Source organism: Neofelis nebulosa, chromosome 14, assembly GCF_028018385.1.
Source record: "Neofelis nebulosa isolate mNeoNeb1 chromosome 14, mNeoNeb1.pri, whole genome shotgun sequence".
NCBI classification, from domain to species: domain Eukaryota; kingdom Metazoa; phylum Chordata; class Mammalia; order Carnivora; family Felidae; genus Neofelis; species Neofelis nebulosa.
The window spans coordinates 16,804,018-17,054,856 of NC_080795.1; the positions used below are offsets into that span (position 1 = coordinate 16,804,018).

General features: G+C 40.7%; 3 protein-coding genes, 1 long non-coding RNA gene and 1 pseudogene across 6 annotated transcripts; 4 read left to right on the forward strand and 1 right to left on the reverse strand.

Annotated features, from left to right (window-relative positions):
• Positions 1-17,402: 17,402 nt before the first annotated feature.
• LOC131494985 (uncharacterized) lies at positions 17,403-208,499 on the reverse strand. 2 transcript variants are annotated; one of them, XR_009253700.1, is made up of 5 exons: positions 208,236-208,499; positions 207,967-208,066; positions 160,423-160,562; positions 142,113-142,161; positions 17,403-17,641 (listed from the first exon to the last, which is right to left on the reverse strand). It is a non-coding gene; the product is annotated as an uncharacterized LOC131494985 (long non-coding RNA). The 2 variants fall into 2 exon arrangements; XR_009253699.1 differs by lacking the exon at positions 160,423-160,562.
• Positions 58,553-59,813, forward strand: LOC131494980 (ubiquitin-associated protein 1-like; annotated as a pseudogene).
• On the forward strand, positions 118,371-120,717 carry RRS1 (ribosome biogenesis regulator 1 homolog). The gene has a single exon (XM_058699722.1). The coding sequence runs from the start codon at positions 118,486-118,488 to the stop codon at positions 119,581-119,583; it is 1,098 nt and encodes a 365-aa protein (XP_058555705.1). The 5' UTR covers positions 118,371-118,485; the 3' UTR covers positions 119,584-120,717.
• Positions 121,574-156,406, forward strand: ADHFE1 (alcohol dehydrogenase iron containing 1). Of its 2 annotated transcripts, XM_058699720.1 has the most exons (14): positions 121,574-121,683; positions 128,867-128,904; positions 130,809-130,855; positions 131,661-131,714; positions 131,907-132,061; positions 132,205-132,401; positions 134,011-134,088; positions 135,412-135,517; positions 137,621-137,773; positions 139,711-139,809; positions 141,596-141,674; positions 142,087-142,183; positions 144,778-144,935; positions 153,554-156,406. In XM_058699720.1, the coding sequence occupies exons 1-14, from the start codon at positions 121,625-121,627 to the stop codon at positions 153,635-153,637; spliced, it is 1,404 nt and encodes a 467-aa protein (XP_058555703.1). In that variant the 5' UTR covers positions 121,574-121,624; the 3' UTR covers positions 153,638-156,406. The 2 variants fall into 2 exon arrangements, with proteins under 2 accessions (XP_058555703.1, XP_058555704.1); XM_058699721.1 differs by lacking the exon at positions 130,809-130,855 and having other exon boundaries at positions 121,607-121,683.
• On the forward strand, positions 182,825-205,948 carry VXN (vexin). The gene is made up of 6 exons (XM_058699723.1): positions 182,825-183,364; positions 187,547-187,602; positions 195,578-195,728; positions 199,699-199,760; positions 202,711-202,802; positions 203,514-205,948. The coding sequence occupies exons 1-6, from the start codon at positions 183,298-183,300 to the stop codon at positions 203,695-203,697; spliced, it is 612 nt and encodes a 203-aa protein (XP_058555706.1). The 5' UTR covers positions 182,825-183,297; the 3' UTR covers positions 203,698-205,948.
• Positions 208,500-250,839: the final 42,340 nt, after the last annotated feature.

Sequence of the window (250,839 nt, forward strand, 5' to 3'; positions counted from 1 at the left end):
CAGACAGTTGCCAAAGTTTATGCTTCACTTAGAGGCAGCAACACACAGTCTGATTGAACCATTCCAGAAAGATGGTCTGGTCATTCAAAAACCTGACTGTCAAGGGCTGAATTCAGGCAAGATTGGATTGGGGAAATGACATAGTTGATGGGAGAAAGGAGAAACCTATAGGAGCAGCAAGACTTCCCCCCTCATAGAAAAGAGAGGGGGACCAGAGAAAAGCTTACAGTAGGTATTTGGAAAGTTTAGAGTTCTGTTTTAAAGCCTTATGTCTTATTCAAAACCATTTGATGAATTAGGTTTTTTAAAAAATTTTTTTAATGTTTATTTATTATTGAGAGACAGAGAAAGGCAGAGCAGGAGCATGGGAGGGGCAGAGAGAGGGGAGACACAGAATCTGAAGCAGGCTCCAGGCTCTGAGGTGTCTGCACAGAGTCCAACCTGGGGCTCAAACTCACAAACCACAAGATCATGACCTGAGCTAAAGTCGGACACTTAACCAACTGAGCCACCCAAGTGCCCCTTGATGAATTAGTTTTTATATAAACTGATATCTTCTTAGCTTTAGATTAAAATAATGTGCACAGCAATATTCACTTTAGCATTGTTTGTAATGAAAAACTGGAAGTCTATATATGAGAGAACATAGTTAAAATAAGGTGACTTCACTCAATGGAATACTGACATAATTAAAACAAGGATTCTGAAAAGAATGTTATACTATGGAAAAGGCTTAAGATGAAATGCTAAGTCAAATGACAAAGGGAACCAAAGAATGCATAATATATGTTATGATTTCACATTTTAAAATATAGTCTGGCACACAGTTCACCGCAACACATATGGTGGGTATGTTTAGGTAGTGGGAGTATAGACTTCTTTCCTTTTTTCTATATACCTGTGTTTTCCAAATCTAATGAACATGCACAATTTTTAATGAACATATTTTATAATAGATACTTATTTTAAAATATAAGTAAGTGGCCTCAGAGGACACTAAAAATTACATGGAATCAGAAAAAAGTAGGTAAGAAAATCACTATATGAAACTAAGCCGGTCATCCAATGAAAGATGAGGGAAAGCTGAAGTGACTTAGAAGCTACTAGGGCAAGTGCCCTCTGGAAAAAAAAGAAATCATGAGACTTTATGATGTGGATATGACCCCACATTTTTCCTTTCTCTCCTTTGCTTTATTACAGGGAAACAAAGGATCACACAACACTTATCTTCTGAGAACTAGAAGCAGACCGTTGGAAGCCTGCCTTCACCTGGTCCATTTTTAATTTTTGACTCCTCTCCTACTTACAAGGGTTTTAGCACACTTTCTGCTCTGAAACTCTTGGGAACTACAGTCAGACCCCAGGCACCATACACATCCTTAAAGAGCTGCAATTCCAGAGAAGGTTTCCAATCCCTAAAAAAGACTGCATTCCTGCATACTATCATCTCTCTGGGGACAAATTTCAACTTTATCTTATTCATTACTGCAACCCCAATCCCTAGCATAGTACATGGTACCAAAGGATGCTTCAAGCAATTTGTTGAATGGTTTTTAAATATTTTCTTATAATCAGGATTAGCCCTAGTAGAAACTGAATTTAAATTAGTAAAAATTATATTTTATCATATTTAGGCACTGGGCTTTTTTAATTTGTTATGACTATATGTTTTTTGGACAAATAACTGTACTCTTTTAATTAGTTTTAAAATTGGCCAAATTAACATGTGGTGTCACCTTTAACACAGTTATTTACACACAAGAGAAAGAAGCCAAAGCCAGACACTACCAGCCACCTAGTGCAACTTATATGGATCACAGACAAATTACAAAGGAGGAAATCAACAGCCTCTGGAACATTACCCTGGCAAACCTGAACCCATGGAGTGATGGCGCTTGTTCCATGAGGAGTTGATCCTAACCACTGCCGGAAAGCGTACCTGTGGGACAGCCATTTGGTACCAGAGCTGGGAGGAAAACAGGAGCAGCCATGTTGAAACGTCACAACTGGTGACTGGACCAGGAGAACTGGTTGGCAAGAGTCTCCAATGATGCTGTGTCTGATGCACTTTGCAGGTGCCACCTGTCAAAAATTGAAAGCCCAATTCAATCAAAGTTGGTTTTGTGCTACATTTCCTATAGTTAGTTTACAACATGTCTCTGATTCTTATGCTACACAGACAAGAAAATTCAAAGATTACACTGGCTCCTTCATATCCGGTCAAGTTCTTCAGCTCTCAGTCATATTCTCTATGAAGGGCTCTGTGGATTCTTTAGAATGAATACAAAATAATAAAATAATAACAATAATAGTAATAATAATAATAGTTATAATAATAATAATAATAGTGCTTTAAATAAGTGAAGTTCTGGCAGGTTTCAAGTGCTTTCCCATTCAGTATCAGAACCTCTTATTAATTTTCACAGTCAGAATTAAGAAACAAACTTAGAAAAACCTTTAAGGAAATGGAATTAGAGTTTAGCAAAGAGCCACACAATAATATCTTTCAAATGTAGGAATGGCTTTCACACAGCGAGAAGCTACTTTTCATTTAACAAAGAACAAGGAGAGCCTGGTTTTAGTTGAAACCTGAGGAATTTAGGTTAGATAATATGTTAACTTTTGTTCTCTGGTATTCTTTCCCAGGAACTGTTTTTTAGGTAGGGTAGATACCCATCTTGCTGAGATGCTTTTAAATTTAACCTGAATGCAAAAGATGTAGCAGATGGTCTTTTAAAGACTCTCCATATTCAAGATGCTGGACATTTAAGAGCTTCAAAAGGAAATTGTACTTTGTCATTTGATGGCCAATTCAACTCTAACAAACATTTCTGAAACACTTGACACATTATTTTCCTATAGGCAATGACCTAATAGCTTTCTCATCCATTTAAACCTACTGGTTGATTTCCTCTCCGAGTTACTGACTACTGTCTACTTTTCCTTCAACTGTTCTCACCTGTTTCCTCTGACCTTTTCATCCCATCCAAGTCCCTATGAACTCACACTATGTTCTCTGCAATAAAGAAGGGACTTTCCTCTTAAACCATACAGTCCTCTAAGAAAGGAGTATTATTAACCAAAAGGTCTTGTTCAAATTCCAACAGGGGAAACTGTATTTTGCCACCATATAATTACCCATCATTTATTTAGAAATACTATTTAATATCCCATTCAAAATAAAACCTTTTGCAGAGAAGGCTGCCTCAGAGGGGGCCTGTCTTTTCTAGCACAGAGGAGATGATGTTTCAGAGATGTATGACTAATACTCCTGGGGCAGGAGCCGAGCACATTGGGATCCTTTGGGAATAAAGGTACCTCCAAATGATCAAAATGATTTTTATTTTATGCGTGAAGTAGACAATCCCATTAGACAGATTTTTTTTTTTCCCTCCAGCATTTTGCAGCATCTTCTGAGATTCAGACTCAAGCCAAGAACTGCTTGGTAATATCGTGTGGATGACGCATTACACGGAGATGACTCTGTGACATCATGCCGTCTTGTTCTCAGTAGAGCAACCTGACGTGCCTGCCCTGTACACCCCAGTTCTGTGAGTCACTGCATGATATATTGTCCAGGAAATGCAAAATGATGCTCTTCTTAAAAACTCACGATTAAAAAATTGAGGCTTCCGGCTAGGGAATGTAGAGTGAAAAAAGTTAACTCTCTGGAGGGGCAAGTTCTCATTTCTGTTTTTCTTTTCATTATTGTTTAAGATCCTATAAGGGATTGTAGTTTATAAATAAGTATGACAGGTGGTTATTTTCTTTGGTGTTTTATTGTTACAGAAATGAAGTTTATTTTCCACCAACCAGAACTTCCCACAATGAACAGCTATGCCACTCTTCATCCTAGGAAGCTTTACCATCAAAAATGAATACTGGAGCGCCTGGGTGGCCCAGTCAGTTAAGTGTCCAACCCTTGGTTTCCACTCAGGTCATGATCTCATGGCTTTATGAGTCTGAGCCCTGCATCAGGATTCTCTCTGCCCCTCCCCTACTCGTGCTGTCTCTGTCTCTCTTAAAATAAATAAATAAACTTAAAAAGAAAGACTTAATATCTATATGTGTATTATGGATACTGAAGACAATTGACTAAGCATACTCATGCCTGAAGAATTCTGCAATACAAAGCAATCCTGATACATACAAACTTACAGTGAATTTTAGCAATAAATTAAAAAGGATAATCTACTAAAGAGAAAATTAAAATTTGGCCTTATCCAAATACTTCCAATCTGAATCAAAAAATCATGTGCTGAACCCCAAACAGAGAGAATTCGAGGTTTAAAAATCTTTTCTTCTTCTGTCTCCACCCTGCAAATTTCAGTAAATAAAATAATTGGTGAACCAAAGATTCAGTGAACAAAAAATGCAGGGAAAAACAGAAACAGCAGAGATTAATCAAGCCAAGATGTTAACAAGGACAGAATCTCTTTCTGGCAAGGCTGACCTTTCCAATCCAGTACATTGTACTTGTCACTCCTGAAGCTTAAAGCATCAGGACAGCCAGACAAATAGCAAGAGCCCAGACCCCCAGGGTTCAAAAGCAATCAGGCAGAGAGCACACATTAACTACCTTTCCTTGCCTCAAAACCACCATTCATCTCCTGTTAGAAATGCACTGTTACTGAGAGGGCAGCATCATTTGGGGCTATGGATGCTACCAGTTTGATTTGGACCAATGTCTAGTTAAATCCCAAGGAAGGATTCAAGAGCCCATGAAGGTGTGGGTTCCATGGAGGAGGGATCACTCCAGGTAGTCACTTCACAGTTAAAGAAACCCCTGGAACTGCTATTGGATTTGGAGGTCAGGCAACCAGGCAGAACCCGAAGGACCCAAAGGACCCAGACACTCTAATACATCCCCTAGGAATTTTAGTTCTCTCTGTGCCACAGCCCATTTATCTAAGCATGTCTTTTGAAGGAGTCTTTTTTTGGCAGATTTCATGATTTTTCATATAGACAATTATGTCATCTACATAGAGATATATCATTTCTTCATTTCCAATATGTATGCCTTTTATTTCCTTTTCTTGCTTTTTGCACTAGCTAGAATTTACAACACTATGCTAAATAAGAGTGGTGAGAGCTCATATCCTTGCCTTTTTCCCACATTTCGGGGGAAAGCATACAGTCTTTCACTATTAACTTTGATGTTGGCTTTAGGATTTTGTAGATTCATTTTATAAAGCTGAGGAATTCCCCACTAGTACTGTTTTTTCTGAGAGGGCTTTTGTTAATTTAAAAAAATGTTGATTTGGGGGGCATCTGGGTGGCTCAGTCTGTTAAGTGTCTGAGTCTTGATTTGGGTTCAGGTCGTGGTCCCAGGATTGTGGGATCAAGCCCCACATCAGGCTCCATGCTGATCCTGCTTGGGATTCTCTCTCTCCCTCTGCCCCTCTCCCCTGCTTGCACACTCTGAAATTAAAAAAAAAATTTTTTTTATGTTGAGTTTTTTTTTTATTTGCATCTACTGATATGATCATGTGATTTTTCTTCATTAGCTTGTTAATATGGTGGATTACATTATATGATTTTCAAATATTAAACCAGTCTTGAATAACTAGAATAAGCCCCATTTGGTTGTGGTGCATAACTGTTTTTATGGAATGCCAAATTCTCCTTCCAACATTCTATTAAGACTTTTATGTCTATATTCATAGTGCAAATAGGTCCATAGTTTTCTTTTTCTTTTTTGCACAATCTTTGTCTGATTTTAGTAGCAGGTATATTGGCTTCACAAAATAAATTGGAAGTGTTCCCTTCTATTTTTGAAAAGATTTGTAGAATTGGCATTAATTCTTTAAACACTTGTTAGTATTCTCTAGTGAAAACTTCTGGATCTGGAGATTTATTTTAGGAGGTTATTAATTATGAATTAAAATTCCTGAATAGTTATAGGGACTTTCATATTGGGCCTTGTCTATTTCATATTGGGTGAGTTGTGGTAGTTTGTATTTTTCAAGGAATTGGTCTATTTCACCTAAATTGTCAAATGTATGTATGTAGACTTGTTATTAGTCCTTTATTATCCTTTTAATTTTTGCAGGACCTTTAGTAATATTTCTTGTTTCAGGGCACCTGGGTGGCTCAGTCAGTTAAGCATACCAACTCTTGATTTTGTCTCAGGTCATGATCTCACAATTCGTGAGATTGAGCCCCACATCTGGCTCTGCGCTGACAGCATGGAGCCTGCTTGGGATTCTCTCTTTCCCTCTCTCTGCCTCTCCCCTGCTCACTCTCTCCCTCTGTCTATATCTCTCGAAATAAATAAATACAATAAGTAAAATGTAAAAACTTAAAAAAATATTTTTTGTTTCATTCCTGCTCTTGGTAATTTGCATCTTCTGTTTTTTCTTTATTAATCTTGCTGGACATTTGTCAATTTTAACTTTTTGTTCCATTAGTTTTCTCTTCTTTTGTTTTTAATCTCATTGATTTCTCTATTCTTATCTTTGTTATCCACTCCCTATGCTTGCTTTGGACTTATTTTGCTTTTTTTCTGGGTTCATGAGGTTGAGAACTTATATTGTTGATTTGAGACTTTTCCTCTTTTTTTTTTCCTTAGAATCACTGTTAGTATTTTATTTTAATTTTGTTTGTTTTTCATTTTATTTAAATCCAAGTTAGTTAACATATACTGTAATAATGGTTTCAGGAGCAGAATTTAGTGATTCATCCCTTACATATAGCACCCAGTGCTCATCCCAACAAGTGCCTTCCTTAATGCCTATCATCCATTTAGCCAACATCCCCCCATCCAACACCCCTCCAGCAACCCTTAGTTTGTTCTCTGTATTCAAGAATCTCTTAAGGTTTGCCTCCCTCTCTGTTTGTATCTTATTTTTCCTTCCCTTCCCCTATGTTCATCTCTTTTGTTTCTTAAATTCCACATGAGTGAAATCATTTGGTATCTTTCTCTGACTTATTTCCCTTAGCATAATACACTCTAGTTCCATCCATGTTGTTGCAAATGGCAAGATTTCATTCTTTTTTATCACCAAGTAATATTCCTTCGTGTGTGTGTGTATATATACATATATATGTATACATATATATATGAAGATGTGGTATACATACATATATATGTATACTTATATACATATAAATACACACACACACACACACACACACACACACACATCTTCTTCTTTATCCTTTCATCAGTCAATGGACATTTGGGCTCTTTCCATAATTTGGCTATTGTTGACAGTGCTGCTATAAACATTGGGGTGCATGTGCCCCTTCAAATTAGTATTTTTGTGTCCTCTGGATAAATACCCAGTAGTACAATTGCTGGGTGATGAAGTAGCTCTATTTTTAATTTTTTGAGATGCTTTTCCTCTTTTCTAATGAAAGAAAGCATTAAGTGCTATAAATTTCCCTTTAAGTACTATTTTAGCTATGCCCCACAAATTTTTATTATGTTCCACCTTCATTTTCATCAATTCAATTTCTTTTTACTTTAATATAATCTTTGACCCATGGATTACTTAGAATTGCACTGCTTAATTTCCAAATGCTTGAAAATTTTGCTGTCATTCCTCTGCTAATGATTTCTAGATAATTCCATTGTGTGTACAGAGCACATACTTATGACTTCTATTCTCTTAAATTTGTTGAGGTTTGTTTTATGGCCTAAAATATGTTCTATTTTGGTATATGTTCCATGGACACTTGGAAAGAATGTATATACTGCAGTGGTTGGGCAAAGCTTTCTATAAATGTCAATTAGATTTTCTTGGATGATGATGTTGAATTCTTCTATATTCTTGCTAATTTTTCTATTTAGTTATTCTATCAACATTGATAGAGGAGTCCTGAAATCTCTAACTATAATTGTGGATTTGACAATTTCTCCTTATAGTTCTATCAATTTTTACATCACATATTTTACAGCTCTATTGTCATATAGTGCATACCCTTTTAGGATTACTATCTTTTCTTGGGAGACTGACCTTTTGTAATTATATAACGTTCCTTTCTGATCCATATTTTCTTTTCTTTCTACTTTATGTGACATGAGTATAGCCACTCCTGATTTATTTTGGTTAATGTCTGCATAATACATCTTTTTAATTTCAATGTTTCTATTTTATTATATTTGAAATGAGTTTATTACAGACATCATATAGTTGGGCTGTTTTTTAATATACTCTGTCAATCTCTGACTTATAGTTGGCATATTTAAGCCATTGACATTTAATGTAATTATTGATATGTTGTGGCTTAAAGCTGCCATTATATCTTTTGTTTCTCTTTGTTCTTCTTTTTCAACTTGTTTTCTTGACTGTCTTAAACATTTTTTAGTGTTATAGAGTTTTTTAGTGGTTGCTCGAGGTATTACATTATATATAGATAATTTATACCTCTACTGATACCATGGGGGCAGGGAGGTGGTCTCCTTACCACTGAGGAGTGATGAAAGTCCTAACTCTCCACTAGGTCTCCTCTGACAGCACTCCAGCAAAGGGGTTTCATTGTTAAAATGTGAAGAAGGTCAGAGTCTTTTCCAGTATGGGTTAAGGTAGGGCCATAGTTTTTCTGTAATGTTTGACTAGAGTAGAGCAATTATTATATCTAAAACTTTTCTTCTTAAATAAATAATAAGAACTTTCTGTCTTCCTAAACTGTCCCTCTCCTAGTCTTCTGGCTACAGACAGCAAGCTTCTACTGGAGATTTCTTTGTCTGCATTTGGTGTGTCTAGGTTACTGGCTTATCAAGCTCCAGTATGAGACTTATGAGACAAAAAGAAGACCCAGGGAATTTACCATTATGCTGTCCTTGAGTACTAAGGTTCCTAACTGTTCTGCCTTCTTCCTTCTACCTTTCATAATCTTATGTGCATTTTCTATATACTGTCCAGGGTTTGTATTATATTTAACCAAAGAAATAGGGGAAAGTATGTCTATTCCATCTTCCCAGAAGTGCTAAGTGCTTCTTCCTTAGCTGTTTAATAAAGAACACTTAAAAGAACTGAAGGACTATTGGCATGGATGTTTTGAAAAGACAAAGCACCAGCTAGCCATTACACTGTCATATAAATATACTCATTATCAGATAAATATATTTATTGTTAGATAAATATATACTAGTTATCATAAAGTTTAAATTGAACCTTTATTTATTCTGATTATTACCAGAAAATTTGGTTTATCTTTAAGACAAAAAGGGGTTTTCTTGTAATGTGAAATGATTCATTTTAATAATTCAAAAGATTGATCAATTGTAATCTTGATAATATAAATATTCTTATATGAAAGTACTTTTGTATCAGCTTGTTAATAAATCCTTTAATTTCTGGCAGGTTATAGATAAAGTTTTCAGACTACCTTCTGATAAAATACAAGCATCTAATAGCAGATAGCAAGAAAACAACCTGTTTTCTAGCTGGATGAAGCCCCAGGCTCTGTCTTCCTCAATGCTCTAACCATACCTCGTATTTTTTTTCCAGTAACATATGAATTCTAGAGGCAAAATTCAGTTAATCTCTCAATCAGCCTCAAGTGACCAGAATCTTCTAAATTATAGGAACACAATTATTGTATTCAAGTCTCAGGTACCAACCCCATATGTGAGGGAGAAGGCTTCTGATACCCCTTTCACGCAAGAGTGGGAGAGTGTCTCCAAAATTTTTTAACCAATCATTTCATGAAAATACCCATTAGCACCCCCCTACACATCACAGAGAATTCAACCATTGAGAAATAAAGGACAGGGGGAAGAACGAAGTATTGGACAAAGCATTTTACAGTTTTTCCAGAAGTGGAGCAGCTGGTAACTACCGTGTGTTATAGAGTCACTTCTTCAAGTCTCTTTGAGTTTCTGAAAGTCATATTAGGGTGGGATAAACACAGCATTCTTTACAAAGGCTGTTTTCAGGCTTTTTAAAAAACTTATATCCTGGTAGAAAATAGGGAAGGATTGTTAAAGCCTACTCATCTGCCTACCACGACCTAGTCCCCTCAAAATGTGGTTCTCAAAATGTGGACCCCATACCAGACTTACTACATCAGAATCTCTAGAATTAAGGTCCAGGACTAGCATATTTAACAAACTTGTAGTAGCTTGGGAGATCTCTGCCTTCGTACTTTGTGAAACATAGTTTGAAAATCACTGTGCTAAGGTTAGATTAATAGCATAACACAGAGAGAAAATCAGATCTCTATGGGGAATACTAGGTGGAAACAGAAGCACAAAAGTCTCCAGGCATAGTAAACAATTAAAGGGCAGCCACCACAGGCGGTCCTGGGATCCAGATCATGAGTGTCAGTCTTTAGGATGCCAAAGACTAAGCCCAGGCCAGGGTGATTTCTATTGTGCCTGCTTCACTGAGTTATAAGGCGAATGGTAATACAGTATAGGAAAAGGTAGGGGAAATTTCCTTTTTTATGAAATAAACTTTCTTAAAAAGAGTAATTTATTGAAACATTTTATATCTTACTTACACATCTTACTATGGAAATATGACATTTAAAGAGAAATCTATTAGTCAACAAATGCTAATTAATGAAAGATGCACTTTCTAAAGTTGATACCAATAGTTTAATTGATCAGCATCATCAGCTAGCATCAATCACTGAGGGTACTTGGGTAGCATTCCAATCAGAGAACAGAAGGAAAGGTTTTGGAGGAAGTGTGCTGCACAAAGTCAAATATATGTGCAGTAAACAAATACCTATGCTGTCAAAAAGCAAAACAAAACAGTGTACCTATAGAGCCCTCATAAGTCAAACCACGGGAAGCAGGCAATGTTAATGTTAACACTGCTTTTACATGAACTGTTTATGCTTTTAACGTTTTCCAGCTTCTCATATTGCTTTTCCTATAGGTAGGGATTTCACAATTTTGTGTGTAAAAGCATAGCAATATTGACTATACTTTCAGTATCCTAAAAAGAAGCCAGAATGTCCAAGAAGGAATAAATTTTAAAATATTTATTTCCAAAGAATATATAGTGGCATAGGGGAAAGTTCTTTATACAATGTTAATTTTTTTTAAAAAGCAGAGATACAGAACTATATTTCAGTATAATGATGAGTTTGATCCAATTTTGCAAACATATGTGTATATATTTTTTTATTTTTATTTATTTTTTATTTTTTTATTTTTTGAAATTTATATCCAAGTTAGTTAGCATATAGTGCAATGGTAATTTCAGGAGTAGAATCCAATGATTCATTCTCTACATATAACACCCTGTGTTCATCCCAACAAGTGCCATCCTCAATGCCCCTTGTCCATCCCCCCAACCCATCCCCGCAACCCAAAACCCCTCCAGCAACCCTCAGTTGCTCCCTCTCTCTCTAAAAAACCAGTCCCTTATGTTTTGCCCCTTCCCTGTTTTTATATTATTTTTGCTTCCCTTCCCTTATGTTCATCTATTCTGTATCTTAAATTCCACATATGAGTGAAGTCATATGATACGTGTCTTTCTCTGACTAACCGAAAAAAAGACTGAAGTGAAATAAATGTATTGGCACATTTATTTCAACTTTGGGTGTTAAGGGTATATTATTTTCTACTTTATATTTTTTTGCTTCAAAATTGTCTATAATAAATATCTATTCATTCTATTAGAAAAAAAGTTTGTCTTTTTCTAAGTGACCAAGCTTCCATTCTCTTGAAATAATTCTACAATCTTGTCTACTTATTCATGTCCTTTTCAGCAATAAAACCATTACCAACCACCACATATCCTTAAAGCACAAAGACATTGACCCCAAATTTGAACACAAATCATTGAAGCTCTAAAATTCTAGATCTCTCCATATTCCATGTATTGGCACATTTATTTCATCCATAAAGAAGATATAGGGGGGCACCTGGGTGGCTCAGTCAGTTAAGCTTCCAACTTCGGCTCAGGTCATGATCTCACAGTTCATGAGTTTTTTTTTTTTTTTTAATTTTTTTTCAACGTTTTTTATTTATTTTTGGGACAGAGAGAGACAGAGCATGAGCGGGGGAGGGTCAGAGAGAGGGAGACACAGAATCAGAAACAGGCTCCGAGCCATCAGCCCAGAGCCCGACGCGGGGCTCGAACTCACAGACCGCAAGATCGTGACCTGGCTGAAGTCGGACGCTTAACCGACTGCGCCACCCAGGCGCCCCTCACAGTTCATGAGTTTGGGCCCCACATGCGGCTCTGTGCTGACAAATCAGAGCCTGGAGCCTACTTCAGATTCTGTGTCTCCCTCTCTCTCTGTTCCGTCCCAGTTCACACTGTGTCTGTCTGTCTGTCTCTCTCTCTCAAAAATCAATAAAAACATTAAAACAAAAAAGAAGATATAGGATAATAAGTAATTTTACCAGATCCTGGTTTGTCTGCCATTTTATCATTCACATTCTGCTGTACTTACATTAGGCTTTATAAAGGATATGTCAAATACTAACAACTGAGACTTCACCTGTTGGAGAGGCATGGCTTGAGGATATAAATCATATATACCTCCTGTTCCTAATATAAGGAGGAAGACTGGCAGCAGACAGCTGCTTCTGTGATGCCACCTTTTGCATTAGTCAAAATATTGCTTAGGAAATACTTGTCAGGATAAGACAAGGTTATATATACCGTTACCCACAGGACTGAAGACAGTCACCAAACATATGTGTACAAGACAAAAAAAATTTGCTACATAAAATCTTCATTCTTGAGTTACTCCAGTGGCATATATAGCAAAGAGAGGGTTTGAGATTCAGGAGGGAAAATAGAAAGGGAATTCAAGCTCCAGAGTTGCTCTATAAGAGAGATTAGTGGGTATGAGTCTCATTGGTACAAGGAGAGGCACATTATGAAACTATAGTTGAACAATCATGGGTCCCAATTATCCCACTTATTACCTTTGTAACCACTGATGAATCACACAACATCTTTGCTCCTCATTTTCCTCATTTGTGAAAGAAGAATTAAAATATTCAAATGGATAAGATGATTAAGAGAATCACAGGAAGAAATATCTGCAAATTATTTGGGTCGTAAGTGTTTGGGTTCCCTACACTTACTAAATGTCCATCAACTGACGAATGGATAAAGAAGTTGTGGTTTATATACACAATGGAATACTACTTGGCAATAAGAAAGAATGAAATATGGTCTTTTGTAGCAACATGGATGGAACTGGAGTGTTATGCTAAATGAAATAAGTCATACAGAGAAAGACAGATACCATATGTTTTCACTCTCATGTGGATCCTGAGAAACTTAACAGAAGACCATGGGGGAGGGGAAGGTAAAAAAAAAAGTTAGAGAGGGAGAGAGCCAAACCATAAGAGACTCTTAAAAACTGAGAATAAACTGAGGGTTGATGGGGGGTGGGAGGTAGGGAAGGGTGGGTGATGGGCACTGAGGAGGGCACCTGTTGGGATGAGCACTGGGTGGTGTATGGAAACCAATGTGACAATAAATTTAATATTAAAAATAAATAAATGAAAAAAATTTGAAAAATAAAAAATATTCAAATGGATAGATGATTAAGAGAATCACATGAAGAAATATATGCAAATTATTTGGGTCATAAGTGTTTGGGTTCCCTAGCAAGTTCCCATTCATCTGTGGTCATCTGTGAGGAAGAAATTTAGGCATTTGGCTGGTGTCAGGGATTGGGTTCCATGAGATAAAGGTCAGAGGTTGCTACCCAAGGCCGCACAGTAGCCTCACAGCAAAAAGAGCAAAAGTCAAGCCTGAATCTTTTAACACTATTTTTTTCCCAACTATGGGTCACAACCTATTAGTGGGATGCACATCAATTTACTGTGCTGTGATTAGCAGTTTTTTAAGTGAAATGGAATGGACTACATTAGAGTTCATCTAATGTGATAAGGGTTAGTTTCATGAAACTCTTGGTTTGGTTTCATATATATGTATATGTTAATGTATGTATGTTGGATTGTGATGTGAAAATATATATTACTGAGGGTCAAGGTCAAACAATTTTGAAAAACACTTCTTTAGAAAAGCCAAATTTCAAAATCTCAGCCCAAAGGTTCACATCACAGTGATTCAGCGTTTGAAGGAATCAGGAAGGGAACTGATTAGGAACAGTATGAGGGCAGAATCTCTAGTGACTGCTGGAACAGGTTTGGGGTATCCATACTCCCTATATCTATGAATAGTATGTAGTGAGCCAGGCTGACTTATCACAGGCATAGAAGACCCTAAATACTAGAAAGATCTGGTTCCCAGTATGCTAGGGGTTAGCAGTTTCCTTCATATTCTCCAGGGAAATCACTGATCCTCTCTACTAGGGTACCTTGGGTTTTGTTCACCTGCTCTGTGGAACTCCTCATCTGGGACTTGTTTTCTTACCTCCTTTCTGCCATACACACCTTTTGGGACTGAGCCTTGTTCTCATTCTTCCCCACCTCACCTCACTCAGAGTTCTGTGGACTCGACAGCACCTTGTTCTATTCCATGACCAGTCCCCACACTGCCCCTCCCCATTACATCCCATCATTGGGCCCAAAATGGAATTGATTTCCCACAACTCAACTCAGAATCAGAACAAATGAAATCTCTCTCCAACATGAAAACCTTTCAATATTTACCACATCTTTAAATTTGATTAGCTTATCTTGTGTGTCTTCACCTAATCACCAGAACAGACCATAGAGATGGAGCATGACCAGAAACCTCCTACCTGGAGCACCAGTCACAGATTACTGCTCCAACAGCAAACAGAAGTCTCTTTGTTTATAGTACCTCCCAGCTTATCTCTGCCCACAAGGATCTCATGCACAATTGTCAAGGGTCCCACTGAGGTTCTGATAGCCAATATCTACCAGTGTCCTATAGAAAATTATCTTGATGCCATTTCAGGCTACCAAAAATGCCAAAAATACTATGAGGAAGTCGTGGAATGGTTTGTTAAAAATCCATTTAGAACACACAGAGAGAAAGAAAAGTGATCAGGGTAATTTAACACATTTAGATAGGGTACAGATAGGGTAGAAGAGCCTCACTGCTTGAATTCTGGGTTAGCAATGTTCATTTGTCTTCTCTCTCTCTCTCTCTCTCTCTCTCTCTCTCTCTCTCTCTCTCTCTCTCTCTCTCTGTTAATAGAAAGGACTGCCCACATCCACATCCCCACCCCAGCCTAGAAGAGAAGAGATGAAGGGGAAAAGCTTCCCTCACAACTATGCTGGAGAGAGGAGGAGAAAGCCAACAATTAAGTAATCTCAACAGTCTGGAATTACTTTTATATTGCATGTTGTGTACATATCCTCCATTAATTTTCACAATCTTGAATTTCCTTATTTCCATCTGGTATTATTTATCTTACTTTATTCTAGATTCCTTCAGAATTCAGACACACTAAGGCGTTGAGAAACAACTTTCCTCAAGCTTAGTGGCCAGCTTTCATTCATTGTGTAAAAATTAACATACCAGAATCCCCGTTCCTCCCAGAATCACACCATTCCCATAATCTCAGTGGCCTTGGGCTTTTCCTTCTGGGCTTCCCTGCTAATGGGCCTGTTGGGCTGCCTAGGACTAGGCTTCTGGGTCTTCTGGCACCTTAGTGCCATTTACAGTGTTCTATCCCCACTCCTGCTGTCTTAAGATATGCCTTTGCTTCTTCCAGGACAGCCACTTGCTACTGCCAGCAATTTACCAGTAACTAGCAGCAATTAGCAGCAGCCTGAGTTAACATACTTTAGAAGCAACTCAGCAAACTCAGATGGAGAAATCTCAGAATTTTGGAGAAGGGCTGACCTTTCCCCATCCTCCAGCTGCAGAGAGAAGCCTTACACCTATTTCCTCAGAATTCTAAAGAGACTGCTAATGTACACTAGATCTTGTAAACTCACAAGGAGCCATTCATTTTTTGGGTCTGCAACATATCTTTCCGGAGCCCCCTCCATGAAACATGGGTTTAGGCCATGCCAGATGGCAAGTGACTAGCTTCATGCTATCCTCAGTGATGAAGGTTCAGAAGTCATTCACCTTGAGCTTCTTCCACCAACAAATGGCACCAAAGGACTTCACAGGAGCAATGTTCAGAGGTGGCTCATGGAAAAAGAATCGTAATACCCTCATTATTCCATCCAAGACACAGATGGGCTGTGCCCACTATCCAGTGCCCAGAAATCAAACTCTGCTAAAAAACAAGACATGGGCATTAGTGTGGAACTGCTCATCATCTCCTGGAGAAAACCAATCAGCAATCTATCTACGTATTATTAAAAACAAACAGTTATTGAGCCTCTCCTATATTCCAGACACAGTGCAGACACTGGTATTCAGACCAAAGAGTTCACAGGTTGGAAGGAGAGAGAATGAGAGATCTAAGTAGACAGTTACTACAGGAAGCACTGGGTTCTGGAGAAGCTTATAGAGGACATCAGGAAAGGCTTCCTGAGAAGCTGATGCTCAAACCGAGCCTTAAAGAACAAACAGGAGTCAGCAGGACAGAGACAGCAGAGGGCACATCATGTGCAGATGGTCTGAGATAATGAGAAAACCTGGGACATTTGGGGAGCTGTACTTTTAGTTCAGCCAGTAGGTCAGGGAATGAGATAGGCATGATGTGGCAAGAGGTGAGACTGCAGAAGAAGAGTCAATGGAGACAAAAGTCTAGAGGTTCTTGGTGAATTCCAAGGTTCTCCCAATCACAATCTCTATTTTCTTAAAAAAAGAGTCATGAAAGAATGGAATTCGAGGCATTGGAGAGAACTGGGATATCAACTAAGGTCACCTATTTTATACACAAGTAAGCTAAAGCCCACAGTGGTCAAATCAGGATAAGAGGCAGCACACTGAGATGATGGGATGATAGCAGTTCACATATGTATAACATCTTACAGTCCAGCAAGCTCTTTTACTTATCACATATCAAAGATGGAGGGAAATGTGCACAAGTTAAAAGACCTAAGTTGTCAGCATGCCTCAATCACTGCCTGGGACAAGTGATCCTCAGTAAGTCCTTTTATGGCTCTGGATCTCATTTTCACATCTACTGGATGAAGAGGCTGGATCAGCAATGCTTTTTCCAGTTCTAACACCCCACGTTTCTAAAAGCTGGTACCACCACATCTTTACTGCCATATTAGAAAAAAATAACTTCTCCTACAAAGGCCTAGAGTTATAATTTTCTGAAGGTTTCAAGATGGATCTAACCCATATTTCTAATAATAATCCATTTCCTTCTTAAATCAACTGGTCACAAATAATCTCACATCACCCTTATTAAAAATATCTCCAATTAAACCAAGAAACAAGTTGCCTCCATAAACTCTGGAAATCCATCTGAAACCAAAAGAGCCATTATTGCACTCCACACTGAAAGTGTTTCCTTGCAAACAAAGTGCCCAAAATTATAGCTTTCTTTCTTTTTTAGTTTAAATTTAGGCACTGAAAACCCACAGGGACATTCTATAATAAAGAAATGAATATATCGCACCTTCTGCCTTTCTCATCATCTATTATTAAAGACATTTGCAGGAGAGCAGGCTCACATTGCTTATGAATCCATCCAGGCCTGCTGCTAATTCTCATTATGAGGTAAGGAGCACAATCTGAGAGGTCCTTCGTCTTTTGGAGAGTGGAACAATGTAGCTGTCAACGCAAAGATTGAAGACACAGGTGGGCTCGACTCTGCTGGAGCAAAAGGATGCAACAGTGACCATGTTTCATGCAACGACCTGAAAATCAAGAGAAGAGAAAAAAACCACAGATGTAATTTGCTAAGTTTCTCAGCAATGGTTTTAAAATTAGAGTTCTGTGCTTCAAGGCACTGTGCTCTAGTGTGGGATCAAACATGGAAAAGTTCAGCCTGTCCTCAAGGAGTTTACAAGGAACAGGAGATGAAAAATGAAAAGTAGAAGGCAGCAAGAGATGGTATCATGAGATCAGAAGGTGAGTTAAGAGAGGAGAGAAATCATATCCTGGCCGATCAGTGAGGCTGCAACCATCTGGGGTGGGGCAGGGCAGGGCTGTGGCAGGAGGTAAGTGCCACATCTGCCCTCCAGGCCGTCTGAGCCACCCTCCCCTCCTCTCACCCTGCACTCGAACTTCACTTCACAATTTCCTCCATGGCATCATCTGGATTTCCTTCTTTCCTTCCTCTCCTTCTTTCACCTGTTCATTCTGTATCTCCTCCGCTAGAATGCAAGTTCCATGAAAGCAGAACTTTGCCTCGTTGTCTTCAGTGCCTAGAATAGTGACTGGCATGTAACAGGTACTCAATAAATGGTGGGAAGGTAAGGCAGGCATCCAAGAAATAAGGGGGGGGGGGAGGAAAGGTAAGATACAATCCACAGAAATGAATCCAGGTCCCTGCTCATCTTTACCTCACATCGTATTCACATTTTAAAGTTTGATGAAAATTACTTCCACTGAGAGATCTGCCCCTACTGCCTTTAGCGCACCCAAGTCTTAACTTGGCCCTAAATTCTTTTACAGTCCTGTGTCTGGCCATTCCCCACCACACATCCCACCAAACTGCACAATTGTTTGTACACGCCATGTCTTCGCCCCTGCTGTTCCCTTCACCTAGAATAGCATCCTTCTTGTACCTTTCTCTGCCAGATAAACTCCTACTCTTTCTTCAAAACACAATGTAGCAAGTTAGCAATATCTAACAAAATGTTAAATATGCACTCCTTTTGATCCATCTACCCACTTCAGTAAATGTATGCTTGAGGTTTTCCTGCACAGGGCAAACGTTAGCTCTTCTAGAAAGTTCTTTCTGTACTCTGAGGCCAGGCCACAGGCTCGCCCATGTTTCAATAGCACAAAGAATACCCCTTTCATATATCATTTATCCCACAAACATGTAACTATTTGTTTACAAGGTGTTCTCCTCATAGCAAACCTGAGCAGCTCATGAAATTTACATTCATATGGGTAGACAGACAAAAATGTAAGAAAGCAAATAAATACATAAATAGTACTTTCAGATAAAAGCTGAAAAAGGTGGATAATGCGATCTCCAAATAAGGAATAAGAATCTCCCTTTTTACTTATTGTGCACTTATTGTGTATTGTTGACACATGTTTAAATCTAAATTCTCTTCTAAATGTCTGTACTATGCACTTTGATATTCTATGGTATGTTGCAGTCACACAGGTCCTGTCTGCTCAAGTGTGCTATCAGATTATAGCAGGCAAAAGCCAAATCCTATACGTCTTTTGCCTACCCCATGTCACCTAGCATAGGTAGAACAGCAGGATTTCAGTTACTACCTGGTTGGTCATAGAAATAAATTAAAGCACAGGTGCTACCGACAAGATCCATGAATAAAGAGATCAAACCCATGAATCCAAAAATGGAAAATGCTCACTGTTAACTTCACTAGAGATCTGTGCCTGGCCACTGACTAGCTCATTAAAAAACAACAAAAAACACTGAGGCCGTGGATCAGTATAACTCTAATATGTAATCTGAATTTACTGTCTATAAAGTGAATTTGTGACATATAAGAATCTTTATTTTGAAGGAGTACAGAAACCTACAGGAAGTGAATCATGCATAGTCTCTGATTTCTATACCCTCTATTTTCTGTTTCATGGCAGCCTCATAAGGGAATAACTGCTACCATTAGAAGAGGAAGGAAAAGGAAGAGAATCACACATAATTAGTAAGAATGAACAGGCATGTCACAGATTGGGAAAAATTATCACAAAACATATATATATGGAGGGGCCCCTGGGTGCCTCAGTTGGTTGAGGGTCTGACTCTTGATATCAGCTCAGGACATATCTCACAGTTTTTGAAATTGAGCCCCATGTCAGGCTCCCACTGACATTCCTGCTGAGAGAATCCCTACTTGGGATTCTCTCTCTCTCTCTCTCTCTCTCTCTCTCTCTCTCTCCCTCCCTCCCTCCCTCTGCCCCTTTCCCCTGTTCATGCTCTCTCTCAAAATTAATAAATAAACTTAAAAGGACATATATATGGAATATTATTGCACATGTACAAGATGGGAAAATTTTTTAAAAATCTGACATTAAGAGGGGCGCCTGGGTGGCGCAGTCAGTTAAGCGTCCGACTTCAGCCAGGTCATGATCTCGCGGTCCGTGAGTTCGAGCCCCGCGTCAGGCTCTGGGCTGATGGCTCGGAGCCTGGAGCCTGTTTCCGATTCTGTGTCTCCCTCTCTCTCTGCCCCTCCCCCGTTCATGCTCTGTCTCTCTCTGTCCCAAAAATAAAATAAAAAATGTTGAAAAAAAATTAAAAAAAAAAAAAATCTGACATTAAGAAATGTTTTCAAGAATGTGGCCCATTGGAAAAAATAAAAGAATGTGGCTCACTGGGAACTCTCATCCATTGCTGGTAGAAGTGCAAATATATCCAGCTACAGTTGATTCTCATTATCGGGAGTAGTTATGTTCTATAAAGTTGCCACAAACACTGAATTAGCAAATGGTGAACCCACTGCTCCTGGGGGAAGGAAAGGAATAGTTTCCTGCAAGTCTCTGGTCACAATGTTTTTGTCAACCAATCAATACATAAACTTGTTTTATGTGTGTTTCTGTTCAAAGACACCTTATTTAATATATATTGTTGATTCACCAACATTGAATTCATGGCTAATAGCACTATAACTAATGCCTAAAGGAAACATCTAAAACACATATTTTCTCTGTAAGGCATATTATAGCTTTCTTGTGCTTAGGAATACTAGACAGTACTTCAGCACTGCATACACTTGGGGGCCATTTTAAATGGTGAAATCAATGAAAAGCACAAAAATATGAAAAACTTGGCACTAACAGACATATAAAGGATACTTGTTTATAGTAAGAAAGAGGGCTGAAACAAGAAGGCAGTGTCACCTTATTTAGCCTCAGCTGGGAGTGTGCACACTGGCAACTCAAAATATTTTACCACTCTGCACCTGTCTGTAATTCACCATGAAAACAGCATGAGTATAGACTTTGGAGTTACAGATGAATTCTATCAAGTACGAGAAATCATAAATGCAGACTCTGCAAATAAGATAAACTGTACTTTGGAAAAGAGCATTTATAATAATTATTATAAATCAATTTAATTATGAGCAAGCACTGTAACCCAGCAATTCCATCCTAGATGTAAACATTATATACACCAGGTGTAAAGGCACCTGGGTGGCTCAGTCAGTTGGGCATCTGAGTTTGATTCAGGTCATGATCTCATAGTTCATGGGTTCGAGCCCCGCATTGGGCTCTGTCTGTGCTGACAGCTCAGAAGCTGGAGCCTGCTTTGGATTCTGTGTCTCCCTCTCTCTCTGTCCCTCCCCTGCTCGCTCTCTCTCTCCTCTTAAAGATAAATAAACATTACATTTTTTTAATAAATTAAAAATAAAAAATAGAAGAAATCCTTGTAAATGTTCAGAAGATATATACAGATTTATTTGTAATACATCATTCATAATAGACACAAACTGCAAGCAACCTAAATACCCATCCTTAGTAGAATGGGTAAATATATTGTAGAACAGTTACATAACTGCAATACCATACAGCAATTTTTTTTAAACTACAATTGCATGCAACAATACAAATGACTGTCACTAGTGTAGAATGAAAGATAACATGCAAATGTAGTGTAGAATGAAAGAATACTCACTGCATGATCCCATTTTATAAAACATAGAGTTTTTAATACTTCATTTTTTGTTGAAGAATACAAACAGGTGTGATCCTATAAAGAAAAGCCAAATGGGGCACCTGGGTGGCTTCAGTCGGTTAAGTGTCCACCTCTTCATTCGGCTCAGCTCATGATCTCATGGTTAGTGAGAAGGAGACCCACACTGAGCTTTTCGCTGAGAGCATGGAGCCTCCTCGGGTTTCCTTCTCTCTCCCTCTCCCCATGTGTGTTCGCTTGCATGTGTGCACTCTCTTTCTCTCTCTCTCAAAATAAATTTAAAAAAAAACATTTTTGGGGGTGCCTGTGTGGTTCAGTCAGTTAAGTGTCTGACTTCAGCTCAGGTCATGATCTCACAGTTCTGAGTTGGAGCCTGGTGTCAGGCTCTGTGCTGACAGCTTGGAGCCTGGAGCCTGTGTCAGATTCTGTGCCTCTCTCTCTGCCCCTACCCCACTTACATGCACGCACGGCGCTGTCTCTCAAAAATAAATAAACATTAAAAAAAATTCTCTCAAAAATAAATAAACATTAAAAAAATTAACATTAAAAAATTTTTTTTAATTTTTTTAATGTTTATTTATTTTTGAGAGAGAGAAAGAAAGTGAGGGGCAGGGAGGGGTAGAGAGAGACACACACACATATTCCGAAGCAGGCTCCAGGCTCTGAGCTGTCAGTACAGAGCCTGACATGGGGCTTGAACTCATGAGCCACAAGATCATGACCTGAGCCAAAGGCAGATGCTTAACCGACTGAGCCACCCAGGCACCCCATAACATTAAAAGAATCTCTTAAACACATTTTTAAAAAGGCAAAACTATTACAATTATTTGAACTATGCACATAGGTTTATATACATTGTTCTGCATATATGGTATACTTTATAATAAAAAGAAAATTGTAATGTTTTTTAGAAGGGTCAGAATGCTCCCCAAGTAAGATTTCTATATGAAATGGGCAAAGGAAGGCAAGCAAGACCTATCTGCAAAGAGGCTTTTTAGCTTTTCCCAATGATTACCACTTTAATAAGAGCATACATCAATTCATTTGCTTTTTCTTAATATTATATTTGAGTTGGAGGGCTTTATTTATCTCACAATTAAATAAGCAAAAGCTGTAATGAATACAATGTATTTATACCCATCCATGCAATGGAAGTACCAAATGAGATTATATTGGTCAATCCAATAACTAATACTGAGTTTTTTGGTTTAAACTAGCAGATGGGAATCATGAAGTTAGAAAAAGCCATATCTGAGCCACAAAAGCTAATGCATAAAATTGTATCTGGTAGAGGTACCTAGAACCTTCTACATAGAAGTGTACTCGTGAGATCTCTAAGCACCTTGGAGAACAAATACAAAAAGTTGAATTGTCTACGCAACATCAAAGCCACAAAGTGTAAAACAAAATAATCGTCACAGTAACCAACTTTTCTATAGAATGTATAACTTCTTTTTTGATCATGACATTCAGCGGATTCACCTTTCATCTATTAATCCAGAGTCCATCACTTGCCCTACACAGATGAGTGACCTTGAATTAATCATGTAACTTCTCAGGTGTCTAGTTTTCTCATCTTCAGTACATAGGGTGTGGGCCAGCAATCTCTAAATTGCTTTCCAGTACTAACACTGAAACTTGGAATGAAATGTTTTTATTTTGGGTTTTTTTAGGGTTTTTTTTAATGTTTATTTTTTAGACAGAGATAGAGCATGAGCAGGGGACTGGCAGAGATACAGGAGACACAGAGTCAGAAGCAGGCTCCAGGCTCTGAGCTGTCAGCACAGAGCCCGACACAGGGCTTGAATCCAGGAACTAAGAGATCATGAACTGAGCTGAAGTGGGATGCGTAATTGACTGAGCCACCCAGGCGCCCCTCGAGTGAAATGTTTTTAAAGGAGAATCCTTCACCTTAATGCTCAACCTGCGTTGACCTGCATTTAAATGATAAATGACCTGACAACCAAAGAAAATAATATAATCAAAAGGCAATCGGGGGCACCTGGGTGTCAGTGGGTTAAGCTTGTGACTCTTGATTTCAGATCAGGTCTTGATCTCAGGGTTGTCAGTTCAAGCCCTGCACTGGGCTCTGCATTAGGCATGAAGCCTACTTTAAAAAAAAAAACAACAACAATCAGAATTGCAAAGGAATTATCATAGTTTTAATCTCCCTTATGTAAATTGACCTAAAATGCAGGTTGTTATCAATAAATCCCTCAGCATGTAAAATAAGAACTCAGACCTTAGGGAACAAAAAGCAGGACATGATTAAATTGAAAGAAAACCACACATTTGATAGTACAATCACTCCACAAAGTTTCTGAAGGGCCCTTATCCAAGCTGTTTCTCATTGCCCCTTGTGACCTTCATAAAGTAATTCATTAGGCTTTGAGAAGTGCAGGTTGACATTTGTAATTATGTGTTTCAGGTTATAATATGTTGCTAAATGTGAAAAAATAAAAGCAATGATCTTTAATTCAAATAGATCCATAAGCATATCCAATTGCCTGTTTTGCCTGCTATAACAGCTACAAGATTACGAGATTTTCACCTTGTACATAAAGCATTAGTAGGTGAGGGGCGCCTGGGTGGCTCAGGTCATGATTCACAGTTTGTGAGACTGAGCCCTGCGTAGGGCTCTGTGCTGGGGGCTCTGTGCTGGCGGCTCAGAGTCTGGAGGCTGCTTCGGGTTTAGTGTCTCCCTGTCTCTCTGCCCCTCCCCGCCCCCTGTGTCTCTCAAAAATGAATAAACATTAAACAAAAAAAAAGCATTAGTAAGTGATTAGGTCAGGAGCCTTGAACAGCCAAAATGGTTAACTCAATCACTTCCCTATTAGCACAGGTCTATGGGTCCTGGCCTTCAATTATGGGTCTGGGTGAAGAGCTTATGCTTTTGAACTGCAATCTCTGTCCTCTGCTGCCAGTGGATCCAGCAAGTACGAAAACTGATTTTTTTAAGGGCTTTTGTGGAGACTGATGTTAAATCTGCTCTGCAGTTTTAATAAACAGTTAAAATTGAAGAGCAAATGATCTTATGAACATTTGGGACTTGTTGAAATCCTCTCTCTCCAAATTTGAAATTCTTCAGCACACTAAGCCCTACTCTGTCCCAGAAGTCAACTATCCTAGAAGAGTCCTGATGGGATTCTTTATTTCATTAAGAGGAAAAAAGATATTCCTAATCTTCCATTGCAAGAATGATGCTCGCTAACATCTGCTGAGTGCTCACAGCGCTAGGCACTGTTAAATGGTTTACATGCATTATTTCTTTTAAAACTTGTAACAAGTCCAAGTAGCTAATACTGTCATGATCCTCACTTTGTGGATAAGGACATGAAGGACTGAGAGATAAGTAATTTGCCCAGGATCACATAGGAAGTACTGGGTCTAGGAATGGAACCCTGGAATCCAGACACAGTGATGCAATGCATTTCTTTTCAAAAACATCTCTATACATTGTTGTCACATTCTTCCTTCCAGTACTGTATCATAGTAAACACCGTTTAGGTTACCTTCACAGCCCCGGTAACCCTCTTCTTCTGAGAACTGCCTACACACACACACACACACACACACACACACAGGCAGACAGAATCTTGCCAACACGCACCTACTATGTTACTTCACCTTTTTTATCAGAGCTGATTGAATCATGAGTGGACACCTGACCTAGGTTGGGCCAGTCAGAATCTCTCTCTCAAGAATTTAAACCGAAAGCGCTAGTGTGGAAGCATTAGGAGCTGTCAAGTTAATGGCCAAATTCTCTAGTGGTCAAGTTGGTGAGGTTCCCAGAGCTGCCTGGCTTAGCCCCTTTCTGTGTCCTTATTCAGTTTTCCTAGAATTCCATGAAGTTTCTTCTCATGAATCCAGGTTGCACAAGAGTGGTAACTAAGACATAGTCATTTTCAAGCATCTACTATGTGACAGGCACATAGATAGAAACTTAGTGGGTAGAAATAATGAAGCAACAGAAAGAGAAATAAACTGATCCCATTTACAATTGCACCAAGAACCATAAAATACCTAGGAATAAACCTAACCAAAGATGTAAAAGATCTGTATGCTGAAAACTATAGAAAGCTTATGAAGGAAATTGAAGAAGGAACATGAAGAAATTGAAGAACACAAAGAAATAGAAAAATATTCCATGCTCATGGATTGGAAGACTAAATATTGTTAAAATGTCAGTACTACCCAAAGCAATCTAAAACATTCAATGCAATCCCAATCAAAATTTCACCAGCATTCTTCTCAAAGCTAGAACAAATTATCTTAAAGGCTGTATGGAACCACAAAAGACCCCAAATAACCAAAGTAATACTGAAGAAGAAAACCAAAGCGGGAGGCATCACAATCCCAGACTTAGCCTCTACTACAAAGCTGTAATAATCAAGATAGTATAGTATTGGCACAAAAATAGACACATAGATCAATGGAATAGAATAGGGAACCTGGGATTGGACCCACAAATGTATGGCCAACTACTCTTTGACAAAGCAGGACAAATGGAAAAAAGACAGTCTCTTTGGCAAATGGTGGAGAACTGGACAGCAACATGCAGAAGAATAAAATTGGACCACTTTCACACACAAAAATAAACTCAAAATAGATGAAAGACCTAAATGTGAGACAGGAAACCATCAAATCCGTAGGAGAGAAAACAACAACAACCTCTTTGACCTCAGCCGCAGCAACTTCTTACTCGACATTTGTCTGAAGGCAGGGGAAATAAAAGCAAAAATGAACTATTGGGACCTCATCAAGATAAAAAGCATTTGCACGGCAAAGGAAACAATCAACAAAACTAAAAGTCAACCGACAGAACAGGAAAAGATATTTGCAAATGACATATCGGATAAAGGGTTAGTATCCAAAATCTATAAAGAACTCACCAAATTCCACACCCAAAAAACAAATAATCCAGTGAAGAAATGGGCAGAAGACATGAATAGACACTCTTCTAAAGAAGACTTCCAGATGGCCAACAGACACATGAAACGATGCTCAACATTACTCATCATCAGGGAAATACAAACCAAAGCCACACTGAGATACCACATCACACCAGTCAGAGTGGCTAAAATGAACAAATCAGGAAACTATAGATGCTGGAGAGGATGTGGAGAAATGGGAACCCTCTTGCACTGTTGGTGGGAAGGCAAACTGGTGCAGCCGCTCTGGAAAACAGTGTGGAAGTTCCTCAAAAAATTAAAAATAGAACTACCCTATGACCCAGCAATAGCACTACTAGGAATTTATCCAAGGGATACAGGAGTGCTGACACATAGAGGCACATGTACCCCAATGTTTATAGCAGTGCTTTTATGGAAAGAGCCTAAATGTCCATCAACTGATGAATGGATAAAGGACATGTGGTTTATATATACAATGGAATACTACTTGGCAATGAGAAAGAATAAAATCATTCCATTTGCAGCAACGTGGATGGAACTGGAGGGTATTATGCTAAGTGAAATAAGTCAGTCAGAGAAAGACAGATACCATATGTTTTCACTCATATGTGGATCCTGAGAAACTTAACAGAAGACCATGGGGGAAGGGAAGGGGGAAAAAAATAGTTACAGAGAGGGAGGGAGCAAACCATAAGAGACTCTTAAATACAGAGAACAAACTGAGGATTAATGGGGGATGGAGGAGAGGGGAAAGTGCGTGATGGGCACTGAGGAGGGCACTTGTTGGGATGAGCACTGGGTGTTGTATATAAGCCAATTTGACAATGAATTATATTAAAAAAAAGAAAAAAGAAACTTAGTGAGCGAGACATTAAAACTAAGCACACAAATAAATATATAGTTACCAGTTGTAAAAGGTGCCACAGCAAAAAAGTGTGGGTGCTCTTAAAGAGGGAATTACTTTTGTCATAAATGAGATAATATATGTAAAGCACTTAGCATAGGGCCTGGTTCCTAACGGGCTCTCAGTGTATGTATATTCTTTGGCCAAATTCTCTCTAAATAATAAATAATAGTTCTGGCACAACATCTTCCTGGTTGAGGCCCATATCCTGCCAAACTGTTCTAATTGAGTACTAATTTACTCCCTGTCTCTGGTTTTGGCTGCCAAATTATTATTCCCAAAATATCCTTTTATTATGCTGCCTATTTGTAACCCATGCCAAAGAATTTGGACTCTTTCCTGTAAGCCAGCTGTGAGGTCTCAGATGGGAGAAATGCAGGTAAGCAGTTTTCTTGGTTACCTGCCTCCCTCCCTTACTCCAAGGGAAAATAAAGGTGCTGCTACCATGGGGGTGAGAGGGCACATGAAGAATGAATGATAGGTAGGCCACTAAAGCACTCATAATTTCTATCAAATTAAATAAGCAGTCCAGCAATCCAATCTGCCCAGATAAATTTTGGCCAATGAGGGACAGAGGAGGAAAGGAGACAGTAGCTCTGAGGTAAACCCTTCATTCTTCAGCACTGGAAAGAGTGCTTTGATCACTCGGAGGAAACGTCTCTGGAGATGGTCAGTTCAATAAAAAAGTTCAACCATCTGTTCCATCTTCCTTGCCAGAGCTCCAGTGGATATCTGGGTGTTGGAGACATTGTCTTTGTGGAGCAGGGGGAGATTCAGTCCCCCAGGTGCTACTCTGCCATCTATTCTCTCCTCCTACTCCTCTCCCTTCTTCCCTTTCATCTCTTATTCCAATGCATGTTGTGACATTTAATGTGGCTACACAAGACAACAATCCAATGCACAGTATTATGCACAAGGACCTAGCTGATTTACAATGGGAATTATAGCTGTAGGAAATAGGGTTTATTCTGGAAAGAATAATGAAAGCATAAAAACTTTATTTTATGAATCATACTACCCTATGTGGAAAGCAAAGTAAACCTTATGGAAAACTCATTATACTCATAAAACCAAATCCAATCTGCCCCTGAAGGAGAGTGAGTTTGATGGAATACATTGCTTTTTCCAGGGAAACACTACGATACCCATTAAATGGCAACTTTGAAATGACCTAGGACTTAGGAAAATTGCTTACAAACTAGCAAGTAAATGTAAACTTCCTTGCCTGCCAGCTTTTTTCTCCCTCCAATTTTAAAATATAAGTTAAAAGAGACCCTTAGAGAAAGTTCAGCAGATAAGGCAGAAGTAAAACAACATTTTCTACCTCCACAGTGCCAGCTGACCCAATCAATTTAATTTGTGCTGGGCACCTCTCAACCCGAGTCCAGGAACTTCTACTTTCCTGCTTATCATCACATGAATTCTGGCCAGGACAAAGGGTACTTGTCCATGGAATTATTGGGTTTGAATCCCAGCTGTTGGGCCTGCCTGCCTCTCTCCTATCATTGATCCTCGCATTTCTCAGGAGGCCAAACGGAAAGGAGCTAATAAAATTCTCAGAGATGTTTTCTGGTTGATGATAATTTCAAAAGCCATTGTGCAAATTTTTCCCCCATCCTTGAAGTCCTGGGGGCATGAAAGAATAAAGTGGAAACTAACTTTTAGAAAGGATGAATGGTATTCAGAGCAGACTTCAGAATAAACTACATTTTTGAATCTGAGAGCAGGAACCATTTATTCAACATTTATTGGGCCAGGAACCTGACTTGGAGCTAAGTATTCAAAGGTCGATACCACAGGACTGACCGGGTGGCTCAGTTGGTTAAGTGTCCGACTTCAGCTCAGGTCATGATCTCATGGTTCATGAGTTTGAGCCTCACGTTGGACTCTATGCTGACAGCTCAGAGCCTGGAGCCTGCTTTGGATTCTGTGTCTCCTTCTCTCTGCCCCTCCCCTGCTTGCGTGCTTGCTCTCTCTCTCTCTCTCTCTCTCTCTCTTTCAAAAATAAACATTTAAAAAATTACAAAGGTCAATAGTACATAGTATTTGTGCTTAGGGAACTCCTGCTCCAGTAGAAAGACAACCATTTTAAGTATTTTCAGGAACAATGCATGTTTATATAAGACTGAAAAATATATTTGCTATTTTGATGCCTAGTAGCCACCACCCTTCTGATATTAGCATCCAATTTTGCCTCCTCCACTGGACTCAGTCTGGATGTAATAATTCAGTCATGGTATTATGTCCAAAACCAAACTAAGTCAACTGGACACCAATCTCACTGAAAATTATGTACAAGGTGCTATGGAACAACAAAAAAGGATTCATAACTCAGCCAGGAAAGATCAGGAAAGGCTTCCTGAAGTAAGTGATGCTAGATTGGAGTCATGATGGCCAATCAAGAGTTAGGGAAACAGGGTCAAAAATAATGCACTAAAGAAAAGATACATGGGGAGAAAAAAGAACAGCACAATGGAGACAAACGTATAATTTATTCCAATAAAATGTTTGAAAATAATACTAATGTTCAGGCCTCACCCTACACCTACTAAATAAAAATCTTTGTAACTGAGACCAGGCACTCGTCTTTTCTGAAAGGCTCCCAGATTAATTGCAGCTAGAGAACCAGCACACCAAACCATAAAAGACAAACACTTGTACCTACACAGTGGACCTTGTATTCTGGTCCCAGACTTCACTTTCCACTTATTTTTCCACCTCTTGGCCCTCTTACATTCTTTTAAACCAACAATACTAAATTTCTTATAGATATTCAAACATGTCATGCCTCCCTGACTATTTACACAGGCTCCTCCTTCCTCCAGCCTCCAAGAGGCTGCCCTTCTCCTGGTTGGGTATCTGGCAAGTTGTCATTCTGTATGGCCAGCTCAAAGCCTAACTTCCCTGGAAAGCCTTTCCTGACTCCACTGCAGATGGAGGAGCTTCTTCCTCTGTCTTTCCCCAACACCTATCCTTACCTCCACTGAAGTGACCATCTTACGGTCTTATAACACTTTTCACATCTCCCTCCACATTAGACTCAGAGCAAGGATCTTGTCTTATTTTTGTATCTCTAGCCTAGTACATATGATTGCTACCCAACAAATATATGTGAAAATACAGCAGAGAGGAAGGAATTCACCTACCTCCTTCTTCTGATGGCTACTGGTATACTAGACACCATTTCTTCCACTCAAGTAAAAAGGCTTAAGGTCTTTAAAACTCCTTTTCAGAGCAGTCATGCAAGAAGAACCTTTGTTTAAATACGGAAATAACCAGCTACTCCTATTTCATTTTGATATCTTTGTAGAAATTCAAAGTTGAGGAGGTAGAACAGACTGTCTTGGGCCAGGTAATCTTTATTGTTGCCAGGTAATGTTTTATATAGCCACCCGTTGGTCTTTGCCAATGTTGAAAAATACACAAGAATGAAGAAATCAACAGTCTGTCTCTTCACCTAGATCATAGGCCCCTTGAGGACAAAAGCCATTGTTTATTCACTTTGAATTTGAATTCACAGGTCATAACAGAGTGTCTGGTTTAGAAGAGAAACTCAAAATGTGTAGAAATAAAACTGTCAATAGCCCCTGAGGTTGGGTTCCCAGCTGGATCGCTCTGGAACAACAGATGAAGTCTGCATCTGTGCATAAATCATCCCCTTGCATCATTTCTCCAGTCAAGACTTTAAGGATCCTGGGTTCTTATCCCAGCTCTGCCACTTACTGGCCACGTGACCATGGCTTCTTCACCTTGCTGACCCTCAGTTTCCTCAGCTAGATAGTTCTCACTCAAAGTCTTTTATGCAATTGCAATCAGATAGTGACTGGGCTGGAAACACCTTGAAGGCATCCTCATTCACAAATCTGGCAATTAATGCTGGCATTTTAGTGGGATGTAATCTGGGCTATCAGCTGGAATACCCTACACAGGGCTTTGCATGTGACCTGGGCTTCCTCACAATGAAGTGGTCGGGTTTCAAGAACAAGTGACCCAAGAGAGCAAAGTAAGTACATGGCATTTTTATGATCTAGTTTCAGATGTCACATAGTATCATTTCTGCTGTACTCTATTGGTCAAGGCAAATCACAAAGGTCCAACCAATTTCAGGGAGAAGGGATACTACCACCCTGTGAGAACAGCATGTGGGATGGAAAATACTGGGTAGTTATCTTTGAAAATTGCCACCTACCTAGGATGACTATGCATATAAAATGAAACAGTGATAGAAAGTACTTACTTAGCCCAGTGCCTGGCACATGGTAAGTGCTCAATAAACAACAGCTATAGGTATTTTTGTATTAGTATTGAAGTGGTCCTTTCACTTTCCACCTGTGCCACAGGAACCACATAGAGTATCACCTGCAGGTGAGCTGTGTAATCACATGACCACAGAAGGTCACATCACCAATAAGTGACAGAGCCAGGTTTTGAGCCCATCTATGTGGCTCCAGAGTCTGCCCTCTTAATCTCTACATCATCAAATCCCTCTTTTGGAATGGTTGTCTCAAAGATGAATCTAAGAACCTGAGGAAGGAAGGGAGCAGCCATCAGTGAAATGAATAGCCCATTAGGTTGGGAACACCCAGTACTAATTCCACACCTATGGACATTAGAGGGGTAAAGAACCTCAGGCAATTCAGATGGACCATTATCCAGGGCTCAGTTCCTAGAGAAGAGGGTCCTCTTGATCCCAGCATTGACTATGAATAGCATTTTGTTTTCCATCAAAACCATCCTGGGTCAGGAGAACCTGTTCATGTCACTCTTTCTGTGCAAATGAAGCTACAGAAAGGCAATTCAGGCAACCAGCACACCAAGGAGGCAGGGGGAATCTGACCTAAGTGTACAAGGCTGAGGAGAGGTAGAGATGAGCTCTCCCCCCTGGGTGGGGGGCAGTGGTGGGGTTTAAGAGCATGAGCCCTGGAAGCAGCCACTGGGCTCCACTCCTTACCAGTTAGGTGACCTCCCTGAACAAGGGAGCAAGGGACAAGTTTCCTTGTTTATAAAATAGGGGAATAACAATAAGAGAACCCTTGATAAAAGATTGGTGTGGGGGTTAAAGAAGCCAGGGTTTAAAGGGACACCTGGGTGGCTACATCGGTTAAGCATCTGACTCTTGATCTCAGCTCAGGTCTTGATCTCAGGGTCATGAGTTCAAGCCCCATGTTCAGCTCCATGCCAGGTGTGAAACCTACTTTAAAAAAGGAAAAAAAAAAAAAAAGAGGGAGAGAGAGAGAGAGAGAAGATGCCAGGACTTGGAAAACAATGGCAGGGTGCCTGGCACTTAAAAAGTGTTCAAACAGCGTTAGTGATGGTGAGGATTCTAAGATTATGGAGTTCCCAGTGTTCCATCCACTATGCGGATGTGAAAGACTGGAGACCCCTCCCCACCCACAGGAGCCTGATAAGACCTGCTGCCCCACAACTTGCATTTCTCCTTCATAACCTACAGTGCAATGTCATTTCTTCTTCAGTTCCTGTCTTTCCTCCATAGTCTGTGGTGCCCAACAGAGCACAGAATTCTTTTCTCACCTTTAAATTCCCAGCACAGTGCTTGGTACCTAATAGGTACTCAATAAGTATTTATTGAGCTAATCAAGAAATAAATAGAATAAAAATTCAAATCCCTACTCAAAAAAAAACAAAATAAAATAAGAACAATTTTATAAAAAAATCTCAGCCCTCTTGTCCAAATGGACAATATATTTTAAGATTTCAGTATGCTCTCCCTCCTCCTTATAGCTGTCATTATCTTCTCTACCTCTTAGGATTTCTTCTTTCCTTCAATAAATATTTATTGAGAACTTATTTTGTCTGGGTTCTGAGAAACAGCAATAAATTTTTAAAAAATAAAAATAAAAACTCTGCTTTCACTGAGCTGTTTCTAGTATGGGAAACAGACACTAAAAGCAAAATAATAGATAAATACAATTTCAGACAGCAAGTGCTATGAAGGAAATAGGGTATTAGGATACAAAATTTCTGGGTTGAGCAAACCTACAGAACCAGCAAGAAGAATCTATCTGGAGCTATACTGGCATTAATGGCAAGGACTTTCCTTCCTCCTTGGGCCTAAGACAACCTTCTCTGAAGGAGACAGGATTCTGACACAAGTGGTCAACCCAGGAAGTGCTTTTTGTCTTTACCAGGAATACTTGCAGCCTGGGGAAGCTTCTTCAACCCACTCAGGCAGCACCAGCAGGGATCTGTTAAAACTACAAGGGCACCAATCAGACCAAAAATAGTACAACAAAGGCTCTGAAAATTAGATTTTCATTGAAATCACAGCCTACAAAAGTAGGCCAGGACTTTCATGCTAAACCTAAAAAGGGTGACTACCTGCTAAAATAAAATACTAAATAAGATTCAAAGTCTCCTAATGTAATAACCAAGATATCCAGGATACAAACCATCATACCAAGAAATAAGAAAATCACAACTTAAGAAAAGACAATCAACTGACACCAACACCTAGATGAATCAGATGTTGGAAATATCCGACAAGGATTTTAAAGCAGCCATCCTTAAATATGCCTCAATAAGCAATTAAAAATGCTCTTTAAACAAATGAAAAAATTTAAAATCTCAGCAAAAAGCTAGAAGTTAAAGGAAAGAACCAAATGGCAATTATAGAACTAATAAATACAATAACCAAACGTTTAAAATCTGACTGGATAGATTCAGTAGCAAAGTGGAGATAACAGGACAGAATCAGTGAACTTGAGACTAGATTAATAGAAATTACCCCATATGAACAGAAAATAGACTAAAAATAAAGCGAAACAAAAACTAGTCTCAAGAATTTGTGGGTCAACAACAAAAGATCCAATATATGGAGTCCTAGGAGACAATAAAGAGAATAGCTAAAAGAGTATTCCAAGGGGCACCTGGGTGGCTCAGTCGGTTAAGTGTCCGACTTCAGATCAGGTCATGATCTCACAGTTTGTGGGTTCAAGCCCCACATCAGGCTCTGTGCTGACAGCTCAGAGCCTGGAGTGTGCTTCTGTTTTTGTGTCTCCTTCTCTCTCTTTGTTCCTCCCCCACTCATGCTCTCTCTCTCAAAAATAATAAACATTAAAAAAAATTTTTAAAAAGACTATTCCAAGAAATAATGGCTAAAAAATCCCAAATTTGGTAATTAAAGTAAATAAATAAAGCCACATAGTCAAAAAGGTGAGTGAATCCTAAATAAAATAAATGTAAACTGAAGCCAAATTTCTGAAAACTGAAAGCCAAAGAAAAACCAAAAGCAGAGGGAAATTATATTACCTATAGAGGACACCAACTTAAATGGCAGAATATCTCTCAGATTTCTCATCTAAAACCATGGAGGCAAGAAGGAAGGAGAACATATTTCAAGAGCTGAGAAAGAAAAAGAACTGTCAACCATGAATTTTATATCTGGAAAAACTATCCTTCAGGAATAAAAGGGAAATAAAGACCTTCTCAGATGAAAGAAAACAACAACAAAAAATTGTTGCTGGAAGACCTACCCTTAAAGAACAGCTAAAGCAGGTTCTTCAAACAGAAAGGAAATGACAGAAGAAGGAAACTTGTGGCATCAGGAAGGAAGAAGAAACAACATAAAGAGCAGAAATATGGGCAAACAGAATAGATTACCCTTCTTACAAGTTTTCTAAGTTATATTTGGTAATTAAGACAAAAATGATAACACTATCTGATACTCAAGACGATGATATTTAAAAGGGGAAAAGGGAAAGGGACCTAAACAGAAGTGAGGGTTCGACACTTCACTGGGAAGTGGTAAATGATGATACCATTAGATGGTGGTAAGTCACATTTGCATACTGACACACTCAGTGCAACTACTTATGAAAATTATATAAAATTATACACAAAAAAATATATAAACTGACATGGTTATCATTTTAACAAATCACTGAGCCTGGTTCTAAAAAACACAATGTTTTATACCTAATACCTGATTGTTAATTTATGAAAAACACACTAATGGCAAAATGTGTGTATGTTTGATTCAAACCAGAAACTGTATTATAGTCTATTAAAAATATATAAATTACTAAATGGCCACTTGATATTTTCCCCCAAGATGTGTTTAAGAGGATTTTCTTTATTTCATGCATAACTTTATGATACCAATTTTTTTAGTAACATGGGTGAAATTAACATACACACAACAGACAAGAAAATATTTTCAGGAAAGTACATAAAATAAAACTCAAAAAAAAAATCTTTGTCCCTTGATTGGAATAAAATTAACCACTGAGGTTAAGAAAATAAATTTATGCCTCAGGGAGCATTACTTTAGAGAGAAGGGTCAGGAAAAGTCTTTCCTTGAAAGCAATGTTTGAGAAGATCCTAAGATAAATGCATTCCAGGTAGGTGAGTAGCCCATGCAAAGATTCTGAGGCAAAAAAGAGCTTGGTTTGGTTCAAGTCTTCTACCAAGTCTAGATTATTTATGTGTGTACCTTTGTTCATAGTTTTTGTTCCTTAAAACACACATATTCTTTTTGTCGTAAGAGTTTTACTAACACTTGCTATAATGAGGCATACCCAATCAATAACAAAATCAACAAAAATGAGAAAGTTACTAAGATACCAGTAAACTCACAGAGATCTCAAAGTAAAAGGGGCCTAGATTTGTCTTGTACCTCTTTTCTGCATCTCTTTGCAAATGACTCCATGAAGGTTCCCATCTTTCTACCTTATCCCTCCCCAAGACACATGCAAACACACACACACACACACACACACAATTCAACCTCCTGACTCACTTCTAAATCTTGGTGCTTTTAATATGGAAAATAAGTGTTAATTTGCCAACTTTTTAAGTAAACTTAGATTACCTATTCTCAACCAGGAGAAATTTTGCTCCCCAATGGAACATTTGGCAATGCCTAGACACACTTCTATTGTCATGAGTGGGAGGTAGCCACTACTAGCATCTAACAGGTACAGGCTAAGGATGCTGCTACATATCCTATAATGGATAAGATAGCCCCCCACAGCAAAGAATTATCTAGTCTGACATCACCTGCCTTAGATTAATGACTATAATGTCCATCCTAAGGAAATTCTAAGGACTCTGTCTCCCACCCCACTGTCTTAATCCTGATTTCCACTTGAACAGTCTCCTTGATCTTTTCCTAGAACATCAAAAACACTATGGGTAGTAATTCCCAAAGGATGTTCCATGTGTTATATGACAAAATTGTTCTGTGGTGAAACACCTTTCATAAATGTTTGGCCCAACAGATATATAGGTTCCTTTTATACAGAACTTACCTAAGTAACAATTTAAATCCAGTATTAGTTTCCTAGGGCTACCATTACAAAGTACCAAACAGAAATGTACTGTCTGTCTCACAGTTCTGGAAACTACATTTTTCAAGGTCAGGTTTTGCCAAGGTTGATTCTTTCTGAGGGCTGAGAGGGAAGGATCTGATTTGGGCTCCTCTACTTGGCTTACATACAGCTGTTTTCTCCCTGTATCTCCTTACATTGTATTCCCTCTATGTATGTCTATCTCTGTGCCCAAATTTCCCCTTTTTTTCCTAAATAACACCAGTCATTGGATGAGGGTCCACTCTAATAACCTAATTTTTAATTAATTTATTAATTCATTAATTCATTTATTATTTATTTTAAACTTATTTTATTTTTTAAAAAATTTTTTAATGTTTATTTTTGAGGGAGAGAGAGAGACAGAGACAGAGACAGAGACAGAGTGTGAGTGGGGGAGGGGCAGAGAGAGAGGGAGACACAGAATCCGAAGCAGGCTCCCGGCTCTGAGCTGTCAGCACAGAGACTGACGTGGGGCTCAAACTCATAGACCGTGAAATCATGACCTGAGCTGAAGTCAGATACTTAACCAACCGAGCCACCCAGATGCCCTTAATAACCTCATTTTAATTTCATTACCTCTGTAAAGATCCTATCTCCAAATAAGATCATATTCTGAAGTAATGGAGGTTAGGACTCCAACATATCTTTTTGAGGTGCATACAATTCAACCTAAAACACAAGGCTAGTTCAAACTCTGTTCTGGCCAATGGTTTTAGTTTTCTGGCCTAAAATCCTCTCACCAAAGCTATTAGACAGTAGGAGGGAGAACAGAAGAGAGGCCACATGTTGAATAACTGGGAGCTAATTATGAACATTTGTGCTTTCCAAGGTAAATGAACTGAGCTATCACAAATATGTCAGCATTTGCCTTCAGACTTAGTGTGACAAGAGTTTAGGCAAAGGGCAGTTGTTCTTCCCACTGTCAGAAATAATCCTGAAGTCTGTCAAGCCCCAGACACAAAGTTCACATCTGTGGAGAGCCCACCTGTGGTGGCCCCTTCAAACCTATTCTATCCCCTACACCTGCTGCCATTAAATGGCATTGCAAATTGTTGCAATTATGTGAATCCTGACCTGAGAGTCATCAGTACTCATCCACCCGCTTCACAGACATTGTACTCCCCTAGAGAACTGGCTGCATTCCATTACAAAGTTTGGGTCTTGGAACCTATTCAATGGCAGGTGTGGATAGCCAATAAATGAGCCACTGATGTTGGCCTGCTTTGGTGTTCAAGCAGGAGCTCAATGACCCAGGGAGAAGTCATTCCATATCAACTGTCACTGATAATCACATGATGCCAAATGTCTGTGTACTTTTACTACTATTTTTTACTTCACTTAAAAATTTACAATGTCCTTACTCTGTGCCAGGGACACAACAACCCTATGAGGTAGATACAACTTCTATTCCCATTTTATAGATGAGTAAATCAGAAGGCACTGAAGGCATAACTCACCCAAGGTCACAAAGCTAGTTAACAGAAGAACCCGCATTTGAACCAGGCAACCTGGCTTCAGAATCCATATTTTAACTATTGGGCTCTGCTATCTCTACATTGATTTTGTGAGCCAAGGTGGGAGGTTTCCAAAGTTAGATGACAGAATTTGTTCAAACATGAATACTGAGACAGCCCCTGAGTATTATTTCACTCTAAACCCTAAATATATGGACATTGCTCAGAGCAACCTTGTAAAACAGGTACTATTTCTATTCCCATTTTACAGTCTGATAAGCTGAAAGACAAAAAAAGGTTTATAAATTTGCCCAAAATCACTTATAATGTATCTCAAAAATAATGCCAAATACTGGAGATATAACCTTGAATGACGTAACCATGGTTCCTGCCTTAACTGAACTTATACCACAGATAGGGACACAAACAAGGAAATAGGCAATTGCAACACACTGTGATAAGAGCCAAGGTAAAGTTGTGTGTGCTATGCAAGCACATAGAGGGAGTAATTAGCTTTCCCTTGGGATGCTGAAAAGACTTCCTGAGGACTGATATTTTGGCTTAACATGAAGATCAAGTTAGACAGGCACAGAGGTAGAGAAAAGGGGAAACTGTTCCAAGAGAGAGTAAACTGCACTTGTAAAATCAGGAAGCAAGACAAAGGGCATAGTTCATTCTAGGAGTTAAAACAAATTTAGTAGGGTTTGGTGTGGAGAATGCAAGGAAATAGAGTGGCAAGAAAAGAAGTGGGAAAATAACATTATGTCCTCATTCTTATGCCCTAAGAAAGAGGACCCACTGAGTTTTAGAAGATAAAGTAGCATGATCAGGTCTACATTCAGAAGACAAGGCCATAGAGCACGGATTGGTGGGAGGAAGACCAGAGTCTCAGAGTTCTCTCTCTCCACTCTGGGAATCACTGCAATAATCCCAGCTTAATATTATGTCAGAATTAAGCTTAGTGATTAATTGCGTATATGGGGTGTGTGGTATAATAAAAAATATATTTAGTCTTTGTGTCCAGTTTCTGGCAGAACTCATAGAACCCTTGGAACCTCCTTAGTGACAGGAGTGTCTTTTTGTTATTCACACCAGATTTATGCTTATGAGTGATTTAGGCTAGGACCTAGATAGTCTGACGATGGGACTGGTCACCAGAAAGACCAAGTGATAAGAGGTTCAAAACTTTCAGCTCCGCCCATCAATGCTGGGAAGGAGGAGCTGTAGATTATTCTTGAACAAGATTTGATGAGCTTCTGGGTTAATGAACATATGGAGGTGCTGGGGGGTGGCGCCCATAGGAACCCTGATTTTTTTAATATTTATGAGAGAGAGAGCACGCACATGCAAGAGAGACAAACAGACAAGGTGGGCGCAGGGGAGGACAGAGAGAATCCCAAGCAGGCTCTGTGCTGTCAGCTCTGCATTGGGCTCCATGCTTCAGGGCACAGCCTGCTTGGGATTCTGTCTCTGCCCCTCCATCCTTTCAAAATAAATTAATTAATTTAATTAATTAATTAATTAATGTCAGATGCTTAACCAACTGAGCCACCCAGGCTCCACTAGGAACCCTAATTTATAGCCAATCAGCCAGAGGTACAGGTAGCAACCTAGACTTGAGGTTGGCATGTATGGAAAGTATGGAAAAATACTTTCCATGGCAAGTATGGAAAATCTTGTGAAACAGAGTCCAAAATCTATCTTCAGATAATAGTGTCAGAATTTAATTTGTAGGACACCCTGTCAGTATCATTGAGAATTAGAGAACTGCATGGTGTGAAACTCTCACACATCTAGTATCAGAAGTATTGAGAACAGAGGAGAAAAATAGTTTACCCTTACAGGGTGAGAGAGAAAGAAGTGTCCAACGTAACTCTAAGCCACTGATTTACACAATTAGATAAATGGTAGTGCCATTTGCTGGGTGGAGAACACCAGAGTAGAAACAAGTTGAGGGACAGCAGTAATAAGTTCCATTTTGGACATGTTTGGTTTTAAGAGAATGTACGTCTTCCTAAACGCAAATGAATAAATAGATCTGAAGCTAGAAAGAAATCTGGACATGACATAGAGTTTTTTCTATTCTATTCTATTCTATTCTATTCTATTCTATTCTATTCTATTCTATTCTGAAAGAGACAGCAAGAGCACAAGCAGAGGGGGGACAGACAGAGAGAGAGGGAGAGAGAGAGAATCCCAGGCAGGCTCCATTCTGTCAGCACAGAGCCCGATGCAGAGCTCAAACTCACAAACTGTGACACCATGACCCATACAGAAACCAAAAATCAGATGCTTAACTAACTGAGCCAACCAGGCACCCCGAGATAGAGCTTTGTAAATTACCAGTAAATAGATGGATGCAGAAGCCAAAAGACTAAATGCATTGACTAGGAACAGTGAATCAAAGAAAACAGTAGAGGGTCTCATGTGACATCATCATTTAAGTGCTAGCCTAGAAGAGAAGCCTGCAGAAAAAACTGAAATGATTCATTAAAGAGGTAAGAAGGAGCTAAGGCACATAGGCATCAGAGAACCCAAAGGAAACTAAAGACAGTCTTTTCACGTGATTTTCTGCTGTAGATAAGTCAGTTAAGACAATGACTAGGAAGTATCCATCTGATTATGTCATACTGGAAAAGTAAAATACTTGTTTCTAAGGGTTGTTGAGGAAGACAAAAGAGAGCCATCTGAAGAGAAATAAACTCAACAAACAATCATTTCTTGTCCTTCACTATTGTAGGCCTGGCTGGTAGCTGGATGGATAAACCACTCAAGATCTTTGGGGGCCACTTGCAGCAAAAGAACAGCATCTTCAACTCTATTTGGGGGCATTCAGATAATAATACCTAATGCTGAGCTAATTTTCTATCTTCGGGTTCTTTTTTTGTCAGAGATTGCTCAAGAAACCACATTACAATCAGAGACAGAGTTTGATATAATTGTGAAGGAGAAAATCTGACTCAGGTATCCTTATCCTACCCGCTGCCAATGATCTAGTGTCCTACAATTTCTCATTCCATCTCCCAAGACACTATTACCCTGAAAACATAGTTCCCATAGCTGTGTGTGCTGCAGCCATGGTTAAAAATGTTCCCTATGTTCTTCCCTCCAAATTAGACATGTCTTTCCTACTTTCCTCTTCTTTAGAGCCCCATAAGCATGAGATAAACTACCCAGAGGCATTGTAATGCAATGGAATAAAGCTACTGATTTTGGAATCAGAAAACCTAGACTGGATTCCCAGTTTTACCGTTTATCAGAACTGTGTGACATTTTGGTAAGTCATTTTGCCATTAATGTCTCTGGCCTCAGAATGCCTACCTCTCAAAGGTATACATATTTGGGAGGGAAAAAGAAAGTATGTAAAAACTCTTTTTTAAATGTAGTATAGAGTCATGTCAATTTTCCCAACTGTATCTCTTGGAGTTCTTGGAACTATAGTTTGTCTAGTATGGAGTCAGATTTACTTTAGTATCTGGTAAACTGATGGACTTTTTCCATGTAAGTTTCTGTGAGAATGTTATTTCTGAAACTCTGTAAAAAGAAACACCTCATCTCTGGGTGGGCTGAGTTCTCCTGTGTTTAATCAAAGAGGTGTGATGAGCCTCAGAGAAGGAATTTCCTGTTACTCCCTCTTTTAGCAGCCCTGTATAGAAACAGCAAACACCTAGCATTTTTTATGGTGCTTTACCATCTCCAAAGCGTTTTTGCACATAGGATTTGAAATTACCCCAGGATAGCTGGTCCAAACTGTGATATCAGAACAGACTGAAGGCAGAAGCAGATATAAAAAACTCAACTGTTTTCTATTAAGTCAAACATAAGGAATTGGCAAAAAAAAAAAAAAAAAAAGTAAAACAAGGTGATTCTTCCCTCAAATTTTTTTTGTCTTGGGGCACCTGGGTGGCTCAGTTGGTTGAGCATCCAACTTCAGCTCAGGTCATGATCTCACAGTTCATGGGTTCAAGCCCCACATTGGGTGCTGTGCTGACAGCTCAGAGCCTGGAGCCTGCTTCGGATTCTATGTGTCCCTCTCTCTCTACCCCTCCCCACTCATGCTGTCTCTAAAAATGAATAAACCTTAAAAAAAAATTTTTTTAATAAAAAAAATGTTTTTGTCTTGGACAACATAGCTAGTTTTCATAAAAATGTGTTAATTATATTAACCTAATGGTTTTTTTTTAATGAATTGATATATAATTGTTTTAATTTCTACTGTGGAAACTATCAATAGATCCAACACACAACAACCAAAACTGGGAGACTCAATCATTTTTAAGAGTGTAATGGGGTCCTGAAACAAAAATGTTTGAAGACTGATAACCCTGGCATTATGCCCAGTGAAATGGAATTTTAAATATTTTTTTATTAAAAAAATTGCCATTTGGAAATTGCTAGTTGTTCTTTGGTTTCTGATGGTAGCCACAAGGAGTTGCCTTGAAGCCTTCACATTCCTGGACAAGTCACCAAAATGCCCTTGAATTACTAATAGACATTGTGCTGACAACATGGTCCAACTCCCTCACCCTCACCATCACCCCATTGAGAGACTAAGCTTAAACACTGCCCAAGATGAGGGGTAGTGAATTTGTGTAAGAAGCCTGAAGGCTTCAGGTGGGAGTCATTAGGAAGGAAATGAGAACCTCACCTCCTTTGCTTCCTGCTTCAAAGTTACCATAATTGTCACCTGTGTTGGGAGGCAGGTAAGCTCAACAATACTCCTCAAGATCGCCCTGAGGTCAGGGCTCAGGTAAAGGGATCTCACCAGGTATTGAAGACAGCTAACCCCAACTAACCCTATTGATACAAGTACAGATGGAAAAGACCATTTCATTAAAGGAAATTATTGAGAACCTGGGCTGCCTGGGCATGGGGCACCCATGGGTAAGGGAAGAATTCCTTCCCCATCCTGTGCTAGTCAGTTCTGGCCAGTGCAGCAATGGCCATGGCAGCAAGCTCTGTATTTGGCAACTTCAATACTGCCACGCATTCTGTGGCAGAGCCCCTGAATAAGCAGAATGGATGCCCAGGACAGGGCAGTGACACCACCAGTGGGTAGGAGTAGCAGCAGGCTAGAACAGTACTCTTATAGTACTGATCACCCTCCTCCCTGCAAGGCAATACTAACTAAGACTGGGGTGCTTGGGTTGCTCAGTCAGTTAAACATCAGACTCTTGATTTCCTCTCAGGTCATGATCTCAGGGTCTTGAGATAGAGCCCCACTGCAGGCTCTGCACTGAGCATGGAGCCTGCTTAAGATTCTCTCTCTCTCTCTCTCTCTCTCTCTCTCTCTGCCCCTTCCCTGCTTGCACGCATATGCACACTCTCTCTGAATAAAATACATGTATATTAACTGAGGCTGACCCCCTGGATTAAATTCCTGGTGTTCATGGACTGACCACAGGAGGGCCCACTCCCAGCCTCACCTCACCCAGGATCTCTGGCTAAAAAGGCCAGTGGGGGTTCAAGGGTAGAAGTTGGGGAACCAGTACAGGGTGACATTTTTTGTATTCTAAACTAACGGCATTATACGCCCCAGTTTCAATTTCATTCCTGTGGTAGGCGTAATAATGACCTCCCAAAGATGTCCATGTCCTAGTCCCTAGCACCTGTGAATGTGGTACCTTGCATGGCAAAGGTCACTTGCAGATGTGATTAAAGTTAAGGACCTTAAACTCAGGAAATTGTCCTGGATTATCCAGGCAGGCCCAATCTAATTGCACAAATCCTCAAAGCAGAGCATCATTCCTGCTATGGTCAGAGACGGATGGTACAACAGTTGCAGAGAGAGGCTATATGAGGAAGGCTCCAGCCAAGGACACTAAAAAAGGTATGGAAACAGATTTTGCCCCTAGGGCCTTCAGAACTGAATGTAGTTCTACCAACACCCTGATTTTAGCCTAGGGCAGGCCCATGTTGGAAATTATAACCTCCAGAACTATAGATAATCAATTTATGTTGTTTAAGCTATTGAGTTTGTGAAAATTTATCACAGCAGCACTAGAAACAATTACTAATAAGTGCCTTGCTCAAAGAGAATTCCTAAATTCTCATAAGACACTAGCTTCAGAATTGTATGGCAAGAGCTGGAAGGGACCAGCTGAGCACAGAGTGAATGAACACTGCTAGAGAAGCTCAGAAGGGAATCCCAAGCAGCAGGAGACCTGGACAGTCCTGTGGTAGGTCACCCCCAGGCCCAGCAGCAAGTGACCTTGATGACTACTTCAAAGACTGGGATTACTGAAATCTGTTGCATACCATCTCAGGATTTAATTTTTTTAATGTTTATTTATTTTTGAGAGAGAGAGACAGCAAAGGAGGGGCAGAGAGAGAGGGAGACAAAGGATCTGAAGCAAGTTCTGTGCTGACAGCAGACAACCCAATGTGGGTGGGGCTCGAACTCACAAACCATGAGATCATGACCTGAGCTGAAGTCGGCTACACTGGATGCTTAGCCAACAAAGCCACCCAGGTGCCCCAAGGACTTAATTTTTAAAGTTACCTGAGGAACTATCTCTAGTCCTTGCATGTCCTCAATTTATGATTCTCCTCCATTAAATGGCACAAGTTCTTTTTGTGACATTGTGTGCATTTTATTTGCAAGTGGAGGCCTTGCTATTGGCTTCCAAGAGTCCCAGAGAAGGTGTTCTCTCATATTTCTGGTCAAGGACTTGCTCAGAAGAGGTCAAGGCAGCACAGCATCACTGTTAAGAGCAATCTTTGGAATCAGATGGCTTTGGCGTGAAAATTCATTTACCACTTACCAGCTGTTTGACCTTGTGTACTTTCTTCATTAACCTCTCTATGTCTCAGTTCCCTTAGCTGTAAACTGGGGAATAATTATAGTACTTCCTCTTGGAGCCCTCTGTAAAGATTTAATAAAATGATGCAAATAAAGTGCCTGACACATAAGTGTTTTTATTATGATGTAGCCTGGGTGGGTCCTTCAAGAGACCCAAAGGATACATTTACTGTATTACAAACCAAACAAATGGTCCTTAAGGAAAGATTCATCCACACGACCACACCTCTCCCATCAGTGCAACTGACAGAAGTCACAACTACCAGCCAAATTAAAGTTGGACCATGTCTGTTCCAAAGAGCAGAAAAGTTACTCTAAACAATTCAAATGATAATATTTAATTAACCCTTTTGGGGACTGGCCACGTGCCAAGTGCTGTTCTAAGCGCGGGCGTGCGCGTGCACACACACGAACACACGCACATGCAGTCATATATATATATATATATATATAGCTAATATAACCCTATTAGCTATAGTACTATAGCTAATCCCATCTTACAATTTTCCCAAAGTTACACAGCTGAGAAATAGTGAGCCCAGTCTGCTCTGAGGACCATGCCTTTAACCACTACATCATAACATAATGTCTTTGAATCAAGCCATAATATGAAATATAAACTGACAAATCCCATGTCAAAAGTACTGATCCTCCTCACAAAGAAATAAGCAAGTATTGATTGGTTACTAATGATCTAAAGGAGCCAATGTTATCAAAGAGTTAAAGGTTTCTTGGTAACTTTTTCAATACCAGGGTTTGGGACAGGCTTAACTGATCTTAACACTTCTGGTTAAACGTTGTGCAATGGTTAAGATTTGAGCAAAATTACTATTATTTTAGGAGAAACAAGAGAAGTACTTTTTGGCTGAGTTATTCTGTTTGGCCCTTGTTAAAGAACAAAAATTCAACTGAGTAAATTTGAAGATCTAATTGGCTCTATTCAATGATTCATGAATCCAACAGCATACTATCTAGCAAATGGAGAGATACACCAAGGAGTTGTATAAAATGGAAGATTTTTATGGGAAGGAGGACGGTATAAGGAAGTTATTAGTAGAAGAAAATAAAGGATTGTTCCAGGCAAGGTCACTTTCCCTTAGGGGGAAAAACAGGGGTCTTATTAGGTAGACGACCTCATCCTCCTTTGAAGGATGGAAAGGCTCATGCAACAGATTACTCATTGCTGCTGACCAGATCTATTTCTACAGACTGAAACTGCAATTAGGTTAGGTATTAAGCCCTGGTTTGGTGACTTGGCCTAGCATAAGTGACTCCATTTTGAGCCTGTGGTTTTCTTTTTGCACACTGTGCAAAGGAGGTGGTTTGGGGCACCATGGAAAGGAAGTATCAATCCAGATGTAGCCTAAGACTTAACAATGTCCACTCAACCCTTTGTCTTTTGAGCTTCTCTCTAGGCATTCTGCTAACACTTTTTCCTTATTGGGTAACTTGCTTTTCAAAGGTTGCCCCAGCTAAATTGTTGGCTGATCTCAACCCTAAACTATAATATTTTACCTTGTACATTCCCTAGGTAGATCTCAAGGGGCTACTGAAACACTTAATTACTTCTCATAGTCCCCTGTGAAGTCCCCTCTGAGACCAGAGAAGAGTCATTTAGGGTATAAATTAAAGAAAAAGCCCTAGTAATGGGGAAATTTGAGCCTCCTCCTGCCTAGGGCTGTAATTGCTGCTCCAGTGAACACTTGTTTGACTCTGCCTGGGATTTCCCTTCTTCTCATGTTTCCTCAAGTCCATCTGCTTTTAGGGTATTTGGGTTGAGGCTATAAAATTAAAGTTCTTCATACTTAGTTTTCTTCCTTCTTCCCCACTCCCCATTCCACCATCTCAACAGAAACAATTCCCAAAAATACTCTAAAAAACCTTAACCAGTGTTCTCACATGGCAAAACATATATTGCCAAGGCTTTCACCCCAGTTGAGGCAAGCATATCAGAGCCACTGATATAATTGAGAAGTGACTGGTCTTTTGCATATAAGCCAACCACCTATTTGTTGCCTGTATCACAGATAATATAATTAGAAGCCCAGGTAAGAAAATGTGAGATTATTTTTTAGATGTACATACTCACAGTTTTAAAGATAAAATAATGTGATAGCTATAATTTATGTTTAAATAAGTCTAATCATTTCGTATTTGTCTTCCCTGCTGGATTATAAACTTTACTAGGAAGGCGAATATGTCTACTTTATTCTCTACTGTATTCCTGGCCCATAAAAGATGCTCAATAAACATTTCTTCACTGATTAAATGAGAAAATTAACATGAAAGAACCACACAAAGTGCAGCACAAAGAGCAGTCTGATCACCCAGAGGCAGTCATCAGTGGGCCCCTCTGTGAGTGTTGTTTTTGGGTGAAGGGTTGTCACCAAGAAAAACACTGCCTGCTTCAAAAATGTTGAATAGGGGCGCCTGGGTGGCGCAGTCGGTTAAGCGTCCGACTTCAGCCAGGTCACGATCTCGCGCTCCGTGAGTTCGAGCCCCGCGTCGGGCTCTGGGCTGATGGCTCGGAGCCTGGAGCCTGCTTCCGATTCTGTGTCTCCCTCTCTCTCTGCCCCTCCCCCGTTCATGCTCTGTCTCTCTCTGTCCCAAAAATAAATAAAAAATGTTGAAAAAAAAAATTAAAAAAAAAAAAATGTTGAATAGTATTAATCTTATAAAACCAACAAAATTTCAATAGATATTTCAAATGCATTTACAAAACAAATTCCATAAAATGTTTTTCTCATTTTCCATGGATTTTAAGTGAAGAAGAAATTCTAGTATACATGTTACAATAAAAGGCAGAGACCCTTTCTCTTCTGTAAAAGCACAGATACATTTTCCAATTCACTTTGCTGCAACCTCCCAAAGGAGACTCAAAGCTTGCCAAACTCAAATATTGTTAGAACTCAAACAATTCCAAAACTCAAAGGAAGGCAAGTTTTTAATCACCTCTGGGATGTTCACTTTCAATAAGATTTTTTAGGGCCAAGAAAGAACAAGCCCAAATATAGCTCTAAAATGTTGAGCTATCTACTTTTATAACTCCGCTGCTGATAGAATTGTTGCTTTGTCAAATCCTGCTGCAGTTTGACCCCTCTCACTGAGAACTTGGTGATTAATAATGCCCTTAATTGCTCTTGCTCCTGCCCTCACAGCTGGTAGGAGAAGTGATGTATATATCACAAAGAAACACTGAACCAAGTTTTAAGGACAGAAAGGAAGTGGGTGTGTAGAGCTGCTGGGCTCTGCCTCCTTCCTGCACTGTGGGAGGCCGGGGAACCTCACCCTCATTAAGGAGAAAGCCTCAGCCCAGGCACACTGAGCAGTCCCACTCCCCATCACAATTGCTGCTCCAGCTCATGACTGACAGGAAAGCCTTCCTAAATCCCCGGGCTTTAATTGGAGCTTTCCCCATCTGCCCCACAGATCTACAGGGTGCGAGTTAATGAACCAATGAACTGCGTTTCCTTCCTCAGGTCCTTTGCTGATAATTAGTTGATGAAAGAGCTCAGGGACTCAAAGTGTCAAAGAGAACCATGGCTTTTCCCCCTTGCAGTGAATCAAGTGCAAGTATTCAACAGGAATTAAGATTACAGGGACAGTGTCCTGACTCAGTGCCTATGATACAATCTAATCAGAAGAGGAAGCATTGGAGAGGGGAGAGAGTGATGACAATGGGCAGTGAATGTGACTTTGATTTAGAAACTTATTTTTATGTCATTTAAGATAACTCAGTAACTCTCCAAAAAGACAGACTGAATCTATATAATTAGGTTCCCCAGACTACTAAAATCCTTTTCTGATAACTTAATTCTTTTGCTTTTAATAAGGACTCTTTAGGAGAACTGGTATGGGTGGGGAGGGCAGAGAGGGACTAGCTAGCCTCAAACAACAGATTGCCTTGAATTTAAAAAGGGCCAGGATCTCAAACCTGAAAGAGTTCTTACCAAGAAAACACCTTAAGATGCACAGGGACTTACTGATTATAAAATGTACTGAAGGGGATCAGAATATGCCACCTCAAAATATGCCACTTTGGCGTAAGGATTATTTTGAGCTGAAGGTAACTGAGAAGCGGTAGACACAGGAGGAGCTCTCTGCACTCCTATTTGACTAAAAGCAGGGCATAAATTTCCCTTTCATAAAAGAAATCCATTTGTAAAGGTATCCCCCTACATATACCAAGAAGAGAAAAACTTAAGATATAATTAATATGTGGCCATCCTTTTCTTATCTATCCATGTATTTAATAGACTGTTACTCCCCTGCTTAAAATACTCCAGTGGCTTCTCTTTCCACTTAGGATAAATCCAGACGCTTTACTTTAGCTGATAAAGCTCTGAACAATCCAGTTGCTACCAAAATCTCCAAACTCACCACCCACCACCTTCCCCTCACTTACTCTTTTTCAACAAAACTGGACTTCTTTCCCTTGCTTAAATACCTCAGGCTACAGTTGTCAAATTTAGCAAATAAAAATACAGGATGCCTAGTTAAATTTGAATTTCAGGTAAAAATGAATTATTTTTTGTATAAGTGTGACCCATACAATATTTGGGACATACTTATACTAAGATAGTATATACTCATTATTTATCTGAAATCAAATTTAACTAGGCATCCTGTATTTTATCTGGCAAGGCTCATCCTTGTCCTAATGCCTTTGTACTCGCTGTTGTTCCCTTTCCTGGAGTCCCTTACTACCAGATCATTGTCATATGACTGACCTTTCTTTGTTTTTCAAATAACAGAGCAAATACCACCTCCTCAGGAATTATTCTCTGGTCTCCTAATCTGCATGGCTCCCAACACACACATCTTTCCCTAACCCAGTCACTCTATCTCATTGACATTTTTTCCTTCTTGACACATAAACTTTAATAAAGTAGGCACCTTGTCCATCTTGTTCACTCTTACATGCCATTAGCTACAGTGTCTGGCATATAGTAGATGTTCAATAAAACACTTGCTGAATGAATGAATGTCCTCTCAATACACTAGCCTAGATAACACCTGTACATTTGAAAAGACTGCAGGTAGTAAGGAGTGAAAGTCCTTCTACTTCAGAAAATGGGGGGGGGGGGGGGGTGGGGAAGCATTAAAAGTAGCCATATAAACTGAACATATGCTACTTAAACTATAGTCCTAACCAAATTATTTTAAGTTATCAACTTTTACCATCAGAAATTAAGAAAAAAAGGAAACAGTAATTCTAGTTTTTAGAAATGACCTAGGAACGCCTGGAGGGCTCAGTCAGTTAGCTTGTGATATCTCTCTCTCTCAAAAATAAATAAACATTAAAATAAAAAAATTTACTTAAAAAATGAAATAAATCATTCAAATTATCCCCCCTTAAAAAATTTTTTTAATGTTTATTATTTTTGAGAGAGAGTGCACAAGCTGGGGAAGAGCAGGGACAGAGGGAGATACAGAATCCGAGCAGACTCCAGGCTCTGAGCTGTTAGCACACAGCCCAGTGCGGGGTTCCAACCCACAAACTAAGAGATCATGACCTCAGCCAAAGTCAGACATTTAACCAACTGAGCCACCCAGGTGCCCCAAATTATCCCCTTTTTCAAAGAAAAGCAAATATAACAAAGCAAGCTTAGAACTTCAAGAAAAATGATCACTAATTAGATATTTAATATTGTTTATTCTAAGTAGCATATTAACTATGATTCAAATTTTTAACATAACAAACTTCTATTTTGTATAGGCTTTATAGAACAACACTCAAATTAATACACCCTTATTTCCATGTTTAATAATAGAATTTATGTAATATTTTAAGTCTTACAAAGTATCTCACAACACATTTATGGATTCCTTAAAAGTATGGCTACCATGTTCTCATACTTCAAGCCCACATTACTTGGTCCCATGCTTTAAAGTTAAGTAGTCTTTCATTCTTCTTCAAAACTGTTATAGCAGAGGCTAAAGTTGAGTTGCTCCCCTGGGCATCTCCCCCTGACAGCTGAGAGTGAGTAATACCTTTTTGGCACAAGGATGATTTCATCCAGGGATGTGGCAATAGTTCCATTTGTTTCCTCATCCTTAATCTTCAGTTCTCTCTCACTGATAATGCTAAACTTCTCCACTACAGTCTGTTAGAAGTGAGCCATGGAGCCGCTGAATTAATTGACTTTGCTCCAAGCATACCGGGCAGTCTAGCAGCGGACAGAAACATGTGACTCCAAAATGGATAATTCAGACCTCAGCCCAAAGTGAAAATGACTGGAAAAGACTACAATCCTGATTTATTCTCAGTCTTTTTTCATCTCCCTATAACACACTTAATACATTTTTATTCTCTTTGTGCCAAGTAGCACATCTACACAGCCGAGAGTACCAATTATTCCAATTTACATGAACTAAGGGACTGGAAGTTTCTTCCTAAAACCTTCAGACAATCATACAGATTACATCTCAGTTCTCAACTTATCCATTCACTACTTTTACATCTTCCTATTTTCACCTGCATAAAGCAAATCAAACTTTGCCCTCTTTTTTTCATCTGGCTATCCCCCTCCATAACATGCTGGAGACATCAGTCCTGCCTCCAGTTGGAGAGGCAAAGAGACTCCTGGCAGTTATCCAGCTGATTCACACTTGCTTCAGGAGACCTGAAGACTCATTCACTCACTCATCCTCTCATTCAATGTATATTTACTAAATGCCTGTGAGGCATTGTGTTAAGTACTGTTAGAAAATAAAGATGATTCAGATCCAGGGCTTATCCTGAAGGCGTTTAGGGTCTACAAGCAGAGATAAAACATGCATATAAATAAACATTATAATGCCAAGAAAGAATGTGAGGCAATCCATAGAGAAAGAAAGACTCTATAGGAGAGGTAAAGACAAAGAGCTGTTGGAAGGCTGACAGAATCTGACAAAGCTTCATAGAGAAGGTGACATGTGCAGATAAGTAGGGTTTAGACCTCAGAGAAGGAGTGAAGGACATTTAAGCTCAACCACGAGCCTGAGCAAATACAGCAGTGGGACAGAGCACCAGAGCATACAGCATCTCCCAACAGTTCAGTACAGTGCAAAGAATCGTAGATTTGGACTCAAAACCATTGGGTCAAGCCCCAGCTTTGCTGGCTTTTAGTCCTGTCCTTTTAACCCTTCTATAAAGTGGAAAAGATAATTCTTTTTCAAACTTGCATGCCGTTGTGGAAACAAAATAGGATGATAAAGCAGTTAAAGTGCATGATTGTAAATAACTTGTATCCCCTTTTCTTAAGACTTTTCTCCCTGTTTGCTCTGCATTTCCGCCTGATTTCTCCCTACAGTTTTCCTCACCTTGCTTTCAATACCCCATCCTCACCCAACAGAAAAATAGTAACAAGAACCTCATTAAATAGTCGTCCCTGCTTCATCCAAGGTTGAATGTAGGTACTACTGTTTCCCCTTTGAAGATGGCTTCAGACTGACACTCTTCCTAAAACTATCCACAGAATTTACCCCTTTGAGACACAGAATTCTTCCAAATTCCAGCATATTGGAGTTGGTATTTTTAGCTCTTCTCCCAGTGCCAGTTTACTGTGTTAGATATGCAGATGAAATGACCTAATCATTGGTCAAAATCAAAGACACCTATACATCCTTAAACTGTTTCCTCTAATCATCATGTCAGCATTTCCTTGAACCCTAGGTTATAAATTATAAGCAATTGTGCTTGCATGATGAAATCATTTCTAATACAAGCTTATAATCATAAAAGAGGTTAAACATATAAACAATCATGCATATTACAACAGTTATATTGTTGATCTTGATAATTTATAATTATCTATCAATAGAGGAGTGTCTTCTCTTGGTCTTGGGTTAAAAAGCTGGGTATGGGAAAAAGGAAATCGCAGAGTCACGGTTTATGCTTTTCATCTTTGTATTCCCAATGTCTGAAACAGTGTCTGGCATATGCTAGGTACTCAATAAATATTTACTGGACAAATGAATAAGTGAAAACTACATCTCTAATCCTGTCTTTAGTCCCAAATTCCATCACAAACTTCATGTTCCTGTTCCATTAGTACCTTAAATTCAACAGGTTACAAACCAAACTCATTATCTATCCCCTCAAAAAATATCTTCTTTTTATGATTTTCTATTTCTATTATTGGTCCCACTATTCTTTGAATCACTCAAGTTCAAATCTGCATTGATTTCCTCATCTCATATTCAGTTATCAGTTATCAATTTGTATCAACAGTTTATTTAGGGTATTCCTCACATCTGTTCCCTCTTTTTTTCATTCATCTCCACTGATGACCACCAAAGACCATGGACCAATTTACCTTCCGAAGACTCTGATTATTTTGTTCCCTGGAATGTAGGGGTAGGTCTCCTGTCAGATAAACTATCTAAACACTTTAACCTGGCATTCTAGATCCCCCATGATCAGATCCAGAATTACCTTTCCGTCCCTAACTTGTGTAGGTCTATTACATATACCTTATGTCCCAATTCAACAGAATTACTACTCATCATTCTCTTCAGACCCTACTCCTTTTCTTAAACCTAGAAAATCTTTACGTCCAAGCTTCATGTCCATCTTGAACATTTCCTCATCTATATGACCTCCGTGACCTCCTTGACTACAGTAAGTATCCCCTCCATGAACTCCAGGCACCTAGTTCAAGCCTCTCTTACCACAGTTGGCTTTCATTTAAAGCGTATTTGTCTTTATCATCCTCATTAGCTCATAAATTCACCTACTTGCTCAATATAAGTATGCAATACCTACTACTATGTTCAAGGAACCAAGACAGACTGAAAAGTCAGCAATAAACAAGATAGTCATAGTCTCTGCCTTCGTGAAGCTTCCTCTGCAGCAAGAGATACAAGAGTGTTCAAGAAACAGGAAAAAGCCAGAGTGGCTAAAGGGGGAAAGTAGATGAGGCAGACAGGGCCAGGGGCCTTGTAGGCCATCATAAGAAAGGGGATATTCTTTTAAATGTGAAGAAGCCATCAATGGGCTTTATGCAGAGGAAAGGGATAGTTGGATTCAGATTTGTCTCCAAAGGTTTTCACTGGCTACTGTGTAGAGAATGTATTACAGGAAGACCAGATAAGGAGGCTGTTCCCATATCTAGTCAAACAATGAGAGTGAAGATAGAGAAAAGTAGATGAATCTGGGGTACATTCTGGAGATAAAGTCCATAGGACCTGTCAAGGGATTACATGTAAGGAGAAAGAAAGAGAGGCATTAAGGATGACTCCTAGCTTTCTGACCTGAGCAACTGGGCATATTGCATTGACTGATATGGAAAATGTTTGAGGCAGAGCAGGTTTAGGAGGATGACTGGTAGATGAGAGAAGTTTGAACATATTTGAATATTGATGGAAATGATCCAGTGGAGAGGAAGTGATAGAAGATACAAGGCAAAAAAAGAATCAATCTTCAGGGGCCCAAGGGTCACAAACTCTAGTGTTGGAGGGCTCAGTTTTATTAAGTAAATGAGAACTGAGACCATGGACGCTGGCTAACCAGGATGGAGGAAGACTAGGTTATACATGTGTGAATGAATGAATGAATCTGTTCAATGACTAAAATTCTCTATCCTAATATTTATATCTTTCAGAAGCAACATTAAAAGAAGAAATGCTAGAATACTTTTTGTCATTGTTCTCTATCCAGCCCCTCAAAAAAGAAATCTTCACTGGAAAAAGGAAGGTTACAAAGCAGTATTCATTGTGTAACCTCCTATATGCACATGTGTGTATACACACATATTTTATACATACTGATAATCAAGGCCTGTCATTAAAACATAATAGTATCTTTATAACTGGATTACAAGTATTTTTTTCATTGTCTTTACTTTATAAAATTTCTACAATGAACATGTACTCTTTTTGTATTAAGAAAAAAAACTAATAAATTTATTAGATACATAGCTTGGGCTCTCAGACATACCCAAAGTTCTGGATGATTCTTCGAAGGGAAGAAGAGACTAGCAGAGTCAGCAGCATAGTTTTATTCAAGGCATTTGGTCTGCCTGTTTGCCTTGTCTCTCCTGCCACAAGGAGCATATACGTCTTTCCCAAGCCAGTCTCTATGGTCCCAACCACCATTCCCACGTGTGGGAGCTGCCACTTGCCTAAGAGAGTTCCTTTACCCATACAGAAAGTCCAGCCAAGGGACCCACCACAATTTCTCAGGCCACTATTTATAATCTTTTTTATTTTGTTCTTTTTTTCAATAAGTACTGAATTCATGTATTTTAAAATTCCAAAGTACAGACAGTATATAATGAAAACTCCTCAAACCCCTGTCCCCACACCCAGCCCCCTCCCCTGGGGGAAACAAATGTTAACAATTTTTATGTAACCACCTAGAGATCAATTATGGATGGAGCAATAATTTTTAAAACTTAACACATAATGAAGAAAAATTTAGTTTAGAAAATACAAATAACCAAGAACAACAAATAAGAAGACAATAGAATCATCCCTCTGACACTACTGACTTTTGGATGTATGTCATACCACATTTCCTTTTTTTTTTTTTTAATATAATTTATTGTCAAATTGGTTCCCATACAACACCCAGTGCTCATCCCAACAGGTGCCCTCCTCAATGCCCATCGCCCACTTTCCCCTCTCCTCCACCCCCTCATCAACCCTCAGTTTATTCTCAGTATCCAAGAGTCTTTTATGGTTTGCCTCCCTCCCTCTCTGTTTGTAACTATTGTTTCCCCTTCCCCTCCCCCATGGTCTTCTGTTAAGTTTCTCAAGATCCACACATGAGTGAGAACATACGATATCTGTCTTTCTCTACCTGACTTATTTCACTTAGCATAATACCCTCCAGTTTCATCCATGTTGCTACAAATGGCCAGATTTCATTCTTTCTCATTGCCAAGTAGTATTCCATTGTATATATGAACCACATCTTCTTTATCCATTCTTCAGTTGATGGACATTTGGGCTCTTTCCATAATTTGGCGATCATTGAAAGTCCTGCTATAAACATTGGGGTGCAAGTGGCCCTATGCATCAGCACTCCTGTATCCCTTGGGTAAATTCCTAGCAGTGCTATTGCTGGGTCATAGGGTAGTTCTATTTTTAATTTTTTGAGGAACTTCCACACTGTTTTCCAGAGTGGCTGCATCAGTTTGCCTTCCCACCAACAGTGCAAGAGGGTTCCCGTTTCTCCACATCCTCGCCAGCATCTATAGTCTCCTGATTTGTTCATTTTAGCCACTCTGACCGGCGTGAGGTGTGTCATGCCAGATTTCTATGTGCTTACATTAATACTTATGTATACCTTAAATATTAGAATAAGATAAATAAAATGATAAAAATTTTAGTATCTATAAAAATAAATTATTTCTGCAAATACTCTTTCAAAATTTAGATCATACTATAACCTTTCTAAATAAATATATTGTGAGCATATTTCCATAGTAATAGATACTTCCACATATTATCCCCCTTTTTCAGAGAGAGCAAACAAGGGAGAGAAGCAGGGGGTGGGTGTGTGTGGGGGAGAGAGAGAGAGAGAGAGAGAGAGAGAGAGAGAGAGAGAGAATCTTAAGCAGGCTCTGCACTCAGTGCAGAGCCCAACATAGGGCTTGATCCCACATCCCTAGAATCACACCTAAGCTGAAATCAAAAGTTAGACACTCAACCGGACTGAGCCATCCAGGTGCCCCCCACATATTATCTTAATGGCCAAATAATATCCCATCATTTGAACACATTATTTATACAACCCCCTCTTGCAGGATATTTAGATTGGTTTAAATTTTTTTAATCTTGTGATGAATATTCATGAGTAGGTAGGTGAATATGTACCTTTGTATGTATCACTGATGATATCTAGAGTATAAATTCCTATGTAAGAACTGCTAGGTTACTTTAAGCCTTCCAGAAACAATACCTCCAACAGCTGCCCTTGAGAACCGGCACTGCAGCTCTGAAAAGCTGCTGATTCCTGATTAGCTGTGAAAGAAAGCCATTGTCATCTTTCTTTGTCACAATCTCCATACCCAGTACAGTGTTAAGAATATAATTAAAAACTCACTAAATATTTTTTGGATGAATGAATTCACTTTAAAATAGCCTAACATAAAGATGTGGAGAAAGGGGAACCCTCTTACAGTGTTGGTGGGAATGCAAACTGGTGCAGCCACTCAGTATGGAGGTTCCTCAAAAAGTTAAAAATAGAACTACCTGATGATCCAGCATTTGCACTACTAGGTATTTACCCAAATAATACAAAATACTGATTTGAAGGATTACACACACCCCAATGTTCATGCAGCATTATCAACAATAGCCAAATTATGGAAAAAGCCCAAATGTCCATTGACTGGGGAATGGATAAAGAAGATGTGGTGTACATACATATAATGGAATATTACTCAGCCATCAAAAAGAATGAAATCTTGCCATTTGCAATGACATAGATGGAGCCAGAGAGCATTATGCCAAGCAAAATAAGTTGATCAGAGAAAGACAGATACCATTTGATTTCACTCATACGTGGAATTCAAGAAACAAAACAAATGAACATGGAGGGGAAAAAAGAGAGGCAAACCAAGAAACAGACTCTTATCTATAGAGAACAAACTGATGGTTACTGGAGGGGAGGTAGGTGGGGGTCATGGGTTAAATAGGTGGTGGGGATTAAAGATTGTTGTGATGAGCACCAGGTGTTGTATGTAAGTGAAGAATCACTAAATTCTACACCTGAATCTAATACTACACTGTATGTTAACTAACTGGAATTTCGATAAAAACTTAAAAAAATAAAATAAAATTGCCTAACACCCACTGCCTGTACAAGCCTCTTCCTGAACCCTTCCTCATCCCTCACACAAGGATGAGGTCAAGCTTTTAAAAAGCTGTAAGCTGAAACACAGCGTAGTAGGAGTGCTTTCTTCACAAAATATTTTAGCTGAAAATGACTAAAACTTATTCATACATAATCCAGTTGCCACTAATTGAAGGCTTACTGTGTGCTCTGCTCTTCTATTTTATTCTATGAGGTAGGTATTTTATTACCCTCAATTTATAGATAGTAGCTACTGATTTTTTTAAAGTTCACATTAATGGAGTGCCTACTATGTTTCAGGCACTATTCCATGCATTACATACTCATTCATTCAACAAAATATTTTAGTATCTGTTATGTGCCAGGCACTTTGTAAGGCAAAATGAGAAGTAAAGAAGAACAGACAAAATCTCTGGCTTTATGGAACTTACACTGGAAAAGGGAGACAGTCGTGAAGATAAACAAGGAAGATAAACAAGAAAACTGTGACGTAAAATCATGAAAGGTACCTCAATGGAAAAATAAAGCAGGAAACTGGGATATGAAGTTCTCATTAAACCTCACAGCAACTATATCCAATAGAGACTTGTACTATATCCTTTTTTCCAAGAAAAAAGAAAAAATTGAGAGGACTTCAACATGGTGGCTGCAGTACTGGCAATGGTGATGGCCTAGCCCAGGGTGGACAGAGTTGGAGGTGGTGGTGGTCATTCTCCCTAGGGACCATCAGGAGCTCAGTGGGGACTGAGCCTGGGAGGCCAGCCAGTGCCAGCACCTTTCAGCTTGTGGGATAGCAGCGGTGTTCAGGTTCTAAATGGCTTCTAAGAAGTTGGGCACAGATTTTCATGAGATTTTCAGTTACCTTGATGATGTCCCATTTAAGACAGGAGACAAATTCAAAACACCAGCTAAAGTTGGTCTACCTATTGGCTCCTCCTTGCCTGATTGTTTACACATTGTTGGAGAAGTACAGTATATGACTTCTCCTCGTAAAAGAAAACTACTGAATGGGCTGAAGATATTAAGAAAATCCAAGAAGCCCAGCAGGAAGCAGAGTACAAGACTGAGGAAACAGTAGCTAAAGTGAATTCTAAGAGTGGCCCAGCGGGTGACAGCAAAACGAGCTTCTCTGAGACATACGGTACAGCCACACTGCCATCTGCTATCTACCCCCTTCCTTGACAGCTTACAACATAGCATCCTCACTCTGCCTTGGGTCAGCAGCAATATCATGAAACAAAAAGTTGTCAGCCCACCTCACATAAAGACAGATTTCAATCCTGCTGACTTTAAGTGTGAAGAAGACCCTTTGGACAATCTGGAGTTTAAAACTACTGAGAAGGAAGAGCTGAGAAACATTCTAGTAGGAACCACTAAACCCGTTATGGCTCAGTTATTGGACAATAACTTGCCCAGAGGAGGCTCTGGGTCGGTGTTACAGGATGAGGAAGTCCTGGCATCCCTGGAGCGGGCAACCCTAGATATCAAGCCTCTTCACACATCCAGTGGCTTTATAACCTTAACACAGTTGGGCAACTATGAGATGTCACTATCTTTCAAAGTATCCCTCCCCCCAATTCCTGTAGTAAGCAATATCAAATCCCTGTTCTTCCCCAAACTTGACTCTGATGATAGCAAACAGAAGACAGCCAAGCTGACAAGCACTTTCCATAACACATCCAATCTCCATAATGGCACCTTCTGGAATTCCCTAACGCCTTGCACCCAAAGTAGTGCCAGTGAGTTCAGTTGGCATTATACTCTTAGGCTTTCAGCTTTCAACACAGACAGTGGCACAGAGGTGCCAACCCTGACTCCCTCAGACCTGATCTCCCGGATGCCTTCCCTCTCTGTCTTGTCTAGGTGCACAGAATGTACAAGGAGGAAGGAGCACACTTACCATTTTCTTTTGAGGGTGGAGGGTATGGAGGGTATGGAGACTGTGCTTGCCTGTCTCTGAGCTGGGGAGAAAGTAGGAAAGATTTGGATATATGAAAGCCTCCAGAACTGCTCTGGCTCCTTCCATATTAAATGTATTTGTATTTTGAGAAGTGTCCTCACCACCTCGGCCCTTCAGAGAGATTTCCTGGTCCTTCTGGGGTCTGTACATCCTGAACAGAAGCTTGGCCCAGCTGTTAAAAGGAGTCAGGGAGAAGGGGTGGGAGGGCCAGACTCAGTGCTGCTTTAGGGCTAGATGTTTCCCGCTCCTGCACCGATGGACTGAGCTCTAACCTAAGTTTAGTGCTAGTGAAAGGTTCTCCCAGGATTTTTTTGTTTTTGTTTTTTTCTCCTTTTAACAAAGTCTCTTAGTGCTACACTGGTCCTGCAATGTCTCTGTGATGCAAAGAATGTCCTTTTGCCCATGGGGTATTGAGTTTGCCTCTCTGCCAGTCAGTTACTATGCTTCCATGCTTCAGTCTTTCTTTTGGCTTGGTTTGGACCACAATCCTCTGCTACTAAGATTTTGGAGCCCTCTGATTTAGGAAACAGTCATCAGTTTAAGAAATCATTGGCCCTTTCCCAGCATATTGAGTGGGGGAGAAACAGGCTGTGATTTCAGTAGTCCAGCACTAACTCCACCTCAGTTCTACTTGGAGAACAGCCTCTCCCTCCAGCTCCCTGCTCTAGGATGATGCAATAAGTAACATCAAGTCATAGAAATTAGTCTCCTTCTTCTTCTTTTTTTTTTTTTTTTGGTATTATGTTGTACATCATTAAATATCTAAATACAAAGGAAAATATCTAAATACAAAGGAAAGAGGTTGAGAGAGGTTAAGTAACTTGCACAAATTTTATGGAGCTAACATTGATAAACAGTGGATAACCACTGTTACCCACTGATATCTCTACCAGCACCCCAATCCTAGATTTGAAATGAGTAAATGGTGCTTTCTCAGGATCTTATGTATAGAGCTCTGAAAAGTAGCCTCAAAGCCCCAACACTTACCAACCTAGCTCAACTGCTCTGGAAATTCTATTGCTACACAATAGATGAAGGACAAAGCTGGTACTTGATTTTCCAGTTACAGACAAAAGAGAGACAACTTATAACTCATCCTAAAAATAACCCTGGGAGACAGATATTATCCCAATAGGGACACACCAAGGCTTTACAGATGAGCAAATATAAGTTAAGTTGCTTGTCCAGTGTCATATAACTAACAATGGTTGAGTCAGGATTCCATCCCACATCACTCTGGTTCCTAAACCCAAGGGAGACAATGGCCCAGAGCAGACTACAGCTTAGGACTTCATGATGCCTTCTCAGAGTCCTGTCTTCTGAGAGCAGATGCATCAGAAGGGCCCAGGGCCAGCTGCCTGACTCCAGCAAAGGTCTTTGAGAGAAATCAATAGGTGTACGTTGAAAAAAGGTACTTATGAAATCATTTCTGAAGAAAAAACCGAAAAGACCCTTCACAAGAAACCAGCCTCAAAGAAGCAAGTGTGAAGAGGTTGGCTGAAGGGAGAGGTGGTCTTAATAAGTCTCAAGTACTTTTCCACTCCCTGAACAATTTACTGGGCTCCCCACCCTCACCCGTGTGATTAATAGAGCCTCAAGAGCTGCTCAGTCTCCAGGCCATTTTGCTCTAGGAAGCTTTAATTTGAAAAATGAGACAAGTAGTTTCAGTGCTGTCATCAATAGGAAATTAGGAGATAAAAAGAAATCTATTTAAATGGCTTTTAAATATTCACAAGGAGAGCCACTGGGTCTTGGCCATGTTCCTCTCCTCTGTGCCCCTTGCTCAGATACCCCACTGCATCAGAATAATGAACACAAACTATGCCACTGTTAGCAGATGCTGAAGACAGTTGCAGTGAATACAGCCAACATTGGCCTGAGCCCTCTAGTCCCTCAGTAACTTAAATCTTTGGGAATGAGATTAGATAAAGAATCTTTGAGCTTTTCTAGAGCAGGATGCAAGACAAGATGACTGGAAAGGTACAGGTACAGGGAAATGACAATCTGACTCAAAAGAAGTCTTTAACATTAGTTCTAAATAACTGTTTTCCTTTCTTTTTGGCACCCAAGAAAATCAACCGAATTTGAGGCTCAAGCACAGTATTCTAGAGGTCCCTATTGTCTGCAATTTGTGGTCTTTTTTTCCTTTCGAGAAGCAGGACAGGTAGTAGTTAAGGGCATGAGTTCCCGTATCAAACTGGTTTCAAATACTGGCTCTACTGCTTACAAGCTATGTGACTTTGGGCATCATATTTAATTTCTCTGAGCCTCAGTTCAGGACTCAAAGGACTCTTTTAAGGATTAAATGAAATAATGTATACAAATTCCTTTGTACACAATGAAAATCAGCTGTAATTACTGAAAGAAAAAAAAGAAACTTTTAAGGGAATATAAATTGGTATAACCTCTTTAGATTCAATTTGCTGAATATATCAAAATTTAAAAGGTAGATTTCTGGGACACCTGGCTGACTTAAATGATAGAACTTGCAACTCCTGATCTTGGGATTGTAAGTTTGAACCCCACGTTGGGCATAGAGCTTACTTTAAAAAAATGTGGATTCCCTTTGAACTAGTGATTGCATTTCTAAGACACTGGAACAAGTATACAGATGTATACACAAAGATGTTTGCAGATACACTATGTAACTGGAAAAACAGCAAAGTAGACATACATCCATAGAGGAATGGTCAAATGAGTTAGAATTCATCTGTACACAGGTACATATTATGCAGTAAGAAGAATAAGATATATATGTTTCAAAAAGGTAACAGATCCACGATATACTATTCTGTGAAAAAAAAAAGGATGCAAGGAAGCATATACTGTATGAACCCACTTATATAAAATATTCAGACACATATTTATATTTGCATTTAAAAGACCATAATGATATAAACCAAACACTAGCAGTCAGTAGCTGTGGGGAGCAAGATGGGCTGGGGCCTGAAGAAAGCAGCCTTTCACTCTTTATATAGTTCTCCATTAGTTGAATTTGACAAGCAAGTGATATTTTATATTTTTTTGAAAGATTAGCAGGCCTCATACTTTTCAGCTTAGCCACTCAGAATAATGAAGCAAATCAGATACAGGCATACTAGCAAATGAGGCATTAAGCATATAATCATTGTGCTTCATTTCAGGCATTTCAACTGAATAAAATTCAATGTAATAAAAAATAGAATTATGAAAATTTTACTTTGAGATACACAATACACATTTGATCTCAAACTGTTCGACTGAATATATACTTTGTTTTTGACTCATCAATGCAAACTTTGTTTTCTTTTCTTTTCTGATCCATGAATTCCCTCACAAGCCGATATACCTGCCTGATAGGTATTTCTACCTGGATGTTCCAATGTGCTTAAAACTAACATGTCTAAAACCAAATCTGTCATCTTCCCCAAATATCCTATTTTTCCAAGGATATTCCCATTCTTCCTACCACCTGGGCTTGAAAGTCTAACTCTTATTAAGTAGTCAGTCCCTTGTCTTATTCCATCAGCAGATTGATGGTCAAGTACCTCTTGTTTTTCATCATGATATCTCTGACACCACTTCCTTCTTTGCCATTCCCCAGGTGAGACCCTAAATGCAGGTCTCCCACCTCAATGTCACCTTGTATCTTTATTACAACATTTATAACACTGTGCACATCTCCGTGCTACACCCCCACCAACTGTAATCCCTAATAGGCCATAAACTCCTCAAAAGAAGGATTTGTTTTCTATTTACCTCAGCACCCAGCATCCTACCTAGGGTACACTGGGTGCTAGATTAATATCTTTTCAGTGAACAAATAGATGGAAAGAAGTAATTGGTCTTTATTTCTAGCAGATTCTCCTTTCCCCATCGCCTTATCCCCCACCCATTTTCTTCAGTAGTTCTCCCTAGTTGATAATTCAATAGCATCATCATCATTGGTAATTTGCCACTTCTCAGATGAGAGCATAATCCTTTCAAATTCAGTCATGAATGGAATTTAAAGGGCTTTATTTGATATATTCAGTGCTTTTCTTTTTTTTCATATTCAGTGCTTTTCAAAGAAAATTTGAAAAATTCAAAACTATAGGACCTAAAAAAACTCCAGTAGGCCTTCAATTTCCATTTAGACTTTAACAAAACAGTAAAAATGAGCATTTATGAATCATTAGAGGGTTAAAGACCAAATCCTTTAATTATCAATCCTAAAATATTATTTTATGAGGGGAATGCACAAGTATTAAGAACAGAATCATGTAATTTACAAATCATTTTTAAATAGCTCTCTATGATGTTCAGCTTATTAGGAATTGTTAATATTCTATTACTCAGAGGTCATTAGCACATTCTGCTAGCAGTATAGATCACATAACATCAAGTGACAAGGAGAGAACATGAAGTATCCCAATTATGATTTCTTTTAATAAGGGCTGCCGTGACCTTCTCCCCAGAATGTGAACTATATCTTACAAAGTCTGAAAAATGCTACAACCTTTCTCCATTAAATGGGACACCATTAGGGGAGGGGAAGATTACTTAAATAGAATAATAGCTAACATTTATTATGTGCCAGTCACAGTTCTAAGGGCTTTTCAATAATTCACTAAATCCTCACAAAAACTTTAAGAGAGAGGTAGTTATTATCCCTATTTAACAGATAAGGAAACTAAGTCCCCACTGAGGTTTTAAGTAACATGTCCAAGATTGTATACCTTTTAAAAAGGGCGATGTGTAGCAGACATGGAGCTGTGCCACCCAGACAGCACCCCCCCTTCCCTTCAAGGAAGGACTTCTCCCAGCTCCTGAGAGTGCTATCAGTGACAGCCTCAAGCTGTCAGCTCCTTCAGGATACTCCTCAGCTGCAGACAGTACCTCACTCAAAACCACACCCTTCCCAGGGCAGCTCAAGCCCAATGGCTGAGTACCACTGAGGTATAAAGGTCTGACCTTTTGGGATCTCTGAGGGACAGGTGTAATGGCTCATACACACTCAAGGACTCCCCAACGGGCCAGCGGGTACTGATGCTATGCTGGAACTATACTCCTCCCTCTACCCAATCCTGCTTCCTCCCTCTCCTGTCCACAAGAGTTGGTAGCAATAAATACTCTGCACACCAAACAGTATCCAGAGACCCCTCCACCCACAACACCAGGATGGGACCAAGTTGTCTAACTCCAAGCTCTTACTCTGGACTCTCTACTGTCTTCCCAGGAAGAACAACAGACAGAAAGAAAGCTGCAAATCACTCTATAGTCTCATCTTAGCTACTTATTTCTGCTTCCACTTACACCAAACATTTGTTAGAACTGTTAAGCATAGAAGCGCCTGGGTTTCCCAGTCAGTTAAGTGTCCAGCTCTTGAATTCAGCTCACAGTTCATGGGATCTCACAGTTCATGGGATCTCACAGTTCATGGGATCAAGCCCTGTTCTCACAGTTCATGGGAAGATCTCACAGTTCATGGGATCGAGCCCTGTGTCAGGCTCCATGCTGAAGCATGGAGCCTGCTTGGGACTCTCTCTCTGCCCCTCCTCAGCTTGCACTCTCTCTCAAAATAAATAAATAAACTTAAAAAAAAAAGAAGAAGAAGAAGAACTGTTGTTAAGCATAAGTAACATTGTGCCATGCTTTTGCCCAAATTTGGAAGGAGAAAAAAAAATTAAAACTTTGGCTAATATCTGTAGATACACTAGTGTAGTGTAGATACACTAACATTAGGCCCCAAAATACGGCTTTCTGTACTTTGAATACCCTGAGATATACCTATTCATTATTCATAATTCCATAACTAACTCACCAATCCATACGCTTTTCTCTCCTGTTCATCTTCCATCACTCACTGCTTAAAGTGTGGGCTGAATGTAGGCATGCTGACAAAGTTGAAGGTTTCCATTCACTCTAAATGGCTGACTGTACACTCAATGTCCTTATTCAAGTAACTCAGAACTTTTAACTTTTCTATGGGAAAATTACAGCACACAAAGGAAAATAACAATGAATCAATATCTCTCTTTCCCTCCCTCCATCTCTCCCTCTCACTTGTCCTTCTCCTTCTCTTGGCTTTCTTGCAATGTATCAGTGGGGCAACTTAGAAACAAAAGCTAGTAAGAACAGTGCAGACCCAGAAGTTCTGAGAGAGTTTTCTCAGTACACAAGCTCCTAGGTGGCACACAAACATGACCTCCCCCAACTTCTAATGGAACTGTCAGTTCAGCACTGATACATGTTTAAAGTGTACCATATTTACATAGAAAAATAATAAATAAATAAATAAATAAGTAAGTAAAGTGTAGCATATTGATGAGAATCTTAAAAAAGAAGTTATTCTTCAATACACATGAATTTTTTTGGATTCCATATTTCTAATATTTATACTAATAATTCAAATAGGAAAATAAATGCTAGTGGTCCTGGTATCTATTCTTGATGGTACACCAGGAGAGCACAAATAAGGCACTTATGATTTCTGTTTCCTCACTGACAAGGAGCCCACATGTGGCTTTGCTGTCAGGGAAGAATAATTCTACATCCAGAGAGGTTCTGTGATGAGAAACAGACCAATACTTCATGCCATGACCTCAAGGGTCAAGAATCAAATATTAGCACTACAGATAATATACCACGATACAGAATATGAATAACATATGGGTTCTGATTTTGTCAGAATATTATCATTGGTTTTTAGGAAATGTGCTGGTAAAGGAAAGGGGAATTAGATATTAGAGTACGGAATCATTTCTACATTAAGATGGTCAGTCATGCCAAAACCATGAGGTTAAAACCAACAAACGAAGTGAAAGCAATAATCTCTTCAAGTAGCAGATGACACAAGGACCATTTCCTGGCTCTTCCAAACTCAGCATGAGTCTTCAGCTTTTTCTTCCTTCCTTTGGCTGTTCCTATGTCTCCTTACCAGGGGAGGGGAATGAAGCCCAGGCTGTGGGAGCAAATGTAAAAAGAACAAGAAGCAAAAAGCATCCCACTCCTGCTCCGTTTTTTCCCTGGGGGATTCTCTAATTTTTCTAATCCTATCTCTCCTTTACTGCCTTTCCCAGGAACTTCCATTCCCTAGCAGGCTAGCGTTTTTTTTTTTTTAGTATTTCATTGAATACCTCAGGAATTCACTACTAAGGACAAACATTTTTGACCAATACTGGATTAATTCTCCCAGTCAGGCATCCAGGATCTCCTCTGGCCTCAGCTAGACTCACCATAGAGACCAAGCACTCAGTGCCAGAGCATGCTCCAGAGCATGCCTTCCAAGAAGTACGACACCACCCTCAGACCTTTCAGCAAAAAAAGAAGTCCCTTCACCTCTACAGACAGCTTGCACAGGAAACACCTTCTTTCCCTCAGCACCCTGTAAGGAGGGCAGGCCAGATCAGCACATCAAGCAGACCAGCCCAGTTTGCTTACAGTCACCTATTAGCCAGGGACAGTTTAAGCCCAAATCCTTACATGCCTTGTGTGTTCTTCTATCACACTTAATTTTAGTTGCACTCTGAAGGTAATTTTATCCATTAGTACCCATATACATTCACAAAACAGAAGTCTAAAACTAATTATGACTGGCTTAACAAAAGGGAATGACTCTGGCTCTGTTATAATGAGTAAAAAAGAAAATGCACTAAAATAAAAAAGATGGCCCACATGTATATTTCTAATTCTATCAGTAGAAAAAGGACTAAAGACGTCCAATGAATTTTACATTCCTGTCAGTAGTTTTTGAGCTTTGGGAAGGCAGGGGTAAATAATAATTACAAAGATATAGTAATAATAACAATAGCTAACATATATTAGGCACAAATTACTCAGTCAGGCACTGTTTTGAACTCTTTATATGACATACTTCATTTAATTCTCACAACAACCCTAGAAGGCAGGCGCTATTATTATCCTTATTTTATAGATGAGAAACTAAAATTTTGAGTAATAAAATAAGTAGTATTCCACAGATACAGGATTCAAAATCAGGCTTTCTGATTCAAGTCTGTGCTCTCCTCTCTGCTACAGTGAGTGCATAACCTTGTGAAAGTCCCTCAACCTCCCAGGGTTTCCTTTTTCCTCTGAAAAGTGAGGGAGTGGTAGACTTCCCATTAAACCTGGAGGACTGGCATTTATCTCTGCTCCTTCCAAAGCCCATAAAGTAATTCTTTAAAAAAATAAATAAATAAAATGACATCCGATCAGAAAAAAAAAAAAAAGAGAATGAGAGAAAACAACAGCAGATGAGAGATTTCAACATATTTTTGGAAGATGGAAATCAGGAGGAAAACAACTGTCTAAAACTGTGTTAAAGAGTGGATGCTGTTCCAACCTTAGAACCCACAGAAAGGGAATATGGCCAGAAATGAGCCATGTGCCTTGCATAGCCCCTGCAAAGTTCAGCACTTAACAGTAAGAGTTGGGGGAAGAGGATGCCTGGGTGGCTCAGTCAGTTAAGTGTCTGACTTCAGCTCAGGTCTGATCTCACTGTGAGTTTGAGTCCTGCACCAGGCTGTATGCTAACAGTCTGGAGCCCACTTCAGATTTTGTGTCTCCCTCTCTCTCTGACCCTTCCCCACTCACACTCTGTGTCTCTCTCTCTCTCTCTCTCAAAAATAAATAAAGATTAGAAAAAAAAATTTTTTAAGGAAGAGTTGGAGGTATGTTTAAAAACAGGTATATACCTTAAAAACCTGTGCTAATTAGCTGATCTCTAGCTTCCTTCACTAACCGCCCTATCAGTGACAATCCTTCCCCCAAAGAAAACAGGAAGATTATTCTCCAGAGAAACAAACTGAGAAGCTCTAATCTTGGGTATACCTGCCACACTGGTATGACAGAAGAAACACCGTGAGAGGGAAGGAAAATAATGAAAGTCCCCTTCCTCCGCCCCACTCCCAGAATATCTTTAGACAGGTATACATACACACCCATGCATGCACAACACATGCACATACACACACAATCAAGAAAGGAAGATAATGTAGTATTCTGTGAGGGAACTGAAGGTCTCCTCCTGAAATACTTTAATATACTGCCATTTGGAACTCATTCTTGAAATGAAACTCACCAGTTGACAAGCCCCCAACAAGCACCCAGAGCGTTTAATCATCGTTTCATTGCTTCCCTTTTAAGTAAAAATGAACAGCCAAAGATTTAAAACACTCAAGGAAAGAAAACTCAAAACAAACAAAAGGGAAAAGAAGACTGGAAAAAAAAAAACCACACAGCAATAGAGGAAAATGAAACAAACCTTTAAAATCTATATCTTCAAAGAATAAGAGAATCCATCATATTTATAAAGTAAAACTGGGCTGTGAAAAGGAAGCATCAGAAAATAAGAAAGCACCGCTAGAAATTAAAAATTATAACCAGATGAAAATTTTAATTGAAGTGTTAAAGGAAGAAAATCACTCAGAAAATTAAAACTGGGGCCAAAAGAGAAGTCATTGGAAATAAAAAGTGAAAAAATAAAACTCAGAGGATCAGTTCAGAAACTCTGCAACCAATAGAAGTTCCCCAAAAAGAAAACAATGAGGAGGAGATTATCAAAGAAAGAATACAAGAAAAATTTCCAGAATTAGGCAGAAGTCTACCAGAGAGTACACAGCACAATGCATTTTTCAAAAAAATCCAATCTACAGCTCATCATCATGAAATTTCAGAATATCATGGGTAAAGTTCCTTACAAAATCATATTCAAAGGAATGGAATCATCAAAACTCATTAAAGTCTCAACAGCAACACTGTATTCTAGAAGATAAAGTACCTTTAGCATTCTGAAAGAAAACCAAATCTAACCTAAACTTATATACCCAGCCAAATTATTATACAAATGTAAGGGCAGAATAAAGACATTTTCAAAGAAGCACTCAAAAAATTACTTCTCATGCACCTCTTCTTGGGAAGCAACTCAAGTAGGGTCTTCTGCAATTTAAGAGAGCTCCAAGAAAAATGAAGATACCATATCCAACACAAGAAAAATGCAAAGGAAGTCCCAGGCTGAGTGTGGTAGATGAGGTCTGGAGAACATCAGTCCTAATCAGAGCAAGAGGCCAAATGACTGTGGGAGAGGGACCTTGAGCAGGGATGAAACTAAAATATTGTTTAATATGCTAGAGATTTTGGAAAAACTACTGCTAAGCCAGATACATGGAGTATTGTAAAAAGGGAGAAGGCAGGAATGGACATAGATATATAGAAAACTAAGCAAATGAAAAACAAATAAACTTAGGTAGTTATCAACTCCAGAGAGAAAAAGATACCATTGTTTAAGAAAGGAAATACAATTGAAGAACACTTCTTAGCTCAACACTTCTTAGCTCCTAATCTTATAATGTAAAACTGATTCTTTAATCAAAATCTATAATATAGGAGCTTAGGGGCACAAAAAAAATGAGGTAATCATGATATAAGAGAGCTAAGTATTCAACAACTGAAGCAAAAGATTAACATCTACACAGGGCAAATCAAGAAACGACATGATAAACATTGTTTAGATAAATGAAAGCAAAGAAAAAAACAGATATAACAAGGTGAAAGATTAAAATGGCTGTTTCTCAGAAGCAGATGGCTGTTTCTCAGAAGCAGACTAGGAGATTGAGAAGGGAAGAAAAAAGGAGTTTTTTGTTTTTCTTTTTAATGTTTATTTTTGAGAGAGAGAAAAAGAGCGGAGGAGGGACAGAGAGAAAAGGTGACAGAGGATCTGAAGCTCTGCGCTGACAGCAAATGAGTCTGATGCATGGGCTCAAACTCACGAACCGTGAGATCATGGCCTGAGCTGAAGTCACTCAACCGACAGCCACCCAGCCACCCCAAAAGAAAGGGTTTTTTTTTAAAAAATACGTTTTTTAGCACCATTTGATGTTTTAATTATGTATGGATTGCTTTAATAAAAAATTCCAACATTAATCAAATAAATATTATGATATCATCAGAATGGATTTATTTTATGCTTTGTGGCTAAACACTGCAAAGATGAATTTCTTGCCCATGATACATGTTCTCTGCAGGTGTTAGGGTGGCTTTGTTCACTGTGGTCCCTCAGGAACCCAGACTGATGAGACAGTCATCCTCTTGAATGCTTCTGATTCTCAATCCAAAGGCAAAGAGAGACCCTTGAAGGTCTAGTACCACATATTAAACGTTCCCATTTTAAAGTGGCACAGATCATTTCTTCTCATAGTTTACTCACCAGAATCACAAAAAGGCCAGAAATGGCAACCCCACCATGTAATCAGAAAGGAGGAAGAAATGAAAATATTTGATGAATTGTACGAATCTCAGTCATAGCTAGTGAAGGATAGGCAAGGTCAAGGGCTCCCAAGGTTGGCTACACATCTTGATCACCTGAGGAGTTTTGGTTTTTAGTACAAATTCCCAGATCCCACCCCATATCTACAAAATAGTAATGTCCACAGTGGAGGCTGGGAATACATAACACCCCTTGCAGGCAGCCTGAAACCAATTCAAAACTGTGTACCTGAGATTCACACCACTAGAATGGCTACAAGGTTCCTTCCAAAGAAAGAATGCTACAACTTGTGTAGGACACAAATTTTGGTGGACCAAAGGTGGACCAAGTTGTTTTATGTATGTGAATTTTATTTTATTAATAAAATGTTTAATGTTTTAGTCCCTATTAAATCCCTCTAAAATATATTTTATGTCTTTACAAATTATATAGAGTAAACCCCTCCTTGTTGATTCTGATTGATCATTTAATCAGCAAAGAATTCCCACCTTCATTCCAGTCCTTTTTTGTCATTATGGTCCTGACTTCAGGAGGCTCAGGACCTAGTATGGCCTAGTATGGCCTAATGAACCATCTCCCTGGAAAGCACAGTCTGTGGCCATGGCCAGTCCCTTGTCTCTCCAATGCATGGCCCTGACTTCCAATCCCCACCCGAGTCTCATACTCTGAGCTCTGCTTGTCATAGAGAGAATTCTGATGAGATATGCCCTTGACAGAGTTTATCAAATATATATAATGACTTCTTCTGGGTGGGGGAAAAAAAGTGCTTGTAAATACTTAAAGCTGAATTAAACTATTTTGATTATACATTACTTAAATATATACAAATACAAAACTAGTTATAAGTATATTATATTCTATCTCCTGTACAACTATAAAAACAAAATAAATTCATGAAATAAAACAGAACAGCTAAGAGACTGGGCACTTAAAATCAGAATGTCTAAGTTCAAACTCTAATTCTACCTGTTATAAATTACATCTTTTGAGTGTTGTTTAAATTCTTCAGGCTTTAGTCTCCTCAACTGTAAAATAGGAACAATAATTCCTATTATGTAGGTTGCTTCCAGATTAAATTAAATAATCCACGTAAAGTATTAATGATTAATGTTATTACAAAATCAATAACTTTTATTATGAAATCAGATAAAATGCAAATTGAATGAATACAATGTGACACATGATATTTTGCTGAAACCAAATAACCAACATGAATATGGTACTGAGCCATGACAGGCTGAGTCTCACATACCTATACTACTACCTGTATGATGACTCAGATTACCCATCATATTCTGACTACTGGGAAAACTGCATTTGCCCAGTCCACCAGGATGGCTATGACCTTTTCCTGAGGTGAAATGCATCATTTGTCCATTGTCTTCCTCTATTCTATGCCCATCAGTTTATAACAAAGTATTACACAAAGGCGGGCTCTGAGATTACTTATCTGTTTTTGGCAAAAAGATGGTCAATGGCATTAGCCAGAAGATGTGTATTCCTATTTGTTAAATTATCATCAAAATAAAAATATAATAAAGAACATACCACCGAAACTTACAGGGGCACCCTGACCTATTGTGGGAAGCCAAGAAAAAAACCAATGGTGCTAGATGTCAGAATTTAAATAAAATTAAAGTTAATATAAATGCAAATTCCTACACTTATGTCCAAAAGATAAACCACACAAGTATAACTAGGAAGACATACCCTGATAGGAGCACATATTTTAAGAACCAAGGAATTGTTTGTCAATAGCATGATGTGTTTGCCAAAGAACTCGTAAGATCTTGACTACAGTATCAGAAGCAAAGTCTCCAAAATAAAGTGAGTTCTGCTCTGCTCCATGCAAGTGAGATCATACCGAAAGTCATGTATTTGGGACCAGATATGGCCCTTTAATAGGTTCATTAGTAAATCAGAACCGATCTATTGTGGTGACTAATAACATGGAATCCTAAATTCAAAAGACAGGGATTAGAATGTCAGCTCCAGCACCTCAGGCATGTTGGTTCACCACTCTGGGCTTCAGTTTCCTTACTGGCTAAGTGCTGATACTAGTAATGTGTATCTCATGAGAGTGTTGTGAAAATTAAATCAGAAAATACCCAGTAATATTTACTGTAATCTAAAGGTAAAATGTTGAACACAATGTTTAGCCAAGGTGAGATTCCCAAAAAATAGCTTAAATACTTTTAAATGCAATGAAGGATATAAGACAGTGAATTTTCCTTGATTTCATTTCATATAAAAATTATTAATAAAACCAGGAAGATTTAGCTGGGAGAAGAGTCATCTTGAAAAGAACATGGGGTTGCTATGTTCAAACATTTGAAGGTTGTCACAAAGATGAAAGACCGAGGACCAATAACTCTAAGTTACAAGAGGATAAATGGTTTTAACTCAACATAGGTAGAATGCTCAATAAGCAGTTCAAAAGTTATGCTGTTGCCACGGAAAGTGGTGAATCTTTTAGTGGTGGGAAGTTCCATAACTACTCTGACACTCTTGTGAATCAGTGAAAATCCTCTAATGCCCCCTCCACTCTGTGGACTCTCTCTCTGAATGTCTCACTGGTTAAGTTTACTTCAAGGCTGCAAAAATCTAAAGACCAAAATCCTGTATCTCCAAATTCCAGGATCATCAGAGCTTTCAACTTTTGCCCTATATTCCCTATGCCAACTGCCCTTCTCTCCTCTCATAAAACGGAAACAGCCAAAGATGTTTCTCATTTGGGGAAAGATTAAGAGGAAGCTATGAGCACAAAACAAAGTTATCACCTCCTTCAATGTCTAGCCCAAAGACAGCCCAATTTTCTTCTAGGGGAATCTCACTTCTTTTTACATAAGGCTTTAAAAAGTTCTGTCCCACTGGCAGCTAAATAACCCAAAGGGAGTCTTCTCATTTTTGCTGTTTGGGACATATTGTATTTTCATTTGTCCAGAGAATGAAGCAAGTTCAGCAGACTGAAGTTTTATGGTATCCATTTTTAGTTTAATAAGAGAAAGAATTTTTTAACCATTATTGCTGTTTAGTAATGGGGTGGGGTGTCTTTGGGGATAGCAATGGCCCTGTCAGTGGAAGTATCAGAACTGAAGTTAGGTGGGTGTGGGCAGTTAAACTAGATTATTTTTAGAGTCCCTGCCAACCACAAGAATCTATACTTCTATCTATACGATAGTATGGTAATTTCAAATGGAGTCAAGGAAAAAACATCACTTGAGTATATAAATAAATGAACCCAGGTTGAAATGATACACATGTGCACTTACTATAAACACTTTAATTTAGAAAGTAAAATGAAAACATCCATTTCAAATAGTTTTGTTGCTATTTTCTTCACCAAGGTATTGTATTTTGAAGATTATTTAAAAATTTTTTAATGTTTATATATTTTTAAGAGAGAGACAGAGCACAAGCAGGGGATGGGCAAAGAGAGAGGGAGACACAGAATCTGAAGCAGGCTCCAGGCTCTGAGCTGTCAACCCAGAGCCCGATGCAGGACTTGAACTCATGAACTGTGAGACCACGACCTGAGCAGAAGTCAGACACTTAATAAATCCCAGACACCCTGGCACCCCTAAAGATTCTTTTTAAGTAATCTCTACACCCAACATGGGGCTTGAATTCATGACCCTGACATCAAGAGTTCCATGCTCTTTTATGAAAATTTTATGAAATCTTTTAAAGATTTCATTTTTTTAAGTAATAGGGCAGGGTATTTTAATGATAAATGCTTACAGTATATTACAAAGAAACACGTTTTCGAAGAATATATACATAAATAACAAACAAAAGACTGGGTCTATAAAAGCTTAAGTGAAATCCCAGAACAGCAATTATATAATGTCCTCTGAAAACGTGTAACAAGGCTTGACTTTGTATGAATCACTGCGTTGTACACCTGAAAGTAATATAACACTGTATGTTAACTATACTGGAAGTTTAAATTTTAAAAAAAGGCGGGGGGGCTGGATTTTGGTTCCTCCTTTCACCTTCAGACCATGAAAGAAATCACCCAGTAACATATGAAATTCAATGCAGTGAGCATAGGTGAACACAAAAATTCATGTAAGAAAGAAGCTACCACCAGATCATCTCATAGCTATTCCTATAGTTAAAACTGCCTATCTGGGGCACCTAGGTGGCTCAGTTGGTTGAGCATCTGACTCTTGACTTTGGCTCAGGTCACAATCTCAGGTGCCACGGAGTCTGTGTTGAGCTCTGTACTGAGTATGGAGCCTGCTTCAGATGATCTCTCTTCCTCTCTCTCTGCCTCTCTCTCTCAAAAAAATAAAAATAAATAATAATAATAATAATAATAATAATAATTAATTCAATTAAAAAGTAAAAACTCTGCCTTTGTGACTCTCATGTAAGAAGCAATGGTGTCCCACTGAACAATTTCATCAGGTGCTTTTGTAAAAATGAATACGGAGGCTTTTGACACATTTCCTTCATATTGCTAAGCAATATACCTCCCCCAGAGAATGTTCATTCTCTGCCTTTACAAAGAGCATGGTTGTATCAATACCTGGCATTTCCTCTTTAATAAACAGGGAACTCGTACATGAGCTGAGAAAACATCATTAAACACACTTCCTTTAGTCATTCAGTAATTTAGTTGCCATGGTAATCTTTAGTAAACTTGAAATGTACTTTGGAGGGGTCATTTCCAAAGCTTATTTTTAAAATTCTAGAACTTTTACAAGTTGTAGAGGATAAAGGAGCTGAAAATGCTTTTCTCTTCAATGCCTTACCGTGGACTCAATCGAATAGAGCACAGCTATTCACAATATGACATGCATTACACCTCTGACAATGATCACTTCATCATTTCCTACCTCAAGATCATTCTTATAGACTGTCCATATCTTCCCAACTGAGTGAAAGTATTAACTCAGTTCTCCGTGGCAGCAAAGGGAATTAAATCATGAAATAAGCACTTCCTATAATAGTCTCCAAAGCTTTTCACAATTGAGCAGTGTCATTTTTGGTCTTCCATCAATAATAGGGTGACAAAGTACACTCTGAAGCAGTTTAACAAAGGAACATCAGATAACTCAGGACTTGAACAGATCCAGGCTGCTACCCAAGGAAACACTGTCGGACAGGAGGCTCTGATGATTCACAGCTCTAACCCGCTCTGTTCATCAACCATGTCAGGGCTCAAAAGGTTTCAGGAAACACTGTCTGGAAGACTTTTTTTCTGGCTAATAGCTACATTTGACAACTGACCTTTAATCTTTACTTCACATTATCATCCTATCATTAGCCAAGGATAATACACGAGCATTTTTCAAATATGATTTGATGGACTGAAGGTGTTCTAAAGACTTTTCATCCAAAGAAAGACACTATTATTAGCTTTACCAGACTCTGACTCTACCCTGAATTTTTAAAAAGAACTTAATTAAGTAAAATTAATGGTTCCACTAGAGTTGAATAAGCAGTCACACACTATTTGTTTCCTTCTTTTCTGTGGGGCTCTGTTGGTCACATTAGAATAGGATAACACTCATGAACTAAAGCAGTGCAGGCTGTGTGGTAGAAAGAGCACTGACCTGGAAAACAAGAGTCTGCTTTGACCTTAAGCAAACCATTTAATATCCCTCATTCTGTTGTCTCATCTATAATATCTGGAGACTGAACTGAATAGGAGAGCACGTGGCTCCTATCAGCATAGCTGGAACACAGTGGAAGAAGTAAAATATGAGGTTTGGCCCTGTAGGAAAGGGCCAGACCATGGCTTGTGGGTCTCCTCAAAGGTTCTGATATTTACCCTCAGAGCAGTAGGATATAATCCACTGAAGATTTAAGCAAGGGGGTGATGTGATCAGAGATGTATTTTGGAAAGCTCACTGTGGAGACTGGATTAGAGATCAAAGCAGAGACATGGAACCCAGTCAATAAACTACTTCAGTAGACTTGGGATGATCTGCTTATGTTCCTGCCACTGTAGCAGAGGCCACTTTACTACTACCCAAGTAAATCTAGCCCTGCCTCAATGCTGAACTACTCTTTTAGACGGAGATCATAATCCTGCCTTCACAAGATTGTTAAAAAGCCAGCACAGCGCTTTATCAAACCGACAGCTGTCGTGTTCTCCATTCTTCCCACCTTGGTCCCAGGATATGGTTATGGGATCTTGGAATACTTACTTGCCACCTGGGACCCTTCTAGAGACTCAAAACCTACCACCAAATCCTACTTCCATAGCTCACCCTTTATTTCCTGCTGCTAGAGCTCTGCCCTCCTGCCAAAGTGAGGTAATGCTCGGCACACTGTTAGAATGTCCATCAGTTTGGTCTTGAAGCCAGAAGTCCTAAGTTCCAGTCCCCATTTTGATACTTCCTGGCTATGTGAGCTTGGGCAGTTTGCTTACTGCTTGCAGCCTTAGAGTTTTCATCCAAAAAGTAGGGTAATAACTATCTCACAGTGTGGTCAGGATGATCAAATGAGATGACCTATTAAAAGCACTTTGGAGGGGCGCCTGGGTGGCGCAGTCGGTTAAGCGTCCGACTTCAGCCAGGTCACGATCTCACGGTCCGTGAGTTCGAGCCCCGCGTCAGGCTCTGGGCTGATGGCTCAGAGCCTGGAGCCTGTTTCCAATTCTGTGTCTCCCTCTCTCTCTGTCCCTCCCCCGTTCATGCTCTGTCTCTCTCTGTCCCAAAAAATAAAATAAAAACGTTGGAAAAAAAAAAAATAAAAAAAAAAAAAAAATAAAAGCACTTTGGAAATCATTCTGCATATCCTAGGCCTCCTTGCATTCTCCATTTCTAGTAATCATATGGCAGGCCCTAGACCTTCCAGCCCATTCCACCGTGGATGAGCCCTGGTATGACAGGCTCATTTTTGCTCTTGGGAGCTACAATAAATAAATCACCCCCTTCTTCAAATATATGAAACCATCGTATCATCATATCAGAAGACTGCCATATCTGAAAACCCTCCTTTGGCCTCACTCCTATTTAGTGTCAGCTCTGAATTACCCCTTTTTTCCAATGTCACTTCCTCTCACTAGTAGCTTCAGTTTCTATCAGATTACTCCCCTCCATTCTCTGCTACAATTTTCCAAGTAATGATACTAGTTCAGACTCTTCTAAGAGAATTGAGGGTAGGAAGGTAGGAGGAGACTAGGAAGTCCCATGAAAGTTCCTAGAATGTGTGTGCATGAGGAGGGTGGCTGCTGCTTAAACAAACCTCATTAGTTTTCCAGCTGCCTCTGTGTGTGTATCTTTCCATCAACAGCAATTATGCAAATGTGATATTTGTTTTAATGAGCATGTCAGGTGTGTTTTGCTGTAACATTATGTATGACTGACTGTGGTATTAAAATAACAACTTGATGACAACTGCACAAGAATATGTGAAACTGTGAAATAGAGGTCTGGTAAACTTCTCTCTTCTAACAGGAGCACAATCTCTGCTGGACAGTAGGAGCCTAGATCTTCTAAAAATCAATTCTCACAATGTGAACAAAATTCATATATTCAGAATCCATACCTAGTCATCCATACCTACCAAACTCCTTTGGAGGCACAAGATTGGCCTGGGGCTCCAGCTGGCCAGTTGACTAATCTTAGGGAGGCAGTCTTCAGACCATAAGTGGCCTTTTTTTGTGAAGCTGTACAGGTTGAGGAAAGGACAGATTTTATTCTGGAAGATGCAAAATGGCAGAGTGGTTTTATAGACAGACCACAACTGAGTATGAGTTCTGGGTTCCTACTCTTTCTTGCTGCATAATCTTAGCAGAGTGACTCTCTGCAGATCTTAATTTTCTTATCTATAAAGTAAGGATATAGGATAATGCCTACTTCATGGGGTACTATAAGAATTTAACGAGGTGAAGTGCTAGCTGCAAAGCACTTAGCATAGTATACAAGCCCTCAATAAGTTGTTTGTGTTAGTAGAGGCTAGGACTGCCAAAGCATTAATTTTCTGTTTACTAGTCTAGACTCTGTTCACTGTCTTAGATGTTGGTGAAAATACTCCACCCTAGATTTGTAATCCCATATGTTCCTCCCACCTCCAGCTGCAATTCACCCTATCCTGACAGCTTCTCTCCACCTGTATTAAAAAAAGTCAAACCTTCTTCTGAAGGATATATGTAAGTGACCAAAATAATGGGAACTACTGAAAAAGAAAGAAAGGGAACTACTGATATCTCTTCTCAAGGACTCTGACAGTTGTCTGGCAGGATCAGGAGAGGAGCTTATTGGCAAGAAGGCTCTCCACTTCAACTCCTGCTTTCATTACACATAGTTGGGCAGGGAGAAAGGTGGCCTACTAGAGGAAGATCCCCCATCCTTCTTGGAACACAAACAGGGACAGTACCAAGAAAACCAATACACCAATACTGAGTAAGTTACAAAGACAACTTAATCAAAATCCATTTTCAGTTCCTTGATTTCACCTTATGGCTTCTAGTTATTGCTCTGGCCCTCCCTATAACAATACTTGTAGATATTTCTTCCAAATCATGTAAGGTTGGTAGTAAAGGACCAAACATCATGGGCTACCATTTGGTCATTTTATCTTTCTACTCCTGACTCTAACAAAGTGTATGAATGGAAATTCTTAAGCAACAATAAGAACAACAACAAAACTGATGGAATACCTGCATTCTTATGACAATGATAGCAAGTCTGAAGGTTTTAGGCATTTCCTGTTGTCATAAAGGCAAAAACAAATTTCATTATCTGAAAAGTCTGAACATCAACATGGACAACAACCCCTTATCCAATATACAGCTACAAATATTTTGTCCCATTTCATAGGCTACCTTTTCATTTTTTTTTATGGTTTCCTTTGTTGTGCAAAAGCTTTTTAGTTTGATGTAGTCCTATTTGTTCATTTTTTTCTTTTGTTACTTGTGCTTTCGGTATTATGGTCAAAAAATCATTGCAAAGACCAATGTTGAGGAGCTTCTTCCCTATGTTTTCTTCTAGGAGTTATGAAACAGGAAATTAAGGAAATATCTGCACTCCCATGTTTATTACAGCATTATTCACAACAGCCAAGACATGGAAACAACCTAAGTGTCCATCAACAGATGCATGGATAAAGAAGATGTGATATGTATACAAAACAGGACATTATTCAATCATGAAAAAGAGGGAGATCCTGACACTTGCAACAATATGGATGGACCTTTAAGGCATTATGCTAAGTGAGATAAGACATACAGAGAAAGACAAATACTCCATGATACCACTTATACCTGTAATCTAAAAAAGCTGAACTCATAAAAACAGAGACCACACAGGTGAGGGCTTGGTGGGGGGAGGGGAAGGGCAGGATTGGGGAGATAATGTTTAAGGATATGAACTTGCAACTAATAACCAAGTCGTGGAGATCTAATGCACAATATAGTGATTCTAACCAACAATATTGTTGACTTTTTATAAACTTAAAGTTGCTAAAAGACTAGATCTTAATTGTTCTCACCGCAAAAAGGAAATGATTATTATGTGACATGATGAAGGTGTTCATTAATGCTACAGTGGTAATAATACTGCAATATATAAATGTACCAATCAACATACTGTAATCTTAAATTTACACAATGTTATATGTCAATTATATCTCAATTTTTTTAAGCAAAAAAAAATATTACAAGCAAGGACAACAAGTCTGATATTTAGGCTTATTCTCTTTCCAACATCATCCCAGTCCTTTTTAACTTTGGGGTGAGCACTGGTAGTACTCTATTATCTTCAAGTACCACTTGGATCCTGCACTGCCCCAGGTGCAGGTGTGGGTGTCAGAGGAGGATGCCCCAAGAGCTTCGAGCAGGGCCCGGAGATGAAAGCAGGGGCCAACATGGCAGAGAAGTTGGGGGATCCATACTTGCCTCGTCTCTCAAAGAAGTGCAGAAGCCAAAGGACTTTGAACACCAGAGCCTGGGAGGAAAAGAGACTGAATCTACTAGGAAGAAAATGGGAAAGCTGGAAAAAAGATGGGTGGGTAACTCCAAACTGGGGGAGATAAAAAAAAAAAAAAAAGGCCGCATGGGCACGGAGGGGAGGGACTCCCTTCTGGGGAGAGACAAAGGAAAGAGAAAGAGCAGCTAGGGAAGTGTAGGACCATATCTGGACAGGAGAGAGACCTCGGACTGAGACTGAGAGGGATCCGATCTCTAACTGCGGGACTTTCTTCCGACTGGGGCCGGCTCCTTTTTCGCGCACTTGGGGAGGAGGGGAGCCAGGGGCCTGGGTGTAGTTGTAGGTCAGGGGCTCAGACCACAGTTGGAAAAAGCAGTTCCCTCCCTGGAGGGCTGCATGATAGTACAAAGCCTGCCTGCATCCTCAGTGGCTGGGCCAAGGGCACAGTCTGCAGTAGGAAAAGGCAGCCGTCTCCCTGGAGTGCTGTGGGAAAAGACAACCACCAACCCCAGGGGCTCATGGCAAGGGTGGCAGCTCTCACTCCTCAGTAGGAGAAGGCAGTCCTCCCTGAAGTGCATGGCACAAAGCCAGCCAGGACCACACATCGGCCACACTGAGAGGCACTTCCCCAGTGCCAGAGCACATGGAGCGGGACTTTGAATCCTAGCCAAGCCTAGGTTCAGGGCAGTTGGCGGAGCGAGAAGGACTGCCCTGTCTGCGCCCCTGGCACAGGGAGGATGATGCAAACGGAGTCCACCGGGTCGGCTCCATGGAGAAGAGACTGGGGGATCACCATTCCCTGCCCCCTCCCCCAAAGAAGGCGAGGCCTCAGGGATCACTCCCAAGGCCCACAGTGGAGGTGGGTCCAGATTACACCACACCATGCCCCTTCACACTGGGTAACTGCATATCCACCAGAGCGGCACAGACCCTGCAGACAGCTACTCCCGACAAACTCTGCAGCATGGCCTGGACTGACTCTAGATCAATTCTGGATGTATAGATATATTCTCCCCCCGCCCCCATTTCTCCTCCTTATCTCTTCCCATCCCTAGGCTGGTTACTCTGGTTATTGGTCTGTCTAAACAGACATATTTAATCCATTGTCTTGATAGTGTTCTACACCTCCTTCTTTACCCTCCTTTCTCTCTCTCTAGAATAATCAAGCCATATAGTTTCTCTGTCTGGGTAACTTTATCTTCCTTCTGTTTTCCCTGCCCCCTTTCTTATTATCCTTTCTCTCTCTCTGGATTAAGCCTTTCAGTCTCTCGGCCTAATCAATGTTTACTTTTTCTTCCCCCCACCCCCACCCCCATTTCTCTGTATGTGCTCTTCCATCAGCACCACCTCCACCCTCCTCTTTACTTGTAGTTAGTGTTTCGGGTTTTTTGTTTTTAGTCTTTAGTTTTTTGTTTTTGTTTACTTATTTGTGTGTTTGCGAGTTTTTATATCCTGTTTGTCTGTTTTCCTTTACAGGGCTACTCCAAGGAACAAATCAAAGCACACCTGTTGGAGGGTCCAAAATATCACTATGAGTAGGGTAATAAAAAAACCAAAGTCACAACAACAGAGAGCAAGTAACAATCTCTGAAAAAACACCTCCTGAAGGGCCAGGCCCTGGATGGTGTATGACCGTCCTTTAATAGAGCAGTGCTCCCAGGTGCAGAGCACACAGCAAGCTTTTAAAATGCATTAGGGACACAGAACTAGCCAAAATGACAAAATGGACGATTTCTCCTCAAAAGAAACTCCAGGAAGTAGCGACAGGTAACGAATTGATCAAAACCGATTTAAGCAATATAATGGAACAATAATTTAGAATAGTAGTCATAAAATTAATTGCTGGGCTTGAAAAAAGCATAGAGGACAGCAGAGAATCTATTGCTACAGAGATTGAAGGACCAAGAAATAGTCATGAGGAGCTATAACTCATGCTATAAATGAGGTGCAAAATAAAATGGAGGCAGCCACAGCACAGATTGAAGAGGCTGCGGGGAGAATAGCTGAATTAGAAGATAAAATTTTGGAAAAAGAGGAAGCTGAGAAAAAGAGAGATAAAAAAACCCAGGAGGATGAGGGGAGAATTAGAGAACTAAGTGATTCAATCAAAGGGAACAATATCCGTAACATAGGAATTCCAGAAGAAGAAGAGAGAAAGAAAGGGGCTGAAGGTGTACTTGAACAAATCATAGCTGAGAACTTCCCTGATCTGGTGAAGGAAATAGGCATTGAAATCCAAGAGCACAGAGAACTCCCTTCAGACATAACTTGAATCGATCTTCTGTATGACATATCATAGTGAAACTGGAAAAAAATACAAGGATAAAGAGAGAATTCTGAAAGCAGCTAGGGATAAACGGGCCTTAACATACAAAGGCAGACACATAAGGATAGTAGCAGACCTATCTACTGAAACTTGGCAGGCCAGAAAGGAATGGCAGGAAATCTTCAATATGATGAGTGGAAAAAATATGCAGCCAAGAATCCTTTACCCAGCAAGTCTGTCATTCAGAATAGAAGGAGAGATAAAGGCTTTCCCAAACAAACAAAAACTGAAGGATTTCATCACCACTAAACCAGCCCTACAAGAGATCCTAAGGGGGACTCTGTGAGTGAAATGTTGCAAGGACCACAAAGAACCAGAGACATCACTACAAGCATGAAACCTACAGACATCACAATGACACTAAACCCATATCTTTCAATAATAACACTGAATGTAAAGGGACTAAATGCTCCAACCAAAATACATAGGGTATCAGAATGGATAAAAACACAAGACCCATCTATTTGCTGTCTACAAGAGACTCATTTTAGACCTGAGGACACCTTCAGATTGAAAGTGAGGGGATGGAGAACTATCTATCATGCTACTGGAAGTCAAAAGAAAGCTGGAGTAGCCATACTTATATCAGACAAACTAGACTTTAAATTAAAGGCTGTAACAAGAGATGAAGAAGGGCATTATATAATAATTACAGGGTCTATCCATCAGGAAGAGCTAACAATTATAAATGTCTATGCACCGAACTCAGGAGCCCCCAAATACATAAAACAATTAATCACAAACATAAGCAACCTTATTGATAAGAATGTGGTAATTGCAGGAGACTTTAATACTCGACTTACAGCAATGGACAGATCATCTAGACAGAGAATCAATAAAGAAACAAGGGCCCTGAATGATACATTGGATCAGATGGACTTGACAGATATATTTAGAACTCTGCATCCCAAAGCAACAGAATATACTTTCTTCTCGAGTACACATGGAACATTCTCCAAGATAGATCACATACTGGGTCACAAAACAGCCCTTCATAAGTATACAAGAATTGAGATCATACCATGCACTCTTTCAGATAACAATGCTATGAAACTTGAAATCAACAGGAAAAGTCTGGAAAAAGTCTGGAAAACCTCCAAAAGCATGGAGGTTAGGGCGCCTGGGTGGCGCAGTCGGTTAAGCGTCCGACTTCAGCCAGGTCACGATCTCGCGGTCCGTGAGTTCGAGCCCCGCGTCAGGCTCTGGGCTGATGGCTCGGAGCCTGGAGCCTGTTTCCGATTCTGTGTCTCCCTCTCTCTCTGCCCCTCCCCCGTTCATGCTCTGTCTCTCTCTGTCCCAAAAATAAATTAAAAAAAAATGTTGAAAAAAAAAAGCATGGAGGTTAAAGAACATCCTACTAAAGAATGAATGGGGCAACCAGGCAATCAGAGAAGAAGTTAAAAGATATATGGAAACAAATGAAAATGAAAATACAACAATCCAAACCCTGTGGGATGCAGCAAAGGCAGTCTTGAGGGGAAAATACATTGCGATCCAGGCCTATCTCAAGAAACAAGAAAAATCCCAAATACAAAATCTAACAGCACACCTAAAGAAACTAGAAACAGAACAGCAAAGACACCCCAAACCCAGCAGAAGAAGAGAAATAATAAATATCAGAGCAGAAATAAACAATATAGAATCTAAAAAAACAGTAGAGCCGATCAATGAAACCAAGAGCTGTTTTTTTGAAAAAATAAACAAAATTGATAAACCTTTAGCCAGGCTTCTCAAAAAGAAAAGGGGTAGGACCCAAATAGATAAAATCACAAACAAAAATGGAATTATTACAACCAACCCCTAAGAAATACAAGCAATTATCAGGGAATACTATGAAAAAATGATATGCCAACAAACTGGACAACCTGGAAGAAATGGACAAATTCCTACTCTCTTCAAGTTCTTCTGGAGAATTTCTACTCAATTCATTCTTATTAAATTGTCAAACTCTTTACATATTTACACAAAATTGTTTACCTTATGAATTAAGGTCCTCTATTTCCTGTACCATCAGCAGATTCTGAGGGTCTCAGAGCTCGATCAGCTAACGTTGGGTGTAAATTTAGTCTATACTCTTCTTAGATTTTATTATAAAATGAATTTGCACATTTCAAATAATGGAGGCTTCTTGGAAATGGAAATATCTGAAATTTTAAAAACAGCTTGGCTTTAAGATCCACAAAAAATCCAAAAACTTAAAAATAATCAAAGGACTCAGCCTTCTCATTCATGAAAAATGTAACAAGAATTCCTACCGAGATAAACTTTAACTCATTATAACATAGGATTAAATATTTTCAAACCAGGTTGCTCAAAAGATCCAAAAGGCCTAAATAATTAATTGACAGCCAGGAATTGGGTATCATTTCCAAACCCCCAAAATGGGGTTGAGCTGGATGAGCAAAGAAATGACATATCAAGTTAGACATGGCTTGGTGAGGCCTTCCCAAGCAGACGGCACAGTAACACCTCATCCTTCATAGCAGAAATAGCAATTCATCGTCATATGCTACTATCTTTTTTATTTAAGAATAGCATTTAACAAGCCTATTTTGGAATCTGATTCATTATCATTTTTAGGAAATGTAAAGACCTTAAACCTCCATACTGTGAGTATAGCTAATTAAAGTTCACATCTTTTGCAGAAAGGTGGAACATCAGTTCTAATTTTATATACTAGTGTGATCAAGGGCATAAAGCATCAATTGAAGGTCAGGACACCCAGGTTCTATTCCTGACCTGGTCACTATTCTTCTGGCTTTCTTAAATGCCTCACTTTTTTCCAACCATAATATATGGGCAGAGGTCATTAGAACTTGGCAGAGTTCATTAGAACAAATTATGTCATCAGTATTTGTTTAAAAATTATTGAGACCATACTGTGTATTAGACACCATCCTATTTGCTAGAAATACAACAGTGAATAAGAAAGGCATGATTCCTACTCTCACAGAGCTTACATTTGTTCCAAATATGTTTACTGCTATCCAGTCACTGATATGATACCCTCAAGAATCACTGAGGACATGTGAAGTCAGTAAGTTAACCAAGTCAACAAATATTTGTTGAATATTTACAATGTACAAGTCATTTTTCTATGCAATGAGAAAAAAAATGTCCCTCGTTAGATTTTTGCTGCAAAAAGATAGAGGTCATATTTGTCATTGCACTCTGTGCCCCCAGAGTCTACCCCGATGCCTGGTACTCAGCAGGTACTCAATATATAACTGCTGAATGACCAAATGAGTACATTTGCAAGTGGAAAAAAATTATGGGCTCCTCTCTCAAGGCACTGGAATCTAATGGGTAACTTAAAGCATCTGTGTATCAACTACAATAAACCACAGTACGTTATAAAAAGACATAAAGGATACAAATGAATTAAAAGCAGGAACTCAAAACAAATCTAGTACAGCAATGTTCATAGCAACAATTTTCACAACAGCATAAAGGTGAAAACAACCCACATGTTCATCAACAGATGAACAGATACACAAAACACGGAATATCAATACAATGGAATTAAAAAGAAGATAATTCTGACACATGCTACAACACAGATGAGCCTTGAAGCATTAGGCCAACTAAGATAAGCCAGACACAAAAGGACAAATACTGTACAATTCCAATTATATGAATACCCAGAATAGGAAAATTGATAGAGACAGGAAATAAAATAGAGTGGTAGTTACCAGGGGCTCAGCAGGTGGGGGTGGGGGGCTTGGGAGGGAGGGAGAGGATAAAGTTCTGGCAATGGATAGCAGTGATGGTTGCACAACAACGTGAATTTACTCAATGCCACTGACCTGTATGCTTAAGAACAGTTAAAATGGCAAACTTTGTTATATATATATTTTACCACAGCAAAAAATGATGATAATTATAAAAAGACACGAAGGAGTTTCAGAGGCAGTGATAACATCTGCCTGGCCTAACCAAGGATGGGTTTCTTAGAGCTGGTATCATTTCAGGTTGCTCTTCCTCTTAATGCCTACATATCAGAGTCATCACTGTTACCAGTAAGAACCAAGCATTCATTTTCTCAAGGTTCATGAGTTTTATGTGACTTCTTATACAAGAAATTGGTAAGAGTAGTTGCTTCTGGGGAGAGACACTGAAAGTCTGGAGGGTTAGGGATATAATGATCTGGGGTAGGAAATGATGTACTTTTCACTGTACATTCATTTTTTTAAAATGAATACTTTTTTTAAAAATACTTTTTTTTAAATACTGATATTTTTTTAAAATACTAATTTTTTAAATTAGTATTTTTTAAAATACTAATTTTTTTAAATTAGTATTTTTTAAAATACTAATTTTTTTAAATTAGCATTTTTTAAAATACTAATTTTTTTTAAAATACTTTTTTTAAAAATACTAATATTAAATTTTAAAACAAAGGACTTGGGATACTCTTTACAAACATTCCCTAAATGTGATCCAAAAGATACACCAATTCTTGGGTTCCTATACTCCTTTATTCAAAGGACATAAAAACAGTCAATGTTGCATGTCAGCGGCATAAAGCATATAACTACAAAAGCACCATTTCAATTTGAAATTCTCACCATCTGTTCAAGGGACATCAGTTTTGTAACTTTTAAATCTCCCTCCTTGCTAATCACCCTCAACACTCAAATACAAAGAACTAGTGATATATCAAGTGATGCATATCAAGTTATGCAAACAGTACAATTCTAACTACCAACCCCTCCTACCAGATATGATTTAATCAAGGTCTTGGTTCCAGCTCTTGTATGCGCTGTATTTTAATCTTGAATTCTCTTCAAATAAATTACAATTTACCCATTTATTACTATGGCAAAGATAGTTGTGGTGACAATGCTCTGGATTAAAAGACTAGTTTCCTTAGACTCCTTTGCAGCTAGGTGTGGCCAGGTGATCAAGTTCTAGCCCATAAGAACTATGTCATTTTCTGGAAGGTTCCTCTGGCCTTTCCTTTCACCTCCTTCCAGGAAATGATTTTGAGGACAGAGGCATGTGCTGAGGATAGTAGAAGAGATGGGACACTCAGTCACTAGTGGAATCCTGAAGCTTCCACCCAGCACCTGGCTCCCTCATGTGGATTTCTTTTATGTGATAAAATAAACCATTGTGTGGTTAAGCCACTATTATTGGAGTTTCTATTATATGCTGTTTACATAGCTTTCTTTCCTTTTCCCCCACAAATGCTTTCTTGTTTGTGTTCACTATTTTTTTTCCTGTAATTCTTATGCTTTCGTATACTGTAATTCACTCTCTGGTTTTTGGAAGTTTTCACTATCCTGCACACCACAGCTCTTGCGGTCCACTCTGTATTTTGCAGAGGGCGCTACTAGGTATTCTCCTCCATCTCTGACTGCTGTGGCTACTTTATCAGCCCCACTGTGCGGGTCTCCACACAAAATGCTGCACATTCTGCCGTTCTGCTATTGTGCAGTTAGTTCCCACTAGGAATGTAAGCTCCAAGAAGGCAGAACTGTCCTGTCTATTCACAGCAGTGCTCCTCGAACTCAGAGCAGCACTTGACTTTCAGTAACTACTCCATAAACATTTCATTGAGTTTACTCAGCAAATATTTATTGAGTACCTTTCTAAGAACTGGGATACCTCAGTGAACAGAATTGCTAAAAATTGCTTCCTTGTGGCTATTACATTCCAGTGTTGGAGAAACAAAAATAAACAATCAATCAATCAAAAAAAAAAAAAAAAAAGCTAATCTAGAATCAATGTCAGTGGCATTGAGTAATCTAGAGGTGCTTTGGAAAACCAGAGCAGGACAAAGGGGATTAGGGGACTCATGGTAGAAAAGATGGGCAGGAGGGAAAAGGGATCACAGTTTTAAATAAATAAAGGAGTAAGAGTTGGTCCTTGGAGAAGGCAACATTAAAGCAAAGACTTGAAGGAGGTGAGGAAGGGAGCCATTCAGATATCCCAGGGGAAGATCATTCCAGGCAACTAGTACAATGAGGGAACAGCTAGTACAAAGGCCGTGTGGCTTCAAGAAATAATGTGGAGAAGAGTGGACCTACAAGAAAGTAAGCAGGAAAGAGAGAGATGTAAGAAAAGATCAGAGAGATCTCAAACTTTGTAGGTCAGTCTCAGTTTTTTTTGGCTGTTACTCTGGGTGACACAGGAAACCACTGCAGGGTTCGTGATGTGGTTTTAATTTTAGAACACTCTGGCTGCTGGGTTGAGAACAGATTATAAAGGAATCAGAATGAAAGCAACAATAGTAAGGAGACTTGCAGTAATTCAGATGAAAGACAGTTAAAAGCTTGAGCCAGGATGTATCAAGAGGTAGGGAGAAAATGATCAGACTCTAGATATATTCTGAAGGTAGAAGCAAAAGGATTTGTCAGTCAACTGGATGTGGAGTATAAAAAAAAGGGGGGGGGGTGCCTGAGTGGCTCAGTCAGTTAAGCATCCAACTCTTGATTTTCGCTCAAGTCATAATCTCATGGTTTGTGAGACTGAGCTCCACGCTGGGCTCTGTGCTGGCTGTGTGCTTGGGATTCTCTCTTCCTCTCTCTCTGCACCTCCCTCACTTGCTCTCTCTCTCTCTCTCAAAATAAATAAAATTTAAAAAAATAATTCTTTGAATAATTCCAAGTATTTTGGCCTCAACAGTTGGAAGACTGATTTTGCCATTAAACAAAATTGGGAAAACTGCAAGTGAACCAGGACTGAAGGGAGGATTTTAGTGTGGCTGAGTGAAGTGGGAGAAGTCTATTAGACATTTGGGTAGAGGTGTTCCAGCAGACAGCTAGATATACACACCTAGAGTTCAAAGAAAAGTTCTCGATTAGGAGTATAAACTTCATCATGTATATATGAAAAATGGGCTCTGAACAATGATAAAACCTATTTTCCCTTCCTGAACGAATACTAACATTTTGCAACTACAAGAATGACTTCCACAGAGTGTGAACAAGACCTTTAACCAAAAAAACAAATCGAAACCTCTATGCTGTTTCTCATTCTTTCATTTTAAAGCAATGTGTCTCAAAACATGGTCTGCAGATCCCCTGAATCAGAATAAAACCAACCTTTGTAACAAACACTCTTAGTGATTCTCACACATATGCAAGTCTGAAAAACACCCACTTTGTGTATGTAACTCAAACACTTTGTGTGTGTGGCATAGTGTTATCTGGTAGTTTCCACTTTAATGGCAATAAGTGTAGGCTACACAAGATGGAAAGAACCTAAAGACAGAGGCACCAAGAATCCCTGATATCCAATTCATTTTGTAATAGCCATAGACTGACTCATGTTGCATGGAATTTATCAATAGTCAAGGAAATATATTCATGGGTAATATTCTGAATCATTTCCTGCAACCTTGTTTGCCTTTAAGATCTCTCTTGAGAAAAGCAAGGAAGAACATGTGAAAGCAAGGAAAGAAAGATATGAAAACAGTGATAAGTACAGACATAGAGAACAACGAGAAATAAGTGTTCAGTCCAGAAAGAAACCAAGACAAAAAAGAAAGCAGCCCGAATTCTAGGGGAAAGGATGGGTATCTTGACTGGGAAATATCCAATAAAATGAGAAACAGAGACAAAGAAAGAAACTCAGAGAAACCCTCCAGTTCTGAAACATCACTGGCAGCAAAACACAGATTCACAGAGGAATGCCAAGAGATGGGCAAAGAACAAGAGGGACCACACGAGGTGAGAAACAAGTTTGCAAGGCAAAATAATGAAGAAACTGTAATGTTGGCTAGAGATAGGTACCGGGCTAGGCAGACGGACAGGTTAATGCAAAGATGAGAAAGGTGATTGATAACTGTCCCAATAGAAAGACCTGTGGAGGCACAGAAAATGATAACTCCTGGAACATGCTGTGTGAAAGCATAAAGGAGTGTTAACAGTGGTTGGGAGGGTGTTTTTTAATGTATTTTCAAAATTCATTATTGGCTTAAGTAAAAAATAAGTCTTTTTGTCTTGAATGTTTGAATTGATATGTATTTTGTTACCATTACCACATTCTAGGTTGCATTCAAGCAACTTAAAGAATGTGTTAAATCCAAAAAAAAAAAATGTGTTAAATCCCTATACAGTTACTTAATGAGGAAAATTGTCTCCACTGCAACCACTAAAAACTCCTCAAACAACTCTCCTAATAATGTTGGCTTTGTTGCAGGAGGTGTTAAGTTTTATAAATATTGTATTCTAGATTTTTAAAAATGTGGATTTGAATAATAGAGAATATTGCTATACTTTATGTTTTGAAATTTGTGTTAATGTATAAAATATGGATTATACATTGTCTAACTTTCTAGCTCACAGAAATTTGGCTTAAATGCAAACAAAAATAGTGATATATTTGTACATTTATTAAAAAAAAAAAAAAAAGATCTCTCTTGAGGGGCGCCTGGGTGGCTCTATTGGTTAAGCATTCAACTTGGGCTCAGAACATGATCTCCCTGTCTGAGTTCAAGCCCCACGTTGGGCTCTGTGCTGACAGCTCAGAGCCTGGATCCTGCTTTGCATTCTGTGTCTCCCTCTCTCTTTGCCCCTCCTCTGTTCATGCGCTGTCTCTCTCTCTCTCTCAAAAATAAACAAACATCAGAAAAAAAAAAAAAAAAAAGATCTCTCTTGCTCTAAGTTCTAACAACTTTGGTTCATATGAGCATTGTTTCAGGAAAGATGCTGCTGTTTCTCACCATATCTGATTTTCTGGTGTCAACATTCAACAACCTGTATTCCCATGACAGTTTTTCAGTTCTTTGTAATCTTGATTTTTTTATTATTATTTTTTACTTGCTGATAAAGTTTAAGAGTACATGAGACTATATTATAGTCTCAGAAACTGGAAAGGTCCTTTCAAAGTGATTGGTTACTCAGAGAAAAAAACACACGAGACACTTGGAAGGCCTACCCAGGTACCCTTTCACAGAAATGCTAGTTCTAGGAGATTGTGCTAACACACTTAAGATGTTTCTTGAATAATCATTTTCAGGCCCAGATTAACCTATAGTAACTAAGTAATATTTTCAAAATTTCTAGACCAAGAAAGCCATAAACCAAAGATCACTTCAAATAGGTTGTAATAATGTGTGAGCTATGGGCTTCATTCAGGTCCATTGCTGAATGGCCCTGTGGTTACTAGAGTTACCATTCCTAACCTACATCAATTGTTCTCATAGGTTCAAGATCTTGGAGCTACATTTTCAATACACTGTATCAAAAAACAAAAATAAAAACAAAAAAACACTAAGTATGCTATGCTATGGAGAATCTGGTATCAGAGAATCTTTAGAAAGTTCTTAGGCCATTTTTATTTTTATTTTTTTTAATATTAAATTTATTGTCAAATTGGTTTCCATAAAACACCCAGTGCTCATCCCAACAAGGTGCCCTCCTCAGTGCCCATCACCCACCCTCCCTTCCCTCCCACCCCCCATCAACCCTCAGTTTATTCTCAGTTTTTAAGAGTCTCTTATGGTTTGGCTCTCTCCCTCTCTAACTTTTTTTTTCCTTCCCCTCCCCCATGGTCTTCTGTTAAGTTTCTCAGGATCCACATAAACATATGGTATCTTTCTCTGTAGGACTTATTTCACTTAACATAACACTCTCCAGTTCCATCCACGTTGCTACAAAAGGTCTTAGACCATTTTTAAATTATAAAACCCGTATTTGTGGTATCTCAAGGTTTTATTTTCTAAAATTCTGTGTATCTCTGATTTCAGTTCTACTGGACAAATAGTTTACATTTTAAATTACAGTTGTCACTTTCATTTACCTCAATTCTAAAATGATATCACATTAAATTTTTATAATTTCATTACAGAAAACATTAATAAGTTTGATAGGTTGCACCTAAATGCAGCAAGAGTATACAAAGACTGAAAGTCCAAAACAGGAATTAGAGTTCCTAAGAATGTATGACCATGTGGTATATTAGTCCCAGACTGCAGGCCCAGAGCATCTCCCAAATGGGCTCAGACTTGACCTTTGTACCCAAAGAGAACAGGACCCAGGAAGGGGGAGGGCAAATGTTGCAGAGTCAGAAAGTGCTGATGACTCTCTGGCAGCATCCTAAGCACCTGTTCTTGCCTGGGCCCTGATGCAGGTGAGAGGAGAGCACGGTGGAGGCCCCAGGCCAAAGACAATAGTTAGAGGACAAGGTTCCCTGGGGAAGTCATTCCTCTTCTCTGAACATAAACCAGAAGGGGCAGCAGCATCAAATAAGGAAACACTGACTTTTTCTACTTAAACTTACAAGCTTACCACTCTTGGCAGGCAGTAAGTTTTTAAGTTATATCATTTTTTATTTTGCACTGGCTACTACTGAACAGATCAGAAAGGACTTCATTAATATTGAGATAGCCTTTCAAACTTCTATCCTCCACTTTATTTAGATGGTACTTCATTCAGATCTTGTTTCCTCCTGGTAGGTACTGGATCTTATTTCCAAAATAGTGAGGTACATGACTTCCCTTCTTTCCACAAATGATAAGTAGGAAGCACGTGGCCTTGAAGAGTACTGGGACCAGTAAGGGGGTATGTAAGGGACAGAGCAAATACATGCACCAGGGTACATTACATTATTTGGGAGTTACTGCCACACTTTTTATATGCCTTCCCATAATGGCATTTTGTTTTTTCTGTTGGATTAACAATCCCTGCAATATAGGCATCTTATTATCTTTCTATGGCACTTGGTATTCTGTTGCATTGGACATTCACCAAGTATTTGTTGATTCATGACTGATGCAAACTAGAAAGTGTAAAAAATAAAGATATCCCACCTATCATGTGTCCATTTTCAAACTGCAAGTAGCGTGGGATGCTATCATGAATGTTAAATGGAAAAGCTGCGGTGCGCAGTTTACATACATGGCTAATCTGGGAGCTGTAAAGAGGAAGAAAAATATAACAAAATGTTCCCAACACTTACTTGCTTACAAGAAATTGAAAAATTACGATTTAGAAGGTATCCATAGTGTCTGCTAAATAATCTTGTTATTAAATATATTGTCAAGAAATAAATCCGTTCGTTGCATATTATAAGAAAACAGAGGGGCGCCTGGGTGGCGCAGTCGGTTAAGCGTCCGACTTCAGCCAGGTCACGATCTCGCGGTCCGTGAGTTCGAGCCCCGCGTCAGGCTCTGGGCTGATGGCTCGGAGCCTGGAGCCTGTTTCCGATTCTGTGTCTCCCTCTCTCTCTGCCCCTCCCCTGTTCATGCTCTGTCTCTCTCTGTCCCAAAAATAAATAAAAAACGTTGAAAAAAAAAAAGAAAAGAAAAAGAAAACAGATTTATGCAAGATTCCAAGAGGAAGGAAAGAAAGGGGAAAGGATATTTTGTAAAATGTACTTTGTTAAAATGGCAGTTGCCATTTCCGCTTTATTTTTATAGCTGTTAAAAGACAACAGAGACAACAAAAACTAGTAGTCATTAAAAATTTCAGACTATATATATTTATACATACAATTACACAATATTGCCTTACTTAGCAATTCTTTTTACAACAGCTATGTGAAATAATTCACAGAACTACCTCAAAGGAATCTCCAACTGCTCTAGTAGAAACTTAGAAAATAATTTAATTTCTCCACAGGACCATTTCCAATAAGTCAATTATGATTAACTAGTTGAATGTGAACTCTAACCTAGCTAACAACATCCTCTGTTTACTGGAAATACTGATGCAATGCTTCAAGCAATGGGAAGCAAGATAGGTAGTTAGACACACACACAGAGTCTCTCTCTCTCTCTAGCTCTCTCTCTCTCTGTCTCTGTCTCTCTTTCTCCAAAAGCCCATCAGAAGCAGAAACAAGACCTGAGATGCAGCAAGACCTTAAATCACCTCACTGCATCAACTCCCTAATGCCTACAGCTCCCAGAGAACAGAAACACTGTCTCTCTCACTCCTGTATCCCCAGTGCTGTAATGGCCCCTGGCACACAAGTTTTCAGTAAATGACCGAATAAATGTAGCACAACGTTTAACATGAAAACCCCTTTACAATCTAGCTCCACCTAACCTTCGCAGCCTCACTTTCTGCTATCCCCTCAAGTGTTTCAGCAGTTCAAAATTGTTGTTTTCTCAAACACACAATGCGTTTCACATTTCTGGTCTTTAATGGAGCTACCCTGTTTAAAATATTTCTCACCCATTTCTATTGTCACCTCCTAATTCATGTGTGAAGTTCTTCTGACTGATACATATTAAGTGAATGCCTGAACGAACAACCCTCACAAAATACCTTGCCTTTATTTCTGCATCTCACTGGCAGGAATATTCTATGAACACTGTTTCCCCAGTCTCCTTCCTGTCAAGATTCACATTCCACCACTTAATATTAACTAAAATTAGCTATGTGATCCTGAACAAGACTAAGTTTCCTTATGTTTTGTAAAAATGTGCTTGGAAAATAGATTCTGGGATAATTTCAGCCTGGGTGTATGTTTCTAACACTCTCATTGTTATCTCTCCCACTTTTGATAAACTATACCATGTGTTCAGGAAACAGAAGGATAAATCAGTACTTACGAAACACTTTGTATCATAAAAAGAGAAGCAGAAAAAGAGACCAGAAAGGTAGGTTTGGGGTGGCTTATAAATACATCCAAGTGTCATGCTTCATTCAGTATCATTTAATAAGCAAAACAGCCAATGGGGGAAGAGGGTGTGTGTATGTGATTATGTGCTAAAGACAGAGGCAATCCTACCTTCATCTGAGATATTTAGCTCCCAAGGAAACTGAGCAGAGCAGCCAGTGTAGGACACATCTTGTTTATAACTCCAGGAGGACCCAGCTACTGCAGAGGAAATTGGCTTTTCTGACCCAGCATGGGGCAATGCTAGGATTGCCTAAGAAAGAACCAGAGCTGGAACCCACTGAATCTCCCCACCATTGAGAACCACACTGCTTAAAGAGACTTCAAATCCTGACCCACACTGGATTCAACTCCTCTCCCTCCACAGCTGATATGAGCAGAGTTTGTGGACCATACCTGAATAGGTGGCTCCTATTGAGGCAGATTTAATGGCAGAAGAAACCTAAGAAGAATTTTAATAAAAACATAATGACAACTCTTCCATACTGTTCTCCAGAGTGGCTGCACCAGTTTGCATTCCCACCAACAGTGTAAGAGAGTTCCCTTTTCTCCACACCCTCACCAACAACTGTTGTTTCCTGTATTGTTAATTTTAGCCATTCTGACTCATGTGAGGTGATATCTCATTGTAGTTTTGATTTGTATTTCCCTGATGATGAGTGATGTTGAGCTTCTTTTCGTGTGTCTGTTGGCCATCTGGATGCCTTCTTTGGAAAAATGTCTGCCCATTTTTTAACTGGGTTATTTGTTTTTTGGGTGTTGAGTTTTGTAAGTTCTTTATATAATTTGGATACTAACCCTTTATCAGATATGTCATTTGCAAATATCTTCTCCCATTCCATGTCTTTTAGTTTTGGTGACTGTTTCCTTCACTGTACAGAAGATTTTTATTTTGATGAAGACAACTCCTGAGTAGATTTATTTCAAGGAAAGAAACATGTCTGTGCAAGTTAAAAAATAAACATCACTTTTGAATTTAACACCTACAAAAATAATCCAAAAACTAGTACTGCTGAAATACAAAGTAGTCATCATGAGTAGTAAGCCGGAAGATCTAGGAGATCAAATGGAAAAAATATGACAAAAAGAAAAATACAAATAAAAGGAAATCATTCATGAAAAGAAACATAGAAGACAGTTTCAAGAAGCCTGATATGCATTCCAGGGCTCCTGGGTGTCCTAGTTGGTTAAGCATCCGACTTCAGCTCAGGTCATGATCTCACAGCTCTTGAGTTCAAGCCTGTGCTGACAGCTCAGAGCCTGGAGCCTGCTTCACATTCTGTGTCTCCCTCTCTCTCTGCCCCTCCCCCACTCACACTCTCTTTCTCTCAAAAGTAAACATTAAAAAAATTTTTTTAAGAAAATAAAGGCATTCCAGAAGGAAGAAAAGGAATAGAAGAGAAACTACAATCAAATAAAAAGGAAAAACGAGAGTTTTCCTGAGCTGAAAAAAAACTTGACATTTCAAATAGCAGGAGCACACCAAGTACCAGACAGGATTAATGAAAAATGACACATGTAGGCACATTCTGGTGACATTTCCTAACTTTAAAGATTTTTTTAAAAATTTATATAAACTTTCAAAGAGAGATCAGGTTACTTAAAAAGGAAAGAGAGGGGCGCCTGGGTGGCTCAGTTGGTTGAGCGTCCGACTTCAGCTCAGGTCACGATCTCGCAGTCCGCGAGTTCGAGCCCCGCGTCGGGCTCTGGGCTGATGGCTCAGAGCCTGGAGCTTGCTTCCGATTCTGTGTCTCCCTCTCTCTCTGCCCCTCCCCCGTTCATGCTGTGTCTCTCTCTGTCTCAAAAATAAATTTTAAAAAGTTAAAAAAAAAAAATTAAAAAAAAAAAAAAAGGAAAGAGAATCAGAACTGCTATGACAATCCTCATTGATAGTACTAGAGTCCAGGAGAATAAAAAGAAAAGGAATACTGTTTAGAGACTTTTTGAAAGAAGTGAATGTAATCCAAGAATTCTATGCCTGGCCAGAATATCATTTATATGGAAGTTGGAGAGCCTTCTCATTGGTGGGTCCCCTCTCCCTGGAGCCTCCCTCAACCTGCCTATACCTGAGTGAGTAATAAACCTTTGAATTACTTGCTGTTGTGGCTCTGGTGGGGTATTTCTTGACATGAATCCCTTTAAATGAGGGAAGAGAGGGCCTAGCAGTGGGCAGAGCCAAACCATAAGAAGTTGAAGAAAGGCATTTTCAAACATAAAAGGATTCAGAATTTATACCACATAAGTATACTTTTTAAGGAAATCATTAAAGACAGAATACCTCAATTTAAAGACAATTAAAACTAAATAATAAATTAATTGTAGGGGTCTAAAGTAGAAGAAATAATGGGGTCCATGAACCTAGCAAAATATATAGTTATGTCAAAATACATGGTGGTATTATGTTTGTATAAGAAAGCACACTTCTCAAGAACAAGAATGAAACCAAAAGTCAAAGTGAACAATAATCTTCAAAGTGCTGAAAGTAACTGTCAATTGAGACTTGCATATTCAACTAAACTATCTTTTACTAACTAGGGTAAACTAAAGACATTCTCAGATTAAAAAAATATAAGAGTTTGCCATTAGAAAAACTTAATGAAGGAATTTTCTAAAAATGTACTCAGGAAGAAAGAAAATGGACCCAAAAGAAGTTTTAAGAGACAAAAGTAAAAAAAATGAGCAAAGATATTGGTAAACATCTAAACAAACTGATAAATTTAAACATATCATCTTTAACTACAATAATCTCTAACTTAGGAGTTTAAAAAAATAAAACTAAGGGGTGCCTGGGTGGATCAATTGGTTGAGCGTCTTACTCTTGGTTACAGCTCAAGTCATGATCTCATAGTTCATGGGTTTGAGCTCCATGTTGGGCTCCATACTGGCAGTGCAGAGCCTGCTTGGGATCCTCTCTCCCTCCTCTCTCTTCCCCTCCCCCGCTCACATGTGTTCTCTCTCTGTCTCTCAAAATAAATAAACATATAAATAAATAAATAAATCAAGCAAGCAAGCAAGCAAGCAAAAATACTGGCCAAGAATAGTAAATAATTTGATGGAGGGTGATCAAAGTTCAGTACCTTCTACTATTCAGTCAGGAGTGTTAAGACATTGATTAACCTCACACTTCATTAAGTTACATATAAATGGAAAAAATCCAAATAAAACCTTGAAAAGAAAAACAATGCTTAACTTCTAAATAATTAGAGAAAAAATGGAAAAATAAAAACAAATACACTATCATTCAAAATGAAGAGCAAGAAGGAGATAAGAAAGGAGAAAAATAGGACAAATTTTTTAAAGGCAGATTAAGACAAATGCAAATATATACTAAATTCCATTGAATGTTAATGTCTTAAACTTCCCAGTTAAAAGATGAAGACTGTCAGGTGGATTTTAAAATTCCAGCTATATACTACTCACCAGAAACATACCTAAATCATAAAGACATAGAAAAACTGAATATAAAAGGAACAAAAAATATATTCCAGGAAAATACAGAGCAATAAATGAAATTCAAAGTATCATAAATCAAAATGTTATAAGAAGCAGTGAAAGCATTACTTGAAGGGAAAGATACAGCTTTCAAATACTTACATATTAAAAAATAAAGTGTGAAAACTAAAGAACTTAAGTTGAACTATAGAAGTTTAAAAAAAAGGAATAACAAGGGTGCCTGGGTGGCTCAGTTGGTTACGTGTCCAACTCCTGGTTCCAGCTCTGGTCATGATCTCACAGTTTGTGGGTTTGAGCCCCATACTGGGCTCTGTGCTGGCAGCGTGGAGCCTGCTTGAGATTCTCTCTCTCCCTCTCTCTCTGCCCTTCCTCCCCTCATGCTGTCTCTCTCTCAAAACTAAAATTTAAAAAAATTAAATTTAAAAAAGAATAACAAAATAAAATCTAAGTTGAATGAAGATTAATAAAATGGAAAATGAAGATACAGTGGAGAGTATCAATTAAGCTGAAAAGTAGATCTTTGTAAAAACTTATAAAATAGAAAATCCTCTAGTAAGATTGATCAAGAAAAAAAGAGAATAAATAAAATAATATTAGGAGTGAAATGATGGCTGTAACTTTAGATAAAGGGAAGAATTTTTTTAAAGGGACTATTATAAAAATTTTATGCCAATAAATTTGAGATGTAAGAATATCCAAACCTCTAGAAATATATATCCTACTAAAACTGTTTTAAGAGGCATCTTGGTGGCTAAGTTCATAGGTGAATTCTACCAAACTTTCAAATAATCAGATGTTCCAATCTTACACAAACTCCACCAGAGATCGGAAAAAGAGGAATACTCCCCAATTTAGCCAGTGAAGTTACTATATAATAGTCATATCCAAAGAAAACAAGGATATACAAAGAAGAAAAATTACAGGCCCACCTCACCCATGAACATAGATGTAGAAATGTAAACAAAATGTAAGCAAACCCAAACTAGCAGTATAAAAAGATAGTATATCATGAGAAAGCTGGGTTTATCCCAGAATGCAAAATCTATCAAATATATATATATATAATTAAACACATTAACAGATTAAAAGAGGAAAAACTATATGAAAGTTTTAATTAACACAGAAAAGTGTTGATAAAATTCAACACTAACTCATCAAGAAAGGTACTGTAAGCTAGGAGTAGAACTTCCTCACCCTGTACAGGGCATGATTATTTATGGTAAAACATTATGGAAGAATTCCTCTGAAAATCAGGAAGAAGACAAGCATACCTACAATTATCGATCTACTAAACATTTTACTGAAGGTCCTAACAACAGCAGTAAAATAAGAAACAATAAAAAGTTTAAGTTTGTAAAGGAAGAAAAAAAAATAATCATTTTCACAGAAGATATTACTTTATACATAATAAATAAAAATAAATTATTAGAATTAATAAAGAATTTAGCAAGGTTGCTGGATATAAAATATTCAAAAATCAACTGTACTTCTACACAACAGCAACTTTCAAACATAGCTTATTAATATCATTTATAATAGAAACAAATAGATACGGTACCTAAAAACAGATCTGAAAAAAGCTGAATAAGACATTTATGAAGAATTACTGACACATTAAAGAAAGCCTAAGTAAATGGAGAGATGTGTCATGTTACTACATAGAAAGATTCAAAAATGTTGAAATATCATGACTTCTTCCCAAACTGATGCAGATATTACAATAAAAATTTCAACAATGCTTTTTTATAAAAACCAATTCTAAAATATATATCAGAGAGCAAAACCCAAAATTAGACAAGGCATTGCTAACAATAATGAAATGGGATTTTTCCTAGTGGTTAGATTTTTTTTTTTGGGAAGTTATACTAATTAAGATAGCATTGCTATTGACACAGGGAGAGACAAAATAAACAACGAAACAGTAGAAAACTAAGAAACACAACTCTGTATACATTATAATAATAAAGACAGAGATGGCACTGTTGGTTATAAAGAGAAAGAATGGACTTTTAATTAAATAGTGCTAGAACAACTGATTATAAGGAAACAATAAAATTGGATTCCTATTTCACACCAAACACAAAAATCACTTCTAGACATACTCATGCATAAAAGGCAAAACTTTAAACATTTCAAAGAAAATATAGTAAATCTATGACCTCAGAGTAGAGATTTATTATACCAGACACAAAAATCACTAATAAAACATAAAGAATGATAAATATGACTATACAGTAATGAAGAATGGCCCATAAAGTTCACTATAAACAAAGTTAAAACAGGGGCGCCTGGGTGGTTCAGTGGGTTGAGCATCTGACTTCAGCTCAGGTCATGATCTCACCGTTTGCAGGTTCAAGCCCCGCATCAGGCTCTGTGCTGACAACTCAGAGCCTGGAGCCTGCTTCGGATTCTGTGTGTGTGTGTGTGTGTGTGTGTGTGTGTGTGTGTGTGTGTGTGTCTGTGTGCCTCTTCCCCACTCATGCTGTGTCTCTCTCTGTCTCTCAAAAATAAATAAATGTTAGGGCGCCTGGGTGGCTCAGTCGGTTAAGCGTCCGACTTCAGCTCAGGTCATGATCTTGCGGTCAGTGAGTTCGAGCCCCACGTCGGGCTCTGGGCTGATGGCTCAGAGCCTGGAGCCTGCTTCCGATTCTGTGTCTCCCTCTCTCTCTCTGCCCCTCCCCCGTTCATGCTCTGTCTCTCTCTGTCTCAAAAATAAATAAACGTTAAAAAAAAAAAATTAAATAAATAAATAAATAAATGTTAAAAAGAATTAAAAAAAAAGAAAGTTAAAACATAATCCACAAGCTAGACTACACACACACACACATACACATATAAACACACAGACACACATATACATTAATAGAAACTTCTTCCAAACAGGGAAAAGAAAAAAAATCCATGGAAAAATAGTCAAAGGATACAGAAATACAGATAATAAATATATCATGAGATGTTAATTTCACTACTAATCAGAAAAATACAAATTAAAAAGTAATACCATTTTTTATCACAATACTAGCAAAAAATAAAAATACTGCTGATATCCAAAGTTGCTGAGTTGATATTTGGCCCATCACATTTCATACTTCAAAATTCTTACAAATACCACACATTATGCCACTGCCAATTTCAAGTGGCAAACACCACACTTCCATTTCCAACAATACTATAGATAGCTTGAAATCTTCCTGCTACAAAACATTCAAAATGATTGGCTAAAATAGGAAAACATAATCTTAAATTCATAGTGGAAAGGATATGGAAAGGACAAGATCATCTCAGGGGTCAAAAGCAAATAAAGAACTGGAACCAGAGTAATTTAAAAAGCAGATGTGATAGCAGCCCTGGGAGGTGAAAATGATGTAGCACTCTTCTCCATAATCTACTAAGGATTTGGTTTTACCGCTCACAAGGAATAAAGTCTCGAGCAACATGAGGTGGGAAGTTAAAACCAAGATGCCCAAAGAAGCCAGGATTTATGAGGAACTTAGATGAAAGAGTAAACTAGAAAACTAACTACTAGTACAAGTAAATTATAATAATCTTTTTTTTTAACATTTATTCATTTATGAGAGACATATAGTGTGAGGAGAGAGAGAAGGAGACACAGAATTGAAGCAGGCTCCAGGCCCTGAGTTGTCAGCACAGAGCCGGATGCGGGGCTTGAACTCACGAACCGTGAGACCATGACCTGAGCCAAAGTCGGACGCTTAATTGACTGAGCCACCCAGGCACCCCTATAATAAAGAATCTTATCTGACCTGGCCTGGATCAGCTGTGGGGGAAAAAAAGTGTTACCTAGAACTTTGCTATGGACTCCTTCTCATGTAGGCTTGGGATTTGGATTTATACAACCCAAATGATTAGAAGCCCCCAAACCAAGTTATTAATATAAAAAGGGTTCCAGGCTGATAATGAAGCAAACTCAAAACTTCACTGGGAGGACATACCCTGCATCCAAACCACATAGGATGCCTACAGATAAAGAAAGCCCTGCTGAAAACAAACACACAATTCAAAACTAACAAACATGTGAAAAACCAATCAGCAGACACAACCAAAGCACTATTACACTCTCAACAACTTCAAATATTAGAACAGATAAAGGACTATAAAATAAATATCCTAAATTATTAAAGAAGCAAAAAACAAACTTGAAGTATGAAAAGAACAAGATACTATGTGAAAAGACTTGAAAACAAAACAATTAGGCTTTCTAACCAAAATCAAAAGTATAACGTGTTCATTAAAAGTCAATAGATAATTTTTAAAAGTTAGTTTAGATACAGCTGAAAGGAGAAGCAGTGAACTGAAAATAAATCTCAGGAATTACCCTAAAGGCAACACACAGAAACAAAGCAATAGACAATAAGAAAGAAGGATTAAAACTTGGAGGACAGAACAAGTTCCAATTTATTTACCTGTAGTTCCAGAAAGGGAAAACAGAAAATGGCAAATGTAATATTCAAAATTATAATGATTAGGAATATTTCACAGCTAATAAAAGACATGAACCCTTTGATTCAGGAAAAAAAATCCTAAATGTGATAAATAAATACAAAATCTGAAACTTAGAGACATCATGGGGAAACTGCAGAACCCAAAGACAATGAGAAGACCTTAAATGAAGCCATAGAGAAGAGGGAAGTTATGCAGGTTGGGTTCTCCAGAAGCAGACAGTGAGACAGAGTTTTGGGTACAAAGTATTTATTAGAGATCAACTCCAGTGGCAGCAAGATTGAGCAGAGGAAAAAGACACACTGTGATGTGGCCTGACAAAGCTTCAGTCAACCTGGCAGAGATTCAGGATCTAGAATTAACCTTCAGAGTGCCCTACATCGGACTGAAATAGTTAGGCCTTTATATCTCTATCTTGTTTGGTCACAGAATGCAGGCTGACCCAGGAAGGATGTGAACTCAGGCAATGCAGCTCTCTTCTGCTAAAGAAGACCCTGAAAGAGCTGACAGGTAGACACTGTGTGATGTCCCCACAGCTGGAGAGCATGTGTCTCCTTGAATGGGGATCTGGTACATCTCTGTATCTACCCTGGAAGTTATCTACATAGGAATGACAATTCAACAGACAGCATTTATTAACAACAACAACAACAAAAATCCAGAAAACAACCAGATAGTAACTTCAAAAAACGAGGAAAGTAACTGGCAACCTAAATTTTAAATCCAACCAATTCATCATTCAAGAGTAAAAATGAAATAAAGCTATGCCAAAAATAATTAATTAAAAATAAAAGTGCTCAACACTAACTGATCTTCTGAAAGAACTATTAAAAGATGTATATCAGAAAGAAAGAAAATGAACCCACAAGGGAGGGCTAAAATGTAAGAAGAACTAGTAAGCAAAGGAATATATAAACATATGGCTAAATTTAACTGTATGTGTTTTTAAGATGATTAATTTGAAAGGTATAAAAACAAGATGGAATTAAAGCTCAGGAAAATAGTAATGTGCAATGAAAAGGGAGCCATCAGAGTTTAACTATCCTAAGATTCATATATTTGATATGAGGAATGTAAAGTTGTTTGACCTTAGTATAGTTAAGTCAATTACGCTTTTAGCACTTAAAGGGTCACCATAAAGGAATAATAATAGAATGTTGAATATCCAAACCAGCAGGGTGTTAAAATTTAATAAAGAAAATTCCAATCCTTATCAAAATTCCAAAGGAATTTTCACAGAAATAGAACTTCCCTAAAATTTGTATGGAACCACAAAAGTCCCCAAATAGCCAAAGCAATCTTAAGAAGAACAAAGCTGGAGGTATCACATTTCCTGATCTTGAACTATATTACAAAGCTATGGTAATCAAAACAGCATGGTACTGGCATAAAAGCAGATATGTGAGACAGAATCAAGAGACCAGAAACAAACCCATGCATACATGGTCAATTAATTTTATGACAAAGGAGTCAAGAATATACAATGGGGAAAGGGTAGTCTCTTCAACAAATCGTGTTGGAAAACTAGGCAGTGCCACATGCAAAAGAATTAAACTGGACCACTTTTTTTTTGTTTTGTTTTAAAGTTTATCTTTGAGAGAGAGAGTGCACATACAAGAGAGAGGGAGGGAGACAGAATCCCAAGCACTGTCAGTGCAGAGCCCTATGTAGGGCCCAAATTCACGAAGCGTGAGATCATGACCTAAGCCAAAACCAAGAGTCAGACGTCTAGCCAACTGAGCCACCCATGCACCTCCACTGCCCCAACTTCCTTACATCATACACAAAAATAACTCAAAATGAATTAAAGACTTGAATGTAAGACCTGAAACCATTAAAATTCCTAGAAGAAAACATAAGCAATAAGCTCCCAGACATCAATCAATCTTGGCAATGACTTTTTGGATTTGACACCAAAAACAAAGGCAAAAAAATCAAAAATCAACAAGCGGAACGACATACAACTAAAAAACCTCTACAGAGCAAAAGAAACCATCAATAAAATGAAAATGCAACCTACTGAGCAGGAGTAAATATCTGCAAATCATATATCTAATAAACAGTTAATATCCAAAACATATAAACAACGCATACCACACAATAGCAAAAAAAAAAAAACCAAACAAACCCACAACACACACACACACAAAAAAAAAAAAAAACACCCACAACTATCCAATTTTAAAAACTGGCAGAAGATATGAATATCTTTTTCTAAAGAAAAAGATTTTTCTAAAGAAGATATACAGATGCCCCAGAGGTACCTAAAAAAGTGCTCATAATCTCTAATCATCAGGGAAATGCAATCAAAACCACACTGAGACATCACTTCATGCCTGTCATAATGACTAGTATCAAAAAAGGCAAGAAGTAGTAAGTGCAAGTGAGGACGTGGAGGAAAGGGAACCCTTGTGCACTATTGGCGGGAATGTAAATCGGTGCATCCACTATGGAAAACAGTATGGAAGTTCTCAAAATATTAAAAATAAAACTACCACATGACCCAGCAATTCCACTTTTGGGTGTTTGAAAACAAAAACACTAACTTGATAAGACCCATGCACTCCCATGTTCATTGCTTACAATTACTTACAATAGCCAAGACATGGAAACAACTTGAATGTCCATCAATGGATGAATGAATAAAGAACGTGTGATATATACATATAATGAAACATTATTCAGCCATTAAAAAGTAGTCTTACAGGGCGCCTGGGTGGCGCAGTCGGTTAAGCGTCCGACTTCAGCCAGGTCACGATCTCGCGGTCCGTGAGTTCGAGCCCCGCGTCAGGCTCTGGGCTGATGGCTCGGAGCCTGGAGCCTGTTTCCGATTCTGTGTCTCCCTCTCTCTCTGCCCCTCCCCCGTTCATGCTCTGTCTCTCTCTGTCCCAAAAATAAATAAAAAACGTTGAAAAAAAAAAAATTAAAAAAAAAAAAAAAAAGTAGTCTTACATCTGTGACAATATGAGTAGAACTTGAGGGCATTATACTAAGTGAAATAAGTCAGACAAAGGAAGACAAACGCCATATGATCTCAATTATGTGTGGAATCTAACAAACAAACAAAAACCCAAACTCATAAATACAAAGAAAACCTTGGTCGTTTCCAGAGATGGGAGGTGGAGAGTAGGCAAAAGGGGTGTGGGTGATGAAAAGGTATAAACTTTCAGTTATAAAATAAACAAGTCCTGGGAATGTATTGTACAGCATGGCAACTATAGTTAATTATATTGTGTTGTATATTTGAAAGTTTCTAAAAGAGTAAATATTAAAAGTTCTCATCACAAGAAAACAAACGAGGGGTGCCTGGGTGGCTCGGTCAGTTAAGCGTCCGACTTCGGCTCAGGTCATCCCCACATCAGGCTCTGTGCTGACATCTCAGAGCCTGGAGCCTGTTTCGGAATCTGTCTCTCTCTCTCTCTCTCTCTCTCTCTCTCAAAAATAATAAACATTAAAAAAATTTAAAAAAAAAAGAAAAAACGTAACTATGTATGGTGACAGATACTAACTAGACTTACAGTAGTGATCATTTCACAATATATACAAATACATAATCATGTTGTACACCTGAAACTAACATAATATTATATATCAGTTATATCTCAACAAAAAGAAAGAAAGAGATCTCAATCAAGCTAATAAGATACAGAAGCAAAAAAAAAAAAAATAGATACAAAACATACCAGGTAAATAAAAAGTATATAATAAAACTGAAATATATTAGTAATCACAATGTACTAATTAGTCTAAATGCATTGATTAAAAACTGTCAGATTTGATTAAAAAAAAAAGCCACCAGGGGTACCTGGGTGGCTCAGTTGGTTGAGCATCAGGCTCTTTTTTTTTAATGTTTATTTATTTTTGAGAAAGAGAGAGAGACAGAGCATGAGCAGGGGAGGGGCAGAGAGAGACAGAGACACAGAATCAGAAGCAGGCTCCGAGCTGTCAGCACAGAGCCTGACATGGGGCTCAAACTCATGGACCATGAGATCATGACCTGAGTCAAAGTCGGATGCTTAACTGACTGAGCCACCCAGACACCCCAAGTGTCAGACTCTTAATCTCAGCTCAGGTCTTGATCTCAGGGTTGTGAGTTCAAGCCCTGCACTGGGCTCTGTGCTTAAAAAAAAAAAAAAAAAGGATTTCAGTCATCAGTTTGGAGCTTCTGGGTGGTTCAGTCGGTTAAGCATCCCACTCTTGATTTTGGCTCAGGTCATGTTCGTGAGATTGAGCCCCATGTCGAGCTCTGCACTGATGATGCGGAGCCTGCTTGGGATTCTCTCTCTCTTTGCCCCTCCTGTGCTTGTGCTCTCTCTCTCTAAATAAATAAAATAAACATTAAAAAAAAAAAGAAAATACCATTTAGTTATGTCTACACTGGTCTAAAATCTTCCATGGCTCCTTAATTCTTGATCCTAAAAGTACTCCAAATTGGTACTGCCCTACACATTCATCCAAGCCTATTTCTTACCTGTCCCCAATACAAGTCATCTGTCCTAAGCAAACCAAACTGCTAATGGAATCTGTATCATGTAGCATTTATATGCTTGGGTTGGGATTAGATTAAAAAGGTTCACATCCTGGTTTACCGTTTATTAACTGCATGAACTTGGGTAAGCTACTTAACCCTTATGATCATCAGTCTTATTGATAAACAAGACACTGTTAATATCTAACTCCTAGTCCTATTGTGAGAATTTATAAAGATAACCAGTGCCGGGTATATTGTACCTGCTCCATAAACACTGACACATGCTTTTATTCATATTGTTACCATCTACTAGAACACCCCTCTTCGTCCTCCCATCTATTCAAACCTTACTCAGGCTCAAAGGCCAACTCTAGTACCTCTTCTTTCAAAAAGCCTTCATCATTACTCTAAGGGAGACTTCATTTATCTCCCTCGTCTACAAAGTACAGTAGTTATTAACCATGTGGAGGAGGGGGAGAGAGTCAAAAATGCCTTAAAGAATCTAATGGGGGGGGGGAATCTTCTATTCACAAAAAATGCACATGCATACACACATACATTTGCATAAAACATCAGGGGATTCGTGTCCTTCGTAAGTTCACCCATGGAACCCCAATTAAGAATCTCTGTATTTGGGTGCCTGGCTGACTCAGTTGGAAGAGCATGTGACTCTTGATCTCAGGGTCATGAGTTCCAGCCCCATGTTGGGTGCTGAGATTACTAAAAAATAAAATAAAATAAACTTAAAAAAAATTTAAAAAGAACTTGTGTCTTCAAGTGTGTTTCACCATCACTCATTCTTTCTACCTGAGACCATCTTAACAAAAGAACAAGATGCTACATTGAGCTAGATGCAGCATAAAGAAGCTAGTGAAACTCAATTCATAGATAAGGAAACTGACAAAGAAGTGAAGTGACTTACAAAACTACACAAAAGTATAGAGTAGCAGAGATGGAGCCAGAATCTGTCTCCTGATTATCCCTCTAGGTTTCTTTGCAAAAATGGTTTGAATAATTTATACCCAACTCACAGAACTCTAAAATTGAGATATAATGTTAGCCCATTTTTCAGGTGGGCAATGACCCCTTAGATAATTTGTCCCCAGGTAATCAGGCCAGAAATTAGCAAGATTTATTCTCAGAATGATAGTTACTAAATATACCAGCAATATTATTGTATTTTATTCTACTTTCCCTTCCTGATATTGAAATTCTCTCATTAGCTTTATCTGAAGCAACACCAAACCAGGAAACACAAAACTGCCCCAATTTTATTATGTGAGGGCATTAACTTCGAAGCTTTTTTAAAAACTTTTCTACAACTGCAACATTCAAAGATCTAGATACGGTCTAGATCTTGGACCCAAACAGACACAAATAAAGTCAATTCACAATCTTTCATTCTCAGACCTGACTTTATAAATACAAACATTTTATAAATATATCGTCTATCTTCTTCCCTCTGAGACATTTTTCCAGAGCAACTAACAAATAGTAAAATGGATTATACCCTGCTCACTCTCTACCCTATGTTCCAAGTCTCAAAGAAGTTTAATAGTAAGGAAAAAAAAAAAAAAAGAAAGAAAAACATCATAAATAACCTACAGAACACAGTAATCAACCTCTACATTTTTAAAAATTGATTAGTACTCATGTAGTCAGTCTTCTTGTGCATTCAAGGAGTTGTTTCACTATGTGGAGTCATAGAACCAGCCTAGGAAATGAGATCAATGACTCAGGAAGAGGAGGAGGTTTGTAAAATGAGGAATATTGGTCAAAAACTTTAATTAGCAACCAGAAAAGAAAGTACTTTATAGAAAAATAATAGTGGAGTGCCTAAAGAGCACAAGTTTTTAACAAAAGAAAAATATCTTAGAGATGAATGGTGAAGCCCACCTAGCCAAAACCTTTCATTTTCCAGATGAATAAACTGAAGCCTGAAACCTAAACTGTATCACCTCTAAAATTCATACACTTTCCAGAGAAGGGAATCTGAGAACCCAGCATAAGAAGTCAGCTTGCCCAGAGGCTACTGGGTGGCTCAGTCGGTTAAGTGTCCAACTTCAGCTCAGGTCATGATCTGAGGTTCATGGGTTTGAGCCCCGTGTCAGGCTTTGTGCTGACAACTCAGAGCCTGGAGCCTGCTTCAGATTCCGTGTCTTCCTCTCTCTCTCACTCTCTCTCTCTCTGCCCCTTCCCCACTCATTCTCTCTCTCTCTCCCTCTCTCTCTCTCTCTCTCTCTCTCTCAAATATTAAAAAGAAAAATTTTTTAAAGACGTCAGCTTGCCCAGCTGAAAAGTCATGCTGTCTTGGATAATGAGGCAAGTATAATAAATACTGGAAAATTCCAGGAACATTATTTATACATTCTAAATAATAAGTCCTTCTTAAGCCTTGGAGGAAAGTATACACACCACAAGCAACAGGATCGTCTGCATTACAAGTGGCTCAGGGACCTAGATTAGACTGCAGTGCACTTCTGGATGCTGACAAGGATACAGTGTCACACCTAATTGTCCTTAAGGCTTTTTTCGTTTGCTTTCTTTAGCAAGTAAAAACACCTAGAAAAAGTGTAGGCTACAGAATTTACCCTATATGTGGTCATACTTTTAGTGTTTCTATCCATTGTTTTTATTTTTCATAAATGTATTCTAAAAATAATGGAGTTAACAAAGATTAGAAACAATTCTAGGTTAAGAGGGACCAAGAATTACTGTTTATTTGGCATAACAATAGCTTCACTATGTATTCTTTATATTGCTTATGTGGGAAATTTAGCAGAAAAATTTTATTGGCAGATTAATACATGTTTACACACGGCCGATGATTGCAAGGACAAATTGAAATCTGCATGGCAATGAAGTTGCTTTCCTTAGGAGAAAGAAATTCAGGACTCAGATGCCTAGAGTAAATCTACTCTAAACTTTTACAAAAATCATTCAGACTCTATTAAGAAAAACAGGGACGCCTGGGTGGTTCACTCAGTTAAGCGTCCGACTCTTAATATCAGCTCAGGTCATGATCTCACAGTTCATGAGTTCAAGCTCCGCAATGGTTTCTGCACTGACAGTGCGGAGCCTGCTTGGGATTCTCTCTCTCTCCCTCTCTCTCTGTTCCTCCCCTTGTGCTTGTGCTCTCTCTCTCAAAACAAACTTCAAAAGAAAAAAAAGAAAAGAAAAACACAAAGAGATTCTTTGCTCTTTGCAATTTTACTTTCATAAGTTAAAATATAATAGAAAATGATTTTTTAAATTTTCTGTTACCGGATTCTTTGAGTGCAAAGATCCTAAAGTTCTGGAACTTTAGTTTTCTTTTTATATCAATCTTTTATTCTTATATTGAACTTCTTACGGAGATAAACTATAAAGCCTAACACCAATCACAATCCCTTGTGATTTAGTGAAGAAGTCTTATGAATGAAAACCATCAGCCAGTGGTGCTTACATATCTTACAGGTGGTGATAAGATTTTGGGAAACACAGTTTTCTCGGAAAACTGCACTTGCCAATTTTTGAAAAACAGAAACCATTGTGTATTTTACAGAGAGCAATCAACTTAAGTCAATTCTAAAATGCTACCATCATTTTTCTATCCTAAAATCCAAAGTTCTTTCTAGGCAAATGTACAATGTTTGGTAATTATTCTATCTGCTTCAGTACTAACTACACAAAATCTGAATGCTATGTCTTCTGTGTTCATTTGTAAAACAAAACAATGGATTTTTATATAGGTTTCTGACTAAAACTGCACATGAATATGCAGATTTTGTCTATAATGAAGAAATTTTCAAAATTAATTTTTGCCTTCAAGTACTTCCAAATTAAAATTATAAATCAGTAAAAATGAACCATGTGGAAATAACATAAGCATTTCAAGGGCTCTTTTCTGCTATTTTATCAAATTACTGGCACATTGAACTTCCTAGACAAAAACAATCAAAATAACTATGTTCACAGCAGGATTAAAGATTGAATCATCCCTAGCAATTTCCGCTACCAAAAAGGGGCAACTGAGAAACATTTAGAAAGTAAATCTAAGTTAACGCACCATCCAAAAAATGGGAAAAAAACGCTTACAAAAATGTTTTACTAAACAAAGTTATGTTTTGAGGAAACATAAAGGTATTACTTTCGTGCCTTCTTGCCCCTGACTGGGGAGAAAAAAATCTCCTTCTAGGTTCACTTTTATTATTGAAATATTTCTCAGTAGTTGCTACGAAAATGTAATTGTTGATTTTTCTGTCCTGTGCCTCATTTTTGTTATTCTTGAGAAATGTTCTTAAGGCTCTAGAAAGGTAGCTAAGATAGAAAAATAGGAGTGAGGAATAAATATTTAGAAAACAAGCCTAAGGAGCACTATGATGCCATAGAGTAAAGAGTTATTCGGGGCCAGATCATGACCATCCAAGACCAAGAATAATCATTATTTTGATAGGTAGAAAAGGGAGTTTATGAGCAGCGTGATTTTGCCAGATGGGTGGAAGATAAATCTTCTGGACTGACCTGAAGAATGAAAGCAAGGAACTGGAAGGATGCTCCTAGAATAGCTCCCTGGGTATCGGTCAGAGTCCTGGCAGGAAACAGGTAGCAGTCAAGCCAGGTAATTTAACAAAGATCAACAAAGGGAATATTACAAAGATGTGGGCATGGTTTAAGGAAACTCACAAAGAGTAGTGCTACAACAGCAAGAGCCATACCAACCTCTAGGCCTCCAGCAACCAGGGTAGCAACTAGAGGATCTAAGAGAGGGTAGCTAAATGGAGAGTGCTGCCTGATTGGAGCTATGGCCTTTCAGAAGGAACCAACCAACCACAGCAATCTGCAGAGAGCTAGAGGCATAGATGCCCTCACCTTAACCTCTTTATACCCTGTGATCTTGGATCATTGCCTCTTGCTGGCCACATCTCACTGGAAGCCAGGGACAGAGAGCAGAATGGAGAGAGGATCTGGAGAAGCAGATGGAAGAGACCCAGTCTAAGGGCAAGGTTGCAGTAGTGAGAATGAGAAGGATACAGTACAGAGTCAAAGTTAACAGAACTTTTAGACTGATTGGATTTGGAGCTGGGAAAAGAAAAGTCAAGGATAACATCATAGTTTCAAGCTTGAGTAACTAGCCTAGAATGATGATAACATCAACTGAGGTGCTTTTACTAACCATTGTATTCCCAATATCCAACACAGTACCTTGGCCATGAAAGGACTTCCATAAACTTTTATTGGGAGAAAAAAATGTGGATGGATGGATGATGGAAGAAACAAATTTTCAGGAAGATGATGTGTAACTTAGTCTTAGATGTATTGAGTTTAGAGTATTGTGAAAGAGCCCACCAAGTGGTTTGAGATTTGATTCTGGAACTCTGAAAAGGAAAGGAATAAAGATGTACCTCTAAGAACCAGCTGCACAAAAGTGGCAGCTGACACAATGAAAGTGGATGAAATGGCATAGAGAGCAGGTATAAAGAGAAAAGCAGAGTCTGATGACCAAACTTGGGATCTGTCTGTATTATGGGACAAAAGAAGGGAAACAAAGAGCAAAGGCAAAGGGGAAAAAACAACGAACGATGTACAGCCATTGGCTATACTGCTAAAATATATTCCCATATATTTACACATCCTTGGTAGGCTTCCTTTTTCCTGACACTACCAAGTCTCACCTAACATAAAAATGATACGAATGGAGACCAGCACTTACCTACTTGCCTAAGAAATTTTTAAGCCATTTTACTAATTTTGCTCATCTTGAATCTAACAGCCAACATTAATCCTTTTTTGAATTCAAAAAAGTCTATTTAATAGATTTATTCATTTAAGCAATCATGTATCAAACACCTGTTATGTATCCAGAGTTATCATTGGCAAAGTAAATGATGGGAGACTCAAGTCATTTTACACTATATGTCAACTAACTTCTATTTAAATTTTTAAAAAATTAGAATAAAAAACATTCCTCATAAAACAATTAGAGGGGCGCCTGGGTGGCTCAGTGGGTTAAGTGGCCGATTTCGGCTCAGGTCATGATCTCGCGTTCCATGAGTTTGAGCCCCGCGTCAGGCTCTGTGCTGACAGCTCGGAGCCCGGAGCCTGTTTCGGATTCTGTGTCTCCCTCTTTCTCTAACCCTACCCCATTCATGCTCTGTCTCTCTCTGTCTCAAAAATAAATAAATGTTAAAAACATTTTTTTAATAAATAAAAAATAAAAAATAAAATAATTAGAGTTCAATTAAGAGCTGACACATATGATTCAAACCAAATAGCATTTCATACAGTGAGAATTCATACCATTTAACACCTGTTGACATCTGCTTTTTTTTTTCCCTAACTCAGAAGATTGACAGAAGAGCTAAAACCTACAAACATGTACTTCCTATTAAAAGCTCAATCATACCATACTGTAAATTTCTCTTAACCTTTTTTCTTCTCCACTGTTCCATACAGTCTCAGTAATCTTTGTATCTAGTGTCTGGTATATGGCAATCATTCAAATGTTTGTTGAATGAATGAATGAATCAGAAGCTAAGCCAAGCCCAGGACAGCTTTACCACTGTTCATAACATTCTCCTATGGCAAATCACAAAACCTTTTAAGGGTCAAGGCAGTTACCTACTATGGCCTTTGACCTAGCCTTAACCCCACAATATGAGTGCTATTAAAAACTTGGTGGTGAGTGTTAAGACAAAGGCAGAAAAACTCCTGAAAATCCTAAAATGCTTTTAGAAAAGAAGAGGGGCGCCTGAGTGGCTCAGTCAGTTAAGCATCTGACTCTTGATCTCAACTAGGTCTTGATCTCAGGGTCAGAAGTTCAAGCCCCACACTGGGCTACACATTGGGCATGAAGCCTACTTGAAAAAGAAGGAGAAGGAGAAGGAGAAGGAGAAGGAGAAGGAGAAGGAGAAGAAGGAGGAGGAGGAGGAGGAGGAGGAGGAGAAGAAGAAGAAGAAAGAAGATTGTATCACATTGTCTGATGCATGAAATGTGCTCACTAAATGTTTGATGAGTGAATGAACAAAGGAGAGCTGAGGAAAGACAATGAGCTCCAGAAACCAAACTCAGGGGGCAGGTACAATAGATAGGGCTGTGTCTAATGTCCTCTCTAGCTGAGACTCAACCGACTCTATTTCCTAAGAGCTATGATATCTATGGGTTAATTTTCCAGCATAACCCCCTCTACACTACTCCTAACTTAAAAACAAAAACAAAAGCAAAAAAAAAAACAGGCACCTGGTTGGCTCACTTGGTAGTGCATGTGACTCTTAATCTCAAGGTTGTAAATTCGAGCTCCACGTAGGGGATAGAGATTACTTTTTAAAAAAATAAATAAAGGGGGCACCTGGGTGACTCAATTGGTTAAGTGTCCAACTTCGGCTCAAGTTATGATCTTGCAGTTCGTGGGTTCAAGCCCCGTGTCAAGCTCTGTGCTGACAGTTCAGAGCCTGGAGCCTGCTTTGGATTCTGTGTCTCCCTCTCTGCCACTCCCCTGCTCATATTCTGTCTCTCTCTCTCAAAAGTAAACATTAAAAATTAAAAAAAAAAAAAAAAAAACCAAGGCAATAAACTGCACAATCAGCAGTATGCCTCCCAAACTTGATATACATACTCATAACCCAGAGATCTCCTTAAAAAGAAGGTTCTGAGGGGCTCCTGGGTGGCTCAGTCAGTTAAGCGTCTGACTTCGGCTCAGGTCATGATCTCATGGTTTGTGAGTTCCAGCCCCACATCGGGCTCTGTGCTGACAGCTCGGAGCCTGGAGCCTGCTTCAGATTCTGTGTCTCCCCCTCTCTCTGTCTCTCAATAATAAGTAAATGTTAAAAAAATTTAAAAAAAAATAAATTCGGGGCGCCTGGGTGGCGCAGTTGGTTAAGCGTCCGACTTCAGCCAGGTCACGATCTCGCGGTCCGTGAGTTCGAGCCCCGCGTCAGGCTCTGGGCTGATGGCTCGGAGCCTGGAGCCTGTTTCCGATTCTGTGTCTCCCTCTCTCTCTGCCCCTCCCCCGTTCATGCTCTCTCTCTCTGTCCCAAAAATAAATAAAAAACGTTGAAAAAAAAAAAAATTAAAAATAAATAAATAAATAAATAAATTCATAAAAGAAGGTTCTGAAAGCAAGGGATGTTTTTCCATCCCCATATCTGATCCCTGCTAAAGGTTTAAAACCTAGAAGAAGCCATCAGATATAATCACTTGATTATCTCCCTCTGGTGAAATCTCTCATAAAAGAGACTTACACTATCCATTGTAGAAATCTAAGATACATAAAACTTAGTGCATTCCAAGGTAAATGCTGCATAATGGGGCCTTATCTCAAAAGGAGAACTGACATCTCAAAAATATAGGGTGCTCAAAACTTTTACTGTCTGTCCTCTTAGGCATTCTGAACTCAGAACTTCCTGATCTCAATGACAAGGAACATAAATTTTTTGGAGCAAAAAAACACATCCAAATTATTGGTTAAGATTATCCTACATGTAATATTGTCAGTTCATTTTTTTTTTTTTTTTCAAGATTTGCCTCAATTAAAGCTTGGAGCTACTTTGTTTTTCCTTAAAAAAAAAAAAAAAAAGGTTCTGAATCATTACATCTCAGTTAAAGCCAGAAACCAATTCTAACAACTTCCTGGTGATGCTATGCTGCTGGTCAACAGACCACACTTTTTATGTATCAAGAGCCTGAAAGACATTGCAGAGAGTATATATACAATCTTAAAGCTGGAGTTAAGATCCCTCTTGCTCCCACATTTCCTGTTGTATAACCACAGACTCATCTTACAGCTCTGAGCCTTCTTTTGCCATCGGTGGAATATAGTGATTAACTATTGCTAACATTTACTGAGTGCTTACTATGTACCAAGAATTAATGTTCCATATTTATCAATTTATAAATTGAATTGGACTTAAGTTAAACAACCTGTTCAAAGTAGGTACTGTAAAGCTAGATCTGATTCTAGGTAGTTTGAGTCAAGAACCTAGTGTATAATCTCTGTGTAAGACTTTTTAGCTCCTAGAGCCATTACACAAATAAATAATTGGTATTCAGGGGCGCCTGGTGGCTCAGTCGGTTGAATGTCCGACTTCCGCTCAGGTCATGATCTCACTATTGGTGAGTTCGAGCTCCGCGTCGGGCTCTGTGCTGACAGCTCAGAGCATGGAGCCTGCTTCGGATTCTGTGTCTCCCTCTCTCTCTGCCCCTCCCCTGCTCATGCTCTGTCTCTCTCTCTCTCTCAATAATAAATAAATATTTTTTAAAAAATTTTTAATGAATAATAATTGGTATTCACCTAACATTTATTGAGCGCTCATATGTTCCAGACCAAGCTCCCTTGGAAGCATATTAACTCATTTAACCTTATAAAAGCCCTAAGAGGTAGGTACTATTAGCACCCCCATCTTACAGGTGTTTGGTTTTTTTTTAATGTTTATTTATTTTTGAGACAATGCGAGAGCCAGAGTGCAAGCAGCGGAGGGGCAGACAGAGGGGAGACACAGAATCTGAGGTGGGCTCCAGGCTCTGAGCTTGTCAGCCTACAGCCCGACCCGGAGCTCGAACTCACGAACCGTGAGATCATGACCTGAGCCGAAGTCGGACGCTCAACCGACTGAGCCACTCAGGCGACCCTTACAGGTTTTTAAATAGGCCCAAATACCCAAAGATCCCACAGCACAGCCAGGACTGGAACTCAGGCAGTCTCAAGGCAGAGCTCAGTGCTCTTCTACCACAAGCCTGGAGAGGATGCGATTCCAGGGCTCTGGGCTTCCAGACACCAGCTTGCCGAGGTGGGCGCACCCTCGCGTCCACTTAGGGAGGTCTAATTGCCAGCCCCTGCTCGCTTGCAAAGCAAATCAAATCTTCCACAATTAGCTTTATGTGTACCTGTGGGAAGTGTCTTTCTCGGCTCACACCCAGGACCCCCATGAACACGTCAGGGCTCTGGCAAAATATAATTTGTCTAATCCCAGAAAAAACTGAGAAGCTAAACATCCTGAGAACTGATTTACACTGAAATTGTTAAGAGTCGCAGCGGGACCCCCTCAAACCGCGACCCCCCCAAATTTGCACCGCCCCCTTACGCCGCTGCATCCTGGGAGCCACAGTTCCAATTAGGCCTGGAATCTGTAGTTTGGACTCCTCGAGCCAGCACCGCCTACCTCCGGGCCTCTGGTGAAGGGCCTCCGATAATCCCATCTGCTCTCCAATGCTGCTCTCTGCCGGCCTTTTCTCAGGTTGCCAGGACTGTAAACCCGTTCCGGGTGCTCCGGAAGCGAAGCTTTCTCTTCCGGAACAAGCGTCTCGGCGACCGCACGTGGTTGCGTTGCCCGGGCTTCTGACGGCGTTTGCAGAGAAGTAATTTGGACTGTCTCCCCGAAACGAGTGAGCCCAGGCGGAGCCATGGAGGGCCAGAACGTGGAGGAGCTGCTGGCAAAGGCTGAGCGGGACGAGGCAGAGAAGCTGCAGCGCATCACAGTGCACAAGGAGCTGGAGCTGGAGTTCGACCTGGGTAACCTGCTGGCCTCGGACCGGAACCCCCCAATGGGGCTGCGGCGCGCGGGACCCTCGCCGGAGGCCGAGCTGCAGGCCCTGGCGCGGGACAACACGCAGCTGCTCATCAACCAGTTGTGGCAGCTGCCCACGGAGCGCGTAGAGGAAGCGCTGGTTGCGCGACTGCCGGAGCCCACCACTCGCCTGCCACGCGAGAAGCCGGTGCCCCGGCCGCGGCCGCTTACACGCTGGCAGCAGTTCGCGCGCCTGAAGGGCATCCGTCCCAAGAAGAAGACCAATCTGGTGTGGGACGAGGTGAGTGGCCAGTGGCGACGCCGCTGGGGCTACCAGCGCGCTCGCGACGACACCAAGGAATGGTTGATCGAGGTGCCCGGCGGTGCCGACCCCTTGGAGGACCAGTTCGCCAAGCGGATCCAGGCTAAGAAGGAACGGGTGGCCAAAAATGAGCTGAACCGGCTGCGTAACCTGGCCCGCGCGCACAAGATGCAGCTGCCCAGCACGGCGGGCATGCACCCTACGGGACACCAGAGTAAGGAGGAACTGGGCCGCGCCATGCAGGTGGCCAAGGTTTCCACTGCCTCTGTGGGGCGCTTCCAAGAGCGCTTACCCAAGGAGAAGGCGCCCCGGGGCTCCGGCAAAAAGAGGAAGTTTCAGCCCCTTTTCGGGGATTTTGCAGCCGAGAAAAAGAGCCAGTTGGAGCTGCTGCGTGTGATGAATAGCAAAAAGCCTCAGCTGGACGTGACGAGGGCCACCAATAAACAGATGCGGGAGGAGGACCAGGAGGAGGCGGCCAAGAGGAGGAAAATGAGCCAGAAGGGCAAGAGAAAGGGGGGCCGGCAGGGCGCTGGCGGCCAGAGGAAAGGTGGCCCGCCCAGCCAGGGAGGGAAGAGGAAAGGGGGCTTGGGAGGCAAGGTGAATTCCGGGCCGCCTCGCTTGGGTGGCAAGAGGAAAGGAGGACAACACCAAGGAGGAAAGAGAAGGAAGTAATTTTCATCCTCGGACCCGCCTGTAAACAAAGAACTATACTAAATGTTAAGTGCGGGGGGGGGGGGGGACCAAAGAAAGCGGCTTCTGCTGCCTTCATTGAACTTGAGGTTGAAGGGATAGGCTGACCTCCCCCCAAGACAGATGTAAATGTTGGACTTTACAAATGAATGTTTTTCCCACAACCAAGAATTTGGCTGGAGATTAAAGGATGTATTTAAGGACATAAGAATCAGGGAAAGAATTTGGTGGAAACTGGAAACGAGTTCTATTTTTTGAAACACATCTTTTTTCTTTTTAACTTTGAATATGGTGAGAGGGAGAGGAAAGTTGGTCATATTTCAGACTTGTAATTGATTTCTGCATTATTTTTATGACAAGTGTATCAAAGCAGAGGCGGGAACAGAAAGATTACATTTTCAAAACTGGACTTACAAGTAACTGTTAACCAAGGTTATTTAATAAAAGTGTCTGTCTAATGTTGCTTTTGACTTTTTAAGTGTTGGTAGAAATCCTAAGTAAAACCAAGGGAATACCTGGTTCAGATTATTTTCATTTACTTTCTAAAAAACATAAAGCAGTTAATTTATGATGATTTCAGGCTTATTAGGAAAACTCATACTTCTTTTGGTATCAGATATAATACTGAAAGTGTAGTAAAACTGATACCTCTTTGTAAAAAGATTTTACTGTTTTTTATACTGTGAAAACATTGCTTTGCTGTAAATTATAAATTTGGGCTTCACTAAATAATAGTACTAATCCTCATTAATCCAGAAAATACTTAAATCCTCTTCAACATATATGTCCCCAATTTTTCTTTTAACTTCAGTGGGGTCTGTTTTAAGAAGAGATAAAGAAACCCACCAAATCTATAAATTGGTACGCTGTTATCTTTGATTCATTTGTCAAACTGACCTGGTTTGATGAGGAGGTCAAATGTTAATAGCTATTATGGGTCTTTTTCCCTAATCTCAGTAACTTGTCTTTGTAAAAATGAATATCTTCTTTAAAGGATTCATAGTAGATCTAGATTCCAGGAGGGCCTTTTTGCTGCTGTTACAGCCCTGTGAGCCACTCTTACTGTTCTTTGGTCTGTCAATTGATAGGAAATTAAAGTTGGGAGTTCATTTTGTCTTTTTTTCCAGTGTTGCCTCATTTTTATGTTACCTTTAGAAATTGCTATGGAAAAAAAAGCAAATTTCATATTCCAAATTTCATAATACGTAACAAAAATTTCAAAATTCATAATACGTTACTAAAAACACAGATATCCAATTGTTACTATCTTAGGATACTTTGCCATCAATGATCAACTCTTCCACAGGGACGTGACGCACTTGGCCCTGCTAAGCCACAGAGTACAGTGAAATCCTGGCAAGTTTGCAACTACTGATGAAATCATTTAATGGTACCTTAACTTCACCAAAAGCCAAACTTTTCATAGAGCACTTAACATCTTTTAAGTTCTCAACCGTCCAGGGTATGTTGTTACTGTTTTGTTTGAGGATTTTTCTGGTTTTTTGTTTTTAGACTTGATTCAGCAGTCAGACACAGCACTGGCCCTGTAAGAGATAACCCTTGGTGGGCTTTTTGCAAGGTCCTTATTTACTATTAAAACAGTTTAAATTCAGTGTCTTAATAATTTATTAGGAAAACACTTTAGGAAGGCAAAGTAGCATTTTAAAGGAATCAGTGGAAAAAGAATGCCCCTGTTTCTCTCCCTTACCCTACGTCCCCAACATGTGAAATAAAGGGTTTTAAGTAGAGAGATTTATGGAAGTACCCAAGATCCTGCAGAGAAGTTACCTTTACCGCAATTTCAGAGGTGGATTGTGGGACTGCAGCTAAGGCAGCGGAGATTTTGACTCGTGGGAAAATGGTCCCGATCCGAAAAGGGCTAATGCTGTGACAGGAGACTCAGCAGAGGGGATAGGCAAGCTCGGCCGAGTGGGCGGGAACAGGAAGGCGGCGGCCAGGATTGGCCAGTGGAGGGGGTGGAGGGGTAGGAGGAGGGGCTGGCTACTGAGGAGACCCCACGGCCATGGCTGCAGCCACTCGTGCCCGGGTCGCGCACTTGTTGAGGCAACTGCAGCGAGCAGCGTGAGTGCGGGGCGGGAAGGCGGGGGGCCAGAGTATGCCTGCGTGCCCATGCCGGGGGCGAGCCCCCCGGGCTCCACGTGTTCTTCCTCGGGTTACTTACAAGAACCTGGGGTAGGGTATACTGCTGCCTGCACCCGCTCCGCGTCAGAGCCGTGCGGCCGGTGGGACAGCATTGTCACAGGGTGCCAAGCAGCCATGCACAGCGCGGTGAGGCAGGTTGTACCCTGCTAGGTCCACCGTAAGGAAACAAAGGCGCGGAGAGGTCAGTGCCTGATCCCATGTCGTGGCAAACATTGGAGGTCTTGACACAGTGGACAAAAGACACATTCATGTGTCCAACCAACACATTTGTACTGGGTGTATGTTACATGCCAAAAACTATTCCAGGTGCTGGGGGTACAAAGGTGAAAGATTCTGGAGCAGTTTAAAGTCTAGCAGGTAATTGGATGAAGGAACAGGGTTTGTGAAATGGGCCTGTGGGGAACTCAGGGGACAGAGAATGTAGAAGAGAAAGATGGCTGTGTGAAATCACCAGGAGCTTCACTCCCTGGCATGTACAGGCAGTCAAGGTATTAAATGTTATGACATGTCTGACTCCCCCTCCAGAAATTCCAGGTATATAGTAGCCACCTGATAAATCCTTGTGGAATGTGCAAATGCACAAGTCAGCCTGGGAAAAGCATGTAAAATTTTGAGCCAATAGGTAGAGGTAAGGGGAAAGGAGAGGGATTAGAGAGGAATTTCAGACAAACTGCAAAGAGCAGCCCCTTTGGCAAGAGATGTAGTTCCAGGAGCTAAAAGTAGTTAAAATCTGGACCTAGTTTCATAGAAGGAGATGAGAATGGAGAAGACCCACCCTGAATAAGAATATAGCATTTATCAGGCACTTACCATGTGCCAGGCACTGCCCTACAGGCTTTACATGTACTATTAATAGTAACTGTAATCCTTAGAACAACCCTATGCCAGACTGTATTATTATCCTCATATTACATACTAAAAAAAAAAAGCATGAAGAAAAAGAATTTGTCCAGTTTCACACAGCTAAGCAAATGGCACAGCCATCATTTGAGCCCAGATATTCTAGCTTCACAGTCCTTGTTTTTAGTCCTATGCTAAAGAATTTGAATTATGTCCTATAGATACTGAAAGCTATGGAAGCAATAGTTCTCATTGTGAACCACTAATACTTTGAGATGCCCCATGGGGGAAGAAAAATTCCATGGCCAAATAAATGGGAAACTGTTCTTTGCTGCATAGCACTTTTGGAGAGTCAGGATAATTAGCACACGAAAGGCTCTGAGAAGTCCTACAGGATATAAAAAAAAATAGTTTAAACTCTTTAAACTAGTGTATTTAAACTCTTTGTTCTAAATCTGTGTTATCATAAAAATCTTTCTATCAAGGAACACCATTCATATCCTTTGGAACCAGTGTCATGTAGAACATGTTTTCAGAATGGTTGTATGACAAAGGAGTGTGGCATGATTAAAATCATGTTCGAGCTTTCTGGTGGCAGTGTACAGTGGAGAGGAAAGACTAGAAGTAATTGTAATGCTCCAGCTAAAAAGTGACAGCTTCAGGTACCAAAGAGAGGCAGTTGGTACAAGGAGTAGATATGAGAAATATTGAGGAGTCGGTTAAAATCAGCAGGATTTTGTATGTGATTAGTGAGATGGAAGGAGAAGTTGAAGTTTCTGGCTGGGGTGCAGGTACACATTAGGGCCATTTACCAAGATGGGAACTAGAAGAAGCCTAGCTTTAGGAGGGAAATGATAACTTCCTTTAGGGATTTCAAACTGAACATCCCTCATAAGTCCAGACAAAGACCTCCAGCAGGTAATTGACTATATAGTTCTGGAGCTGAGGAGCAAGTAGGAACTCACCCATGTGTATAGAGGACTGTACAGAGGATGTGGAAGCAAAGTCCTTGGCAAACTGTAAACCTAGATGGGTTGAGAATAGGTCCTAGGGAGCAGCATTGTTAAGGCAGAGTAGCAAAATGGGGCTTTTTTTTTTTTAATAAGGTAAGCATTTAAAATGTGGGAAATTTCAGGGGCGCCTGGGTGGCTCTGTCGGTTAAGCGTCCGACTTCGGCTCAGGTCATGATCTCGCGGTCCATGGGTTCGAGCCCCGTGTCGGGCTCTGTGCTGATAGCTCAGAGCCTGGAGCCTGTTTCAGATTCTATGTCTCCCTCTTTCTCTGACCCTCCCCTGTTCATGCTCTCTCTCTCTCTCTGTCTCAAAAATAAATAAATGTTAAAAAAAAATTTTTTTAATAAAATGTGGGAGATTTCAGATAAAAATTTTAGAAAATTAGGAATGGCATCTTTGGGCCTACATTTCATCTGGGGAAAGTCTGCTAAGGCTGAGGTGAAGTGGGGGCCACCTCCTTTGAACAGGGCAAGCACTCCAGCTTCCTGAGAGGCCCTGGCATGCAGCCCACCACTTACTTCGCACCGCAGCTGCACAGCCAGCCAGCAGCCTCTCATTTACATTATCTGCCAGCCTCCTTAGGCGCTTGGGGTTGCAAATGATTTGCACTTCGAATGAAGGAAAAGGAGTCAGCATAAAAGGACAGGAACATAGCCAGACATAAAGGAGAAAGCCCAGGAGAGAAGGACTGTACCTCCACTGCTGATTTGCAGTGTTCTCATCCCTGGGGTACAGCAGGAAACAAAACAGCCTAATATCCCTGGTGCTTAAGTGCAGAGGTAGGGTAGGTGGAGTGAACAACAGACTAGTAAAGTTTACAGTATATTACGTGTTACTTAAAGAGAAAGTAAAGGAGGATGGATGGGTTAGAGGAAGGGATGCAATTTTAAAGAAGATGGTCAGAGAAGACCTCACTGTATTAGTTTCTTATTGCTGCCATAACAAATTACCGTGAACTTGGTGGCTTAAAACAACACACATTTATTCTGTTACAGTTCTTAAGTCCAAAATCAGTTTTACTGGGCCAAAATCAAGGTGTAAGAGGGCCACAGTCCCTTCAGCTGCTCCAGAGGAGAATCCATTATCTTGTTCTTTCCAGCTTCTGGAGATGCACTTCTTGCAACCTTAGATTATAGCTCCTTCCTCCATCTTAACAGCCAGCAATGTAACAACTTGCTTCAGTGGTCACATTGCCTTTATGTCAAATCTCCCTCTGCCTCCCTCTTAGGACGATGCTTCTGATTACACTTAGGGCCCACCCAGACAATCCAGGATAATCTTTCCATCTCAAAATCCTTAATATAATCACATCTGTAGGGTCCCTTTTGCTTTATAAGGGACAGGTTCACAGGTTCCAGGGATTAAGACCTGAATATCTTCCGGGTCTCAGCCAACCACACTCACTGAGAAGGTAACTGTTATGGAAAGATCAGTGGAAGGAAGGAGCGAGCCATGTGGCTCTCTGGGAAGGTACGTGGAGGTTGAGAATACCTGACATGGTTTCAGAACATGATGACTGGAGAGGAGTGAGGGGGAGGTAAGGTCAGAGTTGTTGGGGGGCAGATAGAGAAAGCCAAGGAGGAGTACAAGGTTTTTTTTGCCCTGATCAGTCGGAAGGATGAAGTTACCATTAAACTCGGATGGGGAAGAGGTTTTAAGGGAAGACCAGGAGCTGAGTCTTAGGCAGGTAAATATGAAATGCCTAATAGACATTCAGGTGGAGATGTCAAGTAGGCAGCTGAATCTGGAGTTCAAGCAACATGTCTAAATCAGACAAATGTGGAAACCGTCAGTATGGAAGGCATTCAAGACCATGAGACAAGGTGAGGTCACTCAGGGAGTGAGTGTGGGAAGAAAAGAGCATTCAGAGTCAATAGCATGAAAAGAAACTAGGCCAGGAGCAGCCTGGAAGCCAAGGGAAGAAAGTATTGTCAGGGAGAAGAGAGTGGACAGGAGGATACCACTGATAGGTTGGGTAAGACGAGGACTGAACTGAGAACTGAGTGATATATTAGTGGGGTGAAAGGCATTAGTGACCTGGTAAGCTTAGACAGTGGAGTCATGGAGCAAAGGCCAATTGGAAGAAGTCCCAGAGAGAATGGGAGAAGAGAAATTGGAGAGAGCATGTATAGTCAGCTAAAATCAAGAAGAGAGGTGGGGGCAACATCAGGAGAGGGAAGAGGGACAAGTGAAGGTTGTTGTGAGTATAAAACAGGAAAAATAATATTTTATGCTGGTGAATAAGATCTATTGAGAGGGAAATTTTGATGATGCAGGAGAGAGATGATGCACTGCTATCCTTGAGTAAATGAGGGAGGCTGAGATTCCACAGGAGAGGAACTGACCTTTGCTGAAAGCTTGGCTAGTTTATCCTGGCCAGTGATACCAGGAGGAAGGCCAGAATAATCAGGCCAGAGCCAAAAGGTAGGTAGATGAGAGCCTTGCTCTAACTGTGGTTTCCTCTGCCTCTCAGGAGGAGGAGAGAAGCCCACCAGTGGTTTCAGACTATCCTAAGAAAGTGGGGGAACCCACAATTTATTCTATTCTCCTTACCCCATGTCAGGTTCTGTGTCTTGGTACACAGGAAAAGAGAGAAGAAGCTAAGAGGATTTTAAATGTCTACATTTATTTATTTCTTCATTTACTCGTGCCTTCAGTCAGTATTTCTTCAATCAGTATTACTTTGTGCCTGGTACAATGGTAGCCACTGCAAATAAAGTCATGATCAAGGGAGATCTTATCTTGCAACCACAAAATTTACAATGTAGAGGCAGATGGAAACAGGAGAATGGTGCCAACAGTACATGTGATAACAGTTCTTCTGGGGAGGGAGGCGTGGTACAGACCACAGAGAGACAGTACCTACCTGGGGCCTCCAGCCCTAGGGAAGACTGCCCAGGGGAAGTGACATTTGCACTGACACTAGAAAGGACACTAATTACCCAGAAGAACAGGGGAAGATATGTTCCAGGAAGAGGAAATAGCAAGCACAAAGTTCAGTTCCGGAGGCAAGAAAGAGAATGTGTGGCCCATTCAAGGAAAAGAACAAATTTTCAAGGAGCTCCAGAGATGGAGCAAGATGAGAGGCCAGGCTAGAGAGATTAGCTGGACCAGTGAGGATGCCCAGAGGGCCATGTCTGAATCAGGGCGGTGGGGAGTGGGGTTTGAGTGATGAGGAGGGGGGTCATCAAAGTACGTTTAAACAAGGGGGTGACATCACTGGAAATAAGCCCCTGACCACTGTGTGGCAAAGGTGGAGCCAAGAGAAGCCTGTTAGGAACTCTGTAGTTACCCAGATGAGAGATGACACTGAAACCAGAGATTGGCAGAGGACCCAAGAGAAGTGGATGGATTTGGGTACGGAAATATTTGAGGCCTTGATGCGTGGTTTGCCATAGAGGTGAGGTGTGAGCCCAGTATAGAACCCAACATTTAAGGAATGGGGAGGGTGGAAAAAGAGCTGCAGAAAGAATAATTAGTGGAAGCCCAGGTGAGTAGGGAGTCCTGAAAGCCGAGAAGAGCACTTTGCCCACCTGAGGAGAATGTGGTCCACGGTGTTCATTGCTAGGAGAGCAAGGTGCTGAGGGGGTCTAAGCGAGGGTACAGCAGAAGCTGGAACTTGTTGAGACAGCAGCCAGATTTCAGGGGGCCAAGCAATGTGTGGGAGGCAAGAAAATGGAGCCAACAGATGTATGCCAGAAGGGGAGACCCAGAGGGTGAGCAAGCCAGAGGGGACAAGAGGTTGAGACCTTTAAGCATGAAACTCTTAAATATGATGACAAAGATTGAGTGAGGAGGAAGACCAGGAAATACTGGACAAATGGAGGTCCCAAGAAGGGAAGAGGGGATGGGATTCAAACCATAAGTAAGAAGTAGAAATGATTAATCAAGGTAGCCTCAGAACCTTAAAAACAAAATAAAAAGAAGTGGGAAGGGTATAAGGAAGCATGTGTTCCCACGGTAGTGGGCATTGGAAAGTTTTGAGTCTGGCTGTTTTCTTCCCTTTGCCTCTGCTTCCTTGTCCTTGGAGGGGGTAAAGCAGGGAAAGTTCTCCAAAGTAAAACCCACCTTTGACGGACAACAAAGTTGGCCTTGCCCACTTTGATTTCCCTGCAGCAGCCTGAGGATTGCTCACCCCACTGGGATGCTCCCAGGACTCTCCACCACACTGGACGTTTTCAGCCGTGTCCAGGAGGTGGCAGGCTTGACTCATGGTAGTGCTCTCACCACTTCCCACGTCAGCTTTGACTTAAGTCTGTCTCGGAGGTCTTGAACACTATTGAGCTCAGCACTTTTCCTTTCTTCCCCATCTTCCCCCTCAGATGTTTTTGCTCCAAATTTTAAGGGGGAACAAGGTAGTTGGGGGGGCATACATTCACGTATCTGTTGGGATCCCACTATGACAAGATCCTCTGGCAAGAAATAGAAACATTAAAAAAAAAAAAAAAAAACACCTTACGCGACACTCAAATGCATAAGCGAACAGGAGGAAGGGGGACTGTCCAGGAAATAGGAGGCAACCAGGACTGGGAAGGGACACGGAGCCAAGGGTAGAGAAGTGGACTGGGAACTGAGATAAGGTGAGGGATTCGGGGAGGAGAGGGTGTTGGGCATGAGCACACTTCAGGCTGCTGGGGAGGGGGTGACACAGAGGGGACCAGCACGAGGCGCCCAGGGGCTGGCAGGTCTCTGGGGCTGGGAGGAGGAAGGATGGAAGCAGTAGGTGGTGACCTACTGGTGGCCTGCAGGCAAGTGAGGGCTTCTCATGGGGGGGGGGGGGGGGGTCCAGAGCGAGTTTCAAGAAAATTAAACACCTTGAAGACAATGGGGAAATACAAGTTGGAGTTCCCCCAGGGTAGGGGGAATGGGAGGGGAGGCACAGTGAGTAATTAACCTACTCAACTAACTTGAGCAGTCAATTTGATCAAGTACCTAACCTAATAAAAGAGCTGACACCTCACAGAGCACTGAGACCCCATCTCAAACTTAATTGTATCTCCAGAGGGCTTATCTCAGCTCCCTGCAGACATTAAGTACCACTTGAATACTTCTTGAAAGAAGGATCCTGCAACACTGGAAAAATCCTGAGTCAACTTTTTTGTCCATGATGATTTCTGGGTTTTCCTATGTAATGTTTGCCAATAGCTACTGTTTTGACAGCATCTTAAGACTAGAATGTAGTGGGGGGTTACATTAAAGCTTCTTCGCTTGCTTTTCTATTTTCACTTTTTTTTTTTTCTTTTCCCTAGATGCCAGTGCCCTACTCATTCTCATACTTACTCCCAAGGTAATAATATATTTTGTGTTTTTAAACTGGCCAAAATTTCCAATTTCACCCCCCCACCCCACCCTTTGACACTCATATTACATTTAGGCAAAGGATAAATCAAGAAAATCAAGGGATATGAGAGGAAAATTGAAGTGGTTGCCTTTTCACTTGCAGTTGGTATTATGTAGTTCTAATTATATGATGGTAGCTGAATGCATGCTACTGATTATATGTTTGGCTTAAGTATATATTTAATACTATTTATGCTGTTTTTCTATTTCAAACAGAATTCTTTGCCAAAGCTACAAATAAGATTTGTATAAGCTTTGTGCTTTGTAAAAGCACAGATAAGATTTTAATACTGTCTGAGTCAATCAAACAGAATTAAGATGAAATCTTTGGAAGGTTTTAATTTATCTCAAAAAAGAAAGAGGCTAAAGAACAAAGCAGTTCCTAGAAGGAGAAAACTTGTGTCTATCATTTTTTTTAAAACTAACATTCTATTTCTTAATAATTAAAAATAATGACTTAAGTTTTCAGTTCCCACAAACGTCTTAATCCTTACCAACACCATTGTCCACAGAACAGCAGGAAGCTCATTGTAGCTTCAGCGTATCCTCAGAACGTCACATGAATTACTGACACAAAAACTGATTTCACCTCGTAGAAGGAAAGGTCAAATCTAAAGGGCACCGTAAGAATGGAAATGAGGGGGCCTGCCCATACGGGAAACTAAGCAGAACCCACAGAGAAGCCTGTTGGGGAATCGAACAGATAGAGTAACTAACTGAAGGCTTTTTCCTGCCACTGGTGTTGCTCACCATTTAGAATAAAATAAGCCAAGGGACCTCCCAGTCATTAAGGACCTTCTACTAGGTGAAAGCTTGCCCAGCCTTTTAGGTCCTCAGGGACATATGCAGAATTTTGTCTTCAAGCTGGTTTTTTCCAATTATTAGTTGATTTCAACAAAGAATTAGTAGTTTCCTATTTGGAAGAGTAAAATTAATAATTTAAAGAAAGATAACCTCGCTGTTTTCTAAGATTCGATTTAGGTCTTTTTCTAAACTTCAGTAGCAAGAGTAATAGGTTATTTCTTTAAAGTTGATGAGGATCAAAGAAATTTGAATTTTAATTAAGGATACCCTTGCTCTTGGGAAGCCAAAAGTAGACTGTTGTCTAGTGTAGTCTCTTTTCCTTAAAAAAAAAAAAAAAAAAAAAAAAAAGGCAGTAAAAATTGTTGTGTAGACTTTTTTTCACTCTTATGCCTACCCAAGAGTAATAAAAATCAGTGGATTAAAACAAGGCTAAGACTCATTAAATGGAGCCTTCTTGTTCTAACACAACAGGAAATCATTTCTGCCATAACCAAAACCTGATACATTACAAAGAAATATCAGTTTATAAAAATTTTTATTAAATTTCACAAAGAAAACTAAAATTTCCACATGGGTTCACTTGAAAAAATGTAAATATCTTACTGTGATAATTTTTTCCATGGAAAAACTTTAAATTCAAACAACCGATCACAGCTGTTATAAGAAGTATAAGCAGACTCTAATTAATGAATTTACTAATAGTTGTTCTCTAACAGTAACCCAACTCTAGCATCTAGAAGGTTTTTCTTTTCTAGAGGGTTTTTACACCTTGTTTCAAAAGTATATTTTAACTTCAATGAAGAAAATATTTTTAATAACTTCATTGTCACACAATCAGCATCAAGTTAGCATTACAGTCTCTTAAAATGCAGGTTTTAATTCCAATTTGATATGAAACCTGAAACAATGAAAACTGAAAATATATTTTAGTTAAGGCTTTTTAAGGGAGTGCTTATGTTCACTGGCAAAATACCAATTTACTATCAAATAAAAATATTTTTGCTTTGTTTTTGAGGCTTACGCTGATGCTTTTTTCTACATTTCTAGCTCTTGGACTTGCACCTTCTGGGAAAACAACAGATTATGCCTTTGAGGTAGATATAATAAGTCCATTCTTTCCTTTAGGAATGACTTGAAAAAATACTCCAGTATTTTGCTAATGCATTATTGTCTCATTTGAAATCTGCTATTAATTGATGTTCCCTAATCTCATTATTTGATCAGACCCTATTTAGAAAAGTACTTTGTTGGGGTAATGGAATATAAATCTTCTGATAACATGAGTAATGTCTAAAATACGGTCTTTTGTTCAGCCATCAAAATAGGACAAATTCCCAGGACACCTGGGTGGCTCAGTCAGTTAAGCATCCAGCTCTTGATTTCGGCTCAGGTCATGATCTCTCACTTCCTGAGATCAAGCCCCATATGGGGTTCTGCGCTGATAGTGTGGAGCCTGTTTGGAATTCTTTACCTCCTCCCTCTGCCCCTCCCCTGCTCGTGCCTGCCCTGTCTAAATAAATAAACAAATAAACAAACGTGAAAAAATTCAAAGAAAAGTAGGACAAATTCCCAGTTCTACAAACTCTCTAGCTTATATACATTGTATGTTATATCTTCTTTAGTTTTATAACAATCCCAAAAGAGAACCAAGTAATCTTTTGAAGCAAAAACAAAGGAGCAATGAATTCTGATGAATTTTATCACACTATAATTATATAATCACTTGTTTTTATCTCTGTCCCCTCCTAGTTCAGGAGCCATAAGTTAAAATGAAGGCCACCCTAAGAAATACACACTTTATTCTCTACACAATAAGGAACCATTCATTTCATTCATAGTTTTTAGAAATGAAATGGCCAATCCTCTAACACAGCCTATACCTGAATCTTTTTTTTTCAGATGGCCGTTTCAAATATTAGATATGGAGCAGGAGTTACAAAGGAAGTGGGAATGGCAAGTATTTAAGAATTCCTACAGTCTTCTACTATAAATGTTATATATCTTTTAAAACAAGTACAAATTGACAACAATTGAGTCCTTTGTTTTGAAAAATGTACAATGTTAAGTTTACGAGAGAGAGAAAGAGAGCCTATTACAGTTCTAGGGCAATCAAACCTAACTTATAAATTATTTTTGTTATTGTAGGACCTACAAAATATGGGTGCTAAAAATGTTTGTTTGATGACAGACAAGAACCTCTCCCAGCTCCCTCCTGTACAAGTGGTTATGGATTCCCTAGTGAAGAATGGCATAAATTTTAAGATGTATGATAATGTGAGAGTGGAACCAACTGATAGAAGGTATATTTTATTGTTGTTATTTACTTTATGTAGAAGCCAACACACCACTGTTGCTTAAAGTTTGCCCCAAGTCTTGTTTAATGGCACGGCAACTTATTTCTGAAAAAATATGACATAATGGCTTTTATTTTCCCTTCTCCAAGCTTCATGGAAGCTATTGAGTTTGCCAAAAAGGGAGTGTTTGATGCCTACGTTGCTGTCGGTGGTGGCTCCACCATGGACACCTGTAAAGCTGCTAATCTGTATGCATCTAGCCCTCACTCTGATTTCCTAGATTATGTCAATGCCCCCATTGGGATGGGAAAGCCTGTGTCTGTGCCTCTTAAGCCTCTGATTGCAGGTAAAAATTGTTTGTTTGTTTGTTTGCTTGTTTGTCTGTTTGTCTGTTTTATTTTGCAGTTGGCAAAAAGCCTTAGGAAAGATACAAGCCAGGGATTTTAGGGTATATGTTTCCAAAGCTTTCTGATTTCTTCATTTCAGTGCACTACATTGTTTGGAGAACAGAACAGATATCAGTTCATTTATGTTTACAATTCTGATCTTCATTATTGTACAGATAGAGACAATTTGGGTCAGTGTAGGAAAGTTTGCAGATTTATGCTAGGAAGTCACTGTATGGAGGAGGGGGAAAGGTTATCATTTCTATATTATTAGATGCCTCTATCGGCAGGTTTGTCTTTTAAACCCCTCTCTGCTTTGTCCCATTTTGCCAGCCACTGTGGAGTTTAAGGGGAACATTCGCTATTATTTTTCTGGTGTTGACTCAACCCTTTCTTCCACACAATGGCTCTTCAGCTGACCTGGGGCTTTGTCTCTGCCCTGGGACATGTGGCCAGCAAGGCTGCATCACTCTGGGCAACATCTGCTCTGTGGCTGTCCTGGGGACAGACATGCATGCAAATCCAGATCAGAATAGCTTGTCTGTCCAACACAGACCTTAGGATCTTTTGGTCTTTTCTTTCCTCCCATTCTATGGCTGTTAGCATATTACTGTGTAAAGTCTTATAGTTAAAATGCACTAACTGGTAACTGGAAAATATCTGTCTCAAGTTTTGTCCTTTTTCTTCTCCCTCCTGTCTGCCCCTACTGCGAATGGGCCTTGTGATGGTATAGGAGTAAGTTGAAGGCAGATGAACTGCTTTGACATGAATAAGCAATCAGCAGGGAGCAACATAATTGATGTCTGCAAAATGGAACCCTCTAGTGAAACTGTGTCAGCATCACACAGAGGGGTGATTAGTAAAGTTTAGAAACTTGACAGAACTACAAAACCACGGAGCCCAGCAAAGGCAGAGCATTACTGTGCTTGCTGCCAAGAGGGAATAAAGATGTCTTTTAGAAAAGGCGAATATGAGTTTTCTAACCAGAGATGCTGAGCAGCTTGTGTTTGAATACCCGGCTGCAGCTGCTAAAGTTCTGTTGCTCGAGTTCCCAGAGTTCCTAGCTGTTTATACAGAAACAGACATCACACATACAGGTTAAATATACACACATGTTAATATAGACATGGACACTGTACATACATGTTAGGTGTAGGTACATGTTAGCACAGGCACTGATTTCATACATGTGTGTTAATACAGATACAAGTACCACACATACTCATCAAAGGGGGCAATTCACGTTAGCTATGCCTACATGTTATGCAGACATGGACACGATGCATGTTAAACACGTGTGTGTATTAATGCGGATGGTGCCATCACATCCGCATGTTAAACATGCACGTTAATGCTGACAGGCATACTATTATGCATGCATGTAAATGCAGGCACCCTTATACATGTGAAGCATACATGCTTATTAATATAGATACAGACATCAGGTGAGCAACAGACGCAGCAAAGCTTCCTTCTCTAACTTTGCTCCTTGCTTCCCAAGGCTGAATTAAGTATCTCCACTGACCTTTATTTAGAAGCATTATTTAAATTGATATTATTTTGTTCGAGTCCCAACCACCTCAGGAACTGGGAGTGAAACTACAGGAGTCGCCATCTTTGACTATGAACACTTGAAAGTAAAAACTGGTAAGAACTTTGCCCGTAACTTTTTAAAAAATTCTCTCTTACCTTTCAACCCCACCTCCTTTTCTTTAATCTTAATATTTAAAAATCAAGGAGTTATAGAGTTAAGGGGAGGGTTATGTGTATACATATACATTTTATTTCTCTCTTATTTTTTATTTTTGAGAGAAAGAGAGCATGAGCAGGGAGGTACAGAGAGAGAGGGGGGCAGAGGATCTGAAGTAGGCTTCATGCTGACAGCAGAAGCCTAATGCAGGGCTCAAACTCAGGAACCAGGAGATCATGACCTGAGCCGAAGTCAGACACTCAACCAGCTGAGCCACACAGGTGCCCCTACACATTTTCTTTCTTTTTCAAAGTACATATAAACTATGAAACAGTCCAATAGACTTCTTTCTGAGAATTACCTACAAAAGGATATTGAAATGCCATAATCTCGATTGGCCATTTTTCGGCCGAAGTTAGTAACTGTATGTCAGTGGTAAATGATTATTCCCTTTCTTGGACATCTTTTCTACACTTTAAATCAATTTCATTGAGATACAATTTTTATATAACAAAATGCATACATTTTAATTGTCAGTTTGATGAATTTTGACAAATAGATACACCCATGTAATCACTACCCCAATCAAAATAACAAAACATTCCCATCACTCCTGAAAGGTCCAGAGGTCCCAGACCTTTGTAGCAGAATAAATTGATATTCAACTGCACATTTACAGTAACTTCTCTTTTTAAAATTAAATTACATTATCCTTTGACATTATTAAAGATAATAGTAGCCAATACTTAAATTCTACCTTACAGTTTTTCTAAGATTTTTACATACTATTTTCTAATGTGATCCTTACAACAGCTATGAAGGATAGAAGCCCTACATTGTCATGAGCTAATCTAACAAAGAATTCAGACTAAATGACTTGCCCGAAGATACATAGTAAGTTGCAGAATGATGACACAAACTGGTGGTGTGCTAGTAAACCAACTCTTGGGAATTTAATCAGCAAGAAAGCACTGATTTGTAGTACTGGCCAATTTCTCTGGTGTATAATACTCCCACCATAGCCAGTGGCATCATTCAACCCAGAGTTGGGAAGAGATGCACATACTCAACTCTTTCAAACCAGAAGGAGCTTCAGACCCACTGTAAAACCCAGGTTTCTGGCTCCAAATCTCTTTCCACTGGTCTTGCTGCCTCCCTTCATGAGAATGAATCTCATCTCATATTTTTAATTTTTTAAGAATAAATTGTTATCCTAAAGTAATCTAATTTTTTAAAATGGTGTCCATACCTAGAGCCTCTATTGAAAATCCCTGTCTTAGGTATTGCTTCCAGAGCCATCAAACCCACGCTGGGACTGATTGATCCTTTGCACACTCTGCACATGCCTGACCGGGTGGTCGCCAACAGTGGCTTCGATGTGCTTTGGTAGGTACTAGTGCCATCTGGAGGGGCTTCTCCAGTTCCTGGGGCTATGGACAGTATGGACAGTGCTTTCTTGCCAAAAGCACTTGCTAAGCATTCATTGGTTAGTGTTCCACAACCACCCCAGCTTTGGTTCTCATTATTCCCTTCCCTAGTTGAAAACATAGAACCTATAAAGGTTGGTGACTAGGTGAGCTCCTGGGTGCGCCACAAAGCTGCTGTTCAGGACTGACCATTCCAGCCACAGCTGCAGCCACAGGGACACAGTGAAAGGAGCAGTTGGAGCTGGCATGCAGCATCTCAGACCCACGACGCCTGCCTCTAGGGCTACACGAAGCAGGAAATGCCCAGGGCTGCCACACTGTGGAAGAGGGCAGGAAAGGGAGCTAATGTTTCCCAAGCTGGACTGTGCTCACCGTGTCAGCACTTTACACACCACCACTTCACCACAGCTCTGTGCCATACGAAAAAGAAACCTGGCTTTGAGATGTTTAGTAACTTCCCAGAGCCGTACTGCAGGCTCTCTTGACCTCAGCTGCAATGTGCTGATGGATCCCTGAGCAGTGTTCCTTCCAGCGGCTTCACAGAGACGCACAGACACTTCACGTTCAGCATGTCCCGAGCTGCCTATTTCATCCACTTGCACATGCACATTTTTTTTTCACATTCTAACATACCTAAACTCAGAACACATCTTAAAATCTGTGGCATGACAGTATGGTTTTCTTCCTCAGTGGTACTATTTTTTTTAATTGTGTATCTTATAATGGATGACATCTTAAATTTGATGAAATCTGTTAACTATCTAAACCCCCCACCCCCACCCTCACAGCCTCTCCTCCCGAGTCCCTTAACTTAGCAGCAGTCCCTTAACTTCTTTCTCATGCCCACACACAGCTGGTATTTCCTACCACTTATTCCGCTTGAATCTCTCTCCTGTCTGCTCCCTCCTCTCGAGCCTCATTACTTCCGCCATGGTTCAGACCTGTCCAGCTCTTGCTTGGACAGTTGCAGTAGTCTCCTCATCAGTCTCCCTGCTTCCACCCTCTAGTCCTTCTATCTGTTCTCCATACTGGCCTTAGCAAGTTTTCAGAATGCAATATAACTATCACACATCTACATGCATGCACACACACATACACACACCTCTACCTGACAGGTCTTTTAGTGGCTTTCCACTTCTACTGCCTGAAGGCCACATTTGGCCCTGGAATGTCCCCAATGCTCAGCTTGGAGAATTTATCTTCCAATTCCACTGGAGCATTCTTGCCTTGATGGAACCTTTGGTGACCTTCCCCATTCCTTTCCTGAAGTACAACTGACCACTCCATTCTTTACTCTTCCCCATTGGGTGGCCTAAACATTCTTTCTGAGACACCTCCATTTCACATACCCATCTCCTTCACTGCACTGTGAGCTTGATGAAGACAGGACCATCTTAATCACTTCTCCATCCCTGCCCCTTGGCACAGTGACTGTCACATCATAGGTATTCAGTTAATATCTCTCAAATAAAATTCACACAAGCAGGAGGTGGCGGAGTTAGGATTCACACCCAGGACTACCCAAGTCCATGGTCTGCTTTTCTCACTGTATTACATTGCCTGCCAAGAAAGTGGAGAGAAAGATTTACAGCTGACCCCAGGGTCTGTGTTCTCACCACTGCAGCATACTCTTAATAGGAGGCTTGTGTAACTATGACCCTCCTTGAGTAATATGGTATTTGATCAAATACAAGAGATAAAATGGTAAATATATTTTAGAAAGAAATCATTTTTTAGATTCAGTTCTTTTCCTCATTACTCAAATATTTAAAAATTCAACATCATGAAGATTTATTTGCACCAGAAAAGAGTCATATGTAATCCAGTAATACACACTGGTCAAAAAACACTATAGTGCTATTAATGTAAACTTCACTGTGTCAACTTCTATAATAATAATGACTATTGTAGACCAGAGTCTGGTGGAATGCATTGTGATTATCACTACTACATAGCACATCTGTAGCGGAGTCAGTACTGAACAAGAGAGTTTGTAACCTGAATGGAGGGGAAAAGTGAAGAAGATACTTTCAATCTGTGTGTTTTCAATATTTCTTGTTAGCCATGCCCTGGAGTCCTACACTGCCCTTCCCTACCACATGCGGAGCCCCTGCCCTTCAAATCCCATCACCCGGCCAGCATACCAGGGCAGCAACCCAGTCAGTGACATTTGGGCTGTCCATGCACTACGGATCGTCGCTAAGTATCTGAAGAGGTATGTGGCCCAGAGGAGATGGAAACAAAACAGAAAGGGTGCCTGGTTGGGTCAGTCAGTAGAGCATGTGACTTTTGATCTCAGGGTTATAAGTCTGAACCCCATATTGGGTGCAGAGATTAGTTAAAAATAAAATCTTGGAAAAAAACAGAACAGAAAAACCGCATTCCACCCTCACATAAAATGTAGCATGCCAGATCCTGAAATATCCTGAGCAAGTCTGTTCATGAAAAGATCAGTTCAGTGGACACAGAGAAGCACCAGAGACCAGCAAGCTCCGGAAGGATGCAAAAGTCGGGGAGGGAGACACATGAGGATGGATGAAACCTGGATCCTTCAGTCTGAAAAGGCAAAGGCAAGGGGACAAAATATGAGCCCCTGATTTATGAAGGATGCATATAGAAGGATTATTCATCAAAGCCTCAAAACCAAAGGTAAGGTGAAGGGAGATGTCCTTTGAGAGTTGGTTACACCAAGAGCAGTAATGAGACTCAGAGAGGCAGATCTTGGCTGTGCCCATGCAGGCCCTGCCCAAAGGTACACTGAGTCAACCCATTAAGCAAACTCATATGAACTGAGTTTAAGAAATACATGTGTAGAGTTGTCTGTCCCAGGAGATATAAAAAGCTTCCTAAAAGATTTTGAAAGATTTATGAATGATGTATCCATGATTGGCTCCTAAGAAAGCAAAGATATACTTAGAGATGAAAGCTGATCCCTGAAACATTAGGAACTATGCAAAATCAGACTCACTTCTGTACTTATACATAACGGAGGGAAAGAACACAGCAGTTTGGACCTAGATGTGAACATGGTGCTTCCTGCAGCCCCTGGTTAGAAGCTGTACTAGACAGGGAGCTCAAGCTGTATTTTGTAGTACAGCAGGGGGAAGGGACATAGAACCATTTCAGGAGACCATCAGAGAGCATGGCAGCATTTCACTGGGTAGATGCAGATCCAGATAATGGTCAGCCAGTGTGTGCGACAGGGACAGAAGGCTTGGCAGAGCATGCTGGGAGGTAAGGGGGTAAAATGGACAGAGGACAAGCTAAAGCCCCATCATCTGCTATTTCATCTTGTTATTCAAGGAATAAGAAACCAACCCCAGTTTGGAAAGGAGCCACAGAAGCCTCACCATTCCAAATGAAAGGAGATAGAAGACTATAGCACTCTATATAACAGAAACCCTTACTCCAGGAAAAATCAGAAAAAGCAAGCGACAGAGGGTTCATTTGGCAATTTTCAGCTTCCTCCCTGGGGCAGGGTTTCTAAGCAAGTGTGTATGAGACGGTTGAGCTCCATCTGCAAGGGGCCTTTGAGAATTTGCTTTTCCAAAGTGGCACTGGGGACATCTAGAGCGAGCAAAGCCTCGTCCTACAATAACATCCCACTTCTGTAATGATAAATATTAAAATAACATGTGTAGTTTCCACAGATACTAAGAGGCCTCCAGAGGGTTCTATTTGGGGTAGTGTCACAAAAAAAAAAGATGGCTGGGCAGGCTGTAATTAGCCTGCAGGTAGCCTGAGGCAGCAGGGACTCTGAGAAGCGGTCTGAGCCCTATGCATTCTGAGTATATGTTTACTTGAAGTCCATTCACAGCTGCAGTCAAGGTCATTGACAAATGAAGAACAAGAATGAGTCTCAGGGCACTTTTCTAGAGCAGCTCACAGCCCAAAGGTCAGTGCTTTCTTCCCCTGGCACTTTTATCACAGGAGCAGCCTGACAGAGTATTTATTATGCCTTTGCCCAAAACCATTGATGAGAAAATATGTTTCCCTTCAGTTTTCATTTAGAAGACAAGATGTCGTTTGAATAAGTTCCCTAATTTTTCTTCCTACTGAGTAGCATTTCTTTTTTCCCCAGATCTTTCCCTAAGGCTGCCCTTTCTTTGTAGGAAATGCCAATGTTGATGTAGATATTTATATCATCCACAGGGCTGTCAGAAATCCTGATGATCTTGAAGCAAGGTCGAATATGCACTTGGCAAGTGCTTTTGCTGGCATTGGCTTTGGAAATGCTGGTGTTCATCTGTGGTGAGCAAATCTGAGACTATATTTATTCACCTAAGCTATTGCTTTTATTTTTAAAATGTTTATAATTTGGGACAGGTGTAAGATCTAAATATGCCATAGAAAGAAGAAATTTAACTTTAGGTACTGGAATGTTTTGTTAATTCAAATGTGATTTGTTGAGTCATAGATTTTTTTAAAGTTTTTCTTTTTAAGTATATTTTACCACCAATGTGAGGCTCAAACTCATGACCCTGAGATCAAGAGTCACATGCTCTACTGACTGAGCCAGCCAGGTAGCCCCTAAATTTTTTTGTTTTTTGGTAACAGCCTTATGGAAATACAATTTACACACTATAAAATTCACCCACTTAAAATGTATAATTCAGGGACACCTGGATGGCTCAGTAGGTTAAGTGTCTGACTCTTGATTTTGGCTCAGGTCATGATCTCATGGTTCATGACATAGATCCCTCCCCCACAGAGGCCACTTGGAATTCTCTCTCTCCCTCTCTCTCTGTCCCTCCCTCTCAAAATAAATAAATACACATTTTTTAAAAAGAATATTAAGTAACAAAAGCAATGTTTAAAACTGTATGCACATACAATCATAAATTAAAGATATGCATAAAAAGACCAGAAGATGTACTTTATAATGGTTATCTTGAAGAAATAGGATTATGGATCATTCTAATTTTTACAAGGAATATATACAACTGTTAAAATAAATCGAGGAAAGTCATTCGGTATCATTAAAAAGTTACTTTTGGAAAATACGTGAACTCTTTCACTTCAGGAAAAGACACTACACAATATTTTTCCAAATACTGTGAAGCCTGAAAAAGGTAAAGTACATTCCTAAGTGCCCAGCAATTCAGAGAACCAACAGCTTCTGATCTGTCTCATGAAGACTAATAGGCAAGGGATACCTTTTTTGATAAGTACTCATACAGTTCACCAAAATACTTCATCTTTCTATGAAATGTAAATCTTTTGGTGAATAACCCCAAAGTCGTCTAATAACCCACACAAAAAGACTTACAGACCATTTTACTATTATAAAGCATTTCACTTTCAATATTTTAATTATAAATACATTAACTTCTCACAATATATATATTCTGGGTCATCTAGCAAACTGTAATACTGTCCTATTTGTTCGCTAAGAATTCAAGAGGATATAAAGAGGTTTTGTTTTTTCTTTTTTCATTAAAACAAATTTAAAAAAACCCACAAATGAAAACCATGGTGCCTTTTCTTGATAACCTTTCAAACTGCAAAAATCATTTATGATCCAACTATGTTAGTATATAACATTTGAAAGGATATATCAATTATTGATGGGACAGATGACTGGCAGGTCAAGCTTGCATACCTAATGCAGCACATCTTGGCTCCTAAAACTCCCACCCACATCATGAGCTTGGGCAGGAACACGCTGCCAAGGCAGTGCAGAGCAAAATAGAAAACACATGCCCTGAAGCTTATTAAAGAAACTTCAAAGTAAATTCTTCAAGATCATCAAGTTAATCAATGTGTTTGGGGATCAACTTCTGCATGAACACTTTTTAGTGGCATACAATTCCATGAGCATTTGAATTTGAACATTTCAGAGGTTTTGTTAATGAATACACAAAATGTCCAATGCATAATCATGTATTATTGTATCAAAGAAAACACAATGTATAACTTTGTGAGATAACTATATGGTCAACAGACTGTGAAGGCTCTCCCATAAAAGTATCTTTGTTTTGTTAACCTGAATTTCTGGTATCGATGTGTCAGCATAAGGACTTTCTTTCTTTTCTAGCCATGGAATGTCCTACCCAATTTCAGGCTTAGTGAAGACATACAAAGCAAAAGATTATAATGTGGATCACCCACTGGTGGTAAAAACATAAACTCTTTAATTAAATTTCATATTCCTGGAGCGCCAGGGTGGCTCAGTTGGTTAAGCGTCCCAACTTCAGCTCAGGTCATGATCTCACTGTTCGTGAGTTCCAGCCTTGCGCTGGGCTCTGTGCTGACAGGCTCAGAGCCTGGAGCCTGCTTTGGATTCTTTGTTTCCCTCTCTCTCTGTCCTTCCCTGGCTCGTACTGTCTCTCTCTGTCTCTCAAAAAATGAATAAATGTTAAAATTTTTTTAATTTCATATTCCTCGCAGTTGCCATAAATGTATTTGTTGAATATATTTGTCAATACTTGATTGTTTCGAGTATAGGGTAAAGTAATTTAATATCTAGAAAATGCATGTTGAAAACCAACGTTGCCTCACTGGTCACCACAGTTTGTTTCTCTTCAGCCTCATGGCCTTTCTGTGGTACTCACCTCCCCAGCAGTGTTCACTTTCACAGCACAGATGTCTCCTGAACGGCACCTGGAAACGGCAGAAATATTGGGTATGAACCATGACACATAAATCTGTGACCCACATATGTAGAGCATATCATAGGGTTGCTTCTGAAGATAATCCAGAAAGGATAATAATACCTAGAAAGTTGCTTTGAAATAGCTTAATAATAAAATGTGAGTAACCTACCTGAAGTCTGTCTAGCACTAAAATTCTGTAATTTTGCTTCTATTAACAATGAAATGGAACCAAATATTGCTTATGTTAAATTTGGAGTAATAATATTTCTATTGTTTTCATCCCCAAGAAAAGTGACTCTTTATATACTGTTAATGTTACAACTGGTTTTTGCTATGTTTAGTAGGTAATAAAATGAATCTAAATTGGACGTAACAGCACATTCCCAATTATAAAGAATCTAAACAACTAGAAACTTTATAAAAAGATCCCAAAAGAAGAATCTGTTTTGCTGCTCTGTCGAATAAATAATGTCTATAAGACACCCACAGTGCTTTTTGAATCTTATAAGAAATAAAATTATATTCAGGATAGCTTTAGTGTTAAGTAAAAATTTTTGGTATTTTTCTAAGATGAGAACTCTTTCAAGTAGACTTTGAGTATTTGATTAACTTTCCAAGCATTTTATTCCCCTACTTGTGTTTAGGGTAGGAAGGGAAAAGCTAAAAAGAAAACTTCATTATGCTCTTCTAGCTCCAGCCGTTGGAGAGGTTATTTCCAAAAAGGTAGGCATGACCACAGATTCCTTCCACGTGTGCTGCTCCCTCCACTTCTCTTTCACACTCTGACGTTTGTGCTTTCACAGAGTTCCAGGTGTTGTGCTGGGAATGCTAATGAGAGAAGCCAGGCTAGAGAAGCTGTGCAGGGGCTTGATTTCCCAGCATGCGCTGCTGGAAATATGGCGTCGACCTTCCCAATGATCTTGTTTCTTTTCCCTTTCAGACTGGGGTTTATTTTTCAGCTATTTTGGGGACTCAGATGCCTAGATGCCTTGTAAATATGCAGTGTAAGTAGGAGGGAGCCCAAGTAGTCAGCTACACGTCTGGGAAATGGGAAAGTCTTAGAAAACCTAAAGGTAAATAAAATTCCAGGCAACCAACAACACTACCGTGAAAAGCAATTCTTCTGGTAGACAAAGCTCAGGGTGGAAGAACCTACCAATTCTTCCTCCTTGCATAGGAAGTTTTGTTTAATGTTATTCCATACTTAGCCATCAACTATTTTAATTCCTTGTGTAATCTTAGATTCTTTTAGCTTTATACCGATTTATTCTCTTTCCCACCCTCTTTTTCTAAAACACTTCACAGGAAAACCCAGACGCTTTGATGCTGTGTTTTATGGCAGCAATCGCAGGAACATAAAAACCTCATAAACCTTGTATCGTGTGTCACCTTTCCACCTAATCCATATTTCAGCTGCCACTGTGTAATACAGACTGGTCTTGTCAGGCAAAGTTTACCTTCCATCCAGCTGCTCTCCCAGCTAGCCTTCTATCTGGGTCTATTTATACTTTTTTCCGGATTACTAAAACAGTTCTTGCTGCCATTGAAGAAAAAGGTTAAAACTAATAGTGTGCTTCAGCATGGAGGTAAACTGTACATTCTAGTCTCCTGGTGAACAAGACAGAAAAAGTGGACTTAGACTCAACATGAGGCATTTCGGATAATAAATAATGCTACATCTGTTTGGAGAGTGCTTCACTTCCTGGCAGTAAATGTGTTCAGCTAGAATGGAGGGTGGCTGGAGTGCTAAGGGTCTGGACCTCTCACTGCTACCCCTGCCTGAGGGCAGAACCCCTGGCTCGTCCAGACTGATGTCTCTATGATTTCATGTATTAACTATGAATCGTGTCTACATTTTTTCCTTACAAATTTCCAACCCTTGGCAACCTTCTCCCCTCTTCACCAACATCATTATTATCTACATAGTAAACACTGTTTTCTCAGAGTCTTGTTCTTGGTTCTGCCTGACTAGTCCTGTAATATTTAGAGTAACCTGCCCTGGCCCCTAAAATAAAAAGTTTCATAGAAATAGAGAGGAAGTATTTCCTCCCCTGGCCACACATAGTCCATTTTTGTCATTTTCTTCCTTTTGGGCAGTCAGTGTTGGAGCTTTTGCACTTCAATATATCCTTGCCTCACAAGGTGTTTGCAAAGGGTTTGTCTTCTTTGCCTAAGATGTTGCTGGGAAAAAAGACATTGAACACATATACCTCTAGATGTCAGCAAATTCCAAGCCTTGATAGTTACATAACCTGTGTTTGCTCCTACGAATGCTCCTGCCTCCTCATCCAAACACCAGCCTTCTTTTTTGGTCTCTTCCCTATGCCTCTTCTCTTGGCTCGGTTCCTCTTCTTCCCACAACACTAGGGGCAAGGAGCCCATTGGAAATGTGAGAGCCAGGTTAGCACACCCCAGACGACTTCCCTGCAAAGGATATTGGGGTCTTGCAGGCTGGCCTGGCCCATCTGTGTTCTGCAGGGTTGATGCTGGGCTGGCCTCCATGTGGAGGCACAGCAGTGCCCTTGTCCTCGGTGGTAGGGAGCCAGCAGTAGGTTATGTATTCACCTATCGTGTGACTGAATGACACCCTCTCTCTCTACAGTCAGCACTTTGTGTCTTCTAGGAGCTGACACCCGCACTGCCAGGATCCCAGACGCTGGGCCTATTTTGGCAGACACGCTCCGGAAATTCTTATTCGATCTGGATGTTGATGATGGCCTAGCTGCCATTGGTTACTCCAAGGCTGATATCCCTGCATTAGTGAAAGGAACCCTGCCCCAGGTAAGAGATGCAGTGTGTCCTCATGCCTTTCGGAGAAGCACAAAGCTGCTGGAAAAACATGGTCCACTTGGGGGGGGGCGGGTCTTAGGGGAGAGGAAAACCCAGGTCTCCTGCATACCAGAGAACAGCTCTTCTCTTCCTCTATGGGAGGGGCCAGCCTCCCTTACCTATATATTCCTCCATAAACCTGTGGCTTTTTGGAGCTGTTATGATGTAACTGAAAGGATCTTTTATAAAAAATCAAGGCAAAAACATCCACATTTGTCTTGAAGTATAGCAGAATTTCCCTTTTTACCATTTCTGCTCTTTTAAGAGTCCTCTATAAAACTATGTGAAGCCATTCCAAAAGGGACACTAATATTGTTTTATATTATAAACAGTTAAAATCCCTACTATTTTGTGAAAAATAGGCATGGCCTTTAAATTGATACCATTACAAAATCACTTTTTAACATATCTTGGAGAGTGTACATTTTATATACATAACATCTGTATACACATCTGTGTCACTTTGGGTCTTATTTATCTGAATGTTGCTACACAGATTCCCACTTACCACAAGTAGCAGTGCTTTTCCCTCACCCCTCTGGTTAAACAAAGGCCTCACACTAGCTTCTTCGCCACTTGGCAACTGCTTAGAATGTTGAAGATCTCACCACTCACGTAAGATGATATTTGTATGGATTGGGTTAACGGACTCACATGTCCTCAGGAGGTAGGTAGGTAGGTAATTGCAATGAACAAAGTTATTTAAAGCAGTAGGGAGTGGCGGGGACTTTCGTGAACTGGAAAGCTCATAATCCATCTCATTGGGTGAGCATCTTTTCAGCTACAATTTATTATCTCCAAGCAGAAATTCAGGTCCCAGTGTTCATAGAGCATCCAATTAAAAGTATATATGTATCAGCAATCTGGACGTTTGTATTGCATTCCCTGTATTACCCGCTGTACAAACCAAACATGGCCCATGGGCCAGCAGTTTCCTTCATTTACACTCAAATCCAGTAGCCTCAGTTGTATCTAAAAATACAAATGAATGAGAAAAAGAAACATCTCAAAGTGTAACTGAGCTCCTAGGCTAACTCAGAAACACTTAGCTCTAACCAACAAGTCCAAGGGACTAAATAGCCAAAGAATATGACCATCACAGTTATTTTATCCAAACTTACTAGACTGTAAGTTCCAGGAGCGCAAGGACGTGTTTTGCTCCTTCATCCTCTACTGCACCTAGCACAGGCTAGTAAACATGTCAAATGTTTGTAAACCTGCAGCCCTCTCTCCTCCTAAGTCTTCTGGGCAGGTGAGCTTAATGGCTGAATGGTAGTAATTTTTTGAGAAGTTTCCTTACACCTAATAGGAGTCAACTAATGACAAGAAGCCATGAAAGCCTGTCCAGGGATACCAGAGACCAAGTGGTCACCACAGTCTTGACATGGTGCTTGGCTCTTATAGCATGGTTCCAGTGATAGTGTCCATTCTTCAAGACTGGGGGAGGAGGTGATTTCTGAAGAATTCTGTTTGTTCAGGAATGTGTGTTTGTCAACCTCCAGGGACGGTATCCATGATTTTCAGATGAAACTGTGTGATATTCTTGGCCATTTGATTGCTAGTTGCAATGCATCTTCTTGCCATCAGCACACATTGGCAAGTGTTTACTGTTTAAATTCTACTGTGCTCAGTCTTTTACTTTCAGAAACTGTTCCAGATAGCAATCCAAACTAACATTTGAGACCATCCACTAAAATAGCAAGTTAATTAGATATCATATTAAATGCCTCAGTGTACATGTCATACTGGGAAATCACAGATAGCAAAACCTTAATTAGACAAAGCTAATTTCTTAGTTTCACAAAAGATGCAAGACAAATTGAATCCTTTGAATACAAGTCAAAAAGCAGGAGGTCAGGATTTCCTCAAGTTGTATTCATAAAGCAGCCCCAACACGTATCCTGCTTTTTTTTTTTTTAAATCATGTTTCTATGATTGGGAGAAACATACATAGTTAATTTTAATAAAGTAGCACTAGTTCCATTTTGGAGTCCATGTAATTGAGTCAATGTGTTCTATATATGGAGAGGACAGGAGAGATTCACGGAACTTAGAAGGCATCTTAGAAATCAGCTTGTCTGGGGGCGCCTGGGTGGCGCAGTCGGTTAGGCGTCCGACTTCAGCCAGGTCACGATCTCGCGGTCCGTGAGTTCGAGCCCCGCGTCAGGCTCTGGGCTGATGGCTCGGAGCCTGGAGCCTGTTTCTGATTCTGTGTCTCCCTCTCTCTCTGCCCCTCCCCCGTTCATGCTCTGTCTCTCTCTGTCCCAAAAATAAATAAAAAATGTTGAAAAAAAAAAAATTAAAAAAAAAAAAAAAAAAGAAATCAGCTTGTCTGTTTTGCAGATGAAGAACTACTATGGGTTTTTTGTTTGGTATTTTTGGCAACAGTGAACATTTTACAGGAATGCTATGGCAACTTCAGAATTTTACACATGCACAAGCTAATCTTCACTTATTAGTATCTACAGGATTTAAGGTAGTGAGAGGGATATATTGGTTGCTGCAAAGAATATTGCCAGAAAGATTATTTATGTAGTCGACATTTGATAAAGCTTCTTTTATGTTCAGCAAGGAGGGATCAGTTTTCTCTGGAAGGAACAACCAGGCCAGTATTCTTGACCGAACACCACATCCCATACTGATGGCAGCAAACAGCAGCCCTGTGTGCAGAGGCTTCCAACCGCCATACCCAGGCTGCAAGGGGAGCAGGCAAGAATAAATTAATCTTCCAAGTGGGGTTTCTGAAACCTCTGGAAAAAAACATTTACATTTCAAATCCAAACATTTCATTTCTGAGGAGAGCTGTCTACCAAAATGAGCACTTCCACGCCCTGGCAGACAGGCCAGTCGAAATGTTGTTTTATGAATGTGCTAAAAGTAGTAGTCAGGATTTATTTCAGTGCCCGTGTTAATCAGTTGTCCTTTGGTTTTATGCATCTATAAATAATAGCGCTGAACACATCTTAATTCTGAGAGTTTGGCTTTTCTATGGCATAAATGATACATGGGGGGATATATCACAAACATTACATCCTTGCCCCCATTTAACCAATCATGGAGCTTTAGAAATGTGAAGGAGAAACCCCGATCACTTGGCCTGAAATAATTCTGAGAATCCTGAACTATTTCACCAAAGATGAACAGAATCATCTTAAGGGACTCTGAGATCACCAGACAAGATTCTCTCCTGTTATAAACAGAATACTGTGGCAATAATCGTCGGCCATAGCAAATGCTGAATTTCCGTTCTTGACCCTGCCGCTCACAGGTATGTAGGTTGCCATGAACAGGTCTCTGCCTTGCTCTGGATTCTCAAAATTCTTTAGAATCTCTGAAGATCTGCTGCAGTATAAACTCTTATTTGGTTTCACCCACATTCATCATATTGTCCCCCATCCTTCTCCCATCTGCCCTTCCATCCTTCCTTTTGTCTTTTTTAATGTTTATTTATTTTTGAGAGAGAGAGCAAGGGAGTTGCACAGAGAGAGGGAAACACAGAATCAGAAGCAGGCTCCAGGCTCTGAGCAGTCAGCACAGAGCCTGATGCGGGGCTCAAACCCACAGGCCATGAGATCATGACCTGAGCCAAAGTCCGATGCTTAACCAACTGAGCCACCCAGGCGCCCCTTTCCTTCCTTTCTTTAATTATTTTTTTTTTAATCATGGTAAAATATATCTAACATAAAATGTATTAATTTAACCATTTTTAAGTGCATAATTCAATCCCAATGAGTACATTTAGTGTGGTGCAACCATCACTACTATCCATTTCCAGAAAATAGAAGCTCTGCTCTATTGCTTAATGGTAAACAGTAACTCCCCTTCCCCAACCTCTGATGACCTCTATTCTACTTTCTGTCTCTACGGATTTGCCTGTTGCAGGTACCTCATTTCATAAGTGGAATCCTACAATATTTGTTCTTTTGGGTCTGTATAATGACTTCACTTAGCATAAATCCTTAATGTCAGAATTTCACTCCTTTTTATGGCTGAGTAATATTCCATTGCATGGATATACCACATAATTGCTTTTCCATTCATGTTCAGATGGACACTTGGGTTGTTTCTGCCTTTAAGCTATTGTGAATAGTGCTACTATGAACATTGGTTGTATGAATATGTTTTAGTCCCTGCTTTCAATCTATTTGGCTATATACCTAGGAAAAAAATTATAGATCATAGGGTACACCTTCTCTAACTTTTTGAGGAACTGCTAAACTGTTTTCCATAGAGGCTGTACCATTTCGCATTCCCACCAACAATAAGTAAAGTCAGCAATATACAAGGGTTCCAATTTCTCCACATCTTCACCAAGATTTGTTTTTTCCATTTTTTTATACCCACCCTTTTATACCATTTGTTTTTTCCCACCCTGATGGATGGGAAGTGGGAACTCATTTTGGTTTTGAATTGCATTTTGCTAATGACTGATTTCATGTGTTTATTGGCTATTTACATATCTTCATTGAAGAAATATCTATTCAAGTCTTTTGCCTATTTTTGAGTTGGGTTGTTTAGGGTTTTCTGCTGTTGAGTTGTAGCAATTATTTATATATTCTAGATATTACTCCCTTATCAGATGTATAATCTGCAAATATTTTTCTCATTCTGTCTTTTCAACTCTCTTGAGAGTGTCTTTTGACGCATAAAAGTTTCAAATTTGGATGTAGTCCAATTTACCTATTTTTTTTTATTGCCTGTGTTTTTGGTGTCATAGCCAAGAAAATATTGCCAAATCTAATGTCATGAAATTTTCCCCTATTTTCTTCTAAGAGTTTTAGTATTACATCTTACATGTAAGTCTTTACATTTAGATCTATTTTGAGTTAATTTTTTTTAATGTTTATTTATTTATTTTGAGAGAGAGTTTGTATATGAATCCCAAGCAGGCTCCACACTATCAGCATGGAGCCCAGTACAGAGCTCAATTTCACAAACTGGGAGATCATGACCTGAGTCAAAATCATGAGTCAGATATCTAACCAACTGAGCCACCAAGGCACCCCTGAGTGTATTAACACCTTTTTAATACATCCTTCTTATTTTCATTCTTCCTTTTACCTTACCTTCCTTTTACTTACTGAGGTCCTGTTTTTACATGCATTGAACAGGATATGGTAAGGAGAAAAATAAAGTCTCTTCCCTACCTCGTAGACCTAACATTCTAGTGAGAGAAGACAGACAATGGGCATCTAATCAAATCTATAAATAAGGTATAAATGAAATCATTCCAGTTAATGATTAATGATATGAAGGAAAACCTGGGCAATGAGATAGTGATTTCACATGGGACAGTGTAGAGGGAACTCCAGTGAGGGTGGTCACAGAAGGTTTCTGACTAGAGGTGGAGGCAGCCACATTGAGATCTGGGAGAAGCACTCCAGGCAGAGGGGAAAGGCCCTAAGACAGCATGAAGATGAGCATTTTTTTTTAATTTTTTTTTTAACATTTATTTATTTTTGAGACAGAGAGAGACAGAGCATGAACGGGGGAGGGTCAGAGAGAGAGGGAGACACAGAATCTGAAACAGGCTCCAGGCTCTGAGCTGTCAGCACAGAGCCCGATGCGGGGCTCGAACTCACGGACTGCAGGATCATGACCTGAGACGAAGTCAGACGCCCAACCGACTAAGCCACCCAGGTGCCCCGAAGATGAGCATTTTTGTGGGACTGAGAGGGGATGGTGGGGCTAAGTGAGATGAACTGATGGGAGAAGAGTCAGAGCTGAGGTGAGCATCAGGGCCTGAATAGGGTGGCACTGGAGGCATAGTCTTGCAATTGCAGTGGGAAGTCATCAGAGAGCATGAAGCAAGCAATGATAGGAGCGATTAATACTGGGGTGGGGGGGGAGATATCACCTGGCTGCTCTGTGGAGAATGACCTGTAGGGGGCGAGAATAGAGCAAAAGTGGAAACAGACTTGTGGAGGGGAGAGTGAGGATGACTTAGACTTGGGTTGTGGTGGAACAGGAGGTGAGAGGTGGTCAGATTTGGGATTTACTTTGGAGGGAGACTGGACAAATTTGCTGATGGAGTGAACCTGTAGAGAAAGGAAAGAAAATCAAGAGGACTCCTAGGCTTTTGCCTGAGTGACTGGGTATCACTTCTGAGATGAAGAAAATGGGAGTCAGGAGTTAGAGTTCTGTCTTGAATATGTGAATATTTGAAATGTCAATATCCCCCCTCCCACCACTGTCATTAACTCATCAGATAACTGTTGGGCACCTATGTGCCGTGTGTCACACACTCTCATAGGCACTGGGCATGAAGACTGAACACAGCTCTGCCCTCATAGAGCTGCCTCATCTACCAGCTATGCTCCCAAATAGGTGCTTAAAAGAAAATAAACTGAGAGACCCATGAGAATGGGACCAAAAATATAGCATACATCTTAATTTTTTTTTTAATTTTTTATTTTAGAGAGACTGAGAGAGAACACAGGGGAGAGGGGGAGAGGGAGAGAGAATCTCAAACAGGCTCCACCCTCAATGCAGAGCCTGGCATGGGGTTTGATCCCATGACCCTGGGATCATGACCTGAGCCAAAATCAGGAGTTGGACACGCAATCCCTATACCTTAATTTCATTTAGGCCCAGAAATTTGGACACAGGGTGGTCATTATAGTATCTTTTAATCCTTTGTCCCATTGGGATTAAGAAGACACTGATGGGGGTATATGTAGCAATACGATGTGCTGGCTGTCTTTGCTAACTCCATTCAATAACATTGGAGAAATTAAGCAAGTCGCTGAATTCATGTGGGAAGGCAGAGAACCTTAGTTAATATTAAAAAGGAGTCACTTGGGGAGCCTGGGTGGTTGAGCGTCCAACTTCGGCTCAGGTCACGATCTCGCGGTCCGTGAGTTCGAGCCACGCGTCGGACTCTGGGCTGATGGCTGGGAGCCTGGAGCCTGCTTCCGATTCTGTGTCTCCCTCTCTCTCTGACCCTCGCCCTGCTCATGCTCTGTCTCTCTGTCTCAAAAATAAATAAACATTAAAAAAAAAAAAAAAGGAGTCACTTGTTGCCTGTAGCCTGAGAGTTAAGTCCTAATGAAATCTTTTTTAAATATACCTTAAGTCCGGGGCACCTGGGTGGCTCAGTCTAAGCAGCTGACTTCGGCTCAGGTCACGATCTCGCGGTCCGTGAGTTCGAGCCCCGCGTCGGGCTCTGTGCTGACAGCTCAGAGCCCGGAGCCTGTCTCAGATTCTGTGTCTCTCTCTCTGACCCTCCCCCGTTCATGCTCTGTCTCTCTCTCTGTCTCAAAAATAAATAAACGTTAAAAAAAAAAAAAAAAAAAAGGAGTCACTTGTTGCCTGTAGCCTGAGAGTTAAGTCCTAATGAAATCTTTTTTTTTTAATTTTTTTTAACATTTATTTATTTTTGAGACAGAGAGAGACAGAGCATGAACGGGGGAGGGGCAGAGAGAGAGGGATACACAGAATTGGAAGCAGGCTCCAGGCTCTGAGCCATCAGCCCAGAGCCTGACGCGGGGCTCGAACTCACGGACCGCGAGATCGTGACCTGAGCTGAAGTCGGACGCTCAACCAACTGAGCCACCCAGGTGCCCCGTAATGAAATCTTTTTTAAATATACCTTAAGTCCGGGGCACCTGGGTGGCTCAGTCGGCTAAGCAGCTGACTTTGGCTCAGGTCACGATCTCGCTGTCCGTGAGTTCGAGCCCCGCGTCGGGCTCTGTGCTGACAGCTCAGAGCCTGGAGCCTGTTTCAGACTCTGTGTCTCCCTCTCTCTCTGCCCCTCCCCTGTTCATGCTCTCTCTCTGTCTCAAAAATAAATAAACGTTAAAAAAAATTTAAAAAATTTAAAAAAAATAAAAAATAAATAAATATACCTTAAGTCCAAGTTGCAAAGTATACAGTCTTTGAAGTCAAGGACAACCCAGTTCTATTTTCCTTGGCAGCACATGCTGTTTCTGGGACAGTGCTCTTTGCCCAGAAAGACCTACCTGGCATAGGCTGCTGACCAATGCAGTTTGGTCATTATAGGCGGTGTTCTACCCGAGCTTGATTTGGTTCTATACTTTGGGCAGGCTATTGCCAGAACGTAAGCATAATGGCTTTTGAAGGCTTTGTGGGAGAGGTGTCATTTGATAAACTTCTGACTTGGGGATCAGCTAGAATAGGGCAAACAAGAAATAGGATTTTTTTTAAGTTTATTTATGAGAGAAACAGAGACAGCGTGAGTGGGAGAGGGGGAGAAAGAGAAGGAGGGGGGAGAGAGAGAGGGAGGGAGGGAGGGGGGAGAGAAAAAGAGAGAGAGAGAGAGAGAGAGAGAGAGATTGAGATTGAGAGAGAATCCCAAGCAGACTCCACACTGTCAGTGTGGAACCTGATGCAGGGCTTGAACCATGAAACCGTGAGATCACGACCTGAGCCAAAATCAAGAGTCAGATGCTTCACTGACTAAGCCACCCAGGTGCCCCAAAATATGATTTCAAAGATATAACTATTATCAAGTCATTGTTTCTTATGGCCAAGTTAATTTACATAACCTAGTACCTTTTACAAACTGTCTTTTCAAAGCCCTGGGTAACTGCTTTTGTTTACTGTTTCAGGAAAGGGTCACCAAGCTTGCACCACGCCCTCAGTCAGAAGAGGACCTGTCTGCTCTGTTTGAAGCTTCAATGAAACTGTATTAATTTTCATTCTCACTGAAAGAATAACCACTGGCCATCACAGTCCTGACAACAGAAGCCAAGCTAGCCAGAACTTTGTCTTTTTATTTCCACACATGACATACCTGTTACCAATCTGAATGTGATAATAAGTTTCTCCTGCAGAAGATTCCCTAATGCTCAAAGTCAAACTACTTCTGTAAACGGTGGAAGAATGCCCACTATGTTGGACCTTGGGCTAGACATCAGCATTCATGTTCCTGCCCCAAACCACACAGATTTCAACTGCTCTATTTATAAAATGGGCAAAAGCTCAGTATCTATCAAAAACATAAACGCACATATCCCGTGCCCAGTAATCCCTAGTCTAGAAATTGAGCCTATAGAAATATGAGCACAAGTGTGTTAAGGAAGATGGCAAGGATGTTTCTGGCAGCACTCTAATAAAAAATCTGAAAGAACCTAAATATTCATTAATAGTATACAGATAAATAAATCAGAGTATATTAAGTAATGGAATATTATAGTGCTATCAATAAGAATGAGATAAACATATTGGAAATATGCCCATGATATACTGCTAAGTTGGAAAAAAGCAGAACAATTAAATATTTGCATGGTCTGATTTTTACTTTTTAATTATACATAAGTATTTGTCTATATATAGGAAGAAGAATGATACACATCAAAATAACAAAAGTTATCACTAGAGAAATAGAATTTGGGGTACAGAAAATTAAGAGAAAATATTCACCTTATATTTTATACTTCCCCTTTTTATTTTATAAACATCTGTATTGTTTGGATTTGTTATAAGCACATATTTTCTCATTTTAAAAGGACCAGAGAAAAGAGAGAAATATCATTTTATTGTTTTAGGTCAGATTCATCTTAATTTATGAAAATACTAGTAACTAATACTTAAAGATTAAAGCAGATCTAAAGAGGTAAAATATGAGAGACTGATCCTGTGGTAAATAAACAAATTGTTCTTTGGAGAAAAACACTAACACCCTACATGGTAATTCCCTCTTTGGAAAAATGTTTTTGGTGCTCAGAATAAATTAATTCAAAAGCAAGCAGTGTTGTAGTTAATAGACTTCAGCCTTGCCAGTAGAATCTAAGTAGCATGATCATTTGCCTCTCTGTCAATCCCAGCCTACAGAAACTTCTACGGCTCATTTTGCCTCACAAAGGTAACCACACTGATGTTTTTTGCCTGCTCAAGTCTTTGGCAGTCTGGATCTCAGTGCCCTTGTGGATTTATTTGTGTTTTAAGCTGAATTAAAGTTTTAATCAAATAAGTAATGCTATATATAATTACATCAGGATTTTTAAAAATGGAAAAGAAGTGCATTACTGTGCCATTCAGCCTGACCAGGCCCACTTTATCTGTATAAAAGTCTTTATGTCCTTGAGATCTTTTAAATAACATTGAAATAATGTTTCTAGAGTTTTCTCTAATTATAAACATAAAATACATTTAGTACCCAAAACTGGTAAACACAAAAGAAAATATTTGTTAATATTGAACCATCCAAAAGATAGCCACTGTTAAAAATTTGGTAGATGTTTTTTATTATATATATTATATGTGTGCATATATTTTTGACTTAGAAATGGTATCATTAAGATATAGTTTTAATTCCTATAGGACATTCAAATTTATATCAAGTGCTCTAAAGGCAAGCATAGGACAGTGCCAACAGAATTTCAGTTATACCTTGCAGACCACATCTAGCTAAAATTCCCTCCATTTCAAGAGCATCATGGATTCTGAAAGCAGAAGCTGTGTGAACGAGGCAGAATACAGCTAAATTCTCTGCCAACCTGAAATCCTTCAGGAAACTTTAGTAAAAGTTGTTAATGTCTCAAAATACATTTGGCAGAGAAAAAACATATATGTGTCTCCCCACCAACCCAACCCCCCCCCCCAAAAAAAGTCCAGGTAAGTTCTAGAACTCTTACATTCTTCAAAGTGATGTGGTATCATTAGAACAGCATTAGGCTAGGGGTCAAAGGCCCTAGGTTCCACTCCAGTCCCTTGGTCTGTCTTGAGTTTTACTTTATTCAACCTAGGCCTCTTCCAGCTTGAATATGCTACGACTAGATTTTATGTATTACCTAATCCTTAATGTGAAATTTTGAGTTTGGGAAATTTAATGTAAAATAGTGTGAGACGTAAAAATGAATTCTCTATCTCTTAAACGTTCTCTGCCTTTACTATCAGTAGCCAGATGTCTAAATGTGACTCACCAGAAGTGTTTGGTATTCACAGTGATGATCACTCTGTAGAGGAAGGATTTAAAGGTCAAGCATGAAGAAACAGATTGAGGAAGGCTTCATGTTTTTTATCTTTATACCCATCGTGCTGGTCCTTACACTTTGAGAATATGGAAAAGATGTGTTTCTTGACTTACTGGCTATTAAAAGAGTCTGAGATAAGAAAGTCAGCCCATTTCTGTAAACCAAACACTCTAATGTTTCTGAGACAACAATTAAGTGCATCTTTCTAATTCAAATCCTATTTTGTTATTGATTACCTTTAAAAGACCAAAAGTTGTTAGGGGTTATAGCTCTATTTATTTGGATTCATTTACTTGCTAAGGCAAGAAAAATTAAAAGAATATTATTCAAAAGTTTGTATAATATCACTTTCAGTCAACTATCATATATGGTGGAATTTTCACTTAAAATCCTTGCGCTTCCCTATGCTACAGAACACTAATTTGTTTCAAGTACATCATGTTTATCCTTTTTGTCAAGGGTCACAATAAACAGACTATTCGGTTTGCACTTGTATCCCTTCTCTGTGCACCGGGTCCCTGCTGGGCTCAGCATTTTTGCATAGCTGTGGACACAGCTGTGGGGTGTTTTCCACTGGTCAGTGAAGTAAGTCTGCTCTTGCAAAAGACAGACAAGTACAGTACCAAAACAGAGAGCAAAACTTGCTTTTCTGGCCTTTTAACCCTGAGAAAGATTAATGGCTGTTTAGATTAGAAACTGTACCCTAATGAGGGACTGTTGCCTCCAGGGAGTGGGTATAAGAAAGAGGACTGTTCACCTCCAGGTCAACATTGCACAGGCTGCCTTGTCTCTGATGACCAGCAACCCCAAGCCCAGACAGCTGCCCAGGCCCTCCATCAAACGCCTGACCCTCTGGGAGCTGTTGCAGAGGCCAGCCCACATCCCCGCCATCACTATCACAATGGCCTGCAGAAGGTAGTCTCCAGGGATGAGCCGCATTTTGAACGGGCAGAAATTGGTTCTTGAAGCCCTAGATTGAATTCCTGGCAGCTGGGGGTGGGAGGGTCTAGTTTCTCTTGCTATTATTCCACTGTCTTTCCAACCACCGTAACAACTCGGAATAAATGCATACCCCCCCACAAATCGCAATAACTGTTTGCAATTTTGTCCCCTGTGAAATCCCTCATGAAGCTCTGTGCGGAACAGTCAACATTAAAGTAACCACATTTCATTCTTTCTGGCTTTAAATATTGGCTTTTTAATTTGGGTATTTTTAATTGGTTTTCCAATTTATAAAATTGGAAAACTGATTAAAATAATCATGAGCGCAAAAGAAAAAACTACCATCATGCCATTACCCAAACACAGCTGTTATCATTTGATGTATTTCCTTTCCATCTTTTTCATTTGGGTAGTGTAATTTTCAGCTCTTTTCCCTTGAGAGATGACATTTTAAGTATTTTCTATGTTGCCACATAATCTTCACAATCACTATTTTTAAAAGTACACAATGTTTTGTTGAATAGAAATTTAATAATTTATCCTTATTATAGGGCATCAAGATTGCTTCCAAATTTTTACTCCTACCAATGACATAGCAATGAATAATGTATATTTGGCTTTTTTCATATTCTAAATTAACTTCTTAGGTTAGTTAATCCCCAAGCTGACTTTTTATATTAGAAAATGGGCATTTTGGGGCTCCTGGGTGGCTCAGTTGGTTGGGCATAGGACTTTGACTCAGGTCATGATCTCACGGTTCGTGAGTTCAAGCCCCGCATCAGGCTCTGGGCTGACTGACTTGGAGCCTGGAGCCTGCTTCTCTCTCTCTCTCTCTCTCTCTCTGCCCCTCCCCTGCTAGCACTCTGTCTCTCTCTCTCTCTTAAAAATAAATAGACATTGGGGCGCCTGGGTGGCGCAGTCGGTTAAGCGTCCGACTTCAGCCAGGTCACGATCTCGCGGTCCGTGAGTTCGAGCCCCGCGTCAGGCTCTGGGCTGATAGCTCGGAGCTCGGAGCCTGGAGCCTGTTTCGGATTCTGTGTCTCCCTCTCTCTCTGCCCCTCCCCCGTTCATGCTCTGTCTCTCTCTGTCCCAAAAATAAATAAAATTAAAAAAAAAATTTAAAAAAAAAGAGTTTCTTAAAAAAATAAATAGACATTAAAAAAAATTAGAATATGGGCATTTTTATGGCTTTTGATTCACACCGTCAAATTATTTATACTCCGTTGTTGTCTTAACTTTGTTTCCCCTCTCCTTCAATCTTCTCTTCAAAACAAGTAGTAGTGCAAACCAGAAAGAAATGAAACAGAGCTCACATGCGCGACCAGTACTGGGCTATTTGTGCAGACCTGCAAGAGTCACCTGTGGTTTTTTTTTCTTTCATGTCAATATATCTTAAACAGTTCACATGAACAGATACAGATTTAAATTCCCAAATAAAATTATGAAACTTACTTTAGTGTTACATTATTGCTTTTTAAGTGAAACTGTAGACCACCAAGTCTGCTTTTGCTACTCACATTTTTTTTCCTTCTAGAACCCTCCATGGGCCCCGAAACCTACAGGTTTGTGTTAGTACATTCATGGTTCCCAGTTTTCCTGGCCAAGAAAAAAGACCCAAGGGAGGATATAAATATCCTTTTCTATAAGGTTGTTCTAGAACCATCCAGGTCTGTGAGTGCAAGGACTGCTGCACTGGGAAGAGGCAACACCAACAACCATCTCCACCGAGATCCCTCCCAAGGGTCTAAGTTGCTCCTCTCATCAAAAACCTCTCTAATCTCTGCAATTACGCACATTGGTCCCAGTGGCTTTGGCAACATTTACTGGAGACCCATGTGATTGGTATACCAAGCACTACATATGAGAAAAGAATGTTTGTAAGGCAACATATAAATGGAAAGATGTCCAAAGAGTACTACCAGGCTGGAGTGGCCACCTGAGTAAGGACAGGCTAATTTCCTTTCATTTTTCACATCTCCTTTAACTATTATATACTCAAAACATAGCTTGATACCTTGACAAAACAGTTTTCCAAAGGAGGAAGGAGACCACAGATTTGGGGAGAGGAGGATGGGGGTTCTGCAGGTAGGAGTGATTTGGGGGTGCTAAGGAATGATTATAGGAACATGACATTTAGTAGTATTTTTAAGCCAAATTATTGTCACTTTATAAATACAAATATCAACTCTTATCAAATGCAGCAGCCAATTTACTAGGGCATCTACTACAGCTGGCAATAATAATCAACTAAAGACACTAACAGTTTATTTATTGAGTCAATTTAAATGCACCCTCAACCTGTGGCAGGCCCTTTATCAAGGGTTTACCCACTATGAGAGACGCACTGCTATGTTCTTTTTGCACAAATGAGGAAACTAAGACTTAAGTTATATAAACACACACACACACACACACACACACACACACACACACACACCACCTGCCAGCTTCACACAGCTAGTAAAGGGTAAGACTATCACTTGAGCCCAAGGTCATCCTGACCCTCCATTCCCAGCCACCAAGTTCACTGCCTTCCAAGTGCCTTCTGTTGTCTAAGAGCTTCTTAAATTGTATTTAAATACTGTATACACTTGTGTACAACACAGTGCTTTGAACACAGTAGGGACCCCATAAGTACTTGTGAAATAAAGGATTCTATTTTATTAAAAGGGGAAGAAGGAAAAGGAAAAGAAAAAGAAGATTCTGCAAGCCTTTGACATGTCAGAGAGAAGTTGAGCTGCCCATGCTGGTGGCCACACAGAAGGGCATTAGAGGTAACAAAACCACCTTGGGGGTAAATCCCAGCCCTGCTTGTTACTGAGTAACCTTGGGTAAACACTTAGATTGTCTGAGCACAAACTTTACCTCATAGGGTTGTTATAAACAGCAATAGGAAGTAATATATGCTACATGTCTAGAACAGTGGCTAGCCCATAGTCCCATTGTCCTGGCTCGTAAATGTTAGTTCTCTTCCCTTTCCTGAATGCTAAGCTTGCAGGAAGACTTTTACCCCAGCAGCTATCAGATCACTGCAGCGATGTCAGTTGGGTACTAAGGGCTTACAAACTTCCCTCAGAACAAGAATTACCTGGGACGCTAGTTTTAGGTCAGTCTTTTCCTCCTATCTCCCCAGAAATTCAAATCCTGCCAACCTGGGTTGGAACCAGGGGTCTGTGGTTGAGTTGATTTGGTAAAGGAAAGTTAAACTGCACTTGGGCCTGTTTGGCAGCCTCTTGGCATAGGTGGTGACAGAAACAGAGCAGTGGTGGTCTCAACCTTCAGCACACATCAGAAGCTTCTGGAAGCCTTAGTAAAACATGTGTTGCTGGGCTGGGTCCCCAGAGTCTCTGTTTCAATAGGTCTGGGTGGGGAGTGAGAATCTGCATTTCTAACTAGTTCCCAGGTAATGCTGTTGCTCCAGGAACCACACTTTGAGAGGATTGCAATTTTCTCACATTTCAAACTTAGCGGGCTCAGATTTCAGCTGGAATTAGTTCTACCCAGTGTGTGGCAAGACCATGAAACTCCCAGGAGAGTCAGGACAACGCCCAGAAACTTACCTCAGGACTTCACCAGACTGGGAACCCATGCCTGAGCACTGTCCTATCTCCCCACCATGACTGGCTCGCCACACAGCTTCTGCCTCTTGTTTCCACTTTATTTTCAAGGCTGAGACCTTTCGGGATGTGCGCATCAAAGCCTGAGCAGAAAGGAGACGCTTGCTTATGACTCTAGACTTGATGGTATTTGCTTCAACCATGATGAGACCATTAAAAAAGTATATAAAGTACCAGAACACTGAGTTTCATTTCAGTGTAATTATTTTAAAGAATGTAAAACTCCCAGCTACAAGGTTACCAGACTGATAAAACTTCTGTCTTATCTCTGTTTAAAAAAGAAAATAACACACCTGGGTGGCTCAGTCGTTAAGCATCTGACTTCAGTTCAGGTCATGATCTTACAGTTCATGAGCTCGCGTCCCACATCAGGGGAGCCCTGCTTCTCTCTCTCTTCCTCTCCTTCTCTCTGCTCCTCATTCACTTGTGCCTTCGAAAGAAAGAAAGAAAGAAAGAAAGAAAGAAAGAAAGAAAGAAAGAAAGAAAGAAAGAAAGAAAGAAAGAAAGGAAGGAAGGAAGGAAGGAAGGAAGGAAGGAAGGAAGGAAGGAAGGAAGGAAGGAAGGAAGGAAAGAAAGAAAGAAAGAAAGAAAGAAAGAAAGAAAGAAAGAAAGAAAGAAAGAAAGGGAAAGATCCGCCTTGTTATATTATTATTTTAAAAGTTATGTTGGGGGCACCTAGGTGGCTCAGTTAAGTGTCCAACTGGATTTCAGCTCAGGTCATGAATTCACAGTTCGTGAGTTTGGGCCCTGCATCTGACTCTGTGTTAATAGTGTGGAGCCTGCTTGGGATTCTCTTTTTCTCTCTCATTCCCTTTATGTGTCAAAATAAATAAATAAACTTAAAAAAAAGTTATGTTGTTAAAAGTTTCCATTTTAACAGGAAAGGAATGTTGAAAGAGTGAATACATACATAGTAGTGCATGTAATTATTGGTACAGTAGCTCCTTGGATACAAATTAGAATCAAAATGTGCTTCAAGGGCAAAAGTGTCAAAGTGGAGAAAAGAACGACTACTCACATCCAGTTAGAAAAAGACAACCCAGTGGTCCTGCTGCTCACTGAGAGGCACCACAGGGCTCCCTGTTCTGGCTCTTCTTGCTGACATTGAACATTAATTAATTACCACATGCCCCCATTAACCATAACAACCAGTTATTTTACCAGCAAAAGATAGTTTTATTTGGGAATAGCAGGGAATCACGATCAAGGACAAGCATACTACTGCAAAAACAGAAGCAAGTAGGCAGAACAAAGGAGAAGAGGGAAGTTGGGAGGGCGATTCTAAACAAAAAGCCCATTGGAGTAAACTGGTAGTTTAAGGTATAGTGGCTTTTCATTGGCTGAGTTGTGACTGTCTCTCGTTGGCTGGGCATCTCTTCCTCCAGCTGGGACAGCTGTGTCCACTGCAAGATCTGGCTCTTCCTGTTGGGTCTGCAATTGACAAGTGGTGGGGCCTAAGAGCACCCCCTGCTGGCATCCAACTCTACTCTAAACAAGATATCCTTTTATTAATTTTCACACCCTTGATAAAAGGTTTCAGATGAGCTCGCCAGAAATGAGCACTGGCCAGGAGGGCTGTCATGCTCCTGAAACACCAAAATCTATAGATTTCATTTTTTTGACTTAAAATTGAGTACAAAAAGATATTCCCTAACTTTATGGAGGGAGAGAGACGGAGAGGCTCTCAAATTTTCATCGATTGCTCCCTATGACAAACAGGAGGGATATTATCTTTGCTAGCTTGGATTCTCAGCCTCCCTTGACTGAATTGTCTCCCCAGAATTCGTATGTTAAAGCCCTAATTCCCTCAGCATGAGACTGTATTTGAAGGTAGGGTCCATAAAAAGGTATAAGGTTAAAAGGGGTCATATGTGTGGCCCTTAATCCAATCTGACTGGGTCCTTATAAGAATAGGAAATTTGGACACAAAAGAAACAGCAGAGATGCATGCACACAGAAGACCATGTGAGGACACAGTGAAAAGGTGGGCCAAGAAGAAAGGCTTCAGGAGAAACCAGACCTACTGACACCTGATCTCGCACTCCGGGCCTCCAGAACTGTGAGGAAATAAGATTCTGTTGTTTAAGCCACCCAGTCTGCAGATTTTGTTATGGTAACCCTAGTAACCTAGGGTTTGCTGGCAAATGACAGTCTTGAAGGATTTACATGAGAAAGGGCTAAGAGCCAGTGGCAGAAAAGAAAGTAATTAGTCAAGAGGCAGGAAAGAGAAAGAAAACCTTGATGTGGCAAGCTGAGTGTACAGAGTCTTGGGGGAGGTGAGCAGAGAGGGAGAGATTATGGGCAGCTAACAAGCAAGGCCCTGGAAGGTAAAGAGGGGAAGGAGAGTGGTTTGTTTTTAAAGTTTGGCTCTATGTTATGAATGGAACCCCTTTTGGAGTTTCTTGGGAGATGGCAGTAATGATATAGATTGTTTTAAAATTATTTCTGCATGTCAGCCTTTTGCTGTGATACTTTTGCTAAATGCAACACCAAGCCAAGACTGATTCAAACTACAGGGAGTTAAGGTTATAATTACACACACACACACACACACACACACACACACACACAGAGTTCACAAAGGCTTCATGAAGGAGGTGACTCCTGTGTTGAACCTTGAAGGAAAGTCAGAATTAGATGAGAAGTAGGAAGTCACAGAGACATTCCAAGTAACATAAACAGCAGGAATGACAGACAGCACAGAGTAAAAATAGGGTGTGCAGAAAATTTTCAACAATTCAGTATTGCTGGAGTGTCACATGCAAGGCAAGAGGTGGTAAGCTGAGGCTGAAGAAGTAAACATGGCTCAAGTCTGGTGCCTTGTTGGAACTTGGAATGTATTCAGAAAGGTGGTAGAAGACCATCAGGGCCTGGCTGGTATGCCACAGACAGATCTGTATTACAGATCGGTCACTTGGACAAGAAGTTAGATTAAGTGGTTACTGATAACAATTATAGAATAAAAAAAGATAATTATAATCTAATATTTCTTTCATCTTTCTCTGTACCTTTTTTAAAATTCTTATTTGGAAATAATTGTAGATTCACATGCAACTGAAAGAAGTAAGATCCCATATACTGTCACCCAGTTTCTCCCAATGGTAACACCTTGCACAATTGTAGTATAATATCACAACCAGGAAATTGACATTGATACACTCCTTGCACCTTACTCAATGTCACCAATTTTACATGAACTCGTTTGTGTATGTGCTTAGTTCTATCAAGTGTTATGTGCAGATTCACGTGACTACCATTACAGGCCACATCTGGAACAGTTCCATCACAAGGATGCCCTGTGCTTCCCTTTTGGAGCCATAGCCACTTCTCTCCCTCTCCAATCCCTGGCAACTACTGATCTATTTCCTATTTCCATAATTTTGTACGTTTGAGTCATGAAACCTTTTGAGGTTGGCTTTTTTCCCACTAAGCATAATTCTCTGGAGATTCACCCAGGTTGCGGTGTCTACCAATAGTTCCTTCTTCTTTATTACTAAGTTGTATTCCGTGGTGTGGATGTGCCAGTTTGTTAACCATTCAGCCACTGAAGGACATTTTGATTGATTCCAACTTGGGGCTATTACAAATAAAGCTGCTATGAACAATTGTGCACAGGTTTCTGGATGAACACAAGTTTTCATTTCTCTGGGTTAAATGTCTAAGAGTGCCATATGGTAAGCACTTGTTTAGTTACATAAGAAACTGCCAAACTGTTTCAGGGGGCTGCACCATTTTACATTCCCACAAGAAACGTGTGAGTTTCCCCACATCCTACCAGCATTTGCTGTTACAACTATTTTTTGTTTTAGCCATTTGGGTAGGCATGCCGTGAGCTCTCCTTGCCGTTTTCATTTGCATTTCTCCAGTGGCTAATGATGTTGAACATCTTTTCAAGTGCTGATTTGCCATCTGTATATCCTCTTTGGTAAATGTCTGTTCATGTCTTTTGCCTATTTTCAAATTGGATTGTTTATGTTTTTACTGTTAAGTTTTGAAAATTCTTTATATATTCCAGATACAAGTCTTTGGTCAAATACAAGGTTTGCAAATATTTCCTCCCAGTCTATTGCTTGTCTTTTCATCTTCTTACAGGATGCTTTTTCACAGAGCAAAAAATTTTAATTTGATTAGGTCCAATGTATCATTTTTTCCTTTTATGCATCATGCTTTTGGTGTCATGTCTAAGAACTCTGACTAGCCACAGATCTAGATCTATGATTTTAGCCTAAGTTTTTGCTAAAAGTTGTGGTTTTATATTTAAGTCCATGATCCATTTTGAGTTAATTTTTGTATAAGGTATGAAACTTAGGTTGCGGTTTCCTTTTTTTTTTTAATGTTTATTTATTTTTGAGAGTGCAAGAGAGAGAGAGAGAGAGAGAGAGAGAGAGAGAGAGAGAGAACGAGTGGGGGAGGTGCAGAGAGAGAGGGAGACACAGAATCTGAAGCAGGCTCCAGGCTCTGAGCTGTCAGCATAGAGCCCGATGCGGGGCTCGAACCCACAAACCAAACCATGAGATCATGACCTGAGATGAAGTCGGATGCTTTGACTGAGCCACCCAGGCGCCCCGAGGGTTTGCTTTTGATTCCTTATGCATGTTCACTTGCTCCAGCACCATATATTGAAAAGATGATCTTTCCTCCATTGGTTTTTTTTTTTTTCCGCCTTTGTCAAAAATCAATTGGGCATATGTGTATGGATCTACTTCTGTGTTCTCTATCCTGTTCTGTATGTCTATCTCTTCACCAATGCCATAGTTTTGATCACTATAGCTATAGAATAGACCTTAGTATTGGTTAAGATGATTCCTATTTTATCCTTCCTTCTCAGAATTGCTATAGCTATTGTATGTCATGTACCTTTCAATATAAATTTTACAGTAAGCTTGCCTATCCCAACAAAAAATCCTACTGTGCCTTTAATAGGAATTGCGTGAAACCTATTGATAATTCAGGGAGACCTGACATCTTTAGTATATTCTTCCAATCCACAAACACAATGTGTTACTCCACTTATTTAGATCAGCATTTCATCAGCATTTGTAATTTTTAAGACATAGTCCCTAGGCATGTTTTGTTACTTTTATACCTAAGTATTTCATTTCCTTTACATCAATTATAAATGGTGTGTTTTAAAATTTCTGTTTCCACATGTTCATCATTGGTATATATATCTGTGATTGATTTTTGCACATTTATATTATATTCTGCAACACTGCTGAACTCACTAATTAATTCTAGAAGTTTGGGGGTTTTATTTGTTGTTTTTTTTGTAGATTCCTTGAGATTTTCTACATAGGCAATCATGTCATCTGCAAATAGGGACAGTTTTATTTCTTCATTGTTAATAAGTATGTCTTTTTTATGCTTTTCTTGCTTGATTGCACTGGCTAGAACTTCCAGTTCTATGTTGAGTAAGAGTGAGAGCAGTGAGAGGAGTGAGAGCAGATATCCTTGCCTTGTTCCTGATCCCAGGGGAAAAGCATCCAGACTTTCACATTACTGTAAGGTTAGCTGTAGAGTTTTGTAGGTGCTCTTTACAAACTGAAAGAATCCGTCATCTTTTAAAAATAATATAATAACATAGTAGCTTTTATTATTCTCTGATGTTTATGCTTAGATAATTTATTGGAGCTGGTTATTTTTGTAATTAATAGAAAAAGCAATCTTCTCTATTCATTATAATCCTGTTAAGGTACCCATGCAGGTATTATAATTTCCATTTTCAAAGAAACCTTTTAAAGATTTCTTTTAAAGAGACTCCAGGGATCAGCAAAACTAAAAGGCAACCGACAAAATGGGAGAAGATATTTGCAAATGACATATCAGATAAAGGGTTAGTATCCAAAATCTATAAAGAGCTTATCAAATTCAACACCCAAAAAACAAATAATCCAGTGAAGAGATGGGCAAAAGACATGAATAGACACTTCTCCAAAGACGACATCCAGATGGCCAATTGACACATGAAAAAATGCTCAACATCACTCATCATCAGGGAAATACAAATCAAAACCACAATGAGATACCACCTTACACCTGTCAGAATGGCTAACATTAACAACTCAGGCAACAACAGATGTTGATGAGGATGTGGAGAAAGAGGATCTCTTTTGCATTGTTGGTGGGAATGCAAGCTGGTACAGCCACTCTGGAAAACAGTATGGAGGTTCCTCAAAAAACTAAAAATAGAACTACCCTATGACCCAGCAATTGCACTACTAGGCATTTATCCACGGGATACAGGTGTGTTGTTTCAAAGGGACACACGCACCCCCATGATTATAGCAGCACTATCAACAATAGCCAAAGTATGGAAAGAGTTCAGATGTCCATTGATGGATGAATGGATAAAGAAGATATGGTGTATTACTCGGCAATCAAAAAGAAGGAAATCTTGCCATTTGCAACTACATGGATGGAACTGGAGGGTATTATGCTAAGTGAAATTAGCCAGTCAGAGAAAGACAAAAATCACATGACTTCACTCATATGAGGACTTTAAGAGACAAAACAGATGAACGTAAGGGAAGGGAAACAAAAATAATATAAAAACAGGGAGGGGGGACAAAACAGAAGCCACTCATAAATATGGAGAACAAACTGAGGGTTACAGGAGGGGTTGTGGGAGGGGGGATGGGCTAAATGGGTAAGGGGCACTAAGGAATCTACTCCTGAAGTCATTGTTGCACTATATGCTAACTAATTTGGATGTAAATTTTAAAAAATAAAAAATGAAATTAAAAAAATAAAAAATAAAGAGACTGCAGGGGCACCTGGGTGGTTTGATTGGTTAGGCAACCAACTCTTGATTTCGGCTCTGGTCATGATCTCACGGTTTGTGAGTTGGAGTCCCTTCTCTCGTTGGGCTCCACACTGGCAGTGTAGAGTCTGCTTGGGATTCTCTCTCTTCCTCTCTTTCTCTCCCTCCCACACCCACCAAATAAATGAATAAACTTAAAAAAAAAATAGGGACTCCAAGGGGTAAATTGTCTTGCCCCAACTTACATGCAAATTAGCAGATTTACACTAAGTGCTAGGGAACTAGTTCAATAATATTGACTATAAACCTAATATTGACAACATGGTTGAACACTTATGTGCCAGGCACTGTAAGTGCTTTAGGTGTGTTATGTCATTTAATTGCTCAAAACAGCCTGATGAGGTAGATATTACTATTATCCCCATTTTACAGATGATAATATCAAGCCTCAGAGAGCTGTATAATTGACCAAGGACATACCGCTAGCAAATGGTAGCAAGTAACTTGAACATAGACACAGATCTTGTTCTTAAAAAAATTTTTTTAATGTTTCTTTATTTTTGAAAAAAGAGAGAGAGACAGAGCGTAAACGGGAAAGGGGCAGAGAGAGAAGAAGACACAGAATCCAAAGCAGGCTCCAGGCTCTGAGCAGTCAGCACAGAGCCTGACACAGGGCTCAAACTCATGGACCACAAGACCATGACCTGAGTTGAAGTCGGACACTCAACCGACTAAGCCACCCAGGTGCCCCAACACAGATCTTGTTCTTAACAACCACTCAGTGCCAAATCCTGTGCCAGGTTCTGGGGATACAAAGATGGATAGGAGAGAGTCCCCTGCCCCTGAAGGAGCTAATAATCCAGCAGGAGAAACAGATCAGCATATTTGTAGCTTGGTTCCTGAAGAAGCAAGCCACAGCCCCAATTAGTAAAATATCTCACAAGTGTTAGAGCAGCTCAATAATATTTATTGATTGGATGGCTAAATGAAAGAAAGGAAGGAAAGAAAGAAGGAAGTAGATAGGAGTGAGGGAAGGAGGAAGGAAGCCATATTCCTGGTTTCTTGGACAAATCTAACACTGTTTGACATATCTTATATAGAAGTTTCTAGTAGAAAGTACTTTCTACTTTCCAGAAGTAGAAAGAGTTCCTTAAGCCCAATCATATACCTACCTCAGCCAGCCTGGTCAGTTTGCACAATTGTGCTGGGTAACAGTGACTAAAAACTATCAAATATAAAGAAAGGGACAGCAATATTATGGAATATCAGAACAACAACAAAAAAAAAAGATGGCAGGAGCTGGTCATCCAGAAAGAAGAGTAAATCCTTCGCACACAGCTTCATGGAATAGAAGGGCTCAGCCACAACGGCTAAGGAACGGCTGAGCCCATGGTAGGCTTTCCTTTCCAAGTAACTTTGACCACAGGGTTTCCAAAACTCCCACCATCTCACAACATCTCCAACACCAAGTTCACCTCTCCTTCTTCATAGAGACTCATCCACAGGTAAGGTTTCCTGCAGGGCAGAGACTCTAGGAGACACTGCGGAGAACTGTATTCTCACTACAGTGTCCTTTCTTCCTTCCCATTCCCTAATTTTCCCTCTCCTCCTACCCCTCTCCCTGTTCTTACTCTGGGCTATGCTATGACCACTAGGAAATACTCATTCCCAAAGAGGAAAAAGAAATAGGAGTTAACATTAACTGAGTGTAGGTTGTACAAGTTCTACTCTAAGCACTTTACATATTTTTCAATGTTGTCATTTCAACAACTTTCCTATTACAACCAACTTATTATACCTTCCTCTTCACCCCAAACACATACACAACCCCCTTGGCTCAGGCCTACCACCTTTCACTTGGATTACAGCAATCACCTTCTTTTTTTTTTTTAATTTTTTTTCAACGTTTTTTATTTATTTTTGGGACAGAGAGAGACAGAGCATGAACGGGGAAGGGGCAGAGAGAGAGGGAGACACAGAATCGGAAACAGGCTCCAGGCTCTGAGCCATCAGCCCAGAGCCTGACGCGGGGCTCGAACTCACGGACCGCGAGATCGTGACCTGGCTGAAGTCGGACGCTTAACCGACTGCGCCACCCAGGCACCCCAGCAATCACCTTCTTAATGGTTTCCCTGCCTCCATTTCTTAACCCCCTGCAATCCCTCTCCCACACTACCCCCAGGGTAGTTTTTATAAAACACAAATTGTCTGACCATGTCTTTCCTTTAATTAAAATCCTTCAGTGGCTTCTCATGTCCTTCAAGAGAGGGCACACACTCCATATCAAGCAGGCAAGGCTGCCCCTGCCTCCTTGCCCAGACTCCTGTCTCCACATGGACACTTCACTGCTGCATCACCCTCCTCCCTAGGGGTCTCCTCCAAATTCCCATGATATTCTCTGTGTGCCTCTACTTATCACTGTTTCTTGTTGTTCTTAAATACATCTTATTCTTTGTGCAATCATGTATTTCCTTGTCTATCTCCCCCTTTAATCTGTTAACAGAGGGTAAAAGACTTTGTCCTAATCATCTCTAGATCCTTATCACTTAGCATGACAGCAGTAAGTCATGGATAACTTGGCAGAAAAGAATGGAAAGGAGAACATGAAACAATTAGCCTGATTTTTTCCTACTCAGACAATCTGACTTTTCATTGGCCTAAGTCTTGAACTTTTCAAGTAAATAAATGCAAAGACTGCATGTCCCAGACCCTCAGCTACAATGAACAAGCAGTAGAACTGATATCTCTTGCCCGTTTATATCCTGATATAAAAACAACCTGGCAAGAAGCAAAAAGTATTCTAGGATGTCTTTTAAAGTCCTGGTCCATTGAGAATACTGGGAGGGTAGCCTGGGGGGGGGGGTCCACAGAATTTAGGAGCCCCCCTCTTACAGAGCAATGCACAGAGAACCCCCTAGCTAGGCCAATGAGGGACAACTTTGTAAAGAACAGACAACTATTTACCCACACAAAAGAAAATCTTCCTACCATTAGTAACACCATTAACATCTTAGCAGCTTTTCCATTATGAATCTGACATTTCCTTTTTCTTCAAAGCCCAATTTGAGTGCTTTTGATTTTTTTAATGAAATAAAGCCATCAACACACAATAAAAGCTATGCACTATTTATAATTAGAGGTCTCTAGAGTATGTTTTATGTTACAGAAAAGATTGAATTTCTAGGCCTTCCCTTTTAAATCTCTTAAAACCTTCAGCTTTAGAATGAGAGACTCAAACTCTTCTCTAGGGTCTTAACTTTTATGGGGCTTATTACTTTTTTATCCCCTCTAAAACTCTAAATCCCTTCAACATAGCTTGGTTCCTTCCATGGCTGAATTGGCAGCAGGCTGATCTTTTTATTGGTGGGTAATGGATTTAGTTTGAGTGCTGACACGGGAACAATGAGAGGATAAACAATTCCATTTGTGGCCATGAAATCCCCCATCTGTTGAGTGGTTCATGACTGAAGAGCGCTGGGCAGAGACAGATGAATGAGCCCGCCATGCCCGATGTTAATGACATCCGTCATACAAGCTGAACATGTGGCTTCATAAATCAAGAGCTAATAGCAACTCTGGTTGCTCATGTCATTAACTCGCCAGCCACTTAAATACCTAAGAATGTACCATAAAGTTGAGCATAGAGACCTGATTTGCAATTCTGATCTCACCAAAAAACCAGAGGTAGCAAGGGAAGGCAAAGTCGTTTTTCTAAGTTGAAAGAAAGAAAGAAAGAAAGAAAGAAAGAAAGAAAGAAAGAAAGAAAGAAAGAAAGAAAGAAAGAAAGAAAACTCTTTCAGATGCAGCATGCTTAAATATTTGCAGATGAGATATATGATATCTCAGATATATTGATATCTGGAATTGGTTTCCAAATACAATAAATGGGGGGAGTGGACAGAGATACAGATGAAAAAAAAGATGGGCCATGAGTTGATCATTGTAAAAGCTTGGTGATGGGAATCTGGGAGTTCCTTATAACACATTCTTCACTTTTTCATATGCTTAAAATTATTCACGATGAAAAGTTTTGTTTTGTTTTGTTTTGTTTTTAATTTAAGATATGGAGGGGGGATGCCTGGGTGGCTCTGTCAGTTCAGCATCCAACTTGAGCTCAGGTCATGATCTTGCGGTTCTGGAGTTCTAGCCCGCATCAGGCTCTGCACTGACACTGCAGAGCCTGCTTGGGATTTTCCCTCTCTCTGCCTTTCTCCCACTCTCATTTTCTCTCTTTCAAAATAAATAAATAAATAAAATTTAAAAATAAATAAATAAATAAATAATTGAGGATATGGGAGTTTCCATTATTTAGCATAAACATTTTTACCAAATTCTTTTTCTTTAATTATTTTTGAGAGAGAGAAAGACAGTGAGTGGGAGAGGGCAGAGACAGAGGAAGACAGAATCCCAAGCAGGTTCCAGCACAGAGCCCAACTCTGGGCTCGAACTCATGAACCATGAGATCATGACCTGAGCCTAAAACAAGAGTCAGACGAAACCAAGAGTCAGACACTTACCCCACTGAGCCACCCAGGCACCCCTTGCCAAATTCTCTCTTAAAGAAGAAGAAAAAAAAAAAAGCTATACTCACACAACAGCTCAAGCATTTAACATGGCAAGTAAGTCATCATCACCAAAGAGGAAAGCAACACATTTCAGAGGGAGGAGATCAGGCAACACCCGCTATGAGTTTTCAGGAATCCACATCACTTGAACCTCAAGCTCTACTGCCAGGAGATTACTATGTTTGGGAAGTCTCAACAGTCTTCCCACCCCTCACCCTTTTTATTTTCCACTGCAGTGAGTTACCTATTGTCACCATCACTTCTGCATTTTGTGGCTTTTCATGCATGTTCAGTCTTTAATTTGGGGGCTTTTGTAAAGAAATGGAAAATGAAAGAACAAATGGAAAGGAAAGCAACAAAAGGAAAATGATACTGCCCTCTGCAAAGGACTGTTCAGTTCATTTCTGTTAGATAAAGCCTCCTAATGTCACCCAGGGTACATTGTCTCAAGTTCAGCTGGATTCCCAGAGGAAGCTCTAGATATGTCTCTATCAATCCTGATATTGTTGGAAGTCTTGAAGAGGAGAAAGAGAGAAAAATCCGGGCCCCTATTAGCCTCCCAACTCCCAAATTATATACAAATAGAGTGTGGCTATACTGAGAACTTACTCTGTGCCCAACACTGCATTGGGCACTGGAGTTAACACAATGAATAGGGCACACAGCTTTTTGGGGGCAGGCAGACAAAGAAACAATCCATCACTACTCAGTGTAGTGCTACAGTGGAGTCCAGACCCCTGACCTGCCTCAGGAATCTTCCAGTAAAAGTGATGCTGAAACTGAGAATGTCAAGTGCAAAGCCCAAGAGCCAGGGGAGATTTGGCAGGTTGAGAACCTGTGTTGTCTGATATGGTGACCACTAGCCACACATGGCTATTGAGCTCTTGAAGTGTGACCAGTCCAAGTTGAAACGTGCTGTAATATAGGTGTAAAATACGTACCAGATTTTGAAGACTTAGCATAAAAAAATAATATATGTCATTAGGATTATTATATTGATTATATAATAAAAAAATAATATCTTGGATCTTTGAGATTAAATAACATATATTATTGGGGTGCGTGGGTGGCTCAGTTGAGCATCCATCTCTTGATTTCAGCTCAGGTCATGATCCCAGGGTCATGGGATAGAGCCCCTGCATTGGGCTCTATGCTGAGTCTGGAATCTGCTTAAGATTCTCTCTCTCTCTCTCTCTCTCTCTCTCTCTCTCTCTCTCTCTCTGCCCTGCTTGTGCACTCTCTCCCTAAAATAATTTTTTTTAACCCATATATTGTTAAAGTTAATTTCACTTATATCTTTGAACTGTTTAAGTGCGACTACTTTAATGTTTTAAATTACATATGTGGCTAGAATTATATTTCTATGGGACAGTGCTGTTCTAGTGGCTCAGTGTAAAATGGGGGAACATTATGGGTTGAGAGCCACCTTGAAGGAACTGAGAGACTGTACAGTCGTCTGGTATCAGAAAAGGGACAAGAGTCATTTAACATTTCCCTTAAATATCAAACTTCAGTTTCAAAACTTAGGTCCTGATCCATAGTGCATACTGTGGTTGCCACCCAGATTCTCCTGGACCAACACACTCTTCCCCCAGCTGCTTAGTATTGGTGGCTGACAGCTCACAGCTGACTTTGCACCAGAGCTTGTCCTCCACTGGGAAGAACTACATTGCCCAAGATCATGCCATTCCCAAGGTGGCCTCCAACTAGTGCCAGTCAATAGGTAGTCAATTAGGAGGCCTGACCAACTAACTTGAACCAGTTTGGGTAACTCTGAAGGCTGCCCAGGTTCAAAGTTCCTTCGTGGGGTTGGCCAAATTCCTTGTTGGGACCACATGGCAGTCCAGCAGCTACCTCTGGCTGACCCCACTTCCTTCACTTCGCCCCCAAGTGTTGATCCTGCAGGTCCTCGTCAGCAAACTTGCTACCTGCAAATTTCATCTCAGAGTCAGCTTCCTGGGAACTGTATCTACAACATGATCTGCCCTCCAAATCTCTTTCTTCTCTTGGTTCCATCTTTAACTCCTCTCTTTCTCTCATACCCACAGCCTATTGGTCAGAAATCCTATTGGCTTTACCTTAAACTATGTCCAGAATGTGACTAGTTCTCACCTCATCTCCCACCACTGCCCTGATCCAAGCCCCTATAGTATTGCAATGGCCTCCCAATGCCTCTCCCTGCTTCTGCCCTTGTTGCCCTTCAGTCTCTCTCAACAGAGTAACCAGAGTGAAGGTCTCAAGCCAGACCATGGCTCAGCTCAGCTCAAAGCCCACCTGTGACCTCTCGTTCCACTCAGTAAAAGCTAAATCCTTGTTATGGTCTGGCATGACTAGGACAGTCCCAGTTTATACCTGATCGCCCAGAGTAATTTTAATAGCAATTGCTTTCTCCATCAAAAGTAGCCTAGTTTGGATTATAAACTACAGAGTTAGCCTACCTATAAAGCCCTTTATGTAGCTAGCTGCCTGGTGGCCTCTTGGGCCTCATCTCCTGTCTCCTTGTCCACTCTACTCCAGTAAGTCCAGAACATTCTGCAAACAGGTAGACAAACTTCTGCCTCAGGATATTTGCACTTGCTGTTGCCTTGCCTAAGTGTTCTTCCCTCAGTTATTTGTAGGCTAACTTCCTCGTGCCTCTCAGGCTATTCAAAATCATTTTTTGGGATGAGATCTTCCTTGGCCACCCCTTTTAAATTTTCAAATCAACCCTTTATTTCCTTCTTCCTTACTGTATTTTTTCTCCTTTTTTACCTTTTTATAATTTATACATTTACATTTTACTCATTTATTCTGGTGTCTCAGTCCATTCAGGCTGCTGTAATAAAATACTACAAATGGGTGGCTTATAAACAATAGAAATTTATTTCTCACAGTTCTGGAGTCTGGAAAGGCCAAGATCAATGCACCAGCTGGTTGTGTTCTGATGAACACTATTCCTGGTCCATAGCTGATGCTTTCTCACTGTCCTTATATGCTGGAAGGGGCTAAGGAGCTCTGTGGGGTTTCTTTTATAACACTAATCCCACACATGAGAGCTCCACCCTCATGACCTAAGCACTCCCAAAGGTCCCACCTCCTTATACCATCACATTGGGCATTAGGATTTTAACATGAATTTTGGCGGCATAAACATTCAGACCATAGCAGCTGGTTATCATCTGTCTCTTTCAATAGGATGTAAGCTCCATGAGTTTACACTTCATCATCCTCAGGGCTTGATGCATTGTAGGTGTTCAATAAATAGCAGTTTGGAAGAATGAATGAATGAAATATGGATGAACTTCAAAAAGTTTATGCTAAATGAAAGAAGCCCAACACAAAGCTCACAAATTGTATGACTTCAGTTATATGAAATATCAGAATATATAAATTTGCAGACACAAAATATAGATTAGTCGTTGCTAGAAGCTGGAGGAAGGGGGACTGGGGAATGACTGTTTAATGGGTGCAGAGTTTCCTTTTGGGGTGATGAAATGTTTTGCAACTAGGTAGTGGTGATAGTACAGATGATAGCACAACATTGTGAATATACCAATGTACGTATGCTTTAAATGTATGCTTTAAAATAGTGAATCCCAGGGGTGCCTGGGTGGCTCAGTTGGTTAAGCATCCGACTTCAGCTCAGGTCTTGATCTTGTGGTTCATGAGTTCAAACCCCACATCGGGCTCATGCTGACAGCTCAGAGCCTGGAGCCTGCTTCAGATTCTGTGTCTCCCTCTCTTTCTGCCCCTCCCCTGCTTGCTCACACTCTCTCTCTCTCTCTCTCTCTCTCTCTCTCAAAAAATAAACATTAAAAAAAAAAACTTTTTTAAATAGTGAATTTCATGTTATGTGAATTTGACCTCAATAAAAAAAAAAAGAGCAAAAACTCAAATATGAATGAACAGTTGTGGAATGGTGAGGGAGGTCTGGACATCTCAGGATTTTGCGGTCTTCAGTACTGAATGGGGAGTGGTGAGAGGTGTTGTACCTTCCTCAGGCCACAGGAGGACAGCCTAAGAACCATGGTAAAGCTCATTTTCTTTTCAGGGCAGGGAGAACGCGCCCTACAGCAAGTGTGGGACCTTCTCATTCATGCCATGTTTCAACAACCATATTAAATGCCTACCAAGTCGAAGCATGATCCACTCTGAACCGTACAGAGCCCTGTGACAGCACCCCAAAGAAGAAATCAAGCTGCAATAACAGGTCATGCAAAATCTCTGCATATCATTTTCAAATGATTTTCTTCCAAATAAATGTGATATGATAGATTTCTCATGATTCCTGAACTTTTTTTCTGGATGAAATTGTTGGAGTGTCTCAGAGCACAAGCTTTGGGGCAGGCTGCCTGGGTTTCGATCCTGGCTCAACATCTGAACAGCTAACAAACCTTAGATCAGTGGTGCTCAACCAGGGGTAAATTTGCCAGCTGCCCCTCCCCCAACCAGCGGACATTTGGTATAGTGTCTGGAGACAAGTTTAATTATTAAACTGAAGGAATGCTCTATTGGCAGCTAATGGGTAAAGGCCAGGGATGCTGCTAAAAATCCTGCAATGCACAGGACAGACAGTCCCCACAATAATTACCTGGCTCCAGATTTTGATAATGCCACTGTTGAGAAACCCTGTCTTAGAGCAATCAGTAAGCTATTTGGGGCATGGGTTTTCTCATCTGCTAAATGGTGATACTAGCACTGGGCCTACTTACGGGTTTGTGGTAATAAGTAAAAAGTGAGCAAAAGGCTCAAGCATAGTGCTTGGCACATAATAAGTGCTATTTTTTTTTAAAGTATTATTAGGCTAAGCCTATGTCTGATTATCTTGATTACTACAGAACCTAATAAGACTGGGTGAATTTGTCTTCTGCCCCTCCTCCAGCCTTAGCTGCAAGCTTCTAACACAGGAGCATCACTGATCACTAGGAGATGGAGTACGTTCATCACCAGGCCAGAAAACCCACTGGGATAGTTGTGCCTGATTTAGCAAATAAAACTATAGGATGCCCAGTTGCATTTGAATTTTAGTAAAAAACAAATAATTTTTTATGTAAGTATGCCCCATGCGATATATGGGGCATATGTCTTATGCTAGAAAACCATATACTTATACTATACTAGAAAAACTTTTTGTTATTTATCTTAAATTAAAATGGAACTGGGTAACCCGTATTTTATCTGATCACCCTACTCTCCAAGCACCTGCCCTCTGACAAAGAGAGTCTTTTACACACACAAAGAACGTCAATTTGCATAAGTTAAAGATTGAAACCATCTCTTTCCCTCAGAGGAACTGAAAGGTGAATGTTACACCCGCTAAAATTACAAATGTACCTCCAATTTTACAAAATGAGCCACTGAAGATTGAACACAGAGGCCCCTCAAATCTGCACAGAATAGCACTGTGGGGTTCTAAGGAGTCATGACTGACCTGGATTAGGGACACTCTACTGAAAAGTGGTAGTAGGTCCGCCTTGCCAGATTGTGGTAGGACTAACGTATAAAGCGCCTGGTACATAACAGGTGTTCGACAGTGATATCTTCAACATGGTATCAACACACAATAGGGTTCTTAAATGTGGAGTGAATGGATGAATGCTGTACAGCATGAGCCAGGGACCATAGGCCACCATTCATGTTGAGGGGCTACCACCCCTCTGCCAGCCACTAAATCCACATCCCCTGGGTGCCTTTAACGCCACATACTCCTAAGAACCACTCCAGATCTTTGGAATCAAAAAAAAAATGGGAGTGCAGCCCAGGCTATATCAAGTGGCTTAGCAGGTCTGATAGGCAATCAGGGCTAAGAACCACGAGTCCAAAATTGGAGGATGACTCTGTCAAGAGTGGTTCTCAGGGGCGCCTGGGTGGCTCAGTCGGTTAAGCCTCCGACTTCGGCTCAGGTCACGATCTCGCGGTATGTGAGTTCGAGCCCGGCGTCGGGCTCTGTGCTGACTGCTCAGAGCCTGGAGCCTGTTTCAGATTCTGTGTCTCCCTCTCTCTCTGACCCTCCCCCGTTCATGCTCTGTCTCTCTCTGTCTCAAAAATAAATAAACGTTAAAAAAAAAAATTTTAAAGAGTGGTTCTCAAACTGGAGAGAAGATCAGAGGCCCTGGAGAGCTTTTTAAAACACAGATTGCTGCATTCTGAGAGTTTCTGCTTTAGCAGGCAGGGTGGGCCTGAGAATTTGCATGCCCCCAGGTGATGCTGCTGCTGCTATCTGAAGACAATTTGAGAACAACCTCACTCCATCCAAGCCCCAGCTGCACATTATAATCATCAGGGGTGTTGTTTTTTTTTTTTTTTTTTTTTTTTAAATTTTTTTTTCAACATTTTTTATTTATTTTTGGGACAGAGAGAGACAGAGCATGAACGGGGAAGGGGCAGAGAGAGAGGGAGACACAGAATCGGAAACAGGCTCCAGGCTCCGAGCCATCGGCCCAGAGCCTGACGCGGGGCTTGAACTCACGGACCGCGAGATCGTGACCTGGCTGAAGTCGGACGCTTAACCGACTGCGCCACCCAGGCGCCCCATCAGGGGTGTTTTTAAATACCTACGCCTTGGCCCTGGAGAATCATATTTAAATGGTCTGGTGAGGGACCTGAACCCCTCATAATTCTAGTGCCTCTGGGCCAGGGAATATCCGCTCTCCTAAAGTGAGCTTTTGCTCTAACTCAAAAGCGTGCCCTAGCACCAACAACAAGGGCTTCACAGGGCCCCTTAGAAACTCAGTCTCTCAGGCCCCACCCCACCTTAGACCTGTGGAATCAGAATCTGCATTTTAACAAGCCATTAATTCCTATCACATTGAAGTCTGAGAAGCATTGCTTAGGATTCAACCTAAATGAAACTTCTTCTAACAGGACTCCTCCTAGTACCTTTGTGAAGGTAGATCTCCAGAACTCTGAGGTTGGAAAAACACAGAGCTAGCACCACTCAGCCCTTCCCATCAGCCAGATAGGTAGTCAAGCATGCAATAAATAAAATCTTCCAGTACATTCATTGCCTGCCCTTGGAGTAAGTGTTGAGGCAAAATTTTTAAATGAAAGTAAGTAGGCGTCCAAGTCCCAGGGGTGTAGACTCCTCATCGGTGACTTCCCAGAATCTGAGAGAAGCGGATCCCAGACCAGGACAGACTGCCTTACTTAGGCTTAGGGGCAGAGAATGCTACCAGTATTATAAGTGCAGTGTGCACTCGCGTTGCGTACAGATTATGGAGTTTATGTCCCAAAACGAGGTCTCAGCCATGCACCCCTTCATGGATTGGAAAGTACCTGGGCTAGGAGCCCCATAACTGTCTAGTATGATCAAGATTCTTAGCTCAGAGCCCAAAAGCCAAACAGTATCATTAGCAAAAATTTAATAAGTATTGCCTAGGGTGTGGGGAATAAGCCCCTCATATCCAATTGGTGAAAGTGTCAACTCATACAGAATTATTGGAAAGCAATGTGGAAAAATCCCTCAAAACTTCAAATGCCCATATGCTATGACCCACACTCCCACAACTAGATATGTATCCTACCAAAAAAAAAAAAAAATTAGAAGATATGTATAAAGATATATACATAAGAATGTTCTTTGCAGCATTGTTTCTAATTTTTTTAAATAAGCTATAACATCTATCAAGAAAGGAATGGATAAATTCTTATAGAGCAGTAGTCTTCTGCACATTTATTTTAAAAATGGAAACTATAGGGGCGCCTGGGTGGTTCAGTCGGTTAAGCGTCCAACTTCAGCTAACGTCATGATCTCACAGTTCATGAGTTTGAGCCCCATGTTGGGCTCCGTGCTGACAACTCAGAGCTGGAGCCTGCTTTGGATTCTCTCTCTCTCTCTCTCTCTCTCTCTCTCTCTCTCTCTCTCTCTCTGCCCCTCCCTTGTTCATGTTCTGTCTCTCTCTCTCAAAAATAAATAAGCATTTAAAAAAATTTAAAACAAGGGAACTATAGGGGCGCCTGGGTGGCTCAGCTGGTTAAGCGTCGACTTCAGCTCAGGTCATGATCTTGTGGCTCGTGGGTTCAAGCCCTGTGTCAGGCCCTGTGCTGACATCTCGAAGCCTGGAGCCTGCTTCAGATTCTGTGTTCTCTCTCTGCCCCTCCCCCACTTGTGCTCGCTCTCTCTCTCTCTCTCTCTCTGTCTCTCACAAACAAATAAATGTAAAAAATAAAAAATAAAAATAAATTAAAAAAACAAGGGAACTATAAATGTTCACACATGAACAGATGCATGCATGCATGTGTATGTGTAGTACAACAAATCTGGAAATGCACCACCAATCTGTAAACAATGATTGCTTTTAGGAAGTGAGGCTAGAATAGGGGAAGTAGATTTCACTTTTTCTGTATACATGTCTATATTTTTTGAATGTGTTATAAAAAGCATGTATTATTTTTATTGTTTAAAAAACATTTGCAACAGGTAAAAATGATTTCTTCAGAATTGTTTTTCTCTAGGTGTGTTTCCTTACATTAGCTCATTTAGTTCTGTGTTTCAGGCTTATTCATTAGACTTAATACAACATATTCTAATTGACTAAATTTGGGCTTTTTTAGAAAAAAAATAATCCAGCCTGGATTCCTTGAGATTAAATCCAGGTGACCCTGATTGGCTTCTGGGTACCCTAGAGGGTTCTTAATTTTAATTTAGTATCAGGTCTTTGAAACTACATTTGTGTCTTTTAGCCCCTGCCTTTTACTATTACCTCTTAATAAGCATGTGGTTAACCAAAACTCCAAATTTCTTTTTAATAAAATAGTGCTATACCAGGTCACCCCAATTCTGTATAATTTTTTAATATAAAGGTAAATGTTTACATTTAGTTTTATTAAATTCCGTGTATGTTTTATTACCTACAGTCTGTTAACGTAATTTCAGTCTGTTAACATAATTTTGGACCTTGCTTTCAATTGCATTATATATTCCTCTAAATATTCTATTATTCAAAGATTTAATCAATGTGGAGATTATAAAATTTATAGACATGTCTTTTAGACAGTACTATTTTTAGCTTAAAGTGACCAAAACCTACTTAAACAAAAAGGACCTTTATCAGGTAGAGACCTAGGTATTTCATTGACCCCAAAGTAGGAATGACACTAGGCCAGAGACAGAGAGAGAGAGAGAGAAGGCAAGAAATGGAAAGTTATCAAATTGGAGCATTTTACTCTCCCTCCCTGATCTCTGTCTCTTCATGCTCTTTCTCAATCTCCCATACCCACCCCTTACTCTCTCAATGCTTTCCTTACCCTCAACCCCCCATCTCTCCCACTGGCTCTCACCCACCTGTGCAGGTAACAACAGACCCACCAAGTGTAGGTCAAGGTGAAAGTACTTGCTTCCTTCCCCCAGGTAAAACTCTTTACCCTGGATTTGCATTGAGGCCTCAGGCCCCTTCCAGACCATGGGCTCCATTTATTTCCACTGGCTTCCCCTCAATGTCATCCCCATTGACCCTGAGAACCACCTAGATATTGATAGTTTATACCTTCCCTCTAGCCCCAGGTTAAGGTCCAATTTCTGTTTCCAGGAAGTAGCAGTCTGGGTTAGGTGTCTACCTGGTCCAATCAAATGTGGTCAAGGGGACAAATTCTGATAGAATAAACATGGCTTCCCAGAGCCATCCTCTGTGGCTGGGTGCAATTTTGAAACAATTGTTATACTGACAACTAACTGATGAGTAAATGCCCCAAATTTGTCTACTCTAGAAATAGCAGTGGACACCAAGTCCAAATCTAAGAGGGGCTAAAACTAGGGGGCTTTGGAGGTAAAGAATGGAATATAATTTAGTGATTAAGTACACTGACTTTGGAGTCAAATTAGTTATTACATCCTAATTCTGCCATGAACTAGGTATTTTAATCTTGGACAAATTATTCAATCTCTTCAGGCCTCAGTTTCCTCACCTATAAAATGGCAAAAATAATAGCTAATCTCATTGGGTGGCTGTAGATATTAAGTGAGATTAGGGGTGCCTGGGTGGCTCAGTTGGTTGAGTGACCGACTTCGGCTCAGGTCATGATCTCACAATTTGTGAGTTCAAGCCCCATGTCAGCCTCTGTGCTGATGGCTTGGAGCCTGGATCCTGCTTCGGATTCTGTGTCTCCCTGTCTCTCTGCCCCTAACCCACTCGCATTCTGTCTCTGTCTCTCTCAAAAATAAATAAAACATTAAAAATAATAAGTGAGATTATATATCATGCTTCCTAACTCCTAACAAGCATTTGATAAATATCAACTGTCATTATTTTTTTATTTAAAAATTTTTTTAACATTTATTTATTTTTGAGAGACAGAGAGAGACAGAGCATGAGCAGGGGAGGGGCAGAGAGAGAGAGAGAGAGAGAGAGAGAGAGAAGGAGACAGAATCTGAAGCAGGCTGCAGGCTCTGAGCAAGCTGTCAGCACAGAGCCTGATTAGGGGCTCAATCCCACAAATTGTGAGATCACGACCTGAGCGAAGTTGGATGCTCAACCGACTGAGCCACCCAGGTGCCCCTCAACTGTCATTATTAATATGATTACATCATCATTACCAATATGAAGAAGTAAGTCTGTCACCGTGTAATGAAAGGCAGTGGGTTTGACATAATACACATACATCTCAGCCATACCTTGTTTGTGTGTGTGTGTGTGTGTGTGTGTGTGTGTGTGTGTGTGTGTATATATATATACACACACATATATATGGAAAATATAAGACAAAATATAGGATATATATATATATTACTCCATATAAATATAGGATAATAGAATATATAGGATAAGATATATTAGTATATTTAGGATAACAAAAACATAATCTTCCTGTAAATCTAATCTTCCTGTAACACCTTGAGTGTCGGGGCATTGCTTGTCACCATGTCTCTGCAAGCACCTGCAAGGTTGTACACGGCTCTCTAGAACTGTCAGCCTTGTCACATACGGGCATGAGGCGAAAAGGCTCTGGAAAAATAGTCCTTTTGTTTAAAATAGAAACATAGAAGGAAGCCAAATTAACACACAAATTACTGAATATCCTGTTATGGGGGGGGGGGGGGTGGAGGGGGGGAGCTCCTTCATTTCTAAAATGAAGAGAGTAATTGCTGGTACCAAAATTCATGTTTCCTTTTGGGTGAAATTCTCCAGCCAAGCTTGGCGTTAACCAAGTCGGCAATTTCACTTCATCATTACTTCACAAAAGACTTCCAAAATCACTGCGACAGACAGGCAAAATAAAAATGTTAAATACATCCTGGCTGGGAGGGGACTGAAGCCTCCACACTCAATCAAAGGTTTACAATAATAGGATTCATAAAAAAAAAAAAAAAAAAAAAAAAAAAAAAAAAAAAAAAAGACAGATGGGATTAGAAAATGTTGCAGTGAAGACTCTGGAATGAGATGAGATCACAGCACCAGCCTGTCTTTTGTGGACCTGCACAATGATCCCCGAGCCAGACTGGATTAGGAAACCTCGCGACTAGGGGTTCAGAGAGAGGCTTCCGGTTCCCGGCACTTTGGGGGAAAGAAGGCTGAAACGATGCATCAGATTTACAGCTGCAGTGATGAAAATATAGAAGTTTTCACCACCGTGATCCCTTCCAAGGGTGAGTAAAATTGCCCTTGACTGTTTCCTTAGCGGCACCTTATGCCGGAGGGTAAGGACAATCACGTGCTGTTTTACTAAGGTTTTCCTCGGGTCTCTCAGAGGGTTTGATGGGCTCTCTGTTTTGATGGTATTGTTGTTGTTTAAAATAAGGTACATGGATAAACATTAATCATTGAGAAACAATTGATCAAGGGGGTGGGGTGGGAATGAGGGCAGTTAAATACTCCCAGTTTCACTTAATTGAACACTGGCAACCCAATACGCCACCGAATGAAAGTAACAGCAAGCCATTGTTTTAGGAAAGAGAGATGAAAACAAAATTCCCTGGGCAGCCAGAGAGATTCTTTCATGTTCTCCAATGAGCAAGTGGATTTTGAAATGAGAACCAGCTGGCTCAAAAGTATGATTCCGAGCTATGCTGTGAAATGTGAGGGGAAATACTCCCAGCAGTGGCCTAAAGTCTAATAAAGTGGTCAAATAGTACCCTGACCCAGGGCTGGCCTCTAACACAGATCCCAGGGCCATGCTCCCAAACTTCACCTCGAGCTAGCACTGCCAAAAAGTGTGACTCTGTAAGCCCTTGTGCTCCATGGTGAATGGTGTCAAGTCCCAGGAAGGGCTTTGTGTTCGAGCTCAGAGGACAGCAGGTGTCTGGTTACTGGACAGTTCCCCCATCCATCCCCTCCAAAGCTCAGCCCTCTCTCCTGCTCCCTCTGTCCCTCCCTGCAGCCCCTGCCTTCCTGGAAGAGCCTGGGACTCTGGCTTAGCCCTGGTTTCATTGTCAGACTTGAATGAAGGGGGCTGGATGTTTGCTGGTGTTGTGACCCCCTGTTCAAACAATTCCTTTCTTCTTCCCGTGTCAGCCACTGACAGGGCCACTGCTCAGGGGGGGAAGGGAGAGACTCAGCCTGGTCACAAAGAGACAGCCAGCAGAACATAAATAAAGCTTTTGACATCTATTGCCACATACAGAGAGAGAAAAAAGAGCTAGGAGTCTGCCCACGTGCAGGAGTTGGAACTCTAGAGACTCTGAAAAGTACCTGAAAGGCAAAGCCTACCCTCTGACCCGGCAGTTGCACTGCTGGATACTTTTATCATGGACGTTCACAGTGGCATTGATTCTAGGAGAGCAAAACTGAAAATAAATGTCCTTGAGGAGGAGAGGGGTAAAATGTGGTATCATCATACTATGGAATATTCCACAGTTGTCAACAGGGATGAACTAGATCTATGTGTATACACAGATCTCAAAAGCATAATGTTGAGTAAAAAAAAAAAAGCAGGCTGAAAAATTTTATATGTATGCTAACAGTTACTACATCTGGAAATAAAAAACAACACTATACATTATTTATGGATATATATCCAGAGAAAGTATGAAAACATAGGCTGGAAAGATGCAGATAAAATTAGTGATCTTATTAGCCCTGGGGAGGGACGGAAGCAGAATTGGGGGAGAGTAGAAAGGGAATCTAAACTTGCCTAATTTTTTTATTTCTTTTACACGAAAAGACAAATTGGAAGCAAATATGAAAATGTTAAAATGCCAATTTTCTGTACTTTGTTCCCATTTAACAATTTTTAAAGGGAGAAAAAAGAGCCCAACGGTCCTTTTTAATTAAAAACTTATTCAACAATTCAAGAGCAATGTCACACTTCACCTGAATAAAATAATTTAAAATAGGGCCTCTGATCCCATTTGCTTAGCATAGTGGTCAAGAGACAACTGCCACTTCCGCACTGTGTGACCCTGGTCAGGCTACTTCACCTCTCTGGGTCTGAGTTTCCACTTTTGTAAAAGGGAGAGCTAGAATTTATCTCCCAGGGTTATTATGGAGGGAAAACTGAAATACAGATAAAATATATAATGCATCTAAAACAGCATGTAGTAAGCACCATTAAATATATCACTTACAAAATGATTTCTATTTTCATTCCATATTTAGAGCAATGAATATTCAGTCAAAGATAAATGTTTAATCCTATATTCCTTTCTTTCCATTTTCATTCATGGCCATCTCCTGGTGATAAAACAAATATTCATTAGTATTCATGGACATGTCACTGCTCAGGAAGTTCTCTAGAAAAGGAGTATTTGCAGTTTTACATTGAACCATAAATGGAAGAAGTTCACCTCTTTCATTTGTTTTTATTTTTTGCCTCATCTTGCCTCTCCAAAGCTATCAAGCAGAGGGCTTTCAGTGAGAGAAGACTGTGCTAGGTCTTCTTAAGTCACTGCTTATAGGAGAGATTGGTAACTCTTCATTATGTCCCCACATTCTTTAACAGCAGAAATAGAAGTTGGCTTAATTTTATCTAACAAGTGTTACAGTCCTCCCTGGTATGCCCTTTTCCAAATGCTATCATTTAGCATGATGACTAAAATGACCAAAACCGTTTCTGAGCACAGCTTCAGCAGCATGGGCAGTGTGGCCAGTGGTTAAAAGTATAGGGCCTTGTTCCACAATCAGCTGTGCGGCCCCTAACCTTCAGTATCCACACCAATAAAATGTAGTTAATAAAGAATACCTAGCTCACAGAGTTGCTACAAGAGTGAATGAGATAAGGCAAATTAGCCGTCAGCTGGTAAAGCTCAATGTGAGCTATTATTACATTTATGTTATTGTATTATATCCTCCTGTCCAGCACACACATACATACATATATTGGGTTCAGCTTAAAGGCATGGGATCAAGTCTATGACTGAGAATAAGTGTGGATTTTTACTTTCTGGAGAGAAAGAACCTTACTTGAAGGGAAAGATTTCATAGACAAAATTCACAGTAAATACCAAAGATAAAAGCTGTGGTTTTACCAAGAAGTTATACCAGAAGTTATTTCCTGAGCAACACACTAAAGTGGGTTTAATTCTAGGGTGAATAATACCACAGCATTCAAAATAATTCTTCTGAGGATAAACAGCAATGGGGAGGCATTCGTGAGGGGAGTCAGGGGACAGTAGGAAGAAATGGAGAAAACTCCAGAAAGAGAAATCCTGAAGGAATGCTAACTTAGAAGTTATCACCTATTCTTTCCACCTGCCTTCAGTTTGCAAAGATAGAAGAAAGAAAATCGTAATAACCACTAATTCCTGAGAACTTTCTCTTTGCCGGGCACTGGACCAAGGGCGTTATAAAAATTAGTTTATTTAATACCTGTCACAGCCCTCTGAGATGGTTGCTATTAATTACCCTGTCTTACAGATGAGGAGAGTAAGGTGTGGAAAGGATGGGTAATTTGCCCAAGTCACGTAATTGGCAAAGGGTCCTGTTCCAATTCATCCTCACGTGAAAGGAATAGGGAACCCTGGCTATAAACCAGCACACCGTACTCCAGGTTTCATGGCTGTAGGTGCTCTGCAGAAAATACCACCAGCCAGCACTCCTCTGATCACTTATCTGATAGGTGACAAGAAGTCATCTCAGTTCTAGGCAGGGCAGTGACATGGAAGATTTCAGTTCCAAGTATATCATTTTAGCAGCAATATGGAAAACAGATGTCTGAGTATCTCCATTTCAACAAAGTACACACCTTTTCCCACCGACTAACATGTTTTAATGGTTGATTTTTTAAGCTTTTTACTGTAGTAATAAAACATACATAATATAAAATTTACCATTTAGCCATTTATAAGTATACAGTTCTGTGGCACAAAGTACATTCACATTGTTGTGCAGCCATCACCACTATCCATTTCCAGAACTCTTCATCATCCCTGTACCTGTTAAATAACAACCCACATTCCTTTCTTCCCCAACCCCTTCGTAACCTCTATTCTACTTTCTGTCTCTGAATTTAACTACTCTAGGTATCTCACATAAATGGACTCATACAATATTTGTCCTTTTGTGTCTGGCTTATTTCACTTAGCTTAATGTTTTTAAGGTTCATCCATGTTACAATATGTATCAGAATTTTACTTCTTTTTAAGGCTGAATAATACTCCATTGTATGTATATACCACATTCTGTTTACCCATTCATCTGTTACTGGACATTTGGGCTGTTTCCACCTTTTGGCTATTGTGAGTAATGCTGCTATGAATTTTAGTAACACCTAAAATTGTAATCACACCCCATTCTCCCCACTTGCCCCTCCCCACTCTAGGTGCAAACCCTCTCTGAGGCTACATCAGCCTCACCAGTGTTCTCTAAAACTATCCCTTTCTCTCTCTTTGCAGTGTCCAGTCCAGCCAGAAGAAGAGTCAAAAGTTCTCAACACCTCTTGACCAAGAATGTAAGGACAACTTCAGTTTTGATCCCTTTTGTTGGTTTTCAGTTCAAAAGCAGCATATAGCTTCTTCATTCCCTCTGCCCTGCTCTCAATAACCATGAAGTTTTTCTCTATCGCATGCTGCTGTTCTGTATTTCCTGTCCTCCACTTCACCAAAATGATCGACAAATGTCAACTAGGCAGCAAACAGCCCCGTATTGGACTCCACCACCCCAATTCTGCCATTTTCCCCAGACACATAGAGTAAATCTTACTCTCTTAAAAAATTGTTGTTCTTATTTAAAGAGAGTCCAAGACTGGGGCGCCTGGGTGGCGCAGTCGGTTAAGCGTCCGACTTCAGCCAGGTCACGATCTCGCGGTCCGTGAGTTCGAGCCCCGCGTCGGGCTCTGGGCTGATGGCTCAGAGCCTGGAGCCTGTTTCCGATTCTGTGTCTCCCTCTCTCTCTGCCCCTCCCCCGTTCATGCTCTGTCTCTCTCTGTCCCAAAAATAAATAAAAAATGTTGAAAAAAAAAAATTTTAAAGAGAGTCCAAGATGTGAGTATAGCATCCCTGACCTAAGTGTTTTTCTATTGTTGGCAATTGGCTATGTTCCATTTTTTCACTATTATAAATAGCAGTGCAATTAATTTGTAGTAAATATTATTCTTTTGGATTAATTCCTTGGTGAATTAACAAGTAAAAGGATAAGAACAGTTTCATTTATCCATCCATCCATCCATCCATCCCATATTTGCATTCCTACTATGTGTGAGACACTGCTAGATGTGGAGAATAGTGATTTTTTTTTTTAATGATTTCTGCTTTCAGTTTTGTCACATATTACCAGGAATTCTGAATGGCTGCCAGGCTTCCAGCAATGCTTTTCCATTTACCTCCAACCTCACTAACATCAACTTTCATTTTTTTTGTGTTATCTTTTGCTATTCTAATAAGCATATACATTACCTTAAAATTAGTTTACATGTCATTAAAGCCAAATGGTGCTGTAAATTTCTCATTTTACTTACAGATTTCTTTATACAAAAATTGTCAATACATCTTTGTACTTCATTGAAAAGGTTGAACTGCTGATTGTTTCCCCTCAGTTATGCTGGAGTTTCTATTTCAATCACAATTTTTCATAGAACACCATTTTGATCTTCTAAGTATCTCAATTTTTTAAAGCCTCTTCTCCATTAAAAAGAATTTTGGGAGGGACACCTGGGTGGCTCAGTTGGTTGAGTGTCCGACTTCGGCTCAGGTTATGATCTCACAGTTTGTGAGTTTGAGCCCCACATCGGGCTCACTGCTGTCAGTGCAGAGTCTGCTTCATATCCTCTGACCCCCTCTCTTTCTGCCACTGCTCATGCTTTCTCTCTCAAAAATGAACATTAAAAAAAAAAAAAAAAGAATTTTTTTAAGTGTCCTGGGAATGAGATGGGGTTTTAGTTATTGTTTTATAAACATTACTTTTTTAATTCCCAAAGTAATATGTGCCCATTATAAAATTTCAAGTAATATGAACATATAAAGTATAATATCAGAAAATTCTAAAAAGCTGTAGAACAGAACAGTTAGGTATACAGACTTTGAGTCAAATTGCCTGGGCTTAAATTCCAGTCCTATCCATTTCTAGCTAGGTAACCTTGAGCAAGTTGCCCACCATACTGGACTCAATTTGAATGCTAAAGAGCATTCAAATGGGAATAATAGGAGCACACATCTCAAGAACCATTGGAAGGAGCAAATGACTTAATACATGTAAAGTGCTTAGCCCAGAACCTGTGACAAATTAAGCATTCAATTAATATTGGCACTTTCTTTTTAAACTTTTTTTTAAATGTTTATTTATTTATTTAGAGAGAGAAAAAGGGCATGAGTGGGGAAGGGGCAGAGAGAGAGAGGGAGGGAGAGAATTCCAAGCAGTCTCCATGCTGCGAGCACAGAGCCCAACTCAGGGCTTGATCTCAAGAACCTCAAGATCATGACCTGAGCCAAAATCAAGTGTCAGACATTTAACTGACTGAGCTACCCAAGGACCCCAGAGTTGGCACTTTTTAAGTGAAAATTTCCCAGATACTAGCATATCATTATTGTGCTTCATTGCTCAATAACATACTATTGTGCAATTTGCTTTTTTCACTAAACAATAAATCTTGAATATCTTTACATGCCAATTAATACATATAGATTTACCTCTTCCTTATGAAGACTGCATACCATACCATTATATGAATGTACTATATAATTTTCTACCCAAATCAAATCTGAAGTCTTCTAGATTATTTAACCAAATTACCAACAAATGGTAATTTTTCTCTCTACTAAAACAATGCCACAAGCAATATCTTTGAACGTATCTTTCATGCTCTTATGCAAATATTTTTCAGGATAAATTCATAGATATGAAAACGCTGGGTCATCACATCAACGCATTGTACTCCTTAAACTTACATAATGTTATATATCAATTATATCCAATTTTAAATAAGAAAATGCTAAAAGGATATGAACATTGAAGAAAATGTATAGTCATTGCCAAATTCTTAGCAACTGTTTTCAAGTACTCTTACCAGAATACCCAAGTCAATACTGTATGTCACAATGTTTTTAATCTTTGACAATCTGATAGGTGAAAATATCGTTTTAATTTGCATTTCTTTAATTATTAATATCATTCTTCATACTTTCAGGGATTTGAATATTTTTTCTCTATAGATTCCTAATTCATGTCTTCTGCCCATTTTTCTGTTGTATGTCTTTCTAAAATGACTTTTAAGAATATTTTATATATTAAGAAAGAAAAGGACTTTTAAAATTTTTTGGTTTTTTTAATTTTTATTTTTGAGAGAGAGAGACAGAGAAACAAAGCCCAAGTGGGGAAGGGGCAGAGAGGGAGACACAGAATCTGAAGCAGGCTCCTGGCTCTGAGCTGTCAGCACAGAGCCTGATGCAGGGCTCAAACTCACAAACCACAAGATCATAACCTGAGCCAAAGTCTGATGCTGAACCAACTGAGCCACCCAGGTTCTCCAAAAAGGGCTTTTAATGGATGGAAAATTTCTTTGTGGTAGGGCAAGAGATTCTTACCTTTTTCCTGGTCCTTGAAAACTTAAGCCCACAGTCTCAAAGAAAAATGCTCCTGACTTTCAAGGAGTAGTGAATGTTACCAAAAATGGAAAGGGAAATCGTTGTCTGCAGGTAATTTAGAATTTAAGAAAAGTTTCACAACACACTTTTCGCTCAAGGGGCATCTGGATTTGAAGGAGACACAAATCATTCAAGAATCGGAGCAGATCTCTTGGGAATTGGGAATCTTTGGTTCTCAACCAAGTTCTTGCTTTGAATTTCTAACCTTAAACAATGTCCCTGTCTGAATCACTCCTAATACCAATACCTACTGGCTTTATAATGATAGAACAGTATTTACAAAAGCTTTTAAAATGGAAACTAAATCATTATGCTTTCCAATAGTTAAGATTTAGAACCTAAATAAAGGAGACAACTCTTAGTAGTGATGATGAAGCCACACAGGCCTAAGATACACAAAAGAACCAAAACATGGGGCACAGTCTCCTGGAATATCCAATTGACTTCAACCGGGCACTGTAGAAACAGGCTCTCAGGTTTCTTGGGAGTGGAAATTTTTGAGAAAGACTGTTATGTTTATGGTTTACGACTTTCCCTCTCCAATATATTTTTACTCAGAGAAAAAAATGACTCAATTATATGAGTACATATTAAAATTTGCTTTCAATTAAAAAAATAAAATCGGAAGCTAGGGTCTTGCTTTCAACTATGCAATCTTCTGGGTGAGACAACTTAATAAGACCCTCTGGCCTTTGATCTCTTCTCTAAATTTCTCACTTCCCCTAACAGCCTGACTCATCCTTTGCTTGCAAAACTTAGCCTAGCTGTACAGAACATTCAAATTAGAAAAGACAAGAAAGGTTTTAGTCTACCTAAGATGAGGAAAGTGAGTCCTAAAGAAAGAACTGTCGGATTTTTTGTTTCTTCATCCAACTGGCTCTTGGCTTCCCTTTGAGTTCCCAAGAAAAACAGTATTTTGCAACTGCTCAAACCTACCAATGTCTATGACTTTCTTTGTCCTGAAATTCTTATTTGTATCTATTCCCACTCCTTGGGCTACCATATGGAGTCAGGTTCCTTCCTTTACAAATATCTCTCGTCTCTAAGCCATCCTTAGTGCCACAGCGTCACTAAGGTATGGTCAGTTAGGCCTCCCAGTACAATGGAGCCACTGCCACTGATTGCCAGCCCCAGGATAATGAGTAGCATAAGTACCACCACCAGGAAAGATGGAGAAATAAAATGTGTAAATGTCACATTCTTCCCAGATTTCAACCTTGCCGGGGAGAAATTGGTCTAGAAATCTACTGATTTTTCAAAATGCACTGAGCAATCAATTGTACTTGAAATTTCTTATCTGGATGTAGGCATTTCTACAGGTTTTACAAAAAGCACTCACTTAGAAGTCATGAAATCATGGCTCTCATCCTTGGCTCTGCCCCTTATAGCTCTGTGACTTTGAAGACACATGACCTCTCTTGGCCTCAGCCTCCCTATGTATAAAATTAGGGAGTTGGCTAGAACATTGCTATGGATCCCATCAGCCCTAAATCATGATGATTCTCCATCACTTAGGTCTCACCTATCTTTCCCATGCCCCACCAGCCCCCTAGACTTCAAACAGAAGTGTGAATCAAGGATGTCAGTAGATGGAATCCTGAGGCTTCGGTATTAGCCCATGCCTTCTGTTCTTCCAATCTCTGACCCAAGACCAGCAGGGGATCATCAGCATACTGCACTAGTACATTCCCCTACTTTCAGAAGGCAGTTTGCTAACTAGGAAAGGAAAATCCAACATTTACCCTGGTCTCCCCCTTCCCTCTCCTCATTCCCCGGTCTTACCCCTGTACTCAGGGTGCTAAAGAGCCTGCTCTCAGATCATTTTTTTCTAAGACCAGCAGCAATAGCAAGTTCAAACTGTGCCCTACAGACCAGAAAATAACCCAGGCTTTCAGAAGGCCACAGCCATCCATTCAGCTGTCCATTCCCTGGTATGGGCCCAATGTACTCCTCTGGAGCCATCTTAGAGCTGAACACCTCTCTCTTTCCTTTCCTGCCATTGGCATCCCTTGGGGACTGTAGAAGATACCCGGAAGAGGCACGTGGCCCTAAGTCATGACCTGGGAAGTAACCAGCCTCATCCCCATCCCCAGGAAACCTCCTGCATCCAGCAGAGGGCTGAGCAGCTAATGCCTCTATCCTTCCCAGTTCTCTTCTTCCACCCCACGGTGCAGAGAAGGGACTGCGGAGGTGGTTTCTTGTTCCTGAAAGGGAACATTTGCTTCCCTTTCAGAGGAGGAAATGTTGGGTTTCCCCCATGGACTCCTCAGGCTCTCATTACCTGCCTTACTTTCTCCTTGTACAAAGTAGATCTGAAAACATACCAGTTTTCACTCCTCCTCACTTAGAAGAATGCTGACAGAATGAAAATAAAACCAGAAATACCATGGACAGCTGAGAGCCCTGTGTCAGTAATGAGGTTCAGGTCTCTCCTGTTCAACCTGGAGGTTCATGTTCCAGAGGAAGGCCTTTAGGCCAAAGATTACGTGTCCGGGGGAATGGAGCTCTGAACAACCATTAATCCAGAAAATTCCAGTATTCTGGGGCAACGTCATGGCTAAGTACAGTGCCAAGGGTAAGGAAGGTAAGGGGAGAGCAGAGGGGACTGTTAGTGCAGGGTGGTCAGTGCTGGACACCCACTGCTGTGCTTCATAGTCCCCAGTGAGCTGGTGCAAGGTGGATCCGTGCTGCCCCAGCTCAATGGAAACACCACCTTTTAATCATACTGCGATTTATAAATGTATCAAATCAACACATTGTATACCTTAGGTACAATGGGAGGAAAAAGGAATAAATATTTTAAATTATCGGGGGGGTGGGGGGGGGAGAGGGAGGGACCACCTTCTGCAGTGCCGAGAGGAGAAAAAGGACTAATCCTACATGCTCCTCAATTATCAGCTTTCTCCAAAGGCACAGAATGAATGAGTCTGGGCCCTAAAATGGGTTTGAGAAGAGTTAATTTCCTAATCCAGATAAGACCAAATTTGGGATATATTAATTTTCTAAGCAAAGGACTATTTGTGGTAAACTGAAGCAAAGAGTGACAGGTTCTCCCATTTTACTCTTTGGGAGATATGAACTGCTCTCTGATTCTGTAGATAAATATGTGGCACAAAGAGACAGCGCAAGCCATGCTAATAGAATCTCTACAAATGACAGGCATTTACCATGCCCCAATACAGCAAGGACACACAATAATATCGATCTCTTTTTCACATAACCACAAAGTGTCAAAAGTCAGGTGTGAACTCCAGTCTGCATGACCCCAAATGGAGTTCCCTTCTTCATCACTGACAATCTGAGAGGAGAAAACAAACAAAAAAACAAAACAAAAGAAAGAACTTTGTTTTCAGTTGCATTTAATTATTATTCAACACCTTTTCATGTTTAGCATTTGTATTTCTATGGTCAATTGCCAGTTCATGTTTTTTGCCCCATTTTTCTGTTGTTTTCTTCCTCTTTATTGATTTGTAAGAGTTCTACATACATGGGATAATTCCTCCTCATATGTAACAAATGTTGTATTGAGCCATATTCAATTCTAGTGTTTGTTGTTTTGTTTTGAACATGTATCTTTATCTTCTGGTATTTACTTTAGTATGAGAAGTGTGAACACAGATTCATTTCCTCCAGTGACCTGACATTTATTCTAACACTATTTATTAAAAATCCAATTTTTCTCCACTAAATTTAATTATAACCCTATTAACATATTTATAAATTTAGTCTTATTTGCTTCAGCATCCTCCAAAAGCAGCACAGTTGTTCTGTATGGACAACTGAGGGGGATCTATCACAGGTCAGACTACGGGGCTGAGGTGGGTCCACTTAATTCACAGATGCCCCCAGTGCCCAGGATCTGGCACAGAACATGCCCTCACAGGATATCTGCTGAAGGAGCAAGAGAATGAGTGTATGCTAACCTCAGAGAAGCCATGGTGTACTACTGGAGATAACTAACCAGCTTCAAAGAAGTGAAGAAATTCAGAATGAATGACCCCAATGTCCTAGATATGTATAATACTATGAAGGGTATGAGCCAAAAACTGCTAAGGTTCCCTTCATCACTCCTGGTATTAAGATAAAATACAGTATTGTCTCAACTTTTTACATTTAAATTATTCCAGTGATTTAAGTATGTTTGTTATAACTTTTAAGGCCCATTTTGGTGGGTCCTGATGAAAGGGGTGTTTCTTTTTAATGTACTTCCCAAGATAACTATTCAGCAGGTGATCATTACTGAAAACACCTTAGCTCCTAGCATTCTGTCTGGCTTTCTGGAGTTTCCACTTAGTGAAGCACACACAGTAGAACTTCATCTCCCAGCTCCACCTGACACAGGCGTTCTGCAAGGAGGGGAAACGCGAGCACGGGGGCTGTGCCTGCTCCGTCTTGCCAGCAGCTTCTTTCTTTTTAAAACTTCAGAATCAGTTGGGCTCCGAGTCCTCTCCCTAGCTCTTCCCTCTGCTAGAGCATTCAGAAAACTGTCCTCTGTGTGAACAAGGGTGTCTGCCTAGCTCAAAGACTGGAAGACCCTCATTTCCAGAACTGTTCTCATTTCAAATAGCCTGTTCTGTTACCAAACCAGGTGATGGCTCAGGCTCCTGACTCTGTGAAGGGCTGCTGGTGAGGAATCCCCAGAACCTTCATTTTCCTACACCATGGCACCATTTGGCATGCTGAAATTGAATAAAACAGTTGACTGTTGGAGGCCAGTTTACCCAAGTTCTCTCACTGCTGGTAGCATTCGCTGGAGTAAGGAAGACTCCAGTAATTCACTGTTGGCACAAAGTGCATCTGAAGATCGGAGGAGAGGAACAAGCTGACTGTCCTTCCTCCCCCCGGCAGGTGGTGATCGAGTCAGACCTCTACACTCCGAGGCCCCTGGAGCTGCTGCCACATCGCAGCGACCGCCGCGACGGCGAGGGCCGCAGGTCGGGCAGGCTCCACGGTGCTCGGCAGCAGGGACCTCACCTTGCCAAGGCCCCAGCCAGACCCGGTATGTGCGTCCTGGATCGAGTCCCTGGAATCTCCCTGGGGGGCAACGACGCGCTTAGACCAGCAGCCACAGTGTCTGTGGCCTGGCTTGCATTTTGTCCAATAACCTCACGATCCTCCTTGGCGTCCTCCATCACGCCAGGTGAGCGCAGCACCTGTGGCGTGGGGCGTGCGCTTCCCACCCCCCATCCCACCCCCCTCCCCCCCCCCCACCCCCCAACCCCCACCGCCGCCGGGGCTGGCGCGTTATGTTCCTGCTCTGAATGCACCCGCTCTCGGGCCCCACCTACAGCTGCAACACAAAACACCTTCTACCTGAAAAACACTCCTGGCTGTGTGTAATGAGCAAATGCTTTCATCTACCATCTTGCTCCACAGGAAGTCCTGCTGGATTCAAGAGGAGATGAAAATCATTATGTTTTAGGGACAGAAAACCAGTGTAGACATGACTCATGAAGAAACAGAAGCTTACATTATTTTACAGGCTGTGTGTGTAAATTATACAGTCCTTCATAAACTGCCATCTTAAGATCTCAGAATTGTAAATGTGAATGACTTAGGGCTATTTCAACAATCTCTAAAAAGAATTTAGGGACAAATTTGTTTTGGAAACTGGAAACATTGTAAGTCTTAACCTTAAGCACTATTTTGAAAAATGGCTTCCACCCCAAGCAGTTAAACAGGATTCTGCATCTAGCCCACTGAAGTCTGTGATGGTATTTCACCTTCAATCGCTGGTTTAAGTTATTTATGTTATGTCCACAGCCTAAACTAATTCATAATTTAACTCCAAAAATACACAATAGAAAGTCTGGGATGTCCTTCTCAAGGCTTTTCAGTGTCAGCAATTTTATAGAAGAACTGAAATAATACATCATGGAATATGTATCTTTATCCATCCATCTACTCTCTCTGTAGATGCTGGACTGGATCTCTAAGATTTCTTTGATCACTAACACCCTGATCCTGTTTTTATTATCCTACATATAATAACACATAAATCAAGCCATATTCTCTAGCTAAGTGATTACATATACACATATGTAGAGTGAAAGCATTAGGAAAACCACAATCTGCCTTGCAAATTAAGAGGAGATAAATTTTTCTCTGTGTCTATATATAGGAGGGTGGGTGGGTGCATGTGTGTGTAGAAAGAGAAAAAGAGAATATCTTCACTACAAAATCATAAAATGAATTTACAGCCATGTTTCTCGAATTTTAATGTGCAAAAGAATCACCTGGGAATCTTGTTTTCATGCAGATTTCAATTCAGTAGGACTTAGCAGGGCCCCAGATTTCTAAGAAGCTTCCCCATGATGTTGATGACGTTGGTCTGAAGACAATATATTGATTAGCAAGGATTTAGAGATGGTCTAATGGGTGGTTCTTGAAGTGGGGTCTCCAGAGCAGCAGAATCACCTGGGAACTTGCTTGAAATGCATATTTTAGATCCCACCTAAGACTGAATCAAATTCTGGGCTACAACCCAATAATCTCTGATTTAACAAGCCTCCCAAGTGATTCTAAAGCACACTGAAGGTAGAGAACCACTGATCTGCAAGCACCCCATGCCCATTTACAGAAAAGGAAACTGAAACCATAGAAACTGTTTGACTCAAAGTCACACTGCTTATTAGCAATAGAACTGAGAGTAAATCTTAGGTCTTCTAATTTCCTAGCTAATGCCTCTATACCCCCCCTCATTTCCACCCCTAGAGAACAATGTCTTCCCAACTGTCTAGTTTTAGGGGCCACTTTCCTTCCTTTTTAAGTAGCCTGTGGAAGCTTAACTGCCCAAGTCAGTCTTTTATTCTGAAAGAAAACAGTAAGTAATGAAATGGAGAGAATCTGCCCAACATGTGACAGTCAGCTCATGCAGGGAATGTGCTAGTCAGGTTTAAAAAAAAAAAAAAAAAAAAAAGATCGAGCTGGGCATAGATTCAATTCCTTCAGCTCCCCCAATCTGATAGACTCCAGAGGGGGTTGGGGGAGACAGCAGGTTTCTGAGTCAAAGCCAGACCCAGTGCTTTCCACGGGAAAGGCTTGGTATTGGCCTTGGGCAATGAATCTCCCATCCTCCCATCAAAAGGATGTGTGTCTCCAGGAATCTCAGATCTGGGGGCATGCTTCTTTTCTGAGCTACAGGAGAAGGTTCCTGGATGACATAGACTTCTCACATGGGAGAAAGATTCTCTGAGGATCTCGGAAATTGCAGGAACTCTGAAGGAAGACGCCTTCACCATGAGGCCCTGAGCAGGTGAACCTCAAGTGCCTGGAATAGGGACACCCACCTCCTGGGCCCAAGAGAATTGGCTGTCTCTGGAATGTCTCTACCAGGATGTCCTCAGGCACCTGAGAATCAACTTGTTTAAATGGAATGCATCCTCCTCCTTCAAACCGCTCTTCCTTCCTCAAGTAGGATGTTTTCCTTAACATCCCCTTTGTCCTCCCCATCCCTACTCCACCCCCTATGCCACATACTGAATACTGACAATGTCAATTCCTGGATGTCTCATCTCTCCCTCTTGGTACCTACCTCAGGTTACCTGGACTCAGACCCCTTCATCTCTGGTGCCTAGCACCCCACCCTGGCCCTCAGCCACCAGTCCCTCTCCCTATACAAGGCTACCACAGGGGTCCTTCTAAAGCAGAAAAATCCACCTCTGCCATCCTTCTGCTTCAGTGTCCTTCCCATCCCCACTGCCCTGCAGACCATGCCCAAGGCCCCCCAGAACCCCTCCTCTGCTGACCTCTCCAGGGCCACCTCCTGTGACACTCCTGTCCCTGCCTGTCCATACAAGCAGCAACCCTGAGCTGTGGGGTGATTCTGTGACTACTTCCTTATATTCAGTTTCCTGGTCCTTCCCTGACCCTGGATTGCCCTCCCTGTCTCTACCTGGCAAACACCTCCCAGAGTCCCTCAGTCAAGCTTCCCCAGCCCTGCAAGACCCCCAAAGCAGTCTGCCATTCCCTAGATCATCCTCACCCGGCTTCCTCTAATTGTTATGTATCTCCAAAGCCTCCATTTCCTCATCTAGAAAGTGGGGACTATTATGATATCTACCTGACAGGGTTATATGGTAAGGATTAAATGAGACAATGTTTATGTGTTTTACACTCCACACAGTGCCTGACACAGTAAATACTCAAAAATATGAGCTGCTCTTATGCCAGAGCACTGTACGTTATGATGTAATCTTGGGAGTCTTGTAACTTCATTTTATTGGCATTGAAATGTTTTCTTCCTTGGGTTGGGGAGTGTTTTATCTCTATCCGCTATAGTGTAAAGAATGGGGCTTGTTCTGGAACGTCTGCCCAAGGAGAGAATTATATTGAAAGGCAACTTTCCCCCACCTGTTATTGGCTACCTCAGCTCAACAACTTGATTCTCAGAAGCTGCAGATGTCAGGGTAGAGATTATTCAGAAGTAGGTTGGGCCTCGGGAATAAAGGCCTAGCAAGAAGGTTCTCATGTGTCTTCCATAGCCAATGGCTCAGAACTCTGATAAACTCCAACCCTTCCACATTCTGAAGCAGTGCTTCCCAACACAGGCAGGACGTCACTGCTCATTTCCACAGAGGGGTGTCCAGGATCAGCAGGCTGAATAGATCCCAGCTGCAAAGACTTAGCCCCTGATAACCTCTTGTGATGTTGCACCCTAGGAGGGAAGGACAAGCTAAGGGCACATTCTCTGAGTACCTACTGCACACACAGTATCAAATGCTTCCACACACGTGATCTCATTAGACCTTAGTTTCAGCACCCCCTGGAAGAGTACCAGGGGTGCAGATTACCCACTCAACAGTTGCCCCACTGCCTGACCCTACTGCCTGATTTTGCTGCTTGGTACGAAGGTCTTTAGAAATTCCCAGCTTGTGATCAGTTAGCTAATGAGATCATCGACACAGAACTAGGGGGGAAGTAGAACACAGAGTTCCACTGACTAATGCCTCCTCTGTTCATCCTTGCAGTGGGGATTTCAGAACCCAAATCATCAAATCTGTGTGGGAATCGAGCATATGGAAAGTCTTTGGTAAGTAAAATAAGCCTGGTTAGTTCTATCTGGTGTGCTTCAAACTTCTTGCCCTGCCCTTGGTTCCAGGCCTGAAGATGGTCAGAAGAGCTTCCCTGAGGGTTCTTTGCTCCCCAAGTCTATCATCTTATAGCACACCACTGGATGTTGCTCTCTTTCTTGCCAGAAATTCAGCTTTTAGGCAAACAGAAGATATCACCTAGTGGACATCTCAAACATGGTGGGGAAAGGCGTGGTTTCTATGGTAGGCACATGCCAGGTGGAAATGCCTGACAGATTCCCAGGGGCAGCTGCAGGGGTAATGAGATGTAAGGGTCTTGAACATTGTGAAAATACAAAACACCAGCCATCTTAGGTCAGGACAACTCTGGAGGACATCTGCTCCATGTGAGGTTTTCTGGAAGCAGACTCAGATGTGGGGTATGGGGTATGAGATGTACATTAGGGGTCAATATGTGTGATAGGAGAAGGGAAGTAGGATTGAGCAGAGTCAACTGCTAAACCACCATGCACACCTGATACCTGCTGGCAGGAGCTCCAGGGCAAGTGGTACCCATCCAGATTGTCCTGAGTTGGGCCCAACTGGCCAAGCCTTTGTTTCCTCCTTGCTTTGTCATGGTATGTGGGCTGCCCCCATGGAGTGTGGGTTGGGGTCAGCAGGGAGGGCATCCCCTGGGGTGAGAGGCCCTCTGCATCCTAGGCCCACCCAAAAGGAGCTGAGAGCCATTTGCTGCCTGCCCCCTAGCAGCTGGGCAGCTTATCTTTCCCTGAAGGGAGATCAGGTGGTGCGTGTCCAGATCTAGCACAGAAGACATCTACATTGTCTTCTGGGCATGAATGTGGGTACTCTGCGTTAGCACAGCAGGAGTGGAATTCTGGCCAGAGGTGAGGTCAGCTCAGGCATCCTGGGCTGTGTGAGCATCAGCTCTCCAGATTGATAGATCATTCCATGTGAGGACCAGAAAAGATCCTGGAGATTGTGTGGGCCAGCCCCCTCGTCCTTAAGGAACAAAGTGGGCAGTGAGCACTTCATTCCCAGTCTGAGGAGAAAAATCTAATCTAAATACCTCACTTAGGTCATCCCTGTACTAGGAAAACCCTACAAAGGGTAGGGATGGGACAAGCTGTTTCATCAGGAGCCCCCTGCCCCCACCTAGTACTTAGGAGAAACTGAAGATGGCTGAGCTACCACCACAGAATGCAGACTGTCAGGCTGCAACAGTTCTAACAGCTGCCCACAGCTCGGCCCAGAAAAGACTAAGGTTAAGGGGTAGAGGATGGCTCACAGTCTTGGATTACCTGCCCCCAGACTCTGGGCTGCAGTCAGACAGTACCCTTGGCAGAGAGGTAACTGCATTTGAGAGGCCAGAATGAGTTGAGACGGGATAGGGTAGTAATGGGGACACAGTTTCAAAGGAGGAGGGCAATACTAATGCAGAGAACAAGGAGGCAGGGCAGCATGACTGACCCTTTCCTCTGAGCAGCTCTTAGGAGGCCCCTTATCCCAGGGTGGGTGAAAGAGTGATTCAGAGCTTGCACAGCTAAATCTGATTCAATGCTGCCATGCACTGGAGGAGGACTAAGGACAGTGGAAGAGGAGGGATGTATGTATATATGTTCCCAGGGCTGGGCTGTTGGCCTGATGGGGAGGAGAGCTCCTGAGAGGCCACAAGGTGGCACAGTAACTCTGCCCACACATTTGGCCAGCTCAGGAGAGAAAGGGACTGTGAAATCATGATGTCCTTGACCTGGAATTTCCCAGCAATTCCAGGAATGTGGTGACCCTGACCTTTCAATGGGGCTGGGGTGAAGGAACAAAGCATAGTGTATACCCATTGACTGAGCAAACTCTGGAGTTAGCCCTGGTTAGGCCCTCAGTTACTTTTCAATTCAATCCATGTTTCTTGAGCACTCACCACCTTCTTTAGGAGGGCTGCAGTGGGCCACCAAAGGGATGAAGTCCCAGACCCTGACACACACCATGCCACGTTTCTGGGGATCAGGAGACTAGACAAGCACATGACACAAGAAGAGAACGATAGAAAGATAGAATTGGTTAAAAAAAAAAAAAAAAAAAAAAAACAAAGACAGAATTGGTGAAATGCCAAAACATGTCACATAAGTACTCAGAGCTGCGAGGACACGGGACACAAGGGCAGAGAGAAACCATCTTGGACCACCAGCCTGAGAAAAGACTTCCTGGAAAAAGTGGTCTTGAAGGACAGGCAGAGATGAGGCTCAATCCAGAGAGCAAGGAAAAGCTAAGGGGAGATGCAGAGCTGTGCATGAGCATGAGGACAGACAGGACCAGCCCTTCTGGGACCAGAGCTGTCACAGTACCCACAGGCATCCCAGAAGCTGGAGCCACATAGATGAGGTGGAGCCCAGTTTTGAGGAGCCTGGAAGTGTGGGCTGCAGAGCTGGCCTAGGTCTGGCCTGCAGCGGGGAGGCCCTGCAAATCCAGCGGGGCTGGGATAAGTGGTGGGTCTGGTTGGAAGCAAGGAGGTCCCGGGTGACAGGATCTGAAGGCTGCAGCAGAGGAAATGGAGAGAATGGCACTGATGTAGGCAGTCTTTCAAAGCAAGAATCTGCAGGATTTGACAACAAAGTGGACACAGGCAACGGGAACATGAGGGGGGACAGGTTCTCAGGTAAGAACTCTCTCAAGTTCTCTGGGTCAGTGGTTCTCAAAGTGGGATTCTGGGACTAGGAGCACCTAGGAACCTGCTACAAATGCAGATTCTCAGGCCCATATCAGACCTGCTGAATCAGAAACTGGGGTAGGCCCAGCACTGTGTTAACAAGCCCCACAGAGGAGACTTGATGCTTGGCAAAGTGTGAGGACCATTGTCCTAGGTGGTGGATCAATTTAGTCAACTGGCTCCAGTCAGTGCCAGAGTTGGGACCATGGCCACAGCCTCACATTCCCTTCCCCTTCCACACAACCCAGATTCCTCCGGTGGCCCGGATCTCCGTGAAAGCCCCGGCCGCGCTAGAGGCGACAGCCACGGGCTCAGAGAACGGAGCTGTTCTGACAAGAGGGTAAGTGCTGTCTCCCCGCCTGCTGCCTGCAGGGCTCCCCACACAGTCCTGGTCCTGCCACAGAACAGTAACAGGTGGCCTGGTTTACAGAGTCTCAAGATGCTAAAACAAAATCCATGCCAGCTTTAAATTACCTTTTAATGAGGGCGATAATCCTGGGTCTCTGCAGTGTCTTCTCAACTGTTTCCCTAGGATTAAGCTGAAGTGTTTTTGATGGTTTCCACTTCATTAACACCACTCTGTAGACTTAGAGAAGTGTCATTTGGGAGGGTTTTTTGGTTAATTAGATAAATGTAATTACAGGTCATATTCAGAGCCTGCTGGTAGGCACACTGGTCTCAGAAATGCTTCATAAATAAGGTTAAGGGCTCCTGCCCAAAGGTAAAGAGGTACCTAAGAAAAGTTTCTAATCAAGTTTACAACCCCCACGATTTAACTGATCCAGAACCAGCAGCTAGAATAGCAGGAGGGGATAATCCCCCCACCGGGAACTCCCTCACTGCCTTCAGTGTTGCATTAAGATGGCAAGCATGTATGCAAAACTCAAGTCAACATGTACATTTATGCCCCTGCCACTATCCTCCATACTGCACATAGCGGAAAAGTGAGTTAGGGAGTGATGAATGGGGTCTACTCCTTGAGGGAAAAAATTAAAAGTCTGGCTCTGTGAAATGACTGTCCTCCCTACCCACCCCTGGCTTTTCTCTTTAGATCCAGACATCTCAAGAAGATGACTGAAGAGTATCCAACCCTTCCCCAGGGGGCAGAAGCCTCCTTACCGCTGACAGGAAGTGCTTCCTGCGGTGTCCCTAGCATCCTCCGGAAAATGTGGACAAGGCACAAGAAGAAGTCTGAATATGTGGGAGCTACTAACAGCGCCTTTGAGGCTGACTAAAGGTGACCCTCCCTAGGTGCCCTGCGTTGGCCAAAGTTCACCGTACAAGGGAAGAAAACTTCCAGATGGGAACTGAGCCACATTCACCTCTGCTAGTAGCTGGTCCAAACACATCACCGCCCCTTACTAACCGATAGCCCCGGCTTAGGATACAGGCAAGGAACTTCCCTCGAAGGCAAAAGAAAAGTGTGCCTTCTTAGAATCGATAAAGCCATTGGTCTGAAAGTGGCTTTGGGAGGTCATGGAGTTTATATACCTATCTTTAAGCAAACCACACCACAATCAAACTTTCTCAACCCATTTTAAAGACCTCCAAGGAAGGAAGCAGGCAATTCCTCAGTCTTCCTTGTGAGTTGTTCTAATGTGTGTGATTTCTGGTATAAATATAAGAGCTTGATGTTTGAGGCACTTGTGAACACAGTGGTTCTTACTATTCCTCTTATCACATTTATTTCATCTTGACAAAGTACAATTTTTAATGACAAAGCACTATATATTTACTTCTACTTCTAATATCCATTTGACAGTATTGTCAAGATTGGTATTGATCATTTGGCATGATTGCATGAATTCTCTATTCTTTTACATGCAGTTTTTCTATAGAAAAACATGATTAAAAATTAAATGTTGAATGCTAATGTTTTCTGAAGTGGCATAGTCTAGTGAAATTAATACCTTGCATTGGTATAATGATTTTAACTTTTAAAAGTGCTTTCCCATCCAATATCTCTTATCTTCACAAAATCCCTGTTAAAGAAAGCACAATTATTCCCAATCTACAGATGGGGAAGCCAAGGCCTTATGAAGTTATGTGACTGGATATAGTTAGTGGTATTAGATACTAGGTCCTTAAGTCCACCAGACTCCTTCTTTGCTTACTCTAATAACTGAGGAAGGTTTTGAGGGACAGAAGTATGTCTCTGGGGGCAATGTTTGAAAGGAGAATTTTGATAAAGTTGGAAAAAGTGACTTAAATGAAACACATTATGTAGTAGGTTGAACTAGAAGAAATTGCCGTTTCTATAGGTCAAAAACAATTGATCATTTATTTCATATGGTTCAACCTAATATATAATATTGTGCTTTCCCTCTCTTAATGGAAATGTTGTCATCAATCCCATCTTTAAGATCAATAGACTTACAATGATAATGTGATAATGACAGCTCTCATTTGTTAAATGCCTACCATGCACGAGACGTGACACTGAGCACTTTACATACATCCTCCCTATCTTTCTAACAACTCTAAGTTAGATGGCCTTATCTATCTACTGGATGACAGTTTAAAGCAGTTACATGATTAGTCTGAAGGTGCCTGACCCATATGGGTGTCAGGCATCAGTGCCTGTGCTTGTATCCCTTTACACAGAATAGTTCAGAACACAGAGAAGGATCATGGTTAGCAAACAATTTTCGTCTCAAATGCTAAACACAGATGATGGGCAGAGGCTGCCTAGAGTGCTGTGTGGGGAGGAGTCTGAGATGAAGGAGTGTGGTGGTCCATTAGAAATGCCTGCCTGTGGAGGGCATTCGTTGCACATGTCCTGAATATCTGTCATCTGTAGCGTCAACTCTACCCCCAAAAGGCTTGTTTTCTAATTCAGAAGCTTCAATTAATCCAACCCATTTAACAAAATCAGACACTCCATGATGAAATTTAAGTCCAAGACTGGGCTGGAAATTGTCAGGTCTTGGTACAATGAAGAATTTGGCTGCGTTACCAGTCTCAGACTCAACGGTTATTCATAGGCTACTGCTCTGTGGCCACATGTTGCCTTTTGCTGAGTTACCTGTTTCCATGTCTCCAGGTCAACTGTAAGGAGACATGGAAGAATAAAAGGCCTGGGCTTCTGGGCTTTCACCTTGCTGATCCCTGCCCTTCAGCCATTGTTTTAGACTCTCAGCACCCAATCCTCACGTTGGAACATGACTTGAATATTTGGGCATTGAGTTCTCTTTCAGTGAGAGCCTAGTCTCAATGGACTAATAGTCTTGCACAGTATAGATAATGGGGGGAGGGGGAGGGGTGGTGATTTCTGCTGGACCTATCAGAGTATCTATTCTACTATTTATTTTAACTTATTTAATTTATAGCTGATGTTCTCCATTTGTATGTGGCACCTGGAGATTTCTGTAGGATCTAACTTATAAGGAACTAACTTATTTTTAATTTAAATATTTCATGATTAAGTGTTTGCCTGGCATAAAACATCCTAACTGACCAGTTCAAATAAAAATAAAGTATGCTTTGTTTGTGACCTCAATAAACCACCACAAGAGTATGAGGCTCCCTCATAGACTGAGAAGCTTTCACCAAGGGAAAGAATTATGAATCTGGACCTCACTGCTCCTTTACCTAAATGAAAAGGATTGTGAGAAAGAATCCAGAGTGTTCTTTCCATCCTAAGGCAGTGTCTGGTTTTGATATTACAGGCCCTGCCCAACAGTCAACACTAGGGCCATTTCTGACAGGGCTTGGCCTGGCATGACCCATCCTCTCTGGGCTCACCCTCCTCCCTGATCTTGAGCCCTCAGTCCCACCACAAAGTCCAGGGGGGCCAGTGGCCATCCCAGCCTGCTGGTCTCTCTCTCCCCTGAGGCGAGGGAAGAAGAGCCTTTCTCCTCTGTGCCCACCTCACGTTCAGCCTCGCTGGAGACTGCCCCGTGACTCACGTTGCAGCCACTTGCAGGACGCCGGGGCCAGCTGCAGACTGCTGTCCAGGATGACGGAGCCCGGAGCCTTCCTGTGCCAGAGGCAACAGGGTTTCCAGGACATTTAGGGTAATAAAATCGCCTCTGTTAGGACCAAGTCCAGTCAAATATTTCAGTTCTTACTTGTGTGCTCTCTGGAAGTCCCCCCACCCCTCCCAACACTTGGGTTGCCTTCAGAGCAGGCAGATGGGCAGTGGGCAGGCAGAGCAGCAGCAGCCAGAGCCCAATTTTAAAAGGAATCATGTGATGTGTCGTCTCTGACTCTAAATTGGCAGAGACCTAGGGACAAGCAAGGAAAAACACACAAAGATAACTCGCCTAAGGATTCTAATTCTTAGGAATTGCATGTAGTTTTTAATATAAGAAATGTCAGCCTCTGTTGAGAGGCTGGTGGTGAATGCATTGCCAAAGTGCAGAGGAAGAAAAACTTCATTTTGCAGACAGGTCACGTGCCTAGAAACAAAGTTTTTTATTTTGGGGGTTTTTTGGTCACTTTGGACCTGACACAAGACTCACACCTATTAACATCCTTTGTTGGGAGGGAGCATGTAGTTTGGGGAAAGGCCATGTGCTATCAAGGGAGTGGCAGCAGAAGAAACCTCACATGGGACTTGTTCACTGACAGGACCCGTGTCAACCTGGTTCCTAGCCCCTAGTCAGGATCTGTGGGAAAACCAAGTAGATAGACTCATAGCATTTCACATCATAAGTCCTTCCCACACTCCTGGTGCTCCTAGAGACCTCATGAATCTCGAGTCCTGGGCAGAGCCACTGGAGCACAGGTTGTCATGAGGCTAAACTCTCCTCCCAGGGGGGCAAGCAGCCAGGCCTTTACCTGATACCCTAAGAAGCATATGTGCTTTTCCAGGAAGAATGGGGAGGGGAGGAGGAATCTGGACCCCATCTAGCACCTGAAATAGCAGGGCTGGGGGGTGGTACCTAGAATTCTGGGCAAGTGCTGATCAGCATTTCAGACTCCATCCACAGAGGGGCAAATTGAGTTTCCTAATCTTTGACAACCTAGGCCCCAGCAATTCTTCAAAGAGAGGCCCTACTCCAACATGAACCAGGTTTTTGCTCGCATCACAATCCACAGAGCTCAGGATTCTACGCAGCTTAGCAATTGCAGGGAGTGGGGGAGGGGGTGGGGGTGGGCATCAGGAGTTAATCAGCAGCCCCTGATGAACAAGACACAGCTATTTCTAAAATCAAATGCCACAGCTAATGCTCCAAATGTGATCACATTCTCTGGGTGACAATCTTCCCATATAGGGCAAGAAGCAAAGCCAACAATGTCTCCCATGTCTGCCCACCTCCACCCCCCTTCATCTTCCCAGCCAGCATCAAAACACACACACACACACACACACACACACACACACACACACACACACCTTGTCTTTCTGTTGTTTCCCCACAATCTGCTCCTTGACATCTGGGGTTAGAGCCCGTGTGGTGCCCTCTGCCAGCCCAGGGCTCCCATCTCCTCTGTCTCACAAAGAGCCTCCCATCTTGGATACCCCATGCTCTAAACTTACCCAACTGCCAGAAACTCACCAGCTGTGAGAGCTTGAGAAGCTGTTGAACCTCATGGATATCGTTTCCTCAGTCTTTGAAAAGAAAATGTAGTATCTTCCTCCAAATATCCTAGAAAAGACTGAACAAGACAATTGGCATTAATATACAATGGTGCCCCCAAGTATGGTGGTACAAGTGTGGAAATATCAGAGCGCTTGCCCACTAGCTGGCAATGGCCAATGCCCAGAGCTCCCCAAGGCGCCACACTTGCCCTGGTTGCCCAGCCCCCTCCTGGGATTCTTGCAAACCTTCCCCATGGATCAGCAGCTGAGGTGGTGCCTGGTGCTACGGAGGGGGTGACAGAGGCTTCAACACCCACTCCGTGCTCTAGCCGCCGTTTGTTCTCGCTAGTTGTCTGCTCAGGCTATGCCAGTCGCTAAAAATTTATACTTTCTCTTGGAGACTAATAACCTTAAAAATAAAACTTCCGGTTCTTTAACCAGCAAAAATGCGTTTATTAAGGAATAGCAGAGAACTACAAACTGGGACACGGAAGCTATGTGAACACCACAAGCAAGTTTAGGGAACAAAGGAAAGGAACGCTCTTTTATAGAAGGCGGCTGTTATAAACAGCAAGCCCATTGGAATAAACTGGGAGTTTGAAGTATAGTGGCTTCTCATTGGCTGAGTTATCACTGTCCCTCATTGGCTGGGCTGTTACCAAGGGGAGAAGAAAGCTTTCCTTCCTCCTGCTGTTGTAGTGAAGTGGTATCCACAAGCAAAATCCACCTTTTCCTATTGAATTTGCAATTGAAGAGAAGTGGAAGGGTGTGAGAGCCTCCCCTCCTGAACCTCCTGACTCCATTTTGGTGATGCTTTCTTTAATTCATTTTCACAAGACCATGGGTTTGAATATGCTTTTCTTGTAAGTTGAGGCATAAACTACATAATTGTAAGGTAAGCTGAGGTCTGGAGCAATAGCCCTTTAAACTGTAATCAATCATTTATGCCTTAGGAGAGTGAAGGAAGGGAGAAGAGGTTTTCTTAGGAACCTGGAGGTAAGGTGAAAGGAATGGGTAAAGTGATGAGAAAGGAGTGAGCGTCTAGAAAGGGCCCCTCATGGGGGAGCAAATTCAGGCTACTTTCTCTACTTTGTCTATAGTCCTGCTTATCCCCCACCAGCATTTTAAATACCTTGGATCCAAAGTGCAGTGCTCCTCAGAAGCAAACTTCCTCCATCAAGAAGAAAAGAAATGGCCACCACAGGTGGTCCTGCAGTGTCTCATTTGCCAGTGCCCTGTATCCTGGACACACCTGGACAGGTAGAGTGGTAGGGATGAACACCAGACTCAAGACAGGAAGCCTAGTTCTTAAGACTCAACTCCACACTGACTTGCAGTGTGCCTGTGTGCATGGGTGTCTTGATCAAGCTGCCTGAGTTTCTTTGAGCCTCCATTGTTGCTCATCTGTGAAACATAGATTAAATTACCTGCCCGGTGGACCTCACAGGCTGATGAAAGACCAGAAGAGAGCTGGTGCATAAAAAGGCTTTATAAATTGTGAATTGCTCTTCTAACATATGGTGTTATGCTAATCCACTCCATTCAGAAAGAAAGAGAGCTGGGAGTGAGAAGTGACTCAGGAAGCTCAAGACAGGAAAGAGGGCTGAAGAGCTAGTCAGCAACCTAAAATAGAATCATGTTCAGAGCCTGGGGCCAGACTGCGGGGCCAGGCCCACCAGCAGCTGGCAGCCAGGAGCTCCAGGCTGGCAGGGGCCCAGGCTACCTGCTCCCTCGACATGGCCTGTGGGGCCAGTGCTTGCAGCCCGGTGGCTGTGCCTCAGCCAGGTCAGCACAGGCCAACGGCCATCGGCTCACAGGCAGGAAGTGAAGGGCAGTGACAACTTGGGTGACTTCACTGTGAATTCAAACGGCTTTCCCTCTCTAGATGTCCCCTTGCTGCCAAATGCTGCCCTGGCCTCTTGCCCATATTCCCTACCAGCGAAATTAGCCTGCAAATGAAACCTACAAAGTACATTGGCCCAGGGGACCACAGGCCCTGCCCACATGCTCCCGCTCCAGGAAGGAAGCTGGCCCCTGCCCATCCTGCCCCAACCATGTTCCAGCCCTTTTGTTCCAAGGCAGGTAACAGACACCTGTACCCACAGGACTAAAGACTGAAGACCTACTGAGGGATCAGGGTCTGGAGGCAAGCTGGCCTGCTTGGATGTAACTAGGCAGGGATTTGATGTTTCACAAACAAACACTGCTCCAAGGCATTCCTGCTGCTGGCTCAGGCCAAGGAAAGCAAGGTAATAACTCAAGGAACAGTGACCTCATCAGGAAAGCAGGCTCCCCAGTGTCTCACACACACCCCACATCCCCAAACAACCCAGGAGACTGTTTGTCATGAAAAGTCCCAGAGAGACCTACCCTGTAGAATGAGCAGGTGGCCAGTCTGGAAGCAGGCTGGGAGCAGGGAGGGAGCTTTCTTTTCCTACTGTCTGGAGAAACCACCATCCCAGGACAGAGGGGTAGGGACTGGAGGCTGGGGCAGGGGGGTCATTTTCCACCTCAGGGTCCTCCCTCTTGCCACAACATAAAGAAACCAAAACAAAGCCAAAGCTATCTGTCATCTGGGCTCTCTAGGGCCCTGGCCAGGCTCTGAGCCATCATCATGCTGCCTTGGGCAAGCTTGGGGAGCGGGTGCTGTTGAGTGCATTCAGCCTGGCCCTGTCTCACTTCCCTCATCTGTTGCTACTTTGTTCTTCCTCAGGATGTGGGGAGAGGTGGAGATTAGGGGAAGAAGTAGGAAGTGGGCAAGAGAAGGAATGCCTGGATGCTCTGGCTGTTTACTCTCTATTCCTCTAGCGGGAGGAGAGGAAGGGCGGAAAGCCATCCTGGCTTCAGAAACTGGAGAAACTCACTTGCAGTTGCCCAGGGCTGTGTGCCAAGGTCTACCTGAAGCCACAGGCTAAACCTACATATCTCCCTAAGCCCTCCAGCGGGGCGTGGTAGACTTCATTACATTAAGATAAATACAGGTGTATTAATCAGAGCAAACACTTATTGGGTGTTTACCATGTTCCAGGCACTGGGCTAAGTGCTTAAAGTACCTCAGCTCCTGCAGTGCTGCAAACAGTGCTATAATGTAGTTCTTTCCTTTACTCCCTCCCTTTACAGAGGCTTAGAGAGTTCCCACAGCTGTGGGTGGCAGGCCTGGATATAAACCCAGGCAGCCTGACTCCAGAGCCCACTACATGCACATGTCCAGTCTGTTCAGTGCTCTAAAGGGCCTTTCTAGGGGCGAGTGCCATGTGCCCTGGCTCAGGAGCCTGACACACAAGCACCTGTCAGCTTGCCTTGAAGGGGCACCTGCTCAGTGGAGGCAAAATTCACTCAAATATTTCAGTTAAAGCCTGAGGTCTCTTTGAGTGTGTTGTATCAAACAATAATATAAATTATATATGTTATATAAAACATCTAATCTGTATAATTTATTTTTAGATGTAAAGTAAAATATAAATCATGTATATATGTATATGTATATATACATGTATATATGTATATATATATATGTATATATATATATATATATATATATATTCATTCTTCCTCTTGCTCTTCCCTTCCTAAATAACTCAGTCCTAATGTAGCTTGGCCCCTTATAGCAAGATAGGTATCCATGCAGGGTGAGGGGGCAGAGCCACAGTGAGAAGGCAGGCTGGATCCTTTTGAGGTAAAAGACACTACTGGGTCAGTTGGCGAAACTAGGGTGGGGTTTGCAGATGGCAGTCATGTATCCATGTGAGTTTCCTGATTGGATGAGTCTTTTGGGTTTTATACGGTAATGTCTTTGTGGGGGGGGGGGGACGATGCCAGAGACTTACTCTTTTAAAATGTTCTTCTTTACTATTTTTACCTTTTTGTTTACTTTTTTTTTTTCCTTCAGCTAAGACAGTCAAAGAGATGATTTGTTGTACGTGGGTTACATTCAGCCACAAATGAAAATAGAATTAGTCCTGAGAGTCACAGGTTCAAGGTAAAGGACCAAAATGGACTCTTTTAGTATGAGAAAGGTGGATCTCTCAAAGGTGGATGGATGTTCTAGATGCATTGAATCAAGTTCTAGAAAGTAGGCATGCAGTCCAACAATTTGTCCCTCTGGCTTTCCTTATTTCTGCTGGCTTCCATGGGTGCACAAGCTAGCAATTTACTTAGACTTCTGCCCCATCTTTCTTCTTTTTCACTTCAGTCTGCACATTTGCTTCTTCCTCCATTTGGCTCTCATGGCACAGAGGTGTCCAAGAAGATGGTGCTAAGGCCAAGAGAACCCTTTTTCATTTATTTTTAAAACAAACTAGTAATGTATGCATATACTCTCACTGTGAAAAAAAATCAAGCAATACAGAAGTTATTCATTAAAAAATAAAAGTACCATTCCCTCCCTTTCAATTATCAGTGCCTTTGTCAGAAGCTACCGCTATTATCAAGGTGATATCTTCATAGAATACAAATATATAAGGGAGAGAAAGAATCTTCAAGTCCTAATCACAAGAAAAAAATGGAAACTATGTGAAGTGATGGATGTTAACTAAGCTTATCGTGGTGATCATCTTGCAATGTATGCATATATCAAATCATTGTGTTGTACACCTTAAACTGATACCACGTTATATGTCAATCATATCTCAATAAAACTGAAAAAAGTAAAATAGCCAAGTAAAAATAATAAAACATTTTTTAATTCTCACTACACACACACAAAACAATACTGTTGTGAAACTTTCATTACATTGGTTGTTAAAGTCAAAAAAGGTTAATAAAATATAGTTTGCTTTTGAAAAAAAATATATAGCCAGTTGACTTTATATGTTTCAGAGGAAAGCAGTTAATTTGCACTGTAATGCAATGTGGTATGTGTGTAATGTGTGTAATGCAATGTAATGTTGGGATTGTTTCAGCATATCTTAAAAATTAACAAGAAAACACACACAAACCAAACATAAGCCTTGAAAGAAAATTTGCTCTTCGGTTGGAGACCCCCAGGGCGTATCTCCATGGTCTTCTGCCATTAGAAGCACTAAAGTAAGGGTATTTGGGGAGTCTGGCCACACCCAAGCCAAACTGTCTAGAAATACCAGGTGCTCTGAGTGTCCCCAGGAAGTGGAGGTTTCCTTCCTGCTGGATCTATGCTCCCTGGGACACTTCATGCCCTCCAGCCTCCACTTGGGAGTTCCAGCAGAAAAGATGACCTAAACAGCAATGCCTGCAGGTTCTCCACTGCCCAGACACTCGCACCCCTGCCTCCACCCACCACTCCCGCAGCAAAAATGCCTGCAAGGTCTCATCACACTTTATTGATTGCAACAATCACCCTAAAGAAGAAGTGGTCATTGTACTCTGGGTTTCCTCTCCAAAGGCAGGAACTTTCCTGGAATTAGTTAATATTGATGGAGAAATGTCTTGGGAGGGAGGGAGGTGTGAGAAAGTGCCAGGTCTAATGATGATGTCCCCAGCCTGGGACTGTCCAGGCTCCTAGAATGGTGTCCCTATCCAGTTTCTACACCATGAAGATCATGCCTACCTGCTCCTCTGCGTTCAGGGCAAAGGGCATGGATATTTTCCGCGTTTCCAATAATCTGTTTCTGTCAGATAGTCTTTCATTTTAAGGACCAAGAGAAGGGTAGAAACTCCAGCCTTCCTGACCAGAACCACAGCTAATTTTCAGAGGAAGGAAATGCTGCCTGATGTTCCAGCCTGTTACTCAGCAGGTGAGCTGATTGCGAAAGACAGTTGTCCCAGTGTCCAGGGCAACAGCACAAACAGTGCGGGGGGTGTTCAGGTCAGTACTCCCTCACATAAAATTCCTACCTCATGTGTGCTGAGAGGGGGCAGAGCACAGAATAAAACAGGTACGCTTCTTGACGTGAGAACACTTCTCCAGTCTTGGAACACTTCTAGGCCCCTTACTTTGCCTAGAAATACAGTTAATAAGAAACCATGGGCCCAATTCCCACCTAAGTCATTTATACAGGACCTTCAGAATGACAGCCCCTCCCTCACATGAAACTTGGATTTGTGACAGGGATTTACGAAGCACATCCTCCTCCACAATTTAATACTGTTTTGAAATGCAACCCCTGCCTTCTTATAAGACAATAAAAAGCAAATTTATCCTAAGGATACACCAAATTTTTCCTAAGGAAACACCAAATTTAATGGTGCCTATATAGGAATTACTGGGCAAGCAAGAGGAAGAGGAAGTTAGGAGATACGAGCTAGCAGAAGTGAGCTCAGGGAATCAGATGTGAGAATGTGGGAGGGCAGGTAGAAAGAAAAGACAAGGAGTTTAAAGAAGCTTAGAATCAGAAAGCAGGATGATTTCAGACAGGAGAAACTGACCATTCAGCAAACTATCCTGGACATGGAGAATACAAAAACGTAAAGATAGTCCTTGCTTGAAAAATGAAACAGTCTAGTGGAAGATACTGACATAAACCAATTCAAAAACCCCATGATCCTAGTCACAGTTGAGAATTTAGAGGCCAAGGAAAAATAAAGGAATAAGCATCTGACTGGGGGAGTCAGGGACATTCAAGCTGGGATGAAAGGGAAGGATGATACAAGTTTTGCCAAGAAAGGAAAAGGGCCTGAGGACCTTCCAAAGGTAAGTCAGTTACAAAGAACTTGAAGCAAAGGGCAAAGAAGTCAGTTCAGGGAGACCCCTCTTACTATGAGAGCAGATAGCATCCCGGGCAAGATGTCTGGACTCTTTGTTAAGGGCTTTGGAAAATGACACTACAGATCAGTCTAAACTAAAAAAGCATGGTGAGCAGGGGAAGTAAGGGAGAATGATCTTAATTATACTTTGCATAAAATCTGAGGCTTTCACCTCAGATTACTTGCCTGTAAAATAGAGATAATAATATACGTGGTAAGGATACCCACTCCTCTAACATGTTTTGGGGGGAGTGATCACTAAATACTCTTTTTTTTTTTTAAGTAGGAACCCAACAAATACTTGTTGAACTAAAAGTTAACTATATCAGTTTACCTAGAGGAAATTAAGACAATCCATCGCTTTCCTGGAAAATAGAATTCCTAAGAAAGTGGGGTTGGACTATGCCCTCCAAAGGAGGGAATAAGAGCCTGCCTTGCCAACCACTCCTTTTAACACTCCTGACTTGCCAACCACGTGAGGGGAGCTACAGTAGAGGCATTGGTGGTGGCCCCACAGACCATGGGTTCCATGGGAACATGCGGCAGATTACCCTGGAACTGCCAAGATCATTCCTGAATGGAGAGGTGGGAGGCTGAGAGGCATGGTGCTTGTAGCTGCAGTGACGGAGGCACTTGCCCAGAGTGTGCCACTTCATGGCACCCTGGCCCAGGAAAAAAATGTCACCCCATTGCTGGTTGTGCCTCTTAGTAGAAGAAACTCTGGGCAAAAGACATGGAACCAAACTTCAGGGGAATGATGCTGTTATGGGCTGAATTGTGTCCCCCCTAAAAAGTCACAGATTAGAGTCCCAATTCCCAGTACCCCAGAATGTGACCTTATTTGGGGATAGGGTCTTTACAGAGGTAATCAAGTTAAATGAGGCCATTAGGGCGAACCCTTCTTCAATACATGTCCTTGTAAGAAGGGGAATTTGGACACACTTGAAGGGAACAGTGCAAAGAGATGTGGAGGGAAGACTACCATCTACAAGCTAAACAGAGAGGCCTGGAACAGAGACTTCCCTCACATCTCTCAGAAGGAATCAACCCTACAGATACTTTTATTTCAGACTTCTAACCTGCAGACTGTGAGACAATCAATTTCTGTTGCGCCTAGCCTGTGGTACTTTCTACAGCAGGCCTAGCAAACTAACACAGGTGCCAGCCCTGCTCCATTCTCTACTGCGGCCCCCTTCAAGTGGTGCTCAAATTTCAACGATGCACAGATAGATTCCTTTTAAGGGTGGAGGGGGACATTCTCTTGCTCCATACCTATCCCATGACAATTTAAATTATGTTTTAATTATCTCTAAAGTAGTAAAAATAGTGGTGCCTGGGTGGCTCAGTCAGTTAAGTATCCAACTTCAGCTCCGGTCGTGATCTCACGGTTCATGAGTTCAAGCCCCACATCCAGCTTAGAGCCTAGAGCCTGCTTCTGATTCTGTGTCTCCCTCTCTCTCTGCCCCTCCCCCACTCATGCTCTGTTGTCTCTCTCTCTGAAAAGTGAAAAATAAAATTAATAAATTAATAAATAAATATTGGTAAAAATAGTTACAAACATAAAATCAAGCATACATTTATATTTTCTGCTCTTGTAGAATTAAAAAAATCAAAACCAATGTTCTCTGCATTAAGATTATCAATTGAGGGGCGCCTGGGTGGCGCAGTCGGTTAAGCGTCCGACTTCAGCCAGGTCACGATCTCGCGGTCCGTGAGTTCGAGCCCCGCGTCAGGCTCTGGGCTGATGGCTCGGAGCCTGGAGCCTGTTTCCGATTCTGTGTCTCCCTCTCTCTCTGCCCCTCCCCCGTCCATGCTCTGTCTCTCTCTGTCCCAAAAATAAATAAAAAACGTTGGGAAAAAAAATTTTAAAAAAAAAGATTATCAATTGAAATAAAATCCCAGAATTTAAAAATTCTTGTGGCGATCTTGGTGGTGTCACTTTAAGGAAAACTACCCTGAAGAATTTATATGCTGGGAAGACTCTGTGTCACTATAAAGCAATGCCAGTGGGTGGACATGGATGAAAAGTCCCAGGAATCGTAGAATCAGATGGACAGCTGGATGGATTGTGCACTAAAGCTGGTATATCTCTAAGGAAACAACTTCTCTGTTCCCCTGCAGAGAATCTTCTAGATGTTAAGAAACTGATAGCTTCCTACAGCTCAGGGCCTGTAGTCAAATGTTGAAGCCCTGAGCAAGCAGGAGGCTATGGAGGAGATATTTGGGATGGAAGTAGGCAGGCTCCCCATGTGTGCTTGTCCCCCTCCATATTCACTGTGTCAGCTTTGTAGCAGATTCACAGGCTTGGTTTATTAGAATAATTAGATAAATAATTTTTAAAGTGCCCCACGTGTTAGGGGCTGAATTGTGTTCCCCCAAATTCATATGTTGAAGTTCCAACCCCCAGTACCTCAGAATGTAACCATATTTGGAGATAGGGTTTTTACATAGGTGATAAAGGTTAATTTAGGTCATAAGGGCGGGACCCTCATCCAATAGGACTTATGTCCTTATAAGAAGAGAGAGAGAGAGACACCAGGGGTGTACAAGCACAGAGGAAAGGCAATGTGAGGACACAATGAGAAGACAGACACCTGCAAGCCAAGGAGAGAGGCCTCAGGAGAAACGAAACCTGTTGACAACTTGATGTCAAACTTCTAGCCTGCAGAACTGTGAGAAAACAAATTTCTATAGTTTAAGCCACCCAGTCTGTGGTGTTTTGTTATGGCGGCCCCAGCAAATTAATCCCCCTACCCCCGACCCTCGCATGCCACACAGATGATCTCTGCAAGCCAATATCCCCCAGCACACTATTTGTTCATGATATGGGTGGGTGTCCGACCACCCTGCAGAGAGCATCATGCTGGCTGCTTTGGGAGTTGTGGAAATCAGCGTTGGATATTTGTGGAAATGTTTTATCTCCTCTACCGAACTGTAATTCCTGAGAAGCCAGGACTGTGTCTCACTCTGCTATGACCAAGAGCACACAGGGGTCTCCTATTCAGTATGTGCTGGATATATGAATGAAAAACAGAAACATATGAGATCTAACTTCATATTTAGAAACAAAGAATATACACCAAAACATTTATAGAGATGGCCTCTGAAAATGGGATTATGGATGATTTAACTTTTATTACTTTCACATCAGTGTTTTCTTTATCTCCTACAACAAACGTGTATTGTTATAATAACATAAAATAGGGAATGTTTTATTTTGCTTTGCTTGTGGTGTTTGAATATCAGAACTGTTGCTCACTGAGACTCTGACAACAGAATTTAAACTCATTCCCTTGCTGATTGCACCTAGAAGAAAAGAAGGACCCTCGAGAAGACCTGAGCCACAGGGACTTTTCCCTCGGTACCCCTGAGACAAGGGGATTTCACTTAGAATAAAATCCCCAAATTATCTGCCAGCCCTAAGTCCTGCTGTGTGAAGAGAAGATCCAATATCCAAGATCGGCTGAGAGGGAGCAGGCAATTTGACACCAGGGCCTGGGTGGTGCCTGCACTGGAGGCCACAGACCAGCTTTCTAGATATTCATGTTGGGTGGTCCAGGGAAATGAAGCCTGTGTCCATTCGTGGAGCTTCATAAGGACTTGGTCACCCTGTCTTCTACAGAACGCGTCAAAGTTTTGCACAGACCACAGTTCACTCTTAGGCAAATTCAGCCTGTACTGTGTAACATAAATAGTCCAGAGACCCTCCAGCCAAAATGATCTCTTACTTTGTCCAACAAGAGGCCCTCAAATCCCCACCACCAGTAGCTGCCCATAGTCAGGCATCATCTACAAAAGGATTCAAGGCTAACAGCTTATTAATCCATTAGCACATAAGTGCTCAGCAAGGAGTCCCAAGGGATTGAGATGAAGGCATTACATGTTGTGATACAAGGAAGAAGTTGAGTAGTATCTATTACAGTTCTTCCCAAACATGAGCAATGCACAGACTCCTTTTAAAGGAAAAAAATCACTCGTATCCCCAGTACTGACTCAATTTAGTGTTATTCTGAGGCAACGTAAATATGTGCAAACATATAATTAGGTAGGAAAATAGACCTTAAAATATGGAAATGTATGTTGAATATGGAAAATGTAAATATTAACAAAATCCAAATTATTCCATACTCTCATGTGACACATCGAACTGTTTTGCTGAAGCTAATTCATGACACACAACAGGAATGCAGTGCTGGTCACAGCAGCAAAGTTATGCTAGAGAAACTTGAGCGTGCAGAGCTCCTACCACTTTCTACTTGAATCACCACGAAGCCTCCATTGTACCAGCTGCTGTCCAAACTCTTGGCTCCAACACATCATTTACATATTCCATCTTCCTCCATTCTTTTTCTATTAGACAATTAAAGATATTCTTACCTACTTGACACTGATGCCATTATAACATCATTAACAAAAGCCTGACACTGAGAAGGGATGGTCATAACTTCAGTAACAAGACAATTACCCAGATCACCAAGGAGGTGTTAGATTATCACAAATGAAAGCACATATTTGAAAATTCTCACTGATGCCTCTGTTCGACCTCCAGTTTGAGAAACTTTTATTCATAAGGCACACTACTATCCAGAGAAAATAAATACAGGTGGAGAACAAGGTTGGAGGAAACTTTTAAAAGAAAGCAGCAAAAGACTATGATTAGGTGCCTAAAAAAGGCTGAAAAAAGAGCAGAAGGAACTGAAATAAATTGGGAGATGTAAATGAAGAGAGAAAAACAGAAGCTACCTGGTTTGATTCTTGAAGATGATCATGATTTTTGGTCTGGTTTTGGCTACGGCTGCCTCTGGATTTCTCCTAATCATCTTGTTATAAAGTAGTAGTTAGAACATGTGGTTGAATCAGACACCTCTGAGACAAGATTTCAGTTCCATAATTTCCCACATAAACTCAGGAAGTAGCTTGGCTTCTCTAAATCTCGGCTTCTTTCTCTGCAAATAGGGATACTAATTTCACCCTCCTCAAAGGATTGTTTTGAGGATTAAATGAAATAATCCTTGTTTAAAAAAAAAATCACTAATAGGGCGCCTGAGTGGCTGAGCTCATTGGGCATCTGACTCCTGGTTTCAGCTCGGATCAGGATCTCACAGTTCATGGGTTCCAGCCCTACATGGGGGTCTGTGCTGACAGCATGGGGCCTTCTTGGGATTCTCTTTCTCCCACTCTCTCTGCCCCTCCCCATTTTGTGCTCTCTCTCTCTCTCTCTCTTTCAAAAGAAATAAACTGAAAAAAAATTTTTTGATCTTATATTTTAAAGTATTTTTCTTAATAAATACCTATTCATAAAATAAAATGTTATAAAAGACACTGAAGTTACTTATTAAAATTTATGTCAACAAACAACTACTATCAGTCATTATCTAAAAGATCTATCTAGGGGTGCCTGGGTAGCTCAGTCGGTTAAGCGTCCGACTTCAGCTCAGGTCACGATCTCGTGGTCCGTGAGTTCGAGCCCAGCTTTGGGCTCTGGGGCCTGGAGCCTGCTTCCGATTCTGTGTCTCCCTCTCTCTCTACCCCTCCCCCGTTCATGCTCTGTCTCTCTCTGTATCAAAAATAAATAAACGTTTGAAAAAAATTTTTATAAAAAATAAATAAATAAATAAATAAATAAATAAATGAAAGATCTATGTAAACTTGTACCATTTTCCAATGATTGGCTCCTCACCTATCAATTCACTGGACCAGATCTCCTGAAAACCACATTTTAGAATTGTATGAAATTTTTTCTTAAAATTACTTCACTTTGTTAAATACATTTTAAATATTCAGCAGGAAGGAAAGATAAAACTTCTTCCACATGGTTTAAAGAACTGGTAATTGCTGGGTTACTTAAGCAATTGCAAGTGATTTGATGCAAAGCAACTCATACAGAAAAGAGAGATGCCAAAATTAGCAGAAACTTGATTTTCAAGGAAATAATTTTTGGTTAGAAAAAAATAGTCATTGGAACTAAGTCAAGAGATAGGTTCGTGTGTGTGTGTGTGTGTGTGTGTGTGTTCTCCTCCAGAAGAGGAAATATGAAGTAGTACTACGTCTAAGAAAAGAGAATTTAAGGGCTTCCTTGAGATGAGCAAATTAGTTTCATCAAGAGTAGCATTAAGTGGTTGGAGGAAGCTAACCCCCAAGTGCAGTCATGAAGCAGGAAGGCCATCAATGCTTGTCAAGGAGAGCAACACAAAAACTAAAGTCCATGTCACTAGCAAAGAGGTCATAGGCAGCCAATGGCCCAGGACTTACAGGCAATGAGAAAAATCATAGCTGGCTAACCATCTGATTTATCTCCCAAACCTACACACTCTTGAAAGTAAAAGTGAACATAAAAATAAATTAAAATTATATACACTTCGAAATATTTATTTTAATGGACAAATTGAATTTATTATATGAGTGGACCTATATAATAGTTATATTCTGAAGTAAAATTCTTTCTTTAAAATAAACAGCCAATGACCATGTATATTAAAGCAAACTAAGAAAAAAAATGTATTCATATCGATTATCTGAAGACTAAAAAAAAAATCATTCTCAGTATATATTTGTGTAATCAGTTAGTCATATCTTTCTCATTGAAAAAATTTGAAGTGTATTTTTTATTACAGGCTTATAAGTTTTATTTGATGAAGTTGCCTGCAATTTTCTGCAAAGTTGTATTTTATGATTAACAAATTTTAAATTGTGTACATCTTCAATTGACTCCTCTATGAACAACAATATTTTTAGTTGGGAAAATACTCTCTACAGGTGCTCAAATACCTGGTAAACCGAGAACAAATTCTGCTAAATAGAAAGATTCACTGTTCTAATTTTCTCTACATTGAAATATGTAATTTCTACATTGAAATGAATAATTCAGACAAAATATTTTCATGGATATTATCATCTTTCCTAAGGTCAAAGTACATTTCTTTCACAAATATTTTAATAAATGTTGCAAAATTATAGGCCTTCTAGCTATCATTCCATTCCACTACAGAATCTAAATTCATCCAATTAAAAGTAGGGGTTTTGTCAAAAGACTGCACAAGTCAAAATTCTCCAAAGCATCAGCACAATTATAGATTTTTTAAATTAAAACTTCTACAATATTTAAGGCTTCAATGTTTAATTGTTAAATTTCTCCTTTGCCTTGTGAGGGTAAATTTCACTATTGTCCTATTTGCAACTTTGTTTTCAATAGCTGCAATTTGTTATAAATTTCCAATTCTGAAGTTTTTTGGTCCTTCATTGAATACTTTGATTAAACATTTAAAACTTATTTTAATCTAAATGCAAAGGACTCATTTACCAAAAAACATTTCTTCTGCTACTAAAGAAGCCACCACATTAATATCAATGGTTTCACTTTTTGAATACATACATGAAACTTGGAATTAAAAGTGACTGAAATTCATCTAGAAGAAATGGAATTTGATCTAATGAAAAGTCATGCTTCACTGAGTGATCCATAAATGTATCTTCTACAGCTGTATCATCCTTCTGCCCAGTCTTAAAATTAAAAAAAAACTTTTGAAATAGATGCTGATGCATCCTCAGTGGACCTGTGTCTTCTGTTTTTCCTGTGGCCACTATGGCCTTCCATTGTGGACAATAAATGTTGACACTTTGTTCAAGTTACATGTTACATCAGTTACATGTTACAACATGTTAAAAGTTACATCAGTTATCTTGAGACACATAAATTGGAGTGTCTAATTTTTCATAAAACATGAACTTTTCATTTTTTAGTTGACTATGGCAGAATGATTTATTGCAAAAGCAAAAAAGCATTCCAAGTGTATGAGATTTCCCATGCTGGTATAACATATTAACACAAACTTAGTGGCTTAAAACAAGACGAGTTTATTATCTTGCAGTTCCAGAGGTCAGAAGCCCAAACTCAGTCTCACTGGGCTAAAGTCAAAACATCAGTTAAACTGGTTCCTTCCACCTAATTAAAAAATGGGCAGAATACACTAACAGACAAATTTTCCAAAGAAGACATACAGATAGCTAACAGACACATGAAAAGATGCTCAACATCACTCATCATCAGGGAAATGCAAATCAAAACTACAATGAGATATCACCTCACACCAGTCAGAATGGTTAAGACACAAGAAACAACAAATGTCGGTAAAGATGTAGAGAAAAAGGAACCTCATGGGAATGCACACTGGTGCAGCCAATGTGGAAAACAGTATGGAGGTTCCTCAAAAAATTAAAAATAAAACTGGTGTGCCTGGGCGGCTCAATCAGTTAAGCATCCAACTCTTGATCTCAGTGTAGGTCTTGAACTCAGGGTCATGAGTTCAAGCCCTGTTTTAGGCTCCACACTGAGTGTGAAACCTACTAAAACAAAAAAATTGAAAATAAAACTATCATATGACCCAGTAATTCCACTAATGGGTATTTACTCAAAGAAAGCAAAAACACTAATTCAAAAAGATATATGCATCCCCATATTTATTGCAACATTTTTTATAATAGCCAAATTATGGAAGCAACCCAAGTGTCCATTAATAGATAAATGAATGAAGAAGGTGTGTACACACACACACACACACACACACCATGGAATATTACTGAGTCATAAAAAGAATGAAATCTTAATGATATCTTGCCATTTACAACAACACAGATGAATCTAGAGAGTATAATGCTAAGTGAATTAAGTCAGAGAAAGACAAATACCATATGATTTCACTCCTATGTGGAATTTAAGAAAGAAAACAAAATGAACAAAGGGGGAAGAAGAGACAAAAAAACATTCCTAGCTATAGAAAACAAACTGATAGTTACCAGAGAGGAAGTGGGTGGGGGCATGGGTGAAACAGGTAATGGGGATTAAAGAGTACACTTATGATGAGCCCTGAGTAATGTATAGAATGCTGAATCACAGTAGTATACACCTGAAACCAATATAACACTGTATGTTAACTATACTGGAATTTTAAAAAATTAATGTTTTTAAAAAATTGGTTCCTTCTGGAAGCTTTGAGGGAGGATCATTTTCCTTGTGTTTTTCTATTTCTGGACTCCACTTGAATTCCTTGGCTCATGATCCCTTCCTCATCATTCCAACTTCTTTTTTGGTGGTAACATCAGTTACTGACTCTGAGCTCCTGCCTCCCTCATATAAGGATCTTTGAGTACATCAGGCCCACCTGGATAATCCAGAATAATCTTCCCATATCAAGATCCTTATTTAGTCACATCTGCAAAATTCCTTTTGACATGTGAGGTGATATATTTACAGTTCCCAGCGTTTGGGACATCTTCAGGAGAAGGAGGGCATTACTCAGCCTACCACACTAAGCAATGTAAAAACTAAATGCAGATTCACACAGTACAATAAATGACACAGCCAATGTAGCAGGAACTTTCAGATACTCCCTATATGCTCTGAGTGGAACTTCTTAGCCTTTATTTCCTAAACATATCTCAAGTACACCTATATTAGCCTGTATTTCCCCATACTTCGCTCTGGCCACATGGACTGTCAGCCTGGCACTTGGAGCATACGGCATTCCACAGGCCAAAGCATGGGTCACAGCACAATTGATTCGCACACCAAGTCACCAAGAGTGATCAATAGCTGGTACAGCAGCAGCAACGACCACCACCTGGGGCAAGAGGGCGTTAATTATCCCTAGCTGCTGTTGTCCAAGCACACTTCATGTTCTCAGCAAGCATGCTGCACACTGTCCTTGAAAACAAGCTGCTGGTTATGCTGCATCTGGAAAACTGGAAGAAAAGTGACCGGTGTGCCTTGCTGTCTTTCACATTTAACCACGTGTTGAAGGAAGAACTCTGGCTGCTGTGCTGTATCTCACACACTGCTTGCCAAGGCCAGACGCCACGGTAGAGGCTACCAAAACCATCCCTTCTTCTCTTGGAACCAGCAATATTAATACCTCCTTTTTAAAAAGGAAAATCTGGAGGCACCTGGGTGGCTCAAGTTGGTTAAGCGTCCAACTTCAGCTCAGGTCATGGTCTGATGGTTTGTGAGTTCGAGCCCTGCATCAGGCTCTGTGCCGACAGCTCAGAGCCTGGGGCCTGCTTCAGATTCTGTGTCTGCCTCTCTCTCTGCCCCTCCCCTGCTCACATTCTCTCTCTCTGTCTCTTGTCTCCCTCAAAAATAAACATATTAAAAATAAATAAGTAAATAAAGTAAAAAGGGAAATCTGAGACAAAGGCTAATCCGGACAGGATGCCAGAAAAAGAGGTATCATAAAGACTGTTCCAAGTAAACCGGGACCTATGATTTTGCTCTAAAAAGTGAAAGAAAATTTAATATTTCCTTTAAATTTTTTCAATGTTTATTTTTGAGACAGTAAGAGCAAGAGCGGGGGAGGGGAGAGAGAGACAGAATGTGAAGCAGGCTCCAGGCTCTGTCAGCACACAGCCCGACATGCGGCTTGAACCCACAACCATGAGATCATGACCTGAGCTGTAAGTCTAGCACTTAACCAACTGAGCCACTCAGGTGCCTCTAATAGTTCCTTTAAATTAGGAAAAAAGAAAAGCAAGCCAAGATTTACCTAAGTAGCTACTGGTAATTAATAATCAAGGTTAACGACAATGGAATTTAACCTGTATTTACTTTAGATTATGGATCTCTTTATGAGAATAAATTCATAATAGCTTATTTTACAAAGAAGATACACATTTTCAAGGAAAACGTTAAGAGAATGGACTGTAGGATCCTCTATGATTTCTTAGTTATTCACGAACCAATCAAACCAGGGCAGCTATCCAAATACCAATAACTACCCGGAAAACCAGCCAGGCAATCAAAATCTAGTAAGTGATAACAAATAGTAACTCCCCTCAGGCCCAAACTGACCCTCACTGTGTTTATATCTCATACCTGCTTTTGCATGGAGCCCTCATGATCGGACATTCCCTTTCTCCAGACTCTGCCTGCTAGGCTTCCTTGGCCAGGTTCTCCCCCAGGTTCTCCTCATCTCCTTAGGTTCTCTTCCTTGGTTTCCTGGCTAGTTTCTCCTCTTCCGCCTGCATGCTGTAACTGTAGGTCCCCGGACACTGAGGCCTCAGCCCTTTGCTCCTCCTGCTTTACCATCACCCTCTTGGAGCATTACCTACAATCCATGTAACTAAAGATCCATATCCTTTCTTGATACCAAACTCCAGACCCCCCCCAGTTCTTACACTTTTTTTTTCAAGTCTGGCTCCAGATCTCACTATTTTCTTTCTGTGAATTCTAATACATCACACGATCTGAAATATATATATATATATCCTATGCTCTTCCCTGCACATTTCAGCCAGAGTAAAATCTCTTCAAGTAGAGGTAAGGTTTTTCATTCATTCGACAAACATTTATTGAGCGTCTACTATATGCACATACTGTTTTAGATACATAAACAGACAAAACAAAGATCCTTGACTTCGTGGAGCTAATATTTTAGTGGTGTGGGGTGCAGAGATGTGGGACCATGGAGGAACAATGAACAATAAACTAATAGCTAAGTAAATTGGATATAGCATATTAGTAAGTAGTAAATGCTCAATGGCTGCATGTGGCTCATAACTATCATATGGGACAGTACAGATCTCATGTCTAATTCCCTGGATTTCATTTAATTTAATCTGGGGGAAAATGTCAGAAACAAATCAAGCAGCGATGTTAGCAGTCATTTTCTCAAAAGCAAAGCAGCCCGTTGCATCCACATTTTTATACCACGATGCAGGTGGTGGGAGTAAACTGGGGTTGTTGCTTTGTCTGTTGCTCCAGTTACACAAAAAGCAAACAACAGAGTAACTATATTGGCAAATTCAGGTGCACAGGCAGCTCCATCAGGTGTCCCAGGGCTGACACCTTCAGGGTTCGGTCATCAGAGGACCCCTTTTCTCACTATTAAAAAAATGCAAGAAAACAAATTGTCTCACAGGCTTTGAAGAGCAATTACAAAGGAGATGTTCCAAAAACATTTGGGGGATGATATCACCAGAATCAACGGACTGCTGGCCAAGGTTTTGGAGAGAATAACCCACATTAGAATGTACAGCTTTCATATGATTGTCATATTACCATCTGATCAGAGGCAGAAGCAGACTATTTGCATACAGATTTTGTGACGCAGCTATTTTGACGGGACAACTATTTGACAAAGCTGCATCAAAACCACCCCATCAACCAACCCCATGGGCACACTTGACACTTGCTCTGTCCCCGTCACCATCATTTATGGAGGATTTTTGCTTACTCTATTACTTTCTGATCTGTATTAGTCTTTTATTTCTTTTTAATGAAAAATTATATACAACATGCAACATTTATATTAAAAATGTAGGCAGTTTATATTTATATGTGCTTGTTATGGAATATTTTTAAATTTTTTTTAAGTTTATTTATTTATTTTGAGAGAGACAGAGACAGCACAAGTTGGAGAGAGACAGAGAGGGAGACAGAGAATCCCAAGCAGGCTCCACACTGTCAGCACGGAGCCCAATGTGGGGCTCAAATGAACACACGAAACTGTGAGATCATAACCTGAGCCAAAACCGAGTCAGACACTTAACCGTTTAAGGCACCCAGGTTCCCCTGGAAGGACATTTTTTGAAAGACAATGATCCATTACCTCTAGGGCAGGATGTAGGTTACAGGGGACCAAGAATGGGGAGAACATCACTCCTCACAACATATCTTTTTGAACTCTGAGTATTTTTTTACTATATGCATCTCTTAGTTATTTTTTTAAAAACCTTTTTCTAAATTTATTTTTTAGCAGCTTTAGTTTCACAGGAAAAAAAAATAGGCAGAAAGTACAGAATTTCCACATACTCCCTCACCCCTTCACACCCTATTATGAATACTTTGCATCAGTATGGTACATTCCTTCCAATTGATATGCCAATATTTATAAATTATGAAAGTCTACAGTTTACATTAGGGTTCCCTTGATGTTGTACATGTGGCTACTATAGGCCCAGCACCTGTTCTCACAAATAGGTGCTATGAGGTAGCCCTCCCTGCAATCTCATTTTCTAAATGAGGACACACAGGCTCAGGGAGGTTCAGGAACTTGCCGGACCCTAAGTGTGTCTGTGTGTGGCCTCAATCCTAGACTGGCCCATTACCCACAGCTGTAGTGTATCTGAAAGAACTACACAAGAAGCATGAAACCATTTGTCTTTAAATTTAACAGGAAAAGAAAAAGAAAAAATTTCTTGAAAATGTTTTCAAATGATGGCTACATGACCATGAGCAACAATAACCCCTCTTGAAAGGGGAAATAATTTGGCTACTTGTGGTTAAGAAATATTGCCCCACCCTCAATGTCATACCTACCAAGTCAGTGAGCTCCCTACTTACTGTGCCCTCAGGTTGAGTCACATGAATGTACCAGGGATGGAAAAGAGGGGAAATTCCACTCGACGTCGGAAGTCCTGGTTCAGGAATGAGTGACTCAGATGCCACCGACAGACTCCCTGCCCAACCAATCAGCCTTTTTAAGGAAGCACATGCTTTCAGTGCATGCTTAATGGGATTTAGGTCCCTAGAGCCCCAATTTTTAGCATATGGCTAAATTCTGGGCCCCAAATCTGCAGACAAAATCTTCAGAAAGTTTTCAGTGATTTAGTTTCCCTTGTTGACTTCATGTCTTCAATAGCCATGAGTGAAGTGCCCACAGAAGACTGAAGACACAGAAGAGAAGGCAGGTGGGACAGAGGTCGAGCTCTGGCAATAACATAATGGGATGAACATGAAACAGATGAGGAGCAAAGAGACAGGGGCCCCGAGGAGGACTTGCTAGTTTTTTCTGGGGCTTCTGTCTTCAGGGAGATTTCTTTTGATATATACCATAGCTATAATAAAATGAAATCCACCAAATGTGCCTTGAGAACAGCACAAAGAAGATATTATGGGGATTCAAAATGAGCAAAGTGGTTTGAGAAACTTAGTTACTATGCACAATTTGAAAATTATGTGTAGATCCTTGCTTCTAGAGGTGTGGGCCACACAGCTTGAGCATAGGTATCACCCGAGAGCTTGTAAGAAATCCAGAATTGCAGACTCTACCCAGGATCTGCATTTTACTAAAACCCTCTGGTGGTGTGGATGTGCAGTCAAGCTTGAGAAGTACTGGTTTCGAGCCCATACAGCTCTAAAGCTTGTTTTAAATATGTTTTTTTTTTAAGGTAAACAATACGCAGAACTAAACTCTCTGTATTGTGAGATTAGCCTAACCACAACATAATCTTTCAAAATTAGTCCTTCTTTTCCCTTAAGTGCATCTTGTATTTCCAATTCTTTATTCAATCTGAGAGGGATGCAGGTGTGTGAGGCCCAAAAAAGAAAAGAGAAGGAGAAAAAAATAGATCCTGTCTGGGAGGCAGACAGGGCTGGCAAGCTACCAGCAGATTCAGTTCTAGAAAAGAAAGCCTTTGTGCTTTGAGGTGGTCTGAGGCCATTTGCTCTTCGATCCCTATCTCACCTGGCCTGGCAGCTATCCTGCTGTACTGCCACATCAGCACCAATGTGTGCATTTTTATGCTGGTTTCATCTCATATGTGGATCCAGAAACATTTGCAGGGGATACCTATTAAGTACCTGTAAGTACCTAACATGAGCTAAATGCTCTCAGGTACATAAAGGAGTGGTCAAAGATGTGTAGAAATAATTCTAAGAATAGGTAGAAAGCAAGTAGTTAGTATCTCTCAAAAGAGAGAGAGAGAGAGAGAGAAACTGAAGACGATGGATGTTCAGATAAGGGAGAGAAAATTCCTGGCTCAGGAAATCCTGGAAGGCTTTGTGAAGAAGTCAGCAGACCCATCTGGGCCTTAAATGATGGTTAGGATTTCAAGAGGTAGACATAGAATTAGAGCACTTTAGAAAGAACAGCTAGCCCAGAAGAAGTATGGGGGCGGGAAAATGAAGCGTTTCTCTGAGGAGATGAGAGAAGCCGACTGAGGAGTGTGAGGGAGCAAGCCAAGAAGCAAGGCCAGGAGTTCAGGCATAGTCCCAAATGCCCAAATGTGACAGCAGGAAATCACTGAAGATTTCTGAGTAGAGCATTGACATGACCATATCTGTGCTTTGGAGTTTTTATACGCCAGGCATTCTTTGCAGGTGACGGAGTGAGTGGGAAAGGATAACAATTTATGAGACTTCTACTGCTTCCTGCAACTCCCAGTGGAAGACATAGATATTATCCCCTTCCTTCATGGTCTTCCATCCCCACACTCCCCCCACTTCCTTACGACCATGCAATCAATACCTGCTCAGCATCTCGAAGTTAACAGGGGCTGGAGTGGAGTCCAGCACCCCTCCCCCCACCCCAAGGCCATGCCTGAGGGCTGGGAAGTGGCACGAGCCCTGTTCCCAGGGAGATGGCCACAGAACACAGGTGTGTTATGACGGTAAATATTAAAGCCTCCGATTTATCACAGCCTGGGGTTGTGATGACTACCACTGGGCATGTTCATCATCAGAAATGAGAAGATGATCAGATAAGAAACCCCACTTGACAACAATCTCCTTTCACCTGTACTTGTTTCTGTTTGTTCTGTTTCTGGGTATGTGCTGTTCTGAGAAGAACATCCAGGCCCTTTTCTGGTGAACTTGATTCCCCTGAACCAGCTGTTTCTTCTTTCTCACATCACAGGACTTGGGAACTGGATAGGACTGCAGAACCATTTTGCCAATTCCATCATGTGTTGGAGAGGCTGGGCGACTTACCCAACTACTATCAGCCAGGCGAGAACAGGACCTTTTAAAAATATACAAAACGTATGGGTGCCTGGGTGGCTCAGTAGGTAGAATGTCCTCTTGGTTTCAGCTCATGTCATGATCTCACAGTTCGTGGGTTCAAGCCCCACATGGGGCTCCACGTTGCCAGTGCGGAGCCTGCTTGGGATTCTCTCTCTCTCTCTCTCTCTCTCTCTCTCTCTCTCTCTCTCTTTCCCTCCTTCTCTCTCTGCCCGTCCCCTGCTTGTGCCCCCTCTCTTTCTCTCAAAATAAATAAACTTTAAAAAATGTTTTAAAAAATAAACAAAATGTAAAACCTGGAGGAGGGCCCCTAGCACCCCCCCCACACACACACACACACTTGGAACGGAAGTGGGGAGGCTTCCCCATCATCCACGTCCACAAGTCTGTTGGGTGGGTGCCCAGGAGGCCCAGCTCCAGCCTCAGTGTGGGCTGCAGGCCAGTGGGAAGGCTCCTTTACACCAGGTGCCAAGGTCGGCAGACCCTCTGACTGCAGAAGCGGGAGACCTGCCCACAGGGCCTGGCCTGGATGTCCCCACCCCTGGCCTGACTCCCATTTTCACTCCTCTTAAAAACAGAAATGTAACGGAATTATAAACTATTTAGAAGGGAATTCAACGTTAAGAAAACGCAACTTCTTCTGCTTGGCCTGGACCAAAATACAAAGAGGTTGGTGTGAAATCACTTCCTCAATGGGAACTAAGTGAGACATGCTCAGTGGATTCCCAGCAGAGGTGAGAAGGAGTTATCCTTCTCTGAGTCCTTGTGGAGAACCACCACACGTGGGGAAATTCCCTGCTGAAGTGTTCAGGGCTTATTGCTGCTCACAGACACCTTCTCCAAGTCACGGCCACAGGTCTCACCATATCAAAATATCCCCTCAGGCCTTAACTGTCTTATGCTTTGATTTAAACTTATAAAGGAGAGGGGCACCTGGGTGGCTCAGTCAGTTAAGCCTCCGACTCTTGATCTTGGCTCAGGTCATGATCTTACAGATAGGTTGGTGGGATCCAGCCCTGCATTGGGCTCTGGGCTGTGGAATCCCTCCACGAAGCCTTCTTGGGATTCCCTCTCTCCCTCTCTCTCTGCTCTTCCCCTGTACTCTCTCTCTCTTTCAAAATAGAGAAATAAACTTTAAAGAAATAAACTTATAAAAGAGAAAAGACACGGTGAGATAAAAAGACAACAAACATTGAAAGTTCTTGGCAGATTTTCCTTTGACTTGGGCCTTGTCTAATCACCGGTGCTAAAACACAAGGCTAAGAGCCAGAATTCATTTCCAGAACAGTGCCAGTCAACCGGAGGGCAGAGCCTTGCTTGGCTCCTGATTTTTAGAAACAAGGCAAGATTCCCAGCTTCAAAACAATCTCGTACTAGAAAATACTGAAGCCAGGGGCGCCTGGGTGGCTCAGTCAGTTAAGTGTCAGACTCTTGATTTTGGCTCAGGTCATGATCTTGCAGTTTGTGGGATCGAGCCCCACATTGAGCCCTGCATTGACCCTTCTATCGGGCTTTGCACTGACAGTATGGCACCTGTTGGGATTCTCTTTCTCTCTCTCTGCTCCCCCACCTGAAAATAAATAAATAAACATTAAAAGAAAAAACAAAAAACACTGAAGCCAGGGGCGCCTGGGTGGCTCAGTCAGTTAAGTGTCAGACTCTTGATTTTGGCTCAGGTCATGATCTTGCAGTTTGTGGGATCGAGCCCCACATTGAGCCCTGCATTGACCCCTCTATCGGGCTTTGCACTGACAGTATGGAGCCTGTTGGGATTCTCTTTCTCTCTCTCTGCTCCCCCACCTGAAAATAAATAAATAAACATTAAAAGAAAAAACAAAAAACACTGAAGTCAGAAAGACTGGGATTCCTGAGAGTAAGATAAAGATAGATCAGAGAATTGTGTCACCCAAGTAGCCAGCCTGATGAGGGAGGATGAGGGCTGGACAGTAAGAGAGTCGTCTTTTTCCTAATACTTATGTCAGCTGTGTCTAATTGAAATATAATGCATTCCACGTATGGAATTTTAATTTTTCTGGAAGCCACATTTTAAAAAGCAAAAAGAAACAGAAATCAATTTTAATATTTCCACTTAGCACAATGAATCCAAGATATTATCATTTCAATATCTGTCCAATATAAAAATTATTAGGGATATATTTTCCATTCCATTTTGTACTAAGTCTTCAAAACCTGGTGTGTATTTTACCCTTATTGCACATCTCAATTCAAACCAGCCACATTACAAGTGATGAATAGCAACACGTGGTTAATGGCCACTGTGTTGAACCCCTCAGAGTCAGAGAACTAAAAATAAATGAGAAAGATAATCTAAGGACACCACTATTCTGAAAAGAGGCTGCCTGCCTACTGCAGTCGAGGCAAAGGGGGGATGGCTTCTCTGGGAAGATGCCACCACATCGTCGTCTTTATGGAGTTTATTCCATCTTTACCCTGACCCTGTGAACTGGATATTATTCTCTCCTGATTAACAATAAGGAAACAGGGTCAGTAGTCTAAAGGCTGGGCCAAAGTCCCCGGGGAATAAGTGGATATAGGATTCAAGCCCAGGCCTCCTGACTCCTCATGCTGGCCATGCAATGCTCTGGAAGAGCCCCACTTCCAGGAGACAATTCCTGAAACTCCAGGGGACTCTCTGTGACATCCTTCTGTCTGTCTGTAAAAGAGATTTTACTCTCTTTTTAGAAGACCAATGACACATCAACCCAACAGAGATGGGCATCTGTGTATATTATCCAGGATGGTTTCTAGAAATGTGGGGTTAGGTGGGAAGGTGGATTCAAGCAAGGCTGGTCATGGACAAACATGTCAGAATTGTTTTTTGGTGTCCCCCCTGGAGCGCCTCCTCCCTTCACCCCTGCGCTGGGCTCTTACCCTGGATTCACTCACTATGGACCTCTCCCTGCTCCTCATGCCCCATAGTACATTTGGGCCAAGTGTCATTACCTGTACACACTGCTCTCTCTGCTTAAATGATGAAGTATGCTCATGTGTTGGACTCAAAGTCACCACAGCAGATATAACAGGGGCCTTTTCTGAGAGAACACCTAGACCTGAAGAGAGTAAATCAGTGGTGCAGATGTTCAGAAGATAGAGAGGGATCTTCACATCATTTCCTTTTAAGTCTACTGTTCCAGGTCAGTGGTGCTCCAGAAATGAATGCCCCATTCAAACCTAAACAATAGGGCATTTTCCATTTCGTCTAAATAGTGCCCAAGCCTCAGGCTGGGGTAAGCCCCACTTACTGGAATCAGTTCTGTTGCAGACCTAGAGATAGGATCACCCCAGGTGGTAGGGCCATGAGGCATGTGGCTGCGGATAGAGTAAGGCTCTGTCCACTTATCTCCTACCAACCTACCCCCCCCTGCTCCCCACTCCCTCACTCCCACACACACAAACACTCCACAAATCAACACCTGGTCAAGGAGCTGGCCACATCTCCTACCTGTCAGGTGTTGCTCTGCCCATGAACCCTGGCCTAAGACATCAACAGGGGGATTCTCTCTGGGAGGTCCCCGTGTCCCTCCCTCCTCTTCATTACCCTCTCTCTCTGCAGCTCACACAGCCTGGACCCAGTACAAACCCATCCTTCACTGACATCCTTTGCCTTCAAAGAGTTCTCTGAACAATGGCCAGCCGGGCGCTCACCCGAGTGCAAACACGGCTCTGCTCTCTGCTCCCTGAAAGGCCATATGGAAACTCCCCCTCATTTGTCCGCCACATCTGACAGAGCTAAAGTCTTTTATCTCAGAAGTAAAGAGCTCAGTTCTGAGCAGCAACCACGCCCCTAAGCACACACAAAGTCAAAAAGACATTTGTCCAAAGGGCCTGTCACAGAGGAGAAGTCTTGTGTGTGTGTGTGTGCTTAAAGAATTTTCTCTTCCCGCCAAAATGTCTGTACCAGCAGCAGCAGCAGGTCCGTGGAGAGCCTGCCATCTGACCTGCTCCACAGGTCCCTAATTGCGTCCCATCTGGTGTCTGGCACACACAAAGGCCACCGGCCCAGCTCCGCCCCCGGCCTTTCTCTGGGCAGTTTTGTGCATTTGTGCAGCCTGGGCTAGGCCCACCCTGCCAGGCCCGACAGGGTGCACTGCTGGCGTGCGCCAAGGCCCAGGGGCCTCCCAGGCACTCAGACCGGCTGGCAGCTCAGGGGAGGAAGACAAAGGCCGTGCCTGGCGAGGTGGGCCTGTGTTTCAGGGCGGGCACCAGCATGGTTTGTCAGCCCAGGACTGACAGGTGACGGGGCAGGGGGCGGGGGTTATGGCTCTCAGCCAGAGAAAGAGGATGGACCAGCCCCAGGATGGACCAGCCCCAGGACCCCATTGAGTTGGCAGTATGCATTAAAATGTGCTTGCCTCTGACTCAGCAATTCCCAACTCCTAAGACTGTCCCAGACTGCAATTCAGAAGGGCCCAAAGACAAAGACCTCAAAGGTTCCCAGCACCACCTTTTCACACGATGGCAAAAACTTAGAAACAACTCTAACAATTAAGAATGGGTTGGGTTGCATAAATTGTGGAACGTACACACTATAAAATACCATGTAGTGATGAAAGGTGATGCTGGAGGCCTGTGGATGTTGGCATCCAAGGATATCCACAAAAACATTCTTAAATTTAAAAAGCAAGTTATAAAATAATATATATAATATAATCCTATGTCATTACAAAATATTTTAATGTAAATTGATATATACATGCATGTATGTGGGTATGTCTGTATGTAGAAAAAAATATATGTACCAGGCTGTTAACTCATTGTTTCTGGATATTGAATTTATGGCTGATTTTTCTTTCTATTTTTGATCATCTGCATTTTCTGACTTTTACACATTTTCTATAATTATATAACAAGGAAATTTTAAAATAAATGCTGGAGACCACGCTTTCACTTACTTATAAATATTATTTAAAGCATGGACTAGAGGAAGTCATCTGAAGGACACTATAGAGAAGGAGTTCCAGGGCAGACGACTAGGAACACCAATATTTAGAAGCTGGGCATAGGAGGAGGAAGAGACAGGAAAGGAAAACAAGAAGGGGCAGCTAGTAAGAGAGGGGAAAAACCAGAAGGACCCCAGAGGCCGAGTGAAAGAAGTGGCTCTGGCAGAAGAGAGAGGCACTGTCACTCGTCCTAAGTGGTCAGATAATCAGACTAGGACAGCAAACTGGGCAAGCAGAATAAGAGGGAAATTGAGGAAGAGTTTTGCTGTGAAGAAAAACAAAAATGGGAGATGTGGAGACTGTTGTCTGCTGAGGAAGGGCTGTTTTTTAAAGGTGGGAGATATTTCAACACCGCTGTAAGGATGACAAGAATGGCCAAGCAGCGAGGGATGCTGGGAGAGAAGGGAGGGTTGCAAAAGCACAAGCTTGGCTGAGTGAGAGGCGCAGGGTCCAGCTCACCTTCGACAAGGAGGGAAAAGCAGACAGGTGGGCGCGATGCAGGCAGCTTGGGAGGTGTGGCCGGGGAGAGGTGAGGTATTTCCACCTGTTCTAGACTTTTTTTTTTAACAAACAAATATGGAAACCAATTTGACAATAAATTTCATATTTAAAAAATATATAAATTAAAAATAAATAAATAAAAAGGAGCAAGCTGTGAGTGAAGGGAAGTCTGAGAAGAGAGGTAGGCACGACCTCCTCAAACCGGGGAAGAGTCAGCTGTGCAGGGGTGCGGGGTAGGGTTGTGCTTGAGGCCTCGGCACCCATGCACGTTATACAGGAGGAGGTCGGTTGGCACTCTTGTGTGTTTGCCTCTAGCCCGGCTCTGGTGTTGTGTGAGTGAGCGGGCTTCCCACGGTGCAGATGGGGATGGCCAGGGCGTCGTGAACGCTGCCTGCACCCGCCAAGCATTCCTTTCTGCTGTGCTTCAGCCGGTTGCCGGCAAAGACTTCTCCACCTTGGCCCAAAGCCTATTTACTGACTTTAAGACTTAATTTAGGGGTCGCAGGCTTCAAAGAGCTGAGGGAGTTGCTATCACTAAGCACACGAACTGTAATTAGGTATCTGAAAATTAAACTAGGAGTTCCTTGAGGGCTTATGGGTTATGCTTACCTTTATTTCCCGAAGTAGTTAGCAGCTCAATACCCAGGTGTTGAAGGGAAGAAAGGAGAAGGGACGGAGCGGGTAGGGAGGAAGGTAAGGAGGAAAAAGTTTCCTCATTTTAGAACTGAGAAATAAAAACTCAGAAAGGTAGGGGCGCATGGGTGACTCAGTTGGTTAAGCTTCCAACTTTGCATCAGGTAGTGATCTCACAGTTGGTGAGGATTTCACAGTTCATGGGTTCAAGCCCTGAGTTGGGCTCTGTGCTGACAGCTCAGAGCCTGGAGTCTGCTTCAGATTCTGAATCTCCCTCTCTCTCTGCCAGCCCCCCACCCATTCATGTTCTGCCTCTCTCTCTCTCTCAAGAAATAAATACTCCTCACCCACTTGCACTCTCTTTCCCTCAAAAATAAATAAATATTAAAAAAAAAACACTAAGATAAACATAGGTCTTCTGTTTCCAAACTCTGCTTATAAAACCCACCAAGAGTAACATATTAACATTGGTCATGTTATCAGACACATGACTCAAGCTAGAGGGACCTTGCATAGGATTTGCTTATGCTTATGTAATTATTAATGGAGTCATCAGAGGTCGTGGAATTCAGATGAGGGCTGGTTGCTTGAGTGAAACCTTTCAGAACAGTCTGCAAACTGAAAATTCAAAATTTTTTCATGGTTATCATGTGGATCAGTGTCAGATTCTCACTTTTGACCATCCCTCCACAACCCCAGTGTATTACACGCGGGTGTGAACTGAGCTATATCTTTCTAAAAATATTTTGCTCCTATTTTTTAATTTTGTTACGATTTTACTGATTACACATATCAAACGAAATTGAATTTTTACAGCTTTTTTGAGGTGCAATTTACATACCATAAAATTTACTCATTTTACTCGCTCAATTCAGTAATTTTTAGTAAACTCACAGTTGTGAAACCAAATAAAATAATTGGACTAATTTTATTTATAGGTGGGAAATCAAGTATATCTTGAGCTTTCTAGTAACATGAATTATTTAATGCACACAACTCCAAATATACACTCTGGAACTTTCTCTCCTTCAGTTTTATAATAATTTATATCTGTGTCAGGAAATGACTTCATCTCAACTCTTAAGATAATAAACGAGAATTAAAAAACAGCAATCATATTCTTGAGCATGATAGTACTTTAGTATTTTTTCCCAGGACACACTCCACCTTATGTTTTCATGAAAATATCACAAATGAGGAGATCTCTCTCTCCCTCCTTATAATGCCGGGGGGAAAAACAAGAGCTGACAACTGATAATTAATTACACAGCCCAGCGTAGTTCTGCCTCTAAGGTTCCTCTGCTCTGGCTCACCCAACCGTTCTACCTTCTCGGCCACCTACTCTCACTGTGGTTTTTACTAAATAGATATCCTGACTTGTCATTTAAGACATTTTCTCTGGATTATCAGAGAAGAAAATCCATGCAGCTGTTGAGAGAGCAATGGTCCTTGTTTTCCCACCGGCCAGTTGTTCTTTCCCACACCTCACGTTCTGTATGAGGATTTGGGGTTGGAAACCATTGACCAACTTCTTCATCACAGACTCTAGAAAGATACCATCATGACACACATTTATCTCACATTTAATATTATAGAAGCAACTACCCTGCCAACTACTATGAGTACAGTTTCTGATATCAATGTGCCAGGAAAACAACAAGAAGACCTAAATCCTAACTTCTCCTCAAGCTTGATGTCCTAGCTCATTGACCACAGAACACATCCAAGAATATTGACAATACAAGGAAGTGTCTGGAAGAGAGTAAAAGTCAGAAATCTTTCTGGAACCCTCCAGCAGAAAGCTCTGGAGATGGAGTTTTTTTATCTAGGAGTCCCAGGAGTGGGTCCCAAACATTTAAATTTAAGATTTCAAAAACATTGGGAGCTTAGAGAAGTGATACCTTTGGAGTCTGGGATATTTTGCCAAAGAAAGATATCCTCATTTTAAAAAAAATATTCATTATTTAGAGAAAGAGAGAGCGTGTGAGTGAGCAACTGGTGGAGGAGCAGAGAGAGAGAGGGAGAGAGAAAAAAATCCTAAGCAGACTCCATGTTGTCAACACAGAGCCCAACACTCAAACTCATGAACCAAACCATGAGATCGTGAGCCGAAATCAAGAGCCAAGTGCTTAGCCAACTGAGCCAGGTGCCCCTTCCTCATTGGTTTAAAAAGAAAGGTTATTATCTGAACACCTCCAAAATAAAAAGAACGTTCTCAGAATGATTATTCTATAAGTTAATTCTTTTTTACTTAAAATGTATTATGCCAAGGGTGCCTGGGTGGCTCAGTCGGTTGAGCATCTGACTTCAGCTCAGGTCATGATCTCATGGCTCGTGGGTCCGAGCCCCGCGTTGGGCTCTGTGCTGACAGCCCTGAGCCTGGAGCCTGCTTTGGATTCTGTGTCTTCCTCTCTCTCTCTGCCCCTCCCCTGCTCACACTCTGTCAATCTCTCTCTCAAAAAATAAATAAACATTAAAAAAAAATTTTTAATGTATTATGCCCACCTACTTTTCTCAAGACCATATCCTCATCCAAGATAGAGTCATTTTTCATATAGACAAAGGAATTAGAAAAACATTTTATAATTCTTTAATCAGATCAAAAGGTTGATCAAAACAATCCCAAACTGAATGATAGAATTCAGGCAATATAATACAGTGCTGCAATGGTCTAATGAATTCCAAAGAGTTTGTGTTCTTATCCTGTCCCCGCTATGCCTTTTATTTGTGTTATGGCCTAGGGAAATGATTTCTTATGCTACTCTTTCTCCTTCAACAAACATGAGAAAGCATTCTTCTTTATAACCACATTGTAAAAATTACAGTGAGAGAAAACAATTAAAGGACTCAAGCCACACAACTAACCTATCACTAGATCTAAAGTGCTCAATAATTCCAGTACCTTTAGATACTATTATCATACCTATCCCCCGAATTATTTATGATTCCCTGGTTACATCATATACTCTCTCCTTCCAAAAGTGAACAGTAAACCAAATACAAAAGTATAAATTAAATTTACTACTTCAAGTCCTTTAAATGAAGTTTATCAACCACCTACTAATCAACTGCCTGCCTTCCCTTGGTCCTGTGAGGGCCAGAGACGAATCGGATGCAATCCTTAAGGAGGGAGATAAGACATGGACCTAGAGCATAGGCCCTCAACACCAAAGGTGTAGGGAAGGCTAGGGGGACAGTGTTTAGAAGAAAGTATTTGTTCCTATCTCTCCCACAATCCCAGCCTTCTTGCGCTTCCCCCAAACATTTTCTGTTTAACTTTTCCTTTTGAAATGATTTCACACTAAAAGAAAAGTAGCAAAAATAGTACAAAGGACTTTCCTAAAGCCCTTCAAACCAGCTCCACAAATTGCTGACCTTTTAGCCACATTTACTTTCTCATTCTTTCTCTTTCCCTCTCTCTGTATGCACACACACACATGCACACACACACACACACACACACAAACACAAACACACACACACACACTGTTTCCTTAAAGTAAGAGAGTCGGAGACATCATACTTCTTTATCCCTAAATACATAAGTGAATATTTACTAGAAAATCTATTCCTTTTTACAACAGTATAATAATCAAAATCATGATGTTTAACATTGATACAATACTATTATCTAATCTATGAATTTTATTCAAGTGTTGCTAATTGTTATTAGACTGAATGTGTCTCCCCAAAATTTGTATGTTGTAGCCCTAAACCCCAATTGTGACTGCATTTAGAGATGGGGCCTCCTGGGAAGAAATTAAGGTTAAATGAGATCGTAAATGGGATGCCTGACCAGTAAGAGTGGTGTCCTTATAAGAAGAGACACAAGAGAGCTCTCTCCCTCTCTTTATCTGAGCACAAGCTCAGAGCAAAGGTCATGTGAGCATATAAGGGAAGGTGTCCCTCTATAAGCCAGGAAGAGGGCCATCACTGGAAAACAAATTTGCAGGCACCTTGGATTTTGCAGCTTCTAAAACTGTGAAAAAATAAACTTCTGTTGTATAAGCCTCCCACCATATGGTATTTTGTTACAGCAGCTCAAGCAGACTAATACGCTAATGGTTCCAATGACCTTCATAGAAATGTTTATTCTTGCCCAGACTCCAGTCTTCCAAGAACTCTTAAAGCTCTTTATATACAACCCTTTCTTTATATAGGAATGTATGTGTTTTTGCTAAACTTTTCACATGTGTATGTTCATCTTTTGGGGGAAGCTTTAAGCAGTATGAATCTTTGCTTTTGTCTTGCACATCTGTGATTGCTACACACAGCTCCCACAGCAAGTTCTTGCACACAGGAGGTATTCATGAATATTGGTTGATTAATTGAATGGGAATAAGTTTTAATTACTTATGAACCATACTGTTCGTCTCTCCCATCCTGTTGCCAGAACAAATTTTCCCATTGTTCCATGGGAATAATACATACCATATCTTATTTACACATAGGCTCTAGTTTATACACATAATTCTTTGATCATGCTCAGAGATGGATAAGCTCCCAAATTCCTTCAGGATAAAGTTCAATCTCTTTCCAGGATTTTAAACACTCTTCAGGATCTGGATCTAATGTGCATTTTCACTGTATTATTTCTTACTCTGCACTCCACACTCGAACCAAAGTGAGCCACTTGTCTTCCCCTATTTTAATGTCCTTAATTTTCCATTTCTCCACTCTTTAATCATTCTTATTCTCTCTGCCTAAAATGCAATTCTTCCATCATCCATCATTGATCAAAATTACCCTCTAGCATTGAGCCCAACATTGGAGTAGAGCAAAATGGAACTGTTCTTCCATATATGCATATGTGTATATATCCCACAAAAATTTATTGAGCACTTACTATCTGCCTGTTATGTGCTCAAACCACAGTAGTTAGGGAGACAAATGGGGTTTCCTGCCCTCATCATCATCCTTGCCTTTGCTGGTTGGACAGTCTATTCTGAGAATTTGAGCAGCGTTTCTATTTACAATGACTTGTTTTCCTGATAGTTGGTCATTTGGCTAACAAGAATGCCTCATTTGTATAGGCAATCCATGGTTGACAGACACATACACATTCATTATTTCATTTTATGCCAACTCAAAGGTGCCCATTTTATGAAAGTGGATACTGGAACCTGGGTGGTTTCATCAGCCAAGTGTCTGACTCTTGATTTTGGCTCAGGTTGTGATCTCATAGTTGGTGGATTGGAGCCCCATGTCCAGGTTTGTGCTGACTGTGCAGAGGCTGCTTGGAATTCTCTCTCTCTCTCTCTCTCTCTCTAAAATAAAGAAAAAGAAAGAAAGAAAGATAAAAAGAAAGAAAGCAAGAAGACTCTGAAATTCAGAGAGGTTAAGTTAACTGACCAAGGCTGATGTCAGATACAGGATGAAGATCCTGGCCTTCTAACCTCCTGTTCACTTCCACCACCTCCAGAAACCAGATTTAGAGGAGGGATAAGCAATATTAGCTCTACTCTATAAATGAGAAAACACATTTAAGCACAGTGGATGTCAGGATATGTTGCAAAACAAATGCAACCTCGTGGTATTTGGAAATCAAATTCAATCTTACTTCTTCCACCAAGATAAGATAAATCATACACAAATGCTTTAAGAAAAAATTAACTACTTGCTGAAATTTATTTGAATTCATAAGTTCAATTGTTGGTAAATTGCCCTTGCCTTATCAACACTTAACTAATCCTGTAATTCGTTAAACCAGTAACAAATTCAAATGCAAGTAATTCTTATAGTTCCAGTCTTGTCTTATACTATTAAAGTAACTCAGCATTTCAGAAAATTTGGGGGGAAAATCTCTCATAATCCACAAATTCTAACATATCCACTGCTAGCTTGAAAGTTTTTCCTTTGAGTTTTTTACCAGATACAAAAATTTTACATTATTACAATTATAGTTCTCTTACTCTGTTTTTTCACCTGATGTTCTATTTATACTTTTCTGTGTTTCTACATAGTCTAAAAATAGAACAGGTCTTGGAATCAGAAGGCCCAGGTTCGAAATGCGTCTCTACCACCTTACCACTTATCTACGAAGGCAGATGTATATCTTATGGGGCCCAAAGCTTTTACAATTTGAGGAGAGGTGGTCTTTAAGAATACAAAGTTGAGGGGAGCCTGGGTGGCTCAGTCAGTTGAGCGTCCGACTTCGGCTCAGGTCATGATCCTGCAGCTCGTGAGTTCAAGCCCAGAGCCGTGTTGGCTCTGTGCTGACAGCTCGGAGCCTGGAGCCTGCTTTGGATTCTGTGTCTCCTTCTCTCTCTCTGCCCCTAACCCACTCTCATTCTGTCTCCGTCTCTCCCCAAAATAAATAAACATTAAAAAAAAAGATTTTTTTTTTTTTTTTAAATTTTTTTTCAACGTTTTTTATTTTTATTTTTGGGACAGAGAGAGACAGAGCATGAACGGGGGAGGGGCAGAGAGAGGGAGACACAGAATTGGAAACAGGCTCCAGGCTCCGAGCCATCAGCCCAGAGCCCGACGCGGGGCTCGAACTCACAGACCGCGAGATCGTGACCTGGCTGAAGTCGGACGCTTAACCGACTGCGCCACCCAGGCGCCCCAAAAAAAAAAAAAATTTTTTTTAAAGAATACAAAGTTGAGAGCAGAATTAAGTATTTCTTTGGAATGAAAAAGGAAATCACAACAAATTTCTGGAGATTTGGAGATTTTGATCTTTTCTTCTGAGCTCTCTTCAGGCAATTTACCAGAACTGCTTGTACAGAGATGCTCCCTGATTACAATCTGGTTTCCCCTCCCAGCCTCCACACCGTGTGACTCCTGAATTCACAGAGGACCTGCAAGTGGAGTCCCTAAAACATTCCCTTCATTTGCTTTACAGTAAATCCACATCTGCTATTATGATCTTGGACAGGTTGCATACCCTCTCCGGTCCTCAGTTTGCTCATCTATAAAATGGATAATAGCTACCTGCAGAGGTTGCTATGAGAACCAAATGAAATAATGCAAAACTCAGTGCTGGAACCCATGCAGCACCACCCAGGCTGGTTATTACTTTCCTAACGCCAATGATGGGGAGGTAGAGGCTGCTTATGGAACATTGTGCTCCGCCCCTGCTCCTTATAGAGACTGTTTCCTTTCCAGTTAGGTTATTGTCATTTTTTCAACAATCTATGCTTTTCTTTCTTAGGCCAGTTTTCATGGATTTTTAGACCAATAGATTTTGTTAGTTTTTAACAAACCCTTCTCTAGCAATTTATAGCTAAAATTAGGAATTAAGTAAAGCAACCCTTTATCTGGGTCTTCCCCTTAATTATTTCTTCTGAAAATAATGCCTCATAAAACCTGATTTTGGGTTTTGCCTTTTTGGGGTTATTTTGAGGTTTTGTTGTTGTTGTTGTTGTTGTTTCGGGATGTGCTGAAGCAATTACAAAAAGTTAGAGGACTCGAGAGATTCAACGGCTCTAGCCTGTGAGCAGACGGACTATTCATAACTTTGTAGTTTCCAATTTGGAGCAGTCTCTGATGAATATCCTGCCCAAGCTGGTCTGCTTAGGGAACAAAAGCCTGGAGTTGTGACTGTTTCACGCCCCATTGGAGGTGCACACTGCTCAGGGCTGTCCTCTCTGGTGGCCTGTATTCATCAGAGGGACTCACCACCCTTGATGAGCTGGCTTTTACCAATCACTACAGGGAAATCCAGTGTGGACAACACAGAAAAGCTTTCCTTCAAACCACTGGGACACTGCCACAATCTTTTTTATCTTGTAAGTAATCCACAAAAGTTTTGATTAACTATATCCTGTTACTGCTTCCTCACCAAAAAAGGTAGCTTTTGCTGGGACATCTTTCCCAAAATGCTACAAAAACTCTGAAAGTTGTCCCTAGGTCATTTATTCCACAGTTTACAACATAGATCCCTCTAAGGACCACTTTCATATGGCTGCTTTGCACCTGATATTCTACAGGTTCTGAAAAACGGGGACTAATTAGGTACCTGTGAAATAAGACACAACCTGGGGAAAGGTGCTAATACCCCAAAAAGCAAGAGATGCCAAGTGTCTCATTCCATTTCGAACAACGAACCTTGGGGTGCAGTTCTGCCATTGTAAAAGAAAAGCTTTTACAGTTACAGCTACTTCAACCTCAGTTCAGTTACCTTCCCTTATATAATAACGGAAGAAGGGATGAACAGGGAGAGCTGCAAGGTGGGTAGGAAAAACACACCCAAAAGGGAGGCTTGGCACCATCTCACAAGCAGATCTGGGACAAAGGAGCAGGAAAATCGACTGCATACCACCTCTGAATACTGGAGAGAGGAAACAAGTTACTCGTTAACTTATTTTAAAGAGTGGGTTGTGACATATGGCTGTTACTTCCTAAGATTTCTCTTACTAAAATTCTCTTCCATGTTTAAAAAGAGTATGTATATATATATATATATATATATATATATTTTATTTACTTGGAGAGAGACAAAGACAGTGAGTAGGGGAGGGGCAGACAGAGAGAGGGAGGGAGTCTCCAGGAAGGCTCCACACTGCCAGCCCAGAGCCCAATGCCAGGCTCCAACTCATGAAACCATGAGATATAACCTGAGTCGAAACTAAGAGTTGGACACTTAACCAACTGAACCACCCAGGCGCCCCTAAAAGAGTATATGCTTAAAATATACTTGGAGATAACTGAATACTTATAGGGAAATTTCCCTAAATACTAAAAGTAAATGTCTAATAATTTTGCATTCTTTAAGAGCTAGAATTGACCTCAAATTGTAAATTAACTTTATAAAAGTGGTAACATGTATCTGTTTTATCAAGTTTTGATTTTATGGTAAACTTCATTATTTCACCTCTCAAGATATTTGGCCCACATATTTACACTCCAGACCAAAAGCAAGAGAAAATCGTACTAATTCCTACTGTTGCTCTTCCCAAACCTTCAACCCAGTTTCTTCTCTATATCTTGAATTTTGGCTTCTATATTCTTCAAACATTAGGCTGAGCTCATTTGAATATTTTTTAATTTTTTTTAACGTTTATTTATTTTTGAGAGACAGAGCATGAGCGAGGAAGGGGCAGAGAGAGGGAGACAAAGAATCTCAAGCAGACTCCAGGCCCTGAGCTGTCAGCACAGAGCCCGACGTGGGGCTCGAACTCACGAACTGTGAGATCATGACCTGAGCCGAAGTCAGACTCCTAACTGGCTGAGCCACCCAGGCACCCCTTGAATTTTTTTTCTATTAACATCAATATAGCTTGATGAATGGTGGTTCCTATTAGAAGAGTGTGCCCAGCCCTGTGCCTGGGGAGAACGCTTCCCACATACACATACATGGATGTATATTTATTGGATAAATGAATGAATGGTAGAGAAACCTCTTCCATACTTAAAAAAGTTTGTAAAGAATGAGAATAAAACTAAAATAATGTAACAGAAAAAGCAAGGAGTATTTCAGATAAAGTCTACCTTATAAATGGGCTTTCTGGACAGCTTCTTTTCATTGACTACAATTTCTGAGCATTATGTAAACATTATGTAGTTAATATGTTATATAATGCTCAATCAAAATTTGCCCATGGACAAACCTCTGCCACAAATGCAACCATCCACACTACAATAATAGCCTAATATGGGAGGCTGAATAATGACCTCCAAAAATGTCAATGTGTGAATTCCCAGAACTCATAAGCATGTTACCTTACATACTAAAAAGGACTTGGCAGATGTGATTAAGGATCTTGACCTGGGGAGATTAGCTTTGATTATCCAAGTGGTCCCAGTGTAATCAAAAAGGAGACAGAGAGAAATTTGACTAGGAAGAGGAACGCCAGGGGAGCCTGGGTGGCTCAGTCAGCTGAGCTTCCGACTTTGGCTCAGGTCATGGTCTCACGGTTTGTGACTTCGAGCCCCGCGTTCAGCTCTGTGCTGACAGCTCCGAGCCTGGAGCCTGCTTCAGATTCTGTGTCTGCCTCTCTTTCTGACCCTCCCCTGTTCATGCTCTGCCTCTCCCTGTCTCAAAAATAAATAAACATTTAAAAAAAATTAAAAAAAAAAGAAAAGAAAGAGGAACGCCACAGGTATGTGTCATGAAGAAGACACCGCCAATCATTCCTGGTTTTGAAGATGGAGGAAAGGGCCATGAGATATGGACACAGGCAGCCTCTAGGAGCTAGATAATGCAAGGAAATGGAGTCTCTCCCCAAGCCTCCAGAAAGAATGAAGACCTTCTCACATCTTGATTTTAGTTCAATGAAACTGACTTCAAATTTCTGACTTCTAGACTATAAGATAATAAAGATGTGTTATTTAAAGCCACTAAATTGTGGTTATTTTTTAGAGCAGCAATAGGAAACTATAGAGCAGAGTGTAGTGTAATAAGTTCATTTTTTCAGAGAGATATCTAAGATCTTTCTCTTTCAAACGTCTATGATCCAAAATAATTGAGTACAGTGATTTCTATAGGATGAGTCGATAGTCCTTGAGCAGAAATGACAAAATTATGAGCAAGAGCTGACTGGATGATAAGAAACCAACCAACCAACCTAGAAGTGCCTAAGGAAAATCCAGTAGACTCTATTTATTATTATATTGTTTGTAAAGAAAGAATCTTCCCAATAACTGCCTTTATATACCTTTATGTCACTTCAAGTTTTTTTTAATACTATTTCAATAAACTAATTAGTAAATTAATTATGTATAGTACTTAATAGCAAACACAATATATTGATAATTATAATAACTGATAAGGCTCTAATTGTATATGTTGGGTTTGATTTTTGTAGAGTCAAAACAGTTATATTAATAGATGATACACATTTGTAGGGAAAATTTCTGCCAGAAGTAGCTACAGTTGGCAATTGAGAACCAGGAGATCAAAGAGCTGGCATTCCTTCTTCCTACACTCCCTGACCCGATACCACAGTTCTTGGGTCCTCTTGAAGCATTGAAAGACACATAAGTCATTTCCAGGCATGCATCCTAACCCCCTGCAGCTGTGGCCTCTGATCTTGGAATGCATTGTTTCAGCAGAAGCATAGAAACCTAGAAAGCCTGCCCTGTTGAAAGGTTGCATAGAGCCTATATAGCAAATGCCAACCAATAAATAATTTTAGCCTCATTCTGTTCATATTCTTTAAAAAAATTTTTTTTAATGTTTATTTATTTTTGAGAGAGACAGAGAGTACAAGTGGGGGAGGGGTAGAGAGAGAGGGAGAAACAGAATCTGAAGCAGGCTCCAGATTCTGAGCTGTCAGCACAGAGCCCGATGTGGGGCTTGAACTCACAAACTGTGAGATCATGACCTGAGTCGAAGTCGCACGCTCAACTGACTGAGCCACTCAGGCGACCCTCATTCTGTTCATATTCTTATATTTTATCTCTCTTCTTCTTAACCCCTTCTTAGCCCCTTCTTAATCCCCAGTAGAACCTGGGGATTCTACTCAAGCATCATTTCCCAATGAAAACCTTTCCTGCCCAATCACCCAATTAGCTGGAGTTTTTGTTCTAGACAACCATAAAACATTGTATTCCTTTCCTTCAGAATGCTTATCATGGTTTGTAGTTATATAGTCAGTAGGGCGGTTATTTGTTTAATGTGTCTCTCTCTCCACTGTAGGGGCCAAAGGCAGGCCACCAAAAAATGTGCCCCTTTGGTATATTGATTATTTTAAATAAAAGCCTCGTAAGAAAATGCTGATATAAGGACGCTCAGACCCTTCTCTGTTACCCTGAAAGCAGGAAACAAATCTCCCATATGAAAAATATCCTCCCTGTGCTAAGAAGTAAAAAGACATCTTTATCTCCAGAGACATCTCTAAAGACGAGAAAGCTGTAGAAACAAATCTTGTTATTTTTTTCTAATCTACTACCTCGGCCCTAATTCTGCTTAGAATTCCCTACTAGTTAAAGCTCCCAAACATCTGTTTTTTTATCCTGTCAATTCCTCACAATTCATTGTCTTTTTGTCTAAAATGTATAAAAACTAAAAAAAATAAAAAATAAAATGTATAAAAACTGCCTGCCTTGATCATTTCTTTAGGTCTCAGATTTCATTATTGGGCCTCTGTCACACATAATAAAACTCTGGGGTTTTCTCTGTTAATCTGTCTTGGGTAAATTTCTTAGTCCAGCTGAAAGACCTTGAAGGGTAGAAGAAGAATTTTTCCTTCCCTATATCACCAAATATCAAATCCCATAAGATTAGAACCAAGTCTGTTTTATCCTTACTAATTTATGGTAGGACATGGTCAATATTGGTTGCATGAATGACTTAATGATGAACCTAAGGTGTGGCTCCAAAGCTCCCTTCCTCCTCCACTAACAAATACTTGGCTAATCTAGAAACCAAGTCAACGTAGGTGAGCCAAAAACCAGAAAACAACTCTCCAGAATATTTAGAAAATATTTGTTGAGGGCTGGAGCCCAGTGGGAGCTGGAGCTCTTCAGAAATGTACAAATCTAGAAGAGGAGCCAAGGCATACACAAAAAGCTCTAAAAAGAGACAGAAGTAATGATAACTACAAATAGGAGACAGATAAAGTGCAATGGAAATTCAGAAGAGGCAAAGTGACCTCCACTTCATGAGGCAGTGAGGTTATCCTGCCTCATTCCACAAACCACCTTTCTTTTTTTTTTTTTTTTTTTAATGTTTATTTATTTCTGAAACAGAGAGAGACATAGCATGAGTGGGGGAGGGGCAGAGAGAGAGGGAGACACAGAATCTGAAGCAGGCTTCAGGCTCCGAGCTGTCAGCACAGAGCCTGACGCGGGGCTTGAACTCACAAACCATGACATCATGACCTGAGCTAAAGTCGGTCGCTCAACTGACTGAGCCACCCAGGCGCCCCCACAAACCACCTTTCTTGATAATATTCCACACTCCCTTGCCCCTCAGTCCTTTTGCTGCATCCATTTGGCAGATGGATATGCAATCTGCTTCTGCCCTGGATCAACTGGTCCTCGCAGTGGATGCCAAGGGTGAGGCAGATGTGTATCACCATGTATCAGGGCAGGGCCCCTGGCCTGTGGTCGTGCACCCCAGCTGAGGGCACAAGTGGGGCTTAATTAACACAAAAGCATCATTATGGACCTAGCAGAGGGCCTGAACTCATGCTCGCCTAAACAAGTCCTCAGTACTACTTGGCAGTTCTACTGTGTTTCCCTGATAAATCCCTTCCCCGTTCTCACCAATCATTTAAAAATTCTTTACTCTCATCAGATCTCTGACATGCCTCCCACCTCATCAGTTCCTCCTGTCTTTCCCTGCCTCTTACTCCACAAAAGAAACTGAAGTCAATGAATTGGCTCTCTGAGGAGAGTCCTCACCAAAGGGCAGCACCCCCCCCCCTCCGCCCCGGTACAGCCCACTTTCAATGAGACCCAGGGTTGGAAAAACCTGGCCTCACCTGACTTGGGACATCTTGAAGGGCCACCTGAGCCTCAGAGCTCCCCATGGAGTTGGCCAAGGTCTTCACTGAGACAGCACTATATGGGGCCAGCTTCTCCCTCTGCCCAGTCCTGTTCCCTCCCTTCCTCAGGTGTTGATTACAAGAGCACCCTCTAACACACATCCTACATGCTCATCTCCATCAGACTGCTTCCCAGGGGTTAACATGGCCTACCAGGGCTTGCTCGCTTCTTCAGGAGCCTTCTTTGCACTGTCCTCCTCCACCAACCTCACTATTACACTCTGGCTTTGGGGTCTTTTGGGGTCTTTGAATATGGAATGCCTGCTCCCTCCACAAGGCCTTACTCTCCTTACCTAGTTACCTCATGCTGATCCATCTGCTAGAACTCACTTCACACATAACTTTCTCTTGAGGAAAACAGGTCAGTTTCCTTTGTCATAATTTCTCATGGGGCCATATTTCTCTCCTTCATAGTGCTTAGAGCTCTATCTCCGCCCCCCTTCCCCTGCAGAATTTAAGCATGCTTCCAGGGCTGCTTGTTTTTGCTCACTATTCTATCTTTTGTGTTTTGCATAGTTCTAGGTGGTGCACTCAATGCTGGACACATTCTCTTAGGGAGCTTACAATCCACTGAAAGAGATGGCAATATGGAGGGTAAGAAGGTATTAGACCTCCATCTTACTAATGAAAAAACTGAAGCTTGTGACAGGCATGGTCCCAAGGTCAGCAAGGAGAAGAGTTGGGATTAAAGTAATCAACTCCAAAAGACACAGGGAGAAAGGAAGGCAGAGAGGAAAGATTCCAATGACTGTAATTTACTAAGTTATTCTGTTGTGGCCTGAAATGAGTAGTGTTTCTTCTGAATTACAAAACATTTTCCCTGTGAATTCCTGGTGACTTAAAACTGCATTGCCCAGTGCACTAGCTATTTGCCATATGTGGCTATTGAGCCCTTGAAGTGTGGCTGGTCTGAATTGAGATGTACTGTG

Bases quoted from the DNA above. Each gene is read 5' to 3' on its own strand.
- VXN (XM_058699723.1), top strand. From the start codon at position 183,298: ATGCATCAGATTTACAGCTGCAGTGATGAAAATATAGAAGTTTTCACC. The intron at 199,761-202,710 runs GTAAGTAAAATA...CACACAACCCAG, and splicing joins GAGCATATGGAAAGTCTTTG to ATTCCTCCGGTGGCCCGGAT. The intron at 202,803-203,513 runs GTAAGTGCTGTC...TTTTCTCTTTAG, and splicing joins GGAGCTGTTCTGACAAGAGG to ATCCAGACATCTCAAGAAGA.
- ADHFE1 (XM_058699720.1), top strand. From the start codon at position 121,625: ATGGCTGCAGCCACTCGTGCCCGGGTCGCGCACTTGTTGAGGCAACTG. The intron at 130,856-131,660 runs GTAGATATAATA...TTTTTTTTTCAG, and splicing joins CAACAGATTATGCCTTTGAG to ATGGCCGTTTCAAATATTAG. The intron at 137,774-139,710 runs GTATGTGGCCCA...TATCATCCACAG, and splicing joins GTCGCTAAGTATCTGAAGAG to GGCTGTCAGAAATCCTGATG.
- RRS1 (XM_058699722.1), top strand. From the start codon at position 118,486: ATGGAGGGCCAGAACGTGGAGGAGCTGCTGGCAAAGGCTGAGCGGGAC.